General features: G+C 37.6%; 35 protein-coding genes across 53 annotated transcripts; 19 read left to right on the top strand and 16 right to left on the bottom strand.

The window, feature by feature from the left end:
- Positions 1-1397: 1397 nt before the first annotated feature.
- LOC124404893 (mitogen-activated protein kinase kinase kinase 12) lies at positions 1398-16229 on the bottom strand. Of its 2 annotated transcripts, XM_046879376.1 has the most exons (14): positions 15382-16229; positions 12408-12580; positions 5888-6153; positions 5523-5709; positions 5216-5407; positions 4859-5017; positions 4480-4747; positions 4136-4362; positions 3746-3902; positions 3485-3652; positions 3000-3397; positions 2680-2895; positions 2406-2601; positions 1398-2299 (listed from the first exon to the last, which is right to left on the bottom strand). In XM_046879376.1, the coding sequence occupies exons 2-14, from the start codon at positions 12548-12550 to the stop codon at positions 2174-2176; spliced, it is 2703 nt and encodes a 900-aa protein (XP_046735332.1). In that variant the 5' UTR covers positions 12551-12580; positions 15382-16229; the 3' UTR covers positions 1398-2173. The 2 variants fall into 2 exon arrangements, with proteins under 2 accessions (XP_046735332.1, XP_046735334.1); XM_046879378.1 differs by lacking the exons at positions 12408-12580; positions 15382-16229 and adding an exon at positions 9791-10634.
- A 2437-nt stretch (positions 16230-18666) lies between these two features.
- Positions 18667-20138, bottom strand: LOC124404897 (tubulin delta chain-like). Its single transcript, XM_046879382.1, has one exon. It carries the CDS (start codon positions 20019-20021, stop codon positions 18669-18671), a length of 1353 nt encoding a protein of 450 aa, XP_046735338.1. The 5' UTR covers positions 20022-20138; the 3' UTR covers positions 18667-18668.
- A 583-nt stretch (positions 20139-20721) lies between these two features.
- LOC124404902 lies at positions 20722-21879 on the top strand. Its single transcript, XM_046879388.1, has 3 exons — positions 20722-21391; positions 21487-21696; positions 21775-21879. Exons 1-3 carry the CDS (start codon positions 21052-21054, stop codon positions 21777-21779), a joined length of 555 nt encoding a protein of 184 aa, XP_046735344.1. The 5' UTR covers positions 20722-21051; the 3' UTR covers positions 21780-21879.
- On the top strand, positions 21843-22307 carry LOC124404638 (peptidoglycan recognition protein-like). Its single transcript, XM_046878973.1, has one exon. The coding sequence runs from the start codon at positions 21843-21845 to the stop codon at positions 22305-22307; it is 465 nt and encodes a 154-aa protein (XP_046734929.1).
- A 1990-nt stretch (positions 22308-24297) lies between these two features.
- On the bottom strand, positions 24298-25973 carry LOC124404637 (peptidoglycan recognition protein-like). Its single transcript, XM_046878972.1, has 4 exons — positions 25913-25973; positions 25442-25612; positions 25263-25313; positions 24298-25172 (listed from the first exon to the last, which is right to left on the bottom strand). The coding sequence occupies exons 1-4, from the start codon at positions 25971-25973 to the stop codon at positions 24652-24654; spliced, it is 804 nt and encodes a 267-aa protein (XP_046734928.1). The 3' UTR covers positions 24298-24651.
- A 2035-nt stretch (positions 25974-28008) lies between these two features.
- On the top strand, positions 28009-36593 carry LOC124404636. The gene is made up of 10 exons (XM_046878971.1): positions 28009-28474; positions 28870-29306; positions 29340-29836; positions 31501-31674; positions 31765-32282; positions 33704-34252; positions 34283-34343; positions 34545-34715; positions 35759-35932; positions 36055-36593. The coding sequence occupies exons 2-10, from the start codon at positions 29170-29172 to the stop codon at positions 36576-36578; spliced, it is 2805 nt and encodes a 934-aa protein (XP_046734927.1). The 5' UTR covers positions 28009-28474; positions 28870-29169; the 3' UTR covers positions 36579-36593.
- Positions 36594-37378: 785 nt separating this feature from the next.
- LOC124404146 (transcription initiation factor TFIID subunit 4) lies at positions 37379-44619 on the top strand. 2 transcript variants are annotated; one of them, XM_046878045.1, is made up of 10 exons: positions 37379-38949; positions 39667-39879; positions 41244-41360; positions 41451-41786; positions 42254-42397; positions 42755-43014; positions 43149-43315; positions 43408-43538; positions 43623-43805; positions 43961-44619. In XM_046878045.1, exons 1-10 carry the CDS (start codon positions 37933-37935, stop codon positions 44237-44239), a joined length of 2847 nt encoding a protein of 948 aa, XP_046734001.1. In that variant the 5' UTR covers positions 37379-37932; the 3' UTR covers positions 44240-44619. The 2 variants fall into 2 exon arrangements, with proteins under 2 accessions (XP_046734001.1, XP_046734000.1); XM_046878044.1 differs by having other exon boundaries at positions 39667-39942.
- Positions 44620-61269: 16650 nt separating this feature from the next.
- On the top strand, positions 61270-85931 carry LOC124404452 (sushi, von Willebrand factor type A, EGF and pentraxin domain-containing protein 1). Of its 2 annotated transcripts, XR_006929011.1 has the most exons (12): positions 61270-61448; positions 67902-68141; positions 76742-76954; positions 80846-81078; positions 81203-81414; positions 81664-81878; positions 81954-82154; positions 82240-82356; positions 82435-82713; positions 82863-83352; positions 84111-84470; positions 85104-85230. XR_006929011.1 is itself a non-coding variant. In XM_046878579.1 (11 exons), the coding sequence occupies exons 1-11, from the start codon at positions 61385-61387 to the stop codon at positions 85498-85500; spliced, it is 2661 nt and encodes an 886-aa protein (XP_046734535.1). In that variant the 5' UTR covers positions 61270-61384; the 3' UTR covers positions 85501-85931. The 2 variants fall into 2 exon arrangements, 1 of the variants encoding a protein (XP_046734535.1); XM_046878579.1 differs by lacking the exon at positions 84111-84470 and having other exon boundaries at positions 85104-85931.
- Positions 85669-104477, bottom strand: LOC124404456 (putative serine protease K12H4.7). Of its 3 annotated transcripts, XM_046878588.1 has the most exons (11): positions 104467-104477; positions 99892-99894; positions 94652-94657; positions 89369-89596; positions 89026-89207; positions 88667-88902; positions 88364-88499; positions 87919-88235; positions 87697-87829; positions 87354-87523; positions 85669-87252 (listed from the first exon to the last, which is right to left on the bottom strand). In XM_046878588.1, the coding sequence occupies exons 4-11, from the start codon at positions 89567-89569 to the stop codon at positions 87143-87145; spliced, it is 1485 nt and encodes a 494-aa protein (XP_046734544.1). In that variant the 5' UTR covers positions 89570-89596; positions 94652-94657; positions 99892-99894; positions 104467-104477; the 3' UTR covers positions 85669-87142. The 3 variants fall into 3 exon arrangements, with proteins under 3 accessions (XP_046734544.1, XP_046734543.1, XP_046734545.1); XM_046878587.1 differs by lacking the exons at positions 94652-94657; positions 99892-99894; positions 104467-104477 and adding an exon at positions 90150-90280; XM_046878589.1 differs by lacking the exons at positions 94652-94657; positions 99892-99894; positions 104467-104477 and adding an exon at positions 89828-89846.
- LOC124404455 (DDB1- and CUL4-associated factor 11) lies at positions 90167-95465 on the top strand. 3 transcript variants are annotated; one of them, XM_046878583.1, is made up of 10 exons: positions 90167-90300; positions 93130-93235; positions 93342-93588; positions 93696-93842; positions 93950-94131; positions 94207-94299; positions 94380-94626; positions 94760-94915; positions 95047-95153; positions 95245-95465. In XM_046878583.1, exons 1-10 carry the CDS (start codon positions 90167-90169, stop codon positions 95398-95400), a joined length of 1575 nt encoding a protein of 524 aa, XP_046734539.1. In that variant the 3' UTR covers positions 95401-95465. The 3 variants fall into 3 exon arrangements, with proteins under 3 accessions (XP_046734539.1, XP_046734542.1, XP_046734541.1); XM_046878586.1 differs by lacking the exon at positions 90167-90300 and adding an exon at positions 90392-90516; XM_046878585.1 differs by lacking the exon at positions 90167-90300 and adding an exon at positions 92487-92749.
- Positions 104478-105743: 1266 nt separating the features above from the next.
- Positions 105744-109449, top strand: LOC124404457. The gene is made up of 7 exons (XM_046878592.1): positions 105744-105957; positions 107594-107791; positions 107865-107972; positions 108100-108316; positions 108416-108656; positions 108740-108933; positions 109012-109449. The coding sequence occupies exons 1-7, from the start codon at positions 105847-105849 to the stop codon at positions 109164-109166; spliced, it is 1224 nt and encodes a 407-aa protein (XP_046734548.1). The 5' UTR covers positions 105744-105846; the 3' UTR covers positions 109167-109449.
- A 250-nt stretch (positions 109450-109699) lies between these two features.
- Positions 109700-112610, bottom strand: LOC124404458 (putative E3 ubiquitin-protein ligase UBR7). Its single transcript, XM_046878593.1, has 8 exons — positions 112179-112610; positions 111581-111769; positions 111355-111504; positions 111037-111145; positions 110779-110951; positions 110524-110683; positions 110304-110428; positions 109700-109915 (listed from the first exon to the last, which is right to left on the bottom strand). Exons 1-8 carry the CDS (start codon positions 112314-112316, stop codon positions 109874-109876), a joined length of 1086 nt encoding a protein of 361 aa, XP_046734549.1. The 5' UTR covers positions 112317-112610; the 3' UTR covers positions 109700-109873.
- Positions 112611-113202: 592 nt separating this feature from the next.
- On the top strand, positions 113203-127713 carry LOC124404454 (carnitine O-palmitoyltransferase 1, liver isoform). Of its 3 annotated transcripts, XM_046878580.1 has the most exons (17): positions 113203-113499; positions 121035-121202; positions 121299-121435; positions 121545-121821; positions 121934-122257; positions 122375-122572; positions 122716-122922; positions 123060-123167; positions 123260-123285; positions 123827-123892; positions 124551-124613; positions 125723-125837; positions 125944-126213; positions 126327-126476; positions 126580-126789; positions 126897-127038; positions 127666-127713. In XM_046878580.1, the coding sequence occupies exons 2-16, from the start codon at positions 121062-121064 to the stop codon at positions 126999-127001; spliced, it is 2397 nt and encodes a 798-aa protein (XP_046734536.1). In that variant the 5' UTR covers positions 113203-113499; positions 121035-121061; the 3' UTR covers positions 127002-127038; positions 127666-127713. The 3 variants fall into 3 exon arrangements, with proteins under 3 accessions (XP_046734536.1, XP_046734537.1, XP_046734538.1); XM_046878581.1 differs by lacking the exon at positions 124551-124613; XM_046878582.1 differs by lacking the exon at positions 123827-123892 and having other exon boundaries at positions 113204-113499.
- Positions 127714-129059: 1346 nt separating this feature from the next.
- Positions 129060-129859, bottom strand: LOC124404049 (protein POLR1D-like). Its single transcript, XM_046877862.1, has 2 exons — positions 129567-129859; positions 129060-129487 (listed from the first exon to the last, which is right to left on the bottom strand). Exons 1-2 carry the CDS (start codon positions 129587-129589, stop codon positions 129271-129273), a joined length of 240 nt encoding a protein of 79 aa, XP_046733818.1. The 5' UTR covers positions 129590-129859; the 3' UTR covers positions 129060-129270.
- A 117-nt stretch (positions 129860-129976) lies between these two features.
- LOC124404172 lies at positions 129977-131112 on the top strand. The gene is made up of 2 exons (XM_046878104.1): positions 129977-130122; positions 130336-131112. Exons 1-2 carry the CDS (start codon positions 130093-130095, stop codon positions 130600-130602), a joined length of 297 nt encoding a protein of 98 aa, XP_046734060.1. The 5' UTR covers positions 129977-130092; the 3' UTR covers positions 130603-131112.
- Positions 130753-132795, bottom strand: LOC124404170 (pyrimidodiazepine synthase-like). Of its 3 annotated transcripts, none has more exons than XR_006928985.1 (5): positions 132336-132469; positions 131881-132124; positions 131515-131736; positions 131165-131364; positions 130753-130927 (listed from the first exon to the last, which is right to left on the bottom strand). XR_006928985.1 is itself a non-coding variant. In XM_046878103.1 (5 exons), exons 1-5 carry the CDS (start codon positions 132591-132593, stop codon positions 131233-131235), a joined length of 729 nt encoding a protein of 242 aa, XP_046734059.1. In that variant the 5' UTR covers positions 132594-132795; the 3' UTR covers positions 130976-131232. The 3 variants fall into 3 exon arrangements, 2 of the variants coding, with proteins under 2 accessions (XP_046734059.1, XP_046734058.1); XM_046878103.1 differs by lacking the exon at positions 130753-130927 and adding an exon at positions 132569-132795 and having other exon boundaries at positions 130976-131364; positions 132336-132441; XM_046878102.1 differs by lacking the exon at positions 130753-130927 and having other exon boundaries at positions 130976-131364.
- A 28741-nt stretch (positions 132796-161536) lies between these two features.
- LOC124416805 (prostaglandin E synthase 2) lies at positions 161537-163794 on the top strand. Its single transcript, XM_046898144.1, has 5 exons — positions 161537-161856; positions 161983-162057; positions 162324-162661; positions 162787-162898; positions 162992-163794. Exons 1-5 carry the CDS (start codon positions 161569-161571, stop codon positions 163352-163354), a joined length of 1176 nt encoding a protein of 391 aa, XP_046754100.1. The 5' UTR covers positions 161537-161568; the 3' UTR covers positions 163355-163794.
- Positions 163659-165888, bottom strand: LOC124416806 (cubilin). Of its 2 annotated transcripts, none has more exons than XM_046898146.1 (9): positions 165830-165888; positions 165485-165637; positions 164985-165115; positions 164774-164906; positions 164536-164658; positions 164372-164455; positions 164133-164285; positions 163924-164055; positions 163659-163792 (listed from the first exon to the last, which is right to left on the bottom strand). In XM_046898146.1, exons 1-9 carry the CDS (start codon positions 165879-165881, stop codon positions 163680-163682), a joined length of 1074 nt encoding a protein of 357 aa, XP_046754102.1. In that variant the 5' UTR covers positions 165882-165888; the 3' UTR covers positions 163659-163679. The 2 variants fall into 2 exon arrangements, with proteins under 2 accessions (XP_046754102.1, XP_046754101.1); XM_046898145.1 differs by having other exon boundaries at positions 165752-165887.
- Positions 165889-166263: 375 nt separating this feature from the next.
- On the bottom strand, positions 166264-171908 carry LOC124416804 (intraflagellar transport protein 122 homolog). 2 transcript variants are annotated; one of them, XM_046898142.1, is made up of 17 exons: positions 171464-171908; positions 171103-171212; positions 170842-170962; positions 170544-170754; positions 170407-170480; positions 170058-170328; positions 169819-169980; positions 169440-169737; positions 168981-169351; positions 168498-168890; positions 168270-168409; positions 167926-168200; positions 167626-167852; positions 167154-167541; positions 166814-166986; positions 166542-166703; positions 166264-166401 (listed from the first exon to the last, which is right to left on the bottom strand). In XM_046898142.1, exons 1-17 carry the CDS (start codon positions 171514-171516, stop codon positions 166291-166293), a joined length of 3540 nt encoding a protein of 1179 aa, XP_046754098.1. In that variant the 5' UTR covers positions 171517-171908; the 3' UTR covers positions 166264-166290. The 2 variants fall into 2 exon arrangements, with proteins under 2 accessions (XP_046754098.1, XP_046754099.1); XM_046898143.1 differs by lacking the exons at positions 170842-170962; positions 171464-171908 and having other exon boundaries at positions 171103-171208.
- A 74-nt stretch (positions 171909-171982) lies between these two features.
- Positions 171983-173629, top strand: LOC124416807 (tRNA pseudouridine synthase A). Its single transcript, XM_046898147.1, has 6 exons — positions 171983-172178; positions 172320-172433; positions 172587-172721; positions 172824-172973; positions 173059-173305; positions 173410-173629. The coding sequence occupies exons 1-6, from the start codon at positions 172132-172134 to the stop codon at positions 173626-173628; spliced, it is 912 nt and encodes a 303-aa protein (XP_046754103.1). The 5' UTR covers positions 171983-172131; the 3' UTR covers position 173629.
- A 120-nt stretch (positions 173630-173749) lies between these two features.
- LOC124416809 (dual specificity protein phosphatase 19) lies at positions 173750-174531 on the top strand. The gene has a single exon (XM_046898148.1). It carries the CDS (start codon positions 173769-173771, stop codon positions 174354-174356), a length of 588 nt encoding a protein of 195 aa, XP_046754104.1. The 5' UTR covers positions 173750-173768; the 3' UTR covers positions 174357-174531.
- Positions 174532-175233: 702 nt separating this feature from the next.
- On the bottom strand, positions 175234-184316 carry LOC124405020 (vigilin). Its single transcript, XM_046879623.1, has 23 exons — positions 184274-184316; positions 184068-184136; positions 182507-182718; positions 182194-182409; positions 181660-181866; positions 181351-181566; positions 181079-181262; positions 180677-180991; positions 180487-180596; positions 180272-180428; positions 180012-180187; positions 179766-179897; positions 179528-179674; positions 179283-179441; positions 179051-179185; positions 178753-178971; positions 178451-178586; positions 178158-178309; positions 177955-178083; positions 177763-177873; positions 177473-177670; positions 177168-177386; positions 175234-177074 (listed from the first exon to the last, which is right to left on the bottom strand). The coding sequence occupies exons 3-23, from the start codon at positions 182675-182677 to the stop codon at positions 176835-176837; spliced, it is 3729 nt and encodes a 1242-aa protein (XP_046735579.1). The 5' UTR covers positions 182678-182718; positions 184068-184136; positions 184274-184316; the 3' UTR covers positions 175234-176834.
- A 794-nt stretch (positions 184317-185110) lies between these two features.
- LOC124404792 (glycerol kinase) lies at positions 185111-187915 on the top strand. Its single transcript, XM_046879188.1, has 9 exons — positions 185111-185339; positions 185539-185797; positions 185890-186113; positions 186228-186434; positions 186584-186694; positions 186791-187044; positions 187208-187413; positions 187508-187639; positions 187730-187915. The coding sequence occupies exons 1-9, from the start codon at positions 185265-185267 to the stop codon at positions 187816-187818; spliced, it is 1557 nt and encodes a 518-aa protein (XP_046735144.1). The 5' UTR covers positions 185111-185264; the 3' UTR covers positions 187819-187915.
- A 534-nt stretch (positions 187916-188449) lies between these two features.
- LOC124404791 (integrin alpha-PS1) lies at positions 188450-216865 on the bottom strand. Of its 3 annotated transcripts, XM_046879186.1 has the most exons (19): positions 216512-216865; positions 215857-215981; positions 215686-215712; positions 214282-214388; positions 214028-214155; positions 213734-213942; positions 213449-213653; positions 213205-213351; positions 212975-213116; positions 212609-212877; positions 212295-212520; positions 211988-212219; positions 211497-211890; positions 211148-211371; positions 210829-211067; positions 210576-210670; positions 210338-210467; positions 209987-210249; positions 188450-188467 (listed from the first exon to the last, which is right to left on the bottom strand). In XM_046879186.1, the coding sequence occupies exons 1-18, from the start codon at positions 216691-216693 to the stop codon at positions 210019-210021; spliced, it is 3312 nt and encodes a 1103-aa protein (XP_046735142.1). In that variant the 5' UTR covers positions 216694-216865; the 3' UTR covers positions 188450-188467; positions 209987-210018. The 3 variants fall into 3 exon arrangements, with proteins under 3 accessions (XP_046735142.1, XP_046735141.1, XP_046735143.1); XM_046879185.1 differs by lacking the exon at positions 188450-188467 and having other exon boundaries at positions 208247-210249; XM_046879187.1 differs by lacking the exons at positions 188450-188467; positions 215686-215712 and having other exon boundaries at positions 208247-210249; positions 215854-215981.
- Positions 188516-190507, bottom strand: LOC124404635 (chromosome partition protein Smc-like). Its single transcript, XM_046878969.1, has 7 exons — positions 190307-190507; positions 190065-190218; positions 189569-189976; positions 189109-189471; positions 188867-188968; positions 188669-188788; positions 188516-188569 (listed from the first exon to the last, which is right to left on the bottom strand). Exons 1-7 carry the CDS (start codon positions 190444-190446, stop codon positions 188516-188518), a joined length of 1341 nt encoding a protein of 446 aa, XP_046734925.1. The 5' UTR covers positions 190447-190507.
- On the bottom strand, positions 190646-192289 carry LOC124404634. Its single transcript, XM_046878968.1, has 5 exons — positions 192230-192289; positions 191875-192123; positions 191517-191665; positions 191168-191340; positions 190646-191052 (listed from the first exon to the last, which is right to left on the bottom strand). The coding sequence occupies exons 1-5, from the start codon at positions 192287-192289 to the stop codon at positions 190646-190648; spliced, it is 1038 nt and encodes a 345-aa protein (XP_046734924.1).
- Positions 193627-200295, top strand: LOC124404790 (nitric oxide synthase, salivary gland). The gene is made up of 24 exons (XM_046879184.1): positions 193627-193769; positions 194940-195076; positions 195179-195341; positions 195427-195518; positions 195590-195731; positions 195827-195966; positions 196071-196245; positions 196313-196414; positions 196505-196699; positions 196788-196885; positions 196975-197119; positions 197197-197301; positions 197366-197433; positions 197537-197680; positions 197756-197930; positions 198048-198177; positions 198237-198315; positions 198394-198587; positions 198658-198827; positions 198935-199233; positions 199295-199419; positions 199495-199640; positions 199720-199911; positions 200045-200295. The coding sequence occupies exons 1-24, from the start codon at positions 193662-193664 to the stop codon at positions 200150-200152; spliced, it is 3432 nt and encodes a 1143-aa protein (XP_046735140.1). The 5' UTR covers positions 193627-193661; the 3' UTR covers positions 200153-200295.
- Positions 200590-202869, bottom strand: LOC124404794 (succinate dehydrogenase [ubiquinone] iron-sulfur subunit, mitochondrial-like). The gene is made up of 7 exons (XM_046879190.1): positions 202713-202869; positions 202103-202233; positions 201681-201824; positions 201413-201608; positions 201218-201319; positions 201036-201158; positions 200590-200847 (listed from the first exon to the last, which is right to left on the bottom strand). Exons 1-7 carry the CDS (start codon positions 202755-202757, stop codon positions 200746-200748), a joined length of 843 nt encoding a protein of 280 aa, XP_046735146.1. The 5' UTR covers positions 202758-202869; the 3' UTR covers positions 200590-200745.
- LOC124404796 (coenzyme Q-binding protein COQ10 homolog B, mitochondrial) lies at positions 203229-204468 on the top strand. The gene is made up of 3 exons (XM_046879191.1): positions 203229-203477; positions 203697-203831; positions 203923-204468. Exons 1-3 carry the CDS (start codon positions 203470-203472, stop codon positions 204365-204367), a joined length of 588 nt encoding a protein of 195 aa, XP_046735147.1. The 5' UTR covers positions 203229-203469; the 3' UTR covers positions 204368-204468.
- On the top strand, positions 204613-206586 carry LOC124404793 (post-GPI attachment to proteins factor 3). Its single transcript, XM_046879189.1, has 7 exons — positions 204613-204946; positions 205120-205262; positions 205334-205486; positions 205563-205687; positions 205868-206001; positions 206078-206282; positions 206480-206586. Exons 1-7 carry the CDS (start codon positions 204814-204816, stop codon positions 206529-206531), a joined length of 945 nt encoding a protein of 314 aa, XP_046735145.1. The 5' UTR covers positions 204613-204813; the 3' UTR covers positions 206532-206586.
- Positions 216866-217966: 1101 nt separating the features above from the next.
- Positions 217967-221769, top strand: LOC124404319 (D-glucuronyl C5-epimerase B). Its single transcript, XM_046878354.1, has 6 exons — positions 217967-218415; positions 218908-219043; positions 219133-219276; positions 219445-220158; positions 220685-220872; positions 221018-221769. Coding segments are annotated over exons 1-6 (1716 nt in total). The 5' UTR covers positions 217967-218413; the 3' UTR covers positions 221550-221769.
- Positions 221770-225329: 3560 nt separating this feature from the next.
- Positions 225330-228713, bottom strand: LOC124404268 (rab5 GDP/GTP exchange factor). Of its 4 annotated transcripts, XM_046878268.1 has the most exons (10): positions 228650-228713; positions 228374-228570; positions 228090-228208; positions 227573-227830; positions 227366-227495; positions 227106-227203; positions 226773-227044; positions 226533-226664; positions 226204-226464; positions 225330-226067 (listed from the first exon to the last, which is right to left on the bottom strand). In XM_046878268.1, exons 2-10 carry the CDS (start codon positions 228541-228543, stop codon positions 225624-225626), a joined length of 1884 nt encoding a protein of 627 aa, XP_046734224.1. In that variant the 5' UTR covers positions 228544-228570; positions 228650-228713; the 3' UTR covers positions 225330-225623. The 4 variants fall into 4 exon arrangements, with proteins under 4 accessions (XP_046734224.1, XP_046734226.1, XP_046734225.1 ...); XM_046878270.1 differs by having other exon boundaries at positions 226219-226464; positions 228374-228696; XM_046878269.1 differs by having other exon boundaries at positions 226773-227029; positions 228374-228696.
- A 134-nt stretch (positions 228714-228847) lies between these two features.
- Positions 228848-232491, top strand: LOC124404513 (centrosomal protein of 131 kDa-like). Its single transcript, XM_046878701.1, has 10 exons — positions 228848-229477; positions 229594-229690; positions 229780-229879; positions 230029-230470; positions 230590-230807; positions 230883-231042; positions 231129-231385; positions 231454-231625; positions 231711-231874; positions 231935-232491. The coding sequence occupies exons 1-10, from the start codon at positions 229010-229012 to the stop codon at positions 232071-232073; spliced, it is 2217 nt and encodes a 738-aa protein (XP_046734657.1). The 5' UTR covers positions 228848-229009; the 3' UTR covers positions 232074-232491.
- Positions 232077-234723, bottom strand: LOC124404517 (GTP-binding protein 128up). The gene is made up of 8 exons (XM_046878710.1): positions 234493-234723; positions 234229-234394; positions 234039-234169; positions 233701-233940; positions 233424-233592; positions 233187-233316; positions 232985-233107; positions 232077-232900 (listed from the first exon to the last, which is right to left on the bottom strand). The coding sequence occupies exons 1-8, from the start codon at positions 234532-234534 to the stop codon at positions 232798-232800; spliced, it is 1104 nt and encodes a 367-aa protein (XP_046734666.1). The 5' UTR covers positions 234535-234723; the 3' UTR covers positions 232077-232797.
- A 1916-nt stretch (positions 234724-236639) lies between these two features.
- LOC124404516 lies at positions 236640-242061 on the top strand. The gene is made up of 4 exons (XM_046878709.1): positions 236640-237020; positions 238294-238390; positions 238759-238932; positions 240486-242061. Exons 1-4 carry the CDS (start codon positions 237003-237005, stop codon positions 241901-241903), a joined length of 1707 nt encoding a protein of 568 aa, XP_046734665.1. The 5' UTR covers positions 236640-237002; the 3' UTR covers positions 241904-242061.
- Positions 242062-248661: the final 6600 nt, after the last annotated feature.

Genomic DNA, 248661 nt, shown 5'->3' with positions numbered 1-248661 from the left:
TATGTTAGGATGAGTAAACGTCGCATGATGGGTCGTATTATGTATACTTTATGATTATGTCTTAGAATTACAGTTAGGGTAATAATAGTTATAGGGTCTCTATCGGCTACATCATTTTTCCTGAATTTTCACTAAACACAAATTACAACATATAGATATACAGGTTGAGGGGTTTCAATTATTGGCTAAATACATTATCAGGGATTGAATCAATATGTTCAACGACCGAGTTACCTGAATAAAAATATAAATGACTATAATCTAAAGTATTATTGAGAGCAAATTCAAGAACCGATTTTCTTTATTATAATATTTTATAGGTAGTGATTTTCGAAATTCAGATTAAAAGTTAAAAGATATAATGGAGAAATAATCATTTCTAGGCAATTTTGTGGCAGGAAAATTTTTTGCAAGATTCCAAGTGCAACCATGAATTTTTCATTGACTCGGATATACTTATTATACAGTGTTCTTCGTCAATTGTTGTTCATTTACTTATCAGTTTTTCAAAAATGTATCACAATTTGTAATATTAAGGAAAGAAGGTGCCACAGCATTTGTACAATTTGAAAGTTAATGAAAATATTTTAAGTACATTTTTCCAGGGTTAAGGAGAAATTTTTCAAACTTTATCACCTAGTCTTGTACTTTTCACATCATCACTTGCATATTTTGCTTTACATGTGCATCTTTTTGTACACCTATATTTAATAAGTGGTATTGGAATCTCGCCCAGTTAAATTCTGTTTTATTACACAAAAGTTCAAGCATGAATACTATTTTCATTTTGAGTAAATAAGGCACCCGACAAGTGAAAATTTTAGGACATCAGTATATTACTTTTAAAAACGGCAATCTCCCGTCACTTTTGCCAGATGAGTTGATTAAACTTTGCAAAAATTTCGTTCATCATAATTCTCACTGTTGCAAAATTGGTGCTCAAGTTTTTCCATTTTATCTTTCCCACATTTATGCTCTCACAAACAAGTATTTACTTACATGAAACGATAACATTTACTGACTAAAATATTTACTAAAAGGAACTATATAAATTAAATCGAAATTTAACGAATATTTTTTTTTTTATACAATTTAAAGATGGAATCTCTTTCGAGTCTCTGACATGTGTAACCGTAATATAAAAAGGAGAAAAAAGAAATGTACTGTAAATTCATTTATATTCACATTGCACGGAACAAACTGCAAAGCATATGAACCATAATACAAATTTTGTAGTGATAATCTTTGATAACGTGTTGACTTTTTTTTCACTTTCAGATAAAGCTCAGGTCTGCGGCGTTGTTTTCATTATTTGTTATAGTTAATTCACTGCAGTCGTCGGTTAACAAGTCTTATACTATACATAATACGCTATAGCTACCTATATGGCACTTTTGCTATTTCTCTTACCTCTGATATTATTTTAATCGATGGACTTCATTTTTTCTTTACATATCTCATTGTCACTTGAATCGTGTGTCTTTATGGAATGTGAAAGAATTATTAATCAAAAAGGCTTCCGAGGATTATTGAAAGAGGTAAATTCACAAGCATTACTCGAGTCAACTTGGGTGTATCTCATCTTTTGGTCTCGCTGAAGGAGTGAAAAGGACAAAACGTATTTAAGGTAATTCAAGTAAGGTTTTGTGAGCATGGTTCACTTCACCCATAAACATTTACTACGTTTCTTTTTGAAAGAAAAAAAAGAAAAATAACAAACAATTATCGTATTGTTCAGAGTATAAGACGACCCCCAATTCCGAGACAGTATTTTAGGATGTGTTTCATAGTTACTCGCAAATAAGACGGGTCGACGTTTAAACGAGGACGATTTTGGCGGTCGCTGTCAACAACAAAAATCCTTGTTTGATATTCGGATCAATACGGCATTATTGTGTTTTTTTTTTCTTATTTTTATCTCTTTGTACCCTGTTTATAAACCATTTAAAAGTAGTCGATTTATTGCATAGAAAGTGTTGAGAATGTATAAGACACGTTTTCATCCAGCAGTTACCTGGCAATACATTTTTGTTTTTATTAATTTCGAATCTTCAATCAACGTTTCAAACTTCCTTATATGTTATGGTAATGCTCTGCGAATTTTATCTTTATATAGTCTATAATTCAGGTTTTCTTTTTGTTTCTTTTTCTATATCAAACTACTTTCTGTACCCTATACTGTGCTTTCAATTTTTACAGGTGCCTTTGTCGGCTGTGATGCAATTGTTGTATCACTGACCTCGTCAGTTTCCGATTGACTGGATGTATCAGAAGTGCCCTCATCGTCTAGAACTTTTCTCTGCAGAATAAAGTGATAAAAATTAACATTATACACCGCTTTTCAAGGTATGGTAAAAATGCTCGGTGAAAAATTATTATTCATAAAAATTTCGTCAATTTTTTACCTTCTGTGAATGTTGTATGTGTCGCAACGCTCGCTGGACATCCGGATTGCTTTCTAGAGTTGACGATTGACTGGATGGCGGGTGTGAGTATTCTGAAGTATTTTCTTCATCAGAAGCAAGTACACATTCAGTGTTTGTCAGCGTTTGCTTGGATCTTCTCATTCTGCAACCAGGTCCAATAGGCCTTCTCGCAATGCTGCAAGGATCGAAAAATTAATATTTAAAAATCGGCTCTGTTATTGATAGTTTTTGTGTCGCCGTTTGGTTTACGAACCTTCTACGCCGAAGAGAAAAATTATAGGTGTAACTAGGATCCTCGCCTTCTTCATCAGACCAACTCTCCTCACACGCCTCATCCTCGTGATTGCAAAGCGAATCTATGTTGTCTGAACATGGTCTTGATTTCAGGTCGGAATCATTGTGTACATCAGTTCCGCTTATTATGATGCCACAAATTTGACCTGGTAGTTTCATAAGTTCCTCCTTTCCCCTGCTGAAAAATGAAACATATGAAAAATAAGTTAGTATCCATGCAAATGGAAGCTCCGGAAGATACGTGTGTAAAAATTTTTTCTTACAGGCCCTCTTCCTTACCTGTGCGATATAATAACATCGTCACAATTTCCGTTATCAATTGACGATATGAGCCTATTGGCATTAAGTATCTCGCTGACTTTTCGACCTAAGGTTTCAAGATTATCGTCGTCGCTGCAATCTCGAAGGCGTTCGTTTCCGTTTATGTGATTTTCGTCGGGTGGTTCAGGGCTTGAACAGGGACTAGATTGCATCCTGTAGTGAGTTTCTGAGTTAATGGTATTGCCATTGAGGCATTCGGATTTGCGTCTGGACGACGATTGCCTGCTGGATAATTCCAATACAAATTTGTCTATAGAAGCGGTCTGTGCAACAGGACTGAAATCAGTTTCGCTCAGATCCATCACATCTGTTTGAGTTTGACTGTCGACATACCGATGATGAGCTGCGTCAGTATTCTGAAATCCATATTAAAGGTGTGTATGATTGTTTAATTTCCCTCGATAAAATCGTTAAAAAATATCTGTTTCTCCGATGATAATTACTTTTCTTTCATGGTGCGGACTTGTCCTAGGACTGGAGCTGACACCACAACCAGAGCCTACTCTACGATGTCTGAATTTACGCTGTTTAAAGCTATTGCTTGGAGCCAATACCGTCTCTGGTTGATTAGATTCATTCAATTGCGTATATAAAGTCGCTTTCACTGGACTCTGCGAAATGTAAATGGTAAATAATCAATTATTAATGGTAAGGAAGTCTAGTTCTCAAATGTTCGGATGTGGAGGTAAGAAGTAATTATTCACCTGCGGAGATTCAGCAGGAGAAGGTGGAGTCGTTGGTGTCGATGAGGTAGACAAGTTGATTGTTGGATTACGTTTGCGGTGGAGCCTCTCTTGAGCTTTCAGCAAAGGATGTACCAGCCGTTTTTTACACTGTTTGTGCCCAGTCTGTTGTTCTCTCCTATACAAATCGGACAATAGACTGTAGTATTATTTATGAAACTAGAAGTTGGAATGTAGAGTTGAAATGATTAATGGATATATTTTTCATGGTGATATTGTTTGCAGTACTGGCAGTATCGATATTTCAATCAAATTTCAATTTTCTTATTGTAAACAATCTGGATTTTTGGTCGTTGATTCGAAATTTGAAGGGAGACGGAGTATCACTCTCGAAGGTATAATTTTACTCACTTTACAACATCCCGTTCGCGTTGTTCAAGTTGTAATAAAACAGCGCTCAACTCCAAGTAGAGATTATTTGTTCTTTCGAGCTTGCGCTCGTAATGTTCCCGGATATCCTGGGCATGCCTCAGCTCATCTTCTCTGCGACGAATAAGATCTGCCTCAAACCTTGGTGTGCTGCAACTATTAGTTTGCATTTGCTTCATATGCACCCTGATTTCTTCCTTCCAGGATTGCTGAGGATCGTTAAATGCGGATTTGAAACGTCAGACATAAGGTTTGCCAGCGTGCAAAAAACCCGTCTCATCATTTATTACATGAATTCCGTCAATTTCAAACCGAGAAATATTTACCTGTGTTCTGAAATATTCGTCAGGTTTTCTGCTGAGCACTTCCACAGCTGCGATATCAAGGTGAATTAGGATATTCTTAAAGGATGGCCTGTTACGTGGTTTCGCAGCCCAACACTGTTTGACCAGAAGTCTGAAGCCTTCCGGACAACTGGCGGGAATTGGCAGATGAAGAGAGTTATTACCCACGCCCCAAATTATCGCTGAGGAATCTACGTCTTTGTACGGTATCTCTCCGCTCAGCAACTCCCACAGCACAACTCCGTAAGACCTTGAAAGTGGTTTACATGTTCACAACAAAATACATTGTATGCTAGCTCTAATTCTAAAATCATTACACATATTCTTGCACTGACAAATGATTATAAATAAAATCGTTTACCATATATCAACTTTTTCAGAACAAGGTTCACTTCGAATAATCTCTGGGGCCATCCAGGCAACTGTCCCTGCAAAACTCATCCGCGTACTGATCTCGTTCCATTCTCTGCTCGTTCCAAAATCGCTGATTTTCACGACTTCTCCACGACCAATCAAGACACTGAAAAACATGATGACTTATTACCATGAAATTTTGCAAAGCCTAAGGTGAGCATTGAAGATTGTTAAATATATAAGAGTTGTAAAAAGTTAGAGGTTTTCAGAGTGAATAATAAATACTCGTCTTCTTCCTGAAAATCTATGAAACTTCCATCGTCAGATATCAACTAGCGACAGGATCAACTCCAATTGTTCTTACTTGGGACTTTTCAAATCTCTGTGAATAATTTTGTGAGAATGCAGGTAGTGCATTCCAGCTGCAATTTGTCTTGCCCAAGAAACGAGACGAGGAGGAGGTACAGGTTCCCCGGCGCGTAACAAATCGTACAGTGGTCCATACGGGCAAAACTCCATGACAATACAGTAGCATGGTGCTTGTGTGCAGACGCCTCTGTAAGCGATCAACATTATGGTTTGTTAATATTTGTTTTATATTGTAAGTCAATTTTTTACAATACGTAATTATTAATTAATTATCAATGACAATTCAACACGCAGAGACTTACTTGAATTTTACAATATTTGGGTGATTGAGCTTGCGCAAATGGCGTATATCAGTCTCACGAGGTTCTCTAACTTTTTTCACAGCTACTATTTCTCCGGTCAGTTTTCCCCTGAACACCGCACCTTGAGCTCCTGAACCAAGCCACTGCAGTTCGCTGATGGATTCGAACGGTATCTCCCAGTCATTGGCTGAACATAATTATAAAATCAACTATTCGTAGGTATTGTTTCCAAATGAATATTACATTTTTTAATACACCTGAACGAGTCAAATCTTCGCCGATTTTTGATATTCATATAATTAGTGCGTATAATTTAAAACAAACGGCGAGTTATAAACGGATCAATTATAATTAGTAAAACATACTTTGGTGTCCTTTAATTTCGTTAACTGCAGCTTTTCCGATTATCGTCCAAACGGGCCGAAGACATCCAAAAATACCCTCGATCCAGCCGGATCTTTGAGCGTCTAGAGTGCCAGAGACGGGAGAGCACTTTGTTCCACTCCCGCTTGACTTGCTGTTGCTCTCTGTGGTACTGCTATCAGGTAATGGTATTTCATGAGGACTAGCGATCGTTAGTCCTCCAGCAATGCCACTCAGCTGCCCCAACTCTTCTTGAATACACAGCATGCTGAAAATAAGAGATTTTTTAATATTTATAAAAAAAAATATATCCTCATTTCTTCACGAGAAAATTGCAGAAATTTGATGTGTGAATGTGTCCAGCAAAAAATTAGTTTGTTTCCATTTTTATCCTGTATGATTTGACAAGTATATTCAATTATACTGTAGCAATGAGCGATTAAAGACATTTTTATTTTCTTTATAACACAGGTCAACAACAAAAAAAATTAAAAATTTCCTTGGGTTCATATTTAACCCCTTCGTTGGCAGAGAATTCGAAAAAAGTTTCCAAAATGGCAGGAAAATTTTTTATCCTGAAGACTCGTACTCTAGGGTTTTTGAGGGTGCTGATTAGGAATTTGAAGTTGAAATTCAAGAATTCAAAATAGCGGATCCAATATAGCGATCGAAAGTGCAAAAAACGGTTTATTTTTCACCTAAATCGAGTAATGTTTTTGATTTTTGTACGCCACATTGGCGCTGCCATTTTAAATTTCCAAATTGTGACTTCAAATTCGGATTCAGCTAGCCCAAAACCCCGGAGTGAGGCGTGGATTTCAAATCATGGCAAGATAAATATGGAAATAAGGGTTGATGCACTATTGCATCAATGCCAATGAAGGGGTTAAATGAATAAATTTTGATTCTATACATCGAATAGTAACCAAAATCTTCGTTTATTATTTATAAAGTTTATTTTTGTCTTTTTCACGTTGATAAATAAGTCTTAAAGTTTTCGGTTGATAGTAAATACAAGCGGTAGGTCACAGCATGTTGAAATAAAAAACAAACTTTATCTCACAAAACTATTTTTCCTTTTACTAATTACGTGAAAGAAATCAAAGTTTAATATCTAAAATCCAGACTCCAAATTTCCGTTAATCGGTTTAACTCTCACATCATGACTGATGTAATTATCATGAATTCTTATTCTTTTTTTCTCTTCGATATCGTCGAAATAATCTTTTTTAATAACATCACTGTCGACCGACTATGAACTAATTCCTGTCTCACAAATGTATAATTACAGTAACATTTCGAATAAATCGCTGGTATTCCCCGTTCTCAATGTTCACATACATTGTATAATACAGATGTATATGGATACAGAACGTAACACTTTGATGTTTGATCACGAGATTCGCGGGGTATGAGAAACAAACAAGGCTACTATCTCGTTATTCTTTGACGGTAGTTGCGTCACGATCATATCAAGTGGGTGGCATTTCTGATCCTCCTCCTCCTCCACCTCCTTCTTCCATCGAGAATAGTATCTCACAATTGTGACGTAGGTGCTGGAAGGTATCTGCTGCTATTCGTAGCATACGTAATTATTGCTCCTCGTTGCGTTATATCCACATTCCATTTTTAAAAAACAACATTGATTCGATATATATATAATATATATATATATTCTAAAAATGCACAGTATTTGCAGCAAGTGATTGAACATTGATATTGAGACAATGCAGCTGTATGCAGTTTCAGACAATGGGAAAGCTTGTGTTTTCTACGCGTTTACGACTTTGAAGCCGTATAGTATACTCCCTAATCTGTATAATAATAATAATTTCTGCCTTATTCCTAAGTAAACTCGACAAGTTATTTAATATTCTACCGCGTAATGGCAACGGCGCGATTGTGTCCTCTGCAGATCGTTAGAATGTCATAAATTTTTATTCGAATATCAAACGGTATATAGAATAGTTGCGTAACACTTAACCGATATTATACAGAAAATATATTGGTATAAATTTCGTCTACGCATTTCACGATTCGGTATTACTACGGCAATTTTTGTACAAAAGCTGGTTGAGATAAAAGAGGGGGGATAATAGCACAGATGTCGTCGTCGACGTATTTTGACGGCGATTATAACAATTCATTCGTCTCACATATATTGTACGTTAAATTTACGAGATAAAATTTTTCGCTGCTGTTTTTATAATCCGCTAGAAACGCCACCGGTTTATAAATTTACCGTGTGTATTTTCCCGTTGTAATCTGTGGTCACGAGACCAAGATTCTAAACAATAAAACAACATAATAATGCATAACGTAACTGGAGCAACTTTTCTTCAGCACATCATATATAATATGTGAAGAAAAGTGAAAATCCTTTTTTTACTTTTACTTCTTATTCGTTGATTCATATCAGCAGCGATTGGTACGCTTTCGAAAGACTCGATTAGGTTTCTAACAGAGAGGTTTACATTTTTTACTCGATTCCTAAAGATGACAATTCGAATATATTCGAGAGAGAAACTCTGACAATGAGCTGAAGTTCAAGGAAAGCGGGTATTTGTGTGTATCCGTAAAGAATTTACGAAACAAGGGTCAGCGGTGGGTAAGACGTAACATTCTGACGAAAATGTAATGCGTGATATTCAACTATGGTTGTTCAAACAGATTCCCCATTTCCGATGATAAATAATACTACTTATATAAACATTCGAAATCGTATCGCTACACAACCGTATATTCTGGTTTTCGCTTTACCTGCGTTTTCATGGACATTATTTACGCGCCTATTTTGGCAACACGATGATAATTGTCATGGCGTAGGTATAAAATTAACGGTAAACTCGTCCGTCGCTTAATTGTTTTTCGAAATCGGTTTAACTGTACACAGTCTAATTGTACGCGCTTCTTGAAATTCCTAAAATGTCGTAAAAATTCGCGAGTTTGCGTAAGCCGTGGTCTTATCTCTTGATTGAAACGAATTGAAGGTAGGTTGATGCAATTTGAAGTACCCGCAAAGATGTGTAGTACCTTTACACGTGTAAAGTGTTATGTGTGACCTGAAACACGACGTAGAGTACCCTAGTAGCCTTGCCCTCAGGTTAAATAATTTGAGAAGACTTTGTAGGAACTCTTACTACAGAGTCAATACAGAATCTTCCTTAATAGCAACTTTTTACCACCTGACAACAGACTTTGAATAATGCAGATTCTGAAGTCAGACCCGCAGTACGAAGTTGAAGTTAGTGACGTTAACGTAACGAAACATGAGGGAAAAACTCATTGCTATACAATTTCCGAATGACTTTCAAGTATTTGGCTTTCAAAAATATGATTATATTCTGTTTATCATGGTTTATCAAATTTCAGAAGATCTTAAAGGTGCGAATTAACGAGTTCTCCTAAACATGCATTGTCAGAGTAACGTTACTAAATTCATCCTCATCCCGCAACCGAATGTGGAAGTAGACACATCGTGTCTGCAGTTGCAGCTTGTAGGCGGACTTACCTCAGAATGCTACTATAGAGTACATAGTGATAAAACGAAGTGAACTTGACGTCAAAGGCCGATAGCAATAGCGTATTATTTGAACTCTCCATGATGATGGATAGATAGATATAACAACGAGAGTAAATCAAGTTTTCTCATTTCGGTACAACTAATCACAGATCTAGTAAAAAGAATACGCCAAGCGTCGCTTTCCTGCTTCATGTTTTGGAGAGTAAATCGTAATGTGGCCAATAGCGTATCGTCCTTTGTCAGTGTAATATAGGTAGGTGGCATGCCTAGGCCATTAAGGCCGCTTATCGCATAACGCGAGTGGGGAGCATTCCAGCGGTTTGTTGTCTACAGACGTGTTGCATTTAGAAGTACCGACTATCAATGGTGGCCTTCAACTCACCTCGAGGTGAGATTGACTGGTACCGTGTTCTCATCGTCGTGTGTCTTTTTGACGAAAAACCCTGCAAACACCATCGTTTCGTTTCAAACATATGGACCGCACTTCACACTTGTTGCAATATCACAATCACAGACGGCTGAGACGACGGTGTAGTTATTATAGAAAACGGTAGGGATAATCACGTTTCACGGCGGGCAATGTGAGGGAAAAACCAAATGTTCACAGATAATCGGTGGATAAGTAAAGAAACCAAGAAAAGCCAAATTTTTCTCGAGCTCTCAGATTAACCAGATAAAAACGAAACGAAGCTGAGTCTGGCAGGATTGAAACAAGTCAAGAGACGATGAAAATGAGGAAAGGAAAAAAATAATAATAATGAATAAAGGAACAAGCAAGGCACACGACGCTCTGCGCAGTCTCGACGATTATCCTCCAACCACTTATCTCTTCACTCGCGGCACCAAACTCCGTTCAGTACAAATGCCACCAATGAAAGCGCCAGCGATACTGTCGATTGTCGATGCCGTTTACCGTAAACTCCACCCCCTCCCCCCTGACACCTCTCTCCTTTCTCTTGCTCCCGGCCACTCCAACTTCTCGCCAAAGTCCAAACCCTGGTCCCATCAGACCCGAAGCCGATGCGCGGACGTATGTGCTGCAGACCGTGTGTGGCAGAGTAGTACATACATGAAGCCAACTATTGTGGTGTGTCACGTGGTGGCCAAACTCCCACAACCAGTCCTACTAAACCGCGACTTGTTTTTCCACAGAGACAGACCTATTAGCGAACGATAACTCGAAACTCGCGTGTGGGCCTTGACGTTTAACTGACGTACACACAGTACGTTCTACCTACTCGACATATCAATAACACATGTAGGTACATATCTTCATTACTCAATCCCCACTGCCGCGTCCGTTTGGATCATGCCGCTTGTTTAGCCTCGCAGCAATTAATGTGTATCGTAGTATGTTATGCACACATGTATATGGATACCTACAGCTATTCGCAATCTTTCCGGTTACATACACGCGACGGATTGCGATTCTTGGACATCTTCTACTACTTAGTGGTAATTTTAAACTCGACCGATCGTTGAACCGCGTGTTTCGCAATATTTAGAGTCTGCGATTTCGTATTATTATTTCAAGTTCGGGAAGCAACAACTCAAAGTCTTTCAGTATTGCTTGTTCAGTTTTCTCCTTTTTTTCAAACCATTTGTATAGTTGTATTGTAAGACTTAAAAGGGGACTTCTCTTCAGGGGACTGTGGCGTTCCGATAATGACCAGGCGAAAAGTTCTCGTATCATTTGGCAAACGAGTCTCTTTGTGTATTCTTTTTTTCCTGTCTATGTAATGTCAAATTGCAATAAAACAAGATGTTTGTCCATGCAGATATGTTGTGGTCGCAAAGTATAAGGTAAAGATGATTAACACGAGCTGCAAGCGGTGCATACACTGGAACGAACAAAGAGACATCTGCACGATTAGCACAATTTTCGATTGTTCTTGCAGATAAGTTATACAGCAAACGCCAAAATTTCATCACCGTGGATATTCACTTGGAGATTTCGCGAGTAAGTTGACACTTCGGAACATCGAGAAAATGGTAGACTTAATTGTCATCGAAAGAAAAAAACATGGAGACTCTTTTCTTTTACAGCAATGGTTTTTTTTTTGTCCGTAAAAATTAGATTATTCCCTAATATATATATAATTTTCATTTTTCAGTTAATGCTCTTTCGAAACTATTCGATACTTTAAAAATTAATTTCCATATCTATTATTTAACCCCCGGTACAAAGATCTTATCTCCTTGGTCTTTCGTTTGTAAACACTCGTGATTTATTTTTAAAACCTTGCACCGAAGGTCAAACAGATGCCAGTGACACTCTAAGCGCGCAAAAACCGATGCGTTGCTATATCCCTTTGTATCGTGTTATTATTACTTGGTACTACATGATCACTAAATTTTTTATTACATTTTTTCGCTGTTGCACTTAATACTAATATAGTGTTTACGGTTAGATGTAGAATATTTTGAAACGTACATTTTTGGCATAACATTCATCGCATCTACAATTTGCAAATGGAGATTTCGATTCATGTGCAGGTTTTTAGAGAAGGGATCAAGGACACCAATTTTGCCTAAATAACAAGTCTGATATATATACGGTTCGTACTCCACACAGTGGCGGAAAATTTGTTAGCATCAGTAGAAAAAAAACACCATCGCCATATCATATGATTTTGTGCTCGCAAAAATCCCCGGTGTTTTTACATTCTATTTCTGCAGTAATACATCCTCCTATAAAACAGGAAACAAAAGGCTCGAACCGCAACGTAAAGCTATTTCCAGACTATATATTCTCGTTGATGCTGTACGGCAGCGGCGGTGAAGCATTTTTGTACATACATACGCTATGCACCGCATCTAAGTTTATATCTTATGCAGACGAGTTTTTGTACTTGAAATTCCACAAGAAAAAATGTGGACGAAAGACCAGTAGATGAACGTATATAACGTCGATAATAATCGGCACTAAAGTGTAAACGAACATTTTCTCGTGAATAGAAAAAAAAGGGTTTTTATTCATGAAGTTTGAAACGACTTACCTGTTGGTGAAAATATGTGTCTCCGGCTGGGAAGCGGACAGAACAACCTGATTAACCGCAGCTGCCGCCTTTTCCAATTCTGAAGTATCGAAGGCGAAGGCCTCGGATTGAGACAGCGTGTCTGCTTCTGCCGGGGTGCGCATTCTCGCGCCCCTGCTTTCACCGTCCTAATCCTGCAGGCGAAAATAGAAGCCAAATGTGATTAGAAGTGTCAGGGGAGGTCATCGTTGAAATCGGTAATTGGCGGAAAATCAAGCGTGTGTGTGACTATGAATGCATGTGTAGATCTCGAACTACGGATAGGAGAAATTTTTTCTTGTTTGCAGCAATGGATATATCGTTACAAAAACTGCTGAATTTGAATTTAGTTTTACCCGCGCCTACTTTATCGTATCGCTGATAACTGTATCACATTCTGCAGACTCGAAATGTACGCTACGGGAATTTCCGTCGTTGGCATTTGATTAAAAATGCATATCGCATCAGCATGAACTGCTGCTGGCTACTCTTCCGCGTATCTTGATATTCTTGAACAGCACCGGCATGTAACTGAATTGATTGTAGCGACTGGATTGTCGTTCCAATATCCATATAAGTTCTTTCCTTTAGCATATGTTGGAACTCTCTTTATATTAGCCCGACCAAAGTATCTAGCAGTAAACTGGTTGTTAGGCATAACACCGTTGATTATTTCCACTTCCTTTGGCACGTTGTTAGTTGTCCCTAGCCAGGTATGTATGTACCTGGACAGGGGATAGAGAACCCTAATAGTTGTCTTCGAAGAAAAATAAGCTTTTCCTGAGGACTGTACACACAGTGTGAAGCAGTCCTCTGGGTAAAGCCCCCTTCATTTAGCCCCGTCCGTCAAGGTACACGAAATTCTTGGCCCCGTGCAATTTCATTTCGTTTCATTCCGTTCACGGCTATACGACCGGGGTCCCTTTTACCCTCGCGCACTTTGCCCACCGGGCGTCTACCACGTACACCCACTACCACTACTGCCACCTTTACAATACCACACTACCTTTGTTTCTCGTCAATTCCCTCCCCGTGTCTCCCCTCAGCCACTCCTATTACTTCTATCCACGCCAACGTCCACCCCTGCGCCAGGAACAAACCAAGCAGACTATAAGTCCTTATCGCTGTTAGAAATCATTTGGGTTTCCGGACTCTCTGTATATGCCATATGAATGACTGAAAATCTACTCTTCTGCGGTTGTCCCACCATACCTACTGGATTTGTTGCCTGCGGCACAAGTTCGTTTGTGTGTGTGTGTCTCAGCAACTGCGGGAGGTATTTCTCCTTGGTGAAATAGCAGCGCGATGCAGCATTCCTTTTTTCATTCCTCTATTTCGTCTCATTCTTATTCTACACTTTTTGGCAGCACAAAATTCTCGCCGCCTGACTTAGTTAGGTGCATCTTCTTTGCACGCATATACGATATCCACGGTCCTCCAAAGCCATTGACCAGTATAGTACGCCGAGGAGTACTCACCTCCGTGACTCGCGTGAACACCTTTTCTTCCTTGCTCATGCACGTAATTTGTGTTGCTCATAACGCTTGCGGTCCTTGTTTTCTTGTTCTCGTTTTTTTTTTCTTTTTATTCAACGCACTGCACGCAGTTGCGTGTTCACCTCCCTTTGGTTTGATTGTGATTGCGTGTATGCGTCTATCGAGTCCTAAATCTCTACATACGTGATGCAGAAAATGAGTATTCATTGCGGTTATCACGTGGGCAAACAATACTAAGTATATAGTGAATGTTGTTGTTTAAAATGGATTTTTTACAATTCAAGAACTGTAGATTTGTCTTTGTGTTGTGGGTAAAAACGTTGGGTTCTGTAGTAACGGTACATGCCCAGGCTTTCTTTCACTTACTCTTTTTCCTCTATCCCTAAAGTTTATTCAAGAAACAATAAAATCGTTGCACTAAACGTTGCACTTACATACAGTGTTTTTCCAGGCATTCACATTTCCGCATTGTTCTGCAACGATATGTGTTTTCAACCACCGCAATTTGTGGTCGATGATATCCATGTGCAGGATTTTTATAACCTAATCCACATCTTGGCAGACTTATTTTGGACGTAAATCAATGTTCAGAATTCGGAGTGTTCGTGATTGATTATTCATCTATTAATGTCTGTCTTGTGGAGGGATCGTAGAGAAATACGAAATCACGTAGACTTCGCTGAGAATGAGTTAAGAAGTAGAGGAGTACATTTAATTAGCAAGGGTCGAAACAGTGGGTGTGGAAAAAATAAGATCATACAGAAGAAAAGATTGAGTTATGCAGAGGATAGAGAAAAAAAGAGTGAACATTCTTCTGTCGTTGTGTAACCTGTTTCGGGACAAACTATGGCAGGTATGCGAGACCTGCGATCAGACCCTCAGGTGCTTCAGGGGCAGGAAGTCTTCCTGGACTGTACCGCTCCAGGTAGTTTAGAATGTTTGTAGGTGTAAAGGTATTGTACAGACGTGTGCGGCGTATATGTATAGAAAATGGTGAGTGTGCGTGTAGATGAACCGGCGTTTGAGAACGATCAAGGCTCGTATCTACTGCTGAGGAGAATCTTCATGATTTCAAAGTGATCGCGGCGAGAGGAGGAGACCCAACGATATTGACAAATTTTGACATAAGCATAATAATGATTTAGTTAACAAATCTATATCTCTCGGGTCATGTACAGAGCAGCACTTACGAAGTATAACATACGCGCGGCGTTAGTTAAAGGCTTTCACTTTCTGCCTTAATACCTTACACAATTTAATATGGTTACAGCGCAAGGTCCAGAAATCGTAGGTAAATGCATGGCCGTTTGTTATTGGATGTTGTTGTTTTTCTTCCACTCAGCGTAAACCATAATTCCAGTGCTTTTGACCGGGGAAAATAAGATTTCAGTTTGTTAAAAATACGCGTAGTTGCGTTTTATAAAGACACGCGTTCGTAAACTCGTGTTATTTCCTCTTACCTGGCCGTCGCGTAAAATGTATTCAAATCCTGCTGGCGTTTTTGTTGTTGTTGAGGTATCACGCGTCGTTTTCTTCACCTTAATAATACCTCTCGTCGAATGATGTTCATTATCTCGCGTGTATATATTACAATATATTACTCCTCTAGCACTTTTTTTTACTCTCTTGCGTTAGGTGTGTATAATAACATAAAATATCGCACCAAATGAACACAGAGCACCTCGATGATAGTGCCTTGCTCCACTGGCACACCTCCTTGATCACGGCAATGTCCACCACGGAGATCTCATTCATTTGAGAAAATGAAGAAAAAAAACATCCCTACGGGGACAGATACTCGCGACCAACGCGTCTCTTTGACACTAACACAAAATGGCGTATAACATCGGTGCTGTCCGGTGGTGCGGCTCCTAGCGTCGTCGCGTGCGTGCTCCTCACTACCTCGAAACGCCTTCAGCCTGCAGGGGGACGCCGAAGCCGAAGCATACGAAGCTCGATCCGTTCTCTCTCGAACCCGCTTCTCTCGTCTCTCGCCTCTTGCCTCTCCCCGCTTCCCTGCGCTTCCTAAGCGCTAAAAGGCAGCTCCAACGCCACGTTCACTTTGCCTGCAGGTTTCAACTCGTTGTCGGCGTCGGCTGGCCCCACGAACGTCCGTGCCGCGTAGTCCCCTTCGCTTTACTCCAGGTTGAGAGTTTGTGTCTTGCCGCCTTCCTTCTCCTCCTGCTCCTCCGTTGTCCACCTTGCCTCCACCGTTCGTCCTTTTCCCGCTCGTTCGTTGTGCCCTTAGCCGTTGAGTCGTCTCGTTTCGTCGGCGGTCGATCGTCCAGTGACGTCATACCGTCGGCGCAAGGGTTGCTGCCGGGTACTGTGCGCAATATTACAGAGAGGGTGGTCTTCCCTCCTGCGCTTATACACGTATACACATGGTCCGAGCTCCACGCACACCTAGGTCCGAGTGACATCATACCCAGTTTCTCGGTGACTTAACCTTTCCAGTTCTTGGAACTCCCGGGGATCGTTGCAGGACTCCTTATACGGAGTATTTGGGGAGGGATGTTATTCGCCAACCCCCATCTCGTACCTATACTATCATACACTCTGCGGATCCCGAAGCCCGTTATGCCGCCAAAAGGAAAAACTTGAATTTATCGACATTCCCGAGGTTCAGGACTTCCAGGAATTACTCGAGCCAATGCGGTGTTGAAGTTCTTATTTAATTATCATTTCATCTCCTTTTTCAACTTATGACTTTAGATAAGGTTTCAGCCACCTGACTTTACAGGGTGACTAAACAGTTGATAAAGAATTCAGGAAGCAAGAATGGGAGGCAGAGGGGTGCACAAAGGACCTCCAAATGACGTGATAAGTTTAGGGTGAATCAGCCCTTCGAATAATGAATAAAAAGATGAGAAAAAGTGCTGGAAATCCATCCTCCCAGGGTCCGTTTTTGACTGACACCTTAACGACGGATGTATATCTAGACCAGCCTGCAAAGTGCAGTTCTTATGAAACCTGCACATTGCATACGTTACTACTTGTGTTCGTGTGACATGTGTCGCGCGTTTTCAAGGCAGAGGCGAAAGGATCACCTTGAACTTCCGGTCACCGATATCTTGACCTAGTGAAAGGTACTGGCCTGACATTGCACCGACAATCAGCGTTTGGTTGGTTTCCGCTGTACGCTTGTACATATAATTATGCTATATCGTTATAAGCTTTAAACGATTTCATTGTCATGGAAAGTAGCCACGCGTAACAGCTTCAATTCGTGTCAAACTTTGCCTCTGACCTCACAACTGTCTGATTCTTCGATTATTTTTAGTTTACATAATCTTTTCTTCTCAGTCTGGCGGAATCATTTCAGTCTGGTACCGCAGATTGTGCATCTCATACCATCGAAGAGAACTTCACTCCTCACGTTCAACCATTGCTTTCTTTCCGGCATTAATTTTCTAGGACGATTATCGGTTCACCCTCTATGCGTTCCTTCATTAGATAATATGCTTTGCGAACCCCCGGGCTTTGTCCGCTGAGTAAACTGCTTCCAGGAATTCTGGGATAGCAAAGAAGTGGATCGAACATTGCTAGCCGAGAGGAGCAGTGAAATAGAAACTCCGACTCGGGCATTGGGGAGAGAAGTGTGCGTGGGAGTAAACTGGAATAGCTGTCGTCATTCTCGGAAAATTGTCTGCAGTTTCCTTGCGCATAAATAGAGAGCAAACGATGCGCAGCCTGTTCGCAATATCTGCGAGCTACCGAATAAATTAATTTTAATTGTCCCTGCGTTATAATTTATCATTTCGATGTTTTGCGAGAATTAAGCTCATCTCCGACCCACGTTTAAACTTCAGAGGATAACTTACATCCCTTCCGTTTCTCGTTTATTGTACCTCTGCAAAATTAATTCTTTGCCCAATCGTCTGTTTTCATCCATCACATGTCATTCGCAGTTTGATCTTCGTACATCGCAGACGCGTTTAGCTATCTTGTTTTCACTTTGAGTCCAGACCGCAATGAAGTGTCCGCTGAATGTGATAAAGGCATTATATTCCGTGACTTTGATCTGGGAAATGTTATTATGTAGATGCGTATGAATGTTCGCGTTCAAGGCCAGAATTATTACATTCGTAATCTAACGAACTCAAAACTTGAGACAAGTGATTGCAGGTAGCTTGAGGCACCGTGACCATGAAAATCTATCCTAATCACGGTATGAAATGGAGGATTTCTCATTCGTATTTTTCATTATTTTCCACACTATGCTCCAACATTTGTGTTAATTTACTTGGAAAAGACGTAGTTTTCTGAAAAATACGTCACTTCAGGTTTGCACTAGCATACTTTTCATGCATTTTTATGTGACGATCTGGGGCGATCGGAATGAGGAATAAATTGCAAAATTTAGCGTGTGGATCCGTAGTATCAGTATATTGCACAAATCATGTGTTTAGATATTTCCATCATTATCGAGTCTTCTTTCCATACCAACAGACGGGACATAACTCTTGATAACATGTAATTACAATTAATTGAAGATAGAAGATGTAATATTTTTTTCCTCTTCCTGTGTGGCAAAGATAAACACTGGCCCGGTGCTACTTTTAATTAGATTGGAGTCATGATTGTACACCATTAATTACTTGAATCAAAAAAACTCCTTAGAAAAAGTTGACAAATTAAATATCAAAGCAAAATAATTATATCGGTAAAAGTAGGAACTCGTGATAATTTAATAATTAATAAATAGTGTTATGTCTGTTGAGTAGGGCAGGTGCATGTTTGTTATTCAGGAAAGAATTTCCTCGCTACATAATTCTCTGTAAACTTTGACTATATTTTCAACTTTTGCAAAAGCTTGCAAAAAATCGTCCTCTTCAACTCCATGTTGTTTATACTGATGCAAAAAAGCTGAATGTATGTAAGTGTTCCAGGCCTTGTCAACTATAGCATCAATCGGTCGATGCAATTGAGAATTGTTGGTAACAAGAGCTGCGACCTTATCTTTACCAAGAAGTCTTCGTGGTTGATGTAAGTGGGCAATTTTCTCTACATTCGGGACCCAGTCAGCATACAATTTTTCATCGTTCAACTCAGCCGGAACTATGGTGTCATTGCCAATTGAAGAGCCACGTGAAATCAATATGTTTGATACAGACTTGGAATAGGCAAAAGCTGTCCTTGAAGGTATTGAGTTTGATGGCATTTTTGTCTCCATGTCAATGAGGTTCAGATTGAGAGCGGGAGCTCTTAACATCTGTTTCAGATGCCAAACAATCGAATTCCACTTGTAGTCACCGCTGTAAAGCATACAAGATGGTAGAGCAAGAAGGGACGTTTTTATTGTTGCAATTTTGTATTGCGGATGGGGAGTTAATTGATGAACCAGCGTCGAGAGAATATTTGTCTTGCCTAAGACAGGCTGTAATACGGCAGCAAGTTTCTGTCCGATAACATGATTCAAATCATTCAAATTGGCGTTCGGGACTTTAATCAAATTTTCACAAATCCCATGTATTTGATCGTTTTCAAAAAGTATAGCGACGTCAGTTATATCAATGAATTTAGCCAAGGTTAACAATGTGTTGTAATTCTGGGTGCAGACTTCTCCCGATCCGTATGGAAATACGATGCCACTGGCCATCGTCTTGGTCGAATATTCATCGCGAATTTTTTCCATCAAGTAGCTACCAACTCCAGATCCAGTGCCTCCAGCTGAGCTGAGAATTGCTAAAAATCCTTGAAAGGTATCAACCGTCTCTACCTCATGCCTCACTGCTTCGAGCGCCGCTGAACTTAGTTGAGGACCCTTAGTGTAATGTCCATATCCCCAGTTGTTAGCAGAACCTCCTCCTGCACAGCATACAATATTTTCTGGACTGTAAGTCCACATGGAGTTTGTTTCATTGCTGCTGCATACCGTGTTCACCACTTTTTGCTCTGTATCTACAAGGATCGCTCTAGCCAAGTGTTTGCCATTTTTCTGCAGCCCTTTAAACCACGTGTCAAAGCCGGCCTGAACGTAATCTGAATTCCGTTTACTCGGCACTCCGGTATTAGTGGAAAACAAGTCTGACGCTACGGTTGAGAGCAACGTGTGACCGACTTGATTTCCGCACTGTCCGAACTGCAGCGTAAGCATTTTTATGATATCCTATTAGTTCCACCGAAAATTACATTCGCTGTGTTTCGATGCCAGGGGTATTTAAACGTTTCAGATACCGCGTCGCGACATCAATCTCAGCAGAGTTATTTTCCCGCCACAACTGTCATTCAATAGAGCAAAGAGACGCCTGAGAAAGCCTACACACGCGTTTTTCGTCTCCCTGATTTCGTAACGCCCTCTGTACGTGTTCACTAAACGCATTTCGGTAACCGCCCAATACAACGCCAATACTCTGTCGCCGAATGAAAATCTCGGTTCTGCGCGGTTCTGTGCGTATTAATATGCTCGAAATTGTTATTGAGAAGGCTTTTTCTGTTCTTTATTCTTGATAAATGTTCAAAATGATCTAGAAAATGTGTACACAATATTTTGTTCAAATATTCCCGCTACAAAATACTGAATCGTGGCGGCCATTTTTAAAACTGCTATTCCGAATTACAATTGGTGCGTTCCGATATTAGTTCCCAGTGCTGTCAATATTCTTTTATCTCTCTCGCGCTGCCAAGTTTGTGACTAGCTCTGCCTCTATCCTAGGGAGTTTTTAGCGATGAAAACTTAGAGCATGATGAAAAGTTGATTTCGGAACGCATCCAATGTAAACGTTGGCAATGGTCACTTCCAAACTACATAACTGCACAATACACCAATTGGATTCTACATTACAGTGGAACTTTTTTCAAAAATTCTTCAAATGTTGCTGCAGATGTGTGAACGAATTTGCCCTTACTTGATATTTTATATTTATTTTCACTGAAGATAAACTCAATGTATTATACCTTTGACACATTTAGCGCAAAAGGGTATTTCTGCATAAAATCTATTTACGCTTTGTCGTCGTTTTGGAGCGCAATGAGTCAAGAATTACGCAGCACTTGTGGTCTGGCGTTTCGTAACAATCAGCGTTCTTACACTGGCCTTGGCCGTTATCATTTTCAAACAGGCTCGTTAAAACCGCCAGTGACCAGTTCGGGTTGACAATGGTATAGGTGGTGCAAACGAAAACGGAATGTCAAGAAAGAATAACAAAGACGTCGTAAGCTTCAGCGTTTCTCAAAGTAGTTTGCATTCTAGTACACACCATATCGACGAAGATGAGCTGACATCAGTTTGTGATTTCGAAGAGGATAACAGAGCGCAGGTAATTGATCTGTCAGGTTTTGATGGCAACACTCATCGAACCATTGTAGTTAATATGACGGAGAGCAGCGATGTTGAGATCAAACCAGCAACGCAATTCTATGCTCCAGTAACGATACATCAACATTACAATACTACTTCTACACATCCAAATGCTAATCCACCTGTTGCACCCCCTGTTACATCTACTGAATCAATAAACTACAGAGGTGATAAATGGTTATTATATACTAAAAAACTACTAATTTATTCATCATGATTTACGCTTTACTTAGTCAGTTATATTTGGTTCATGTGAATTAAGATAAACTTGAAAAGGAAACAAATTCCCGGTTTACGACTACAAGTCATGCGAAGATAAATTTCTGTAGTTCGGCTACGTCAAGGAATCTGGTATATATATTGGGAATTGTGGTTGGTTTAATTATTACCGTCACCTTTATTGTGACCATTATATACTTCACTATACCCTCGAGAAATGATGAGAAAAATGAACTGCGTCCGCATCTACCAGGTATGGTAACTTGCTTATAACTTGTGAATTTATATGTTTAATCATAACAACTGCCTGCCTCAATTTTAAATGTTTTAGATTAGAACATCTCAGTTTTAGACGAAGATGTGGCTATATTGACCAGGGAACGATGGGGAGGATATGCAATGCGGGACGGATGGCAAAACAGAAGTCTTTCACACCCTGTAAAATTAGTTATCGTTGGACATACAGTGTCAAGTCAATGTTCCACATTCTTAGAGTGCGCACCAAAAATGCAAACAATTCAAAATTGGCATGTAGAATCTCGAGACTGGGTTAGTATTGGTTATAATTTTGTGATCGGAGGAGACGGCAATGTCTATGAAGGTTTGGGCTGGGATATTAAAAACTACATTCGAGATAATTCCATCATGATATCTTTCATTGGCAATTATGTAATTGATAAGGTGAAAGACAAACAACGAAAGGCAGCGCAATTTTTACTGAAACGAGGAGTAGAACTAGGAAAGCTTGTTCCAAATTATACACTGGTTGCTCACAATCAGGTTGCCAATACACGCAGTCCTGGAAAAAATTTAATGGCAGATTTGAAGCAATGGCCTCACTACTATGCTGGTCAAATTACGTAACCCATACCGAGCTCATAATAGCTTTTTTCTATAAAAAATCATAGTGTAAGTAAGGCTAAGTAAGTAAAGCAGAATAGTTTAAACACATCCTCAGACTGATATCTCAGAAGAAGAAATCACGAAATTCAAGTTTTAGTATAGCAAAACCAAGTGCCATTTTAATGTATTTAACAGTTACTTGTAAACGGTATAATTAATGCAAGTGTAATGTGCCAATGAGTTAAGTAGAGGAGCAAAAGAGAGTTAAGATGTATCTTTAATAATTATGATGTGCTCACTAGTCCATAACATGTAGCTGTAAATAATTGATAATCATAGTGTTCGAATACTCATATACCTAAATATTTACATGTAAATAAATTTGCATAATCGGTCGAATATTTGCTCAAACATGATACGTATTCAAATAACAAAATCAGTAACAATGAAATATTCACACAGTTTCTACACTGGAATGCTTTTAAATTACGACTGCTTGATCGTTACATTCCTAGTCTTTAGTTTTTACCACGTGAGAAATTTCGATAGTTGATCAACTTTTCACTCCCAGTGTTATTTAAATTAAGTTGATGATACACGTGCGTAAAAACGGTGATGCTTATAAAGTTGTCGTTGAATGACATTATACATATAGGATTGTAATTACCTACAAAAAAACAAAGATGGATAAAGTAATATAGTGTATCTCTATTTTTATAAACAATAAATATATATTTTATACAAATTTTATGTCAAATTGAAATACTCTACGAAATTATGAATATATTGTGAGATTGTATTGGACGGAAGGGGGAGGCTACGTTTATAGACGTTCTCATGATTGTAGGTATCAGGAATAAAGAAAATATATTTTCATTCGTGTAAGTGATAGCTTTAATAAATTTGTTATGTTTTAGTTGGGTGTGACTTCTTGTGATCCATGTTCAAAGTGAAATTTAACAATGATCAACGTATCTTCATTTATTCGAGTATTCTTACATTGACCTCGAAACGTGGCAAGAGTGAATATTCCTTGATATGTAGGCGTGTGTGTACTAAATTACGAAAGAGAAACGGGTGTCGCTTTATCGCAATAAAATTTCGCAGAAAGATATCAGTGCGAGACTCGATACAGCAAAACACAAGTAACGATAATGATTGAACGCCGAACAGTGTAAGCATAATCAAATGTTCAAAATTATCATCGTATAATATACGCTGTGACTTACAAGTTAGAAGAAACGATAATAGAAGAAGATGCGAGCTGAATTGTGTTGGAAAAATCCAAGAAAAACAAACATCGGAAGTCACCAACGTTCGTTGGAGTCTACAGATAACGGAAAATAATATTAATAATAATCAGCTGCGTGTGACCTCATGCTCGAATGTAGTGTTGTGAAAATTATGAGAGTCGTAGAATGGCACTGGGATCAGAATCAGCGCATTAGGCTCAAGATTCCGTTGTCGTCCCGTCTTCGAAAGACCACGTCAAGACAACGTCAGAAAATTCATGTGGATCATAAAGGTATCATGTGGCGCTCCACTGGTAGAATTTTGTGAAAAAATGAATGGCAATTATTTCGGAAACTTCATTAGGTGAGTGACGCCGTGCTGAAAGGAATTTGATAGATTTTCCATGTCGATTTTGACTGAATAAGTTTCTTTAATCTTATATCATTTACTGCTACATTATTTAGCACAGTAAATTCCAATATAATTTTTTACAAATAAAAATGTAATTTTTGCTTCTTTTCTTATGTTCTTACTTTTTATCACCTTTGGTGACACGACAAAAATATTGGTTTCATCGAAAATCACTTTTTCTAATCTCAACGAATTTTTACGTTTTCGAACCCTTAGAATTCGACAAGTTTTTAGAAAAGTGTCGGTCTGTCGGTCTGTCCGATAAACTCCCGCAATGATCTTGGAAACGGCTGAATGAAAAAATTAGAAACTTATAGGACTGCAATTAAATGATCGGCATGAAAAAATTTATATATTTCTTTTTACAAATTTATAAATATCTTGTTTTTTTAATTGTTCTTTCAAAACTTTTTCATCTAGCTGCCAAGTCCTATCAGTTCCAGATTTTTCACTCGGTCCTTTGCGAGATCATTACGGTAGTTTGTCGGGCGAACCGACAGACTCTTACCTTTTAATGACGATGAAAAGTTTCGTGCAAAAACCGTTTTTCCGATTTATTGTTACTTATACTTCACTTATAAATTTGGGAGTGGACTACTCAAATTCATGAGGGTAACAGTATAGAATTTTTTTGGCAAAGATTATCAATTCTAAAAAAGCTCATACTTCAAAAAGCGCTTTGCTAATTTGTGTAATAGTTATCCACTATACTCGTACAGTATTACGGCGTAGGGGACCAATGTGGCCACGTTTTTATAATATTATACAACGCGTCACCAGGGCTCAGAGTTTTGGAAACTTGACGATGCCCTAAAAGTTTATAATCGGCTGCAATTTTCCCGGACTTTACTCCTATCTCAATAAGTTGCTCAAGTGCGTGCATCTGGTGATCCGAGGGCGCAACGGTATTGTATGTGCCAATGAAAGAGATTCCAATGCTCCTCGTGTTGTAACCGTACGTATGTGCCCCGACATGGTCCCAGCCGCGTCCAATGTAGGCGCAAGCATCCCCGCCGATCAAAAAATTGTAAGTAATATCCGACCAATTTCGTGACTCCATGTGAAACGTCTGGGCGAAGCGGACCCGAAATGTGCACGTCGACTGCGTGTCGCAAAAGTCCGTTGCGGTGTGACTGATGATCACATAAGGAACCGGATGTTTCAATTCTTCTAGGCGTTCCGTTGGCAGTGCGCCGCCCCACTCGTCCCGTGTGACGAATCTCAGATCATTGAATGGTAGACCTGTGCAATTTTCCAGATTAAAATCAAACGTAACTAGTTACACAAATTAATTGTACCCTCCAAGGAAACGTCGAGGTTTGTCGTACACACCGTTACCGTTCATCGCTGAGTCAGAAAATGAGGAGGTAACCGGAATTAGACCTGTGTAAAATATCAATAAATCCCATATCATTCTGCACGAATTCATACTGTTATGTAAAGATTTCATTATCAATTTCCAGTCAGCTGAAACACCATGGTAACAAACGATTGAAAATTTTTCACATTACCATCACTATCCATCGACGAATTGGAAAATTGTGGAACAGCGGAGCTCGGTGCTGAACAGCTCGAATGTTGCAGAAGTAAGACCAAAATTGTAATTACTGCACCGAAGAGGAAGATTCCCAAAGTTAAAGCCAACATTTTCCAAGCAAACAGGATAGCTCGCCATTGTGTTCCTTAAACATAACATCCATGTATATTCTTCACATTGAGAAATTTATTTATACATTTCACCCTGCCACTTATTCGGTTCAGTCATTTTCCCTAGAAGAAAAGCTGTGCACTTCAGTCACTTCTCACTTATATAAAATGTCAGTCAGCTTTACAGGTATTCAATTGATTAACCGTATCTTTCAGACGATATCCTTTAGTTCGGACTTAACTTACGTGGAAAAATACGAATGCGTACAAAACATATTCAATGACTCATTAGTTAACGCTATGCAATTTCTCAAGAAACTTTTTTTGTTTTGTACCTAATCCTTTCGACAGGTCAGCATCGGATGCTGGTTTTTTTCGGGGTAATCCGTAACTCATGTTTGACTCGCAAATGCACACGCGTTTTAAAAGGCTGCCTTTCCTGCAGCGCTGTCGATGCTAAACTGTCAGATTCATCGGCCTCTGGCCTGGTCTGTGACTTGATTTGGGGAATCACAATGCATATTAACGTATACTAATGCTCGTACGTTTTTCGGCAATAAAAATATACAAGTATTCATGTTACGTAAACCAAGTACAGATTATCATCGCGGTCAACACGAATTTTAAAGCTGGTTTGTAAATGTCAAATTTTGTATTTTACCCGTAACTAATAAAGTTAATAATAGCTTCATTAGATAAAGTTTGCTTTCGTAGAAACCAGAACGATATTTCGGATTTTAAGAAAAATTATCCATTTTCTCAAACATTTATTGTAAATAACAATGAAACAAACTTTAGTTCTGGATTTGAAATGCTTTTATTGAAAAATTATAAATAAACATAAACTACGAACATAGAATCATTGATAAACAAAGTTCGAAAATGAATATTTTGTGTACATCTATGCTCGAACGGACTTTCTTGTATCGAATCTCGATTTTTTTCTTTTTAATCTACGATTTATATCACACAAAAAAAAAAAGAAAAAAAAATTCGCCATAGTATAGTTTATGCATAAGCTACATCGACGTAATTTTGCGAGAGAAAACGGTTGCAAATAGTAAAAACTCGCTGCGATAAGTGGTTCAAAGGTTGCAGTCAAAGAAATACAGAAATCTTGGGGGAGATTTGTTGTTGCCGGCTAAACGAGATGAAAATTTCTGGGAATTGCATATCTAGACACTCATTATCTTTTTGCAATTACACTAAATTATGTTGCCAACAGCCTTGAATTATGGTATTTTTTCCGTCGACGTAGATCTCTTTAAACTTACATGACTGGTTGACGATAATCTTTTCCGTGTTGTTCGAAATGATTTTCCTTGAGTTGCTAATCAAGTCCCTTTACTTGGGGAATTGAATCGAAAATAGAAACGCGAAATTACTGCGTGTTGACTCTTTCGCAAAACCTGACGTCTTATCAACTGCACAATCTACCCCAGTCGTGATCCAAACAAAATTTCCCAACAACAATCGACACTCTTTCATGTCTACGGGTGAAAATATTAGAATAATTGTTGTGGCTTATTGTCTCGTTGCTCAAATGCAGCTGATCTTCTTTGTCATTTTAACAGTAATATCATGTCAATAATTAGCACGTTATCTCAATTCCTCGCAACGGGGTCGTACACACACAGCTGTCTATACATACACACGCTTTGTTTGTTTTACCTTCTGCTATCTGTCGCGAACGAAGAGTTCAGTATTGCAATATCTATGCACTTGTTCAGTTCTCGACGATAGCCTCTGCAGTTTATTGAAGTCCTATTTTCCATCTTGTGACGGTTACAAAGTGCAAACCTAATCGCGAGGCTCATAAGCAGTGTAACAAAGAGGAAAGTTATTTCACCAAAAATCAGCAAATCGCAACAATCTCAAGAACATCCGGAACATTATAAGCCAACAGCTTTTTCTCACGCCTGATTATTTACTTCGTTCAAGATTCTCATTCGGAGTGATTTTCATTCAAGACGTCATCGCAATACGACGATTCGATTCCCAGGAACCTTGGATTCATCGCGGGGCTTGTTATCTCTGAATTAACTTCAACTTGCGCGCATGGATAAAAATAATCAACCGCGAAATCCTGCCTTCAGCATCGAACTCCTTCTTTGGAATCTACTTCGGATTTAGAATTTCGCACAGACCAAACCTTGCTACTAAATTCAGTTATTCATGCCCGAAATTGATTATCAGAACAATAGCTGATGAAAGTTGTGTTACAAGTATTTAGGTGATTCACAAGGAGCCTGAGGCGAATTAACAACCGTATAGTTTTCCGAAAAACAGTTGAACCAAGCCCGAAGCTAACGACGAACAGAACTCGGCTTAACAACTGCGTGTTCGAATTTCGAATAAAGTAACGATCCAAAGTCATGATCGTCTGTCGAGTTGTTTAACGAATCATTGTGCCTGTCCATACCGCGCTCATGGACGTTGTAACAAACCTACAATACAAGTCTACATGTGTATGTGTATGTGCAAGTAAAAACGTGTTTACAGACAGGTTCACACTTCCGTCTGGGGTTTCACGTCCGTGAACAACACATATCTGCATGTTACACACAATTTGCATGTTTTGTAGATGTCGCATGTATTGAGAAAGAAACGATCGTCGTGGTGGAGGAAGGGGACGGCATCCATTGGCGTCGAAGGAGAGAACGAGAGTCGAACAGTTCTCGTTCCTCACCAGTGAACAGTGACATCGACGGTTAATGTATACTCATCAATTCGGACGCGGAATTTCCCCGCGTAGTTTCACCGCCGGCGATCACAGTAAATACCGTGCGAAGTGCGATGGTGCTGCGATTTCACCGATCTGAAGTTAACTGTGACTCGTGATAGGCGTTATTATAGGACTGCGGTTGACCCTCATCATATGCAATTCCAACCATTAGGTGAGTCGCCTCTTTGTGGGAGAAATAATAATATGAATATATGAAGTTAGTTAGAAGAATATGGTAACGATGCATGCTTCGGAGAAATCGTTACTTCCCAACTTTAGTTCGGTAAACGACGATGTGCAAAACATACTCATGTGTATTTTCAAAAGCAAGCTCCTTAAAAGTAATTCGGAGATTCCACAGTGATAATTTTTCATGTCATGTGTTTCGTTATCATCTTAACGTTACAAACTTCAGCCTCTTAACAATATTACGGTCGGTGTATGGCATCCGCGAAGCATTAGTTATACAATCTCATACATCCATGTTGCAAGTTTGTTCTTTTCATTTGTGTATATTATATGCATATAACTGACGTATATATCTATGTCAATTGTATGCTTCAACAGGTGCACCAATTATACGTGGACTAAACTATAAATAGTTGGAGTATCAAAACTACAAGAGAGAATATATCGGGTGATATCTGGTACCTGCACAGTGATCATGAACATTGAGCGCTGAACTATCGCCCGAACACAGCATAACTATAAGACAACTTCGTGCCGGAAGAAAGGAGGCAGCGATATCGTTTCTGGAGACCAACGAACAAGGAGAGGAACTGTCGAACGGACACGTCGCTGCCAACATTCGATAGTCGAGGACACATAGCTAAGCTGACTACAGCCAGCTATGAACCGAGCGTGGGGATGGTGACGGTCGCGCAGCAGCAGCACCACCAGAACCAGGATAAGCACGAACACCAGGAGCGTAACCAGCTAAACGACGATGATCAGATACCCGACGATCGCCGAGGCGTCACGATCAGGGACGTCGACGATGACGCCGCCGTCAACTGCAGCCCGTCGGATTCCGTCGACGCCTCGTCCTTGGAAGATCGGGGCTACGGGACAGACTCTGCTGTTTGCGTTCGGATTGGGCCTGGTAACGACGTCCGTCGGACCGATGAAGATGCCAGTCAGTCCAGCTTGTCCCTCTATAGTGACGTTGATGATTCCCTGGAGGGAGACGAGCTCGGTTCTTGGAGCAACGACCTGAGTGTTCCCGTGTCCCAGCAGCAGCAGTTCGACAACGGTGTCGCTCTTCCCGTCAGCGAGACACCCTCATTTGGTGATGTTTGCGTGAAAAATTCGTCCAACGTCCACTTCGGGAACAAGACTTTTTACAATGGTCCCGTTACCATCAGGCAAATCGTTTACGCGAATCCAACCGTTGCCGAGGACGGCTTGGTCGAGGATGACCTGAATCATGATTGTAGTGCGAAATTCCCAAGCGACTTCACACCAAATCGATATGTAGTTCCTGGGACTCAGGACAAATCGGCAGACCCTCGAAACACGCAGGACGATGGTAAATGTGATTATCAATACTACATTGATCAGTGTATTCAGTGTCTATCGCAAATCATGCATTTTATTGCATACTGCACAAGGTATATTTGAATGCGTTATGAGGAGATATCGTCATTGCTTCTGCAGCAATGTGAATCACAGCGCAGAATGGAAAACATGATTTAAGTGGCGTGAGTTGCATGCTGCAACTTTGACGCCTTGACCTTATACGGATCATTGACAGTCTGTGACAATATGCTGTTTACATATCTATGGGGCATTCCACGTTAACTAAGTACACGGTTGATTATGACATTTTTTGAAAATTTGAAAATTTTTTGGAAGCTTTTCAGGGGGCGTACTGATGTAGGAAAAATCCTTGGTGGAATTCAAAAAGTTATGGTCAACCCTCCACTGAGTTGACATGGAATGCTCCCTATACGTACGAGGCTATCTATAGTGCCGTAACGTTTTATATACGCATTATAGATGCGGATAGAATTTCAATAAGATTCAAAACTTATAAGTCTTACTTTGATCGTGCAAAAGTATCCGGAATTTACAAAAGTCGTTTCAAAAAAATTCGCAGATCTTGAGTGAAAAAATTTACGGTATAGCATGGCCACCATCTACTTAACACGCAGATCGACAGACGATGTTTAATACTGGTTATTATAATAAGTGTTGTCTTTTAATCTTTTTTTTCACCGAAGTATTGAAAGATGGTGTTGCCAGATTCTGGTAGAATTGTAATGGCTGAAGTGAATACGCTTAGCAATCAAATGAAAATTATATAGCGATCCATTAGGACTTATGATTTAGGGTGAACTGATTTATTTTTAAACTATAACGGTCAATTAATAATTTTTATCGGCAGGAGAGTATTATTTCCCGCTTGCGGTTTATCCTGACGCTTTCTTGAAACAGCGATACTGTAATTGAAGCAATTGCAAGACCTTGACAAAAGAGGAAATTGTTATAATTATCAGTGCAGTGTAGACCATGGATGGCATGATTGCGGTGAAAGTCCGTAAACAGATATTTTAAACATTGGTAAACACGATTCCGACATAAATGCAGGTCCGTGCTAGAGATTTCGATTGTTATTATCGAATCACCGGATTCATATACTTTGAACTAAGATCATACGTAGATCTTTCGAGTTATTAGTGGAAGCCTTTTAGTGTTAAAAATCTGCTCTTGAAAATTTCACTGATCGGCATAATTAACGAATTTATAAGCATTGAAGGATGCGTCGGGGTTCTCGAGTATGAACACTTCCCTGGCAAAACTGTACAGATGACGTAGCTATTCTACTGCCGCCTTGAGATTATCGAATGTTAACACATGGACGTGGATTATTTACACTATTTTTTACGAACGCGGACCGCAAGTGCTGACATTTAAAATTTCCGGAAATTCTTGGGTTATACTCAGCAGCAGCAACAGCGAGTTCTGACAGAGTTTATGAGAGATAATTATAATCCTTAGTATCATACTTTTAACTGATCGCTGAAAATGAAAATTTCATCTAATACCATTAGCCAATGGTTGTATTCAAGAAACGAGCAAAATTTCATTAAACGTTTATCCAAACTGAGTAGTAACGTACTTTGTGAATATAAATAGGTAAATAAAATTGGTCTATAAGGTTCGATATATTCTTCAAGGAAATGGAATTTATTTCAGTATCGCGATTCTGCGCTTTGCTTTTAACATGGAGATGCGTGGCTCTGATGTGTGCGATGGGGTCCTGTCTGGTCGCAGCGGTGGTCGTTAGTGTGGTCTTACTCTCACGGGATTCGAACTTGCCGCTAACCCCAGTTCGCCCCACAGTTTCTGACTCATCGATGGACGGTAACGGTGTGTACAACAAACCTCGACATTTCCTTGGAGGGTACAATTAATTTGTGTAACTAGTTACGTTTGATTTTAATCTGGAAAATTGCACAGGTCTACCGTTCAATAATCTGAGATTCGTCACACGAGACGAGTGGGGTGCCCAACCGCCAACGGAACCGCTAGGAAAGTTGAAACTTCCAGTTCCTTACGTGGTTATCAGTCATACCGCAACGGACTTTTGCGACACGCAGTCGACGTGCACATTTCGGGTCCGCTTCGCCCAGACGTTTCACATAGAGTCAAGAAATTGGTCGGATATTGCTTACAGCTTTTTGATCGGCGGGGATGCTTACGCCTACATTGGACGCGGCTGGGACCATGTCGGGGCACATACGTACGGTTACAACACGAGGAGCATTGGAATCTCTTTCATTGGCACATACAATACCGTTGCGCCCTCGGATCACCAGATGCACGCACTTGAGCAACTTATTGAGATAGGAGTCAAGTCCGGGAAAATTGCAGCCGATTATAAACTTTTAGGGCATCGTCAAGTTTCCAAAACTCTGAGCCCTGGTGACGCGTTGTATAATATTATAAAAACGTGGCCACATTGGTCCCCTACACCGTAATATTGTGTGAGTATAATAAATCACCATTATACGATGCAGTGTATCTCTATCCTTTGAACCGTTTCCTATTAGTGTTTCCGTAAATTCATAATCTAGTCTGATAAATTTCTTCTCTGTTATCATGGTGGTCAGCACGAATTTTGAGTTCGGGTTCTAGGGGTTAAATTTTTATGTCTTCCACGAAAAAATAGTTGTATTAGATAAAGTTTACTTTTGTACAAACCAGAATGATATTTCAAGTTTTAAGAAAAATTACTCATTTTCTCAAACATTTATTGTAAATAACAACTAAACGAACTTCAGTTTCGTATTTAAATCACTTTTATTAAAAAATAATAATTAATCATAAACTAAAAATGTAAGCGAAATGATAAACAAAGTTTAAAAATGAATATTTTTCGTACTTTTTTTTATGTTCGTACGGATTTTTTTGTATCAAACCCCAAAAGGAATCTCCCATCATGCTTTTATTATAGCACTCCTGATGATGTCGCTCAGAGTTCATTAAATCTTGGGGAAAAAAGTTTTCCTTGTTCGTCTGAACATGCATCCATATGAGCTATCAACCAAAAACTTGAAGACTTGTTTATCAAGTTAAAAAGGACATACATACATACATACATAAATATTATATTTTTCTAATAAAAAATCAGTCTCAGCAAAATTCTACACTGCAGAATAAATGAAGAATGAAGAAATTGTAGCGCAGGTGTGATGGTAATTAATAACCTGCATGCAATTGCTTCAATTCAAAATGGCGAAATTCGAAAGTATGCGACTATTTTGCCGCGCGGTGAATTGAATCATCGTCAAACTGTGGATAAGATGACTTTAAGAACACAGAGACTGGGGTCACGTGGTATTGCGCGGTATTATTCAAATTCAGATTTGATTTTTAAAAAACCCGGCACGCAATAAATATTTCCATGTCATAAATTAAAAACTCCAGTGTATCCTCCAGCACGTATGTGTAAATTTTAACCCATATTTAAATGCTGAAGTAATTCCATTAAAAAAAAAACACATGTTCCCTGTGAGGTACGCATTTTCTGATTTCCGGTTATGCCTGCGGTTTGAACAATTAGTCAAGTTTGGTTCAAGGACTAACACAGTTATCTCTAACTCAACATGTTACTACCTACGACATGAGCGCCATTTTCATATCTACCGCAAGAGAACTCCACGGCATGCAGCGTGTAATTCATAATATGAGAAAGAACATCGTATGGTGTGTATCGACGGGCGGACAAACGCGGTCTCTAATTATAATACGCATGCCATAATCTGTGTCGAGCATGCGTCAGACAAATAAAGAGAAAAACCGTTGTTCAACAAAGGAAAAAGAAGAAACGGTGGAGAGAACTCTCGGGAGAGAATCTAGATAAGCAAGAATATTCGTTGCTAATGTCTGTTATAAGTCTGTTTATAAACGAGCTGCGGGGATGATGACAGTGGCTCAGCAAGAAGAGTACCAGGACCAAGAAAACGGTGGTCAGAACTCCAGCGAACACGGAGGAGCAACGACCAGGAACATCGGCGAGGACACTGACTTCAGTCACCCATCGGATTCCTACGATGCCTTATCCCTGGACGCTGTCAGTGTTAAAAGCAGGGTAGATATCCGAAAGACGGAGGAAAATATCTACAGTGAGTCCAGTTCGACACAGAATAGTGACTCTAACGATTCCCTGGATAGCCATGAGCTTGCAACGTGGAGTGATGATATCAATGTATATAATAGCACCAAGCAGCAGCAATTTGCTGACGATGGCATCCTGCTTCCTATCAGCAATGCATCAGCTTTCGGCGACGTGTGTGTGAAAAAGTCCACCAATGTTCATATCGGAAATAAAACTTTTTACCAGGGACCTGTTACGATCAAGAAAATTGTGTACGCAAATTCTACTGTGCCCGATGACGGCCTTGGCGAAGATTTCTCTGAATATGGTGAGAAAGTTTCGAAGCATGAAGCAGTCGCCAGTCCAGGAAATGTGCCCGAAGACTTGAAAACTTCTATGAAACCGATAGATCCACAGAACGTACGGGACGATGGTAAAGGTGAATATTGATGCCTAACCGATAGTCTGTATCCATGTTTTTTATACTATACTCCAATGATTTTGGAGCATTGGAGTCCAGTGCAGTGATTATTAATATGAATGAGTAGTAGTGCTCCTCGCGAGCATGAACACCAATTACCAGTTGGTTGGTGCAAGCATGTAAGTAAATAAAATTCATGAATTAGAAATATTTTTTCAGTAACACAATGGCGCTCTTTGTTTTTAACGTGGCAGTCCATAGCTCTGATGTGCACTATAGGATCCTGTCTGGTCAACACTGTTGTTAGCGCTGTTTTACTTATGCAGGATACGGATCTACCATCAATCCCTATTTTCTTCAGAATTTCCGACTCGTCGATAGACGGCGATGGTAATATACAAATTTTACAATCTAATCAACGCATCTTCTTTCACAATTCAATTCCACAGATTGTTTCGGTAGGATAAAATTCACACAGTTAAGGCTATACTTATGAAATTCAAGTTGTCTGAAGATTATAAATAATCTCGCTTCGAGATATCTGTTTCTGAATAAAATCTAAAACACTATAATCGACGCATTGTTCAGATTCGACACATAACTCCTGATAACAGTGCTGGGCGATAGCCTTCTTTAACTGGAGTCTAACGAACATACATATTACACATGAATGTGCGTGGTACAGGACGTGCGACTGTGCCCGAGTCATTATCGTATTTACCGCACCACAAAAAATATACAGTTCTTACGAGGAAAATGTGTGAAATAATGTGAACTAGCTATGCTGTAAATTTGTGCATTTTGCCCTTACGTGGATTATTCACATTATAATTAAGCGGTTTCCCGATATTGTTACAACAGCAACACTCCAGCGTTATTACGGCTTTGTCGTGATCTGAAAGGCAAGGGGCCTCTAAGCATCTGTGATGCTACAATTAAGCTCTGTAGTGCAATTTTTCTGATTTTAAAGCAACTCACAATCAGCCGTGAACGTGGAACTGTCCTAATTGAGTATTTTCCAAATCGTTGCTAGGATTGGAATGATTTTAATTCATGAGTACCGAAAGCTGTCTGATTTTCGAACGGGATCATCTCCATGCTATGTTAAACTCAGTCCTATTCATATGAATCCGGATCAATAAAAGATACGATAGGGATCTCGCAGGTGACGAATTCGTAGACTTGACGCACTTGCGTTTTGATGTGATACATTATGTGAACATTCAGATAGGAAAGTTTTATTATCGTTTTTCGATCAGTGTCATATCTTATGCTGATGTTCGATTTAGAAAGCGACTGTTTATCTGTAGAAATTTGAGAAAGGTCGACGATTATAGTTCACTGTCCGAAACACTATTTTCAATCGTACTAAAAATGGAAATTGGTACGTTAAATTAAATTGCTCTTCAAAGAAAATTGTATACCTTTTATAGTGACACAATGGTGGTCTTTCCTTCTATCGTGGCGATCCATAGCTCTGATGTGTGCAATAGGATCCTGCATCATCACTGCGGTGGTTGTCAAGCTGGCACTATACTCGCAAGATTTAAATATACCACCAATCTCCACTGTCGAAGAAATGCCTGACTCATCGGTAGACATTAATGGTAATGTACAAATTTTTTGCATATCGAAATAAATTTGAACATATAAAAAATTTTCTAAATGCCTCATGAAATCATTTTACATTAAAAATTCCGTGTTTATAATGGTATTCCAATTTTTGTAGGCCTACCTTTGGGCAGGATAATTAGATTTATTACACGAGACGAGTGGGGCGCCCAGCCACCAGTGGAAACCGCGGCAAAGTTAAAGCATCCGGTTCGCTACGTGATCATCAGTCATACGGCGACTGACTTTTGTCACACGCAATCCTCATGTGTGTATCGAGTTCGGTTAATACAATCGTATCATATAGAATCTCGAAATTGGTGGGATATTGCCTACAACTTTCTGATAGGCGGGGATGGTTACGTATACATTGGCCGTAACTGGGACTACATTGGGGCTCATTCGTACGATTATAACAACAGAAGTATAGGAATCTCTTTCATCGGAACTTATAATACCGTCACCCCATCGAAACATCAGCTGCACGCACTTCAACAACTTATAGACCTCGGTGTCACGACCGGGAGGATTGCAAGTAATTATAAGCTTTTAGGGCATCGACAGGTTTCCAGAACTCTCAGTCCTGGTGATGCGCTGTATAACATTATTAAAACGTGGCCACATTGGTCCCCTACGCCGTGACTATGTTGAGATTCCTATGTTACGTGCAAGAGTAGCAGTACACTCACTTATTTTTCATTTCTTTGTTACGGTGACTCTTTATATTCTATTTTTATTTTGTTTATATCTTGTCTATTTCATCCCAGTTTTTTGGGTAATGTAAGTGTGTACAGCATTTTTCTAGTATTTTTTACCATGTATTATAAGTCGTGTTATCTATCAAATCCCATTTTCTACTCAATCAAGGGTCTTTTTCTAAGCGAAAGCTTTGTACAGTGTCCTGCATTAATACGACTGCTAGTGTTTTGAGTACATTTAAAATATGAAATACACCCAAAATTTACATGAATTGGTATTGTTTATATGAAAATGTTATTGATCCATCGCCGAAAATGATTTTTAATAAAGATATTGTTTTGTATAGTTGTTATTTGTAACAACTTTCAATAGTGAATTAATACGCTTTTACAATTGATCGGAATATTTAATAAAATTAGTCGTACATAGAAATCGCATGATTGTAACGTGTATACTATTGTAACAAATCTCCAGAACAAATCATTATAACCGTCCAAGTCTTTAGTTGGCGTTTTGAAATTGCGACATTCGAAAATGTGGCTGTATTACCGGGTGGATATACATGTCTGCGGTATAAGGGTGGATCTACATGTCTGCGGTATTACGTCGCAGCGTAATAGAAACACACCTGTATAATCGCAGCAGCAGCTGCCGCATTGAAATGACTTTGAGAACGCACCAGACTAAATGATTTGTATCAACCTGCGAGTCACGAGTGTCCGGTCTCGTGTGATAAATTAGTTTATGGTGAATTGTATTTCTGTTTATCGAATCATCAACAAATACTTGTGTTGAATGTTATCTGGAAATAAGAAAAGAAAAACAAAACGAAAGAAATTGAGAAAGAAAAAATGACGGAGAAAGCTACAACGCGAATCTTAAACTAATCAGTGCAAGATATAAGTTCGAAATGAATTATTGGCTGACTATTTCCGAGCTGGCCATTTTGGCGGGTGACGTGTTTTGGTGTTCTACTCATTGACATGCAGCCATATCAAACGGAGGTGTAAAGGAGGGAAAGGCATTAACGCAAGGCTAGTAGGCGTTCACTACGTTACGTAACGTGTAAAATGATCAGCGTTGAAATAGCCGGTGTAAAGAAGTAGCGAGGAAAAAAAGAGAAGTAAACAGTACGAAGATACTATGGGGAATAATATCGATTTGCGCGTGTACTGCCCGATGGTAAACAGAAGATATGATGTATTCAATTTTCAGCTGCGCTAGGGGCAATGCACGATGGGAATAATTTTCTGTAGGCGCATGCGCAGTTCAGTTTACAGTTGGAGCTTGGAAGAAAATGGCGTCAGCTAAGTTTCTGGAGGAAGCTCTTAGTACGGACGTCGATGAATCCGCAGTAAACGCGATCGTCGGCTCGCTCGAGACGCAGTTGGTCACATCAACGCCGCCGATATCAACCCACCAAGTGAACTCTGGTTCGGTTAATCAAAACCATCAGTTAAACAGTGGTATTTCAAACGGGGGTACCATCATCTCCGCGGGACTGAAACATGGGGTTGCTAACGGCGGTGCTACTTCGATGAACAACCTGATATCCCAGGACCCGAGCAAGTCAATCACGACCAGCACCCTGCTGCCGGTGAACGTCGTCACCTCGAACACGATAGTGCATACAACCTCGCAACAGCATCCACAGTCAGGAATTCCCGCTGCCGCCTACATAAACCAAGTCACAACCAATCAACAAACGAACATTACTAATATAACCAAAACACACGATCACCAACAACAGCAACAGCAGCAGCAGCAGCAACAACAACAACAACAGCAGCAGCAGCAACAGCAGTCTGTCAAGCTGGTGTATCCCTCTCAGGGACAGACCATATCCACCACCGGCGTGGTTAACGTTAACAACAGGCTGTCATTCCCCACCCAAACAGTTGGCCATTTACCCAACGGCAGTCTAGGGGTGACGACGCAGACTGTGCTTCAGACTACCTCGGGCCTTGCTCACAATATCGGCTCTATAACTCAGGCCAACAGCCAGTCTTCGGCTAATGTCAACAAGCAGCAAGGGGGTGGCACTGCCTTGGTTATAAAGACTAGCGCCACACCTGGGGGAATGGTTTCCGTCCCAATGTCCGTTCCCGTTTCAGTGGCTGGGAATGCCGCCAGCACAACCCTGCAAGGGAAGGCTGGCGTCACTTCTACCATAGTACCTAGCAATGTCCAAATTTTAAATGTAAACACCATGAGGCCCGGCACTCCAGTCGCTGGACAACAGCAGGGCAAGCAAGTTGCCTCGAGGGTCGTCATTGGACAACACATGGTCGGTGCCAGACCTGGTGCACCCGGGGTAAGATGCATTTTTAACAACATTTTCATTCATCATTTTCACATTCGTTTACTCTTGACAAAGTTTCGCTACCAGCTTTTCTACGATCGATACGATAACCTTGCAGAATTTGAAAAAGTGACTGGTATTTTTGTATATCATAATTTTCTAGATTTATTTCTCAATCACAGAACTCTCTTTTTATTTTCTATTTTATAATAACCTTGAAACAGTTTCGTCCATTCATTCTTGCTCAAGCGAGCAAAATAAATGTTCAAGTGTTCGTACCGATCACTGCATGGTTATAGTGAATTATTTCTAACATGCGCAATATCGTTACTATTTTTATTTTTTGAACAATTTTTATTTTATCATCCTAAAATGTAGGCTTAGTTTATTGGCTATTCAGTAAAGAAAAAATCGGTACGTTTCGTCGTTATACGTTTGAATAATTTATTACAATTTTTATTATCTATTTATTATTTTATTTTCAATTATCCAGAATTGATTTTTTTATCCTATGATGATTTCAAACTGTATTACAAGTAAAACAGATGTCTAAAAATTGCAAGCCAACGAATCTTTTCATGTTGTAATCTTCAAATTCAAAGTTCTCAGCTCGCAGGTACAAATGGCTAGTTTATTCCTAGCAGTCATCGATCGTAAACATATTTATTATCAATGAAACAGCCAGATTTTGACAGAACCGATTTAACACTTAGGGATTTGGCATTTCAGATAACACTGCAGGCCCTCCAAGGTCTTCAACCCGGAACCCAGGGACATCTACTTTTGAAAACTGAGAATGGGCAATACCAATTGCTGAGGGTAGGACCGGCGCCACCCACAGGTACCCCTGGGGGAGGGGCTGTCACCCCGAACAGTATTGCCGGAGGCGCAGTGGTTGCTCCGACCGCAGGCACAACTTATCGCCTAACCTCTGTGCCGGCTGTAAGTAGGCTGAACACTCAGTTCACTGGCCCGCCACTCGCCACGTTAAGAAAACCCATTCAGGTGACGCACACTCATAACTCGTAGGAGTCTCTCGATGTAGTGGCGTTGTAGATTTGCACTGTTTTATTGACTTTAGTTGATTGGAATGGTGGTTTTTCCTTTCGTGTTTTGTTCTTTTTTCTTAGTACGGCAATGTACCGTGCATATCTTTGTTGGATAGTGTGACCAGTCGAAGTTGGATTTATATTTTACTGTAAGATCAATTTTCAATTTCTTTTAAAGAAATGCGTGGAATTATTCTTGGTAACCAAAGTCTTTTTCCCGTTAACGTCTTATTCTCATCGACCTAATATTGGACATAATTTTTAACTAATTTTCGTTGGACATTTCATTCGATAAAGAATTTACAATACATTTTATACAAATGTTTTTCTCTGCATCGCAAGGTATGCAGTCATGCTGCATATATTTTATCACTTTATTAACAGCTTTGGGTATTCAGGATATTTTATTCAGAAATTTTTAAATTGCAACTTCTGTCTGCATATTGTTGAAAAGAAGTTTTTTGAGTTATTTAAAATAAACTTGTTAAATTCATCATTATCGTCTTGAGGTATTGAATACCACTGAACAATTGCAACCAGTCTTATTAATATTCTTGATTAAGGTACCAGGTAATTCTTTGAGGAGCCCAATTTGCAATGTCGGTTGCATGTTCGTTAGCTAGAATTATCGAAGAATTCTTATAATGTGTAGTTGAGTAGGTACAATTCAATTTTACTATTATTACAAATTCAGTTCATTTTTTGTCTGTTTCATATCGTATAGTGTTCCCACAGCTTAAGTACGGAATGATATATCAATAAGCATAAATTCCACATAATTGTCCAATTGCTACACAGCTATTTAGACACGATGAAAATATTGTCAATCGTATAGAAGTGAGTTTGATAGTGCTTTAACTCCTGATGATTTTGCGCCCTTCCAGTTTCTGTAATGACAATACAAATTCTGTCATCTTTGTATTACATTTTTATTATCATACGTGTAGTGTGATGGTCAGAAAATTATTTATTTATACGTTGTATTTGTTCTGTGATATGAAATTGCGTGTGAGTAGTAGTGGTGCATTATTTTGAAGGTAGTGGTTTGCATACATTATATATTTATTTATATTTGTTTTTCTTTTTCCCTCAAATTGCAACTGTAGTAAAAGAAAATGATATGAAATTCATCCCTTCCTTGATTGACAGTTTCATCCAGTATGAAACAAAATATTAGGACGGATTTTCATATTGTTCCTTGATCTTGCATTTATTAAAAATAATGAGATTCGTAACAAATGATTAATTTTCATCCAGACGGTAGCTGCAAGTGTTACAACAGTCACCACGACTCCTGGTACTGTAACTACTGTAGCAGCCGCAGCACCAATACCTGCTGCAACTAAAGTCCCAACAGCACAAAGTCCTGCCCAGGTAAGGAACTTATTGAGTTTTGTCTTTGTTTCATATATAACCATCGCGAACTGATCATTTAATGAAAATTGTCTAATTCTTCTTTTTCAGCGTCAAACCACAGATAATACCAAAGAAAAGTGCCGTAAATTCTTAGCAAATTTGTTAGAGTTGTCTAGTCGAGAACCTAAAGCAGTGGAACGAAATGTTCGGACGTTGATTCAAGAGTTAATTGATACTAAAGTTGAACCAGAAGAGTTTTGTGATAGACTTGAAAGATTGCTTAATGCCTCGCCTCAACCATGCCTCATCGGATTCCTCAAGAAGAGCTTGCCGCTTCTCAGACAGTCTCTTGTCACCAAGGATCTTGTTATTGAAGGCATACGTCCCCCTCCTGCCAACGTTGTTTTCTCCATAGCAGACAGTACATCGGTAGCTCAGGCACAGGTGAGTATATTCTATATGATAAACCGTTATATTAAAATTTTGATATTAATTTTTGCAAAGTCCGTTGTTTAAATGTTTAAATTATAATTAGGTTTGTTACGCGACAAAGAAAATCGGAAAGTTTTGGGAGGAATTATTTTCCATGTTGGAAAAGTCGTAGAATTTTACATGTTTACAAACGCTCGTTTAATATATCGGAGGTATACCTATTAGATAAATTGAATGTATTCAATTATTCAAATTAACGTTTCATTGTTATAGTCATACTTCATTGTGTATACTACAAACTTCTGTACTGTGGGCTGTGTTTACTTTGTACATGGAAAACTTGAGAAAAGTGGCAAATTCAATGGTGAAAAAAAATAACAGCCCTGACTGAATAACACTGATATAAAACACTTGACTGTTAAATAATTATTGGTTAAAATTCAAGTGTATTATTCATTTAACGTCACATTTCCCACCAGAACCAGCTGAGGCCAACCGTTGCTGTAGCAGCTACGGGTCCAGTGGGAGGAGGCATAACGACAACCCAAGTACGTGTTATGGCGCCGCTCGTAGGGCCAACTACGATGGTTCAACGACCAGCACAACAAATCCAACAGAGACTGGTATGGTTGAGTTCACAAAAAGTTTGATCACTGCGTATTTTTTTCCTTAGACTTTTGTAGTTGAAGTCCATTGTTTTTATTTTATTTTTTTCTATAATATTCCATGTAAACGAAACATTGTTTGGATGATTTTAAATTCTGTCAATTCTAATTGTAATTTCTAAACTTTTATGTTTTAATTTACTAATCATATTATCTCTCCAAGATCCATAAACTTTGTCAGAAATCTACCACCGAGATGCTTATCTTTGTTTCCGATATGCCCCCCCCCCCGCCCCCGCGCGCAACTCATCCATATTTAAATGGATTGCTGTATTTTTGGTTTCACTAGAAAAGTTCGGCAATACAATATTTTAGATCAGACCGGTAGTGACGATGGTTCGCAGTCCGACGACACACACGGTCAAAACAACAGTGGCGGTGAGCGGTATTCGACCTACTGCTCCCACCGTTCAAAAACCTCCTGTTGCTAACGTCATTAAGACGGTAGCTACCACAGCGCAGGGCAAGACTAGCAACACCACTACTACCCAGAATAAAGCCGTAGTGCCTTCCTTCGTTCCAAAACCAACGGCTAAAGAGAAAGAGAAAAAAACCTTCTCTTCAGCAGGATACACGTAAGTTATCGTACATTGAGATATTTCGCATCTACTTAGTAAATAATAGTATTGGAAATTGTTGATATTATTAAGGTTTCTCGCTATTATATTTGTACCTTCAACTTTTCATTTCCATACTATAATTTCTTCAGTGGTGACGACGATATAAATGATGTAGCAGCTATGGGAGGTGTGAATCTCGCCGAAGAATCGCAGAGGATTCTTGGATCGACTGAATTTGTTGGTACGCAGATTCGGTCTTGTAAAGACGAAGTCTTTTTACACATGACTCCGTTACAGCAAAGGATTAAACAAATAGGTAATTTTTTTTTGGCTGTACTTGACATTTTACATCTTTACACTTGAGAAGCATCCCATTTATTTTTAAACATACAAATCTTATCCTTCCAGTTTCAAGTTACGGATTAGAAGAACCCAACGCGGAAGTCGCGTCGCTAATTTCGCACGCTACCCAGGAGAGGCTAAAAAATTTAGTTGAAAAGCTTGCAGTAATAGCGGAACATAGGATAGACCTCATCAAGGTACAGTTTGCAGATCTGAGCATGCCGTGAATAGAATTTCATCTAGTTCTGAGTTTTCCTCCTAACATTCGTTGTTATTGTCAGGTTGATCCTAGATACGAAGTTACACAGGATGTAAGGGCGCAGTTGAAATTTTTGGAGGAACTCGACAGGGTAGAGCGTAGACGGCACGAAGAACAAGAAAGAGAATTACTTCTGAGAGCTGCGAAAAGTCGCGCCAAAACCGAAGATCCTGAACAAGCCAAGCTCAAGGCTAAAGCCAAGGAGGTACGCCGTCTAAGTTTTGATTATTCGATTGCAAAACTCGATTCAACTAGTTTCTCACATTTGACAACGGCATCAGTTTCCGATACGAAATTTCACTTTATATTCTTCTAAAGATTTTGCAGAAAATTACGAAAGATTTTTTTCTTTCGTTGTAGATGCAACGGGCCGAGATGGAAGAACTCAGGCAAAGAGAAGCGAATCTAACGGCGTTGCAAGCGATCGGTCCGCGCAAGAAACAAAAATTGGACGTCGGCAGTTCGCCGGGAGGGGCGGGTAGCGGAAGTGGTGTGAACTCTTCGACGTCCGGTCTTAGTAGGCAAATGCCGATGAGACCGCGGCTAAAAAGGGTAAACTACAGAGACCTTTTGTTCCTGTTAGAGCAGGAGAAGGAGACGTGTAGGAGTACGACGCTTTATAAGTCATACTTGAAGTGATGTTGTGCGAGGGGCAGGAACGAGAGTGACCCGCCCTATCCCTGGCGCCCAAATTGCATGGTCTTGCGTGAGCTGGCCTCATTGGACCCTGATCATCACCGCGGTGTTGTCATCATTGCATATCTGCCGGTGTTTCGTCATACGTGTACAATGAAACTCACCATAGGTTGGCCTGGTATTTTCGTATACATTCAAAAGTAAACGATTCGTTTCGTGTACCAACGTCGATTAAATATTTATAAGCTTCCCCTGGTCCTCCCTCCCATCCTCTCACTCCCCCCGAGACTCCGCCACTCCCCCCTTCTTATATTGTAAATGACTGAAAACTTTTTTTTTTTAAATGTAATATAAAAATAGATCGTTCTTTATTTTTCAAACACGAGTGAAGAGAAGAAAAATGAAAGCAAATGAGAAAAAAAACGTAAAAAATGAAAAAAAAAAAAAAAAAAAAAATGAAAGCAAATATAATAATTGAATCAATGATTATAATAATCGAGCAAAGTGTATGAGCACATCGATCCTCTTCCTTGTCGTCGTCGTCGTCGTCGTCGTCGTCAAGGATATATAGTCTTTGATATCGTGTAGCATAATAATATGGCGAGAGTAGTGTGCGTATTGGGTCATATAGAACTGTGTATATATATGGCGTGCGAATGAAATGGTTGATCTATCGAATGACTAAATGAATGAACGGATGAACGTAATGTAAAACGTCGTCGTATTATATATACATATATATATATATATATGTGTATGTATTTATGTATATAAATATATATATATACATCAGATATATATATATATATGTGTGTGTGTGTGTGTGTGTGTGTGTGTGTAATGCCTCCTGCATTGTAATTCTTGACCTATACTTTTGGACAGTGTTGCGCTAGTGTGTAAAATACGAGAACTAAAAAAAAAAAAAAAAACAAAAAAAACGGAGAAAGAAAATTGAAGTAAAAAAAAAAAAAATTAAAAAAAAAACAGAAATAATAAAAAATATAAAAAATAATGTGCGTACAGGTTTTGTTAAAATAGTAAATCATATTTTTGCAAATAATAATGATAATAATAAATAATTAATTAATAAATAATGAATAATATTAAAGACGTACAGACAGAGAAGAAGGAAAAAAAAAATTTAATAAAACGGGAATAAAGAGAAGCACGTTGTCCAAATAGTATGGAATAAAATAATTTGTACAATATATATATATATAATATACATTACACACATAAAATACTAAATAGTGATAATTTCAATGTTGGTACAACAGAATATAGCCACAACTCGACTATTCTCCACCATGTGATGGAATTGTTATAACAGTATATTATGTTGTAATCTACATTTTCAGTGTTTATAAATTTAGCTGTTACGTTTTTTATTAAAGAAATATTTACAAAAAGTAAGAATTATGAATATTTTTTCGAACGATATTTATAATTTATTATTTATATATAATACATAACGTTATAAATACGACTATCTATTCCTCATCATCAGGATTATTTAATTGAATTGATAAATAATCTATCGGGAGGTATACACGTATTATATTATATGCTTATTATTTAGCTAGAAATTTCGGATTGAATGAAAAGAATGAAATTTGATTGTTTTGATTTTTTTTTTTTTCCATGTTCGAAAGCGTGTACCTGATTTCTGTATAATAGAAAGATATGCGCATATCGCCGTATATGGGTTTTCCTACAAATCATGCGGATTACCATGCAGATTATCAAATTCATACCTAATATTCTCTTTGGTATTTCTTTAAAAGATGAAAGTGAAGAACAACCTGGTAGTTTTATTTCTGATTTAACAACACGAAGAAGGCTCGTAATGGTTTATTGTTGGTTGCTAATACACCGAGTTTATTTTTTTACCCATTAACGTTAAACGGTCTATTTCACCATTGCGTATTTATTTATTTATTCAACGGCTTGAACGTCGCCAAAGCTAAACGCGCGATTATTATTTAAGCAGTTATATCCTATTAATTATGTTAATTCAGCAACACCGTTAAACTATCATTTTCATAAGGTGTATTTTCAAAAGTGAACATATAAGCTGCTATTCGAAGAACCGCAACTTCTTATATTTTTATTTAAAATTCCATACGTTAAGCCACATTCTCCGCCCACGATTTATTTGTCTATACACTTACGCGTTTCCTCTCTTTTGTTATCCTTCGAATATATTTTTTTATACAAGTATAAAAAAAAAAAAGAAAAGCTAAAAAAAAACTTATTGTACAACTAGTATTATACGTTCGAAGATATGATATATGCATACATGTGTACATAAATCTATTCTCAAAGAGTGAGTCAGCGAGAGAGATAGAGAGAGTGAAAGAGAAAGAGGAAGAGAGAGAGAGAGAGAATTGGCATGAATTTTATATCAATTTGTACGTTTTTTTTTTTTTTTTTTTTTTTTTTTTTTTTTTTTTTTTTTTTTTTTGCAATCTATATAATCGGTTACGCAATATCACGAAACTTTTGCTAAAATTAAAAAATTATCTGCCGACTCTGTGTACGAAAGCTGAACAATTTTAATTTTTTTTTAACCCGAAACCTAAGTGTGGCAAAGAATTTTCCGGTAAAGCGTTAATACAAACTTTGTATCTTTCGGTATTTTTTTTTTTAAGTAGACCCACGAATATTAATCATATCTGTAAAGAGAAAAGAGGAAAAAGTCGTGTATTATTTGCATTCACGCTCATACATGCTTTCTATTCATCTCGTTAGTGAAACGGTGCTTTTACACGCGCTTGCAAAAGCAATGGAATAAAAGTTTACACTGTGTATTTACATTCGTATATTATCATGGCAATATTCTTCAGAAACTATAGACGACATGCAATAAATTTCAGTAATATGCAATGAAATATTAACTCAGGATCGGATTTATTACTTCACAAAACGGTTTGAAAAGCTGCGTCAGTTACTTGTACAGAAAATTAAATATTGCACTAGGTTAGACAGAGTCCTGTATGAAAATAAATACAAACACATACTTGGTAAAATTTGTAATTATGATACACGTAACAGAGCATCATCATATAAATTCACGAAATACGCATGACACGTATCGTTAGCACTGCCAATTGAAATGATGTTTGTATAAAAAATATATTCACAATCGTTACTTGTGAGAAAGCATAGTTGTTATTATATTATTTTTTTTTTTTGGTTGCATATCCAAAACGCGAGACAAGAAAGCAGATTCACTTTTCTGTCTTTTTTTCCCGTTCTTCATTCAGTTTCTTTCATGTTTTATACCTTAATAAATCATTTTTTTTTTTCGTTTTATTGAAAACAAGATCATCATTCAAATTCAGTATACATCGTAATCCAGTATGCAGATTGACTTATTCCAAAGTGAACCAGGAAAAAAAAAAAAAAAAAATACGCCGTCAAGTTGACGGAGAACACTGCCATTTAATTAAATCCTCGAGCGTTCAAGTATGAAAAAAGAGATAATTCGTAACCTGTATAAAATTTCATTTTTTCTCGCGATACCGAATATACGAAACGGTTGTAAAAAAATTAAAAATTTTTCGATATGTGTAACAGTTTTATTCTACTCAAATCAGTTTAACTTTGCTTTATGGCGACTTTATGCACTGAATATGCCTATGTACTAATATAATTGTAGCCGTGTCCGAAGACGGGTAAAATTGTTTCCGAGCTACGTAAACGCAATTATTCTATTTTCATTTTCAGATTAATTTCACGATCAATAGGATATTTAGCTAAAATATTCAAATTTTTTTTTTTTTCTTTTTTGTGTATCACACTTGCCAATTATCGACTTTAAAAAATACTTGAACGTTCTCTCTGTTGTACTACAATGTATAAATAAAAGTGGGAGAAGAAAAGCAAAGAAAAAAAAGAGCAAAAATAAATCTATATGTATAGTAAGGGTCTATTAGGCTTCTACACATGATTATATGTATAAAATACTGCTGGTGGTCAGTTAAGTATTGTTTTCTAGATAACGTAGGGTGAATTTTTTTTATACACATGCATATATATATACATATATGCCACTATTCATTGTTAATATGTAAATAATAAGTGAATATATTGATAAATTTAGCTATTATGTATAGCGTAAGTAATTCATTGGTGAAACAAAATGCAAAGAAGAGGAAAAAGTAAACGTCAAAAAAAAAAACAAAAAAAAAAAAAAACAACACAACACAATAACAGACTATAACGAAAATAAAATGTAAATGATTTGATCGAGGTCATCTACTATAACTACTGCGACCTTACCGATATATAATAGAGTTTTGTAAAAATAAAAGAGAAAACAAAAAAAGAGAACGAAGAAATTTGGGAGAAAAACAATGTGAAATTTACTATAAAAATTAAAAAAAAAAAAAATTAAAAAAAATAATACACATTATTCACTATATCCTGTCTATGAATTACGTACATATGCATATATACATACATATAATGTACGGCTTGTTAAAAAGATAAGTCATAGATTTTTCATAATTATTTCAAACGAAAGATAGTTTTCTACTTATAGGCTTAGGTCACACTTTCACCAAGCTGTTATCAATAAAAATAACACTTTTTAACGCTGTTTTAGGTGACATTTTACTTACATATTACATATCATTCGTACTACTATTTTCGTTTATAATATTCAAACTACCCCTTGATACACTGCTTATAATATAATAAGTCTATTCAAGTTTATGCATTCACTGTAAAATTCTCTTCATTATACAGTTAAATTTTCTTTCTTCATTATAAACATAACAAAAAAATGACGCATTTCAGTGGCTGATGACAAATGTTCGATATAAAGAAGTGCCACGACGTTTACTCTCACGATTATCTCCGTAGCTTCCACGTATTCTTGATGTTCGACTCATGGTATTTCCGTTTTTGCTTTCACTATTCCCGTTTAGAAGATCTGAAAGTCCGGATGGAAGATAATGTATATGTAAAAAAATCTTCCCGTCGTTTTTATGTGCAAAACAAGTATTGGCAATGAGATTATTTGAACAATTAGAATAATCGTAGAGAATCAAGTTCAATGATGTGAGGCTCCGCGATCAGCTGTCATTCGATAGAAAGGTGGATCGTGTGATTCCAGGGGACATTGCTGATCCTAATCGCGAGATCCAATTTGATCTTATCACTTGGATATGCTAAATGCTAGTTTGGTCATTGTACCGTAACGGACGAAGTTAGACCCGTTTCACATCAGTCGGGTTTCTCAGACGGTATCGCGATACTAGTTATATTAGTAGTATTATAAGTAAAGTAGGCTGATGCAGCGGGGCTTATGTGCTGCTACCAGCCTTGACTTCCACCGTATCTTGATATTCGACGAGTAAGTATAACGTATAAAGTCTGTCCATTTATATAAGTGTAATGTGCAATTTTCATACTTACTGTATAACTGTGAAATCCTGCCAAGACATGAAGCATATAATAACCGATACCCAAATTCTTGGAGAGAAAACTAGACGTCATGCGATTTACACCGTATAGTCCGCAGGCTTAATACTTTCGATAACCTATATTAAATAGACGTACTTCATTTACTATACGTGCAGGCACAACATCTTTTCGACACTCTTTCTTCTTTTATTCTCATTCATTGAATTGGCTAGCCGATGATGTATATTATATTAAAAAATCCCAATAATTGTGGGGACATTAAATACTGAGGTAGCAATTTCGTTCGCGTTAGTATATCTGTATGTATATTAACTTCATAAACTCTGTTTTCGATTATTTGGATATACATAAAGTAGTAAAGTTCATAGTGAAACATACTGAAGCGATTCTTATACACTTTGAACACTTTGAACAAGCTTTAGCCTGCTGTTAATCCTCCGAGTCACATGTAATAATATTGTGCTGAGTCTACTTTTGTAACAACATAGTATTCTGTGGTTTTGGGGGGTCACTGATTACGAATCTGAGATCAGATTTCAAAATTTCAACGGAGTGGATCTAACATTGCGGATGAAAATTTCAAATTTGATAGAATCCAGTAAAAAATCTGTATGCAGGGATTTTAGGACTCGCTGATTGGTTTCACCACACTGAATTTTCAAAATCTGATTTCAGATTCGTAATCAGTGACCCCAAAAACTCCCAGGCAGAGTTCTTTCTCCGGATTCGATTGAATTTAAAATTTTCGTCCGCCATATTGGATCCGCCATACTGATTTTTTGAAATCTGATTTCAGACTATTAATCAGTGACCCCAAAAACTTATAATTTATGTAAAATATGTATAGGTGTAGAGGAGCAGTAACTTTCTCGGAAATGACTTATCCTTTCAATTTTCATGATTTTTTTCAAACAAACCGTTTCTGACAATAATAACTTACATCACATCTCAATAATTACTCTCCAGTATTGAAAACCTATAAGTGTATATACTATCAGAAATAGCAAAAAACCGTGAAGAGAAATGTTGAAAAGTTCTCTAAATATACAAAAAATGGATGTCAAATAGGTGGTAAGAATACTTACCACTATGCCTCAAAGGGTTAATTAAAATCAACTGACGTATGATTGGGTGTAAAAAAAGAGACGCGAAAATTGAAAGGTAAAAAAGAAGCGGGTATATGGTAACATTTCGAAATGCAGTTCTCCAGCAGGGATCCGAGTGCGTTATAAGGATGACGATGATATAAAGAGGCCATGCACGAAGAAAGATCAGGAGAGGTCGTACGGATGTCTTTGCACCGTTGATCAATATTTGCTCTGCTTCGTCGGTTGTTGACCGGAGAAAGCTGTTCCCGCGCGGCTGTTTGAAGCCTCGCCGAGATAGGCGGGCGCAAATTTCAAGATTTTTCATGACTCAAGCCGACTCGCGGGCTCGTTCAGCCGGTCATATAGTTACCTACTTCACCGTCGACGCAAAACTGTTACGGGTAAGTCGACTCATGCTCATTTCGGCAACTTCCGGATCCGGTATACCGCCTGATATATCCGGCTGATCTCGAGTGATCTCATCCGAGTCAGACCGACGATCCTTATATGATCTTCTGAATTTTTACCGCTGTGTGTAATGAATATTGTCAGAGGAATAAACGTTGTTACTGTCCATCGTTATATATACATGATGTTCCATCTTTTTTCGATTCCACAGTCGTTGAATTTCGATTACGGAATCGACTATAAGTATAATCAAGTGACTTCATGTTGAGAAAAATATTGGAGTAATACCAGTAGTATGTTGAAGTAATTCTTATATTTTCCGCAATCCTGTTGTGATTTTTCGAACACCTTATATTCGACTTTCCAAAATCGGTACAGGGTGGCCACACACCTGGTAAATTTGGAAAACCTGGAAATGTCAGGGGATTTTTAATTTTGTCATGGAAAGTACTGAAAATGTCACTTTTATATCATAGGAATTAGATATGATTTTTCGAGGTCATAAGTTTACCTTTTTTTCATCGAGAAAATAAATTAGCTCAAACTGATTTTTTTTTACGTTACATTTTTCGTCAATTCTAATTGAATTTTAACTGTATAGAGTTAGTAAGCTGAAGGATTTAGGTTTTAGTAACTTACTAGAACTGGGAAAATGTCAGGGAAAACTAGGTTTTAGGTCCTGGAAAAACTAGAAATGTCATAGAATTTTTTTCCCACAAATTTGTGGCCAACCTGCGTCACAATAGTGACGCAAAGACTTTATATACTGCACGATTCGAAGTATCAACTTTCTCGTTCTCTCTACTACCTGATACAGTCTCAATATGGAATTCTTTCTGTCACAGTTCGAGGAAATTGAAAAGCCTGCAGGCAGTGAATCTGAATCTGAATCTAATCTCAGTGGGTCAGAATCAGAAGGACGGATGTACAATGAATCATGTAGAAATTATTAGCTAGCGCGTGTCGGGAAGTTCATCGATGAAGGGTCAACGATCTGCATCCGCAATGTTAAGCGTAATAAGGTATTTACAAATTCCTCATTTTTCATCATTTTAATCCTCCAGCGATATTCTTAAACAGTAATCGCCGATTAACGTTCTTATATTCGACTAAAAATTTCCTAACGAAGAGACGATTAATTTGAAAAAAAGGCTTCACCGCGATTCTATAATAACGTTTTTTTTCTTCCTCTATTTGTATTGTAAACTAGATTATATATCATATGTATACCGTTAAACGCCCACGCGACGAATAAATTTCCGACTGTATTATAAATTTTTCTACTATAATAATTCGATCACGAGATTGAAATTTGTTACTGTATCAAATAATCGACGAGACTCGTTACGCCCCAGGCTTATAAATATCGCAAATCCATACGTCTTATTCGATAAACTTTCTAATTACTGAGTCTAATATGTATATAACACATAATAGATACATCAGTGAAAATCTTCAAGAAACAAAAATTCTTTGAAAACGATTTAACGCACTGTACAGTAAATTACATAAATTTTCTTCAACCGCGGTATGGATGATAGTGAAAAATTGAAAAGATTTATCAATATAGGGTGTAGATACGAGTTATAAATATATCCATTATGCAGCAACTGAGGAAGTGACGGATCATCTAATTAACTCACAGACAATTATAACCGCCGGTCTGTTGCACAATCATACGGGTATATCGTGTTTCGCCTATCTTTTCATGCTGCCTTGTAGAAGCAGCTAAGCTTCGGTAAGAATATAGTCTCCGTATTATTTAATCGCAGACATGGTACAACTACACATCATCATTCGTCGAATCAAACGATTTCAACAGCTTGATGTTGTTATATCTGTAGAAAAATTAATACACGTTGTATATAAGGCGTTACACGCGATTGTAATATTCTCCTATCCTACTATTTTCATATCTATTTTCATTACGTAGCGACATATGACGTCAAGAAAAAATTTACCGTTGAGTAGAAGCGAGTGAAAAAAGAAAAAAAAAAATTATATATATATATATAAAAGAGAAGAAAAGGATAGAAAAATTAATTCCCTATAGAACGAATATAATTAGAAGCCACCGCAATGTCCTTCCTGAGAACTGTGCCACCTCTAATTTGTTATAGGAGATACTGATAAGCTAAAAGCTGCTACTGCATAAAATATACATGAAGATATTTCTTTCGCTGTATAGATATGTATAGAAATATTTTAAACATACAGCTATATTCATATATTATCATAATGATAATCTGTTTTAATGTAATCATTTTTGAGACTAAATCGAACGTCAAGAGTGACCAATCGAATAATAAAAATCAACGCCGATATTCGGAGCTTGACGACACGCCAGGGGGAATCCCGTTAGCTCACATGTAAGCGGTGTGTGTACGAGCTGTGGGTATGGATGGTGTGGATATAGCACTAACTCCCGGCGAAGAAATCGGCTACTGCAACTTATAAGGAAATGCGTGATATAAGGTGGATTAAAATTTGGCGCGTTACCGTTAGAAATTTTCAAGCCATGACCAACGAATTTTTGCACATCCCACAGGCGACCTGGATTGTCTTCTCTATGGTAAAAGTATGAGACGGAATTTTAGTTGTGGAATGTACGATCTACATTTGCTATTCGTTTTATCATATCAATTCGGGAACAGAAAATCCACCATTGCAAATCGAATAATTGAACGGAAAAACAGCGCAGGCGGCGAAATACTAGATATTGGTGCCATATGTACAACAAAGGTCGTTAAACTGCGAATAAATTATCCGAGAAAATTATTATGGGTGCCCTGTAACTCGCTTCGTGTGTCCATTCCATTGCAAATTAATCCGCGCCTATAACCGACCTGCAATGACAACTGCGTATTACCGCTGTACGGGTCTCATATTTAAGGGCGAACCAAAGGCGAGTCAATTTTGCAAGTTGTTTTCAGGCTTCACGGTTATTTCTTGACACTGAAATGAGAACCAAACGATTCTTGCCATGATTCTGTGTAGCCTGAGTTAGCATTGGAAAATTTTCGAGCCACGGGAAAGATTCTGTGACTGAAATAAAATCGCAAGTGTGTCAATGGCGGCCATATTGATTCTGCCCGTTCGCAACAATTCAACTGTACCATGCTATTCTCAGTTTGAAAATTTCAATTTTTGCTAGATATTGAAGACGAAGTAAGTAGACGAATGAAGAAATGGGAGAATAAAATCGAGGTGAGCCTCCCCCAGTCGGCTGGAAGAATTTAAAACACGAAGCAGGCTGCTTCTGTTACCGGGAATGCCACGATTGACACTTTGTCGAGTAGGTACATACCTAACGTAAGAGAAAGCTGCCCCGATAATAGTCTCCACCTATGTCGTATTCTCATGCAGTAGTCTTCTCGCGTGTGGGTATCTTACATGAGCATACATAGGTATACAAGCCTGTGAGAAACCCGGAAACGGATAGAATTAACGCTGTACGGCTGAATTAGAGATGAAGCCTCAGAACCGAATGGTTTTCCCATCTAATTTTTCCCCTGCATTTCACCGTGCAGATCATATCTGAATTAAGTAGATGCAAGTTTTTCAACAGATGCATTTGGCTTTGTTTTTATAACGAAATTAGCTTTGTGACTTGTTTTCCCTTTTGCCTGAGTTTTAATTTCTCAAATTTTGATATTCAGCACACAGGTAGGCCTTGAATGAACTTGAATCTCGTCCGCTAAATTAGGAATATAAAAAGAGAAATTTTACGTGCATTTCTCCGTGTCTCTTAATAGCGTGGCCTGCATGACACGGTGACTATTTGGAGGACGTGACCGATGACCTGAGCACGAAGTAAAATAATTACAAGATACAGGTCTGACCTATGAGTTAAGCTGTTGGGTTTTTATTTTATTTTATTTTTTGTTGCTCGTTAGTAAAAACTAGCTGTGCAGTATACTATACACACGTATACAAAATCAAAATCTCTTATGCCGTGAATTAGGAAAAAGAAAACTACCCAATTGGCGTTGTGGTTATTATACGTCTATTAGCATATACATTGCGATGTCTGTATATATGTGACAATTTAATAGTGAAAGGTGAAAGAATCGATACCTCGGTTGAAATGCGGCAGCGCGAAAGGCGAGTTGTGTGTAACTTTATTACGTCGAACAATTCCGCAAATCGATGTAAAAGCTGGAAGGTTAAACCAAATTAAAATCGCTGATTACTAATTTGCTACGAAAATTACTAATAGAGTCGAGTCGTAAAGCGTCAGTGCAAATGGAAAAATAATCGGAAGTGGTACCCGAATGATCGTCCTAAGTCACGTTATCCAGGCCTCGGGCCACGGATGGCTATTAACTTTTCATTATAAAAATGCATCTTATAGATCTCTAACTCTCACCGATGATTAATAAACGATGTTTAATATAATCGTACAGCACAATCTGAACCGCAACTCGCTGCTGATTGTGTGAAAAATACCGTATAGTTTTATAATAACACTTCCGCAATAATACTGTTACGGCTAATTTTTATCACCGTAATAATAATCGCTCGTTTATATACCAGCTATTTAATTAGTCGCTAGTCTGCCATATTTACCACCCATTTTCCATAATATACTCTCAAACTCGTGGTGATAAGTAATTTTTATTTCTCTACTCAATCACTTTTGTAATTGATTCACGATTTTGTCGAAGAGTCTTGGTCTCAAATTATTACTCTGGAGACAGTATCATTCGATGATTGATAGGATAGAGCTATTTTCTAATCAACGTTCACAGTCACGTTATTTTATACCCGTTACTTCCGGTTGAATCTAGAACTTCCGCTATCGTTAAATTGTGCATAGGCAGGTACAAAGTGTCGATTAATCGGTCATCTAAATCAATCGCTGCAGGACGATAATAATCGTATAAATGAAAGTAAACAATAATAACAACAACAATAATAATAATAATATAATAATAATAATAAAGAATCATTTCTTTCTCTGCAGTTCTTTTATTTATTATACCGCTGGTTTTCCTTACATTATGATAATAAAAATAATTTATAATTTCTATGACGCAAATTAGTCGAGCTGGGGGGGAGACCTTCTATACAAACTCCTGCAAAAATTTTTCACACAAGATTTTATCTCGCATAGCTGCACTGCAGCGTTAGTTATAGCAGCATAGTTGGCTAAATATGTAAGTAGGTATACGTTAGTCAAGTGTCAGCGAAAGTTTAAATAGTTGTATGTATACACATGTCATACCTATACTCGCATGATGTGGCACGAGATGGTTGATTACAGGCGAATTGTCTTTGGGTCACAGCTGATGCTGTATATGTAGGTATACATGCAGGCATCCGGGAAGCTGGGACGGATTTCTCGCCGTGTGAAAGAAGGAAAAAACAAGTTGGAAAGAAATTCCGACGTGCTTGGACGCAATTTATATACATTCTTAATTAACAGCCAAAATTCACCGCGCGGTTAACCTGCGGTTTGACCTCACAATGCTGCGTGCGGCGGCTGCTGCGGGAAAACTACGTCTGCACGAATTATACACGGAGACACGAATGCTCGCATAGAAAGTGTCCGACACGATTAGCTCGACGACACGAAACCACGTTAAGAGGCACCATTCTCATTCCTTTTTTCTTTCTTCCTCTTTTCCGCTTTTGGTTTTAATCGGTTTATTCCTGTGTCAGGAATTTTAGAAGCCCCAAGAACTGCTTCGCATTTAACGAAGAATTTTCTGCATTTATGTTTTAAGAGAATTCTATAATTGGTTCTAATTAACTTTGCAAATCTTATTATATAGTTATTATTTATTTTTTATTTATTTATTTACAGAGGTGATCATCACTTTTTATCTTATTTCGTTAATCGTCTAGTTACGGGAATATAATTATTATACCTATACTGCTGTGATTATGTCCTAAACGTGCGGATAATATTACTGTAGCGGTAACAAATTCTCTGAGATTCACTAGTCTGGCTTGCACATTAATACAGGTAAGCTATTCGCTTCTAAGTTATTCGTTGACCCCGCGAGTAAATTGAATTTATTCGAAAAAATAACCAAAAAGACATTCCAGTTTGAGCATTTTTCGTAAAATTTTCAGTTATATAGCGTTGATGTATATTTTATAGAGCTATATAATCACTCGAGTGGATTAAAATTTGGATAACATTACTTATGCCGCATGTACTGCGGTGTACAGTTATGTCACTTTATAGAAAATAATTAACCCGAGCTGAATAAAGAGAAGTAAAAATACTATAACTGAGTATTTTATCCACAAATTTTCGCCAAGTTTAATTTTTGCCTCAAGTAGAAAATTTCAATCAAATCTTGTTAGCCGTAATCTGCAGGTGAATTGCTTCAACGGTTCAATTTTAATTCGTATTTCGATTCGTGAACTTTCCACCTTCAAAATGATCGATCATTTTTATACTATTTGTTTTCAACTATAATTGCAAGATAACGAAACATTTCTTCGAGCCACGAAAATCAGCGTTAATTAATCTATCACGCAGCGTTCTTGTAAGAATTTAAACTTGTCTCATTAACCATTTTTCAAAAAGATTATTTCCTTGTTTACAGATCGCAGGAATTTCAATAACTGTTCGCAGTCCGTTTCACGAAAAGAAAGTGATTTCCGATGACACTAGATAACAGAGCAAAATTCCTTGAATACTTATAGACAAATACTGTCGTTCTCAACGTTTCTTCTCGCGTAACTTTTGTACTCTTACATACAGTCAAAAAAAAAAAAAAAAAAATAGAAAAAAGGAAACCGAGTATAATTGGCGTGCATTAGCCTCTATGCGATAAGGCTAATCGATCGCACAAGGCGATTGTTTGGTAGATGGACGAGTCTAGCAGCCAAGTAACCATGTCGCTTTTCGAGGAGTGCAGTTGAATGGCAGCCAGCGTAAAAGGGTTACTTGCCCACACAATATATCACTATCTGCAAAAGAGATCTGCGAGTGCGCACTCGTCCTCAACGAACCTGCACGAAGAGTGCTTTATTATCGTGTATATATACTTCTAGTTAAATTCTGAGAAATGTTCATACACTGTGCAATGTATAATGTGGTGTATTGTGTACTGTACTATCTATAGCCCCAGACAATTACCTATAATAACCAACTCGATTATTGGGTCAGCTGAAATCATCGGTTCCATCATGCAGTGGACTACTTATTATATGCTTGTGTCGTCGCACGGTTGACCCTTCATGCGTTATCAGTAAACCCGTTTATGGGAATGCAGCATACATGCTGAGTATCGAATTAACGATACTTAATCAACCCTTTGAGCCATACTGGTGAGTATCCTTACCACCTATTTCATATCCATTTTTTGTATATTTCGAAAACGTTTCAACCTATTTTTTTTTGCGCTTTTTTGCTGTTTCTGGTGGTGTACTAATATAGGTTTTCAATACTGAGAGTAATTATTGCGATATAATGTAAATTATTATTGTTAGAAAAAAACTGATTGAAAAAAATCGAAGGAGTAATTTATTTTCGAGAAAGTTTTACATAAATTATAAGTTTTTGGGACCAGTGATTTCGAATCTGAAATCGTAATTCGAAAATTTGGTATCATGAATACGACCAGCGACCTCGAAAATCCCTGTATAGAATTTTTTTGACCAGGTTTGATTAACCTTCAAATTTTCGTCCGCCATATTAGACCCGCCATTTTGAATTTTCAAACCAGATTTCGGATTCGTAATCAGCGACACCAAAAACCACAGAATACTATCTTGTTGTGAAAGTGGACTCAGCACAATAATGTATACATATAATGACTCTATATTGCAATATCAATCTGTGCCATTCGATGCACGTTTTAGGATATAGAACCAGTGAATGACGAGATCAACCTAATACAAGACGAAGAGGAGATTGCAACCGTTTTATATATACCACATTATAAATTTTCGACAAAAGTGTTATATATAGCATATGCGACAAGCAGCGGTTTCGAATCTCCGAGTCATACTGACAAGCGTCGGCGATATTACTCATCGTGTGATTCGAAGAGGAGCCGAGCCGCTTTGACTCAACTGGTTCGTTGGCTCGTTGATAATGCTGAAAGACTTGGGCTGGTTGGCTGGTCGGCTGGTTGGCTGGTGGCTTCCTGACCCACATACCTCGTCCACTACAAGTGTACGCGGGTATGTAGGAAGGCAGGCATCCCACTGCTCGTCGCCTCGCTTGTACAAACTTCAAGAAATCCTCGTGCGCGTTATGTAGGTAGGTACTCGCGATGCATGCATGCATGTATGTATGTATGTATGTACATATGTACAATATCCACAATTACATGCACATATCCACGGTTAAACTATAGTTCGGGAACCTCATTCACGTGCGAGTCAATTCTCTCACACGTTGTGCCTGCACCTTGACTTCGGATTATACATATATGCCGTTTACATCCCCTGTATGTATAGTTGGTAGGTCGTAGGTGATACCTACGTAGACCACAGGATGGGCAACTAACCTATCGATCATTGTATTGCAAGTCTTTTACGACTATTGGCAGTCATCGTGTGCAGACGATATGGGAAGACTGACAAATTTTTTGTCACCCCTTATTCTCTCATTTTACAATAAATATACTTGGTTGATTTTTATATTCTATCTTGAGAACCGAACTTCGTCATGCTCGCATATTTGAAAACGTCGAGTTCACGCTCGATGAAGTCACCAGATGATACGGGGCAGGTTGCTTTAGGAAGGGTAGCACGGTCGAATGCCCTTCGTGTCCTGTCTGTCCTCTGGCTCTGCCTAAGCCGAATTAGTCAAGCCCAGGTTCGTGGTGTTGGAGATTAGAACAACCGAACCGAATCCTTATCCCGATGTATTTCCCCGAATTTCTTCGTCATCGTTGAAAAATTTTCCCAACTCTCTGCGGTGTAATCTCCTTCCGCATATTATAGGTGCATGCACGCGTAATTTTACTTTCCCATGATTCGTAACGCTATATATATACTTCCTCATCTTGAAAACGATGATAAAGAGAAGGAGATGGGTGAGTGGGAGAAAAGAAATGAAGAAAAAATCGAATAAAAGAAAGAAAGAAAGAATGAGGTACGGAAGAAGCTCGCAATGCGCGTAGGCAACAGGTCTTCGTGGCCTGAATACCGCACCGCAGGAGTTGTTGGTGCTTGTGCACAGTGTAAGAATATCACTGTGGTGTAATACAAATACACTTATGTACTCATGCACACGACGCTTCGTAAACACACATACAGAGAAAGAGAAAGAGAGAGAACACGTAGACGTATACAGTACGCACAACTATATACACGTAGTATCTAAAGTCGTTGAGATGAACAGTCGACGTTGCGAAGAATAAATAAAGGAAGGATTTCCGAGGGTAGGTATATACATAAAAAACAATTCTTTATAAGTGTTTGCGTTACATGTAGATGGAATTGCACATGGAATAAATGGATTTGTACCCACTAGACGGTGCAGTACAGGGTAAATTGTATGGGGCAGATATGAGTTACACTGTAACAGTTCGATGGTGCAAGTGTGCGGGTTACATTACATTGCTGCAGGAGTGCTACATGCCAGGCTGTAAGTATAATCGGGGAAGAAGCGTTCGTTCGTTCGTTCGTTCGTTCGTTTCGTGGTGGGGAAAAGAGTGAGTTGCCCGCCTGCCTCTCTCGGGGGCCTCGCCGCAACACCTGGATGACTTCCTGCCCGGTACGGATAGTTCAGTCTTCAAGAAGTCGGATTCTCGATCGGTCGGACTTAGGAAACACGCTCCTGACATAGTACATGTATTATAATTCACTCGCTTTACCACCATATGCACTTCACTGCGACGGACAAAATGAAGATCCGACCTGTATAGGCAGAGTGCAGGTGACGATAATCCGCCCCCTTATCGAGTGTGTTGCTGCTTAATTAATTCGAGTTTGAACTCATCGCTTGTATACTCGATTGAAATTAAGAAAAAACAAAAAAAAAAAAAAAAACATTTAAACCTCTGTGTAATCGTAATTAAACGCGATTTATTGTAAGAAGAAGACGTTAAACTTATTTGAAAGTGAAGTATACAGAGTTTTACCGAAGGGTTGTTACTGCTGTTTTTGTTGCTGTTGTTGCTAGTGCTCGTTTCTTGTTTTCGGAGGAGGTTTTATCGAGTCAATCCATAATTATAAATATATTGTTCGTTTTTCAACGTGGCCGTAAACCAAAGCGAAAACTTTTACAATATTAATATCACCGATGGAGTTCTCTTCGGCAGTGTTTCTCTTTGGGTTACTTCTCAGCATAGGAAACTCCGTTCAAAGTAAGTATTACACGTATCTATATCCGAAACACACGGTACTTCTCAAGCATTACTCTTATTATCGTTGTTTCTCGTCGTATGATGTTCACGATTCAAATTTATGTCACTCGGTCAAACGTCGTGAATATATGTATATCCATGTACAATAATATCACATATACTCGTATCGGTTCGCATCTCAGTATATTCAAATCGTCCAAGTCGTAAAGTGGCATGACAAATATTGCACGTACGTACACAAGGTGTATGGATGCTCATCCGCGCGTCGCGGTTGACCCACTTCAATTTTTGACTCACTTCAGCACGCGTTGACTTCGCTGCAGACGAAACTCCGAGGTAGTAAACGGTTCAATTCGTTGCTCAGTTGACCTTACGTTTGCTGGTTTTGACTGGTTTACTAAAAAAGTGGACCGAAGTCCGTGCTGTCCGATTTAATGCTTCACTGATGCTCGCAATACGAACTCGATTACTGTTTTATACCCTTATTATGTGTATATATAACTATTCACAACTATCACAGAGCAGAGTGTTACTATATATATTACCTTTACATCAATCAAATCCTAATCTCATATAAACTTTTTCTATTTCTCACTCTGCACTGCTGATGAAAAAATTATGATAACAACTTCTACTTCCGTTTTGCATCATGGTCAGTGATTTTTGTTCTGAAACATCATGTATAATACTATAATGTCACCCTGCGTCGGAGTCGTAAAGGTTCACAATTTATGTGTATCACAGCGTGATGTGCCAAACTTGTTATATGTACAGAGCTTTAACGTACACCTGCGCAATGCCGCTATGCTGGCACGTTTTATCTTACCGATCTACACGTGGTGTAACATGAACATGGGGTCAAAACATCATCAGACTTAAGTCCAGTCATTCTATCTCGAAAGTACAGGTATAACAGTATGAGAAAGGTGTGCACTACAATTGCTCTTGAGTACTGTATAGAAGAGATTTTAGAAAACAAAATATTCTAGATTTTCGTAAATACGATTGTAAAGTTACGTCGGAGTTACAGAGCGCGAATGAAATATGTAATAACTAGACAGAAATTTATGTGTATCTACCATATATGTATAGCATAGCTACTCCTACAAATTAGAAACTAAACGTTGAACCCTTGTGAATGACTGTAAATACGCGTATCTATACATCATATGATACAACGTAGTGAGTGCAAATTAAGCTGAGCTGTGGGAATGAGCAGATCGTAATTGCGATGATTGTATTGAGGTGGCGAGGTGTGTATTACATTCAATCCTCGAACAAAGGATCCACAACCGTAGCGTTTAATTAGTCAGTTGGCGGTGTCGAATTTCCCACGATTGCTGCAGTACATCCAGATCTTAGACTCGTGCAACGCGTACATACGGATAAACAAAGCCAAGGAACTATATCGCGAAATGCAAACTCTATAATTTATGCGCGGAAACTGCGGATATCCGCCTTCTCTCTGTTTTCCTTAAATTCGATATAGTTTACTATCTAGGTAGTTGAAATATAAATAGTCTAGAGTATATCGGATTATTTCTGTGATGCGCCCCATAGGCACCCCTGAGTGTAGGCTAATCAGGGTACGAGTCCACTAAGGGTGCATTCCGATATTAGCTTCCAGTGCTGTCAACATTCTTTTATCTCTTTTGTACTGCCGAGCTTTTGAGTAGCTTTGCCTCAGTTCTAGGGAGTTTTTAGCGCTGCCATCTAATTTCGGAACGCATTCTCTGAGTAGCTCCGAGTTTCACCAGGGCGACATCAGCCGCGTGCTAACAAAAGAGCGTCGGAGCTACTCAGAGTAGACTTGTATGTACTCCGATTTGCCTACAATTAGGAGTCCCTAATGCTATATTATTTTACCAGCGGGAGCGGATTAATTTTCACTCTACTTACGATTCATTGATTCAAAAAGCATTGCATTTTGTCATTTATTACGAAGTAAATCGTGTCGCGACTGCAGCGCAATTCTCAGAAATAGTAATCTTGGCCTGAATAATTCGTTGGGGCTCACTTCTCATCGTCGATTGGCTAATGTTACCGTGATCACAATAACGGAAGATAATGTTTCACGTTAATCCACTTACGTTGCAATTAATTTTTTTTTCCTTATCCCTCTTCTTTCAATATAATACGATGTACATAATTAGCTTCAGGTTTTCTCTTCAATTTTCAATAAACGATGGGAATATTTTTTTCTACATATGCAATACTCGAGTAATTTGACTGTGAGAAAACAAGCTACGTCACGTTAAATTAACAGATTATTTCATGAAATATGCGGAAGCTGCACGGAGCAGAGCGGAATCTGCATTACGTATATCACCTGCGCCGGTTACATGATATATGCGGACATGCAGGTGGCTGCAACCGCGTTTCCTGCAGGTGTAAGAGTATGAGGCATGTATAATAGAGCGGGACGAGACGATAGATGCATGCAGGCTGTATTGCAGGTAGAATTGGTTAGCGGTAAAAGCAATTCCTCTTCTTACACATGTGTATACACACCCATACATATATACTTTACACTAAAAGTCGAGTCGAGGAGAAGATATCTTTATCTCTTTTAACACTATATAGAAAATTCTCATAATGGACGCTTTCGAATTGAGGCTCTGCTATCCAGCTCGGTTATTTTCCCTACTTCCTGGTGAGTTTCTGTACAGTTTCAGGTTTAATGCACGCTTCTTAGTTTGCATTTCGAAACTCCCGATATGGATCGTACAGGAATGTTACACATTAATTCAAACGGCGATCTGCAGATGCCTACAGTTTCGAACAATCGAAAGTCAACTTAAAATCCTTTTGATAATCTTTATAGATTTCGATGAAAGCTGTCGATACACCTCGGTCAACATTGTAATTGCAAATTCTTAAGGACGTTTGCTGCATTGATTTCTTTCGCAAAATTAACCGATTGTCAATATTATCATTTGAGGATTTACTGAAAGAGAAATTAGACTCTTACTTTCCTCGAATAATAAGTTTTATTCAAGTAAAAGTGATCGTATTTATTTCACAGCGTAAGAATTTTTACTTCATTGTTTATTAATTTCGCAAATTTCGTTTATTGTCCTATTTGAAAATTATTATTATTTTTTTCATTTTGCATTTGTATCTAATAAATATATTTATTCGACAAATCTTATTGTTCTTAGTTTCTTAGACAATATTGCACCGATATAATACGTGGGCCGATGCCTTGAATTCTATCGTTGATATTTCTCACTCGATTATAGGTACATATAATCTTGCAAGTTGTAATACACGCAGGTGCAAATGTGAAAGAAATATATGAATTTAATAACACGGACCGTTACGTACCTCCTGCCTCTAAGACTCCACGACATATCATGCGAGAAAAGGTGTATTATACCTATATAAGCATTAGCTACGGTACTAATATCTTTTTTTTCTCGCTTCTTGTTCTTCCTCTTCTTCTTTTTCTTCTCCTTCGGCTAGGATAAAAAATTGCGGTCTTTACTATATATAACTCGTTAAAAAATTTACAGCTCTTTAAGCTTGTGGATATATTTTAAGATTCAAAAGTATATGTGTACAAATTAGAGATCTTTTCTCACCTTCGACCTGTAATAATCTCACATTATGCGGCAATGAAACTGCCATTTGCCTTTAAAAAAACGTGACTTTATATTTGTTTCTTCTTTCATTTCGTACCTCATTGTTAATCATTTCTATAATAAACCGCTGTACACTTGATTCTTTATATCTGTTTATATTGGGCTTCGATGATTGAAATTATTATTTTTTTTCCTTCTATCCTTTATTGGGTGATTGAATAAACCGTGCTTGGCTCGTTCTCGACGCACATATAAATACAAAAAAATGAAACATAAATGAGGCGCAAAAAGGACCGCAGATTTTTTTTAATCATACATTCAACAACTCGCATGTGCGGTGCAATTGTAATTGTAATTTCAACGGGCATCCACATCGAAATTGTCAGTTTCTTATACTTGCGGGTGTTAATATAACATATATATGAATACGATTATACGGATGTCAATTAAACGTGTGAAATGATCAGGTGCATGACGCGTGAGGAAATATACATCGTAAAGAGTTTTCGTGTCTCATAGTTGACGGTTGTTCAGGATATATGTTGAGGACTAGGGACTTTTATATACCGTGTGTCCATGAGAAAAGTGCGCACTTTATCCACGTGCGTCAAGGCCTTTGAATTTTATTAGCCGACAGTTACCGCCTGATTTAGTGACCGACGCAATACCAAGCGCGACTGTCAGAAAATGTCCCTAGAAGCCCACCGGGGCTCCGTAACTATGGGTTCATAGGAAGATTTTCTCTACTACTTAATAAATAATCTACTTAATAAACGATTATTCTGAGAAATTAAATGATGTGTTATCTCTATCATATGCAACAATATAGGTATAAACTTGAACTGTAATGCAGGTAATCCGTGATACGAATCCCAATGGTGAAAATTTGAATGAAAGCATCATCGACGCATTCAACTTCCGGGTCTTTATTATACGTATAGTCATCTATACGTACACCTATGTACATACAAAGCCCTAGAGTTGTAAGGCGTTTGTATTATGTTAAGAATTTGGTAAAAGTGTCACGAACTCACAGCGACGAATAAACATGTTGTGACTCATTCGATCGTTTCATTGCGCATCGTCGAATCGAACAATGCCAATAAGCATAAGAATTACAGGAACTGTGTGAGTGTTGCATTAAAGAAAGTTTCTATGCATGTATAATATACTATTATGCTTGTGGAAGTCTACAGTATTAACGAAAAAAAATTGCAATGGTCCGTTAATTAAATGAGTTATTATGATCGTATGGTAAAAAATGTTGGTGGTTTTATTTCCTCTTCTAAACTTGTACATTCACCTCTTAGATTAAATTTCTTTTTTCTTCGTCTTCTTCTTATTTCACCATTTCCTGATCGATTCTTTGGATCGTACCGTACAATACGACATTGTATATTTATACTTGTTATATGTATAAGAGGAAGTTAGGGAAATATCATGATAATAATGATATTTTTATAACTGTAATTGGTATATCGTTACAGCGTAGCTTAAACCGCACCATAATGACGATGACGACTAATCGACTATTATATAGAAACTTTCTCTTACTGAAGATGAAATTTTACATTCTATCAGAAAATCGTATTGTTAATAATATAGTTTTACCTGGTTTATAGGTTTAACGCTGGAGTTAAACTTTCGATTGCATGATCTTTGTCAATATCCAGATCGTAAAATTCAGTTTCTATTATATTTATTATATTCAAGATGCCATAAACGAAAACTTTATTCATTCGAATAAATTGATCGCATTTAATTCAATGATATTAAAATAAATCCTTCGAGGTGAGATATTTACAGTGCAGAAGCGAATTAGGTAAACACCTAGGTATATACATACATGTACGATTTCCTTCCGGACGTCTGTTACAAAGTTTTCGACAGTCAGTTCGCAATCGTTGTTTCGGATGCAAATGAAAACAGAAAGCTACCGCGGAGAAAATTTGTATAAGGTGTAACGTACCATGTATGTATATGTACATTGTAGGCACATACGAGGTGCAGAGAAGAAATAAAGCGAAAATGTCGCGCACGATTCGCGGTGCAAGTTGCACAATTCTGCACAAGTGAAACTGTGCGAATAATAGCCGGTTATAATTCTTGGACAGTAGTTCGACTTTTTTACGGTTTCATCGTGGGTGGAATTTACATATGTATATAAGGAGTATCCGCAGTGAGACACGTATATATACTACATGTATAATACGCTTTTCGCATTACCGATTACTTCCTGCAATCGAATTACGCCACTGCAGTAAGCAAATCGCCCGTTTCGGGCGCGGGTTTGTAATCCGAAAACCTTCACGTAATGCAATTGTTCGATTGTTACGACTTGTCGCATTTAAATCCGCGATCATTTCCGTAAATTTTTTTTTTTTTTCTCTTTCTTTCTTTTCCCACAATCCTGTTTCTTCACCTCCGACGAATTGCCCAATTCTGGCGACAAGCCGAATGGCTATGTAGATCACCGGTTGCGTTTCGACGATTCTTCCCTTGACGCGAGACTATAATAACGCGCGAATATAACAATAATACATTTAGTAAAAAAGCGCAAAACAGTGAAAGATATGCACACTAATCTATACCTACCTATAATTATAATATGCAGATCGCGTGCTCCACGCGTTGAAATCACTTGAAAAGCCGAGGCGCTTCATTATTACTTTAAAACGGTGACATTAATGCTTGGATAAAATATCCACTATACAATTGAATATAATATAACAATTATGATGCGTCTTTGCGTTGATTACAACTCATCAATATTATAAGATATAATAATTATACCGAATTATACATATACTACAATAATTATAACAAGAATTTTACAATTTTATTAAAATTTTTATATCTTTTTTTTCAGGAAGTACAGCCGTACCAGAATGCGGATATCCTGGAGCCCCGGCCCACAGTTTCGTCCGATTCGGACTGCCGGGCGAAGAAGATGTTATCGATGAAATCGAGGCGCCCCTAAACGTCGCTTCTCACACCCCGGGAACCGTGGCGACATACTCATGTGAGCGAGGATTCGAGCTGCTTGGACCGGCGAGAAGACAGTGTCGAGAAAATGGGACATGGGTACCCGATGGTGTCCCGTTTTGCGGTGAGTTTTATCATTACATAAATATACTCCAATTTTCGTGGTCCAATTGTAAAAAAAAACAGATTTCATGTTGCGTCTAGTTATAACCATAGAAAGAAAAATTGTAGTAAAATTGGGTGCGTAGATATCCAGAACTACAATTTATTTCTGCAATATGGTGACAAATGTAAACATTGTTAAGTACTGTGCAGACCTACCAACTATTGGTACAACTAGAATTTTAAATTTCTTTCGGTGCAGATTGTGTGGATGCAGAATTCTCAAAAGACCTGAATACGTCACGCATGATTCATCTTTAGAAAGTTGTATAAGATATATACTTATAGTAATTGACAATATGTAAAACTGCAGTTGCTGATTCATGATAAAACTTATCGAATGTCCTCTGAGCGGATCTGATTGGATTCGATTTCAATGATTCTATATTTCGATTGCGCAAACTTGCAGAATGTGTGACTTATATAGGTCTGTACATAATTATGCAGACATACGCAGTGAGCTGAAGAATGTTCGTTTGATATAGTTTATAAACCCTCCGGGTCTTTTCCAGTTTCTGTACTGGTTTTGTATATGTTATATACGAATCGATAATGCCACTTATTATATCGTTAGTTGTGTTGTATACCTTCGTGGCTTGTGCTTGCACATCACGCCGAGAGGCCAGTAACAGGTTGATACATACTTCGCGGCGGTTAACGGACGCGGCCCCTTCTCTTATAGGTATGCAGCTTGTATGTATACATCATACTACCATATATCCATAAATACACATATACATAAATACACATATACGTATTGTACATATTATACACCTACCTTCAGTGGTATAATGCCTCGTGTCAGCGGCCCGGCATATCTTAACAACCTACCCACGGCATCGTCATCATCATCATCAGCATCCTCGGTCAAGGACACGGAAAAGCACCGAACTAGGTCAACGAGCTTCTCCCTAAATTCTTACCACCGCCACGCTGCCTTGTATCCGGGTTATGTCCGTGACGCGCCCCATAGGGACTCCTAATTATAGGCAAATCAGGGTGCAAGTCCACTCTGAGTAGCTCCGAGTTTCGCTAACAAAAGAGCATCGGAGCTGCTCAGAATACACTTGTGCCCCAATTTGCCTATAATCAGGGGTCCTTATAGGGCGCATTGCGGAAATAACGTGGGATATGGTCACTCATTTTACACAATGCATGAAAGACTTAACTTTCCGGATAACTTGTTTTCGGTCTGAAACAAAATACGAGTTCAATTTTAGACGAATTACGCGACGATGACTGGCGATGCAGCCAACGTGAGAAAATGGGATGCTTTGTTGCACATAATTAGTATAGAATCGAAGTCGCATTTTGTTTCGAACCCAAAACTAGTTAGTCGGAAGGTTAAGGCATTTATGCATTTTAATGGAACCTCGAATACCATGCTATAATATACCTATATCATATAATCTATATCTTATGGGACAGGAAGTTTGAACGCTATTCAAATAGCTGATCCAAGTCCGAAAGGGCTCACGCGCTTAATAGGTTACACACATATATGTATGTATATCGTATATACCTATATGTATAATTGTACGCAATTGCGGTGAAACGGAATTCACACTTTCCCCAATAATTCTTGAGACACATTGCAGAGCACAGTGCTATATGTTATGATTGTACGAGATATCTACGATGTACGATTAATGGTTTTGGGTCACCGGATCTGCATTCTACATATCTGGCGGTCTCTATGATAGATATCAGCTGGGAAAATGTTAATCTATCTTGAAATGTACGGATATATGTAGATTATCTTCCCTTATACCATATATGTATATGAACCACCATAGTATTTTCAAACATTCACGTTTTATTTTCCAACTTTCGTTCTCATTCCTGAAATATCAATTATACTTGCCGCATTTTTGTTGACATTCTTCTTTTTCCTCCGGTATAATTCACGGAAATAAAATATTTATACATATGATTTTTCCCGTCGGATTTTCACGTCGTGCAGTGCATGTATCCATAGATATATGTATAGTGTAACCATGTTACCGGTTCGATCGAACGACGCGCTCTATTAATCGTTTGAATTTCTTCAAACGCGCATTGATTGCCGAACGGATATTAACGATGTGAATGTACGGTGCGTATAATCGCCTTATGCCTGCGGCGCGTTACAACAATTAATTTACTACCGTACTACAATATAAAAATTCTTGCACATACGCACGTGTGTGTCTCTGTGTGTGGCTAAAATGTATATGTTTTCGTTTACGCATGCCTGTATGTATAATGCAAGAGAAATGAATGGGAGAACTCCCGTAGTAGTAGTACAATAGTAGTAGTAGGTATTATAGTAGGCTGCATGCCATGACGTTTTCTATACAGTCGTGTTCAGGAGGCTATTGTAGGTAACGGTCTTGACCCAGTGAAGTTTTTGCTCGCACAGCCATCAGGCTGCACGTCTAATCGCACACCGTGTCTAATCTCCATCCAACCCACTATCTATAAGTATTTATGTGTGAACCATTATGCGCCATTATAGGCATATCTATGTATATCATATGTTCATAGTATACATACTATGGGTGCGTTTCGAAATTAGCACCCAGTACTGTCAACAACCTTTTATCTCTCTTGCTCCGCCGAGTTTGTGAGTAGCTCTGCCTCTGTCATCTAGGGACTTTTTAGCGCAGCTAGCTAGTTTCGGAACGCATTCTCTGTATTATATTTGGAACTGAATTTTGCTGCACTTATATTGAGAACATTGAATCATTACAGTAGTCAAAACTCAAATGAAAGAAACGATTAATAGAATTAATGAAAAAAGTAGCTTGGTGATATCTGACAATCAGGTGTAGTATATATATAATTTATTAGAATTACGATCTCAAATTGAAATCCAAATTGTATCTTTTGCACCTGAAGAATAAGTGTCACGATTGTTTCGCATCATATTGCGGAATGACGCGGCAAAAAAATTGTTAGAAATCTTTGAAGCAGATGGCCGAAAGCTAAGCTGTTGTTGTCAGGCTTCGGCTACTCGCACAACACCTGCTTCTTCACCTTGTCTCTCGATCATCCCAGAGCCCGGAAAATTTTGTTGTTCGCGTTGTTTTATCAGGCATTGAGAAAAGTTAAGAACGAGTTATACGTTGTGCGAATTTTATAAGAAAAAGTCCAAACTGCGCGTGTTCACAGCATGACACTGAATATACAGTAAAAAGTACCCAAGAAATGGATATAATGCATACGTATACCTGTATTTGAGAAACTTTTAAAAAGTGGATCATGGAAGCGCATTGTCCGGTGATTCCGGTCTTTGAATCTAGTCCAGCGACAACTACTAACTAGCTTACACATGACACACGTTAAGTTTATATCACGACGCGACGTAAAGTAGGCATAGAAATAATAATAGAAAATTGGCGGAATCGTTATTTCTATTCGGGTCGAAGGCTGCCTAAATCGCTAAAAATAAATAGGATTCGCATTACCCTATATAGTTTTACATCTCGCCATTTTTTTTCTTTTTTTTTTTTTTTTCTACGTTACTCGTCACTAAATCGTGTATGTTTGCGCAACAGACTGCCTGCCGGTAAATTGCGAATTTGTTGTTACCATATTCTTATAACCATGTTATAATTCTGAGAGCGCGAAAATATCGCGATGATAACTATTCCGGGAGGCCCACGTATAACTTTTTCTATTTAGTAGAAAATATCTGAACACTCCGTATAGGCATCTGCTAACGGTCAATTAACTGAAGTCAGTTCCGTTAATTAAAAACCGTATCTTTACGCAACGATTCGAATACCAGTACGAATATCATTATATTTAGATAGGCGTCGTAAGCGCCTTTTTAAAAATAGATTTTATCAACCAAATCGAACGGTATAATATATCTGTCTGAAGAATAGAAGAAAAAAAAAAGAAGTTTTTCTTGCTTTGTTTTTGTTGCTATTTCTATACCTTGAAATATTGTATTTTCGAACGGAATACTAATTTGAAAATCTATGTGTGTGTGTGTATGTGTGTGTAGAAATTACAAGACCGCCAAAGAATAATAACAACGATAATATACGGTATAAAAAAGTTTAATTTTCATAACCGAGAAGCCGATCTATCTTCATCAAATACATCTCTGATAAAATGTCATAACTATAATCGATACTACATCAACCTGCCTTCTCTCATATCTATAACTATAAAGCTGCTACGGGAACGCGTTTTGTAGTATATAAGACTATTATGTATAGGTGTATGTAAAATCAAATATGCATATGCATGTGTAAATACATATCTAACGTCAATCCCGCAGTTCCACTCGACGTGTATAAATTAATGTCTACACCATCCACGTCTGTCCTTATCATTGTTTATCGTTCAAGCCAACGGCTTAAGACTTAGAATATGGAGAAGGATGAAATGAGTATAGAAAATAACGCGATGAAGCGAGATAGAAGGATGCGAGATCTCGGAGAGAGGAGGAAGAGACATGGAAATGGTGATCTCGGACTCCGCTACGCGTTACGGAGTAGAGAGCTGATCCTATCCTCAGGCTCTCCAGCCGACAACCTGTCGCAATTCTTTTTCAACCGCGAATGTCAGGGTCGTCAGGTGTCGTTGATCCTCCACCGACTATTAAAGTCATCTTGTTATAACAGATCACAGCTGTAATACAGGTGCCACACATCATATGAATTTTTCATGCTATGTATGTAGGTGTATCTGTCATACGATCTAATTTTATAATTAAGTACCTACGTTCAGGGTGAGGCTGAAAGTGTAAAAAGTTTGAGAAGTACAAGAAAAGTTTTTACAAAAAATTCAAAATGTAGAAATTACGGGGTGTAGAACAAATGCCAATATTCCAACGGTTCTATAAAATTTGGTCTTCTCATTTTGTTTTTTATTTTATAATATTTCCACCCATTACAATTCATAGTATATTTTAGTAAAGACTTGAGGATCACTGGTATTTACTTATAACTACAGAAATATGTGTAACACAAAATACAAACAACTCTGAAAGCGGATGTCTAATGATGATTAATCCGTGTAGCTTGAGTTATTGTCATCATCATCATCATCATCATCATCATCATCCTTATTATTATTGTTATTTCTATCATTACGCAGGAATGCTATATGCCTATAATGTATACATATATAAACTGGGTATGTGACACTCTTTATATAGGTACCACTATTCGGTATGCAGAGCGCAATGAATGATCGAATCCATTACTTGAATCCAATATGCATGCATTATTTATTTATTTATTTATTTATTTATGTACGTACGTTCGTACAAAAGAGGTCGAGCATTGATGTCACCTACGACTCGCAAACGTGGCGCCCACGCGATTAAAGCATCCATTATACGGTTGCAACGATTTCCTTACTTATACGTTTACGTGTGTAATGTGTATCTACCCTAACATACATGTATATTTGTTTATTTTTATGTATACATGTATGTATGATGTACATACCTATACTTCCATCCTACTTGGATCGTTCCATGCACAATTGACGCGCGTGCCACATTCTCGCCTGTATGACCGAATACTCATTATACATACACATACATATATGGATGATAGTATGTATCATTGTATACCTAAGCGTACATTTTCTTTCGCATTATAAATTCTTCTGTCGCTTCTTTTTAGCATAATGCGCGACATCGTTCGAATATAACTTTGTTCTATTGCATAGATATATGTATAGGTATACATAAACATATTGTGCATTCTGCAAACTGAAAATTAATGTACATTGGCCTGAATCAATTTTCTATCCATAACTCATGCGCGTGTGATACTGCTATAACTATATATAATTGCAAGTTTCAATGAAAACCGTTATGATGTGATACATATATACTCGATCTTTCAATTATCGATGGTATATAATATTTGTAACAAGAGCATGAAGAATTTTCTTCAATTATATTACGGGTAACGTAAAATCGTACATTAAAGGTAAAAAGAACAAATTTTTTTATAAAAATTAAAAGGAAAAGCGCGAATCAGTTTGTCATATAATATAACGTGACATGATTTCTTGAAATTCGTTTGAAATGATCGCAATCCCCCCCCCCCCCCCCCCCCGCCACTGGAAAACGAAACAGGATACGATGTTATATTATAACGCAACTTATATTATTATACATCTAGACCGTCTCCAATCGCATAGAAAATAACAGAGATATTTGATGGGATTGCAAAAAGAAAAAAAATTGTTTCATCCGTAGTTTGATATTATATTATTGTTGTTGTCATTATTATTCGCGTCCGGGTTATAATAATTCAATTAAATTCTTCCAATATCGTCCAATTGTGCAATCGTGACCTGTTTATAACTGTATAATACTGTATAACAGATAAATGAAAAACAAATAAATAAATAATGAGAAATAAAATAAAATTAAAAAAAAAAAAAAAAAAAAAAGAAAAGAAAACTTAATTGACAAATAGAGTCACGGTGAATTTATTTTGTAAATAAGAATGTAGGTTTGTGGGCGCGAATAATTCCGCAAGACTATAGACATACGCATATGTAGGTAGGTACCTACCTACCTACCTACCTACCAACCTACCTACCTATTATACCTATCATTGCAATCGCGTTTATAATTCTTATAGCTATTATTGCACTGAGATTCGCATCTAGGTATTTTTCGCTGATAGTATTTCATAGCTATGCCGAGAATTGCTGCACGCGCTTAGCGCATCACGGTTGCAATTATTATTGTTTCCGTTGCCGATCGTGAGTCGAGATTAATGGCTTTGTAATCTTTCGCAAGCGGCTTGACGCCGACAAATGGAGAAAAAGTGGCCCACGCTGTGCAATCTCGTGAGGACGAGAATGAGGGTTGAAGAAATTTCAATCATCGTCGTTGTCCTCAATCGTGCGGTATTGCAAAATTTTTAACCAATTAGCAATCCGCGCACGCTATTCTTGTATTTATTATTAGAAAAATTTTTTTGTTTTCTCATCAACAAGTTTTTACACACAATTTGTTTCAACGCAGCGAAGAATATTCTCTCCTTTGTGTGAATGAATAATTATAATTATGAATAGTGCAATAGAACCGATCAATAACGCGTATCAATTTTAATTTTCATTTTATACATATAGGTATACTGTAGCCAGGTATAATTATACTCTCAGTTTTCTCCTGTGTTATAGTAGAGAAAATTTGCAGTCTGTGTATATAGTATAATACTATTAATAATTATGATTATAAGCGGTTACAATTACACGAGGTTAATTAACCGAGAAAAATTAAGCGCTAGATATAACTTGATATCGCAGAATTTACTGTTTCTTCTAAATTAACGCGTTACGAGTTTCGACCACGTTGCAGTGAAGAAAAGAAAAAAAAAACAGGAATAGAAAAATCGGAAACTTGTATATCATAATTAACATATACAGCCGTACTGTACAATTGGTTGAATAATAAAATTAACGAACGGAAACCGCGTTGTTGGGCATAATTTAAATTTGTAATTAAAAATTGGTAACAGGTATTATTATACATAGATATATACTTTTACATACATTTAATTATTGTTTGCTAATAATAGATAATTCAAGGGAAGAGAGATCGAGAATTAATGACTCGATGCTATAACTTTTTGTGCGATTTCATGCGGCTACATGTAAGTTCAAGGAAAATGCAGGCACAGATGTCCATGTATGTTTAATTGTTACAAAAACATTTACTGATTTGAATGAAAAAAATTCCCACGTTACGGTATCGTCGAACTACCGCAAGCCCAACAACTTCATCTTCACTCCTTACCCGCACTTACTCGGACTTTATAATTTCACGTTCATAGTGCATACGTCCAGATTTTACGGGGAAACTTAAAGTGAAAGAATCAAACTGTGACGAAACACAAAAGTTTTGAATTTTGATAAAATTCGGAATTTGGAGCTTTTGGAACTTTTCAATTTCGGAATTTCAAAAAATTAGTGCAAGGTGAATACGCCACATGGTCTGAATGAAAACTTGGGAAAAGAAAAGCAGACTATGCAGCAATTTTCTTTCACGCCAATTATACCGTGTGTCCATGAAAAAAGTGCGCACCTTATGCCTGATAGAGCAGCCGACGCAATACCAATCCCGACTATCAGAAAAGATCCCTAGGAGCCCCAAGCTAACGTTGGTCTCCTAGGGACATTTTCCGACAGGCTGCTGAATCAGGCGGTAACTGTTGGCCAATAAAATTCGAACGACTCGACGCATGCGCACAAGCTGCGCACTTTCCTCATGAGCACACGGTATATATACTGCACGTGAACTGACTCAGGAAAATCTTTATACTTATTGAAAATGAAACTAATCTAAGAAAATTGTAATAACGGCAAAAACTTATTAATATCACGAATTTGAGAAAAAGTGTTACAATTTGACTTTTGATTGTTTAGACGGTGCGATCCATTCGTCCCTCATTTCTCCTTCTCAATTCCTCAACATCTGAAAACTGTCTAAATATTCTTTCTTCTTTTCTCCTTAGTCTTTCCCATAATTGACATCCAAAAAGTATTTGAATCCGATTTAGTTGTGAAAATGATTCCGATTTTTCGTTGCAGTGCTGAACGTGGCCGGAGGCAAAGCTCCGATGCAATCGAGCACTGCGGATGGTGGTATACCTCAGCGAGCAGTCGACGGAAGTAGCGGTCAAATCTATACTCCTCAGACCTGCACATTGACGAGACCCGAGTTGTCGCCATGGTGGTACGTGAACCTGTTGGAACCGTACATGGTGCAGTTGGTTCGTCTGGATTTTGGAAAACCATGCTGCGGTAATTGTATAACATGATTTAATAAAGCGTGAAGTATAAGAAAGTGAGCGAGAAAAATGAAAATAAGGACAAATCGTGGAGAACAAGATGAGAGAAAATGATGAAGACGAGGGAAAAAATAGTAGAAAACCATGAGGTAAATGATGTTCCATGGTATTAATGCTCCAGTAAGCATATCGCTTACTATGCGGTTGGCCTGAATACTCCATAAATCCTTATCAAATTATCCTTCGTCTATGTAGAGAATGTCTTCTATAACTGCAGCTTTCCATTGTTAAAGCAAAACTATAGTAATTCAACGACCAATAGGCTGTGACGATGAGAGACATTGAATATCGTAAAATTAAATCGCACGATTATTTTTGTGCTTCGATAGTTACGTTTGTAATAGGTGTAGGTAGTTTGTATTGTATCCGTACCTTTTACCTTATTATAGCTTATAGGTATGTGGTACCTGTGTGGTATACGTACACGTGTAACCGTCAGGTGTACAAAGTGTAACGATTATGATGCAGGTTTATAATGGTCTGCATGCGAGATCTTTTAGAAACTCCTGCAGATGAAAGCGAAAGCATTTTAACTTTCGATTGTTGTTAGAAAATCATACTTATACTAATTTGATCATCGAATGTAGCTTTCTTGTATGAAACAGACCAGGTGCATACATGCAATCTATCATTATCCTCTTAGATCGAATCAAGAAGCTTTAAGGCGCTCCGAAGTGTTTTTCTGTGAGGATACCTAACGAAGTTTGCATTAATATTATACTTTAGTTGGTAATTTGTCGCTCTATTTGTTTATTGGAAGCCTGATTTGTTCTCTTTTAATCCTCCTTGTGTACACTATATTTTTTTAGACGTGGTGTGTATTCTGGGTCTTTTAGGAAACAGTCGGAGTGTTTCAGAGTTTTCAGAGTGTTTTAGGGTTTCAAAAAAACTGAAACAATGTGTATTACTTCTCGAAGTGTCTATTATATGGCCCACAAGTTCCCGAAGTCAAAGTTTAAAACCATTGTTAATAAGAATTAACTTTGAAAGCGGGAAATATGAGTTTCAATTTCGACTGTGCCTTTTAAGACCCAATGTACACACGGAGGGTTAATTTTATTGGTTCGATCTTTTTCATTTCCGTTTTTCTTATCTAACCGGGATGATTTCGCCTGTTAGGAATTCCTTATAAGAAAGTACGGTTAGCGATATAGCGGGACTCAGCTAGTAGCCAAGAGGAGGAAAAAAATCTCTTGGCTCGATTTGCACCGTTGCGTTGCTGATGGTCGAGCAGTAAGCCACCGTACAAGTTTTACGCAATTACAATGCCGATGTGATACATACATATAACCGTTGATACGATTCTTATGCACGCAAACCTCAATTTCCTGCGTTCAGAACTTCGGCTATTGCCCTGCGTCGGAGACGTTCGAAATTTGAATTTGAATTGTAACTCGTAGGAAGAACTTTCGGCAAATCTCCCGTATACCGTGCATCATCCTATACTTCTAATCTAAATTATTGGAAAATCTCCTCATGACGTCAGAGTCTGGTTTTCGGCACCATTTTATCACCATTTTATAACCTAAGTTTTTAATATTAACGGCCGGCAAATCGTAATTGTTGGGGTTTCAAAATGCTCATGTCACATAAATTAATGAAACGTAATCAATAATACACCTTTTTTATCATCGACATGCAAAAAAACACGGTCAAAGGTCAGCTCTCAGCCTGGTTGCATTAGATTGATTTTTTCTCACCAGATGACGCATTCCGAAGACACAATCCACGATGCAGATATTCTAGAAAATGAGGGCAAATGAAAGTCAAGTGGAATGGCCTGCAATGCCTCGAGGGAAGATAATTTGCAAATTCAGAACTAAGAATTACCGTATAAAATTACAGAAACAAACCGAGTGGGTATATATACACAAGTCTGGAACCGTCCCAGAGTCACAGTCGAAGTGGTTACTGGGTCAAGAAGAGACTCGGTTCTCTAGGCGACGATATTATCTGCCCACGAAGTCGAACTAGCCCGTATAATCATTAGCAAACCTGCAAGTGAAAGCCCCCTGGATCTTTTCACACCCGCGTTTCCACTTTATACCGATAAAATATATATACATATAGCAGTAAAACGGAACCGCGACGCGATGCTGGAATTTTCACCATTGAGATAAGAAATATCGGCAGTAGCCATCTAGCGGTGAAAAATATGCCGCACTCAACAAGAACCGGACTTAGTTAGAAAAGTAGTTTTTTTTATCCTTTTTTTTCCATCTACGTGAACTTAACGTGACGGGATAGGAAGTATCACAGCTTGCGAAAAGTGTTTCATACTTCGATTTGAGTATAATTATCCTAAAACGATCAGCTGCTTAATCATGTCTGAGCCATGTTGGCTGCGGTCACGCAAAGGAATTTTATTCGTTAATCAGACTACATAAACCGTAACATAATTAATTAATAATTCGCTCGATCAACGACTGATGAATTTTATGCGCGTATATCAAAGCCCGATCATATCCTGTAGTCGTATTAGATCCTTATAAGTAAATTAAAGATAGGGTATCGTAAATATTTTTTTATACGGATAACAAGCGACAAGTAGTTCGCGGCTAATGACGTTCACTATGTGTTATTATTATCACTACTATTATGTTTGTTTAACTTGCTAATTACGCTGTGTAACGAGCAACTAACAAGACACGCGAAACGTCGCATGGACCTGCATAATTCTAGTCTGTGCAGCATACCCTGGTTTTATATCATAGCGTGGGAATTAGCCATAGCTGCTGCTTTAACGATCGGTATAAATTAACTTTTTGACACTGTTCTTGGTTTCACTTGCAAGCGATCCAGTTTTCACTAACTTTATTAATGAACACGGTAAAATAATTAAGACAAGTTGAATGACAACCGTGATTCAAGACAAATCTAAACAGAATTTAAATACCGATTATGATGATCGCAATATATTTTGTCCCAAATTTTTACAATTTATCGTCTTAATTCAAACAACTTTTATATTTTGTATTTTAATAGGAATTACGGCGTGAAAAGTATTATAATGATATACCGTGTTATTATTTTAAAATTACTATTACAATATACATGCATTCGTACATTATGTATATATTACACGTTAAGTGTAGAATGTATAATAATGTGCGGGTAAACGAAATAGGGAAGTAGGCGCGTACTTTAAATTTAGCTATGTCGTATGCAAATTATGCACGGATGATAAAATGAGAGCTGAATGCTTCGCTTTACTCCAAATGCGCGTTTAATAAAAGAGAGAAGACTTAATAAAAACGGAAGGAGTAGAAAAAAAAATGAGCAATAAAAATTTTTTAAAAGCGACTCTTTCGACGAACCGGAATTATTGACCTACACACTTCAGACCTACTGTAGGAGTCACAGGCATAAATTAAACGCCTGGTAGAATGGGAATATTATTAAGGCTACACGCGAGACCTGAACTTGAAAGAATTTAAAATTAATTTCCCCTTTGTGCTTGTTCAGCGTCGCGTTTTCCCGGAATGTTTTAGGAACATTATACGAAACATAAACTGAAAGACAAATAGTTTCTCAATCTCTGTTATACCAATTACTGTATAATATAACTGAATGAACACTTATTTTTAACGAGGCTGACGTTAGTAACGCTACCGTATCGAAACGTTGATACGAAAATGACTATTTTTATTATAACTCAAGAATTTGAATTTACAAAATCAGATTTTTTTTTATGCTTTATTAACGGTTTCCCAAGTTTCAGGTGAGTTCACTAAAGTTGAAAAATAACGATTGTCTGGAATGTTAATCAATCCAATAACTTTACTGACTTCTACCTCATTATTTTTAACTACTTACCAGAGCTATTTTCATTTTATAATTTCAGGAGAGGGATTGCCAGGCACTATTGTTGTTCGTGTAGGTAACAACCGACCTGATCTTGGAACAAACCCAATTTGCAATCGGTATACCGGGCAGTTGGAAGAGGGGCAGCCGCTCTTTCTGCCATGCAATCCTCCGATGCCAGGAGCCTTTGTGTCGGTCCATTTAGAAACTGCTTCGACAAGTCCAGTGCCTGTCCAGTTGTCACTGTGCGAAGCTTTCGTTTACACTGATCAGGTGAGCAAGAACGTGTCAAGGTTGCCTGGAATTCGATTGAGCGATCTTCGTTCTCTGTTAAACTGATGGATTCCGAATGAGAGAGAACGTTGTGCATTGTGGTTACACTGTACTTTTATTCCAGGCATTGCCCATTGAAAGGTGTCCTCAATTTAGAGACCAACCGCCAGGTTCCACCGCAACTTACAATGGAAAATGCTACATCTTCTACAATAGACAACCAATGACATTCAGGGATGCTCTAGGATTCTGTAGAGCACGAGGAGGAACTCTGGTCGATGAAAGTAACCCAGCGCTGCAGGGATTCATTTCGTGGGAACTGTGGAGAAGACACAGGTAGCTTATCCCTTACAAATATCTCGACATTAACCAGCATCAAAACATTTTGAATGTCATCATAATTTGTAGATCTGGCCCAGCGAAGCATTGCCATTGACATTAAGTAGAGTGAAAGCGAGGAAAATAGAGAAACTCTATCTAATTACTCACTGACTTGGATCTAAGAAATGTTAGGTCCAACCTGTGATCTTTCAGTTGTTAAGTAGCTTCCGTGGTTTGAAATTAATCAAGCATCTATCATTACAGGAGCGACACATCGAGCCAGTATTGGATGGGAGCAGTGCGAGATCCGAAAAATAGAACTACATGGCGATGGACTGGAAGCGGAGAAGAAGTTTCGGTTTCATTTTGGAGTCTACCTCAGGGCAGTGACGAAGATTGTGCTCGATACGACGGCACTCGAGGATGGCTCTGGTCAGACACCTCGTGTACAGCTCATCTGAATTATATCTGCCAACATCGTTAGTATAATATGCGTCCAAATTTCATCCTTAAGTCATTGAAGGCCTTTGTTACGCTTGTCGCCGTTATTACAGAGCCTCGTGCATGTGGTCGTCCTGAACAGCCGCCTAATTCTACGATGATTGCTAGCCCTTTCGAGTCAAGTTCGAGAGGAAATTACGAGGTTGGAGCAACCGTAGAATACAATTGCAACGGTGGCAGTCTGCTGATTGGACCTTCGACTAGGACCTGTCTCGACACTGGATTCTACAACGAATTTCCACCGGTCTGCAAAAGTAAGTTATTATTAATGAGATATTTATACTATTGAGTCAGCAATGAAGCATATCCATCACTGGCTATAATTCTCTTTACGTTCAGACATCGAATGCGGATATCCTGCAAGCATCAGACATGGAGAATATACTCTGATCAACAACACAGTCAGCTACCTCAGCCAAGTGCTTTACTCTTGCGAAGATGGATACGAAATGACTGGTGAGAACTAAAACTACTGTATAACCATTCAGCAAAACGTGGATCGAAACATTCTATCATTTTATATTCAAATTACAGGAAGAGCCAGGCTGACCTGTGATGTTGATGAGAGATGGAACGGCCCACCACCCCGCTGTGAACCAGTTCGATGTGACTTACCATCGGTTATTGCACACGGTCGTTACGAAGTAGCGATAGACAGCGACATGGAGTTTAGTAGAAATAAGAATAATCAAACACTGTTAGCTGGAAGTATTGTGACTTACACGTGTGAAAAAGGCTATCAACTCGTTGGTTCTCGACAGATATTGTGCCTGGAAACAGGCCTTTATGATCATGTCGCACCGACTTGCATAGGTAAGGGGATTCACGAAAACTCTGATAAAATTAAACCTCGATACAAAGATTAAACCAGTCGTTGAAACAGAATGATTAATATAAATTCCGTTTTCAATGTGTCGAAATTCATACATAAATTTTAAACGGATATCAATTCTCCATTGCAGAAGAACCTCGTACAACGGTTTCACTTCCATCCCGTGTAACAAGTCGGCCTACCAGCACACGTGCCAGACCGTTAGTTCCGACACGCACACGATCTACTACAACAATTTCATCCACAAGCAGTATTGGAACATCTCCAATACCTCCGACAAAGGGTACCAGCAGTGTTGAGCTGCCTGCCACAGTTAGGGAAACGATTCCTCGAAAGCCGTCAATATCATTGAAAACATCTGCGCCAACTGCAATCACTGATGACAGCCGAGATCATCCTCAGGATAACGAAATCGCAGGAAGTGGAGTTGACAATGTTCAAGCTGGGTTTGGAGCTGGCGTTCCTGAACCCTCGGGTCCGTTTAGAGTGGAAAATGGAGATCAATCCTCAAACACTCACCAGGCCAAACTGAACCTCGGCGCTGTTATAGCGCTTGGTGTTTTCGGAGGATTCGTTTTCCTTGCTGCTGTCATTACCACCGTAGTGATTCTGATACGCAGGTAAGAAGAGACTTACTTACTAATTTATTTATTTCACACATCTTAATTTTTTCTCCACTTTGTTTGAGTAGGCTGAAAAGAGCATCGTTGAAAAAATAAAGTGTATCTAGTTGTCTTGATAAGCTTCTTTGGAATATTTGCAATGAACATACATATTGTCTCTTGATAAAAAAAACCATCTTTCAATGTTTTGTGTTAATCTTCTTTTTTATCTGCGAGCTTATATTTATTCGTTTACTTTCCATCTGTATGTGCGTACATTAAACCGCTTACTCTTTACTTAACTCAAAACTTACACTTTACGTTCACGTATTCTTTGTCGTAAATGAGGTCACTAAATTCTATGGCATTAAATTGCATCGACTCAAAATCAAAAATTTAAAGTTCAAACTCAATCTCTATACTGGAAACAATTTTTGGTCGATTGATTTAGCCGACAGTGATCCAGTAGTAATTAGATAAAACCGAAACTCCATTGGTGGTACGTAAGTGAAAAAAGCGATACAATCATGCTTCCAATCATTCACCTAAACAAAAGTCCCATCATCACATTATCATTTATCATTCAATTTACTGAAAATATCTATTTATTATAAAGAGAATGAGAAAAGTATCAACTTCCTAGTACCATCAACTGGAGTAGTCAGCACGACAAATATCTATAGACTTAGATAATAATTTATGCAAGATGTAGGTATGGTTAAAATAACAAAAGACCAAACTAACATTTAAACAATTTGCGCTGTGGCGGTAATTAGCGGCAGCGGTGGCGTCGGAGGAAGGCGCCGCAGGGGGCTCGGTGGGGTGGGAGGGTTGGGAGGTGGCGGAGGTGGTGGCCTTGGAAGGGGTGACGCCGCGATGCCCTCGCGTTGGTACACGCTTCTGGCGCTACCCTTCCCCGACCAGCACCTGGGGCGCCGAGACCTCACGGCCCGCCGTGGCAGTGATCACCCTTATTCCTTTGGTCTGTCAGCCGCTCACCGTGCCGGTTACTTCTCCAACCCATCCCTGTAAATTCTGTTTGCTCCCTCCCCCCCAACCTACGCCCACCGATACATCAATGATCAAGAACCACCGCCACGCGCGACGTGCCATCCTCATGAGTGTCACTAGTCAAGGTAAACGAAGCCTTGGAGTCCACAGTTTTAAACCGCACCATGTAGCGTATTAATAAATTCTACTTTACAAGATATACACTTCATGTAAGATTTCGTTTACTGTAAAGCATGACTCTTATTCACCTTCTGCTTATTTTGTTATCGACAGCCTTGCCTGCACGCTATCTCTTCGCTGTTTTGACTTCAGCAATTTTCAATTATTAACCATGCTTTATTAATGCTTATCAACAAATCCGTGTTTCATCTCTTGGTCTGACATATAAGCTATCGAAGTCAGAAATACAATTCATTCAAGTCATTTTTATAAAAATTCAGAGGGGACGAATGGAGATAGTAGACAACTAGAAAAATATACTTAGTTGAATTCGGTCAACACTTTCCATCCATCCCCTCAGTTGCTGTATGTAAGAAATATACCTAAGAAGTCTGACATCTCCTTGCTCTCAAGACAAAATTTCCAAACCTTCCTGGAATAATTTCAAAACGAATTTACCGGCAAATTTAGATCTCGATACAAAATTTTGTTCACACAACGCTCAACTCTTATCCCTTACGACGAATGAATGTATCCTGAACTTTCAATTGACAGTTATGCCCGTTAGCTGAACGAGAAAAACCTTTATTGCAATTTAGGAATCGCAGTAGAGGTAGCAAGCATTACCGCCATCGGGCATCCCCTGACTGCAACACAGTAGCTAGTTTCGATAGCAATTCATCAGAGAGCCGAGGTGGACTAAATCGCTACTATCGTCAAGCTTGGGAAAATCTTCACGAGACTGCGGGCCAAAAAGCAAATCACGCACCCCTACGTCGGAAAGAAACGCTTGACGAGCCTGGATACAGAGAAAACTTCCGTGGAAATAATACGGAACGAGACGGATCAGAGCTAGTAGTCAGTGACGTTGCTGCATATCCTTCAAGCAAACAGGCAAGCGTCTCTGACAAGAAAAGGCATCACCATCATCATCATCACCACCATGGAACAGCTACGCCAGAATGGAGGCAGCCGCAGTCTCATCACAGATATTGAGCACAGATATAATTATGCAGAAAAATGAGTTTTAATCAACATTATTCTTGATTTATTTGTATAAGAATATTTATTGAGGTGCGATGAATGACCACAGAAAGCAAGAAAGTATTTTCTCTCGAATTGTACAATTGAACTCATTTTTTATGCACCTACAAGAAAGTGGTATTTTTCAACACATTTCTTTGTGAAATGATACAGATGCCTAATTACAACAGCATAGAATATTCGACCTTCGTATTTCCGTGTAAGTGAAATGAAATTATTATTCTTTTTTTCTCGGCTGATGTATTGATGTAAATAATAATTAATTGGTCAAGTAAACTATGATCACAATGATCGCAATGATTCATTTTATTCTTATCACAGAGTTCTATGCTATTGTAATATTGTCAATGCTGGTCACAAGGGATGCCAAAAAAGCAAAGAATGAAAAAGAAATTGTATACAACGATCAAATGCATATACATACATACATACATACATACATACTTAATTACCTATATTATACTGAATTTTAATTATAGGCCACAACGAAATCATCAAAATACATTAATTTTATTTTCTTTTGCAACAAATGATGTTGTACACAAGCTAACAAAACGGTTTTGAACTAACGTGGATATTGAAGGAATCCAAAATGAATACCTTGGCCTTGCTTTGAGGGAACCGATTAACTCTGAAATAGCAGATATTATTTTTGGGTCCCATTTTTTCAATTCTTTTTTCATGTAATATTTTTTTCAGTACTAAGGCAAGGCCGACGTTTTTCATGCGGAAGAGAAATAAAAATAAAACACCCTGATAAAACTGATAGATATTACTTAACAAGCTCCGACGTAAAAGAAAGAAAAAACTCGAGACAGTCATCATCACAAGAATTTATAGTTCGGCATACAACGAACTTCGGATTATTATTAAAGAACTAATTACATCACTGTAATCGTAGTGATTTTATAATTTTATTTATTTCGTCATTCGCGATTTCTAAGGTAAAATATACTGCTGCCATTATAGGCACTTATATACTTTACCTGAATATATTATTAAGACTTGTACTCCGTGCACGACGCAGTGTTAAAATTGAAAGAGATTCGTGGGTGTAACACTCTAAGGCATGTTATGTATATTATAAATATAAATTAGTTATAGTCAATGTATTGACAATCGTATTAGAATAAATATATTTATGAAATTAATTGTACGATTTAGAAGTGGGGCTATCATTTCCAATTCATCGTAAATCAGTCACGTTACTATTTGGAGGAAATTAAAATTGATTTCGATGAATAAAAATCACCATTACGTTTAAAAAGCATGTGATCCTACATGCATATAAAATATCGGACAAATAAGTAAAGAGTGTCTTTTTCAATAATCTTTGTAAAACGGTTTATTGCATGACGAGTTTCAAAAAGAAATAGACTAAACAATATTGAGAAAGAAACTTACATTCACATTGAAGATTAAACTTAATCACTAAGTACATATATCATGACTTTGTAGAAAATATAACCATATAAGGTTCACAGTCTGTAGAACATTATCACGGTTTGCCAAGTTACTCACATCTTGTTCTAATTAGCTTGGCTTGGATCTAGAGTTATTATCGTCCACAATGCATATCATTGAAATCAGTCTTTCAGTTCTTAAGCCATTGGCCAATCAGTTGACCAACACGTTTCCGGGCTTCGGTCAACTGTGGTGGATCATTATCCGACTTAGGATACATGTTGGCGCAGTGAGCCGTGCCTTGAATTACAAGAAGGAGAATAGGTAACAAACATTCCAGGCCAAACAGTGGCTGAATACTCTATTTATTTACCGTTTCCTAATCAAAGAAAGTGACTCACCGTTTATGTAAATAGCTGGTGCTTGAGGGTTGGTCGACTTTATCTTGCCAAGAGCATGCCATGGGTCAATACTGCCATGAACAAATACGACATTGCTTACATCCAAGTCAAAAGCTCCGTAAATTGTATTGGTACGTTCGACAGCAGATTGCAGGAGATGTATATTGTATCTGCAAAATAAATTGAGGAAAGTTTGTCGTGTCTCTGAGACAAGTGATTATTCATACATGTTAAATCATTTTCGTTCACAAAGAATTCCCACAGAATAAGAGGACATGAAGATTAAATAAAAATTTGCAAGCTCCTTTTAATATTAGACAGTCAAACTGGAATTGAAATTTACCTTGGTCCAAATATATCAGTGCACTGCTGAACAAAGAAATCAACTGGAAAAGTTTCACTAAAAAGTAAAGGTCGCGCAGTCGATGTCTGGAAGAATCCGAATTCGGTGCAGGTTTGATAAGTCCATTGTCGACCTTTGAACATTGAAAAACGCGTCAGTTTTTATGAAAATTAAATCGAACCCTGATCGAACATCAATCGATTATGTATGAACTTTACAAACCTCCTTCTGCTGCCTCATCAGCCCAGCTAACATTCCGAAGTTCACTGATCATTTTGCTGTATTTATAATCGAAGCATTTTTCTTTGTTTGCCTTAAGAAGTAAATTGCTAACCTCAGCGAGACGAGAAACAGGTGTGCCTCTTTTCTCATCTACCAGGATGTTACAGATCGTGTCAATTGTTATGTTGGCTGTTTTTGAACTCTTACGATTATCCTTGTTGTACTGTACTACCTCAGCAAAATTGCTTGCCAGTGATTCATACATATTTGCGATATCATTGTTTTTCGTGTGACCGGGGTCGATGGGGTCGCAAAACCTTAAATTCAAAAAAAAAATCGACACGTTGTAGTGAATTGTTCGACAGTAAGAATAAAAATGCTGAGTCACTGCTGTAGATTAGAAAAAAAAAAGGTAAAAATGTGTAAGAACGGTATGACACAGTACTTGAATTTTTTCGCAAGACCCTTTTGTCCAAGAGGATGAAGTAACATGATATGAACTTGTTTATTGGCCGCAGCGACGGCGTTTATGCATGCCTGGGAATGGGTTCGTAAAGCATCTTCGACTACAACGTAATACTCTGTAATTTACAAATAGTAAAAACAAATTATTCATCGGTATATTATTGCCCGAAGAGATTTCAGGTGTATAGCTATCTAAAAATTAATTCAACTCAGGTCTGCCAAAGTCAAGATCTGAGCTTTGCTGATCAGAAAAGAAACGTTTGTATATCCATAGAATGCTCACGCTGAAAATCAATCTGTGCCAAAAGGGGTCCACTGGCTGACATAGCTCCATGAACAAGGTGAGGATACTTGGCGCGAGACCAAGCAGCTAGAGAACCCGGATAAGATCCACCAAAAGTGATCCACTTTGTTCCTGCAGGAATCTGATGTTTGAGATTCATCCCCTCGATAAAATAAGCAAGATCAGCCAACGCCTGTTCAGAGCTCAGATATATGAGGTTTTTCACACTCAAATCGCTGAAAAAAATCACATGAGGTGTGTTTGAAAAAAAATCCTGGAGGCAATGCAAGATAAGCTATATATGTAGAATTATCGCCTTGGAGTTTTAAAGTAATAAAAACTTTGACTTTGCAGCTTACGCAGTCGGGTGGCTTTTGCCGTAGAAGCGATGTTCTAATTGGAAACACAAAGCTCCATATTGCTTGGCATATTCAATCCATTCTCCTTCTGCCATCCACTTTGCATTAGCAGTTCCCTCGCCGCCAATCATAAGAAAGACTGGCCCTCCTTTCTTGTGGTATGCAGAATTGGTAAAATATCGCTGAAGGAAAAATAAGGTATATTAACATAGAGTTTCCCATCAATACTGCATATATCGTATAGAATTGAGTGAATATAATATAAAATAGGAGCTAAGGTAATAAGAACTAATTTTCCCTCATTACGATCATTTGGATATAACTATAAAACATCATCACACACCTGCTTCCATGTTCTAGCGTCTGTTGGGTTGAAATGGTCAAGAAACTGTTCAAACCACTCATCCTCGGCAAGCTCGTAATATTTGGAGAGAACCGGCGTTCCTAGGTTTCCACCCTTGCTTCTACCACGTGCAAAACTGCGCAATGCTGATGCAGCATTAATGCCAGCTACCAGAATTACAAGTAGTCGAATGAATAGCATATTAACCCCTATCAATCGAGAAACAATCTGAAATCACAGTGAAACGACAAAAATTAGCTGCAGGAAAAAGATAAAAGTTACGAATTAGTAAGCGTTTTTCTGAATCCAGTGATGTTAATTACTTTCTTCTTTTAAATGTCGAAAAACATGTAGTGTTATCTAACTGAATGCCTGGCAGTAATCAGTGTTGTCAGTGTTGTTATTATTATTATTGTGGTTCAACGACTTTATCGCTAATTTTTTGAAATTCCGAACTACCTTAAAACTATTGTGCAAGTGAAGTAAGATGATGTATAGGTAGAAACTGGTGACAATGTAAATTTGCAGAAGAAATTTTACCTGCTATATTACGAGCTACAGGGATAAGAAGAAAATTTGAAGGTTATAGGGAGAGAGAGAAAAAAAAAAAGAAAACAAAAACAACCGCTGAATAGCAGTAACTAAACAATCGATAACGGACTGATATTCATAATAAGAAAAGTTTTTAAAACCGATTTGACATGAGAAAGGGCGGTTAATTTGACAGCAATACTAAACTATGATATTATTTTCTCGTAAATAAATGGCTGTCGATACTTGCCGGGTTACGGATGATGGATGAGTGTGGGTTATTCTGGGAAACACAGTTTTATCTCTTCAGGCATGCGCTTGACGAGGATATTGAGAATTCATCTGGTACGCGCTACGACGACGACGACGACAACAACAACGTCGTTTATGACACGGAGAAGTTAAGTACCGACTATGCATTCTCCAAAAACTAGCATCGATAAAGAAGAAAGCGACTATTTTCCATTCAACCTATCGTCGTTGTACAATTTCGTAACATGTTTATATGCAAGAAAGCAAACCTAACCGTCACGACAGCTCATTCTCAGCTATTTTGCCGAAAATCATATCGCCCCGTGGAGGATGTTGCAAATTATTCATCGATTTGTCTTGCTACGGTAAAGAAAGATTGAACATAATCATAGTTTACACATTTTCTTATATTTAAATGCGTATTATTCATATATCGTAGATAATCAATCGCCCCAATTATCCAATTACGCGCTTGCATTGCAGTGTCATAAATTATCGAAGTATATACTGAATTGTTATATCAATCAAATGAAATTTCCAGCTCGCCGGTCGTTATTGTCAATAAAACTCTTGTATGAAACTATGTGAACGAACAGTATTATACTTCTGTGTAAATAAGAAAATTTCGTTCGAAAGGTTTGTCCCGTTATTAGGATGGTGAAAGAAATGCAAGACTTTATTTTTCGGTTTAAAATATAAGTCAATTACGTTTTACGCCTAGTTCAATCAGACATACCTAATCTATGTAGAAGTAAACACCTCGCAGTTGGATGGTTCTTTATCGCAGGCGCGGATTTTTCGGGTACGTCGGAGGGCCAAAGATCTGTTTAATTTTGTACGAAATTCGCGTAAAAACTATTTTACTTCCCAAATATTTATAACGTAACCAATTTTTTTGTTCCGAAATTTGTGCGATATATTTATGCGTATAATGCCATGAATTGTGCCAAAAAAAAAAAAAAAATATCTCTTGTTTACTGGTAAAAATTTATTTAAACACAGCGCTCTACAGCTGCTGGCAGTGACTCATTTTCTTCATAGTTATGTACAGTGTTAAATATTTGAATTTTCGAATAGTTTGCTTCCCACAAGTGTGTAATTCGACATTCAACCGTGATATTTTGTCGATAAATGACATTGAAATTTGAATGCTTAATACTCGCATATATTCAAAGATTAGAAGCGTGCAAGAAACCTCTCGAATTATAATTTTTCAACATCTACAGCGTTGATTGTTTATTTTTTTTTTTTTTTTTTTGGCTTTCTATCCTCATAACGTATAACGTCACGTGATCTAAGCACGTACATTATCTCCAACCAACCGAATCAACGGATTTCCCTTCACCGTGTCGTGGGGGCGGAGAAACCTGGCAAAAGGCAAAAATTGTGTTTTGTTACGTATATATTATGAGAATCGTCCTCCAGATCGCTCGCGTGGTATTTTCACGACACAGAAAGACAAGTCTATGTCCCACATATAGCGTATTACTTCTATGCGCATCAGTGCTATACATCCATTCAAAATCGATTCCCTGTATGCTACTAGCCGATAAGCGTATCCCAAAAACGAGCTAGATTTCCAATCATATACATACATATTATACATGTATACAGTTTGCATCATGTATGCGATAAAAATGTATTGCGCATTATCTGACAGTAGTTCTCTTTTCCTTGTTTGTTGTTTGTCAATTGTTTCTCTTTCTTTCTCGTTCTTTCTCACCACCACCCCCCCCCCGCCCCCCCTCTTTCGTCCTTTCTATATTTACTTCTTTCTTTTTTTCGTTTTTGAATTAGGCGCACGATAAAACCTTGAACGAATTGAGCGTGTCATTAGGCGATAAGGGAATTTTGAGGTGAAATGAATTAATTTTATCCGTATTGTACAGGGACATTCATAGGTATGTAAGTCACATGACGTTCGTTCAGAGACAGCCGTTTTAACTGCAGTTCCGTCGTACAAGTGTCCGCGTGATAAGGGGGATCGCGATCCGTCGAATACATGATTCTGTTATTATTTGTTTATTTGTTTTCCTCGCTTCATCGCACAATAATACAACAAATGATTCTCTCTCGCGCGAAGGCCAGCGTTGAGAATTAATAGCGTATTTTTTAATTTTATATTTATTTAGTGCGTATATACATATATATGTACATATATATATATATATACATAGACGCATGTATATGTATATATATATATATATAATATAATTAAGACGAAACGTGGAACGTGAACGTACAATTAAAATACACGTACGTAGTACATATACATTCAGTGGAAAAGCAAAACCTGTACGGTGGATAAAGTGCAAAGAAACTGTGGTACCTGGAGACTTTTGTGAAAAGGTGTATGCAGAGGCCACACTTTTAAGTTTACTACCGTCAGTGCGCCTAGATTTCTCTTCTCTACTTCTTCGTTGTCTTCTTCTACTTCTTGTTCGTCGTCATCGTCTTCGACGTTGTTTCAGTTGTATATAATACACTTAATATATAAAACACATCATTACTCGTCTGGATGGGAGCCATAAATTCGCGTAGTATGGATTTCGAACAGGATCCAGGACTCACCGCTATCTTGCAATACTTGATCAGAAGGTTTGCATCCAATATACATAATCTCTTGCAATATTACGGACTTTCTTACGGGTGTCAACCTAACCTAACCTCTTCATACCTACTCGCGTAAACCGTTATGCCTTATTCCACTTTGACAGCAGTAACAGATTTCTTATTTACGAATTATTTCAACCCATGACGTACGTAGAATTCGTTGTCAGAAGACGACTTGACATTTTTATGTAATTATTATTAACAGTCGATTTGTTACAGCTCAACGAACCTGTTCAGAATTGTAATTTTCGAATCCATGCAGCCAAATTATATAAAAATTATATAGCAAGCTACATAGGAAACCCTAAACTAAGGAAAACTAATTTGCTTTGATATTTATAGTTTACTGTACTTTTCTGCTACAGTGGGCAGGTACATATCATATCTTCGGATCAGGATGACTCCGACGAAGAGTACGGCAGTTCGCAACCGCCCAGAGTAACAACAAGACCTAACACATCGATTCTCGACGTAAGAAAGTTTGACAAGATTCAAACATACCAAATTTCACGGGCGCGCGTGTGTGTGTGTGTGTTTGTTATTAGGTATATTGATTTTATTTCCTTTTTTTCCTTAGAAAAGTGAAATAAGCCTGGCAACCAAACAGGCCTGCGGACTTGGCGAAGCTGGCAGCAAACCAGCAACGTCGATTACTTCTATGATACAAAGAAGAGCCGTAGGGCCAGGATTTAGTGCAGGACAAAAATGTAGAATAGCCAGCAGTTTTCTACCAAACAAAATGCGCCAAGTAGCCAAATACAGCAGCAAGGCTTTTTGTGGATCGCATTCCAAAGATGGAAGATTCTTCCTTACCGCCAGTCAAGGTGAGCCTAATTTCAACATTCCATATCACAGTTTGGACGTTTTTTTCTAGGGTCTATACATATTTTTATACGTAAAATAAATTTATGTTAAAAAATTTTATTTTCAGATCGATTTTTACGTCTTTACCACACACAGGATGGAGAATTTTTAGAATTCAAAAAAATTCCGGCACGTGACGTTGGATGGAGTATTCTAGACACAGCCTTCAGTCCCGATGGCAATTACATTGTATATTCTAGTTGGTCTGAATGCTGTGAGTAAATTTTTCATGAACCATCATATGATCATGGTCAAACCGTGGTCAAACTATCGACAAAACCCAACAGTATCTGTTATTAACGATGTTTGATTATCTTCCAGTATACTTGTGCCCCGTTTACGGTGATTCTCGGAATCAAGAATCCCTCTCGCTGTGTCCAGAAGACCGGCGATTTTGTATATTTTCTCTAGTATTCTCTAGCGATGGCAGGGAAATACTTGGTGGTGCTAATGACGGATATCTATACGTATACGACAGAGAATGTCATCAACGTGCTCTTAGGGTCAGTTACCAGGATGTGATAAACGGCAGTTAGCTAATCCAAGTTGTTTATCCTAATACAATGGAATATTTGCAGATCGCAGGTCATGGTGACGATGTAAACACAGTTGCCTTTGCAGACAACACGTCACAAATTTTATACAGCGCAGGAGACGACGGTCTTTGCAAGGTAAAACGGTTTATTTTCCGTAAACAACATTTTTCTTCTCTGTTCTTATAATCGGTTTTTCTTCTTCAATGATCTCTTAGGTTTGGGACAGAAGAACATTGAGCGAAACCGATCCTCATCCTGTAGGCATTCTCGCCGGGCATATGGACGGAATAACTTATATTGACCCACGAGGAGATGGTAGATATTTGGTAACGAACAGTAAAGATCAAACAATCAAGTTATGGGATGTCAGAGCGTTCTCTGACGAGAATGCCGAGCAAAACACACGCAAAGCCGTTGCTACGCAAAATTGGGATTACAGGTGGCAGCGAGTACCAAAAAGTTGTAAGTTGCAATGGAAAAGCCATACCTTAATCTCACTCCAACACACATAGATTACTCATTTGCAAATTGTGTAAATGATTTCCATTTCATTTTCCTCGGGATATTAATAATGAAAATTCTTCACCTGTTGCAGTGTATAAAGTAAAGAATATGCTCGAAGGAGACACAAGTGTGATGACGTATCGAGGGCACTCCGTGTTGCAGACTTTGATACGTTGTCATTTTTCACCAGCCGCGACAACGGGTCAGAGATATATATACACAGGTTGTGCGACGGGAAAAATAATAAGTGAGTAGATCTCTCAAGAATTCTCTACTTTATCATAGGATTGACATCTGTACACAGTGTGTTTATCAGCGATCTTCACCGTATATCAATATAATCGAATTTCTAAACACATTACATATTCAATGTTACAGTATATGATGTATTGACTGGTGTAATAGTCAGCGCTCTCAATGGACACAACGGCTGCGTCAGAGATGTTAGTTGGCATCCGTTTCATCAAGAAATAGTATCGACTTCTGTAAGTGGCTGATATTTTTCGTTAAAAAAAAAGTTACTTGGGAATCCTTTCCTTTGCGTCATAAAACAGGATCTTTTAATCTCCATTACAGTGGGACGGAACAATAGGTAGTTGGCGGTACGCAGGTGGAACTTCGCTCGACAGTTCAGACTCTGATGACGACAACGATACCTTATTGCAGCCGCGTACGTTAAGACGTAGCCAAAGAATAGCTGCCCAGCGTGCGAAACACACAGTGGCCTGTTAAGTAGGTAAACGAAATTGCTACGTGGCCAGGTAATGCATACGTTTGGGATGGGCTGGTTCTATTCCGAATGAAAAAAAAAGTGAATAATATATCCGACGCCTGGACTGTTGGATAATAAGTAAAGGTAGATTTTTTACAAGACTGAGCGAGCTTTTATTTCTTTTTTGCGTTTCTTAAACAGCGTCAAAGAATCAGCCCATTTTCATGAGTAACATTATATTATCACGATAAATGGAATTAAAGTAAAAAAAAAAAAAATTACATAAAATAACAAAAGAAAAAAAAATTATTTTCCGTCTTTTTTTCGGACTGGGCTTCCCCTACGATACCAATATTGTTACTAACTTTTTTCATAACATCTAGAATGCGGCAGTGTGTTGAGACTAATTAATCAATACTTTCTTTTTCGCCTTATGTGAACAGCGAGTGGTCAAAAAACAAAAACAACAATATTCCCGGAAATATTTTATTATCACAGTTTAGAACCCTCTGTTACGTTCCATTTCGAACATATTGAAACTTATCCACCCATTAATTAGAAGTGTAAATTAAAAAAAAACGTCAAACGTTCAGATTGTAAAATAGGGAGAAGAAACAAGCGATACAGACATGCTTCCGCTAATTAGTTCGGATTGATTGGAAATGAAATCAATTCAATGCAGTAAGTACGGCGTGTAAAATTTTTTCGAGTTAAGCATTTAATCAAACTCTAATCTAATTATCGATAAGAATTATATCTGATCGTCGTGCCATGACAAGTGTTACTGAGTGACGACGGAGTTTCAATATTGCGGCACCTAATCTTCTCGCTGTGTTGGCATTTGTTGGTCTCACTGTACCAAACAATTTTGCTATACATTCAAATTCCGTTCGGTGCCTAACATTAAGTGACTATAAAACTTTTCATCTTGACTTTCAAGGCAATGCTTTCCAATCTTTGTAAAAAAAATTATTGATTCTAAAGGGATACGCCAAAACGAAAACGTCTTGTAACTTACTTTTTGTGTATGTATCCTTTTATTACCGATGAAAAGGATAACAAGAAGAAAAAAAAAAAGAAAGAAAAAACAAGCAAAGACAGAAGAAAGAAATGCAATTTTCTGCAACTCTGTAATGATGTACATATGTAGTTCCTAAATCCAGATGAAATAAAACATAGTTTAGAAAGTGAAAAAGAAAATGTCAGCATATCCTTGTAATTCTCTTATTATTGTCGTCGTTGTTGTTTTTGTTGTTATTATTATCATAATTTAATCAACAAATTAATTACCTGATGATATTTCATTGAACAGCAATATATTAGGTCACATAATAATTATTAGCTCAAGTCAAATTTAAAAATGAAAACAATCAATTTATTATCCCGTCAATCTTGAAAGACTGAAGTAATATTTGATCTAATGAAGTAGTTAAATGAATTCTTCTCTTTAGCAATCGCTTCTGAATATCAAGGAAAAAAAATAATATTTATCAAGTTTAACAATAACTTTTTGGTGCATTCAATTTGTTTATTATCCAGTTTTTTATTTAACAAAAGTATATCTTCCTACAACGGAAGTAATTTTACGCTTCCTGTGTATGATGCATAGATATATGTGTGATTGAAAAAAGTTAGTTACAAATTGAAGAAACGCTGAATTAAAATAAAAAAAAAAATGAAAATACAAAAAAAAGAAAATACCATGATAACAAGTCATATGGCTGTGATACGAGAATTAATAAATCAGTTTACGAGACTATGATTTGCTGCACCGTCTGCCAGTTTAAGACTGTATCTATAATGTGTATAGTAATATAAAAGCCAAACCGTCAATCACGGTTTATAACTTTAATACTTTATAGTGGTAAATAAAAATAAAAGCAGCTTTGTATTACACACATACACACAAACATAAAATATGCATGTAGGGATGTACACAACGTACATTTATGTTAAATGTTAACGGTCAAAACTAGTCACAGAGTAATTTAACGAGGTAAATGAAACAACATATGTATCAACTCTTTCGACCATTGGGTAGCGGAGGTGTATTTGATAGGTATTATATTCAAAAATCTTAGCCATTGTCTTGCGTTAATTGTGAAAGGAGAAAAATCCCATTCCGAACATAAAATTCAACAAAGGATATCGTTATATTTCTAATGTCGTACAAAATAGATCTCTATGTGAAAATATACGAACTTAGTCGTGAGAATTGAGTGAAAAAGAAATATGGCACAGAAAGGGACCAGATTTTTCATTGTAAAACTAATCGAATTGGCAGTAATAGATGATCCTTTTTTGGTTAACAACCACATTTGTTTCCAAATTGTGAATCAGCCAGCTGCCAAATTTACGTACAAGAGTAACAACATTTGGCTAATCAAAGAAAATCTATTGTCTCGAATAATGAGTCGTCCTCATTGTGCGAATCATTTTTTTACACCATCAACTAAATAGACAATTACGCAGATTCAGTGACATGCCAGAAAAATGATGTATATATGAAGGGTTTAATTAGTTATGCCTTAAGTTACATACCATGCAGCTAATGCAGTCCAATGCTCAAGCTGTGTGTATATGTGTATATATATATATGCTATATTTGTGAATATTAAGGCATAGTGATTGATATTATGTATAGTGATATTTGATACTGATAAAGAAAAGAAGTGCAGAGATGAGAAGCAAAGCTAAAAACTCACTTGGTATTGAAAAAAAAATTAATAATACCAGAAATACGTGTATCTTTAAATGGCAGGAAGGACAAAAACGGTTGTATAGTTTGCAAACGTCTTAACTAATCACAAAATTTATAAAACGTATGTTGGTAAGTTTATAAAAAAAAAAAAAAAAGAAAATGTAAAAGGGTGCTGCTTTCTCTCTCTACAATATTAAACCTGTACCTCAATATTTTTTTTGTAATATAAAAAAAGTTACTGTGCTCTGTTTGAATTTTATAAACTGGTTTGGGAACGAGAAATAGAATTAGTTTGTAAAATCCCGTTTTGAACCAGAAAATATGTGATTACACTTATATCAGTTGTACAGAGTCGTTAACTAGTTTTTAAATGTCATTCTCTTGGTGGCGGTGGGGGGCGCAGAGAGCAGTACTCTTTTCTTGTTTGTTATGAAAACACCGTCTAATATAGTCTAAATAAATTGAATGATTTTCTTGTGGACGTTCCTGCGAAGTTTTGTCGTCATACTAACGATGTTACAATACTGATAAATTAATTTTTCCGAAGAACCTTCTTTAATTTATATAATTAGGTAGCTGTACGATTAACAATTTATCGGATATATAATATAATGTGAATATTACGGTACATAAATATATACATTTACTATAATATTAAAAGCATTAATAGTAGTTTTTAAGTAAAAAACACATACTAATTGATTTGTTTATGTCAAATCTGACACGCAACACGCTCTATAATATTAGAAACATCAGTAAATAAAGTAATAACGATACAGTAATAAATATAAGTAAGAATTTTAAAATGGTCCAGTTCATTTTTTTTTCCTATAATGTATAACCGATTTATTGTTGAAGCTTTATTGATGTATTGCCCTGTAGCTTCGATTCGAGTGAATTTGTGCTTTGGTGTTGTAGTAATTCGATTTTTTCACGGATTATTAATCGCTCTATTGAAAAAATATCTCATCAATAATAAACACTTACTGGATCGCTAGATAGTACATAAGGCCCTATACCTTAGGTATGACCCAAAGGTATGATCCTTTTACAGAAACCATATAAGACGCGTGTTCTTAATTTTATTAGTTTAATGGATCACCTAGATGTCTTGAAGCCCTAATGCACGACGGAATCCACCGGAGTGAGGCATTCCACGTTCTCGAACGAAGCCTCTAAAAAAAATTGCCGGTTATCTAACACAAAGAGATATGCTTTTCTAACATGTGGCGCAAAACTCATTCCTAAAACGTGAATTTTTTTTAATGTTCAAAATGGCCGCGATTGACACGCTTGGAATTTTATTTTGACGATATGATCTCGTCCATTAGTCGTTGGTTACCAGGACCCGTCTGACTCGAAACAAAATGATGGCAAGGATAGTTTAATCACTGTTTCATCTTTTACAGGAGATTAGAAATTTGAAACTCTGCTTACGAAATGATCAGCAGGAGCGTCGAAATTCTGGAAAGATCGACGTACTATATAGCGGATTGAATATTACTGATTGTGACTGATTACAGAAAACGAGCTTCTAGGAATATCTAATACAGCGTAGAGTCACGTAATTAATCAGATACCTAAATCTAAAATGCTTAAATGTTCCCTGAAAATGTCAGATCTTTACCGCTGCTGGTAACGTTATTATTCTAGTTGAATAAAACTGTGCCGTGCAGTGAACATGGGGACCCCAGAGATTTTGCAACGAGTTTTACAATATTTATCGGATACACGCAGGTGTGCATAAGTCGGAATAAATTTTTATTAGGGGTTGACTAATTAGGTCAATGTTGCTGTGAGATGTAGATACGTACTTAAGGCATGGGAGATTAGTTTACGGTGTCATGGAGATCCTAACGTTCTGACCGCCTTCTTGCCTTACCTCTTTCTACCTTTCTATAATACATGCGATACACATTGCACATATGAATGGGATTTTATTAAATTCGCAACCTTATGTTTTACGTGCGATCAACTATGACTAAGGTACTAATATAAAGTGTTGCTCCGATATGAAAAATAGGGAAAAGCATTGATCACTGCATATCAAAGATGATGGAGTAAAATTGTTATTTTACAGAATACAAGTTCTCTTTCGAAAGCAACGAAGTGATGTCTTGGTCGGGTGTGAAATCGAAAATTGATGTCAGCCACCCAAAACAGTTTTATTGGGCTTTTGTAACCGCAGTAATATACCAAAAACCATCCATATAGATTTTGTTGGAGTCCATTCGATTCATTCTTGGATCCCTTAATTGGTACAAATAATGCGATTGACTGATGAATTGATTCGAGTGAACCCATTGATTTGATGTGTTTCCAAAGTTGAGTCAACTAAATATCATTTCATTTGGAGTTTATGCATTGTTTCTCCAAGTCGCGTGTTCGTTAACAGAAACAATTAGGTACTTCAAATAGAATAACTACATAATATAGCTAACAAAAAATTTACATCGATCAAATACCATACTTTGTTGATCCAGCCAGAGCTTGTTTGGCGTAACTGGTTGAATCAGTTGCACGAATTTGTTTACGGAGTGAAAGAAACACCACATGCTTTGAAAAAAGTAGAGAATATATTCATGGTAAACATCAGTATACTAGTACCATAAACAGCCACTAGGTAGTGAACTTTCTCGCGACGGAAGTAGCTTCAGAGATACTTATAAAACCGAGTTTAGTCGAGTAGTAAATCAGCTACGGATAACGTTAAAATCGTGGGATAAATTTGTCGTCAGACTAATTATTAGAAACGAAGAAAGCATGATACAAAATTTCGATTCATCTGCAACATAAACAAAAACTACTGATAAATGTTCAGTTTATACTGTTTATACATCGTACAACAGCAAATTTTTTAGTCTAACCCATTGAATATCGAGTTAATAAATGACAAGACTCGAAGAATCCATTTTGTGCGCTTGAACAATTCTAATGTTCAGCCGGTGCAAAAGATTTTTGTAATAACAAATTTCATTACCTGTTTTAATCATGGAATTTTTGACGCAAAAAACATGAATTAAAATAAGCTCAAATTCTTTTGATACAACAATTTCATATCTTTACAATAAAACGATTAAGGTACGTTCGATCAAATTTTTAGTCATTTCAATCTCACTTTTTCTTGATACAAAATTCACATTATACACACACAATGATGGACAATTAATAGTCGTTACGAAGAAAAAAATTAAATCCATACCTATAATACTACGAGTTGTGCGATTTTAAATGACCTATCAGGCAGGATACACATTTCGAGTGTTTGGATAGGGGTTCCGATGAGAATTGCATAAGCTGTTAATATCAGTTGGACATGTTTTGTTTTAACCATTTTTTACATTCTTTTCTAAACCAGTCGTCAGTAGACTTTTTCGAAAGTTGTGATATCAGGAATCGAAACTACTTATTCCGCCTTTCGCTTCATGGCTTTCGAAACATATATGGTACCGACACAAATTTATAACAATGCTTGCATTTTTCTTACATTTATATTAAATTTCTAAAGTATAAGAAGCTTAATCGACATAGACCATGTTAATTATTTATTATCATTGTCATTATAACCGACTAGACTGCTTGAGTCGATAGTGCGCTTGGGCATGGCCTTGAAGTGTAGTGAATAGCATCATTAGTTCACATACTATATTAACATTTCGACATACATACGTTCATAGGCGATATGTGGGTATAATTTAATCCGTGAACTATAATTAAAGTACATAGTGTTATTTCTAACAATAAAATGTTACAACGTTACGTTTATATAGGTATAATAGGTATGAGTGACCTTAGACATTCACGTGCAGCGGCAACTTGTTCGCGATTATTATATAAGCGAATCGATGAGGATAATCGAGAGGGGCCGATACATGTTTTGTTTATGCTAGCAGTATGTGGATATTGCATAATTCCCGATCGTTGCCACATTAGAGGTGGCATTGATCGGTATAAAACTATCTGACCGGTGTATGGATTATATAACGGCTAATTATTATACGTAACAGCATTAGTATACATTATATATTATGGCAAATTATAAGATTTATTTCCTGTGTCGTAATGACTTGATAGACAAGTTCGCCAAGCAAGACCATTTTTTATCAGTCTGTTAGCAGGTGTTGTGGCGTTTAAAATTTTTATTCCTACTTTTTTCATACCTATCATATTGTACAACAACTTTGCGCGTACATATTGTAATTACAAGTTTCCTTGTAATTTATGTTATATTTCTTGTCGAACTATGGATACATTGTTTTGCTCTTATATTTTTCCTGTTCCCTTTTCCTCTACGTTTTAGCGGAGACCATAAAAATTATGAAATAAACGCGTTAATCACAACTTGGCAAAGCTGCGATTCCTGCATGATTATAATTACCGAAAATAATCGATCGATTTCATCCATTATTTTTCCTCGATTAGTCGAGTAAAATCGATTATTTATCAAAATAGATTAATCGACCGACTCGATTTTTTTCCCTTACAATCGGTTTTTGGATTTATCCCCCATGAATGACGCAATACAATATCAATTTATGTGATTAAAGTATAAATTATTATCATTGTCTTATTTACTAAGTAACCTATTTTATTTGCAAATTGCAAATAACAGTGCAGATTATTATAGCTGCGCAGAATGTGAAAAAGATTTCATTGTGGCCACTATCTTTGTTACAATGGGTATTGTGCAAGATGCTGAAAGTTTTAACAGGTATTTGCGCGATTTCCTTCGCGACGACATGCGGATGCCGTCGTGAACATTTTCCTTAAATTAATACAATATCTAACAGTAGATACAAATGTCGAGCATATTCGAAATTGGGTTAAACACTAGTTATATTTTTTTATTATGTGATGTCCCAACGGCCGAGAGGCGGTGGTAATTTTTTTTCTTTTTTTCAAACTTTTAATCTTTACCTTCTTCGCTTACATAACGCCTCGCTTTGCCATCTTTTGCTTTTAACAGTTTCAATATTTACAACACGTAATACTTATTGTTAGAATACACAGGGACATCTGTATATTTCAAACAGATGTTTCACATCCATCCAGTGTAAATTCGATGATTTGAAATATTAATATTATATCACCTGGCTTGTTAGACGAGTTTCCTATTTATTTATTTTTCCCCTATTATAAATGGAATGCAGCGATGACGACAGCCCCGTTCAATATACATCTATAATTCGCTATGCAACATTGATTAACTGAGTATCTAATTGACAGCATTATTGCAAAAGTGAAAATGCAAATGGAGATAATAAACAGAGAGATAAAAGGGAGAGAAAATTAATAAAATAATACTAATAAGCGGGTAGCGCTGATCTCATTAGAAAATAGCTGACTTTAAACAAAAAAAACATCGTAGTAATAACAAACTCGACAATGTATATAAAGCCTCATAAATAATACAGTCTGTACAATTTTCAGTGAGGGATTATAGCGATTTAATTACCGGCCGTCTTTCACATCCGTCGTAAATGCAACCATCGAGTAAAAACTACAGATAAATAAGAACTACTCATACATTATCTAATACAACTTCACACAACATACATATTTAAGGTATAATTATTATCATTACGTGCATTTATTAAGATTAATTATCTGGTGCATAGAATGACACATTTTAAATTTGTTCCGAGATCATTTGACAGAGTGAATATTTTGCAAGAATGGTTTTAGAAAAAAAATCCTGCATTCAATTAACAAAGTTTAGCGTCAGATGTTCGACCAGCAGATTAATATTTGACGAAATGCTTGTATACCCAATATTTTCTACGAAAATATTCCGCAATTATTGCGAGAAAGGAGTTTGAATAATCGAACTTGACAAGGCTAACGGAACATTATTCTGTCGTTGGTCGAATCGCGCGGCGGGAGTCGGAGCGCAAAGTTTGAAAATTCAAATCTTCCAACGTTACAGTCACGTGACATCGAATAAGCTCATTTGCGGTGCTAGGTTACAGGTATGCGTGTACTATGCATTATTCACGATGAATGTAAATACAAAGTCTTTTCAAAGTCTTCATTTGGCGCCTGCGCTGAAAGACGGATTTACTAGACGAGGATGAGTGGTGGTTGTTGGATATTTAGAACCCACATCGGCGTCAAGTCTTGGAGGCAACTAGACGCAAATTGAATTTCGAGAGGTGGACTCAGACCGTCGGGTTTCTGTTTCACACCGTTGTCTCTGCCTGGCAAATCGAAAATATCAACACACGGTGCTCCAGTGTTTTCGAAACGTGCTTCAATATTGTTAGCATTTCACCTCTCTGAGCCAGCCGTGATTTGAGAAAGAAGAAAAAATAATAAAACACACGTCTCCAAATCAAACGGAACCTACTATCGCGGTGAGTTTGTGTACAGATGTACACAACGTTACAGCCTATCGTGACCTTACATTAGAAAGGATTTTGAATCGACATAAAGCGACAAATAATAACTATAAAGTAATAGAAATTATTATTCTAACAAAAATGAAACACAGAAATAAATTTAAGTTCGTTTGTTTTATTCTTTGAAAGAGATATATGTATAGGTATAATTTTATAGGATAAATACATGCATTATACCTACGAGAAATAAGAAAAATAAATGGCTCGGGTTTCGTTGTGAGAGAATCCACGCCATTTCAGTTCTTATAGAGTCAATTCAGACGCGTTCCTCTATTCACGACCTTGAAAATACCTAGATACAAGTCTTCACATTGCAGTGCATGTGTGTTGAAATTTTTTTACAGATACAGGCATACAAGTATAGGTATACTACTATCGTCAATAAGACATGAGTGTTCACGAAACCGCTGTCAGTTCTCTCGCGATCTTCATATCACTACATTCAGATTCGGTTGTTGATACACTGCTCAAATAAATCACAAGAATATCCACGTGCAGTGCCAGTATTAGGAATTATCAATTATCGTCAAGTTAGGTAAACAATTTGAAACGGCTTAATGAAATTTTTCGTTTTTCGTTGAAAAAAATCACTATTCTTCAAATGTATCCGTACACACGTATAATATGTTATAAGTGCAAAAAAAATCTTTGACAGGGCTTAATTTATATTGTTTGAATGATAATAAACTGCCATACGCTATTATTATTGTTAATAGTCGAAATATATTTTCTGTTTTATTATCTGTGTAAAAAAATTTCCGGTATTAATTCACCGCGAAAAAGTATGCATGCTTCGTGAAATCAATTAAACTAAACTTGTCTTGGGGTGCATTTTTTTTCCATCTATTTCTTGTTTACGGATAGCGAATAGTGATGTCACGTTTACCGATGAAACCTGTGTTTTTGCCGCAATAATCAATATATTATATAATTTGCTTTTTTCGATTTAAATCGTCTAAACGTATGATGAAATTTATACAATTTGAAAAAATACTTTTTCACCTGCCATATGCCGGAAAATATTCTTTAAAATTCTTAAAATTCTAAAATCAATGCTCATCAACAAAGTAAATGAAATCAATCAAACATAAAAAAGTATGTGAATAAAATCTAATGAATTTTAGTTATATATTCATTGCAGTATTAAAACAAGATGTAAAGTACTCGCTAAATTCTTTGTTCCGAGATAAAATAATAATAATATATTCGTTAAATGCTGCTCGAATTCAAGTTACAGTATCGTATGGAAATATTGGTCGCCGATCAAAATCTCTGATACCAGACATACTTTGAGACCGGAATTGCGGTGAGCTGTGACAACTGATTGTCAGCAAAAAAAAAAACGTCGTAGACACGCAATAGACATAATGAGTACCGCAGTGAACGGAAAGGCAACTCCAGTCGAGAGCATTGGCCGCCGAAATGCGATCCCCGTCATTCATGCCAGAGGAACTCACTACGAGATCGGTTTCGACATAGTGAGTATAGTCCCTACCTACAGGTATACGTATAAGAGGCACTAATTTTCGTACAAATTTATTGCAATTCGATTTCACGGACAATGTTATGTACGCGATTCATTTTATGAGCCAATTTTATGGCGGTGTGACCTAGTTTTATCATCAAACCTACAGATGTATTTATATATGAAAGTAAATTCTTAATCATTGCTGATGATTAACGATGTACCGCTGCTCAGATCACTGGTCCAGTGAAAAACAGATGTTGCAATTGAAATACGCAGATAATGACCCAACTCCTTTGATCTTCGAAGTTTTCAGTTCGAGACTATTGACGATTTAAAACCCGCTTAATTCGACTTCATACGGATTTTTCGCAATCCGAAATCTGTTGAAATTTGTATTTGCAATTCCTTAGTTACGCCCGAATAGCGAGTCGCAGGCAACCAGATATACTTGGAACGTATCGGAGAGTTAAAACACTGATTACAAATTTTTAATTCCTCAAGTTAAAGGCTGCAAAAGCTTCTGCGTTCTGTGCTGAATTACAAGAATACATTTAAGCCCTCACAACAAAATGTGCAAATAAGTATATCTGAAGGACGCAATTTAGATAAGAAAATTATTATCATTTAATTATAGGAAAGTTTGAAATTTAAAAAAAAATTTCTCAAGATTATGTTATGCAGCTAAATAGGACATCTAGGCATAACGATATTTATAACATATTCCGCGTAATCAGTTTGATAGCAAAGTGATAAAGCTAAGCTAATAGTTATACGAGAATCTAGGTCAATGTGCAGCACATACCTATACTTATACGTATAGGGATATTTTTGTTGAATCGAATTTGTTTAGCGTGCATCGATGTAAAATCATGATTTTAGCTGAATTGAAAATTACAACTCCCGATCATGCAGTTTTTTTTTTTTTTTTTTTTTTTTTCATCGGATAATCTATGATCACTGAAAGTACTAACATGCAAAGAGCTTATCAACTAATTATTATCTTAAAATCAGCCTTGTGCAGTATAATATTCCTAGACAAGTCCTGCCTAGCAAATATGTCACTGTTCAGGCCAAACCGGATCCTTGAAACTCGTTTTGGATTAGAATCTAAAAAAAAATCATACAGTTGCAATACCAGGCAAGAATTTCTCCAATGCATGTAGAGTGGCCTTCAATATCTATTATTATGTGCTACAACTTACACTTCCATTTAGTATTCGCTAAAGTTTATACTTATGATAATTCGCCTCTTTTGTTGAAGAATAGAATTAAAATGCATGGAAAAGGAAAGAAAGAGACTCACAATGGTATTCCTAGTAAGAGGAGTATAATTACTCAATTCAATCTCAACCCCATATAAGATCTGCATGATGGTCAAAGGGACTTATTGAACGTTTCTCACATTCATTCGAGGACAAGTTTAATATTGCAATAATTAAGCAATACGCAATTGTAATTGAAAAATCTTTCCTTTGGCTACATAATTATACATATATAAGCTAGCTAATCACAGTCAATATTAAAAACGCCTGCATTTACACTGACATGACTGTTTATAATGATCAAACGACCTTTAGTGAGTCCAATTGCGTAATAGAGCTAATGGTTCACACCAACTTCTAATCGGGGACGCTGTTGTTTTTCAGGGACGAACATTCGCGAGCCTGATTCAAAATTACGTTAGCAATTACAGACCGTTGAACGAGTCCTATTTACCATTATACGAAACTGAAGCAGGACGCAAGGTATACGATGAAACGTTATCCAGCGTTAAGGAACAATTTCCACAGTACGTGAGAGAAATTCAAGGGACTGCCGATGGAGCTAAAGTCCCTTTTCACAAGGTAACAGCGCAATCAGCTAATTGGTGAAAGGGATTCACATCTACTACTTATGTAATATCCTTATTTCCTACAGCTCTTCCTGATGCATCTCGATGAGATTCTACCAATCGCAGCAACTGGTACTCCTGAGAACACAAAACCGGTCGGCTGCTCCACTGTGATTTGCAACCAGCCAGGCCAGGTGAGAAGACCAAGCATGTTCATCCATTCGCTGAAATATTACAATTCAATTTTTCAAGCTAATTTCGTTGCAATCAATACTACTAAAAACTAATACAAACTTTTCAATGGTCATTTGACGTATTTAGGAAGTATTGGGCCATACCGAAGATGCGTTAGACGAAACAATGAATCATTGGTACCTTGTGTCGGCACACATTGTCGAACCTGGTCTCAGAGAAGAGAAGTTTACGTCACTCAGCTACGCCGGTTTTCTTCCTGGTTACACGATGGGCTTCAATCATCACGGTCTGGTGTACAGCATCAATACTCTGAGCGCCAAGATACTGAGATCTGGGAAAACTCGTGAGTACACGAGTAGATTTCTTATAAAAGATTTGTGAATCTCTTTGTCGCCATTTGCTTCCTTTTAACGTTGAATAATTCAACTTTCATACGCTACAGCCAGGTACTTCATCACTCGTTCTCTGCTCGGCGTTGAGAACTTTGTGCAAGCGCAACAAACCTTGAGAAACGAAGGGTATGGAGCAGCGGAAGGATTTTCAGTCAACATGACTTTTCTCACTCAGGAAGGAGACAGAATGTTTCACAACGCAGAAGTTGGTCCGGTAGAAATTGGGGCTTCGCAGTCGCAGCTTAGCATTCTGACTGCCAGTCCTGGGGAGCAGTTTTATCACTGTAACAAGTAAATATGAGATGATTTTCTCTGATTTAAATAATGATCCGATATGCTTCAAGATTTTAATTTTGAAACTTTTTCTGTAACAGGTACTTGAGACTAAGTGTACCTGAAGTTGATGGTATGATTATTAAAAGCAGTGAATGCAGAATGGCTGCAATTTCTCGTCATCCTTCACCCAAGAATCGTCAAGATGTGATTAATATTTTAGGAGATCAGACTGATAGTGAGTTCCGAGTCTTTGAGACCGGAAATGTGGATCACGTTGCAACTATCGCTGTCGGTGAGTGCAACAGATAAGTATGCAGCGCGTCCAAAGAGCTTGTAATCAACTGTTTTTTCTTTTCATTATATTCACCAGGCATATTTGACTGCATTGAGAAAACCTGGTCCGTCTACACTGATAATCCAAAAAGCAACGATCCGATAATGGTGATACCCTTACAACTGAACAACAACAACAACAATGACACAAACAGTGTTTCGAAAAATACATCATCAGTCATTGGAATTTAATAACTGCAGTAGATACCATTATAGAAAATAAATTCTTAATGTGCCTTTGACTTGCCCAAAATGCAAAATGCGTTTAAATCATCTTAACTGGAGATGATAAAGGGTTTTTTGCGACTAATCTTATGTTAGGTAATATTTATAGTTTGGATGTAAACTTAAAAGCAACCGAAATTAGATTGTATTTTAATATTTGCGTAATTGTAAGAAAGTTCAAGCTATGATGATGGTTTAAAAAAGATCATGTATCATTCCTGTATCACATTCATGATTAACGAACATCGCGCATGGTACACAAATTTGAATCTTCAACAATCGACCAGCCACATTTTTGTTTTTACATCGCTTAGTTTAATTTAAGTGTATTATGAAATTTATAGCAATTACCGTTAAAAACAAAATTCTATACATTGATTTATCAAACGTTTATCCCAACTCATTACCGATCCTTAATTTGGGGCAAATTATATAAAAGCAGCGTCTTGAATATATTTAACACTTTAAAAAGGACTTCGAAAGACGTTAGTAACTGTTGCAAGATTCGTTGTTATTTATTGCTGTATGTAACGACTGACTTTGCTATACGATTAGGAAAATAACGACAATAATTTTAGACATGAGTAGTAATATTTCATTCTTGTTTTTTCGATGGCTTCAATAATTACGTGATGATATTTCTGTTCAAGAACTACTTTTGTAGTGATCTCTGTTCATTCGTCGCCTGTTTTGCGATTCCAGCGGGATTTTGAGAGCTGTAATTATTACGTATGTATTAAGCTTTTTCATACATCGGCACTATGTTAGTTTAGAAAACGCCGATCAGGAGAACTGTTACGAAAAAAAAAAAACTAATCTAACTGAAGCTATTTTTGGAGTGGGGAAAACCTGAGGTAAATTTTCTATAGTATTAATTTATGTTATATAGATACTGATTTTGAAAATTATAATGTTATATTTACGACACATAGATGATTATACATAATAATTTTTAAGGCCCTAATAATATTGTGGGATAAAATATGAGTACGTGGGCATATTGCGCTTTCTTTAAAAATTCAGATATCTTTTAATCGTCCTTCCATCGCTCCTTTTTTTTTTTTTTTTTTTTTTTAATCAACGACAAAATGTTGGCACAACAACCTTCTGACGTTTGTTTGCCTCCATCCCAGAAAAGAATTCTTTGATATCCTCCTCGCGTACGATCTTCTTATTCTCGGCAAACTTTTGAAGGTATTCTTTGAGTCTTTCCTTCATGTTGTTGTATTCTAACAAAGTATGGAGGGAAAAAATATTTTTATTTTTATTATGTTAGAAAAGAATCGAAAAACTTAAATAAATTATTGTCAATTCGTGACCTCACCCTCAATGGCAGTTAATTGCTGAACATGACCAAGCGAAGCGAGTGCCTTCATTCCTTTTTCATACTGGGATTCAGTTTGGCTAGCTTTTCCAGCCTCTTCGTAAACCTGGACACTGTCCATCGGATCAAGCAAGAATGCGATACCGCTTTCTTCATACATCTATCAAGCGTAAGTAAATATTGAACAAACGAAAGGATATGAATTTTCAAAAAGTAATCAAAAATATTAATACATTTCATAGTAAAAGAATATACCTTTTTGCAACTGTCGCAAGTACACAAAGATGATCTCCAACCTTCTGCCCAAAAACAGGCACTCGTTGAAGGCGATTGCAGTTCTATAGGCATCTTACAACCTGCTGGAATGTTTTCAACATCTACAGTTTCGTCCTTCCCACTGGATGGCTCCTTCTTGGCATCCCTATTCACTGTGGTAATATCCTCAATAAATTAGCCTTTAAATTAAATTCTGCATAGCATTGAATTATTTTTTTAATTTAAAGTAAGATTTACCTGAGTATTTTGACGCATATTTCCAAAGGAACATGTTTTTCTGCATACAACCGGAGCAAATCAATTCGTCATAATCATCCGGAGGGGAAATGTCTCCACATCCAAGGTGCTAAATGGTTAGAAGAAAGAAATAAATAGTTGAACAACTGAAGTCTGCAAAGCCAAGACGGATTTAAAAGTAGATTAGAACTATCAATGAAGAGAAATTTAACAATGATACCGAAATCTCTTTTCGCTACATATTTCCAGAATTATATCACTGTATAAAAATTTCAGGCTGATGCAGGGCAGTTCAACTAAAGTTTTCTGCTCTCTGACCTTGGAGTGGTACCAATCCTCGCAGACAACACACTGGAGCATTTCATCTCCGCTAGTATCCTCAGGGTCTGGATAAGGTCTGGCACAGGTGCAATAAACACCATCAAAGTTTTGGTTGTATTGATTTTCTTCGTTAGTGTCTCGCTTGGTCTGAAAAAGATAGAAAACGAGTATAAAAATCGATTGTGACGCATTCAACTATCCCGTACAAGAAAAAAATCCTCACCTGTTCCAAGCTACACTTTTTGTCGCCAAACTTCGAATTTCCACAATCGCAGCGAAAGTGGCGCTTGGTATAAAGCTCAACCAGCTCGTGACCTTCGTGGCACTGAAAACTACAGGCCAGACACACTCCGGCCGGATGTCCGTCACCGCGGCAGGTCTTACAGGCATAAAGTGCCTGCCGAATGTAGCCCTGAAAATTTAGGTTGGTGTGTTTCAAGAATATAAGTTCAAGGTATTTGGTAAGCTTAGAATTTGAAAAATCTATGCAGGACTGTGTTGACAAACAAAGTCAACTGTTTACTGTTTGTATACAATTCATTGACATTTCTGTCATTAACGTGATATATATTTGCGTTAGGTGTTTAGCATCGTAAATACGTAAATAATATAGGATACGTTGAAATGAAATTATTTGTTTCAAAATTATTAACGGTAAGTTGAAAAATATAATATTAAGTGAAATTTATCTCGTGTTGTGAAATATCTGCGATGAATTATACAATGAAAGACCCAAAGTCTGCTGAGTGGTTGTCGAGGATGTGGTATCGAGAGAAAAGGTTAAAATCAGTTCAATCCGAGCTCGGAATGCGAGTAAATACCTTGTTGTAGGTGCAGTTTTTATCATCGGAAGCACCCAGCACGGCGTAGGCGTCTTCCTCGAGTTGATTTTCCTCTTGAAGGACATCAAGCATCGTTACAGAATTATCCTCCTCTAAATCAGCGCTTTTCTCGGCCATTTTTCGACTTCTTTGAACTGACTTTATTACGCGTATCGGTATAATTGGACGCAATTATTTACCGGGGTAACTGGTTAACGGCTTTCACAAATTCAAAAGTAATTTTCTCGATCAACGTATATTTCCGCTCAATTTATTCCACGAATATTAACACATTACGAGAAATTTTCCGAAAAATCCTACTCGTCCATACCTCGAAACGATGTGACTCTTCCCCTACGAAACGCTCCGCAACTTTCGCGCTCAAACACACGCTAAAACAACAAGTTCAGCTCGCAAGGTGGCCACCTACGAGGTCCAACGACTTTTGGTAATTCTAACCTGTTGAAAAAACTTTATTTTCTAAATTATGAAGCAATGCAAGTTGATTAAATGACTACTATTATTTCTAATCATATTTTTTATATGTTGTATTATCGTCAGTCGAGTTTCAAAGCTAGTACAAGATTCTTCGTTCTTGAACAATTTTTCAATTTAGGCGGTCAGCCTGCTTTCGGCTTTGCGAAGCAATCATATATCGATGTTGATGATTGGAAGCATTCAATCAGCAGTCGCAGGTGTGTTTTGGTCCCAATTGGACACTGATATGTGTATTTACTATCAGTGCATGTGCAATCGAAGTATGAGCCTCTGCTGCCTGCGTGATGCCAAATACGACAAAGTACAGGTCAGTTACCGGCAGAGTAGAAGTCGGTTACCGGCAGCGTAGAGCTCAGAAATACGTTCATAGATGTCGCTGTGCTGATCCACAAGTAGCAGCGCCTCTGCATTGGCGTAGAAACCGGAGGTCTAAAACTCTCAACACCGAACGAAAAGCGACAAAGTTCAAGGGACAAGCTGGTTTCGGGGAAAAGAGGTAGAGGCAGTAATAAGTTGGCCGTTTAGAGCCAGTTTGCTTCCGACTCACGTCGAGTGAGGACGGTGGTTCTGACGCGGTATACTGGAATCTATCGTTCTCATAAGTTAAATTTTGTCGAGTGGCGTGTACACAGTGTAGGTTGAAGGTCGTTCGTCGTGAGAGGCGAGGGCGATCTGCGAAGGTGTTCGAGACCTTTATTTTTCTGAATACCGAGTAGGAAAAAACACGAACAGCGGAGGATCGACACGTCCTTGATTCCAAACAACATATCCTTATTATACCTGATAGTTTTCGTCCAACTGGTCAACTGCGCGTCTGATAAACGTGAGTACACACATCGTCATGCATGCACGAGCGGTATATAACTGCATACATATACTGTATCTTTAAAGCTACACGCGCAGCTATAATTAGAAACAGTCGAGTTATCTTTTTCCCACTTCGGACGCACAGAGCTGTGTGCCCACACGAACACATATCCGAATGCATAGCATAGATTTCGTTTCGGAGGCGCGGCTACTGCTGCACACCCACCCTTACAGCCAATCCGTGGCGGCTACGCGGTTTCGGGTTCTTATCGTTGGTCTACGTCACTGCGCTTACCTAAATTCGGTCGCCACGTTTTTGATCGAACGAAACTGATTGTGTGTAAGCGAGAGAAAGAGGGATAGAGTGAAAGCGTGAGAGAGAGAGAAAGCACTTCAGCTTGCTTGAGCATGCGTGCGTTCGTTCGTGTTCAACTTTAGAAAGTTAGTCTTCCATCCGCCTACCTTCTTCACCTTTCGCGATTCTCATTTGTTTAGCAACTACCACAATCCACTTCTATAAATTAAGTCTGACTATCAAGCAACGAACTAACAACTAGCGATCGTCGTCTAAACGATTGTCTTTTTTTTCTAAGAATGTTAGTTCCTAGCACGAAACCTGCCACTGAAAGACGATTCTAAATAAACACTGTTGCGCAATTGTTATTACCGATATGACTATTGCGTTTTATTTGTTTCTTGAATACTTCACGCTACCGTCTATTCAATGCTTGAACGGTATTAATTCCGGGTGCAATTCATGCTCTAATACATTATCGTTGCAAAACCTCGTCGACTCACCGTTCATTCAAGAAATGCTAACTACGCATACTGTATGTGTATGTAGTACATACTTAGATAAGCATGAAAATACCTGGACGAGACAGACTTTCGCCAAACAGTCGAATGAAGGTTATGTTGGCGCAGCATTTTATTCACTTATGAGACGGTTCTCATCAGCAGCCAGGGCCGCATGGCTAGATCCAAACTCGTTATTTTTACGTATTTTCACGCTACCCTGAGCTATTTTATATAGCTATGTATACGGAGGCTAGAGATACTTGATCACCTCTCACGCGTTGAAATGTTTAAACACATGCCCCTCCATATGGACAAGGCTCCGCGCGAATTCTAAAATAACCCGAGAGCTATTTGTACTTTTCATAACCTAATAGTTGTAAGTTGTTCCTTCGTTTGTTAACTATGAATCGACGGAAGCGTTGATCCGTCGGTAAAAATCGTTGATCGCCCTGTGTTCTGCTCATATTTAAATCGGCGGGTCAATGCGCTCACAGAATTACGATGACTTTCAATGTTTTAATAGAACCACGGAGTATTGTCATCGTGTGTGTGTACTTCGGTCTTCATTTTTTTTTTACACGGATCGAAACAATTGACAAGTGACAAGATTTCATGAAGTTGAAGTTAACAACGTTAAAGTTTTATTACGGTTTACTAAATTTCAAATAGTTCTAAAATTGCGAAATAACGGTTTTTCTCGGCATAGATCGTTACGATAACGTTACTAACTTCAACATGGTATATTCATAAGTCTGAAGTTAGTAACGTTAGCGTAACTAAACATTTGTTGGCAAAAAAACACTATTTTGTAATTTTTTAATGACTTTGAATTGACTAAGTTCTGAAAATATGAATTACTTTTGCCTTATTATAATTTACTGCATTTCAGAGATTCCTAAAATTAGGAAATAACAGGTTTTCCGAAACAAATCATTACAATAACGTTACTAATTTCAGTCTTCTTAATATTCTGCAATCTTTATCCTTGTTGCAAACACTGAAATGATAAATTACAACATGTTATTACTGTTGTCGAAACTTTGTATGTCCAATGGCAAAGAATGTTTATAATATAATTTTGCAATATATACGTTCGTAACCTAATTCTTTAATTATTTGTACAACTGTTTTAAATTGCTATCGTTAATTGTACAGTACAGGTATGTAATAGGTATTCGTCTATCTTGATCATACCTTCCTTTTGTTCAATACTAAAAAAATACAACTAAAAGTATACCGTAAGATGGAAAACAAGTTAAACACAAGTAATGGAAAAATTAGAAATACAGTCATTTTTATCTTGGGGAGATCTCAAAGACGTAGTATACATGATCGTAAACAAACAATGATATGAATGACTCACTGGTGGTGATCGGTAAATTCATTAGTCTGCGAGTAACGTGATTCCTTCATAGATATTCGATAATACAGATTAGGTAGCCTCTCATTCTCTTTCTTATTTTGTTATTTTTATCACAATGTGACCGAAATTCTGTCTCTGATGTTATCGGTTATTATAGGGAAATAAACAACGTAAGATTAAACGTAACAACGAATCACTTGTTAATCATTCAATGAGTAGAAATTGAATAAGTATGAAATAAACCAAGCAAACTAGTTGAAATAGATATTATAATAGTATAAAATGAATACATTTTCTCACTCTTACTGTCTACTTTTCTGTCGATAGAAATACTTATATTTATCACGTGATCAATATCAAATGCTAAAATTGAGTAGAGGATTAGAAAGTCTAATGGATACGATTGTTTTATTAACTTCCGCAGGTGGGCGTGTCTTGAAAATCTCGCCGGCAGTTCAGAGATATATATCTAGCATGATTTACTTCCGTACAACAGTAGTTTGAAAAGTAAATTAATCAAAGCTAGCATACTAAATATTGGTACTAAAGCAATTAGGTAATAACTTGAAATTCACGATCCTTCCTTTCTCTACTACATATATGCATGTGTTCATATATTGATATAAATATCTTGTAGCTTTCGTTGTTAACGGTTGGTTTTCTTCTTGGAACACATTTCCGTCATATGCATTTATAAGAAAGACAGTGAACGAAATTTCAACATTAATAAATTTCTCTCTCTCTCTCGCTGTCTCATTTTTCATTTGTTACTCCATTTCTTTGTTAAACGGCTTGAAATGTGGAAATGAGTAAACTTTGCCACTCACGACGGATTGTTGAATCACATATTGAATGCAGCATATTGAAAGAATAAATTGTTTCCCCGATCTAGTTAACGATACATGAGGCTTCTGACTTTTGACCTGATTGCAACAATTGAAATTTACATAGCTTAACGTGTGTTTTTTTGCTTTCATGATTTGAGCTTTTGATTAATGATGATGCCAGGTGTAATCTTATTTACCTATATAATCATGTCAACTACAATGATTGATTCTGTAAATGAAGCAGACAAAAAATATATCAAAGCAAAAGTCGTATCTGCGATTCGAAATTTAAAAAACAGTTGATATGGGAACAATATGCTGTATATAAGTCATTAATATAATATGTATAACACCTGCTTCCGTCAACAGACTTTACATGTATTGCACAAGTCATAAAAACGCAACATTTTGATCCCTCTATCGATTAATTATGCTGTGTATAATTAAGCAACTTCTAGGCTTGAGAGAAGGGGGAAAAAAAAAAGAAAATTATGCAGCGTCGGGAGATTGAAATTATTTGTGCAAAGATTCTTTTGAGTAGTCCTATGTACAGTATGTAAATAAACATTCATATACGTCAGGTTAAGAAAGAAGAAAAAATGCGGTGTGTAATTTCAATTTACAACAAGACTGAAGTTAGTAACGTTCACGTAACGAAACTTTAGCAGGGAAAAAAAATCATTATTGTGCAATTTCCAAATGGCTCCCAACGAGTTAACTGTTAGAAATATATGAGTGTTTCGTTCATTATGGTTTACTAAATTTCAGACCAATCCTAAATTTTCGTAATAATTATGTTTCCTAAGCGTGCATCATCGCTGTAACATATATATATATATATATGTATGTATATACATAGTATCGATATTTTTTTTAAAATCCTTTACCTATAACGAGGTAAATAATGTATAATTTAATGAGTAGAAATGTCGTATTTGAAGTAGATTTCTCTAGCTAAGACCTTGAATAGTAATTTCAAGGTCCTCCCATATTTTTTGCTCATGGTTAGTTTATTAATATCTCAACTTTGTATATTCGTATATTCGATAGGTCAACAGTTTTTTTTTTTTTTTTTTTTTTTTTGTGCAATACATTTCCAAGTTTCTGCATTGTTCAACGAGATGTTGTTGCGTCCGATATTTTTCTAAAACTCGTTCGCGCCGTTTAATTAGCTTGATGTTTTCTAATTTGCAAATAGATACGATAGGTTTTTTTCAGTATCATTATGATTATCCTCCTTGTTTTTTTTTTTTTTTTTTTTTTGTTGTTGTTTTTCTTTTAACCTTTTTTTTTTCCTACGAGTGTACTTTGATCAATGCTAGATAAAGAATGATCGATATCATTGTCTACTCTTTTATTTATATCACGGAGTATATATTGTAATATATTTCCGAGTTTATTTATTTTTGTCGCCAATTAATTAGACTACACATTTAACACTGACTTATTTTGTTTATACCTTTTGAAGGACGTTATTTTCTTCAAAGTTATCATAAATTATTGTAAATATACACGAATGACATTCAAGATCTGAAATAATTATATTTACACAGTGTCGTCGTACAATTCCGTATTACAGCGATCGAGATATTTGAATTATCGCGTGAATTTGCATCAATTAAAACCGTAATCAGTAAGTACATAATCGACAAATGAAAAGATATGCAATCATTGTTTCAATGTATACAATATACCTATATCTTTCACAAAAACATGTGTTTAGACTTGCTTACTTTTTATGTTGCGTCTTTGGGATTTGATGTTTAGACTTTGGACCATGAACATACAACATACGTCATTGACCTCGGCTGTCTGGCTCTTGGTGAACCAAAGGCCACATAGTTTGCACACATGTACGTACATACCTATACAGTACACGTTACACGCTGTCGCAATTATTTGGCAGACAATCGTACGTTGATGAAGTTAATTTTATTTCATTAACTTGAAAATTGAAGGAAAAATACAGCTTTATATACTATGTAGTTAAGGGGTGTGAAAAAAGCTACCACGTGTACATACATGCATCACAATGCATAACTATGATATTGTTGATTTAGTTTTTACACAATATTTTTTATTTTTTCTTTGAAACGTTTGTATATATCATTCTACCTGTACAGACTATAACATATAATACACTTTGATTGTATAATTGGCAAGAAAATGATAAATCTTGCATTTTTTATCGAGTGCAACGACCCGTTGATTCATTTGCTATTTCTATTATCTTTTTTTATACTTGTGTGGTATGAGAAGTAATATACTGTACGTTATATATGTATATATGTTATCATGTTTACTTACTTGACAATTTATGTTAATAAATGCAAGTTCGGTATCAGATGCAAGTTTGGGCGTTTGTATCGGCAGTCGTACCTTATCTTTTAATAACACAAACAATATTGAATCGTATGTATGTCTATGTAGTAATGAAAACTTATATTCACATCTCACTCAGTATGCGTGACACATTCAGATAATTTAGTAACATGTTCCGCAGCTACTCCACGTGGTATAAGTGATTTCTTATCTGGGTCAAGGCTCTTGTTCTCTTTCCTGATTTGATTGATTTCTTTCTTGCTTTCTTTTTTTCTTTTTTCATCTTTTTCTTTTTCTCTCGTTTCGTCATTCTACATGTATATCTTATGCTTTCTTTATTTGTTTGTTGGTTCATTCATTTTTATCTCTAAATATGTAGAGAAAGAAGAATTACAAACTTCCGGAATTGCCATGTGCGTAGTTAAAACTTGCCCGTTTCAATACTAAACTTTCCACTACAATGCAGGCGAACGATGGTCAGATATGTAATTAGATAACAATCGTAAACTTAGGACTTTGTACTGTTGCGCAATATCAAACGGTTAACATTACTTACCTATCATGTATATTATATACAATAGTTGTCGACAAATGAAAAGCGGTACTATGTCAAGTGCGGTGACAACGAGTGGTCGATAGTGTTTTAAATATCAATTCTCAACTATATTGAAACAGATTCACGAATCTTCTTAATATAAGATCTGAAGAAGCGTAGATATTCTAAGGTCACATTTATATACAATATATATATTTGATTTTTTAATAATTTCATCATTAGTGCTGAATAATTTCTGTACCAATTGCGGCGACGTCTCATAATTTCGTCCCTGTACGTATTTTCGTGATTTACCTTAAACCATGGTGTATATCATATAACTATGTCATCAATTCACAAAGCTTGTACTGATAAGCATGGTAAAGAAACAGGCGTATGTCAATATCATTATAAAGATAGGAATACATCGTTGTAATCGTATACGTGTATTGAACAGCATAGCTTAGCGCAATACAGCTTACTTAGGTACATAAGTGAGTTGAAAAATGGTCGTCGTATAATCAATAAAACCCGCAGCCAAAATATTCCACTTGTCACGGATATGTAACTGAATTTTGCACGCGTTCGTCTTTCGACCTTTGCATTATACTTGATGCACCCGACGAATCGTCAGTGCAGCGTCAACAAGTAATTGCGTCTTATTTTCTTACTTGGTTATTTTTTTTTTCTTTCTTTCTTTCTTTTTTTGTTTCGAGTCACATGAGCGAGAATCCAGAAGCAAATATTTAAATTATAAGGTTTTAGCATTTTTTTTCTCTCAAGTTTTCGACCTCTGAGCCGTGTGTATTTGATTTAAAATTTATGTTTTTAAAATTTCATCTTGCGTCGTGCTTAAACAATGATGACGTTTTTTCTGTTCCATTTTGCCTACATGTTTTTTTTTCCACTTTGTTCCACCGTGAAGATAATGATTATTATTATTTATTAATTATACAATGTTGCTGGACTATGTAGTGCAGTATCTGATGGTGACGGCGATCGTAGTAGCAAAGTATGCATTACAGGCATGGCTTGCAATTTAACACCTTAAACTCACTCCATACAAAGTCCAAGGCTGTCAGCCAGTCCTTTTTAGTCGTAGATTTACGTGTACACTATATTTTCTTGTATACAGCTTACAGCAATCATGAATTGTAAAAGTAACAGTTGCGAGGTGATTTACTTGTTTCTACCATATAAATTCAAATATATTCACATTTAAGTTCACTTGTGGCAATAGAACAAAAATGGTGTAGAAAAAATAACTGAACATGAAAAGTAAACGTGTATATATAAGAACAAGATAAAGTATAGATATAATCTCGGGACAAACAAGGTTTACCTTTTCAATTGTACGGCATAAATCTCAATGTCTCAAATTCAATGAAATGACCAATGATCAACTCTATTAAGACTGCTATTATCAAATAAAATCTTATTACACAGTATTTTATAGTTTTGTGGCTTTTATAAATGGCCATGATCGTCAATTGATGCAAATATTAGATGTGATATTGTAGTATTGAATTACGTAGTTGGATATGCGTGTTTCTTCCTTCGGCTTTGTTCATATATTTAATTTATGATCTAGGTCGTCACAATAAGTTTTAATTGTATGCTGCTATACAAATGAAACTCTTCAACGTATACATGCAAGAACATGGAGTCTATGTAATATTTTCACCCTTTATCCTTTTGTATTTCAGATTGTTTTCTGCTGAGGTTCCACCAGCATGGCGGAAGCTCATTCAGCCGTTGCCTTCAGCTTTTCCATCACTCATGAAGGATGGGACGTTAATTTTGACAGAGAAGTCTTGCACTTGGTATGGCAATCAGGTATCAGGTCTTGGAAGAAACGATTCTTCAGATTCAAAGTGCGTATACCTTCGATATATCAGTTTATGCTGACGCAGTATCGATGTAACAAAATATTTTTGTATCGCTATAATGCTACAAATATTATATTACAGAACAACATAAAAACTGGAGTGTATCCAGCATCGCTACAGAGTCTTTGGCTAACGGCTGCTATTGTCACAGCAATTCACTTTGTGGGATACAAAGTGCCCTTCGATCTTGTCGGCAAAGTCGCGCCATACCTACCAGGGTGAGATTTATAAAATTTAAGATAGAACAGAGAGAAAAGTTGGAAAAGTCAGTATTCCCATCATATTCCGCCTGATTTTGATTTTGATTTTCTTTTTTAATATCTGCAGGTCTTCCATAACTGCTCATCTAGCGGGATCTTTTCTCGTCGCTTTCTTAATATGGCTGTTTGTCATCTACACTATTCGATACACTCTTAAATTATTGCTAATGTACAAAGGATGGATGTATGAAGCTCGCGGCAAAGGTAGCAGTATTTCCTCAATCACAAAACTTTGGCTCGCCGCAGTTAAACTAATGTCAGGATGGAGCACACCCATGTTGTACAGCTTCCAAGGATCTCTACCCAGGCTTCCATTGCCATCTGTCGAAAATACAATCCAAAGGGTAATTTAGCAATAAATAAAATCAATAACTTTCATCGATTTCTAACGAACTGTGCATCAAATATCATCGAAACTTCGACACATTATAATGTATAAATTTTTGGTCAACACAGTACTTGAGAAGTGTTAGACCGCTTTTGGATGATGATAATTATACAAGGATGGAACGACACGCCAACGAGTTCAAAGCTGGTATCGGCGTTAAGCTTCAGCGTTATTTATTACTCAAATCGTGGTGGTCTACCAATTATGTGTCTGATTGGTGGGAGGAATACGTTTATTTGAGAGGAAGATCTCCATTGATGGTCAACTCTAACTTTTACGGAATCGATGCTTTACTCATGCATCCAACCAAGAATCAAGCATCTAGAGCAGCAGTAATTATTCACTCTTGTTTACAGTATCGGAGACTCATCGAGAGACAGGAACTTGAACCGGTTAGTAAGATATGAATATGAATTCGATTAAAAATAATATCAAATTGCCTAGAAAAAAATTATGTCAGAATAGTAAAGCTTGTGTTTAAACTATCAACTATGTTTTTATAATTTCAGATCCTGGTTCAAGGTTTAGTTCCTTTGTGCTCTTGGCAATACGAGAGAATATTTAACACATCGAGAATCCCTGGTATCGAAACTGACAAGATTGTACATGTTCAAGATTCGAAACACATAGTCGTTTATCATAAAGGAAAATATTACAAGGTTTTGATCTATTATAAGAACAGAATCTTACAGCCGTGTGAAATTGAATTGTGAGTATGAAATCTATTCGGAATTTTATAAGAACTTTCCCAAATTTTAGCATTTTTTGCGCTAAATATAATTTCAAAAACCGTTAGTGCTCGAAATTTATTTTACATTGCTCGCATGTTTATCACTTTAAAAATCTTTTCAGGCAAATGCAGCAAATACTTGATGATACTTCGACACCGTGTGCAGGTGAGGAGAAACTAGCAGCGCTCACCGCTGGCGAAAGAACATCCTGGGCTCGAACACGAGCAGAACATTTCGGTAAAGGCGTGAACCGAGCCTGCCTAGACAACATTGAAAAGGCAGCTTTTGTTGTAACTTTAGACGATATTCCATACGAATTTGATCCGGTAGGTAATCACTTGGTCTGACAATTCTTTCAATTATATCGCATATACTAAGATTAATTTTTTATTCGACCATTGGAACAATGTTTTTTTATACGAATCTAGAACGGAATAGTTTCAGTGCTCTGTATTCTTTCCAGGCTCATCCGGAGAAATTGGACAATTACGGCAGAATCTTGTTGCATGGAAAGGGGTACGATCGATGGTTCGACAAATCGTTCACGCTTTGTATAGGAAGTAACGGCAGGGTAAGCTTTTGGGAATATTAACTTTTTTTTCCAACAAAAATTCGTTCGTCCATACAAATTTGTTGATATTTGATATTTCGTTGTATTTACAGATCGGTTTTAATGCCGAGCACTCGTGGTAAGTAAAATGTTTGGTTTTTTTTTTCTACTGCAGAATAAAAACTACTCTCCTTCGTGTTTGATACATATCAAAGAAATCTAGTCGAGTTGAATTAAATTTCAGTAATACAAGAAGATTGAAATTTAGAAAAATTGTTTCAGTATTTGAATCGTAGTTATAGTTTACATATTACGTAAATACGTAATTCGTTTCAAATGAAATATCCGAAAGATAATTCAATTTCCAAATTCTCCGTCAATGCTGAGTAACATATGATAGAATTTTAATTAATCGTTAAGAGTGTGCAATAATATTTTTAAAAAAAGTTTGCTGTGTTCATTAAAAAGCTCTACCAAGTACATAGAATAAATAAAAATGGAAAGAAGAATTTTCACAAATTTCGAACAGAGTTCAGGGAAAATTTAGATGAAAAACAAAATTTTTTCAACATTCTAAAACAAAAAGCCAAGATGTGTTCCAACTTATTTTGTACTATTATAATTATTGTCGCACATTTGTGATGATGACGATCCGACATGTAATGATAAGTCATGAGCAGGGCAGATGCGGCTGTGATGTCACACTTGTGGGAGTTTGTCATATCGGAAGAAACCATGAATATAGAGTAAGAAATTTAAACTGCGATTCGGCAGATTCTAAATTACGTATACATACTATCTGTATATCTATATGCCTGGAATGCTTGGTTGTGCTTTTTTCATGTTTGTTTCATTTCTTGTCCTTATAATATAACTTCAATTTCGTATTTATAAAGTGAAGAATGTTAATGGGATACAGAATTTTTACCTTTAGCAGTATCATAAAACCTGGCAATTGTAATGGTACATATTTCTTCCGAAAATTGAAAAATCTTATATTTAGAACAGAACTTTAATCCTGTACAGTTCGGTATGTTCTGAGTTTCTTCTTCGTCAGGTGAAAAGTTTTGTACAATCTATGTATCTAATATTAAAATGTGAAGTTTTTTATCCCGTCAGCATTCTTTGAATTTCTTTTTTCTTTTTTTTCTTTTTAACCTTGGTTTCTTCTGGTTATTAATATTATTTCTTTTTACAGTTAATGTACATTTAATTTCAACTATCTGATCTTTGCTCATCATTAAATGGTGAACTTTGTCGAGAATACTACAAACGGCGGTTTTAACATTACGTACTTGTATTAATAAATTGTAAAAAAAGAACTAAAAAAAAAAAAAAAGGAGAAAGTAGTGGTTTGGGCTTAACTAGAAAAATAAAAAAACGAATCTATCTTCTGGTTATCAGGGCCGATGCTCCCGTGATGGGGCACCTGTGGGAATACTGTGTCGCTACGGAAGCGGAGAATGGGTAATTGTTATTTAAAAACGAAGTTGCTCACACCTTGTAATTATAATAACAATGAAACTAACGTACTGATAATATATATCTTTTTTTGCACCAGAGGTGGTATTAGTTTACAAATTTAGAAAATATTCTTTATCCCTTGTGAATATAACTTATGTTCATTTTTTGTTTTGTCGTGCTTGCGCTCGACATATTAATATAAAGGGTAAGTCATTTTTAATGACATACCTATCTGAATGTTTCATCTGTGACACTAATCCAATGCCTTGTGACTTGTGTGTAAAAAAACTTCCGTTTTCATGCGATCACCTCATTCATTTGAAAGCCACCAAATCATTCATTTGCTATTAAATTTTACTTGTTTGAAAATTGCAGCAGCTTTTAATCAATTTTTCAATCAATAAATCATACACACAATAATGCAATCTATCAACACTTTGATTGCCGAGGCCAAAAGCATTATTACAATTAAATTTTCTATGAATTTCAATATGTAATGACGAAGCTTTTTTTTTTTTACTGCCTTCGAGGAGCATTAATAATATCTTTTTTTAAATCAAGTATTCTGTTATTCTAATTATTTACGTTTTTCCAGTTGGTATGTTTTTGCATGCCTAGTGCATCAATGGTAGAATCGCTAACGTTTCAGTAGATTCAATCTGTCTCTAAATCTTGAACCTAACTGAATTAGAAATTTAACTATTAATGTGCACCGGAGAGACGAGGATTGCAAATAGTTTCATCTGCTTTGTATATTGCACATCATCATCATCATCATCATCCTCTATTATGTATGAAATAATATTAAATTTGTGGAGTAAAATCTTAGAGGTAACATTCTGTTTCGTGCCATTTAATTACAAGATTCTACATTTATTGACAAAGATTAATAAAACAAAACTAACAGAGAAACACAATGTTACTGTAAATTTTGGGTTCACTATCAGGTATAGCATTAATCAAATTCAATCGACAATATCGTTGCAACGTGTTCTAATCAATTCTTATAGCCAAGCTTTATTATCAATTGAATTTGATGGCATGATTGTAAATATTTCAAGCGGTGAGCATTGCATCTGGTTTTCTTTCAACACTGTTTTCATATAATACAGATACGGAGAAGATGGACGTACAATGGGAACTCCTGAATTTACTCCTCCACCTCCGGTTCGTCTTCAATGGGACATGAGTCCGGAATGTATAGAAGCTATCGAAAACTCTTATTTGGTGAGGGGTCGTGTCAATTATTTGACTCGATGCTTAAATCAATCCTTCTGTAAACCTTGTGTCTCACGCACACAGACACTGTAAAACATAAGTTTTTTATTTCCAGGTTGCTCAGAAGCTGTTGAATGATGTAGAGTTGAGAATTTATATGCACACCGCTTATGGAAAGGGTTTCATGAAGTTGTGTAAAGTATCGCCAGATGCTTATATACAAATGGCTCTTCAGTTAGCTTATTATAGAGATGCTGGTAAATTTAGTCTAACTTATGAAGCATCGATGACAAGGTTATTCAGGGAAGGTAGAACCGAAACTGTTCGACCTTGCACCATTGAATCTGCAGCTTGGGTTAAATCTATGGAGGATAAATCTGCGACTGTAAGTTTTGCGTATAAGTTAAGAAGTAATGTTTTTTTTTTTTTTTTTTTTTTCTATCGTTCAGTAATACTTGCAAGTTTTATAAAAAAATTATCTTAACCTTGCGGTTGTAGATTGATCAAAGATACAAGCTGCTTACTGCCGCTACAGCTCGTCATCAGCTAGGCTACCAGGATGCGATGTGCGGCAAGGGAATAGATCGTCACCTATTCTGCCTGTACGTTGTATCTAAGTACCTGGAAGTCGATTCCCCGTTCCTTAAGGTAATATGTTGTGATATACATTGTCGTAAGTAGTCGACGAACGTCTTTTCACGTTTCCGAGTAAAGTAATGACGCTTTATTTTATCCAAAAATGTATATGCAGGAAGTCTTGAGCGAACCCTGGAGACTCTCAACGTCACAGACACCGCATGGACAAACCTCGAGATTAGATTTGAAGAAATATCCAAATTGTATATCTGCTGGAGGTGGATTTGGACCGGTAGCTGATGATGGATACGGCGTTTCTTATATCATTGCCGGAGAGGATTTCCTGTTCTTCCATATTTCAAGCAAGAAGAGTTCGCCCGATACGGTAAGTTCGATGAATATAGTATCATCTATAAAGAGCATTAGACCGATTAATTATTAATTGATTTCCTATCTACTTTCACGCTTCTTTTTCATTTCTTATTCTTTCAGAATTCAGCAAGGTTTGCAATCGCGATAGAAACAGCGCTTTCTGATATGAGGAATCTATTCACCGAGTATAAAAAATTACAACAGCATAAAAACGGATCGGCGTAATACGGTGATGTTATGTACCGCAAGTTCTTTTTTCCTAATTAGAAAAAAAAAAAAAAAAAAAAATTTCCCTGCTGAATTTACATCAGAACAATGCTGTTGCTATCGACGAGGTTGAACATTCTTCGAATCGGTAGTAAACTGAAGGAGAGTAGAAATTAATCAATTATGTTGATTAATGTAAATACAGTTATGTTGTTATATACATGTACGTATTTTTTATCAATGCAAAACAAGCTGTTTTCTTTGTAGGTAGAAAGATATTTAGAAAAAATCAACGTAGACTGGAAAAGAATTGTTTTTTTTTTTCCATCATTATTGTCTATTAGGCGTGAATCTTAAGTTGCACAATTTGTTAAACGTTCAGTACCGCGTAACTTATGTCATTATTGAAATATTGACACTAAGTTTTATCATTTGAACAATTGTTATGTAAGCATATACTATATGTCATGATAATGAATCTGATGTTATGCATATAAAACCGAACGCAAGAATATCAAAGTTAAGAATAAAAAGAAGAAAAAATAAATAAATAACAAAAATGATAGAAGATAAGTTTTACTTGTAAATATATATATATATATTGTAAAACAGTTTTAGGGTATTATTATACCACACATTGTATTCATTATTATAATAGTATTGTACACACAATGACCTCTCTCTCTTTTTCTCTCTTTCTTTCTCATTGTCTTGTCTTTTCTCTGTACATTAAACACGAATCAATCGTTATTCGTACATGAATCAAAATACGATGACGAATTCATATCACAGATAGATTTTATTTTTTTGAATATTTCATTAGATGCAAAGCAATTGAAGAACTGATTGTGTCGTCATTGTTTTGTACACGTTTTTTTTTTTTTTTCGTCGCATTCTTGTTTTTTCAAATTTTTAGAAAAGAGTTACTACATCAATTATACACTACTATAATTGTGAAAAAAAAAAAAAAAAAAAAAAGAAAAGAAAAGAAACCGTCTTTCTCTGGAGTTTCGCATTCCCCGTAAATTATTCTTGGATCACGAACTCCATCCACTTGGCTTATCCATACTTTCGATATACGTATACAAACAAGTTCCTCACTTTTATCAAACATCTATATTGTCAAATGAAGAACATTGAAGTCAATTCTTTTTCTTTTTTATAATCAATTCTGATGACGAGAGGGACTCCGTAAATACTTATGTATAATGCGTTTTTAGTGACCTGCCTTGTATGTACAAAACAAAAACAAAAAAAAAAAAAAAAAAAAAGGAAACGAAAAATTTGTGGATAATGGTATTAATGGGGAAAAGGAAATTGTTATAAAACAGTCAATCATTATTATAATATACGCAACTTATCAATGCAAAACAACTGATCTAAAAAAACAACCATTTTTAATAGTTAAATTTATATATATATATATATAATTTTATAAGTGGGAATTTATTGTCAATAATCTATGTCTTTAATAGTATAATTATATATTTAGTGGTATTGGTGCTCACAAACACAAAAAAAAAACAGTCTACTGTATCACGTGGTGTGGATTTTTTATTTTATTACATGATATTCTTTTTTTTTTGGGTATGAAGTGGAAATGATTAACTATTTTAATTAATCAATTAAAAATGAGGTGTCATTTAATAATAGTGGTTGAATGATAAACTTATTAAATTTTTGTCTGGTGTATTTTTATGTGACAAACTAATTGTTAAATTCAAATCCCCAAATAATGTAAATTTCACAATTATAGAAAAAAAAACGGATAAAGAAATAACACACCAATGTTTCAATAGAACTGCTTTCCTTTTTTTTTTTTTCGAATATTGTATGTGCATCTAAGAATTATATTACTTGATGAATTATAACTTTCCCAATTTTATCCTGTACAAAATCTGTCAAATCTTTGACATAAAACAATTGAAAAAAATATAAATTGTGTGACAGAAGTCGATTGGCTTTTTACACAAATACTATACTTAGTTGTTCTTCATATTCATAGAATATCGATCTTACATCTCATGATAAAATATCCAATGCCATTTTTATATTGCAGAATTTGCTTAAAATAGGAGCACACACAATACAGATATTCCACTTTACCTGATCAAAAACAGGTATCGATAAAAATTACGTAATATACAATGACTTTGTATACGTGTACGCAAATCACGTGTAAAGTTCAAACAGTTCTTGTCATATACAATAAAATCTGAACTATGTGTAATCGAAGTCTTCGAATTAATGATTGAAAGCTTAATCCGTGGACTTTAACACTTGTATATCATTTGTTATTGTCACTGTCTCTTTTGCGACGATCATCTGGCGCTTTGTCTTTTTGTACAGGACGATGCTTGTTGGAGAGAACCGCGTTTCTAAGTGTTGAGTGAAGAAATCTTTTGTTTATTGTATGTTTTGGTTTTATCCAGCCACTAGGACCCATTACTTCTGCTCTTCTAGCGCCAACCTTTGCCTCTTCCATCAGCGCTTCAGCTGCAAGCCTACTCAAGTGCATAATTTTATTAACGTACGTAGAGCGAGCGAAAGGTCAAAATTTACGATAAATGTAAAACTATTTACCTGTTCAACGTCTCCTCATCCATTGCTTGCTTATGATTCTTGAAGCGCTTCAGTCCCGAACGTACTTGGAATTATAGTTTGATTTATTTTTCTTATAATAAAATTCATCACATTACAGATGAATGACGACCTTTTCGGTCAATTCAATATAGATATTTAAGAATCATCGAACATGTTATAAAAACAACGACAACATGATCGTAAGTTGTACAAAACAACTTTACTTGTTCATGTAATAATCCAGAGCATATTTTTTAGGTTAGGAATACATAAACAGAGGTTACGCGTATTTCTAGATTTCTTTTTCACTTTCAAGAGGGCGGCCTGACCGTCAATTTCTTACTCTTGAATGAACACGGATCACTCGTGTTGTTAAAATTTTATTTGACGTGGAGTTTTAGGTTTTAGGTAGGCAGCAGTGTTGCTAAATGCTGAGAGCGGGCGACATATGAAGAGGAATTAAAAAAATTTTAAAGCTTAGACGTTTGAATATTTTTTTATAACTGCTTGTGAATTACTCCACAATATGTCGCAACAAAGGACGATCATAAATGAGGTATTTGTTGTAAAACATGTATCTTTTATTTAAACTAACATAATGGAGAAACGCCTACTGTGGGTGGAAAATATATTGTCAATGCGTTTGGATAAAAAATATAATAACTCCTATGCAGTGCCTCATATTACTAATCAAAGGAGACAGTTTGCACGAAATAAGGATGTTTAACTTGTACAGTAATTATCTGATGTGAGTAAATTACATTTTCAGATGGAGGTTGTTCAGGAAGCGTTAGAAGCCTCGCTACATAAGGTTGAGCTGATTGAGAAAAAATTGAGGACAAAATTGCTAACTATTGAAAATCGGAACAGACTAGAAAGAGAATTAGAGGAAGTTAAGGATGTACTCGATCGCAATGAGAAAGCACTAAAGGACCTGCGGCATGAAAATACACGGTCTTTCATGATCGCAGCGAGCTTTGTGTTCGCTTGTTTCTTGCTTTTTGGTCTGTATTCAATGATATACGGAGGCATATAAAAAATATTCAAGAAGCTCTGGCCATTTCACCAAGACTGAGTTGGAAGTGAAATTTTGTTATCAACATAATTTAAAAGGAGAGAAGTGAAGTGATGCTGCTATAAGACATTGTCGTATCTGTTACAAAAAACAGTATTAAGAAAAGGGAACTTTGATACGTTTTTATAATTTTATTATTCCATATTTTTTAAGTTTTATGTGGGGACCGACAGGGTCATTCGTTGCTGAACACGAGACCCCAGTGAGAGAAAGCTGCTTTCGCAGGTGCCAGGTGGAATGGCAGTGTCAGTCGCACTAGTATTCAGTAACAAATGAATGACCCTGTTTGTAATTTCATACTGAATAATGTAAAATAAACAATTGCAAGTTAATGTAGTATATTGTACAAAAGTTCGTATTTATTTTAATGGGGGGAAAACGGAACAATGATCAATTCTGGATCCGTACAGAAAACGTAAGCTCAACTTTGCCCATATGATCACAGAGTTCGTAATAAAATGAATATTTGTATCCATAAAGTATATATAACATTTGTACATACATCAATTATTTAACCAATGAACGTTTCATTAAAATATTGCATAAGTATATTATTTAATTATCAGCAGCAGTATATCATCGCAAAGGCACTCATTGTGGAATAAGGAAGTCGTATTGGGCTGAACCAGCTTGCCTACTGCGTATGAACTTGGCGTGCGTTTCTCCGTCCAAATAACTACCTTTCACAGCCTCGTCTTCTTTCATCGCGCTTCTCCATTCCAGCTGAATTCAAATTCACAATGCTTAAAAGAGATCTTAGCAATTTTTTTCCCATGAATCATGACTTATATCCCATGATTCTGGAAGATTCTAAAAGTATTTCACTGAGTCAAGTAATTTATGTCTACTATTTACTGTATATTGTTTACCGACCAGTCTAAGAATTCTTTCACGAGGAAGGACAAACTGATCTCCCCTCAGAATCCTGATCAAATCTGCCCTCTCGCACCACGGCCATATCATCAGATCCACCATTCCAGGTTGTTTACCACCGAAGAATGGAGTTCCTCTCCTAACAAGTTCTCTATCAAAGATTTCAAGGCCGTTCAAGATCTCAACAAACTGCTCACGTTCCATGGTCGGTGTATAGTAAACCTTGAGCAATTTAGAAGATAAGAATTACAAACATAACAATGGGTTGTGTATAACTTGTATAACAGCTGAATTCATTGTCAGATATAAAACGATACACCTTGATTATTTTTGCATAAATGAGAATTACATGCTTGCTGTTTGTACCTTGTTCATAAGTACTATTATCGCACCAAATCTTTCGATAAGTAACTTCTCTTGAGCCTTCAATAAGGGATCAGTCGGATACAGACGGTGTTCCGGATAAGCCTCATCCAAGTAATCCACTATGATCAGACTTTCGTAAAGAATATTCCCATCTTCAAATTCAAGCAGTGGAACTTTACTGAATGGATTTTTTTCCGCCAGCCATTCTGGCTTGTGTGTCAAATTAACATAGACAACGTCATACCTGAAATAGCGAAAACAAGAAGTTTGAGTAGGAATTCCAAGTGCAAACAAGGATTACAAAAATATATTATCTTCAATACGATTATAACTATGGGTTCTGCAACATAGAAATAAAGTGGTGTAACTTATGTAAAATCAGATCGGACGTTTGCCTTTTATCAATAAAGAGATTGGCGGTATCAGATATACATAATTGTTTCGGCATTGCTTACGGTATTTTTTTAGCATCTAATACGAGATGAACCCTCTGGGCAAATGGGCAAAATCGCATGCTGTACAATCGTAGCTTGCCAGGGACCAAGGGTGGGACTTTAGATCCTGAGAATGAATAAATTAATAGCCGCATAATCATAACTGTTCATTAGATTTAATTGCAGGCATAAGTGTGCGTGAACAATACTGATTATTATGTTATATGTATATAACTTGTTACATTTCAACTCACCGACACTCAGATGTTTCGTACTCATGTTTTAAGTCTACGAATGACTAATCGTCGAAGCAGTATATTTCACCGTCAGAATTTACGCCGTGCTGCGTATATTGGTTCGATAGATTATTTCTAACGATAAAACAAGCGAATATTTAATTCGAAAAATACGACACACGTCTCAGGTGGTCCGGTGACAAGTGACTCTGATCGGTAATGTTGGTTGCCGTGGTAGGAGTCACAAATGCCACGGTCTGAACGTGGGTTGGTTGCGCAATATCACGCGACGAAATTCAATAACCAACGCAATATGGTTTTGCATTGTTTCGAATGGAAAACCAAGCTTAATGGCGGAATATTGACTAAGCAGCGAGGTAACTACCGTTACAATTGCTAATGGACTTTCAGAACCAAGACAGAAATCTTGACTTGTGGATTTCATGTTTCGAAAATAATAAGTTTGTAATTCTTGGATACGTAGAGTTGATCGGGAAGTATGCATCTGAGGTATTTGAATTGTTGCAGTTGAGCCAATCGTTCCCGCCATTCTCTTGCGGTGATTGTCCGAACTATTAACATACCTATGCGGGTTAGGCGGGAATTTCATGTGATACGTTAGTAAGGTAGTAGAAGCATGGTTCCTTGATTTATTGAAATTCGTGTGAGGTTTTTGGGCATTACTATGAACTGCCTAAAAGACGAGAAATGAACGAGGCGAACATTGTTTTCATTTTGCGGCAGACGTAGCAATTCGGGAAACAGCAGGGATAATTGATTGATATGAAGCAATATCAATACTTATATTTTGCAGAAGAAAACGACTTTTTGCTGCGATCCCCAACTCCCGAATTGCTGCAATCGACGCTTTGAACAAGTAACGGACGCAAAACGGCAAAATTTCTACGAATTCGTTGCGTCTTCGAAGCCGTTGGGCCTCAAAATTTCTGAGATAAAAATATTTTTGCTTATATGTTCGTAAAATGTAGTATGTAGATCGTCGATTAATTCCCAACTCAAATAATTCAATCTTGATTTCGTAAGCACTGTTGAAACACAATGTCATTTTTTTGACATAAGTATACCGAAATATATACGATTGTGGGCCCGCTGTAGACAAGCTTAAACTGTTTATCTATGTGTATTTGACTACGACACGTTATAGACGGGTTCTAAAGTTAAAGTCGAACATTCAAAGTCGCCGTAAAATTTCCAGTAACCTGCATAGTATATGTTACGGACCTTATTGTGGATAATCTGATCAATTTCGCGTGAGGAATACGTTGCGAGAAGTCACGAATCGCTTCGAACTAGAAATCAGAACTTCCGGCCAGAAACCGAGAAATTAGCACCGGGTTTTCGAAGAGGTAGGAAGATAAATCACAAATCCACAGACACATAGTTTCAGTTCCAGTTTCTTCACCATGCTTTCGAACCAATCCTCGTGCCAGTGATCTGGTGTCAGTGCAATGTACGTACATACTTTCAACAAGTAAGCAAATAGTTGTGAAGTGAAACGCAAGGAAAAAAATCGTTTGAGATCCTATAAGAAAATTGGGTATTATACATATAAGGTCAAAAAAGTGAAGTATATAATGACCGTAAGCTACTTATGAGGGATGTTGTATAAGATAGACAATGTACGTTTGGAGGATACGAAATGCATGATGTTGCGTTATATGTTACTATCCGATGTAACTGAGGTTGAAATAAATAAATAAATAAGAATTTTCTACAATTTCTTCAGCTGTTGGTCCAAGAATGTTTTGAATGTCTTCTTCGTATTCCTCGGTATTCAATAAGTCTTCGGATGATCATTCGACCGATAGATTCTAAGAGAAAAAAAAATTTGACTCGAAAAATAGGGAGGATTGAGCTTGGTTGATTTTTGCTGAATATTTGACAATTCTCATAAGGTGCTGGAATCAACTCCTTCAAGCATGATATATACTCAATTTTACACGAGAAATTGCGCGATTGTGCGCAGTCCGGATACAATGCGAGCAACGAATCGAAAGTTACAGCCGAAAAATGAGAAATTTCATTCGTCATTTCTCTGCTATTGATTCCACGATCTTTTTGAGGACATTTTCGCATTCCTGAGGGTCCAAATAGTGGGAAAAGCGTCCTGCAAAACGATTCTGAGACAAAAAGTTTCCGAGCTCTGAAATTCGCAAAAAAGGAAGGCTAACCCCTTTGGATTTTTTCAGTCGAAATTTGGCCGATTTTGGAGAATGGTTGAATCAATTCTATGATGCCCTATATCGACGTAATTTTTCGAGAGGAATCGACTGAGCGCAGTCCGAATACGCTGCGAGCAACGAATCGAAAGTTACAGCCGAAAAATGAGAAATTTCCTTCGTCATTTCTCTGCTATTGATTCCACGATCTTTTTGAGGACATTTTCGCATTCCTGAGGGTCCAAATAGTGGGAAAAGCGTCCTGCAAAACGATTCTGAGACAAAAAGTTTCCGAGCTCTGAAATTCGCAAAAAAGGAAGGCTAACCCCTTTGGATTTTTTCAGTCGAAATTTGGCCGATTTTGGAGAATGGTTGAATCAATTCTATGATGCCCTATATCGACGTAATTTTTCGAGAGGAATCGACTGAGCGCAGTCCGAATACGCTGCGAGCAACGAATCGAAAGTTACAGCCGAAAAATGAGAAATTTCCTTCGTCATTTCTCTGCTATTGATTCCACGATCTTTTTGAGGACATTTTCGCATTCCTGAGGGTCCAAATAGTGGGAAAAGCGTCCTGCAAAACGATTCTGAGACAAAAAGTTTCCGAGCTCTGAAATTCGCAAAAAAGGAAGGCTAACCCCTTTGGATTTTTTCAGTCGAAATTTGGCCGATTTTGGAGAATGGTTGAATCAATTCTATGATGCCCTATATCGACGTAATTTTTCGAGAGGAATCGACTGAGCGCAGTCCGAATACGCTGCGAGCAACGAATCGAAAGTTACAGCCGAAAAATGAGAAATTTCCTTCGTCATTTCTCTGCTATTGATTCCACGATCTTTTTGAGGACATTTTCGCATTCCTGAGGGTCCAAATAGTGGGAAAAGCGTCCTGCAAAACGATTCTGAGACAAAAAGTTTCCGAGCTCTGAAATTCGCAAAAAAGGAAGGCTAACCCCTTTGGATTTTTTCAGTCGAAATTTGGCCGATTTTGGAGAATGGTTGAATCAATTCTATGATGCCCTATATCGACGTAATTTTTCGAGAGGAATCGACTGAGCGCAGTCCGAATACGCTGCGAGCAACGAATCGAAAGTTACAGCCGAAAAATGAGAAATTTCCTTCGTCATTTCTCTGCTATTGATTCCACGATCTTTTTGAGGACATTTTCGCATTCCTGAGGGTCCAAATAGTGGGAAAAGCGTCCTGCAAAACGATTCTGAGACAAAAAGTTTCCGAGCTCTGAAATTCGCAAAAAAGGAAGGCTAACCCCTTTGGATTTTTTCAGTCGAAATTTGGCCGATTTTGGAGAATGGTTGAATCAATTCTATGATGCCCTATATCGACGTAATTTTTCGAGAGGAATCGACTGAGCGCAGTCCGAATACGCTGCGAGCAACGAATCGAAAGTTACAGCCGAAAAATGAGAAATTTCCTTCGTCATTTCTCTGCTATTGATTCCACGATCTTTTTGAGGACATTTTCGCATTCCTGAGGGTCCAAATAGTGGGAAAAGCGTCCTGCAAAACGATTCTGAGACAAAAAGTTTCCGAGCTCTGAAATTCGCAAAAAAAGAAGGCTAACCCCTTTGGATTTTTTCAGTCGAAATTTGGCCGATTTTGGAGAATGGTTGAATCAATTCTATGATGCCCTATATCGACGTAATTTTTCGAGAGGAATCGACTGAGCGCAGTCCGAATACGCTGCGAGCAACGAATCGAAAGTTACAGCCGAAAAATGAGAAATTTCCTTCGTCATTTCTCTGCTATTGATTCCACGATCTTTTTGAGGACATTTTCGCATTCCTGAGGGTCCAAATAGTGGGAAAAGCGTCCTGCAAAACGATTCTGAGACAAAAAGTTTCCGAGCTCTGAAATTCGCAAAAAAGTAAGGCTAACCCCTTTGGATTTTTTCAGTCGAAATTTGGCCGATTTTGGAGAATGGTTGAATCAATTCTATGATGCCCTATATCGACGTAATTTTTCGAGAGGAATCGACTGAGCGCAGTCCGAATACGCTGCGAGCAACGAATCGAAAGTTACAGCCGAAAAATGAGAAATTTCCTTCGTCATTTCTCTGCTATTGATTCCACGATCTTTTTGAGGACATTTTCGCATTCCTGAGGGTCCAAATAGTGGGAAAAGCGTCCTGCAAAACGATTCTGAGACAAAAAGTTTCCGAGCTCTGAAATTCGCAAAAAAGGAAGGCTAACCCCTTTGGATTTTTTCAGTCGAAATTCGGCCGATTTTGGAGAATGGTTGAATCAATTCTATGATGCCCTATATCGACGTAATTTTTCGAGAGGAATCGACTGAGCGCAGTCCGAATACGCTGCGAGCAACGAATCGAAAGTTACAGCCGAAAAATGAGAAATTTCCTTCGTCATTTCTCTGCTATTGATTCCACGATCTTTTTGAGGACATTTTCGCATTCCTGAGGGTCCAAATAGTGGGAAAAGCGTCCTGCAAAACGATTCTGAGACAAAAAAGTTTCCGAGCTCTGAAATTCGCAAAAAAGGAAGGCTAACCCCTTTGGATTTTTTCAGTCGAAATTTGGCCGATTTTGGAGGATGGTTAAATCAATTCTATGATGCCCTATATCGACGTCATTTTTCGAGAGGAATCGACTGAGCGCAGTCCGAATACGCTGCGAGCAACGAATCGAAAGTTACAGCCGAAAAATGAGAAATTTCCTTCGTCATTTCTCTGCTATTGATTCCACGATCTTTTTGAGGACATTTTCGCATTCCTGAGGGTCCAAATAGTGGGAAAAGCGTCCTGCAAAACGATTCTGAGACAAAAAGTTTCCGAGCTCTGAAATTCGCAAAAAAGGAAGGCTAACCCCTTTGGATTTTTTCAGTCGAAATTTGGCTGATTTTGGAGAACGGTTGAATCAATTCTATGATGCCCTATATCGACGTAATTTTTCGAGAGGAATCGACTGAGCGCAGTCCGAATACGCTGCGAGCAACGAATCGAAAGTTACAGCCGAAAAATGAGAAATTTCCTTCGTCATTTCTCTGCTATTGATTCCACGATCTTTTTGAGGACATTTTCGCATTCCTGAGGGTCCAAATAGTGGGAAAGCGTCCTGCAAAACGATTCTGAGACAAAAAGTTTCCGAGCTCTGAAAATCGCAAAAAAGGAAGGCTAACCCCTTTGGATTTTTTCAGTCGAAATTTGGCCGATTTTGGAGAATGGTTGAATCAATTCTATGATGCCCTATATCGACGTAATTTTTCGAGAGGAATCGACTGAGCGCAGTCCGAATACGCTGCGAGCAACGAATCGAAAGTTACAGCCGAAAAATGAGAAATTTCCTTCGTCATTTCTCTGCTATTGATTCCACGATCTTTTTGAGGACATTTTCGCATTCCTGAGGGTCCAAATAGTGGGAAAAGCGTCCTGCAAAACGATTCTGAGACAAAAAGTTTCCGAGCTCTGAAAATCGCAAAAAAGGAAGGCTAACCCCTTTGGATTTTTTCAGTCGAAATTTGGCCGATTTTGGAGAATGGTTGAATCAATTCTATGATGCCCTATATCGACGTAATTTTTCGAGAGGAATCGACTGAGCGCAGTCCGAATACGCTGCGAGCAACGAATCGAAAGTTACAGCCGAAAAATGAGAAATTTCCTTCGTCATTTCTCTGCTATTGATTCCACGATCTTTTTAAGGACATTTTCGCATTCCTGAGGGTCCAAATAGTGGGAAAAGCGTCCTGCAAAACGATTCTGAGACAAAAAGTTTCCGAGCTCTGAAATTCGCAAAAAAGGAAGGCTAACCCCTTTGGATTTTTTCAGTCGAAATTTGGCCGATTTTGGAGAATGGTTGAATCAATTCTATGATGCCCTATATCGACGTAATTTTTCGAGAGGAATCGACTGAGCGCAGTCCGAATACGCTGCGAGCAACGAATCGAAAGTTACAGCCGAAAAATGAGAAATTTCCTTCGTCATTTCTCTGCTATTGATTCCACGATCTTTTTGAGGACATTTTCGCATTCCTAAGGGTCCAAATAGTGGGAAAAGCGTCCTGCAAAACGATTCTGAGACAAAAAGTTTCCGAGCTCTGAAATTCGCAAAAAAGGAAGGCTAACCCCTTTGGATTTTTTCAGTCGAAATTTGGCCGATTTTGGAGAATGGTTGAATCAATTCTATGATGCCCTATATCGACGTAATTTTTCGAGAGGAATCGACTGAGCGCAGTCCGAATACGCTGCGAGCAACGAATCGAAAGTTACAGCCGAAAAATGAGGAATTTCCTTCGTCATTTCTCTGCTATTGATTCCACGATCTTTTTGAGGACATTTTCGCATTCCTGAGGGTCCAAATAGTGGGAAAAGCGTCCTGCAAAACGATTCTGAGACAAAAAGTTTCCGAGCTCTGAAATTCGCAAAAAAGGAAGGCTAACCCCTTTGGATTTTTTCAGTCGAAATTTGGCCGATTTTGGAGAATGGTTGAATCAATTCTATGATGCCCTATATCGACGTAATTTTTCGAGAGGAATCGACTGAGCGCAGTCCGAATACGCTGCGAGCAACGAATCGAAAGTTACAGCCGAAAAATGAGAAATTTTCTTCGTCATTTCTCTGCTATTGATTCCACGATCTTTTTGAGGACATTTTCGCATTCCTGAGGGTCCAAATAGTGGGAAAAGCGTCCTGCAAAACGATTCTGAGACAAAAAGTTTCCGAGCTCTGAAATTCGCAAAAAAAGAAGGCTAACCCCTTTGGATTTTTTCAGTCGAAATTTGGCCGATTTTGGAGAATGGTTGAATCAATTCTATGATGCCCTATATCGACGTAATTTTTCGAGAGGAATCGACTGAGCGCAGTCCGAATACGCTGCGAGCAACGAATCGAAAGTTACAGCCGAAAAATGAGAAATTTCCTTCGTCATTTCTCTGCTATTGATTCCACGATCTTTTTGAGGACATTTTCGCATTCCTGAGGGTCCAAATAGTGGGAAAAGCGTCCTGCAAAACGATTCTGAGACAAAAAGTTTCCGAGCTCTGAAATTCGCAAAAAAGGAAGGCTAACCCCTTCGGATTTTTTCAGTCGAAATTTGGCCGATTTTGGAGAATGGTTGAATCAATTCTATGATGCCCTATATCGACGTAATTTTTCGAGAGGAATCGACTGAGCGCAGTCCGAATACGCTGCGAGCAACGAATCGAAAGTTACAGCCGAAAAATGAGAAATTTCCTTCGTCATTTCTCTGCTATTGATTCCACGATCTTTTTGAGGACATTTTCGCATTCCTGAGGGTCCAAATAGTGGGAAAAGCGTCCTGCAAAACGATTCTGAGACAAAAAGTTTCCGAGCTCTGAAATTCGCAAAAAAGGAAGGCTAACCCCTCTGGATTTTTTCAGTCGAAATTTGGCTGATTTTGGAGAATGGTTGAATCAATTCTATGATGCCCTATATCGACGTAATTTTTCGAGAGGAATCGACTGAGCGCAGTCCGAATACGCTGCGAGCAACGAATCGAAAGTTACAGCCGAAAAATGAGAAATTTCCCTCGTCATTTCTCTGCTATTGATTCCACGATCTTTTTGAGGACATTTTCGCATTCCTGAGGGTCCAAATAGTGGGAAAAGCGTCCTGCAAAACGATTCTGAGACAAAAAGTTTCCGAGCTCTGAAATTCGCAAAAAAGGAAGGCTAACCCCTTTGGATTTTTTCAGTCGAAATTTGGCCGATTTTGGAGAATGGTTGAATCAATTCTATGATGCCCTATATCGACGTAATTTTTCGAGAGGAATCGACTGAGCGCAGTCCGAATACGCTGCGAGCAACGAATCGAAAGTTACAGCCGAAAAATGAGAAATTTCCTTCGTCATTTCTCTGCTATTGATTCCACGATCTTTTTGAGGACATTTTCGCATTCCTGAGGGTCCAAATAGTGGGAAAAGCGTCCTGCAAAACGATTCTGAGACAAAAAGTTTCCGAGCTCTGAAATTCGCAAAAAAGGAAGGCTAACCCCTTTGGATTTTTTCAGTCGAAATTTGGCCGATTTTGGAGAATGGTTGAATCAATTCTATGATGCCCTATATCGACGTAATTTTTCGAGAGGAATCGACTGAGCGCAGTCCGAATACGCTGCGAGCAACGAATCGAAAGTTACAGCCGAAAAATGAGAAATTTCCTTCGTCATTTCTCTGCTATTGATTCAACGATCTTTTTGAGGACATTTTCGCATTCCTGAGGGTCCAAATAGTGGGAAAAGCGTCCTGCAAAACGATTCTGAGACAAAAAGTTTCCGAGCTCTGAAAATCGCAAAAAAGGAAGGCTAACCCCTTTGGATTTTTTCAGTCGAAATTTGGCCGATTTTGGAGAATGGTTGAATCAATTCTATGATGCCCTATATCGACGTAATTTTTCGAGAGGAATCGACTGAGCGCAGTCCGAATACGCTGCGAGCAACGAATCGAAAGTTACAGCCGAAAAATGAGAAATTTCCCTCGTCATTTCTCTGCTATTGATTCCACGATCTTTTTGAGGACATTTTCGCATTCCTGAGGGTCCAAATAGTGGGAAAAGCGTCCTGCAAAACGATTCTGAGACAAAAAGTTTCCGAGCTCTGAAAATCGCAAAAAAGGAAGGCTAACCCCTTTGGATTTTTTTAGTCGAAATTTGGCCGATTTTGAAGAATGGTTGAATCAGTTCTATGATGCCCTATATCGACGTAATTTTTCGAGAAGAATCGACTGAGCGCAGTCCGAATACGCTGCGAGCAACGAATCGAAAGTTACAGCCGAAAAATGAGAAATTTTCTTCGTCATTTCTCTGCTATTGATTCCACGATCTTTTTGAGGACATTTTCGCATTCCTGAGGGTCCAAATAGTGGGAAAAGCGTCCTGCAAAACGATTCTGAGACAAAAAGTTTCCGAGCTCTGAAAATCGCAAAAAAGGAAGGCTAACCCCTTTGGATTTTTTTAGTCGAAATTTGGCCGATTTTGGAGAATGGTTGAATCAATTCTATGATGCCCTATATCGACGTAATTTTTCGAGAGGAATCGACTGAGCGCAGTCCGAATACGCTGCGAGCAACGAATCGAAAGTTACAGCCGAAAAATGAGAAATTTTCTTCGTCATTTCTCTGCTATTGATTCCACGATCTTATTGAGGACATTTTCGCATTCCTGAGGGTCCAAATAGTGGGAAAAGCGTCCTGCAAAACGATTCTGAGACAAAAAGTTTCCGAGCTCTGAAAATCGCAAAAAAGGAAGGCTAACCCCTTTGGATTTTTTTAGTCGAAATTTGGCCGATTTTGGAGAATGGTTGAATCAATTCTATGATGCCCTATATCGACGTAATTTTTCGAGAGGAATCGACTGAGCGCAGTCCGAATACGCTGCGAGCAACGAATCGAAAGTTACAGCCGAAAAATGAGAAATTTCCCTCGTCATTTCTCTGCTATTGATTCCACGATCTTTTTGAGGACATTTTCGCATTCCTGAGGGTCCAAATAGTGGGAAAAGCGTCCTGCAAAACGATTCTGAGACAAAAAGTTTCCGAGCTCTGAAATTCGCAAAAAAGGAAGGCTAACCCCTTTGGATTTTTTCAGTCGAAATTTGGCCGATTTTGGAGAATGGTTGAATCAATTCTATGATGCCCTATATCGACGTAATTTTTCGAGAGGAATCGACTGAGCGCAGTCCGAATACGCTGCGAGCAACGAATCGAAAGTTACAGCCGAAAAATGAGAAATTTCCTTCGCCATTTCTCTGCTATTGATTCCACGATCTTTTTGAGGACATTTTCGCATTCCTGAGGGTCCAAATAGTGGGAAAAGCGTCCTGCAAAACGATTCTGAGACAAAAAGTTTCCGAGCTCTGAAATTCGCAAAAAAGGAAGGCTAACCCCTTTGGATTTTTTCAGTCGAAATTTGGCCGATTTTGGAGAATGGTTGAATCAATTCTATGATGCCCTATATCGACGTAATTTTTCGAGAGGAATCGACTGAGCGCAGTCCGAATACGCTGCGAGCAACGAATCGAAAGTTACAGCCGAAAAATGAGAAATTTCCTTCGTCATTTCTCTGCTATTGATTCAACGATCTTTTTGAGGACATTTTCGCATTCCTGAGGGTCCAAATAGTGGGAAAAGCGTCCTGCAAAACGATTCTGAGACAAAAAGTTTCCGAGCTCTGAAAATCGCAAAAAAGGAAGGCTAACCCCTTTGGATTTTTTCAGTCGAAATTTGGCCGATTTTGGAGAATGGTTGAATCAATTCTATGATGCCCTATATCGACGTAATTTTTCGAGAGGAATCGACTGAGCGCAGTCCGAATACGCTGCGAGCAACGAATCGAAAGTTACAGCCGAAAAATGAGAAATTTCCCTCGTCATTTCTCTGCTATTGATTCCAAGATCTTTTTGAGGACATTTTCGCATTCCTGAGGGTCCAAATAGTGGGAAAAGCGTCCTGCAAAACGATTCTGAGACAAAAAGTTTCCGAGCTCTGAAAATCGCAAAAAAGGAAGGCTTACCCCTTTGGATTTTTTTAGTCGAAATTTGGCCGATTTTGGAGAATGGTTGAATCAGTTCTATGATGCCCTATATCGACGTAATTTTTCGAGAAGAATCGACTGAGCGCAGTCCGAATACGCTGCGAGCAACGAATCGAAAGTTACAGCCGAAAAATGAGAAATTTTCTTCGTCATTTCTCTGCTATTGATTCCACGATCTTTTTGAGGACATTTTCGCATTCCTGAGGGTCCAAATAGTGGGAAAAGCGTCCTGCAAAACGATTCTGAGACAAAAAGTTTCCGAGCTCTGAAAATCGCAAAAAAGGAAGGCTAACCCCTTTGGATTTTTTTAGTCGAAATTTGGCCGATTTTGGAGAATGGTTGAATCAATTCTATGATGCCCTATATCGACGTAATTTTTCGAGAGGAATCGACTGAGCGCAGTCCGAATACGCTGCGAGCAACGAATCGAAAGTTACAGCCGAAAAATGAGAAATTTTCTTCGTCATTTCTCTGCTATTGATTCCACGATCTTTTTGAGGACATTTTCGCATTCCTGAGGGTCCAAATAGTGGGAAAAGCGTCCTGCAAAACGATTCTGAGACAAAAAGTTTCCGAGCTCTGAAATTCGCAAAAAAGGAAGGCTAACCCCTTTGGATTTTTTCAGTCGAAATTCGGCTGATTTTGGAGAATGGTTGAATCAATTCTATGATGCCCTATATCGACGTAATTTTTCGAGAGGAATCGACTGAGCGCAGTCCGAATACGCTGCGAGCAACGAATCGAAAGTTACAGCCGAAAAATGAGAAATTTCCCTCGTCATTTCTCTGCTATTGATTCCACGGTCTTTTTGAGGACATTTTCGCATTCCTGAGGGTCCAAATAGTGGGAAAAGCGTCCTGCAAAACGATTCTGAGACAAAAAGTTTCCGAGCTCTGAAATTCGCAAAAAAGGAAGGCTAACCCCTTTGGATTTTTTCAGTCGAAATTTGGCTGATTTTGGAGAACGGTTGAATCAATTCTATGATGCCCTATATCGACGTAATTTTTCGAGAGGAATCGACTGAGCGCAGTCCGAATACGCTGCGAGCAACGAATCGAAAGTTACAGCCGAAAAATGAGAAATTTCCTTCGTCATTTCTCTGCTATTGATTCCACGATCTTTTTGAGGACATTTTCGCATTCCTGAGGGTCCAAATAGTGGGAAAAGCGTCCTGCAAAACGATTCTGAGACAAAAAGTTTCCGAGCTCTGAAAATCGCAAAAAAGGAAGGCTAACCCCTTTGGGTTTTTTCAGTCGAAATTTGGCCGATTTTGGAGAATGGTTGAATCAATTCTATGATGCCCTATATCGACGTAATTTTTCGAGAGGAATCGACTGAGCGCAGTCCGAATACGCTGCGAGCAACGAATCGAAAGTTACAGCCGAAAAATGAGAAATTTCCTTCGTCATTTCTCTGCTATTGATTCCACGATCTTTTTGAGGACATTTTCGCATTCCTGAGGGTCCAAATAGTGGGAAAAGCGTCCTGCAAAACGATTCTGAGACAAAAAGTTTCCGAGCTCTGAAATTCGCAAAAAAGGAAGGCTAACCCCTTCGGATTTTTTCAGTCGAAATTTGGCCGATTTTGGAGAATGGTTGAATCAATTCTATGATGCCCTATATCGACGTAATTTTTCGAGAGGAATCGACTGAGCGCAGTCCGAATACGCTGCGAGCAACGAATCGAAAGTTACAGCCGAAAAATGAGAAATTTCCTTCGTCATTTCTCTGCTATTGATTCCACGATCTTTTTGAGGACATTTTCGCATTCCTGAGGGTCCAAATAGTGGGAAAAGCGTCCTGCAAAACGATTCTGAGACAAAAAGTTTCCGAGCTCTGAAAATCGCAAAAAAGGAAGGCTAACCCCTTTGGGTTTTTTCAGTCGAAATTTGGCCGATTTTGGAGAATGGTTGAATCAATTCTATGATGCCCTATATCGACGTAATTTTTCGAGAGGAATCGACTGAGCGCAGTCCGAATACGCTGCGAGCAACGAATCGAAAGTTACAGCCGAAAAATGAGAAATTTCCTTCGTCATTTCTCTGCTATTGATTCCACGATCTTTTTGAGGACATTTTCGCATTCCTGAGGGTCCAAATAGTGGGAAAAGCGTCCTGCAAAACGATTCTGAGACAAAAAGTTTCCGAGCTCTGAAATTCGCAAAAAAGGAAGGCTAACCCCTTCGGATTTTTTCAGTCGAAATTTGGCCGATTTTGGAGAATGGTTGAATCAATTCTATGATGCCCTATATCGACGTAATTTTTCGAGAGGAATCGACTGAGCGCAGTCCGAATACGCTGCGAGCAACGAATCGAAAGTTACAGCCGAAAAATGAGAAATTTCCTTCGTCATTTCTCTGCTATTGATTCCACGATCTTTTTGAGGACATTTTCGCATTCCTGAGGGTCCAAATAGTGGGAAAAGCGTCCTGCAAAACGATTCTGAGACAAAAAGTTTCCGAGCTCTGAAAATCGCAAAAAAGGAAGGCTAACCCCTTTGGATTTTTTCAGTCGAAATTTGGCTGATTTTGGAGAATGGTTGAATCAATTCTATGATGCCCTATATCGACGTAATTTTTCGAGAGGAATCGACTGAGCGCAGTCCGAATACGCTGCGAGCAACGAATCGAAAGTTACAGCCGAAAAATGAGAAATTTCCTTCGTCATTTCTCTGCTATTGATTCCACGATCTTTTTGAGGACATTTTCGCATTCCTGAGGGTCCAAATAGTGGGAAAAGCGTCCTGCAAAACGATTCTGAGACAAAAAGTTTCCGAGCTCTGAAAATCGCAAAAAAGGAAGGCTAACCCCTTTGGATTTTTTCAGTCGAAATTTGGCCGATTTTGGAGAATGGTTGAATCAATTCTATGATGCCCTATATCGACGTAATTTTTCGAGAGGAATCGACTGAGCGCAGTCCGAATACGCTGCGAGCAACGAATCGAAAGTTACAGCCGAAAAATGAGAAATTTCCTTCGTCATTTCTCTGCTATTGATTCCACGATCTTTTTGAGGACATTTTCGCATTCCTGAGGGTCCAAATAGTGGGAAAAGCGTCCTGCAAAACGATTCTGAGACAAAAAGTTTCCGAGCTCTGAAATTCGCAAAAAAGGAAGGCTAACCCCTTTGGATTTTTTTAGTCGAAATTTGGCCGATTTTGGAGAATGGTTGAATCAATTCTATGATGCCCTATATCGACGTAATTTTTCGAGAGGAATCGACTGAGCGCAGTCCGAATACGCTGCGAGCAACGAATCGAAAGTTACAGCCGAAAAATGAGAAATTTTCTTCGTCATTTCTCTGCTATTGATTCCACGATCTTATTGAGGACATTTTCGCATTCCTGAGGGTCCAAATAGTGGGAAAAGCGTCCTGCAAAACGATTCTGAGACAAAAAGTTTCCGAGCTCTGAAAATCGCAAAAAAGGAAGGCTAACCCCTTTGGATTTTTTCAGTCGAAATTCGGCTGATTTTGGAGAATGGTTGAATCAATTCTATGATGCCCTATATCGACGTAATTTTTCGAGAGGAATCGACTGAGCGCAGTCCGAATACGCTGCGAGCAACGAATCGAAAGTTACAGCCGAAAAATGAGAAATTTCCTTCGTCATTTCTCTGCTATTGATTCCACGATCTTTTTGAGGACATTTTCGCATTCCTGAGGGTCCAAATAGTGGGAAAAGCGTCCTGCAAAACGATTCTGAGACAAAAAGTTTCCGAGCTCTGAAAATCGCAAAAAAGGAAGGCTAACCCCTTTGGATTTTTTCAGTCGAAATTTGGCCGATTTTGGAGAATGGTTGAATCAATTCTATGATGCCCTATATCGACGTAATTTTTCGAGAGGAATCGACTGAGCGCAGTCCGAATACGCTGCGAGCAACGAATCGAAAGTTACAGCCGAAAAATGAGAAATTTCCTTCGTCATTTCTCTGCTATTGATTCCACGATCTTTTTGAGGACATTTTCGCATTCCTGAGGGTCCAAATAGTGGGAAAAGCGTCCTGCAAAACGATTCTGAGACAAAAAGTTTCCGAGCTCTGAAATTCGCAAAAAAGGAAGGCTAACCCCTCTGGATTTTTTCAGTCGAAATTTGGCCGATTTTGGAGAATGGTTGAATCAATTCTATGATGCCCTATATCGACGTAATTTTTCGAGAGGAATCGACTGAGCGCAGTCCGAATACGCTGCGAGCAACGAATCGAAAGTTACAGCCGAAAAATGAGAAATTTCCCTCGTCATTTCTCTGCTATTGATTCCACGATCTTTTTGAGGACATTTTCGCATTCCTGAGGGTCCAAATAGTGGGAAAAGCGTCCTGCAAAACGATTCTGAGACAAAAAGTTTCCGAGCTCTGAAATTCGAAAAAAGGAAGGCTAACCCCTTTGGATTTTTTCAGTCGAAATTTGGCCGATTTTGGAGAATGGTTGAATCAATTCTATGATGCCCTATATCGACGTAATTTTTCGAGAGGAATCGACTGAGCGCAGTCCGAATACGCTGCGAGCAACGAATCGAAAGTTACAGCCGAAAAATGAGAAATTTCCTTCGTCATTTCTCTGCTATTGATTCCACGATCTTTTTGAGGACATTTTCGCATTCCTGAGGGTCCAAATAGTGGGAAAAGCGTCCTGCAAAACGATTCTGAGACAAAAAGTTTCCGAGCTCTGAAATTCGCAAAAAAGGAAGGCTAACCCCTTTGGATTTTTTCAGTCGAAATTTGGCCGATTTTGGAGAATGGTTGAATCAATTCTATGATGCCCTATATCGACGTAATTTTTCGAGAGGAATCGACTGAGCGCAGTCCGAATACGCTGCGAGCAACGAATCGAAAGTTACAGCCGAAAAATGAGAAATTTCCTTCGTCATTTCTCTGCTATTGATTCAACGATCTTTTTGAGGACATTTTCGCATTCCTGAGGGTCCAAATAGTGGGAGAAGCGTCCTGCAAAACGATTCTGAGACAAAAAGTTTCCGAGCTCTGAAAATCGCAAAAAAGGAAGGCTAACCCCTTTGGATTTTTTCAGTCGGAATTTGGCCGATTTTGGAGAATGGTTGAATCAATTCTATGATGCCCTATATCGACGTAATTTTTCGAGAGGAATCGACTGAGCGCAGTCCGAATACGCTGCGAGCAACGAATCGAAAGTTACAGCCGAAAAATGAGAAATTTCCCTCGTCATTTCTCTGCTATTGATTCCACGATCTTTTTGAGGACATTTTCGCATTCCTGAGGGTCCAAATAGTGGGAAAAGCGTCCTGCAAAACGATTCTGAGACAAAAAGTTTCCGAGCTCTGAAAATCGCAAAAAAGGAAGGCTAACCCCTTTGGATTTTTTTAGTCGAAATTTGGCCGATTTTGGAGAATGGTTGAATCAGTTCTATGATGCCCTATATCGACGTAATTTTTCGAGAAGAATCGACTGAGCGCAGTCCGAATACGCTGCGAGCAACGAATCGAAAGTTACAGCCGAAAAATGAGAAATTTTCTTCGTCATTCCTCTGCTATTGATTCCACGATCTTTTTGAGGACATTTTCGCATTCCTGAGGGTCCAAATAGTGGGAAAAGCGTCCTGCAAAACGATTCTGAGACAAAAAGTTTCCGAGCTCTGAAAATCGCAAAAAAGGAAGGCTAACCCCTTTGGATTTTTTTAGTCGAAATTTGGCCGATTTTGGAGAATGGTTGAATCAATTCTATGATGCCCTATATCGACGTAATTTTTCGAGAGGAATCGACTGAGCGCAGTCCGAATACGCTGCGAGCAACGAATCGAAAGTTACAGCCGAAAAATGAGAAATTTTCTTCGTCATTTCTCTGCTATTGATTCCACGATCTTATTGAGGACATTTTCGCATTCCTGAGGGTCCAAATAGTGGGAAAAGCGTCCTGCAAAACGATTCTGAGACAAAAAGTTTCCGAGCTCTGAAAATCGCAAAAAAGGAAGGCTAACCCCTTTGGATTTTTTTAGTCGAAATTTGGCCGATTTTGGAGAATGGTTGAATCAATTCTATGATGCCCTATATCGACGTAATTTTTCGAGAGGAATCGACTGAGCGCAGTCCGAATACGCTGCGAGCAACGAATCGAAAGTTACAGCCGAAAAATGAGAAATTTTCTTCGTCATTTCTCTGCTATTGATTCCACGATCTTTTTGAGGACATTTTCGCATTCCTGAGGGTCCAAATAGTGGGAAAAGCGTCCTGCAAAACGATTCTGAGACAAAAAGTTTCCGAGCTCTGAAATTCGCAAAAACGGAAGGCTAACCCCTTTGGATTTTTTCAGTCGAAATTTGGCTGATTTTGGAGAATGGTTGAATCAATTCTATGATGCCCTATATCGACGTAATTTTTCGAGAGGAATCGACTGAGCGCAGTCCGAATACGCTGCGAGCAACGAATCGAAAGTTACAGCCGAAAAATGAGAAATTTCCCTCGTCATTTCTCTGCTATTGATTCCACGGTCTTTTTGAGGACATTTTCGCATTCCTGAGGGTCCAAATAGTGGGAAAAGCGTCCTGCAAAACGATTCTGAGACAAAAAGTTTCCGAGCTCTGAAATTCGCAAAAAAGGAAGGCTAACCCCTTTGGATTTTTTCAGTCGAAATTTGGCTGATTTTGGAGAACGGTTGAATCAATTCTATGATGCCCTATATCGACGTAATTTTTCGAGAGGAATCGACTGAGCGCAGTCCGAATACGCTGCGAGCAACGAATCGAAAGTTACAGCCGAAAAATGAGAAATTTCCTTCGTCATTTCTCTGCTATTGATTCCACGATCTTTTTGAGGACATTTTCGCATTCCTGAGGGTCCAAATAGTGGGAAAAGCGTCCTGCAAAACGATTCTGAGACAAAAAGTTTCCGAGCTCTGAAAATCGCAAAAAAGGAAGGCTAACCCCTTTGGGTTTTTTCAGTCGAAATTTGGCCGATTTTGGAGAATGGTTGAATCAATTCTATGATGCCCTATATCGACGTAATTTTTCGAGAGGAATCGACTGAGCGCAGTCCGAATACGCTGCGAGCAACGAATCGAAAGTTACAGCCGAAAAATGAGAAATTTCCTTCGTCATTTCTCTGCTATTGATTCCACGATCTTTTTGAGGACATTTTCGCATTCCTGAGGGTCCAAATAGTGGGAAAAGCGTCCTGCAAAACGATTCTGAGACAAAAAGTTTCCGAGCTCTGAAATTCGCAAAAAAGGAAGGCTAACCCCTTCGGATTTTTTCAGTCGAAATTTGGCCGATTTTGGAGAATGGTTGAATCAATTCTATGATGCCCTATATCGACGTAATTTTTCGAGAGGAATCGACTGAGCGCAGTCCGAATACGCTGCGAGCAACGAATCGAAAGTTACAGCCGAAAAATGAGAAATTTCCTTCGTCATTTCTCTGCTATTGATTCCACGATCTTTTTGAGGACATTTTCGCATTCCTGAGGGTCCAAATAGTGGGAAAAGCGTCCTGCAAAACGATTCTGAGACAAAAAGTTTCCGAGCTCTGAAAATCGCAAAAAAGGAAGGCTAACCCCTTTGGATTTTTTCAGTCGAAATTTGGCTGATTTTGGAGAATGGTTGAATCAATTCTATGATGCCCTATATCGACGTAATTTTTCGAGAGGAATCGACTGAGCGCAGTCCGAATACGCTGCGAGCAACGAATCGAAAGTTACAGCCGAAAAATGAGAAATTTCCTTCGTCATTTCTCTGCTATTGATTCCACGATCTTTTTGAGGACATTTTCGCATTCCTGAGGGTCCAAATAGTGGGAAAAGCGTCCTGCAAAACGATTCTGAGACAAAAAGTTTCCGAGCTCTGAAAATCGCAAAAAAGGAAGGCTAACCCCTTTGGATTTTTTCAGTCGAAATTTGGCCGATTTTGGAGAATGGTTGAATCAATTCTATGATGCCCTATATCGACGTAATTTTTCGAGAGGAATCGACTGAGCGCAGTCCGAATACGCTGCGAGCAACGAATCGAAAGTTACAGCCGAAAAATGAGAAATTTCCTTCGTCATTTCTCTGCTATTGATTCCACGATCTTTTTGAGGACATTTTCGCATTCCTGAGGGTCCAAATAGTGGGAAAAGCGTCCTGCAAAACGATTCTGAGACAAAAAGTTTCCGAGCTCTGAAAATCGCAAAAAAGGAAGGCTAACCCCTCTGGATTTTTTCAGTCGAAATTTGGCTGATTTTGGAGAATGGTTGAATCAATTCTATGATGCCCTATATCGACGTAATTTTTCGAGAGGAATCGACTGAGCGCAGTCCGAATACGCTGCGAGCAACGAATCGAAAGTTACAGCCGAAAAATGAGAAATTTCCCTCGTCATTTCTCTGCTATTGATTCCACGATCTTTTTGAGGACATTTTCGCATTCCTGAGGGTCCAAATAGTGGGAAAAGCGTCCTGCAAAACGATTCTGAGACAAAAAGTTTCCGAGCTCTGAAATTCGCAAAAAAGGAAGGCTAACCCCTTTGGATTTTTTCAGTCGAAATTTGGCCGATTTTGGAGAATGGTTGAATCAATTCTATGATGCCCCATATCGACGTAATTTTTCGAGAGGAATCGACTGAGCGCAGTCCGAATACGCTGCGAGCAACGAATCGAAAGTTACAGCCGAAAAATGAGAAATTTCCTTCGTCATTTCTCTGCTATTGATTCCACGATCTTTTTGAGGACATTTTCGCATTCCTGAGGGTCCAAATAGTGGGAAAAGCGTCCTGCAAAACGATTCTGAGACAAAAAGTTTCCGAGCTCTGAAATTCGCAAAAAAGGAAGGCTAACCCCTCTGGATTTTTTCAGTCGAAATTTGGCTGATTTTGGAGAATGGTTGAATCAATTCTATGATGCCCTATATCGACGTAATTTTTCGAGAGGAATCGACTGAGCGCAGTCCGAATACGCTGCGAGCAACGAATCGAAAGTTACAGCCGAAAAATGAGAAATTTCCCTCGTCATTTCTCTGCTATTGATTCCACGATCTTTTTGAGGACATTTTCGCATTCCTGAGGGTCCAAATAGTGGGAAAAGCGTCCTGCAAAACGATTCTGAGACAAAAAGTTTCCGAGCTCTGAAATTCGCAAAAAAGGAAGGCTAACCCCTTTGGATTTTTTCAGTCGAAATTTGGCTGATTTTGGAGAATGGTTGAATCAATTCTATGATGCCCTATATCGACGTAATTTTTCGAGAGGAATCGACTGAGCGCAGTCCGAATACGCTGCGAGCAACGAATCGAAAGTTACAGCCGAAAAATGAAAAATTTCCTTCGTCATTTCTCTGCTATTGATTCCACGATCTTTTTGAGGACATTTTCGCATTCCTGAGGGTCCAAATAGTGGGAAAAGCGTCCTGCAAAACGATTCTGAGACAAAAAGTTTCCGAGCTCTGAAAATCGCAAAAAAGGAAGGCTAACCCCTTTGGATTTTTTTAGTCGAAATTTGGCCGATTTTGGAGAATGGTTGAATCAATTCTATGATGCCCTATATCGACGTAATTTTTCGAGAGGAATCGACTGAGCGCAGTCCGAATACGCTGCGAGCAACGAATCGAAAGTTACAGCCGAAAAATGAGAAATTTTCTTCGTCATTTCTCTGCTATTGATTCCACGATCTTTTTGAGGACATTTTCGCATTCCTGAGGGTCCAAATAGTGGGAAAAGCGTCCTGCAAAACGATTCTGAGACAAAAAGTTTCCGAGCTCTGAAAATCGCAAAAAAGGAAGGCTAACCCCTTTGGATTTTTTTAGTCGAAATTTGGCCGATTTTGGAGAATGGTTGAATCAATTCTATGATGCCCTATATCGACGTAATTTTTCGAGAGGAATCGACTGAGCGCAGTCCGAATACGCTGCGAGCAACGAATCGAAAGTTACAGCCGAAAAATGGAAAATTTCCTTCGTCATTTCTCTGCTATTGATTCCACGATCTTTTTGAGGACATTTTCGCATTCCTGAGGGTCCAAATAGTGGGAAAAGCGTCCTGCAAAACGATTCTGAGACAAAAAGTTTCCGAGCTCTGAAAATCGCAAAAAAGGAAGGCTAACCCCTTTGGATTTTTTTAGTCGAAATTTGGCCGATTTTGGAGAATGGTTGAATCAGTTCTATGATGCCCTATATCGACGTATCTTTTCGAGAAGAATCGACTGAGCGCAGTCCGAATACGCTGCGAGCAACGAATCGAAAGTTACAGCCGAAAAATGAGAAATTTCCTTCGTCATTTCTCTGCTATTGATTCCACGATCTTTTTGAGGACATTTTCGCATTCCTGAGGGTCCAAATAGTGGGAAAAGCGTCCTGCAAAACGATTCTGAGACAAAAAGTTTCCGAGCTCTGAAATTCGCAAAAAAGGAAGGCTAACCCCTTCGGATTTTTTCAGTCGAAATTTGGCCGATTTTGGAGAATGGTTGAATCAATTCTATGATGCCCTATATCGACGTAATTTTTCGAGAGGAATCGACTGAGCGCAGTCCGAATACGCTGCGAGCAACGAATCGAAAGTTACAGCCGAAAAATGAGAAATTTCCTTCGTCATTTCTCTGCTATTGATTCCACGATCTTTTTGAGGACATTTTCGCATTCCTGAGGGTCCAAATAGTGGGAAAAGCGTCCTGCAAAACGATTCTGAGACAAAAAGTTTCCGAGCTCTGAAAATCGCAAAAAAGGAAGGCTAACCCCTTTGGATTTTTTCAGTCGAAATTTGGCTGATTTTGGAGAATGGTTGAATCAATTCTATGATGCCCTATATCGACGTAATTTTTCGAGAGGAATCGACTGAGCGCAGTCCGAATACGCTGCGAGCAACGAATCGAAAGTTACAGCCGAAAAATGAGAAATTTCCTTCGTCATTTCTCTGCTATTGATTCCACGATCTTTTTGAGGACATTTTCGCATTCCTGAGGGTCCAAATAGTGGGAAAAGCGTCCTGCAAAACGATTCTGAGACAAAAAGTTTCCGAGCTCTGAAAATCGCAAAAAAGGAAGGCTAACCCCTTTGGATTTTTTCAGTCGAAATTTGGCCGATTTTGGAGAATGGTTGAATCAATTCTATGATGCCCTATATCGACGTAATTTTTCGAGAGGAATCGACTGAGCGCAGTCCGAATACGCTGCGAGCAACGAATCGAAAGTTACAGCCGAAAAATGAGAAATTTCCTTCGTCATTTCTCTGCTATTGATTCCACGATCTTTTTGAGGACATTTTCGCATTCCTGAGGGTCCAAATAGTGGGAAAAGCGTCCTGCAAAACGATTCTGAGACAAAAAGTTTCCGAGCTCTGAAAATCGCAAAAAAGGAAGGCTAACCCCTCTGGATTTTTTCAGTCGAAATTTGGCTGATTTTGGAGAATGGTTGAATCAATTCTATGATGCCCTATATCGACGTAATTTTTCGAGAGGAATCGACTGAGCGCAGTCCGAATACGCTGCGAGCAACGAATCGAAAGTTACAGCCGAAAAATGAGAAATTTCCCTCGTCATTTCTCTGCTATTGATTCCACGATCTTTTTGAGGACATTTTCGCATTCCTGAGGGTCCAAATAGTGGGAAAAGCGTCCTGCAAAACGATTCTGAGACAAAAAGTTTCCGAGCTCTGAAATTCGCAAAAAAGGAAGGCTAACCCCTTTGGATTTTTTCAGTCGAAATTTGGCCGATTTTGGAGAATGGTTGAATCAATTCTATGATGCCCCATATCGACGTAATTTTTCGAGAGGAATCGACTGAGCGCAGTCCGAATACGCTGCGAGCAACGAATCGAAAGTTACAGCCGAAAAATGAGAAATTTCCTTCGTCATTTCTCTGCTATTGATTCCACGATCTTTTTGAGGACATTTTCGCATTCCTGAGGGTCCAAATAGTGGGAAAAGCGTCCTGCAAAACGATTCTGAGACAAAAAGTTTCCGAGCTCTGAAATTCGCAAAAAAGGAAGGCTAACCCCTCTGGATTTTTTCAGTCGAAATTTGGCTGATTTTGGAGAATGGTTGAATCAATTCTATGATGCCCTATATCGACGTAATTTTTCGAGAGGAATCGACTGAGCGCAGTCCGAATACGCTGCGAGCAACGAATCGAAAGTTACAGCCGAAAAATGAGAAATTTCCCTCGTCATTTCTCTGCTATTGATTCCACGATCTTTTTGAGGACATTTTCGCATTCCTGAGGGTCCAAATAGTGGGAAAAGCGTCCTGCAAAACGATTCTGAGACAAAAAGTTTCCGAGCTCTGAAATTCGCAAAAAAGGAAGGCTAACCCCTTTGGATTTTTTCAGTCGAAATTTGGCTGATTTTGGAGAATGGTTGAATCAATTCTATGATGCCCTATATCGACGTAATTTTTCGAGAGGAATCGACTGAGCGCAGTCCGAATACGCTGCGAGCAACGAATCGAAAGTTACAGCCGAAAAATGAAAAATTTCCTTCGTCATTTCTCTGCTATTGATTCCACGATCTTTTTGAGGACATTTTCGCATTCCTGAGGGTCCAAATAGTGGGAAAAGCGTCCTGCAAAACGATTCTGAGACAAAAAGTTTCCGAGCTCTGAAAATCGCAAAAAAGGAAGGCTAACCCCTTTGGATTTTTTTAGTCGAAATTTGGCCGATTTTGGAGAATGGTTGAATCAATTCTATGATGCCCTATATCGACGTAATTTTTCGAGAGGAATCGACTGAGCGCAGTCCGAATACGCTGCGAGCAACGAATCGAAAGTTACAGCCGAAAAATGAGAAATTTTCTTCGTCATTTCTCTGCTATTGATTCCACGATCTTTTTGAGGACATTTTCGCATTCCTGAGGGTCCAAATAGTGGGAAAAGCGTCCTGCAAAACGATTCTGAGACAAAAAGTTTCCGAGCTCTGAAAATCGCAAAAAAGGAAGGCTAACCCCTTTGGATTTTTTTAGTCGAAATTTGGCCGATTTTGGAGAATGGTTGAATCAATTCTATGATGCCCTATATCGACGTAATTTTTCGAGAGGAATCGACTGAGCGCAGTCCGAATACGCTGCGAGCAACGAATCGAAAGTTACAGCCGAAAAATGGAAAATTTCCTTCGTCATTTCTCTGCTATTGATTCCACGATCTTTTTGAGGACATTTTCGCATTCCTGAGGGTCCAAATAGTGGGAAAAGCGTCCTGCAAAACGATTCTGAGACAAAAAGTTTCCGAGCTCTGAAAATCGCAAAAAAGGAAGGCTAACCCCTTTGGATTTTTTTAGTCGAAATTTGGCCGATTTTGGAGAATGGTTGAATCAGTTCTATGATGCCCTATATCGACGTATCTTTTCGAGAAGAATCGACTGAGCGCAGTCCGAATACGCTGCGAGCAACGAATCGAAAGTTACAGCCGAAAAATGAGAAATTTTCTTCGTCATTTCTCTGCTATTGATTCCACGATCTTTTTGAGGACATTTTCGCATTCCTGAGGGTCCAAATAGTGGGAAAAGCGTCCTGCAAAACGATTCTGAGACAAAAAGTTTCCGAGCTCTGAAAATCGCAAAAAAGGAAGGCTAACCCCTTTGGATTTTTTTAGTCGAAATTTGGCCGATTTTGGAGAATGGTTGAATCAATTCTATGATGCCCTATATCGACGTAATTTTTCGAGAGGAATCGACTGAGCGCAGTCCGAATACGCTGCGAGCAACGAATCGAAAGTTACAGCCGAAAAATGAGAAATTTTCTTCGTCATTTCTCTGCTATTGATTCCACGATCTTATTGAGGACATTTTCGCATTCCTGAGGGTCCAAATAGTGGGAAAAGCGTCCTGCAAAACGATTCTGAGACAAAAAGTTTCCGAGCTCTGAAAATCGCAAAAAAGGAAGGCTAACCCCTTTGGATTTTTTTAGTCGAAATTTGGCCGATTTTGGAGAATGGTTGAATCAATTCTATGATGCCCTATATCGACGTAATTTTTCGAGAGGAATCGACTGAGCGCAGTCCGAATACGCTGCGAGCAACGAATCGAAAGTTACAGCCGAAAAATGGAAAATTTCCTTCGTCATTTCTCTGCTATTGATTCCACGATCTTTTTGAGGACATTTTCGCATTCCTGAGGGTCCAAATAGTGGGAAAAGCGTCCTGCAAAACGATTCTGAGACAAAAAGTTTCCGAGCTCTGAAAATCGCAAAAAAGGAAGGCTAACCCCTTTGGATTTTTTTAGTCGAAATTTGGCCGATTTTGGAGAATGGTTGAATCAGTTCTATGATGCCCTATATCGACGTATCTTTTCGAGAAGAATCGACTGAGCGCAGTCCGAATACGCTGCGAGCAACGAATCGAAAGTTACAGCCGAAAAATGAGAAATTTTCTTCGTCATTTCTCTGCTATTGATTCCACGATCTTTTTGAGGACATTTTCGCATTCCTGAGGGTCCAAATAGTGGGAAAAGCGTCCTGCAAAACGATTCTGAGACAAAAAGTTTCCGAGCTCTGAAAATCGCAAAAAAGGAAGGCTAACCCCTTTGGATTTTTTTAGTCGAAATTTGGCCGATTTTGGAGAATGGTTGAATCAATTCTATGATGCCCTATATCGACGTAATTTTTCGAGAGGAATCGACTGAGCGCAGTCCGAATACGCTGCGAGCAACGAATCGAAAGTTACAGCCGAAAAATGAGAAATTTTCTTCGTCATTTCTCTGCTATTGATTCCACGATCTTATTGAGGACATTTTCGCATTCCTGAGGGTCCAAATAGTGGGAAAAGCGTCCTGCAAAACGATTCTGAGACAAAAAGTTTCCGAGCTCTGAAAATCGCAAAAAAGGAAGGCTAACCCCTTTGGATTTTTTTAGTCGAAATTTGGCCGATTTTGGAGAATGGTTGAATCAATTCTATGATGCCCTATATCGACGTAATTTTTCGAGAGGAATCGACTGAGCGCAGTCCGAATACGCTGCGAGCAACGAATCGAAAGTTACAGCCGAAAAATGGAAAATTTCCTTCGTCATTTCTCTGCTATTGATTCCACGATCTTTTTGAGGACATTTTCGCATTCCTGAGGGTCCAAATAGTGGGAAAAGCGTCCTGCAAAACGATTCTGAGACAAAAAGTTTCCGAGCTCTGAAAATCGCAAAAAAGGAAGGCTAACCCCTTTGGATTTTTTTAGTCGAAATTTGGCCGATTTTGGAGAATGGTTGAATCAGTTCTATGATGCCCTATATCGACGTATCTTTTCGAGAAGAATCGACTGAGCGCAGTCCGAATACGCTGCGAGCAACGAATCGAAAGTTACAGCCGAAAAATGAGAAATTTTCTTCGTCATTTCTCTGCTATTGATTCCACGATCTTTTTGAGGACATTTTCGCATTCCTGAGGGTCCAAATAGTGGGAAAAGCGTCCTGCAAAACGATTCTGAGACAAAAAGTTTCCGAGCTCTGAAAATCGCAAAAAAGGAAGGCTAACCCCTTTGGATTTTTTTAGTCGAAATTTGGCCGATTTTGGAGAATGGTTGAATCAATTCTATGATGCCCTATATCGACGTAATTTTTCGAGAGGAATCGACTGAGCGCAGTCCGAATACGCTGCGAGCAACGAATCGAAAGTTACAGCCGAAAAATGAGAAATTTTCTTCGTCATTTCTCTGCTATTGATTCCACGATCTTATTGAGGACATTTTCGCATTCCTGAGGGTCCAAATAGTGGGAAAAGCGTCCTGCAAAACGATTCTGAGACAAAAAGTTTCCGAGCTCTGAAAATCGCAAAAAAGGAAGGCTAACCCCTTTGGATTTTTTTAGTCGAAATTTGGCCGATTTTGGAGAATGGTTGAATCAATTCTATGATGCCCTATATCGACGTAATTTTTCGAGAGGAATCGACTGAGCGCAGTCCGAATACGCTGCGAGCAACGAATCGAAAGTTACAGCCGAAAAATGAGAAATTTTCTTCGTCATTTCTCTGCTATTGATTCCACGATCTTATTGAGGACATTTTCGCATTCCTGAGGGTCCAAATAGTGGGAAAAGCGTCCTGCAAAACGATTCTGAGACAAAAAGTTTCCGAGCTCTGAAATTCGCAAAAAAGGAAGGCTAACCCCTTTGGATTTTTTCAGTCGAAATTTGGCTGATTTTGGAGAATGGTTGAATCAATTCTATGATGCCCTATATCGACGTAATTTTTCGAGAGGAATCGACTGAGCGCAGTCCGAATACGCTGCGAGCAACGAATCGAAAGTTACAGCCGAAAAATGAGAAATTTCCCTCGTCATTTCTCTGCTATTGATTCCACGGTCTTTTTGAGGACATTTTCGCATTCCTGAGGGTCCAAATAGTGGGAAAAGCGTCCTGCAAAACGATTCTGAGACAAAAAGTTTCCGAGCTCTGAAATTTGCAAAAAAGGAAGGCTAACCCCTTTGGATTTTTTCAGTCGAAATTTGGCTGATTTTGGAGAACGGTTGAATCAATTCTATGATGCCCTATATCGACGTAATTTTTCGAGAGGAATCGACTGAGCGCAGTCCGAATACGCTGCGAGCAACGAATCGAAAGTTACAGCCGAAAAATGAGAAATTTCCTTCGTCATTTCTCTGCTATTGATTCCACGATCTTTTTGAGGACATTTTCGCATTCCTGAGGGTCCAAATAGTGGGAAAAGCGTCCTGCAAAACGATTCTGAGACAAAAAGTTTCCGAGCTCTGAAAATCGCAAAAAAGGAAGGCTAACCCCTTTGGGTTTTTTCAGTCGAAATTTGGCCGATTTTGGAGAATGGTTGAATCAATTCTATGATGCCCTATATCGACGTAATTTTTCGAGAGGAATCGACTGAGCGCAGTCCGAATACGCTGCGAGCAACGAATCGAAAGTTACAGCCGAAAAATGAGAAATTTCCTTCGTCATTTCTCTGCTATTGATTCCACGATCTTTTTGAGGACATTTTCGCATTCCTGAGGGTCCAAATAGTGGGAAAAGCGTCCTGCAAAACGATTCTGAGACAAAAAGTTTCCGAGCTCTGAAATTCGCAAAAAAGGAAGGCTAACCCCTTCGGATTTTTTCAGTCGAAATTTGGCCGATTTTGGAGAATGGTTGAATCAATTCTATGATGCCCTATATCGACGTAATTTTTCGAGAGGAATCGACTGAGCGCAGTCCGAATACGCTGCGAGCAACGAATCGAAAGTTACAGCCGAAAAATGAGAAATTTCCTTCGTCATTTCTCTGCTATTGATTCCACGATCTTTTTGAGGACATTTTCGCATTCCTGAGGGTCCAAATAGTGGGAAAAGCGTCCTGCAAAACGATTCTGAGACAAAAAGTTTCCGAGCTCTGAAATTCGCAAAAAAGGAAGGCTAACCCCTTCGGATTTTTTCAGTCGAAATTTGGCCGATTTTGGAGAATGGTTGAATCAATTCTATGATGCCCTATATCGACGTAATTTTTCGAGAGGAATCGACTGAGCGCAGTCCGAATACGCTGCGAGCAACGAATCGAAAGTTACAGCCGAAAAATGAGAAATTTCCTTCGTCATTTCTCTGCTATTGATTCCACGGTCTTTTTGAGGACATTTTCGCATTCCTGAGGGTCCAAATAGTGGGAAAAGCGTCCTGCAAAACGATTCTGAGACAAAAAGTTTCCGAGCTCTGAAAATCGCAAAAAAGGAAGGCTAACCCCTTTGGATTTTTTTAGTCGAAATTTGGCCGATTTTGGAGAATGGTTGAATCAATTCTATGATGCCCTATATCGACGTAATTTTTCGAGAGGAATCGACTGAGCGCAGTCCGAATACGCTGCGAGCAACGAATCGAAAGTTACAGCCGAAAAATGAGAAATTTTCTTCGTCATTTCTCTGCTATTGATTCCACGATCTTTTTGAGGACATTTTCGCATTCCTGAGGGTCCAAATAGTGGGAAAAGCGTCCTGCAAATCGATTCTGAGACAAAAAGTTTCCGAGCTCTGAAAATCGCAAAAAAGGAAGGCTAACCCCTTTGGATTTTTTGAGTCAAAATTTCCCTGAGTTCAAGAATGTCTGAAATAATTTTTTGATGCACTGTATCATGGTAATTTTTTGAGATAAATCGATTGCGCGCAGTCTGTTGGCAGTGCAACCAGCATGTCAACAGTCGCAACAGCAAATTGATAAATTTTTTAGCTTGTCCCAAAGAGGATTAGGCTTGTTCTTCGTACTATCTTGGCTTTTGACCTTACATACTTATTGTTAACCTTTACCGCGCAAACTGCACTACGTCGACCGGAGATGTTCGAAGAAGTGTTACTTTACAGTTCTTTACAGCAAAGCTTTTCAGTTCTTTCATTTTTTATTTCACATAATAATCACGGGATAGATGGTAGCGACACTCGCGAGTTGCTATAGTAGGTTGCGCAAGGTCGCATGCAGCCTGCAGTCGCCCGGCAGATCGTCGTCTCCGCGAAAGATGTCTGTAATTTTCAAAGTGTCCCGATTTCTTCTTAGAAATCAGTCCCAGAATAAAAATGTGTACCAAAAACTTTACGTCGCCAGACTTTTTCAAACAGCAACTCACGAGGCAAAATCCCCCAGCACGGTTAAGATGAGCTTGATCGGTGCGTCGGTCGGTGTTTTAGTCGGTGCAGGTTATTCTTTCAATAAAATTAATAAGGATCGAAAAAACATTGCCAATGAAGGAACGCAGACTGAAATTGAGGTGCTGAAATCGATGCCAGATATCAAGCCATCCAGAAAGGTATAAAATGGACGGTGCAAATCCGTTTAGCTAAACTTACATGTTTGAACGTAACCTATTCGCATGTACTCGCATTGATTAACCTCTGAATTCTCACCAAATTGTTACATCAGCATCATGTTGTAGGTGATTTATCCTGGCGACAACTCCGGACTGAAGCTCACATTATTTCAATATCAAACATGCCCGTTTTGTTGCAAGGTACATTATAATATACAAATATTATGTAAAGCGATGACAGTCCCACCGTAAAGTGATTGTATATTTTTTATATCTATACCGACACAGACTGTTCTAGCCTGCTTATTGTTCATGCGATTTACGGTCTCTCTACAAGTTGTTTTATATCGTGAAATTAGACTTATGTGTAAGAACTTGTTACGAGAAAATGAATAATTGTACAGAATTGTGGTAAAATTGACTCTTTCAGAAGTACTTGTATATTTTAAATATATATACACACATAGGTACGAGTATTTTTGGATTACCATGGGATATCATACAACGTAGTTGAAGTAGATCCAGTCCTGAGAGATGAAATTAAGTGGTCGACGTATAGGAAAGTACCGATTCTTCTTGCCAAAGTAGATGGAGGATATCAGCCATTGATTGATAGTACCATGATAATATCCGTTCTTGGAACAATTATAGAAGACAAGCATAAAAAAATTGAAGACATCGTCAGATATTATCCAAAAATGTTTTTCCGCGATGCAAAAGGAACATTCAAAGAAGAAATTGTCAATAAATACTTCCTTATGTATCAAAACAATCTGCCGAAAGAAAAGTCCATGGATTATATTGTGTACGTTAATTTCGAAAATATTTGATCATAATTCTTATCACTGCGGATATTTTCTCTCTTCATGTACAGTGAAACACTGTCTCTTTTTTTCAAATATTGCATTACTTTTTTCTGTTCAATGATAGAGAGGAACGAAAGTGGCGAAAATGGGCTGACGATGTCCTAGTTCACGTTTTATCTCCTAACGTTTACAGAACCGCAACAGAAGCACGTCAAGCATTCAACTGGTTCTCTGATGTGAGTAAAAACTGTTGTAACATCACTACCCTCGGTCAAAATAAACCCAAAGTAAGTTAAAGTTATCGAATGACATATGAACAAAATTAACAGGTTGGTAGATGGGAGGAATACTTTCCAACGTGGGAACGCTTGCTCATGATCAATGTGGGAGCCTACGCAATGTGGCTGATATCGAAAAGGCTTAAAAAAAGACATAGTCTCAAAGATGACGTCAGACAGTCACTGTATGATGAAGTAAACCACTGGTTGAATGGCATTAGTGTTAGAGGAACGCAATTCATGGGTGGAAAAGACCCAGATTTCTCAGACTTAGCTGTCTATGGTATTTTAAAAAGTATCGAGGGATGTGATGCGTTCAGAGATTTATTAGAGCACACAAAAGTTGGTGAATGGTTTGACGCTATGCGAGAAAAAGTTGATTCGAATCACGGACGACAATATGTCAAGTATTAAATTATTATTACTAGGAATATGTAAGTGTATGTATTTACTTATTTGTTAATTAATAAATATTCATTATAGTATTTAAACATATGGGGTCGAACTTTGTACCAATCACAAACTAGAAATAAGATGGCCATTGCTAATTAGATGTAATTGTTATTGACTACAGATAAATTAAGTGCATCAAATTTATTCACAATATTGGACTGTGTCTAGAGAAAATTAGCCACCCTAAAAAATTTATCTTTGAACACGGTCCAACTGACAAACGAATTCATTAAATACTTTCATAGTAGGCATTAAATAATAATAGCTTAGTTTTAGTGGTTTTAGTCTAGAATATTGGACAAGCTATTTGCTGATAGTCTAGAATAAATCCTCTGTTTAGAACATCACCAGTTTCATCTCCGTTTGTAATGACGTAAAGTACGAACGGTTTTGAAGAACCTGGAAAATAGAAGAGCTGATATGAGTATCAAGATAGCTAAAAAAATTTATTTCGTAACCAATCCTTTGATAGCATGAATTGAAGAAAATGCGACATTTCATTCTACTGTAATTTGGGAGACTGTACTTACTGATAACAGTTACGAAACCATTTCCACAGAAGCGATCAACATCTAAAGCGGTACCTGTTGTATCGAATGGATTTGGTATTATGACAAAATCCGCTGTACAATCTGTTCCAGTAACTGCAGCCAAGTCTGTTCCTGTTAAATGATGAAAGTCGAAGTTACTGCGTCATGAACAGATTTTTTCCTTTTGAAAAACTGTGAGAAAAATTTACCAATTACTGTTGTGTCAAGGCCGTCTGTATCTCCAGAAACAGTGAAGGACAGGGTGTTATCCTGTGACCATTGAATCGCACAATAGCCTACAGTCATTCTCACACAAACACCGTAATTTAAATTTACCAGTTGACGAGTACCGACCAGTGGAGCTGAAATGTCGAAGTATTGAAAATCGTTGATTTTACAGTGAAGGAGAATTGTTTCAATCACAGAAATGATATCATATTTTACTTACATCTTGGATTCACTACGGTACCGTAATTGAAGCTTGTTACAGTGCCAGTAGTTGTAGTATAATATTGCAGACACCCACTGGGAGCTGAAATGAAATAGATGTAATAATTTTCAACTATTTTCATGTGATTTGAAAAGAATATTGGCAAATACTATGGTACATACCGCGCCATACAGATTCACAGGCTATCTGCTGTATCCTTATATTCCAACGGCGATCAAAGACATAGTTTACGTCGGTATCGATCGATATCGTAATTGGAGCTGGTCCGTCAAAATCTACATAAACTGTAGACAAAAAATATATATTCTAGTATCTAGCTTAGGTATGCGTCTTTTTCGGATTTTTGCACGTGATGAATGTCACATAAAGAAACAACATTTTTTTCACATCAAACTATACCGTGCTGATTGGTATTTTCTCCACAAAGCCTGGGAACAAGGGTTGCTCCACCAGTTACAGTCAAAAAATCTAAATCACACACACCAGTTCCATCTGGTTGGGCCAGGGAGAAGTCCAAGAAATCCAAACGTAACTATGTGCAGTAGAAATCATCATTTAAATATCTAAGGCATTGAGGTCATTAAAAATTTTCAAATACATTTCTGCTTACTTGGCAAATATGAGAATTGCAGGGACGAACGACAATTGTGCATCGATCTCCACCGGCATACGTTGTTGGATAATCGGGATTTATGAAATATGTATTGTTCATATTGGTGGTAGAACCGCATGTTCTCACAACTGTGAAACAATATTATTTAATTCAAACATGTATATGTCTGGGTGAAAATAGTGAATTTCATGAAGAATCATTGAAGAAACGTAGCATCTGTGGTATCTAAAGAAAGCACCCAAATCATTTTCCTATAGAATATCTATGCGCTAAACAATTATTGAAGTCAAACATGAAGTGAACATATTATCCTTTTCTGTCTAAATTGTAAACTAGTTATCGAAATATGGGCAAACAATTTGCTACACATATCACCCCAGGAAAAGTCACACGACACTTGATTGATTTAAAAAATTTCAAAGCACTTTCCCACACTTTTTTCTAATCCAATCTGACTAATAGTGATCAGTTAAGGGAATGTATTCTATGATACTTACAAACACAACAAACGCCAAGGCTATTGGCACAAGTCCCAGACGCAGTCCCGCCGTAATTGGAACATTCTCGTCTTGTAAAGCACGTACCATTCAAATTATTGCTTCCAGTACATTGAGTATTAGCAAATCTGATGACACTGAAGAGCGGAAAAACTGTATGGAACAATAGAATAACGTGAATACATTAGTAACGACGTGATTGTATTACGTTTTGGGATAAAAGGATCCCTGAGAGATGAACCTCAACTATGTAATGACCGAACTTACATTTTCCTTGACGCTCCGATGGAGCATCTTGAAATGTCGTTGCATCTCCCAGGGATTGATCCCAGGCAGCACTCTGACCAGATGCAATCGTTGCGACGGCAAAAATCACTGCAAGCAACACGCTGAACATCTTTGCAGTTCCGTACAACTGATTGAAAAGGTAGGATATCACTGGCAACTCTGAGATCTCGGTAACGGAGTACTGTTTACTTAGCTGTCAGAGTAATTATCATCTACTCGATAATTTCCAACAACCGTAATTTCTGTCTTGGATAACTGTGACTAAACTTACTTTACCGCTAGGCATACGTTTACTTATTCATTTCAATAACTATTACTGGATTTTTCAAGACCATGATAACATTACAGTGAACTGGTCATTGACGTTACCAAATTATAAATAGTGTAATATAAATAATTTTTTTAAATTTATAATAAAAAGGGGAGTTGAAATTAATTTGCTAACAGCTGAAAAATAAATAGCTTGATCATTTCTTTATTCCTACGAGATTTGACTTGTTTTCTTTAGACATTCCTTTTCACGTTGCATGTCTTGTAATTTGTTCTGCTCTAGGTAGCTGTGAACTTCTACAGAATGGACAGTGGCCGTGACGTAATATTGCCAATTCGTAGTCATCTGAATGGAATAACTGAAAGATCATAAACACACAACTGGTTATAAAAATAACGATACTCCTTTAGCATTTCAACACTAAGGCAAAACATCTCCAACGTCTTGTGAGAATTCGGTCATTTATTAATGACTAAATAAGCTTCAAGTGAACGGTACCTTTAAACATGATTTGCACAAAGTTATTTGAAGATCCGGCAAAAGATTTCTGAAGTATCTAGTCTTGAAGGGTTTTGGCCAGTGTGCAATTAGTACGCTGGACGGTTCTATACTCGCTAAAACACCTCGCCCAACGGTAATTGTTGATTCGCCTGTCTTATCCTGTAAGGATTGAAAATTTGTGTCATATACCCAAAGAATAATTGCAACTATACATGACAAGAGCGGATATATATAAATTCCTGAGTAAGAGATAGAGTTGCGATACATACCTCGTATCGTATTAAACGAGCTGTGAACAAGTCTCCAACGGCTGTAGGTATATTGAGTTGATTATCACTGATTGAAGAACTATCAGAGAGAGGTCTTGGTTCTTCAATTAATCTTCTGGCTTCCTCGTCAGTAATTCCTTCTTCCAACTCAAATTCAACTATAGGTAATATTTCTGGAAAATCAAGATATTTACATTAAATTAGAACAATATTAAACTGACGGAATGAATACAGAAAACAATGATTCAGGACTTCTAGTAGAATCGGTCTCGACTATGTTTTTCCCCATCTAGAGTTTCAAAGTATTTACGAATGAAATATCCTTTTGACTGAAACTTACCAAACATGACGAATGAATGCTGAAATTTAAGTCCACACTGAACACATTTATTTCCAAAAATGTTGTTAGAAGGTAGAAGTGAATTAAAGGTAGAACAGCGGTAGCAGAGAGGTAGAAGTTCTTCGGGATCGCTGTAAGGATAAGCCCTAGCTGCCAAAGTTGAGACCTCCACTTGCGATAATAGACTTGCAGGAACTTTCATACCCCGCAATCGCTCAAAGAGCTGTGTTACCAATTTATGGGCACCAAGAATACGCGCTTGCTTAATGAGTGTATAAGTTATGGTGAATTGTGACACTCCCTCGACTTGCATATCTTGAGTTTTCATTAGCAAAAATCGAGATATATTAAACAAAGCTTCCGGCATCAATGAAGTGAAAGGTTCTTCCTGAAATAGGAAGGTATAACATTTTAGGACCAGATCTGACGATTATTGTACTGATTATTCATCAAGAATCAAATTACAACTCACCAAATATTTGTAAACTTCGTTATACGCGTAGTAAATATCAGCTTTATCATGATATATTTGAAAAGTTGCAATTATTTCTTCAGTACGTTTGCTTAAATCGAGACTCAGTTGTGAAAGGATCCAATAGAAGTACGAGGCATCGCGGAATCTTTTCTCTGCCACAGCATTTTTGGCCAACAGTGTGAGAACAGATATCGATTCCTCAGGTTGACCAGCCATTTGAAATGCTGCCCGAATAAAGTTAGTTGAAATATTTAATTATTAATAAGACATCAAACAACGAAGAATTTCATATCTTACCTTCTTGAGCTTCAGAAAAACGACCAGTTTCAGCTAACCATCTTGCATATGGTCCATAGACGCGAGATTTTAGTTTCGGATTTCTTTCCGCCAGTTCAAACGCCTCAGGCCATGCTTGTGCATCTATCAAAACATCAGCAACGTCAGGATCATCTCCTAATCGACTGAATATTTCAGCAGCGCCATGCGTTGCGCCCAACTGTCTCAGCTTTTTAGCTATCATAGATAAACTGTCTCTCTCAGCCTTGTCCAGTTGTCGTCCAACTTTGATGAGCCTGAATCGTTAAGATCAATGTGTAGGAAAAGAAAATTGTTGAATTTTAAATCAGGTAACTGATACACACATGTCAATCCAACCATATTCAGCAATAATATTAATGGCACGTTGAACGTCTCCAGCAGTGAGGAACATTTCAGCAGCTGCTCGAGGTTCTCCCAAACTTTTTGCCCACTCAGCTCTTCGCCTCAGTAAAATTGTTCGATCCTGGGATGTAGACATAAAATTGTAGGCTATAATTCCTCAATTTTGCAAAATGAGAGTTGAACAAAGAAGAAAATTATTTTTAATTTACCTGCGTGTTACCACTCGTTATAAATTCTTGAGCGATATCGAACATTCTCAAATCTGAATACATGTTAAGAGCGAATTGTTGAAGTCCAGCTTTCTGGTACAATCTTGCAGCTTCTCGAAGTTTTCCCATAGCTGCAGCCGCAGTAGCCATACAAGCTTCTCGACCCCATTCCCCAGAATTCAATTTCTCTTCAACTTCAGAAACGATATCGATATAGCGTAATTTTTTGATACGCGAAAATGCTGCATATGCTACGTTCAATTCTAAGTGATCTAGAGCAGCAGTCCCTAAGGCAAGCCAATCTCCTTCAGCTACGCCTAAGCAAGCTATTGCAAAAGCTTCTTTAAACATGCCTCTTTCTAGGTACTGATACATAGATGATGATAATGGTACCTGAAATTCGTTTCAATCTTCTAGTCATTGTTACCAAATTAACATAAAGACTTAAAAGAGACTTCGCGAGTTACATATTTGGAACCATACCTCTATCGTCACAATCGCCGCTCCATTTAAACAGTACAACTTGGACCCATTATGACCGACAACAAAGCCGGAAAACTTTTGTTTGTATTCGTTAAAATCAGCGACTTTGACAGCCAAATAATCGTTCCCTGAGTAGCACATCATATCCTCGAATACGGAATTGAATGCAACGCTTGTAACATCTTGGATTTCTCGTAATATTTCTTCTGTATTCAGATCGAACACGGTAAGCAAACCCGTGTCACTTACTACGGCTAATTTTTCTTTTAGTGGACTAATATCTAGACAGTGTATAGCACCTCCAACTTTTGCTAGTTGAGCTGGAAACGGATTGTCGAGATATATCTTTGAAACATATCCAGTTTTCAATCCTGAAATATAATATTGACGAGTTTGGTATCGAATATGAATTACCGTTAGACTAATGTCAATCTGTTAAGTAAAAAAATAAATTCAAACCTGCAATGATGCACTCTTGACCTGACGGACCACCGGCGACTTTTATGTAGGTAATAGCGCCATCGAGAATCCACTCTCTTTCAACAATACCAGCAAAAGTTAAGCTCTGTAGTCGTTTGTCTAGGCACAGTACCAAATGGTTTGTGGTTACAACTAACAAATTGCAATTCAAGGATTGAGAAAGTTTGTCCCTAATGCGATAGTGCATTCCTTCGCTGTTTCCTGAAGGCTCATATATGATCACTCGTTCAGGTAATTGCACAGCGAGTCTATCTCGATAAACTGCAATTCTACAGACCTGAAATAACAATCGTGCAATTTTATTCGATGCAGACTGGAGACATAGGAATAAATAAAGAACTCTCGAATTACAGCTTACCAAATCCTTGCACTTAATTCGAACTTTTTGATTCGTAACCAGGTGCTGGATTATAACATCAGTCATATTTTCTCGATATGCATATCGGTCTCCATACAAACCGTGAACAGTGTTCCAGGATAATTGAGAATAGGTTATTGTTCCATCTTGGCAACCAATCGCCTAGGACACAAAGGATGTTAGCTAGTGTAAATCTATTTGTGAATTTCAATGAGATTGACAAATAAAATTGAACGCACAACATGTGAGGATCCTGGATGAACGGCACAACTCCATACCCAAGATGAAAAAGTATCGCCAACCGAAGCCAACTGAATGCCGTCGTGGGTCATAAGTAAACAGCGCTTATTGCTGCCAGCAACCAGAATGTATTGTCCGTCAGGAAAGTAAGTCACATTCAGTGGAATAAAGTTCAGCGACCTATCCCTGCTCACTGTTTTGCCAGCCAGAGTGTAGAAGGAAAGACCGCCACCCCAATCAGCAACGCATAAGACATCAGCAGAATCATCCCTGTAGTCATTAAAAATAAAAGTAACACTTCCATTGATTTATTAGGGAGAAGAACAGTTCGGAAATGTATCAACTTACTTCAATGGGCTCCAAGACAAACTCCAGATTGGCGTTGCTCCTGCACGATCAATGCGAGTCTTTTCTTCTCCATTCTGAAAGTAGTCTCTAAAGTTACTACGTTTCAATTAAAAATCTGAGATAATGAATGGACGAACCTTATTTCTAATAGAAACATATCCGAGCGCAAGTCCGATGGCCAAGTACTGACCATCCTTCGTCCAAGCACAGCAATTTACTCTGCCTCCAGACTTCAGCTTCTGTACAGCCTTCTGTTCAGTGGACCAAAATGCGATGTCCGAAAGTGCACAGCTGAGTAGCTGGTGCGAGACAGGATTGAATTGCATCGCTTGAACAGCTTCACTGTGGCTGAAAAATTTACCCTGTATTAGTAATTGGCATTACACAGGTTTACATGAGAAGAAACCGGCGTGAAAAACTTTAGTAACATCTTACGAGTATTTCAATATTCCCTCGAGCTTGGAAGTCCATATAATGACGCTTTTGTCTGCACTGCCAGACGCAAACTTCTTTCCATCTCTCGCGTAGCAAACACAATAGACGACATCTTTGTGTCCTGAAATATCCAATAGAATTAATCAGAATGATTTTTAATCCAGTTTATTTTAATAATTAAAATTTACAATCTGGTATAATGGTGGAAAGAAAGGACATGAACTGTATTATATTGAGCATTGAATTATGGCGAAAATATACCTTTGAGTGGTTGTACAAGCGCACCATCATTGGTTTCGTAGACAAGGACTTGGCTGCCAGCTGCAACTATCAACTGGGTTCCATCTGGGTTGAAGCAGAGGTCATAGATGCTGAAACAAATTTGGAAGCAATCAATTGGATAATGAGGACTAAGAAGTAAGATTAAAAAGAATATCTGTAACTGCGTTTGGATATGGAAAATACTATGCAAACTTTGGGATTCGTTTGAATGCTGTATGCGCAAGTATGTGCATACACATTGAACAAACTTTGCATATAAAAGTGAAAACCTAAGACACCTCACAATTGTTTGTTCAATTGTTTACCGCGTATTTAATTGCTGCTGTTCTTGATCACTTACCACTGGTCTGTTTTGTCTTGAACTTTATCAACCCATGTAGGATGAGATCTCATTTTAATAACCTGAGTGTGACAACAAGAATACCTCTAAATCGTTCACTTGCAATGAATTTAGCAGCGCATTGTCATAATTTAGATTCAAGAACTGTTAATCACTGAGTCTACACAAATACATCCATACATCGCTATTTACGTTAAATAAGCGCACGCTACTGGGTCGAATTAACAGTTTGTTTTGATTTTTGACACTTCGCAAATTGAACCGGTTACCGAGGCAACGTGATCCAGATTTCTGTGGCGTTCTAACCTCACCCTACAAATCTAGTCTCAACCACATTTACGAGGTTGATATTAGTAAAGTTACTCTAACGATGCGTGCTTATGAAAATCGTTACTTCGCACCCTAAGGTTTGTCTGAAATTTAGCTAATAAATCATAACGAATAAAATGTGTTCATATTTTGAAATGCCAACTTCTTGTTGGTTACGTTAAGGTTACCAACTTCAGCATTGTCAACATTTATAGACTCAGCCTTAACCTATCAGAATTCAGTCGGATTAGGTTAGGAAATTTCACGTGCCGCATGCCGAATTCTACAAATGAGACGCCTACTCAGCTTACTCGGTTATTAATGTTACTTACAATTAGCACTGATTTAAGCTGTTAGAAATGAAAAGATACTTATTATACATGAATTACATCGGCACGCGCTTCAGGTACGCGTGTTTTATACAAGATTTATAATACTTTGTAGCATATCACAACTTGGTTTATACTAATACTAAAACAGTAGATAAAACTTAGTCCAGCCTAATTCGTTGTTTGAATTTTTATACAATATACAAAAACAATTGCAGAGGAATGCAAAGACAAAAGTCTTTACGCACAATTCAAGGCACTATTGAAGAAGCATTGGCCAATTCCATTGAACCCCGAAGTCTATCTGAACCGCTTTTTCAGGCTTCCAGCAGGTTTTAATCGCTGATTATACTTTATAAACAATTTCATAGTATGATTACTGAAGAAATTTATGGGGTGGTTGAAAAATAAGTATAATTAAATACTGCTCAAGAATTTCCTATCATCTAATTCCCTGATTTTTATACTTACTGTGATTTTCACAGAACAGATAGCGGCGTTCATGCTCTATCTACAACAGCCCACATCGACTTGATTCATCCAGAAAACGAGTCCTACAATCCGCTGTATATTCAGCAAACACTGAACAAGACTTTTGCTAAAAATGATGATGAGATCAGGTCAGTGTATTTATAGACTGTTATGCAAATCTTGCTCAACATCTTATCGATCTAAAAGTTATTTACTTGTTTCAAAGACACATATCAAATTTAACGACGCAGAATCACTTCCTGTTACCAAGTCAGCACAGACTTTCATGCCAGACACTCGGCCAGGAATCGATCATATTTGTATCGTCTCATGGTCCCTAAGAAACAATGCTATCAGGCTTTGCCTATCAGTGAGATGTATCGAAGCTTTGCACTTCTTGGGTATGAAAGTATAACAGAATTTGTTCCAGAAATTACTTATCACTAAATTTCAGCTGTATAAAATAATACTACTGTTCATTTTCAGCAAGAATGTTTCCTTCGATGTGGAACGAGTAAAAAGCGGAATTCAGCTTTTCGTCGGACCAAAAGATTTCCAAACATTTGCTGGAAAAATAATGAACAAGTATCAAAATAATCCGATCGTTTATGTCCGGAAACTTGATTACTTCACTGTGGAGAAGGGTCAGCCTTTAATAATTGATGATCCCCTTTCTGCACAGTTCGATTACTGGGATTTCAGGTGTGGGGCTAAATCATTTCTTTATAATCAGGTAATGATCATCATTGGTATGGGACATGCAATCTAACGCTATATTCCAGTGTTTTACAATTTTTATAACAATTAATACGACTCGTTCCATATTTAAATTGCTAGATCCGTCGAATGGTGGGAACCCTAATCTCATTAGGACAAGGAATAATTACAGAAAAAGATATTCGGTGTATGCTACAAGTTCCCTCACGTCGCAACTGGGACTCACGTGTGAAAGTGTTGCCACCGTATGCTCTCTATTTATGCCAGGTGGGTTACGACCCCTTGGACTTAAAAAAGAATATTATTTGTGAGGATCAATTATCCATAGCTGTCAATTAACTGAACATCATTTTACGTAGTGATAGTCGATATTTTACATTTTTTACCCGAATAATAAAAAACTTAAACAGCAGGTTGCAATCTCTAATCCTTAAAATTGGTAATAGATTGCGTTGCTGCTGTTTAATCGATCCTCCATCATGAGTCTGAGCTCCCTTTTAACAGCTAAGAAAAAGGAGCTAAAACACTGTAACACCGTAGTAACTAATATGCTGGGTGAAAAGTATGAAATTTTAGGGAGCGAGATGAGATTAATAGACAAAGGACTACCATTCGTCGTTGATACAAAACCAGATTTGCAAATGGCTATGGTGGAGCCTGGTTTATACTTTGGCTCTCAAGATCCAGCAGTTAATATTGATATATTACAAACCCATGGGATACGGCATATTATAAGTATTGGTATAAAGTTGGAAATTGTATTTGAAGATATTCAGTACAACTTTATAGATTTGATGGATATTCCAGAAGCTAAAATTTCAGAGGCATTAAAAGCCTGTCTGGGAATAATGCGTGAAAGTCAGGGTCAGGGCATTTTTATACACTGTAACGCGGGCGTATCTCGATCAGCATCCGTTGTGATAGGGTATTTAATGATTAAAAAAAATCTATCCTATGATCAAGCTTATCAAGAGGTGAAATCTATCAGGGAATGCATAAAGCCAAATGACGGATTTGTCAAGCAATTGAAAGCTTTGGAATTCTCTGATTTTTCATCATTTTTTTAGTGGATTGTAAATGAAGTGGATATTCTCTTACGAGTCTTAATTCGCAGGAATTGTAGAAAAAGATTTGCCTAAATTTTCTTAATTATTATATTATTCAAATATGCTGTGTTTGTACAGCCAGAAATCGTGAAAGTTATCAATGCACATAAAATGCAAAGAGATTTACAAAATTTGAACATTTATATCAAAAAATCTCTAAAAACCTTTTAAAAAATTCAAGGCAAGTTATCGTTCTCCGTATTTTAATATATTTATTAAAACTGAATGAATTTCGTATGTTTTTTACCACACCTTTCCTTTCGGCTATAGGCACATATAACTCATCTTCAATGTTTGCAGACATTTCTAATTTCAATTGGACGGTTTGTTTCACCGTCTCACACGCCTATCGTGTGTATATTAAATACCAAATAGATATAAATTTAGTATAAATACACTGACCAAATTATCCAATACACACTGAACAGTACGTTCCGATTGTGAATTCCGAAGCATCATAATTCGCGGTTAAAACATCGCTCGAAAATCAGGCATAGTCTTCGTGTTTATCGAATTGCCGTCGCCCTCAGCGTCAGGCGCATGCATGTCTACCTGTACATACCTACTCGACGTTTTCCTACTGCATTCTCGTTACTAAAAAAAAAAAAAAAAAAAAAAAAACAATAAATTGGTTAAAAATTAAATCAGTTATTTTATCGATTGAATGTGTATGTATAGTACGAATGTATGCATGCAATATTAATATGTGTGTATAATTAATGTATTATGTATTTGATAAAACGTGCATTGATTAATATTGGTAATTCAAAATAGGTTTTTTTTTTTTATAAATGTTGCTGTAAATCTGAAAAATATAGTAATGAAAATTTCAGTGTGCTGTGTTCGGTAATTCTTTAATCCATGATTATTAGCTGTCATTTTTTTTTTGCTCGTCTCTTGACAGTGGTATATATGCAATATTCTTCTGGTTACACATGGTTAATCATACAATAATTATTATCAATATCATATACATAAACCTAATATTCACATTCCTCCAACAATTGAAAATGAGCTGTCTTTGAAGAAAGTAGACAAGGCACTTGAACCGAATAGTTTTCTTAACTAGTTGGCCTCATACATTGGTATATATGATTTTTCATATCATACACCAAAGTTGTTGTTGTTGTAAAACAAGATTGAATAAATAAAAATTCACACACTGAACAGTATCGTATACCCTATCTGAATGTAGAGTACTTACTTATTTTTTAACAACGCCAGTTACAACTGGACACATCTTGTTATAATAGTTAGTCTGGGTTGTCAATCAATTACTAAATTGAAAGGTCTTATAAAGATTATGTTCCCAAAGCGTTTTCGTATTTTTAAAGTCATCCGTATTGAAGAAAATCCTTGCTTTTCATATCAACATAGAAGTTACTCAAATCGACAATACAGGATATGCGTTATATATATATATAGATATCTTTTTTTCGTGCCTTTTCATGTCTCATTGTTGTCAGGATAACACTCATATTTTAAAAAATTCATATTTTTTCAGTATACATTTATACTATTAAAAAATCTCGATTTACGTCGTGCTAATAAACTATTTTAACTAAGCGTAAATTTGTAAATTCTGAAAAGCAAGCAATTGAAAGTGTGCCGTTTTTTTCTTTTAGAGCAGTATATGTGTACGTGGATTATAATCGCTAATTTTCTACAATAGATTCAGTATATATTGTATAGGAACATGTTCTTTAAACTGACCTAATACAGTTTTAGAAATTTTCCATTAATTTTCTCCATTTAACATTCAGCAGTTAATATCAATGCCTGGCTTTGCTAGCCAATTTCATTATAACGTCCAACACAGAAATTGGAATTTATATACAAAAAGTTATAAATAAATAAACAAAATATTATGCTTGGCTAATTAATAGATGTTAAAAAAAAAAAAAATTAAAAAAAAAAAAATAATAATTAGCCACCACGGTGTCTGATCCGTATAGAATCGACATATCTGAAGAATATACAGTACGCAAATTAATTCCTATGAAGCCACAGTCTTAAGTACAATATATCTGTATCTACAAGGCATATCGACTGGATAGAAACAAAAGCTTCTGTTCAAATTGAAATCACCCCCAAATGTACTACATTATAAATAATCTGATACCTATATAGTGTAGTATGTCACCGTGTGTTATAATAAATTTTTTGTTTTTTTTTTCGACGATTATTATGCGTTGCAGTTACAGATACATAAATACGTCAGTTTGAACTGTAAATATAAACATGTCGTCGTACATTGTGTAGTAAACCAGTGTCAAAGTCCAAGAGAGTGGCCAGGTCGTGTGCAGCAGCATCAGTAATGGAACAGGGAACCACCCAGCAGCAGTGTTACCCTTGTCGTTTGTCAGAGGAAAGTTACCTTAAAATTCATTAGCTTATAAACTCGACCGATATTTATTAGAAGATGTCTTCTACTCTACTCTAGCGCTTAGCTCCCCAAGGACCAGATGGGGCAGACGCAGGCATGGGAGCAGCGGAACCGCCGAAAGATGGAAATTCCGTAACGCTGGCTGTGTTCGGAGCAGCTCGTTGCTGCTGCTCCCATGGCCCTCCTTTAACTACGAATCCAGTCTCGCTTTCAGTGCCGCTCAACCCTCCCTCATCTCGTTGAGTCGGAGAACGGAAACTGTTTCGTATTTCGTTCTCGCTGACATCCTGGAGCTGTGGACAAATTGCATCACTCAAATTTAGTTTTCATTTGCTTCATGGTACATATTTATTGCTTTTTACTCTCAGTCATATTCAAAAACGTACGTATTCCTCCTCCAAATTCAGCAGGTGCTCTTTAGCGTCGTTGATGTTATCCTCGCTCCCCATTATTGTCACAATGTTAGGATCCGGATCGGTATTTCGTGGAAATCTGATGTCTACTTTAAACTCGTCCATTATTCTACGAATATTCCTTCCTTTGGCTCCGATTAATCGCGAGTGTACAGCTGCCTTGATATGGACTTCTTCTTTGGACTGCTCGTTCTATAGAGCATGGACATTGTGTTTTACTTTATCACAAAAACAAAATTTCGAATAACGAATAGAAGAATAAAAGCATTGAAACTTACCAGCTCGTTGACTATCTTCATTATATCGTCACGAGCGTCTTGAGCATTTTTTTCATAACCAGTGATGGTGATAATATGTTGTTCAGGATCCCCAATGCGTGGGAAATTTATTTGAACATCATTGTCAGATCTAATTTTCTTTATTACAGCGCCTGAGCGACCGATTATTTTAGGATGATATTCTGGATCTACTTCAAGCTAAAAACGATATGCAAATATAAGTAAGGGCTAAAATATACAAAAATACGTGATTTTTTTTTTATATATATTTACAAAGGTTCTAGTGTTACCTTTAATTCAAAAGATTTTAAGGCTCTATCTTGTCGCTGAGCCTCTAGATTTTTGCATTTCTCCAGAATAGCTTCTTTTGCTTCTTCGACACACGGTGGTGTTCCAGAAATCTGTGAAAACAGAAATAGGTAAAGAAAATTACTCAAGTTGCGTCAAAATTGAAATCTGTAATTGAATGAAGATTTTATTACCTTGATAAAATCTAATTTTTGTTCAGCCGGTGACAGCATGATATGTACATCGTATTTTTCCATTAGCTCTTTGACTTCGCGACCTCGTTGTCCTATGATCGAGCGATGAAGGTCGAACGGCACTTCAACCTGAGAGAAAAAATCAATAGATTATTCGTATCTATAAGTGAATATCGCATACAAAACAAACTTTCTCAACGCACCTCAATAGTGATTGGAACAAGACTTAAAAGAGCTTGTCGAGCTGCCTCTGCCTTGTCTGGCTGTCCAGTGATTCGGATTATATCGCAAGCAGGAACGGTTTCTACTGCCTCTGCATCCTCGCCATTGACTTGTTCATCGGGACGATGTTCTTCTGTAAAAAGTTGTGTGGAAATTTGAAAATTAAATTTTACTCAACTGATATCGGTAAAATGGTGTCAAATTGTACCGATATTTTTTCGTTTCAGAGTACATTAACTGTGCATTATAAAAAGGTAAGCATTGATATAATTACCCTGCACAACACGATCTGGAAATTTGATTTGCACATCAAAATCTGCAGTGATACCCTGAACCTTGCAGCCTCTAGCACCCATAACTGTGCGGTGATGTCGTTGCGGAATTATACATTCGATTGTTACCATAGATTCCTGTGAGGTAAAAATAATGTGTAAGAATATACCAGGTTTAATCAAAGATTTTTAGAATGTGAATAAAATTTTTATGAGTAATTCGGTACATAATACACTGGAAAATACGACTTCAGGTTTAAATTGAGTTATAAAGATTGGTTACAATTACAAATTTACTACTTACCAGCTCTTGGACAATTTCCAACATACGTTGTTTCGCAGCTTTGATACATTCAAGCGCTCCCTTGATGACAACGCGGTCGCTGTCGACACCAGCGCGTGGGAAAGAGATTTGAACTCCACCACATTCTTCTGCGATTCGGTGAAGTACTTCTCCTCTACGAGCCACAAAGTGTCTGTGATGCTTGGGCTCAATGCTGACTTCACTCTCTGTGATATTGTCCTGTGAGAATAATTTCCATAAATTTTTTTATTTACTTTTGTTTTGTGTTTTGAATTGAATTCCAGCCACGGAAGCTTACTATTTCTTTAATGGTAGATTCAAGCTCGGCTTTGGCCTTGTCTACAGCATCTTGCTTGCCAATGATCATGATAACCTCTTTGTCCTCGTCTTTGTCAGTTGGGAAAATAATTCGTGCTCCCGTGGATTCCCGGATCTATGGGGGAAAAAGATATATCAAAATCAAAAAATGCCTTACGTGGAATCACGAGTAACACTCGATTGAACTTGAGAATTACCAAATTGTTTATTACCTTCTTAATGTTCGCACCGCTTTTTCCGATAAGGAATTTGTGATGTTGGGCCTTGGCTCGAACTTCAGCAGTGAAGCTAGACAGAAGTTTCTCATTGGATAATTCTAAAAGCTGTTGTTTTGCCTTTTCGACGTCATCTTTTGGCCCCCTGATGCTGACCTATTGAATAGTAGCAATGTTTTACTTGCACTCTAATTACCAATACCTTTTGCAAAGTGGAATCTCATTCCCAGGCGTTTAATTACCTTATCGCTTTGACTCTCGGCAGTTGGAAACTTGATAGCAACTCCTCCGCAGTCTTCCATAATGGAATGAATTAATTTTCCTCCAGTTCCAATTAGTGAATTGTAAAACTTTGGAGGTATTACAATCTCGTCCGTGACTATGTTTGCCTGCAATTAATAAGTAACTTTTTGAATAATAGGGTGAAAAGTAATGAATAAAAATATTCAATTAGAAATTCTGGAAAAAAGTAAACCGTACCAATTCATTTTGGATCTTTTGAATTTTCTCTTTAGCCTCTTCAACATTTTCCTTCTTTCCCGTTATAGTGATAACGTCGCTTTTCTCACCCTCAGCTGGCAAGTCGATCTTCGTTTGAGTTTCTTCTCGAATCTAATTGAAAAATACATATAAATTTATGTAATAAGTATACGTATCTTTTTCCAACTTCGCTCTGATTATATCAGGAGATAATAATAATCAAGGACATGAGAGTTCCAAACCAACCTTGCGAATATTGGCGCCCCCTTTACCTATGACGAACTTGTGAAATTGTTTAAAAATAGGAACCTCCATTACAAAGCTATTCTCGTTAAGCTCTTTGACCAACTTCATCAAATATTTGTGGCACTTATCCACGTCCTCTTTGGGGCCTCGAATTTTTACCACATCACGTTTTTCGCCTATAAGAATAAAAGAAAATGTATTGAATGCTAAGAATACTTCAAATTTCAAATTTTGCTACGTGATATTGAACGATATTTTACCTAGTCCAGGGATAGTTATTTGGACTTGATTGAACTTGTCTCTGATTTCTTTGATGTTATCGCCTTTGCTTCCAATAATGCTGCGGTAATAACGATGGTCGATTATAACGTCCTTTTCCTTTTCATTTTCCAATTTCTCAACCATCTCCATGAGCTCCTGATGATCAACATTTCATATTGGTACATGTATTACACACATCAAAAAATGAGCTTACCTTTTTGGCTTTTTCTACGCCAGCATAGTTTCCCTCAATGCGAATAAGGTTTTTCCCGTCGTTCTCAGATATGTTGATCACAACTCCAGTCTCCTCATTCAAACGATTAACTAGAAAACGTTTAGAAAATATCTTAATATGTGAATACTGACAAAGATTGAATAGTAAAAAACAACGACCCCTTGCTTACCGTTCGTTCCGTTCTTCCCAATAATATGCTTGTAGAATTTGGGATCAACGTTAAGCTCGGCGAATGTAAGCTTGTCGATGAGATCAGTGACCATGTTCTGTAGTTCAGTTTGAACTTTTTCTACATCTTCAGGGGGTCCTTCGATCTTGATCTTATCTTCTGTGTTGGTAAATTCCACATGAACGTTGCTTAAGTCTTGGGTTATTTTTTTGATGTTTGCTCCTTTACGGCCGATAATGTATTTATGGATCCAAGCAGGAGCCTCGACTGTTGTGCTACGGACACTGTTTGCCTTTTCATAAACTTTACCCAGTGCTAAGAAAAAAAATGAAGATAAGGCTCATTTGTAAGTCACGGCGATCAATAGATTGTCAGAAATGAATTTTTTGCATCAAATCTCACCGAGTCCAAGCTTCTCTTGTGGGCCACGAAGGGTTATAGTTCCTGTTGCTGAATCTGCAGAAGGCATCTCCACACTGACGCCAGTAAGCTGCAGTATTTCGGCAATGGTACTTCCACGGGGTCCGATGACGTGCTTGTGTTGAGATTTTGGCACTTCAACGGACACCGTTGTGCATCTTTGCGCCTAAGAATTCAATCAGGCACACATTCAAAAAACTGGAATATTATTTCACGCCTAAACGTTAAATTTCATATAACACCCAAAATCGTACCATGTCTCTGTGGATAGCTTCGATCTTTTCTTTCGCTGCTAGAACACCTTCCTTTTCACCTGCTATAGTTATTTCATCTTTTTGTACCGACGGCGGAGGAATGTTTATACGCGCCCCGGTTTCAGCGATCATTGCATTTAGAGTTTCATTACGGGGACCATGTATAAAAGGATGGTAAATCGTTGGCACACTAACAATCTCGAAAGCCTTTTTTGACTGAAATTTGAAGAGGGAGAAAATATTGTTATCAAATGTCCGCCAGCAAAACTGGGAAGCCACGTCTTTTTTCGGTATAGGAAAAAAATTTACCTGTTCGTCGGAAATCACTTTGATTTCATGCTCAGCCTTTTCAATACCTTCCTTAGTGCCAGTGATTGTTATCGTATCGGACTGATCCTGCACTGAAGGTATTTGAATTTTTGTAGCTGTCGTCTTCTCTAAATCCTTCAATCTCTGTCCTTGCTTGCCCAGGATCCAGCGATGATGTTCTTTAGGAATGTTGAGTTGTTTATTCGCCTGAAATTACATGGTATGTCAATAATAGGCCCGATTGAACTTAAACGCCAATGTCAAATACATCCATGCTCAAAGCATACAGTTGTGAGAAATAATAAAGTGACGGCTGTAAAAGCTTGAATAAATATCCGTACGGCGTGATGGTACTTTAAAAATACGTAAAATAAACATTATCAAGTATCATCGTTTTTTTTTTTTGTTTTTTTTTTTTGTTTTTTTTTTTAGTAGAAATAACAAAGGACTGACATGAACATTTTCATGGCAGGTGAAATGAAAATTTCAAGTATTGTATTTTTCATGCATTCAAGTCAGGATATTTTTGTCTACCTGGGTTTGGAACGTTGTCAGAATACGACGTCGAGCTTCCAAGACTTCGTTTTGTTTGCCAGTGACTAGAAATGTCAATGACTGATCTTTGGAGGATGATATCTCAATGTGAGCACCACTTTCCTTCATTATTGCAAGGCAGGTTCTCACCGATTCACCTTCTCCAAATTTGTCGCTATGGTCAAACTTGCGCTCTTCGACAGGAACATGGAAAACCTGAAATTTAATTTTCATGAGAAAAAATGCACTAATAAGAGGAAAATCAGGAATCCGAGACTATGGTTTCTCAAGTAGCAACAATAATGATCAGTACCTGTGTCACGACCGAACAACCAACACGCATACTGTTGTTTTTCGTTGAAAGGGGATTGGGGCTGCTGGAGATTGGGCTGGCTGATTCGGGGAGAACCGGGAAGGTCTCATCGTAGCTGTATGTGGGTGGCTCATAGGCCGTACCCTCTTCCATTACTGATTGCTGCTGCATTTTTGGGATGTCCTATTTCGTGCCAAGTCCTTACAGTAGCACTGCACCCAGACAAAAAAGTACATTGAAAATATTTCACGTAAGTAATTTAGCAAAGGAGGAAACAGTAAACTGAATCTTGGCTGGAAGTCGTTCACTTTTTTCACCTCGTCATAGGTGGAAAAATATGAAACCTATAATCCTAGAGATGATATTTTATTTGTTAATTAGTTGGAATGTTGGATAAAGTGGTATATTAGAACTGGATACCAAATATTTGCACAATAAGCAGGTTATTACACCTCTGAATAAAAGTTTTAGATTCTCATTCAAACGACTTTTTTATCCTCGCTCCTATGGGAGTCTCTAAGAACTCTCATTTGTATGGGAGGCGATAAGAATCTTGCGAACGGAGAGGAAATATTAAAGTATAGTGATAAGCTAGCACAGATATTCACGCATACATTCATAAGCACATAGAAGTGACTTTGTAATACTTCTATTCTAGTGTCTTTTTTTTTAGGTTAACCCGTTATCTACTATTCAGAACGTGATAAGGTTGTGGACGAAAAAGGAACGAAAAAGTAAAAAAAAAAATAATAATAATAATAATCATTAAGGGAAAAAAAAAACCAGGAAGTTCGGAAGGATTCGATTTGGAAAAATAACGAGATAATAAATTTGAGGAAAAAAAAATCTTCCAATACCCTGAAGTATTAACTAAAAATGGAAAATAAAAATCATCATGCGAGACACACCCCACCGTAAATTATGGTGAAATTTTTTTTCGCTAAAAAATAATCTTCAACCGCAAAGAGAAATAAGATCGACGGTAATTAATTAAGTCATTGTAACATTATCCGTGCGGTCGAATTATTGTCGTACAATAAGTCGCGGAAGAGGTCGATTGAATCCGAAATTTTGAGAAGTAATTTAAATGTGAAATTCTATTGAATGCCAGCATGTCAATGACCAGTAGTGGAGCCAGTGACCACCATATGGAATGGAGTGCTCGCTTGACACGTCACGAGATTGCTAACCTCTTCGAAAATTTATCTCAATCATATTGAGAGTGCTAGAGAGAGTGAGAAAAAGCTAGGAAAAGGAGGGGGAGTGAAAAAAAAGTTTTACATTGAATTCGGTATAAATTTGATGCGGAAATATTTTTCAACAAACGACTGAGTACATTTACGAACGCGTTATTCTATTATTCCACGAACCTGTTAACATCCGAGACTCTGGTTGAGATTTGATAAATGATTTATGAAAAATCGAGGGGTTTTTAACGCTGATCGAAAATTATTATAATCACTTGCCCGAATGGTGACAGAGATAGAGAAAAAAAAGAGAGACGGCGAGAGAGAGATAGAAGGAGAAAAAAGAATGCTGGTAGAAAGAAGAAGATACTCACTCTACCGTAATAAAGATATCCCGCCAGGTAATAAATCTTTATTACGCCGCCAGTTTACCATCAATCCTCCTGTAACGTTTTAAAAACAATATATATAAATCACTATGCGATGTCGATTGTGGCGTTATTAGTGCGATATTCTAATACGGCTGAAATCGGTATACGAGATAATTTGCGGGGATGAAGTAACGAGCAACACTCCTTACCGGTAACACAAAGTGAAATGAGACGAGTGCTGCTCGCTCGCCCGCTGATCGAAGATGTTACCACTCTTCGGTTCTCTGGAAAATTTTCTCAACGTTGGCAACGCGCGCTCGATTAGGCAATTTGTGGTTTTTGCGGTATTTCAAACTCTATAACGAATTCATCCAGATTATCGTCAAATTATCGATGTACTGGCTGTCTGGGCAGTCTGACCGATCTGAGTATTAATCGGAGAACAAGAAATCAATCCTCGTTACTTATTCACGTTGAAAATTCGTTTTTTTTCCTGCATCAACGGGAAACGATTTAAAATTGGCGCGGTTCGAACGTGCGACGTGACTCGAATCTCGTAGTTTGTTGACGAACTCGTGTTTCCTGTTACGATTGTAACGTGACAAATATAACGACTATTGAAGAAATAAGTACAGAAAATAATCAACCCTCTGGATAGGTATTATTATTTTTACCCCCCTGTCGAACACCCTGATTAAACAAATGACGTTTCACGGTGTTCTGAAAGATGATTAATACCCTCAAAAATCGTGGCCGCTAACTGCCACGTGTTTTTGACTTCTATCAACGTGTGCAACTCATCAAGGTCTCCCGTCATGTTTGATGGCGCATCGTTCATTAGCAACTACGCACACACGCACACGCACACACGTACACCGCGTATCATGCTTCGTTATCTATTTTTTGGTTATTCCAATTATTTACATACTTCATTCGCCTGAATGCATGAATGCGTGACTCCGTATCATGGTCCACAAACCATAGAGCCCCAGATAATGCGGGGATACCGTCGAGCCCCGATCTAAGATCTAACTTACAAATTTGTTTATCGGTCACACAGCATATTTGTAGGTTATGATAATATCACTCATCTCGTAGCCTCTGTTTTATGATCTTAATTACATAACTACTACTATACAACGAAGGGCGATCATAGGACGATTGGCACTCACCGATGCGCACATTATAATTTATGTAAACATGCCAGAAAGTACTGGGCGATTTGGTCCTCTTGTTGGGGCGATTGATGAGGGAACGAGCAGTGCCAGGTTTTTAGTAAGTAAATTAGTGTATTTTGACGAAAAGAATTCAAGGTTTAAAAGAGAATTGTTGAGTAGATGAAGCGATTCATGTTTCAATGTACAGCTTGTGTCGTCATCGTCGTTATTGCAAGGAATTTTTTAGCCGGATCAACCGCCACACCCGTTCTATCGAATCATGTATCAAGTTGAAAAACTGATTATTATCTGTACAGGTGTTCAGCGTTCGACGGAGAGAAGTTGTCGCCTCGCATCAGATCGAGATAAAGAATATATATCCACAGGAAGGATGGGTTGAACAGGATGCCAAGGAGATACTGAAAGCGGTGCATCAGTGCATCATTAAGACAATTGAGAAGTTGAAAGCGATCGACATAGACAAGGCGGATATTAAAGCTATTGGTATTACCAACCAGCGTGAAACCACTTTGGTATGGGACAAGGAAACCGGAGAACCCTTGCACAATGCCATCGGTAGATATAATTGAATATTTTTTCATTGCTTTGGAGTACATAGAAATTTCGAATTTTGAGAAGCTGATTAAACGTACGCTTGTCCGTTTCAGTTTGGCTGGACATGCGGACCACGACTACGATTGACAATATCTTGGATAACGTGCCGAATAATACGAGGAATAAGAATTACCTCAAACCGCTTTGTGGGCTGCCCATATCTCCATATTTCAGTGCTCTTAAAATCCGATGGCTTATCGACAACGTTCCAAGAGTTAAGCAAGCTGTTGAGGCGGGAAGATGTGCTTTTGGAACTGTCGACACTTGGCTGATTTGGGTTTGTTTACTTTGCACAAGAAATAGTAGAGGAGAAGGGAAAATTCTCAGTATTTTCTGGCATTGAATGTATCAGCAATACTCTGACTTACTTAGAATTGCATATTATTTCCAGAACCTTACACAAGGAAAACTCCACATGACGGATGTTTCCAACGCATCTCGTACAATGTTAATGAACATTGAGACCCTGAAGTGGGATCCATTGCTCTGTCGCTTCTTTGGTATCCCGCTGGATATCCTTCCAGAAATTCGATCTTGCTCAGAAATATATGGACATGTCTCTCACCCAGAAGTTTTGAGCGGAATACCCATCTCAGGGGTGAGTTCAGCTATGATTGATTGCTTTACAAATTTAACTATGAAAAGATACGGTGAATTGAGAAAACGTGAGAAAAATAGTCACGTTTCATGATTTTTTTTTATGTAATCCTGTTTGTATCGTTGTACTATTTTAATGCTGTTATACAGTGTGTAGGTGATCAGCAGGGAGCGCTAATAGGTCAGTTGTGTCTGAAACGAGGGCAGGCAAAAGCAACGTACGGCACAGGATGTTTCTTACTCTACAACACGGGGAATGTGGTATGTATCGCAAGGATATGAAAAACCCAAAATCGTTCTAAAATTCAAAGATTCCTTATAAAAATAAATCTGTGTAAAATTTAATGTCGCTTTCAGAAAGTTGACTCGAGTCAGGGTCTAATCACAACTGTTGCTTATAAATTGGGGCGCTCTCCTGCCGTCTATGCCTTGGAAGGATCAGTCGCGGTAGCTGGTGCGGCACTATCCTGGCTGCGGGATAACATACAACTTATGGCCAATGTCACAGAGAGTCAAGATTTGGCGGAAAGAGTACGTTGCTCTGGTGATGTCTACTTTGTCCCAGCTTTCTCCGGGTTGTACGCACCTTACTGGCAGCAGGATGCCAGAGGGTAATTTATGTGACATCACAATTTTCACTGCATATAAGCAAATATATAAGTTTGCATTTGGTTTAGCGTCTAGTTAAATTTCATAATGGAGATAAAATTAGTATATACTTCTTTGATCTGTAAAAATTTCTTTCCTTAAACTGTGAAAATTTTTTTGGCACAGAGTTATATGCGGAATTACTGAAGACACTCAGCAGTATCACATAATCAGAGCTGCGCTAGAAGCCGTGTGCTTCCAAACCAGAGATATATTGGAGGCAATGCTGAAAGACGCCGGGACCAGTTTGACTGAATTGCAAGTTGATGGTGGAATGACTGCTAATAATTTACTGATGCAATTGCAAGCAGATTTGACAGGAGTTACCGTGGGTCAGTTGTAATTGTTTTAGAATTACAAAGCAGTTTCCTTGTTGTTTGTTTCATAAAAATGAAATAAAACATAATATGCAACGCTTTTTAACAGTGAGGCCAGACATGGTTGAAACTACCGCGTTAGGCGCAGCCATACTAGCTGGTGTTGGTATAGGACTATTGGACATCAATGACGTTGTTGCTGATAAAATTACGAAGTTTATACCGCAAATTAGCGACGATGGTACGTATGAGATAATCTTGATGGAGGGAATTGATTTATATTTTCAGAAAAACGTTTTAATCAGTATTACGAACGAATGTTCAATTTTAGAAAGAGATCTTCGATATTCTAAATGGAAAATGGCCATTGAACGTTCTATGAAATGGGATTCTTCCTCAGCACCAATCGACGGACGATAACAATGTGCAACTGTGAATACCTAGTTTTCACAGTACAGTGATATATTACCTACAAAGACCTAAATTCGACAAGTTCTATGGAAACAGATGTGTTTTGGTGGTTCGGATAGAACAGACATATCCCAAAAGATGCTACGGCTAGTGTATACAGAGCGCTATACACAACTTGTAGTATCTTTTGAAATACATCCATTCTGTCCAGCCCGCTGAAATTCGTCTGTTTGTACAAGATCCGTCAAATTGAATAAAGTTAATCTATATTTATACAATTGTTGCAGACTGTTTATTATGATACTATGTATGTAAATTGGTGATGGATAAGAATGTTTATACACCAGATCCCATATAAAGATACACTTAGACAGTGGTTTCTATTGAAAGTATGTGAAAAATTATAAATGCAGCGTTCTACTCCGGAACCACAGACCAACTACGCTCATCATTTTGGTTATATTATTATATATTATATATATATTCTGTATTATTTGTTGGTAATAAAAATAAAGTTGAAAATCTAACAAAAAAAAAAAAAAAAACACCCGACTTTGTATGAATAATGAAGGTATTTACGTCGTTTGTTCATTGATTTCAAGTAATGTCCTGAATTCATTGCATCCGTGAATCCTTATGAAATAATAATAATAATTATTATTATTATGTGTGAAAAAAAAAATTTGTAACGCTTTAACGTCCATGTTTACTTTCGTCTGTAACATGGTTTGTAAGATTTTATATTTCTCTGTTGTGGTACCTGAAAATGAAGGAACAAAAAAAAAAAATAGTAAACCGCATGAACGTTCGTTTGAATAATAATGTCAGTGGAGTTCATGTGGATAGAATATCATCTTACCACACCAATTGCAGATGAGTTTGAGCCAGTATTTTCTGTCCTATCTGTTTGATTCAATTTTGCAGCGTCGGTTTTATTAGACTGACTCAACGTTTCATACCCGCGTTCTATTTCTGCAATCTGAATAGACAGCATAAAATTATTAGTTGTTCTTCGTGCAGAATATAAGACCCTAATCAAGATATGAAATGAACTTACTGTCTGCATTCCGTCAATGCTACTTAGGTCGGAAGGTATATCAAAATGTGTCATTTCAGTCCCAGGCGGACTATGAACGGGTGTCGATGATATCATACTTCCCTGGAAATGACAGTAATGCAATACTTTCCTAATTTAAACGAAATGTAAATCGTTGCGTTTTTTAAATTATTCAAATCCTTCGGAGTATTTAATATTCAACGTCCAAAAATACGCTGATCGGTTATACTCAAATACGATACCTCGGGTTTAGCGAAACTCATTCCGAGGAGTGGACTTGAGAGGACTGATAGCGACGTCGTCCCCGTGTTCGTAATTTGCTTCGCCTCTTGAATTTTCTGCAATTTGATACGATGATCGTTGTTTTGTTCTTTAGCAGCAGAGTATTTGGCTTTAAGATCGGAAAATTTGGATTGCAATTCCGCTAACTTCAAATCCTCGATTTCTTTCTGTTTATTCAATTCTTTTTCTTTCAAACCGTTTTGCTCAAGCTTCAGCTTTTCAACCGATATCTGATTTTTGAGAATATCGATTTTTGCTTTCTGTTCCTGGATCTCTTTTGTATGCCCAGCTACTTGACATTGCTCCGCCAAGTTTTTTTTTATCTAATTCAGAAATTCATGATTAAAGTTAAAGTCAAGTGTAATAGCGAATAAATTAGAAGTTAAAAAGTTGCTGCAACATAATATGTACAATTCTCACCTGCAGTTTCTTTTTATACTCCAATTCATTGCGCTTTTTTTTTCTTTGCAAATTTACGAGCGTTTTTGAACATTCTGTAATTTTACAATCCTTTTCTTCAATAGTCTTCTCATATTGATTCAATTTTGCAGAATGTTTCGCTTCTTTATTAGCGAGTTCTGAAACGAGTTGGGTCACATAGTCGGAGACATCTTTCAAATCATGCTCAGACGTAGCAAGTTGTTTGTTCAATTCAGATATGTTTCTAAGTTTTTGATTTTGTGTTAATTCCCATGTTTCAAATTCTGCTTTAGTCCGACAAGTTTGGTCTTTCAGCGCTATCAACTGTACGTTAAGGCTCTCACAATTCGATGACAATTCTTCTTGCTCCTTTAAAGCATTACTAAGATCGGCGTCTAGTTTTGCTACCTAGAATGAAGTCAGATTTTATTACAACAAAAGTAGTGCGAAAAAATCTTAGCCGTAATTATTGCACTATGAGTAATGATCTTCGAACCTCGCCGTTTTTATTTTGTAACTTTTCCGTCAAGCTGTTCATTTTCTCAACAGATTTGACTTCAGTTTCAGATAAGTTTTTATTATCCGCGGTAATTTTGATAAATTCTTCGGACGTTTTTTCGACCTTCGATCTTAAATCCTCCAATTGCTTTCTAAAGTTGAATATATGTATATGTATGAGTTATGATTATTAAGGGTACAATAATTGAATATTGACGTCAATATGCAAGGTTACATTACCTGCACTCAGCTAATTCTGAATCTTTCGCTGAAATGGACGCAAGATCTGAGCTGTTTGATTCAAGAAGCTCAGCGTTTAATTTCGCTTCTTCCTTCTCCAGCTCACAGCAAGTGGTAGTCAAGTATTTGACCTGTTCCATATATTGTACAGACGTAGCTTGCTGCTCTTCACATTTTGAACGATACTCGTCAATCTTTTTTAAAATTTCTTGATTTTCCTGAAGAGAAGAAGATCGATTTGATTTAATTATAATCTTTTCGTGAAAATTTCGTTATACGCGTATAAACACGTACAGAAAACGAACCGAAAACCGTAACGAAAAAGAGAGAGAATTAATTCTATGACTGTTTTCTATACGGATTTCGGCACAGTTTAGTTGCGTATCCATATTCGTCTAATAGAATTTCACACCAGGGAGGAGTTTCTCCAAAAACCAACTCTGGATTTGAGAATAATATCTGTGAGACACTTACAACTACCAATTTCGACTTCTCCTCTATTTCCAGTTTAAATTTTTCTTCGATATTCATTTTGATTTCAGACATTTTACTTATCTCTTCGGCGTGTTTGACCCGATTTTCATTAAACGTTTTTTCAGCCATCTCCTGTTTAAGATCAACTTCAGAATTAAGGCGAGTCAAATCGGATAATTGATCTTTGAGTTGTTGATACCTAGTTTGATCGATCAACAATTCTCTATCTAACATTGCCAATTGCTCTACAAATTCCTTTGTTTCAGTTTCACCTTCAAATGATAATAATGAAAATAAATTTTGATCGATTGTCAAAGTCAAAGTTTTACAAAAATCTTGATAAAACAGCATAGAATTACGAATGTAAAAGTAAACTGAGAAGATTACGGTATCTATCAAACGATTCGGTCAGAATATTTTCAGTCTCCTGCTGCTTGAGTTTAGCGTCACTATACAATTTTGCCAGGTCCTCTTCGGTCTCCTCGCATTCTCTCAGTGTATTCTCTGCGCTCTCGAAGTGCTCCTCTACGACTGCCATCAAGTCGAAGACGACATTTTGCCTGTCAAAAGGAATGGAATCAGTAGGAAATAACGAAAATTGTATGTCGACATTACGCACAAGCTGCAAAATAAAATTGTAGTCGGTAATTGATAGGACTTTGATTACGGTACCAGCGTATGTGTAAGTAATAGCTGCTCGATGCAGATATGAGGTAACATTTTGAGTTAAACTTACCTTTTCACAATTTCATCCCCCCTTTTAACTTGGTCTTGAATAATCTTCTTCATTGCGATCCCACGATCAACAGCCTTGGAAAGCCTTTGTTTCAAACCCTTGATTTTCAGCTTAGCCTGTGCGAGTTGTTCTTCCATTTCCGTCAACTGCTAGTCCCGTACAAAATCGGAAATACATAAAATGTATAATTGAGATTTTTAATAATCATAATTCTACGCGGTAATTTGATTGTTCGTTTGTACTTACAAAGGCTAGTGGTAAGTGACTTTGTAACCCGGTAAAATACGGATGCAATCATATAGTAATTATTTTTAATCTAAGGAGCCAAATTTTTCGGAATGAAAAAATTCTCATTCACCTGTTCATCTTCAACCAAAATTAATTCACCCTGCGACGCATTATTATTCCATGTCTCCAATAAACATTGTAGATTGTTGGCCAATGGATCATCGACGTCCTGAGACATGGGCTGCCCTTCAATCTTAGTCATCTTCATGGTATGCGTCTCGTTTTGATTTCCACTCCAACTGCCAACGTGCCCCGCGATTTTTCGCGTCGATGAAGAAGATCTGTCGCTTTGGTCAATAGCACTTGTCGCTTTTCGTTTCTATATTTTTGAAAAAATCATTCAGAAACTACGAAAGCCAGTCATTAACTAAGAAAGTGATAATACGAAACAGTCTTTGGACTTGAAAAAAAATACAGTTACGTACGCTTCCTGCACCAGAGACGGAATTCGGATCTGGATACGCGCTGCACGATCGTTTCTCCATAGTAAATTATAAAACTGGCTCGCTTTAAGTTAGTTCGATGAAACGAGAACTTTCGTGTAATCTTCTTTTCTGTTTCAAAGTTTCAAATTATTGTGTAACCCTACAGCAAGACGTAAAAGCCGTTATGTTCGAATTGCAGCTTCAAATTAACTGAGAGTACCCAGAATCCTCAGATTTGAGTTTCTGCACTTTGAATATGGCTTCTTGACATGAAAAAATAAGACAATCGCGGTATCGCCGCGCGATCGAGAGTTATCGATTCTGACTATGTTTCGAAATTCAAATTACAACGACTTTGATGATTATAATACCTATTATTACTTTGTCGTAATGTTGTATTTATTACTGTTATCTTTACAATTATCAATATGATTATTTCTAATCGGTTGATACATGCAATATTTCTCTTATTATCGTCATTTTCATCACTGTTGGAACTTTTATTACTTTTATTTCTATCAATATTGTTGCTATTCTCATGTAATTTTACGAAATCAACAATTGATTAATTACATATACTTTGTTTGATGATTATTGTTATTTTTATTTTTATCTCAACAAACTGCAGGTAAACAGTATATGATCAAAATACCCCAGACTAATTATTTTATCGCAAGCAATTACTCCAGAAATGCATAGCGAGGCTGTTCGTAACTACTCATTAATTGTCGGAAAAATAATCACAATTGCCTGTACCGTACTTTCTACGATCTGCTTAAAAGTACTCAATATTCATTAACGGTATTTACCGAAGATCCGTTTTACTTATATCAAATAATACAAAGCGAGCAAGGAATACAAGATTAAATATAAATAAGGAATCAGCGATTACGGTAGATAGTAAAAAATGCTTGTTTTTGTAATAATCCTCAGAAGAAAATGGAAGCATTATAAAAAAGAGCAAGATTTTTTCCGATCAAATAAACGTCCTTTACATCATATAATGCTCGATCTGGAACGCAACTCGTGGGCATAATTGTAAATCGATGGGATGATAATCATATTACGGTAAAACTCGACGTTCCTGGAAATCAATTAGGCAAATTAACCAGTCCGCTTCTAGGCGCGGTTTTCGCAAAACACCTGGTTTGAAAGTCGTGTTAAATCGATGATATACGTTCACAGCGCATGTGAGCTACCGTCGAGGATGCTGGGCTGCGTCTTCGGCTCTCCCACTCTCGGCACTCCGCGCTCTCAAATCCGGGGAGACATTTAAGTCGCTCTCATTGACCAAGGAAAGGGTATACATATATTAGGTCGCGGTAGCGCGAGAGTCGCAAACGTTATTTTCAAGAATTGTCGAAGAAAAACGGAAAAGACAAAACTCGAAGAGATCATAATTCCGCAGGGACATCGTCGTCGCATTGCCGAGATGAAGGACCACGAAGCTGCGCCTCCGTGTCAGAGGAAACCGACGAAACTTCGAAATCTCATATACAAAACAGAAGCATTCGATTCTCTTCACAGCAATAATGCCGAGGTTTGGATACAATGTTATTGAACAATGATTTATTTACATCATTTTCTAATAAATACTATATATCGATCGCAATAAATTATCCTTCGATAATTCCTTCTTTACAACTTAATTATAATCATAACAAGAAATAATCACACTGACCTTCGCTCTTTTAGCAATTACTGGCTTATCATTCAATTTTGAAATTGAATTTAAATCAGGAAGACGAGAAATTAATTTTTTTTTCTATTATAGAACATTTAGACTACTTCATACCATAGATTTGAATCTCAAGACAAGGCACAGTGTCTTTCTTCTTATTCGTTCACATTAAGTCTTTTGTATGAGTAGAAAAATCGATAGTGTTTTACTATTAAAGCAATCATTTCAGTGAAATGGAATTAATCTCCTTCACGTTTTGATACCATTTCACAATGCAATAACAAAAACTTCAATTAAACGATACATTAAGCTGTACATGCAATTTCAATACCTCTGTTCTCCTATAAAATTAGCAGACTTACACTGTGACTTATTCATTTCACCGTAATAATTGAAAAAAAATTTTCGTCACTTTTTGTCGATGAGATTAAATTAGGCAAAGAAAACATTGAATGATACACGACTTAGAATATACTCAATAACATTTATAAAAAACTGTTTAGGTCATATAATTTGTATTATGCATGCACATAAATACCTCTGTACCCATTCTTTTGTTGTTCATTCATTGCTTGGCAGCGATTGTTGTCAGGAACGTGATCCAATCTTGATGTATATAATTATGCATAAAATAATCGTAGAAGCACAAGTTGTTGAGATTGAATGGGCGTTGTAACTGCGTTAGAATCTCACGTACTCACCCATCATGATGCAAATTCATTGTTCACCGCGTCCTTGCGTTTTATCTGAACCATATTATACATTAGTAGTAAGTGTAGTAACAAGAATTTAAAAAATATTTCTCAATGTGTGTAAGATTGTTTTTTCAGATGAATTACACACGTATACGTACTTAGTATGTAACATTTGAGAGTAAACAATATTATGATCCTTGAGAGAAATACTATCATTTTCAATGAATAGCATTTACATGAAGCAGATGTAATAACACTTTGAACTTAAATTCGTAACTCTGTTATTTTACACATCAATACTAAAGTCGATGACATCGCTAAATTTATTTTCCAGAGAACGCATTGCTCCAGTGAAGTCTGTTTGGGCAGCATAATGTCCTTGCCTAATCACAGCACAGAGCCACGTTCAAAAGAAGAAATTCTAGTACATGCTAAAGATTTTCTCGATCAATACTTTGCATCCATTAGACGGTAATGTATTTACAAACAGGTCACACATGTTTTAAACCTCAATTACAATAGAAAAAGCAAATCTCTGTGATCACCTTCAACTGCGTTCAATTCAATGTGTAGATCGAAGAGTGATGCGCACCGGTCACGTTGGGAAAGCATACAGCGAGAAGTCTTGGGTACAAGTACGTACCAACTCACCGAAACAGAGTTGGTATATGGAGCAAAATTGGCCTGGCGAAATGCAGCTCGTTGCATCGGGCGAATTCAGTGGTCAAAATTGCAGGTTCGAAGACATTTGCTGAAAAAATTTATAAGAGCTATGAATACTTCGCATATGTGTAATTTTTAAAAATAATAACGTTCGCCAGGTTTTTGACTGTCGATACGTGACAACGACTAGTGGCATGTTTGAGGCACTCTGCAACCACATCAAGTACAGTACAAACAAGGGAAATATCAGGTGAATAATCATTTTATGCGCACACTGACTTATAAGATACTAATACAAATTGACTTCTCACTGTATTTTAGATCAGCAATCACCATTTTTCCACAACGAACCGATGGCAAGCATGATTACAAAGTCTGGAATCAACAGCTCATTAGCTACGCTGGCTATAAAAATGCTGATGGTACAATCACGGGAGATCCAGTAAACGTAGAATTTACAGAGGTTTGTCAGGAACAGATGATAGTTCCAGAACGATTCAAGCAATTTTGATTTTGTCTCTATCGTCATAGAAGTATAATTGTGAATGATTTCTTTAGCTGTGTATGAAGCTTGGCTGGAGAGGTTCTGGAACAAGATTTGACATATTGCCACTAGTATTATCAGCAAATGGACACGATCCTGACTACTTTGACATTCCGACCGAACTTGTGCTCGAAGTTTCTCTCAGCCATCCGACGTAAGTATTTTACTTTTTATCGAACTAGTTGGTCACAGACAGTTGCAGTAAGATGATTCCAAAGTTGCATAGTTTTCACTGTACAATCTTCAAACGACTTTCAGATACGAGTGGTTCGAAAAACTAAATCTCAAGTGGTTTGCAGTACCGGCTGTTTCTGGTATGATATTCGATTGCGGTGGACTGGAATTCACTGCTGCGCCATTCAACGGCTGGTACATGAGCACGGAAATTGGCTCTCGAGATCTCTGCGACATTCAGCGTTACAATATGTTGGAGGTAAATTAGACTAGATGTTACAGCTTGTCCATATTACAATCATGCACATATATTGCACTTATTTCAGACTATTGCGACTCATATGGGCCTGGACACCAGAACAGCGAGTTCACTGTGGAAAGACAAAGCTATGATAGAGGCAAATGTCGCGGTGCTTCACAGTTTTCAGGTGCGTCATACTGGCATAGTTCGTGGTACAGTTCCAAATCTTGAACAGAGAAGTAGCATAAGTTATAAGAATGGATTTCATCATTTTTAGATGAAAAATGTAACGATTGTTGATCATCATACTGCCTCTGAATCGTTCATGAAACATTATGAAAATGAAATGCGTCTACGCAATGGTTGTCCAGCAGATTGGCTATGGATCGTTCCGCCTATTTCTGGCTCTGCTACTCCTGTTTTTCACCAAGAAATGGCATTATACTATCTCAAACCATCGTACGATTATCAGGTGGTGACACAGCAAATCTCATTCTATTGTTTACTGCTAATCGTCGCAAGCAAGTATGGAAAAAAATTACAGTTCGCCAAAATTTTAGGACCCTGCCTGGAAAACTCATCAGTGGAAGAAAGGACGAGATAAGAAATCGTTTTCAAAGAAACCGAGGAGAAAGTTTCATTTCAAGCAAATAGCTAGGTATGACAGTTGATGTTTAATATTTGTTTGACATTTTGCAATCTCCTTTCAGGTCGACTCTAACATCATGCATGCATTTTTTGTTACAGAGCCGTAAAATTCACGTCAAAATTATTCGGACGAGCATTATCCCGTCGAATTAAAGCCACGGTACTTTTTGCTACGGAAACTAAAACATCAGAAATGTATGCGGTAAAACTTGGGGAGCTTCTTGGGCATGCATTTCATTCGCAGGTGAACATAGAAAAAAGGTCTCAAAAACTGACCCGATAATAGACTTAAATATAGCAATTTTACATAATTTTCTACAGGTTCATTGCATGGCAGATTATGACATCAGCAATATTGAACACGAAGCGTTATTGCTGGTCATTACATCTACTTTCGGAAATGGTGATCCACCTGAAAATGGAGAAGTGAGTAATTATTCATCAATGACAATGTACACTACTTCCTTTAATCACATTTCACATCTTTCAGGCATTTGCTCAAAACTTGTATGCGATGAAGATGAACGAAACCTACTCAAACAATGAAAATAAGATCAGGTACTTTGCTTCCATTCTTTTTCTCCTGTCAAAGATTCATGGTTTACAACTAGAACAGAATTCCTCTGAATTCGCTGGAACTAAACAATTATTATGTTTTCAGCTTGGCCACTTCCAAGTCATTTATAAAAGCAAATAGCCAGACAGAACTAGGAAGTTCCAAGAAATTAGACCGGTTGGATTCTCTTCGTGGCTCCTTCACCGAATCTCAAGCCGAGGATACTTTCGGGCCATTAAGCAATGTCAGGTTCGTTGAGAGGAACTTGATGCACATAATAAAATGCCACTTAATGTATAATTTTACTTTCACTTTTCCTGATAGGTTTGCAGTTTTTGCATTGGGATCTTCGGCATATCCAAACTTTTGCGCCTTCGGACGTTACGTGGACAATCTGCTTGGTGAACTTGGGGGCGAACGTCTGCTGCGCTTGGCACAAGGAGACGAGATGTGTGGACAGGAACAGGCTTTCAGGAAATGGGCCGCAGATACTTTTACAGTTAGTATAAAATAGATAGTTTCATTCGGCTCTTAAAACTAGAATATAATAACATTATTAGCTGAACAAAAAGTAATTTCACTTGGAACTATTCTGAGATCGTATTTCACTTTTCAGGTCGCCTGTGAAACATTTTGCTTGGATGACGATGAAACTTTGTTAGAAGTTGCCCTGTCATTGGGCTCGGACGTTTTATCACCAGCTGCGGTTCGCTTTGTTGAAGCTGATCCAGAGCCAATTGCTACAGGTAAATTACCCTACATTTTACCCTCAACGCTCCCTGACGATACACGTTTTACATTTCAGCATTGAAGAAGTGCCATTCGAGAAACGTCATGTCGTGCAACATGTTGCGAAAAACTAATTTAAACGGCAGTAACTCTAGGTAAGAAAATTTGGGAAATAGCTTGGAATTGGGTAAACTTTAGTACAAGTCTAATAATGTTCCTTCTCCCACCTTTAGCGGCGTTACATTATTGCTTGAACTTGATGAAATCGCTGGAATGGAATTGAAATACAAGCCTGGGGATCACTTGGGTGTTTTTGCATGCAACAGAGCTCAACTTGTTGATAGTATTATAGAGCGTCTTCAGACCAACATAGATCCGGACATATCGATTGAATTGCAAATGCAGAAGCAGTCTCACACTCCAAACGGTTTGTTGCATTCGCTTCAATATACATTACAAACCAAATTTCACGATTAATCTATTTTTTGAACATGCAGGTATTGTGAAAACTTGGATGCCACATGAGCGTTATCTACCAAACTCATTACGAATGCTACTAACAAGATTTTTGGACATAACTACCCCACCAACTCCAAATCTTCTGCGATATTTTGCATCAATAGCAACAAACCAGGAAGAACAAGCGCAGCTTACTGAACTAGCAACTGTATGTAAAAATTTTTCGTATAGTTGCTTTCTCGGAAACATTTCTAAATTCCTACTACTAATCTTACCTCAGATTTGGCAATATATACTTTCTTTTTTCTACATTAGAATTCAACGGCATACGAGGATTGGCGTCACTGGAAATTCCCAAATCTTTTAGAAGTTCTCCAAGAGTTTCCGTCTGTTAGACCACTCGCATCGCTTTTGATTCTTCAGCTAACGCCTTTGCAGCCCAGATTTTACAGTATTTCATCATCACCTAACGTCCATCAGGGACAAATACATCTTACAGTTGCCGTTGTTCAGTACAAGACCGAAGATGGTACAGGTCCAATGCATTATGGAGTTTGCTCAAATTATCTCAATCAGTTGGCGGATGGCGAATCACTTTACGTTTTCGTTCGAAGGTCAGTACAGCCAAATATGCAGAAAAAAAGCCTTTTATATTTAATATAAACAACTTTTTAGTGCGCCAAACTTCTACATGCCATTGGAAAAAAGAGCACCGATGATACTCGTTGGCCCAGGTACCGGGATTGCCCCGTTCCGTGGATTCTGGCACCACAGACTTTCAGAAATGAGACTCGCCAGAGGTAGAGCATGTTTCAATTATATCCAGCACCATTGCCTTCAGCTTGACTGCAAATTCTGTTAATTTTTCCGTGCAGACGAAACAGTAGGAAAAATGTGGTTGTTCTTTGGCTGTCGGCAACGGGATTTAGATTTGTACAGAGAGGAAAAGAATGCAATGCTTAAAGCTGGTGTACTGGACAAAGTATTTCTCGCATTATCGCGCGAGCCTGGAGTAAAGAAGGTCAGTTTAAGATTGGCTGCATTTGAATAGATTCTTGAATGATAAATGAATAAAGTGAAATATATCATAAATTTTACAGACTTACGTTCAGGATTTAATTCAAGCAGAGGCTTCTCAGATATTTGAGATGCTAGTACATGAGCAAGGCCATTTTTATGTGTGTGGTGATTGCACAATGGCAGAGGACGTTTATCAAACTTTGAAACAGATTATTCAGACACACGGAAGGCTCAGTAATAAGGAAGTTGAGGCTTACATGTTATCCTTGAGGGTAATACCATATTTTACAGATGATAATTCAAAGTCAATCTGCAATCAATTTCCTTTAATTTGCTGATGTGAGCAATAAAGATATTACCTAAAATACAAATACACCATAACGTTTCAATTTCAATTTCTTTCAGGATGAAAATCGATACCACGAGGACATATTTGGTATAACTCTACGTACTGCTGAAGTGCACAATCGATCGCGAGAGACAGCGAGAATCAGAATGGCATCAGAACCATGAAGAAAGTAATGAAACTAATTAAATCTTGCACTTTAGTAGACTTAGAGATAGGAAAATTTTACGATAATTATATCAAATCTCTTTCTGCATATCTTACAAGAATGTTATATTTCAAATAATAAATTACAATCTTTGAATCTCAATATACAGTTAATTTATTTTTATACCGTCACTCATAAGACTTTGAATTAAGTTTCACCTCACGATAAACAAGTAATGTTCATTGTATAATAATACTGATCATTAACTTTGAAGAAGTTTCACAGGGATTTGCAAATTATATTGAAATCTTGTTTCTGAATTTAGATCTAAGTTGTATGCGAACATAACAATCGCAAAATAGTTTTTTTTTATATTAGAAGAGCGTTAAAATAAGTTTAAATTATAAATGGAGAAAAATTAACATTTCAAAAAATTCGGAATCAATTTAGTGATGGTTTTGATATTTTATGTACATACATATATAAATACATGTATACATACCACGCTGTCTGTATACATTATTTATACATTTATTCGTCTATGCACGACAATACTGTGCACAAATAACTCTTACATCATTTGTGAACCTGACTAATTCCTACCAGCAATACTCAATTGTGCAGAGCGGTAGTGTTGAGGCCCGGTTCACCTTTTTCTATAACACCAGCCAACAACTTCTTTATCTCTGCAATCGCCTTACCAGGATTCAGCCCCTAGTTGAAAAGAATTCAAACATTTCATGAAAACCAATATACAAATAATCCAATTTTCTAGAGTCATGACCTTTTCAATTTTTTTAACACATGATTAGTTGATTTTATGGAAATTCTATATGCTTTCAATAATCTTCGCTGATTTAATATTAACTAGATTCAATAATGTTCATTGCAAAGAGACTTACCTTAGGACATGTTCGACTGCAATTCATAATTGTATGGCAACGGTAGACGGAGAATGGATCTCTTAGTTTCTCGAGACGTTCCTTGGATAAGTCATCTCTTGAGTCGATGATCCACCGGTAAGCCTGTATCGTTATGCAAAGTGTGAGACCAACACAAAATCAATTAATCACGATGTAGTTACCTGCATCAAAACTGCCGGGCCTAAATATTTGTCTCCATTCCACCAATAAGATGGGCAAGAAGTACTGCAGCACGCACATAAAATGCACTCGTATAGACCATCCTGTGAGATAATATTACATCGGTTATTGTCTGAATCATATACTTTGTAATAAATTAATAGATGACATACGTTATAGATTAGTAGTGTACTCACCAATTTTTTACGATCGTCAACACTTTGCAGGTATTGCTGAGTACCACTTTCTTTGGCATCTTTACGTTGGAGCCATGGTTGTATACTACGGTATTGAGAGTAAAAGTGGTTCATGTCTGGTACCAAGTCTTTTACAACATACATATGAGGCAATGGGTAGATCTTAGTTCTCTTGCTAAGGTTTGTGTCAATCTTGCTGTAAAATGTATTAAAATGTTATGAGTCAAGTACAGGAACAGGAAATCTTCAAGAATTGTGAAAGTCATACCTGATACAGGCAAGAGTATTCGTTCCACCGATGTTCATTGCACAGGAACCACAGATTCCCTCCCGACACGAACGGCGGAAAGTCAAAGTTGGATCGACCTCATTTTTAATTTTAATCAAAGCATCTAATATCATGGGGCCACATCTGAAAAAATTATGTTTAGTTAATAACTAAACGAATAAAACATAGTAGAGAAAACATTACTTGTGTATTAAGGCTGATAGGATCGATATAGGCAAGTTAAGGAAATCTCCTTCACAGGTAATTGCATCCAAAGGAACGAGGATAACAGGGTGTGACAAAAGCTGCAAGTGAATAAAATGACGATTATCGTACGATGTTATGCAGGTTGTGAGAAATTTCGAAAACATATTGTATATTGCAAAAATCTGATTTCCACGAAAACAGCACTGGAAACTTACGAATTCAAGTCAACTTTGTAATCTTGCATATCCGGTTTCTCGTCAGGCTTGTCGGGATTCCATCGGTAAATGCTGAAAGTTTTTAATCTGGCTTCAGCATTTTGGACCGTGGATGAATGCAATCCACGAACCTGTGAAATAGATCAAAATTTATAACGAAAATTTTATATATGAAATGAATTGCGACTCATCAATTGAGGTATTCAAATGTTGGCATGCTGATGTAAGTGTCTATGTTTTCGGATTTATATTTGGAAATTTTTTTTTTCGATGATAAAGCGTAGATTATGTTGTTATTGGTTGAAGTCCAACCTAAAATTCCACTGCATCCCGGGTGAAATTAAACAGGAAAAAGGTGAGACCGCAACGGTGTAATTATCACAAGTCAAAACACTCGGCTTTGATTTTAAAACGGTAATAACAATGTGCTAAATAAATGCGGCACGGAATAACTTGGAATACGAGTCTGGTAGAGTAGGTGGGTGCTGTTATGTCATGACAGGATCGAAAAAAGGATGAAATTTGGTAAAACTTAAAAAACTGCAGTAGGAGAACAAATCACGTAAATTTGTATGTTCCAATCAGCAAAACCGCACATCGTATTACGTACCTGTCGAATGACATTTCGGCAATTTGTCGGGAAAATCTTTGCCATTTTTACGTCCGTCTGGCGCGATCCACAAACTACCACTAGACACTGATCGTTGCGTAATCAGTGCGAACTCAACACCAATCGAGAATCTCGAAACAAAAGCTGGCGCAGCGCGGCGCGTGATTTGAATTACAATCCAAACTTCGTGAGTTTCTAAACGTTAGTTAATACGGATACGACAGCTGAGATGTGTTTAATCTTAAAATAAATTGTGAAAATAAATACAAATTATATATATATATAAATATATATGTGCTACCTTATATTTTGATAAACTACGCCGTTAACTGAAGATATAATGGTTTCCGCGGAAAAAACCAGAGGACGCTGAAAGACCTTGATAACTATTGAAATCACCTGTAGTTCTGAATCTCTGGTTCTGAATACGATATCCAATGAAAAACAAAATTGTACGAAGTATGTATACCTAATCCTATATATTTTCTCGATTTTCAAATCTTACGCAATACATCGATGTCCGCGTTGACCTACCCGGAATCAGGCAGAATGAAAAATCGTCGCAAAAAACGGACGCATAGATGTTTAAAGTGTAATTCTATCATTAGCACTGCACTCTGCATTGTAATTGCATCATGATTGTTGCGGTTTCTGGCAGCAGGTGTGGACTATGGACAGATTGGCGCACGCGATGTCGGACTTACAGTGCTCGTAACGTTGAGAGTTTTACTGTGCTGTCAAAAAGTGCAACGCCACAATGTACAGGTAAGATTTTGTTCACTTTTTTCACGTAGATTAATCTCCCATATTATAACTGATTATTGTCATCGATAAGGGATTTCGCAGGCATGGTTATATCACGGGAATAGTTAGGTTATAAAAATTAAATTATCTTATTGTCACTATTTTATGTCGAAAACCTTAGAAAAGAATGAAATTTAAAGATTTCGAGACGTTTTTCTATTCCCTACTCTTTTATTCCAGGTATAAACGGTTAGTTGAAGGTTGCACATTGCAAATTGGAAAAAGTTACAAAGTCAAGGCCAATCTGAAGAGAACATTCATGAACCTAGGAAACCAAAATAGATGCAAAGAATTTGAGGGCAGAAAACTTGTTGGGTAAGGATGGAAAATAGCTTGTTTATGAATCAGAATTTTTGCTTTCTGAAACAAGAAATTAAAGCAATATTAACGTTATCTTTTACCACAGTTTCTCAATGGAGCAGATGTTCGACATTGTCGCTGACGTTGGTAACTACAAAATGTTTGTACCATTCTGTAAAAAGTCCGACATACTGTCTAAAAGAGATGGATTTCTGAGGGCAAGTTTAGTCATTGGATTTCCACCAATAAATGAGAGTTACACCTCAAAAGTGACAACGATACACCCACGTATGGTAAAAGCTGAATGCAGTGATGGGAAACTTTTCAACCACTTAAATACGCTGTGGGTATTCAGTCCCGGACTGAAGAACAACGAGCAGACCTGTGTTATAGACTTTTCTCTCTCTTTCGAGTTTAAGTCAGTACTTCATTCTCAGTTGTCGAATTTCTTCTTCAACGAGATTGTCAGACAGATGGAAAATGCTTTCATAGAAGAAGCCAAAAGACGGTATGGTAGACCATGCATCAAGGTTGTAAGACTTGAAAGATGATCGCCGTATAAAAACTGCAAACTGTACTACAATATTATATAGGACATTCTGTACATACAAGAAACATTATTTAAAATTAAAGTATTTATTTATTGATTAAATTATTTATTACTTTTTCATTACCCTGATAATAATCTCGAGAAATCAACCTGCTTAGAAGATAGGATACGCGGTAAGTAAATTCAAATTTGAATCCCCGGATTGAGATTGGTCAGAAGAAACCTAACCTAACCTAACCTCAATTGGGAGATGGTTCCCGTTCAAACTTCCACGTTTCGAATTAGTAATATATGGAAAAAGAAAACGAAAATTCCGCGAATATAATATTGGCTTTTATCATTACAATTCTATATAATATTCACTAGAGGTTTTCTCGTTAATTTTTATGCCGAATCTCCGGCACCGACGATATAAACGATTATTGCTTGCCGGTGCCGTCAACCGAGATGTCAAATTTGTTCTACGGCCTGGTTATAATACTCGGATTCACAGTTTTCAATGCTGAATGCTCTAATGGAGACAGATCAATTTACTACAGAGAATGCCTTCGAAAATGCTATACGAAAAACTGCACCACAGGTAAGATATCGTTCGCAGGTTAGCTTGAATTAATCGCTTGCACAGATCGAAATTCAAATCAAAACTTAGCATTTTACAATATATTATGTTTGATTCCTCATCACTTTCATTGATAAAATTGCACCGAAGAAACCATCACCCACCGTATTCTTATCGGTATTTGATTGTTTCAGACGCGGGCTTCAAGGAAAACGCACCTTTGGAGTTAAGACTGTTATTATGGACATGTGACGATGACTGTCGTTACATTTGCATGTGGAAAACCGTCGACTTTTTTGCTTCTCAAGGCTGGAACATTCCTCAATTTTATGGAAAGGTAAGAGTAGGCCAGTTGTATTGTTTCATACGCAAAATCACGACTAATCATGGTTGCGCTTTAAATTTCAGTGGCCATTTGCTCGAATGCTGGGCCTGCAGGAGCCGGCTTCTGTAATTTTTTCCATACTAAACTTCCAAGTGCATTACACGATGTACAAAAAGTTTAAACAAACCATAAGACCTTCCAATCCTATGAAGTTAGCCTGGAGTTACTTTAGCATTGTGAGTTGGCTCATTGGATAATTTTTTTAAAATGTTTAAATTTAATAATGCTAACGATACAGAAAATTAATTTCAGGTGTGCATGAATGGGTGGATCTGGTCTACAGTATTTCATGCGCGCGATAAAACTTTCACAGAAGTAATGGATTATTCTTGCGCGTTCGCCATGGTTCTAACTTTCTTATACTGCACGATATTACGGTAAGAAAAATTTCTCATCCCATCCCCAAATCTAATATGTCGGCTAGATTTTTCAATATCAAGAAATATCAGTCTGTTAATTTATAATTTTAATCACGATTTGTATTTTCTATTGTAAAACCACCTAGTTTCGTTTTTTAGACAATAATCAAATTTTCTTGTTTAAATTAAAAATTACAGCATAGCATTGGGAAACTATAGAGCACTCATTTTCGTAACTTGCGGATATTTGACCATACTCTATATGCATTTGTCTCATTTATGGTCTGGGAGAATAAATTATGGGTATAATATGAAGTTCAACCTGGCCCTCGGTAATTTTTCTTATTTTTATTATGAATCTAATTGACATACCCCAGCCAGCAAAGCTAAAACTTGAACGCTTTACAGGACTCCTCACATTCCTCTTGTCAATGATTTGGTGGTATCGCAACAGAAAAGCACTTGAACACGCATCATTGATCGCCTGGTTCAATATTGGTACCGTTTTAGTTACACTGCTAGAAGTTGCAGACTTTCCTCCAATTCTCTGGACACTCGATGCTCATTCCTTATGGCACGCTTCTACCGTACCACTGGCGATACTTTTGTATCGGTAATATTTGTGCACTGCATTTTTTACTACCGAAAAATATTTCTTCAGTCTGGTAATTTACCTTGAGTAGAATTTATGTACAATATTTATAACAATTATGTCTCAAGCAAGATATATTTGTTTATGAAAATTTGTCTAATGTTTAACATTGTCAATGAAAATTTACATCTGTATTGACTATTCAATCACGTTTCCAGATTCATCATTCAAGACTGCAAGCATTTACAGAGATTAGCTGAGAAGATTTAATCGAATACCACATGAATTTCATTTAAAAACGACGCTATCAGAAGATTGGAATTGAATGAAAATCATTATTATTTTTATCACTTCAAGCGAGTGAATTAACTTCAAACATTCTGAACAATAAAAGCATAGTTATAATCAAACACAACATATAGGTACGTATATTGAATATAGTAACATAAATCAAGAGTTGTGACAAATTGAATCTAGGAGAAGTATAAGTGAATATGTATCTGTTAATAAATTTTTATTACTAGTTATATATTTATATATATATATATATATATATATCTATATATCTATATTTTTAGAGATACCTAAACGTATGAAATTGGAGCACCATATGGTAATTGATGACCTGTAGCCAGATAAAATTAAGTACAAAAATTTATAAAATTATTATCTTCAGGATATTAGGATTTGATTGTGGTTCGTGCAGAAATACACTCACGCACGCTGTATAGAAGAAAAAAAAAAAAAAAAACAAGCTACCGCGTATTGCAAGAACACTATTGATCATTTGATATAATATTAATTTATACGAAAAAACAGCTAAAACAATTCTAATTAAAGCTTAAAACTTCAGACAAATTTCAAAGTTCAAAGATGCTTATGAAACTTCTTCTTTGTTTTTCTTTCCTTTTATCGTCGTGAACGATTCGTATAAAAATAATTATTACACAATTCAAATCACTGGAATGTACTAAAAGTTTTGGCTCTAACGATACAGGTAAAAAATTCAATTGCGAATATTGCTGTGGTATAAACATTGAAACGAATTCGACGAGTGTTTATAGAATTATGTTTCATAAGCATCCACCACTCATTATTGGCTTATTATTTCATAAAATTCTCAACATATTATAATATGTTGTTGTTTTTCTTTTCTTTTTTTAAAATACAAGCAATACAATATATAATATTATTTTGTTACTTCAGCATATGTTTGTTAAAAAATGAAACCATGAAAACGGTTATTAAACGTTATTAAAATTCTAATTCTAATGTATAAATACAGGTGCCAGATATATCAACAACTACGTTTAAACCTTGGTCAAAGCTGGATGTATTAAGCATTTGCCAAAATCTAATCGTCTTGTTATAAGTAAATACAAGAAACGCCACTATCAACATAATCCAAAGAATGGAAATATATATATACATTTTTTATTACTTCAGTTTTATATTGACAGAGCTTTAGCTCAACTATTCGGTGCGTTCATTCTCATAATACTTTCCAATAAAAAATTATTTTAATAGACCTCGAAAGAGTAGATTGTGCATATTATGATTTAGATGAAAATTTTTCAATCATTCCAATAACTCGTTTTGTAGTTAATGAATTGTTATAATTTATATAATGTGTGTAAGGTAGTTAGTCTAGAAAAATATTCGCAGTTGCCGATTGATTCGAACTTTCATCTATTTTAATTATGGTCGAAAACGACCGATGTGACAAATATGATTAAGTTATTTTAGTGCCGTTAATAATAAACGTGCTGCCACACTTTTGAATTACGTATATGTATTACACTTGTGTTCATGTGCAAAAGTTGTGCTGATATATACCCTGTACATGTATAAATGCAACTGTTAAGTATGACAAATGTATGTATACACATAAAAATGGGTATCAGAGACTGATATACAAACGTACGTGTATATTGTTAGTTAATTAAAAGATTAGTTTCTTTCCATTATTATCTATACTTCTTTAGTGTTATATCTTTTTGCTAATTATCATTCGCTTCAGGGAATGTTTATCCTATTCCAGAAGAAGTAGTAATCTACAATAACTCATGGCAGTGATATGTATAATATGGTAGTGATTTGTTGTAATGTCTATTTATGTTCATCTAATTCCTGCTAAACTGTGATCAAAGAAACATTTTGCGAAATATGGAACCTGGCCAAGCAACATCAACAAAGCTCAGAGTTCACATGAATTGTTTCATCCAGTATTCATTGATCACAAAAGAATTAGAGACTGAATCAATACTATATCATACACTTTTCGTCACAATTAAAATGCTGGACTTGGATAAGTTCATTCGTTACACATGAACTCATTTATATCTTTTATAAGTACAATTTATACTAGTTTAGTAAAAAGTGGGTTAGCTGCTTCGTATTAAAAAATTTTATAGAATACAAATTGTAGGAATTATTTTTCTGTAAAAACTTGTGCGCTATACGTTGTAGATACAGATATAGCCATATTAACGGATTTTTTCTTGTTATAACATTTGAATTTTCGTCGAATATCTACATATGTACCACAATTTCGTACATATCACAGTACAAGAGTTTTGGATTGATATAACAAGGAAATATTTGGCGTTCGCCGTAATTTCGAATTTTTAGATTTTGCAAATGTATTGTTTTTAAAAGTCTGTAATTAATGTAAGTGAATATATTGAAATATTTTTTCAAAACAATATTGTAAGTCTGATTCCCTAATTCCTTACATTTTACTCATAGACTTGTTGTGGTAATTTTCTTTTTATTTACCACCAAAGCTAAAGTACTCTGATGTAGTGATATAAAATACATCTTTTGTCAGTCTTACCGTAGTTAATAAACTATCTAAGATCTGTACAGTAAAATTTGTTATCAAGAACACTTTGTTGTCTGAAATAGAAATACTTATACATAAATCATTTGTTTGCTTTCGAACCGTTTTTAAGCTGTTGTGAATAATAACGCGATTAATTTAAGGCACCGCAGTAATAATTTTTTATAATTTCATTTCATCTAATACGAATATTGATATTGACAACAGAGCGTTTTTTGCACGAAAAGACCGGGAGTAACTTAAATAAATTCGTCTATTCGTAACAGAGATAGACTCAGTCAAATAATAAAGAAGATTACATTGTCTATGACATTATTAGTTTAATAAAACAAGAAAAGAAGTAATTAATTAGGCAGTTATCAAATTGACATTACTTTGGTCGCATCAGTGCTCTTTAATACTATTTTTCAGCTCTCTCTTCACACGTTACCAATAGTCGATCAAAATATCCTAAATATTCAGCTACTTTTTTTCCGTGCTTTCAAATTAAGTAAAATGTAAAGAAGTGGTAATTACTTTTGCACCGAAAAGTTGCCCAATGTGAAAATAATAATATATAAAATATATATTATAAATACGTATACTTTTGCAGAGAAATAAACGAGAAATAAATTGCGTTAAAAAAACATATTTAGCCACGCTCAGAAATAGATGAATCAAGAGATTATCATTATCACAATATGCATAATAACAATAGGCTTTGAATATCCTCTTTCTTTCTCGAATTTTTTTGTTTGTTTAAATACCAACAATAAAAACGTAACATATATAATCAATAATACGCAAATACCAATTTTTTAAGGCGTCACTGGATTTAATCTCTGAATAATTAGCCGGTAATAAACTGCGACAAAATACTCGACATTTTTTTCAGTATCTCCTTAACAATAATAAAGATTGTTCAACATAAGTACCTCAGTGCTTGAACAGTGCTTCGTTCTCTGGGTTATCGTCTCTATGTTTCTCAAGATTACCAGAGAGTGTGGGATCGGGCCTGCGTCTCTTGAAGAATCCAAGTTTCCACAGCACGAGTGTCAAAAGAATAAGGAGTAACAAACCTGCCACTATAGCCACAATAATTATCCATATCGGCACTGGTTCCGCGGCTTGTCCACCCAGCAAACTTGGATAAGCTATGGTTTCCGCCTAGACAAACGAACGTATGATTCCCACATCGAGTTACTCGGAAAAATATTGAATAAACATCTAAGAAGATAAGAATAAGAAAACTTACAACTGCTTGGTCGTCCTTCAGATTTTCCTGTTCTATCACAACGTTACTCGGAATAATTATTCTTGCATTCGATCCAATCCTAACTTCATCCACTCTTGGATAATCTTCGACTAGCGTTGAATTCCAGAGCCTTGAAAACAAAGCGGAATTCGTAATAAAAGTTGACTAATTTGAACGCGTTTTCAAACTCTGCTCTTTATAATCGTTTTGGGTATTTACTCAAAGTTATAAAATTTACCTGGCCTTAACTGCGATAACTGCCTCTTGATTCCTTTGCAAATTATATATTATGCACTTAATATCGAAACACTTTGCCGTATTTGCTTTGCAATTCTGTAATAATAATAATAATAATAATCAATGTTTCTACCTAATCTGTGATAATATTAGCACAACTCACAGATAGGATTTCTCATCCTAAAGTTTGCGGTACTTTTACACTGTGAATATTTCAAGTCGTTGATAATTTGATGAAAATGAAAATATTTTACCATAGAGACAATTTGGTGTCTCAGACCATCTTCGCCAATCATCGTCTTTGTGTTTATTACTTTTTCAGTGTCTCTACGTTTCCGCATAATACTCGTGCGATTCGAGTAACCATTGAGTGGTGAGATAACTGTGGTCGACGGAAAGATATTGTCCATATCATCGAGACTAAGACTTCCTTGTAATTTTAACGGATTCACATCTTGATCATAAGGTAATGAACACTGACCACCTCCCGATGCTGCAGTAGATTGAGAAAAATAGCGCATTATTAGAAAAGATAAAGTCACTTTAAAAAATGGTGGGTTAATAAATTACTACCTTGTACTGTCGGCAATTCTTCCAAATAGAGAAGCCATTTGCCGTGAGGTTTGTCGTTAGCAACTTCGTAAGGCCAGGATATGTGAACTTCGATAATGTTCACTTTCCACGGACCTTCGTTGAATACGTGATAAACGTGTGACACTTTTGGTCCAACTTCGTGCAGATGTTTTATGGCAGATTCGCCAATTACAAGTCCTCCGTAATAGGTCCTTTGTTTATTCCTGAAACGAATCCATGAAGAAATTTTTTAGGACATAACAACAAGATTTTTGCAATATAAAAATATATACAGCAACAGTTTTATAAAGAACGTGACAGTTTTCGAAATTTATTCGCCACAGCTTACCCTTGAATGGATAATTCAGCCCTCTTCGAGACAGTAGCTTTTAGAGAAATGGGCTTCTTTTCGCTGACTTCTTTTGACGTTGAATTGACAAAAGTTACGAATTCAAGCTGAGACTCGCTGTCCCCGAGCCCTTTAGGGTCAAATCTGACTTGTATATTCACAGACTGGTTCATTTTGAATGGATTTCCAATTGCGCAATTGACAGTGTTATTGTACACATTACAAAGGATCGAATCGTTACTTTTACTAGCTATATAGCTCAGGCTTGGTGAATGCGTGATAAAGAGCTGGGCTTCATAAGCAGATTCCCCAATGTTCGTCACGTTTACATCAACGACAACTTCTTCCTTTTCGCCAAGCAATAATTCATAAAAGTTTGGAGCGGTTGGTATCACTATCAAAATAAAAAGCAAAACAGACAGGTCAAACGGTATTTGATGCAGATATTATTTGTTTTGATTGCTCAATAAACTACAAGCTGATCAACTCACCTGTCAGATTTAACGCCGCTTGAAGTTGAATATTACTTTCACAAATATCGTTCGATCCACATTCTTTTTGGAAAGTAGCTTCAAATATTCTCGCAGCTTCCTGCTGATTCAGTATGGGAAAGTTTTTCATTTCAGGCAATGGGCCTCCTTCGGCCGGCATAACTGGTTCTTCTTGAATCAACGTGTAATTAAACCTAAACTTGATTGGGGACTGAATGTCACGTGTGTTTTCCTATAAAGATAATTCTGTTAGTGTCTGAATTTTTGCTCATTGTAAAGGCACGATTGTTTATTTCTATAGTCTTACCTTAAGATAAACTGTATCAGATTGGCAGTGCACCAACCCTTTCGGATCTAACGTTACGGTACGATTTATAGAATTTGGACGTAGATTGTCATTTTTGAACCAGACTCGAGAAAACTTTCTCACTCCTGAATAAGTTTCCGCTTCGATGTAGTAGTTGAGTCGAAGATTTTGCATGTCTTCATCTCTGACCAATGACGCCGTCTTGCAGCAGGCTTCAAATGAGAAACTGAAAAAGGATTGTATGAGTACTTCGCTTAAGATTGTTGGCTTAATTTTCCTGATACTTGTTTCATGGCAACAACTTTTTGACTTACCACGTGTAGTTAGAGGTAGGATCAGCAGGGCATCCATGCTTGTTTGGATCTATTGGTGCGATCTTCTCTTGGTAAGTCAAATCCTTATTCTGATATTGGATGTACGTTGTAATGTCGATGATCTTTCGAGACCTGAGGAGGACAACAGCATTGTCGTCATAAGCGCCGACTAAAAGATCTGGATATCCGTTTTGATCCATGTCGATACCCCCGCTTAAAGAATACCCAAACGTGCTGAGGGAGGTTGGCATTTGGCTCGAATGAATCACCTAGAATCATGATCACATATTCGATCCAAGCATTTGGAAATAATACAATGCTCATTTCCACGTCCAGCAGAATGGGCCGACAATTTTGGAGACAAACCTGAGACGGTGAAGTGATTAAGCCATCTTTAGATCCAAGGTAGATATAAACTGCCCCCTTGCCTTCGTACGGTGCCCCAATAGCAATATCTTCGTATCCATCCTTGTTGAGGTCCCCCAAATTCGTCAGAGCAAATCCGAATCTATGAAGGTGAGATGGAACAGGTGGTGTACCTTCTAGCATTTCTAATTCAAAACTAAACACTGCATTGTAGTAATGCCTGAACTAACCGTGACTCCTCGCGCCCAATCAACTTGGTTGGCACGTTGCACTTCTCATTCTTTGTTATATTTTTGCACAGCATTGTGTAAATGTAAACCGCCCCACCCTCTGCTTTGTTGAAATAAAATGGTGCAGCCACTATAAGATCTGTAAGACTGAAAATAGTAGGAAAAAATGGTCAAACAAGTTTGGTACAATATTTCAACTTGTTAACGAAATTTTCTGTAATTCTTAATTCAATGGTCAAATTACTTGTCTCCATTAACGTCAGCGGACGTTATTTCGTATCCGTAACTCGAAGTGATTTGCTCGCCGTCCAAAATCAAGTCGACGCTCATTTCTTCCTGATTTTGATGTCTGGACAATAGAACCACCTGTCCTGTACCATTCGATCGTGGTGCACCAGTAGCATAGGATGTGTTCCGATTAAAAAAGTTACCCGCAGCCACGGACATCCCTATGAAAAAATATAAAACAAATATAGAATGACGAAAGGACTAGTGTGGAGATTTAGGTCAATGGAATCGCCGTGCTCACCCAAGTAGCTATACTTGTCGACGGGAGAATTGTCCTGCATTGGAGCATGATAGATGGTGGTGTCACGATCTAAAAAATTGTCAGCAATAGTAAAGACAAATAGGTTTCCTCTCCATGTGTGAGGGCCTGGTGTTCCAATCAAGACGCGGTCTTCTGACGTCAACAATCCACTAGTACCCGCCTGGCAGTAACCAAACTCCTCGTGAGCTCTAGTGATAAGACAAGATAGATAATTAAACATTGATATCTTTTAGGCATTGTATTCAATGAAAGGTGAAAGAGAAGTAAACCAACTTGTTTGTCCGTCTGCCAGAACAGGGCTTCCTAACTTCTTCGAATTTCAATTCCTTAGTCAAAATATAGCAGAGACCTTGACCCCACCGTGAATCTGGCGTTCTGACAATGTAACGATGAGCACAGACCTGAATAGGTGATAAAATACCAATAAATATTGTAGACTGTAGACATTCAAGCATTTCTGATCCTTCGTGAAAATTTTTTTGCTCACCTTGGAAGCTGGAGAGATTTAAATGAATCTAGACACGTACCATAACTTTGCCGCCAACGCCTTGGCTTCGAACCGTCACTCCGAGCCACTGATTGTCTTTTATTTCAGTGTCGTTATTAGGTGCAACCAAATCTTCGGAATCGGCAACTGTAAATAATTCATATATTGATAAGTAGTGCCCTTTTCTCTCTCTCTCTCTTCAACACAAGCCATCATGATGCATCTCCTTTACTCCAGTGCTTTCATATGCTTTAAACTTGCGCCAGTAGCTGTAGCTTATTAGGTATATAAAATAGAAATAAAAAATGTTTTTAAATCGATGTATCGTCACAGGAAAGTTTGAATTGAAAATTCGTGGTTTACACAGGATGTCAGAAACTTTTTCAGCCTTTTGTATCTTTGGATATAAGGTTGGTATAACAAAGAAAATAATTTTAAACGATCCAATTGGGTGAGTCAGAACGCGTCGCAACTGTGAGTATTAAAAAGTCGAGAAAGAAAGCAGCAAAGCTTGGCTGCATAGGAATTGAACCATTCAAAATATGAGCATAAAAAATTTGTGCAGCATGTTACTTTGGTCCAGCGTAATGTTATTTTTTGTTATTGAACAAGTCAGCGCACTAATTATTACACTAATATTTACCATGCGCAATTAGTTGTTAGTTGTTGTTGCAAGATATAAATGACATGTTCATAAAGCATTCTGATTTTAAAAGTTAATCATTAATTAGCGTGTTGAACATGCGTCAAAGTTCAGAGTCAGACGATATGGCTAATGAATGATAACGTAATTTTTGCATATAAAATGCTAGTGTATCCAAGTGTTAGGTCACATTGATTATAATAAAGATGTATAATTATTAAAGATAGATGATAAGGTACCATTGTAATCACATATATTCGGCACTGTAACAGCTCTAAGACTAACTTCTGTAGTTAGTTGTTATGTTTATTACAGCAATTACTACACCACAATATTAAATGAAACAAAGAGTAAAAATGAAATGAAAGGATAAAAAGATTAGAAGAAATTTACCGAAAACAAATGAAAATGTAATACACAGTAAAACTATGACCTTTTGGTCGCCTCCCAGCTATAAATGAGAAAATCAAATTCTGAGCCAACAACCTGTAATTAGATTATAATACCATTTTCAAATATCGCGCCATTGATCCAAGACAATGATTAAATATTCGAGATTCGCAGTAAAAATTCACTTGCCAAAGTCTTCTGCAAAGTTCTGGAACATGCTTCATGTCATCGGCGAACATTGGCGTGCAAAATGAGGTAAAAAATAAAAGGAAAAAAACAAAGAAAAATTTCTGCAAACAAGGATTCTCAAAAAGGCAAGGTATAAAAAAAAATTTCAGTAAATGTAAATAAAAATATTTCATTGGCAATCAAATGTTCCTCATTTCCTTAGAACTCCATTTATTAACTTACTTGAAGTACTTGGATTTCCTGCTGCCGCTGGATTGACCAAAACATAATTATGACATAAATTATTTACAAATAATAGTACCAACATAAAAGATTAAGAGAAAGTTGTTTGATAGATGACAGTAAGTGAGAACTAATAACAATTTATATGTTTATTAATTATTAAGTTACCAGTTCTTCCATCCGTGACAACTTGTTCACAATCCAAAGTATTCGTGGTAAGCGGACATTTCCAAAGAGCTCCAGATCTGTTCGTTCCGGGCTGACGATTTTGGTCCAACGGAGCGCCCACCAGCATCCTGTGTCACAGATAAGAAAAATTGAATGTTGAAAATTGAATCTGCATAAAAATTTATAAACATATTTGTTTATCACGCTTGATTAAAATTGGAATAAGTGAATTGCAAAGAGGTACTGATGTGGCCATTTAATAAAAGAAATGACGCCGTAAGTAGATGTAAGAAAAGTGACTCAGTATCATCTAGGAAATAAGAGTCAAAATAAAATAATCTAAAAAATGCTGACTATAGCGCTGTGTGTTCTCAAGTCTTGGATGAAAAGATCTTCAGCGTGAGAAGGAGTGATAATTAAATCATTGTAGAAATAATTCATAAATTTCTGGATAAGATAATTAAAATTCATACGCTAGTGGTAAAGAGTTATCTGAATATTATAATAAACAAGAGCTGACAACATGTGAGAAAGTTGATAGCAATAAATAAATTGGTGGGTTTTGGATAACTGAAAACGGAGTACAATGTATGGATAAAATAAGAAGAGTAATATAATCTCTTGCGAAGGGTTGTTACACCGAATATCTGGGACTCACCAACTTGTGGATTTCTCGGAATCATCATCATCGGAGACGTCTTGGTGTTCGGCTACAGAGTAACCAAAATATGATCCCACCGAGCCCCGTTTGATAACAGGTATTCGGTACTCCAAATTAAACCCGAATGCATAGCGTGATAACGAGAGGATTAACAGTGTGGATATTAAGTATTGCTGCATTATAAATCTAACGGGAACTCGTATTAAGTATCCATAAAAGCAATAATGCTACTTGCTAGTCTTGCTACTGTCGCCCGTCTGATGCTGCAACAAAAAACACCGTTCCTTCGCCTCAATCGAACCCACACTGATGTTAACTTACCGAATGCATTTACGCACACCCTGCCAACCAGCGAGCAAATAGTCTATACATAGATATACCCACGCGGGTACGAAAGGAGTGAATAGACAGAGAAGCTGATTGATAAGAACCCAGCCGCCACTCAGCAGTGTTGCCAGATCGCTGTCGCACGAGTCTCCTAGGGTAACTGAAATCCTCTTAGATTCTCCTAACTCACAAAGAAAAACCCCGTGAATTTCCTTAATTCAAATTTGTGCAATATTATATGTTACATACGAGGAGTCATCCGCGATTACATACATAGTTGGCAGGCAGAAATGAAATCCACCCTTTAGAATAGGCTGTTTCTATATCTGAAATCCTCTACCCTACCAACAATTCTGGCATTTGCCTTACCGATAGAAACTCATCCCCCTCTCACGTGGTCACCTTTTCGCTTTTCGCTAGCCGTACTTGTCGCGTAGAAAAATGGCAAACAAAACCAGTAAAAACTCCGAAGTTAGCGAGCGAAGCGGAAATCTGGCAATTCCTCAATTTCCTCCTCGCAAAATTTCCACCTATTTTCCCTCCGGAGCTTCCAGTTTCTCCTAAATTTGGGAGGAAAGCCGAGGAATTTTCCTAATCTGGCAACACCCGCCAGATGTTTGCTCAACCGGCAGGAATGCCAACCTTTGTTTGCCAATAAATCAAATCTCGTTATATCCGTCAAGCTCAGCGGAATAACATTATTTATTTTGTCATCAAATCCTGTCTATCGGTATACATCTTTTAGAGAAATATCGAAAACTCTTCGATATTTTTGTTTTACATCTTAAAGTCAACGCTTTTTCTAGCCTACTCGATAGATTTTTGAGGTGATGCCTTAGGTACTTCTGTTTGACCGATTGAAATTACTCAGATTATTTTTTAGAATTCATTATGCACAAAGAACATGCTTATTCCGAGTTTCTTTAATTCTATTTAATCATGAAATGCATGAAAAAAAAACCCGGCAGTATTTTCGCTACTGATCTATATAGAAAAACTGCAATCCTGGCAGTTACCGTCGGAGCAAGTTTTCGAATCTGTTGATACCAGCCTGATAATCGGGCAAAGGTGGAGTTTGCTCAATCTATTTGACTTTGTATACTACAGCGGGCGCCAAAGTCCTCGTTGATATTCGGACCAAATCTGCATTGTTTTCGTTGTTTATAGGCAGTGACGAGAGTGGGTGGAAGTTATTCGTGGAATCACAGAGGAACGTACCCTATCATCTGTGGTCCGCCAAAGAATTTACGGAAAATATACATATACAGGAAATGATCTTTGACGGCTGTCAGTCCAAACAAGCAGTAGAGAAGTCCATCCGTTTACACGATCATCTATTCAGAGGGCTATTCCTGTCCACTATTTGTTGAAACGATCGAACGTACAATCATTCTCTATAACAAAATGTAATTCAAACATACCACGGTAAATCTACTCGCAGATGTTTTAACCGGTTTAAATTCCAATAAAATGCCTACGTCAAATTGAGTGCATCCACATTTCAATGAAGCTTATTAATGAGCTGCTGCTTACTTCGTAGGAGGAACGGAGTATAAATATAAAACATATGTCATGTAAGTCAAGCCTCGAAAAACATTGTTTCATTTCTTTCATTCAATAGTTAGAATCTTGAAATATAAAACCAATAAAAAAACATTCAACTGGTTACCGTCCTGCTTTTCCACTGCATAATTCTTACTGCAAAAATTTGCCTGTCATCAATCACTTCTCACATTCTATCAGATGAAGAAAAGGCAAAGTATGATATGTTTCATCAATGGATCAAGTTTAATGCCAAGTTCAGGCTAAGAGATTCGGGCTAAAACCTCAGTTTCATCAGCAACACTTGACATCATGGGTGACTTCATCTTATGTGCAAATACCAGAAAAAATGAACTCAAACCTCTTCTTATCTTAAATTTCTGAGAAGATCTAGTGATGTTGTAATCATGAGTAATTATTTAGCAGAGATTACAACCACTCGAATTTTCCTGTTATTCATGACCTCATCTGTTCTAGATAGTGAGTTCAAAATAATAACTACTTACATTTGCTTCTTCATCCAGGTTGTACATGATGATGAGAGTCAACTTGAAGACATTGCTGCTTGTCCTTGTTGCCTCTGTTTGCAGCTCTTTATTGACCTTGTGGTATTACTGCGGGCTGAAAAATTCAGATTGGAAATCAACCCTGCAGTACAAAGTGAGTAGACCGATCATCACATAATTAAAAAATTGACAAAAGTTTCTCCTTAGTCTGGTACAGTGTACAAAATTTTTGTATCTACATAGCACAATGTACTTGATCGGGCTAGTAACGAACTCCCAGGGAATGAAGAAATTGACTGTTATATCAATGGCGAATATTCTATTGGGTGTCGGAAAGAAGGGGATGAAGTTTACTTGCCATTCTCATTCATCCATAAATACTTCGAGGTGAGAACAAATGGACTATAGACAGATTATGGAATGGCAGAAAGTGTAGCCAGGTGTGGTCCAAAATTTTATGATTAGAACCTCCCACCTTGAAGGTCAACTTAATCCCTTTTTCTTCTCAGCACTTTAACTGACGCTAAATCACTGACACACTTGAATTATTTGCAGATATATGGAAAGCTTGCAACATATGACGGTCTACAGAGATTCGAGTGGTCTCACAGCTACTCTAAACTAGTGAGTCCCAAGGGCAAATACGACCCGCGAGGTGTGTTCATGTACTTTGAGAATTACAACGTCGAGGTTCGAGAAAGGGTAAAGTGTGTGAGCGGAAGTGACGGAGTGCCAATTTCCACTCAATGGGAAAGTCAGGGTTACTATTATCCGACACAGATTGCCCAGTTCGGGCTCTCCCATTACAGCAAGAACCTGACCGAGCCAGAACCACATAAAAAAACAATTGAGGATTCCGATAAGGCTCAACAAATTTGGACGGTACCTCAGGGATCGGTGGTATCGAGGCAATACGATAAGCTGGTCAACAGTTATGTTATGAAATATGCCACTCCAGAAACTAGCAGCTCCGGTATATCACTGAAGATTGATCACGTACTTGACTTGGTATTGAAATTGGACTTGTGCATTAAGGACAATAGCAGCATCACCGTTGTACTTCAATCTAGGGAAAAAAAGGACTTGTATTATCTGCACTATACGACAAGAAACTTAGTTATGCAAACTCGAGACAATCATATTTATTATGGAATTGGTTTGTCCAACAACCGTTGGAGGCATCTCACTAGAGATCTAGTCGTTGATTTGCAAAAAGGACTTAATTTGAATGACAAAACAAAAAAGAAATTGTCACGGTCGAAGCTGAAGGTAATCCATTTTTCAGCTCTTTGAAATATTGCTTCATCGCTCCTCTTGATATTTCATCTGCATCTGGTAAAAACCTTAGCTAGAGTGAAGAATTTAAAAGACCAGATTTGAGGGGAACATTAATAAGCACGAAGTTAAGAGTATACAGGTGTGTAGGTTAAAATTATGCCAGGTAAATCAAAATTATACAAGTTGTTCTCACTTTCATTTCGGACGCCTGTGTAAAATTTGGGAGCGATTGTTCGAACCATACTGGAGTTATTTTTTCTCTCTAATTTTTTGTCATTTTACATTGATTTTCATGGAAAACTGTCAGGTTCAACGTAAAATAGTCAGAAATTAAAAGTAAAATACCTCTGATAAAGTTCAGACAATCACTGTGAAATTTTATACAGGTGTTTAAAATAAAAGTGAAAACAATTCGTATAATTATCGTCAACATAGCACGAGTTCGACCTACACAGCTGTGAATTCTTAAGGTCTTACTTCAACCTCCTAAACATATTTTGGTATGTGTGATTTTCAGGCCATCAAAATGATACTTTATGGTTCTGGAATGATTGACAATGTGACACTCTCGACCAGCGAACATATGGAACAATTTTATGACGCTGCTCGTTGGCTTGCTGCTAATCAAAATGTGACTTCAGGGGGCTGGCCCAATCCTGTTCGACGAAAAGTTGCCACTGGAATGGCGACTTTGGAGCCTGGGTGGTAGGGTTTCCTTACTTGTACTTTTTAGACCTGAAAAAAAAGAATCAATGTTAATTACACAATAATTTGACGATTGTGAAAATATCTAAACCAGCCAATTACCTGACGAATTCAATAGAAAATTTGTCCATTTTATGAATTTCAGGTACTCCAGCATGGGACAAGGGCATGCCATATCAGTATTATCCAGAGCTTATTACCACTCTGGCGACAAAAGATATCTGCAGGCAGCTATCAGAGGTCTACGACCTTTCAGATTGTCTTCTGCGAAAGGCGGAGTGGCTGCTTCTTTTCTTGGTAAATACATTTGGTATGAAGAGTATCCAACGACACCTTCTTCTTTTGTACTTAACGGTTTCATCTTCTCACTGCTCGGCTTATACGATTTGAAAACAATAGCATCAGGCAAAGATGCGGACGAAGCATCGGCACTATTTGACCAGGGTATGGCGTCGCTAAAAAGTATGCTAACGCTCTATGACATGGGTTCAAGAACTACTTATGATTTACGTCACTTTACACTCAGAACCGCGCCAAACTTAGCCAGGTGGGATTATCATGCAACACACGTCAATCAACTTCTTTTACTAAGCACGATAGACAACGACCTAATTTTTACCACGACTGCCGAACGTTGGATAGGATATATGAATGGAAAACGAGCCGCACATAACTAGCTCAACCGATAGAGTATTATACCATTTCATTTTGCAGTATTCAACTATTTTTTTTCCATTATTATTGGCTTACACGTTCTATTGACTCTACTAAGAAATCACTCGAAGCAAAAATACAATATCATTTAATATGTTAGTTGAATAGTAATATATAACTAATTTATATATATTATTTTAGTAATTTTATTTAGCGGAGTTGAATGATCTCTGCATACTACATAAAAAAACATTATCCAAGAATTCATTAATTCTTCATAACTATGGACTACTTGATTTCTTAACTTTGCGTATTTAATTTTGATATTGAGACTGTTATCGGTGCGTATTAGTTTCGTTATTTAGATTGAAGAATATTTTCAAACGAAATAGGTGCTTATCTTCTGTGCTACAAAAGCGTTAGTTTCACCGTATTATATTTCACCGCTCATAATCTGTGTATCTAACGGAAGATGCTAATGTTAGTAACAATCCTTTGTTCTTTTCGTCATTTAATCAATCTACCAGTCTCATCAACGCTGTGTGAACAAAGTTCCGACTGAGTGATAGTACGTGAATTAAATCATATTTTTACTGGAAGAAATTGTCTTTAGAGTCTATAATACAAGGTATTCCTCTCAAATGTAAAAGTTATCGTTTTTCTATTGATCTATTGAGATAGAAAAAAAATCAATCACTCAAAGGTGCATTACAATTCTCTTTCCAGTGTCGATGAGTAAACTTAAATGATGATTGATCGTAGATACAGGATTTTTGTGAGTGGGAAAGTCAAGGCTGTGACCTATTACTTATTATTTTTGTTTTGTATTAGTATTCTATAATCTTATGTGCAATTGACTGCTGAAATCTTTCAATTGCAAAAATGCCGTAGAAACAGTTTTAGAGTTTTGCTGCCTAAAAAGATAATCAGTCATCACTTGAATATTATAGTTATGTTCATATCATTTCGTAATGTGAACTGTATAGATATAGACCATAAATTTGTACAAAATATGCCACACATATGAGATTTATGAATCTCGTATGTGGATGTTATAATCTATATATATACATTTTTTTTTTATTCAACGAATACACATTGAGATTGACGTTATCGAGTTAAAAAGTTTTTCACCATTCTATATTTATAACATTTATGCAACGCCTTAAAAATTTTGGTCGTAAATCTATAATTTATTAAAAATTACTAATGTGACTATTCAAATAATGTATTTGAAACGATTTTGATTGCATCCAATTCGTTTCTCACTTGTTATTGGAAAGTTACTCAATACTCGTAATTGATATTGATTGTGATATTATTTTATATTCTCTCAGTTTATCAAAAATTAATGCGTTCAATCCAGTGTATATAAGTATTTCAATTTACTCGAGTGAAAATGTGTTTAAGGCAGTATACATATATATAATTCGTGGATAAAATTTTAACAAAATGTAAATTCAAAAATATCATGGCATCGAATGCTTAAATCCATTATACATAAGTGAAAAAATATTGATTCTTGATTTACGCAAAAACTTGATACTATAAGAAAATTCAGTTGCAGTCAGGCACATTGTCATTCTTGTAATAGAATTTACATTAAAAGATGCAAACATAATTATGTGCAATGTATAATCATAGAAGCATGTCTACATATATTTTAGCTAATTGTAACAGCTTCTAGGTACAAAATAGTGTGACATTATTTCATTAATAAGTTCAGCTTTAGGAAATGCTCGTTTCACATAGTGCCAGCAGTCTATGGATCAAATATAACTGACAATGAGCTGTAGTATATTGGTAAACAGGAGTATCTCCATGTATGATAAGACCTGCATCTTATTTGTATATTTCATTTTCATTTACATTTTATTTCATTTGGCATCCCTAGTTCAGTTTGCCCGGTAAACTGGTGTAGATATAGAAAATACATAGATGCACGAACGGGCATATTCTATATTTGATGAAGGCATAGCAAACACTTCAGATTTGTAATGTAAACGTAGTAAATTCATGAAAAGGTAAAACAAGGCGCACTGTACTTTACTTATTTGTTACGAATTCATGTTTTCGTAACGTTGTGTAATTTTTTTTCTATTCACCGGATGCTGTTAAAAATGAATCAATATCTTGTAATACTATTTATAATAAGATAGATTGAAAACGTAATGAAACAGGGTAGATTTTAGTGATAGTGCTATTACGTAGGAAATCTTGTAGGTATTTTTTTGACTATGAACTCTAGATATTTAAATGTTATTGCAGAATACTGAAATTCTTCGCTCGTTTTATAACTCATTGTGTCTGTATTACACTTTGAAGATATTATGGAATATTGAATTTTCTTTCATTACTCTGCAATAATATACTCTACTTTTTCACTGATTGCAATACTTTTGTAACTTTTATATAAGATTCAGTTTTACTTACTGGCAATCAGTTGGTAGTTGGGGAGAGAATAAATATGGACATATAAAATTATAACACACTAACACTAACACTGTCTACACTCTCTGGCATAAAGACTTATTTCTTATTTATCAACGATGATAATATGTCTGAAAATTGTAAATATAGTGAGTTCATCAATTAACGAATAAAATCGAACTGCATTAAACATATAGATACACTTCAACAGACTTCGTGAAAAAATATGAAAACTTATACTGAAAACAGTAATTTAACTGGTATTAGAGAATAAACTGGTTCTGTAACAGTATTTCTTCGAAGTACGATTTTATTTGTACCATTCACTTTCCCTTCAGTAGCGAAGAAAATATTTGCGTTAGCTAGCGTATATTTTTCACATTCCAAACATACTTCTATAGGATTTCCTATAATCATTATAGTTTAATAAATAGTTTATATTTATATAGAACTGTTGTTACGTTTGTAATCCGGTAACTAGCTGCCCGCAAGAGATTAAAAAATTTGAATTCTAATCAGACTTCAAGTCCAAATATGTAATTGATATAATTCATTTAAAATTGATAAGCATCAATTAATCAGGACAAAAAAAAAAAAAAACGGTCTGCGCAATTTACTAATTCAATGTTGCTATTTATTATACTAACAATAAGTTATGCCCAAATTCTGTATGCCAACCTTACACTTCATTTTTGGTTTACACCACTATAAATAAATTTCTTTGTACAGACCTTAACATTATTTTTGTACACTCCTGTCTGCATACCCATGTATATGGATATAAATTCCAATAAAAAGTACCAATTACAATAAGCAATATTAGTTACTGTTATAATTATAATGAAAATATTTTGAGGATGGACTGACTGAATTGAAAGACGAATGATGACTGAGACAATTCGTTCGTCTAGTCTAGTGCAATATCTCTGCAATCAAATTATGTGTAAGTGACAAAGTCTGATCGTTGGACCGATATGAAAATAATTAATGCTTATGAATGACCACCACCTAGTTGATTATAATCGAATTTATTCAATTAACCATTATATACTCATATAAGTTTGGAATATCAGTTTTTTTGACATGCGCTGAAATTGTTAATGTATGTAAAAATGTAGTCAACTCACAAGTTGGAGAAAATAATTACAACTGTAGTTACAAAGTGGTGAATATTTATATCAGAATTCAAATTCTAGCCTATTTACATGATCATCTTCTACTCCAGAATGTATACTGATCACTTTTGATGCAGTGTCTTGGTAAAGTAGCACTTACTTCTTATTTTTGTCCTTTTCATTGTAGCAGATTTTATAAGATAATTGTAAGCGTAGTAGTGCAAATATCCTGGAGTTAGCTTGGAACTCATAGTGTTCAATCCAGCATCTGATTTGTAAGTCGTATCAGAAATATCGTTGATTCCATGGGATCTTGAATAACGAGTCGATAATCTGAGACCTTATCTTGCCATCGCTACAAGACATGATCCAATCCTTAAAGCTGACTAGATAAGATGCAAGTTACATCTTAATTCTTGCATACTACTGTATACATATATGTATGTACGTATACGTATATCTATATATATGTATCTATATGTATATCTGGATATATATATATACATGTTATGATTGAACTTGATCAAGTCTATTTTTAAATTGCAAATTGTTCTAAATGTTGTGAAAGTAGCCAGAATAGTTATCTGCCTCCAAGTCCGAAGTGTTGTGAGAAAGATCACCAGTATTGCACGGGATCGTGGGAATGTTAGAACCTTGAATTGAAAATCCATGGTAATCTTCACGTAGAGAACAAACTGGTTTTAGAGGCGATGGTAAGTTAGTGCCCGATGCCTGCGATTCGTCTAGCAAGCTATCGGAGTTGTCTCTATCTTGTAGATACGATTCTTCTGCTGTAAGATCGCACTGTGTATCCAAGCTAATTAGGCTAGTATCGTCATCACCTTTACTTCCGTGCAAGCCACCATCTGAGTCAAAGGCTGGGAAATCAAAAGTTGGAGACGGTGTTATGCAATCCTCGATCGAAGGTCCGTTGAAATCACCAATTTGAGATGTCAATGTTTCGTTTGTTTCATCATTCAGAGCTTGAGGGTAAATCTGTGGATGAATATAGTAATAAAGTAATGTTGTGAACGTTAAAAATATTTGCAAATAGACGGAAAGTTCACAGAAATTTTCAGCATTTCGTATTACAAACACAAGTTGATGTTCAATTTCGAACAAATGATTTTACATCAATATTTTGTACTTGTGGTATAATTGGTGGTGGTAGCTGGTAGCTCTCTGCATCAACGCAGTCAAGATTAGTCGGTATCCTCTGACTTGGTGTGATAATAAGAGGAGTTCGAGCCAGCGCAGCGTCAACTTCAGCCTCAACTTTTTCTGGGAATTGTATCATCTTTTTCTTAAGCTCATCGGATTCTGCTATGATTTCCAAATTTTTCGCTTTCAGTTCATCCAGCAGCGTTATGTGTTCGCACATCAAGTGTATACTCTGAATTTAAAAAATCTGTGAGCTATGTGGATCGTGAAATTATTATTCATCGAAGTATTCAACATTACCTCGCACATAGTGAGAGCAGATTCCCACGTGCTCGCTGGAACGCGTGCTCCTGACATATATGCGTCAAAATCTTGCTCAGGCATGTTCAATGACTCTGCAGTAAGATTTTCTATGAAGGATACTGCGCAACACTAGAAAAATATTAGGGATGCAATTTCTTGAAGGCGTGGATTTGAGCAAATTTCATATGCTTTGTTATGAGGTGTGAGCTGCTATGAAACCCAGAGTAGAAGTAATACCAAATTTGTGAAGTAGTAACCTCCTTCACCGGTCATTAATCTGCTTGCATTACAGAATCGGGTGATAAAATTTATGTTGCTTTTTAACCGTGCAGGATTGGCTTTCAGCACAATGAATATAAGTGCTGGTAAGAATTCGTCGGCTGAAGCTGGACCACCGACGGATTGTTGCAGTAGTACAAATATATTTCTGCAGCAGTGAACAACACAGGCAAGCTTCTCTTGCGGTGCTTTTACAGAGTCCATATTTAACAGATCTGAAACAAGTGTTACTATGTTACATTTGTACGAAATTATTCAGACCAATTGAGCTTTGAAATTTGATCGTTTCACCTGTTATTGAGGTATAAACAAGCTCTCTCACATCAGAACTAGTTTCGTGGATTCGACACTCCAGATTCTTTCCGCTCACCCAATTCAATTGCCGTATTCTAAAATTTCCTGATCGATTAGGAGCATTCTTGAGCTTGATTCATAAATCAAATCAATCTTAGTCAGAATTGATTGATTTAGAAAGATTTTGCTGACAGAGCCTATTTTTGAACTTATCTCTGTTTTTGTCCATGTTCTGGAATGTCAAACTGAAATGTTACCTGTTTTGAATAGCAAGGTCCTTCTCCTCATCTGTAGTTGATGGCGGGCAGAAAAGTATCCTGTAGAGTAAGGTCATAGTGTATCGTTCGATGTAGTCTAGGAGCCGTTCTTTTGTTTCTGGAGAAACATCTAAAAATTATGATTAATAGAGATTGCTGCAGCTCTGTAAATATCCTGGGCATGAATGACCAAGTGTACAATATTACCTGCATAATTGGGACTGTTTTCCATTCGCTTAGCAAATACTTGATAGAAGTTTTGAGTCATTTCAGATAGCTCCTCAACGCCTTTGATATCCTTCTTTTGTAAGATGTTGTTCACAAAGGAATGAATACACTTTCGTACATCTTTCTCAGCCGGAGTCTTAGCGATCTGTACCAGAAGGTCACGGCTCTCACATTTCACTTTGTCAAGTTCGGGATTATCCTTAACCAGCTCCTGCCATATCTCGGTAAAACCTTGAGCTTAAATAAGGAATAATTCCAACATTACGTGTGACATAATATCAAAATGAGAGACAGAGAAAATGGAAATACGAAAACTATCCGTGTTATCTAGAAGTATATTATTATTATTATTATTATTATTATTATTATGTAATTAAATTTTTGCTTTGGCTGAAAAATTGATGAAACGTAGTTAAGAGTTAATACAGAGGAATATGACAAGGAGTTCAAAAGAAGTGTTAAAAATGAAATTTCAGGCATAAAAATAAGAGCATACTTTTTGTCGCTGGCTTGCGAAAGACTGAGAGTTTTAACAGTTTAGTTTTCTTCTCTTGCTGCCGCTTCTTTTCTTCAAATTTGTAAAAACCATGCACTGGAGTTTTAGAGCTTGAATCACTGAAAATATGACGAAATATAACGGACTTCAAACAATTATTCGTTACCATCGATATTGACCTAATGGATAGAAAGCTCGTCAATACAAAGTAGTGACGATAGTGATTCATTAATGGCATATTACAATGCGTGAATTGTGAATTGTTATGCTGGAATAATAAATACCTTTCGTGAATGCGAGCGTGTTCTCTCTGAGCCCGTTGTTTCTGCAAATGTTCTCTATGACATTTGCTACAGTAGCCTTGCCATTCTTCGTTTCCGAAATATCCACAACCATTTTTGCACTTCAAATCGGCCTCGTCGATGCGGAGCGTCGGTGTCTTGATCGAGTACATGTTGATTATTGGAGAGGAAAACTCCGACTGGGTGCAGTAAGTTTTCAAACTCGGTTACTTAACGCATTTGCGTAATAAAGCGAAATGCAAACAAGTGAACCCCTACCTACGAAGAGAACATAACCTCTGAAAAACGATCTGTCAAAATCGACCGTCCCATGAACTTCATCTTCCTTGTGAAGTGAGTCACAAGTCATAAATGGGTTTCAAAGTTGAGCCGACGGCGTCCTCTATGTGTAGAATGAAGTGATAAACTGTTGTGTTATAGTTGGTTCAGTCGGTAAAAAGTTCTCTGTCGGTCAATTCTTGAAACGCCATCTACAATTTTGAAAAGAGCCAATATTCGCATTTCCATAGCAACCGCGTCTTACGAAATTTCGAGAGACGGCTTTGACGTTTGCAATGATCGCTGTATTCAGTGTATAAAGAATCCCCAATCAATTAATTACATTACAAATGGCAAGAAATGATCAACATACAGCATCCAAAGGTTGTCGCTAAACCCCCGATTAGCAACTTTGGTATGTCCGATAACGGAGACGGAAAAGGCTTGCCGATGCAGAGGTGCAATTCTGCAGAAGAACGCGGACGGAATTCAAACTCTTCAAGATTCCGCGACACTAACGGAGGATCGGGTTCTAAGACAGGCGAATATCTTAGGGAAGCAGAGACTCATCCCAACCAGACTGACGCTATGATTGAGAACATTGGATATGACATAAAAAAACTACAAACTACTAGCGATTTCAATCAGAATGTTATCGAGCCAAATTCTTGCTCCTTTGATCAGCTTTGCTCGATGATCAACGATCTGGAAAAAAATTTATCAGGAAATGAAGCACAGCTGAATATCGATTCAAATACCACTGAAAGGTTTGTCAGCAGTGAAGGGGGCCACTTTTATGGAAACGATCAAGACTATTCCATCAATCAGGCAAGTATCGATTACTTAAAACATTTAAGAAAGTATTCTGCTTCTTCAGAATTCAGAGTATTTGCATACTGCTGCTAGATTCCACACCTTTTGATTACAACATTTTTTCCGATTAGCTTCAGCCGGAGAAAGATTACTCCAATCAACCATGCGGATCTTCTCTATCAACTTACGAGGACATCATGTCCCTGTTAGGGATTTTGGACCACGAAGGTAAAATATGTGACTCTGGAAGTGATGGTATAAGGTATGAAAGGAATACTGCACTTTTTCAGTTGTTAAATTTTTACATTTTTTTCTAGGATACCTTGAAGATGTTCCAAACAATCGCGCTAATGCACATTCAAAAAATGTCGAAGCAACACTCAACAGTCGATCTGTTCCACACTGTAACAATCAAGGGTAATGATTGGTCACCAAAAATTTGTAGGAATTTTGTTTTTTATTATATGAATTGTATAGTATTTCAAATGGAGCCAGTGCTATTTGCGAGTAGGAAGTGTTTCGCATTAAGGTGTGATGTGGCTGAATTTGTTTTATGTTTCTTGCAGAATTTATCCTGTACAAACCCACATACCTGGAACGATAAAGGAAGATTTAGCGACTCTTAGGTTGCAGTTGGAAGAACGGAATGAGACTGTCAAATTTCTAAAAAATGAATTAAAATCACAGAGGCAATCTGCTTGCGAGAAGCTAGAATCGCAAAGAAAGCAGCACTCCGCTGAGCTGCAGACTCAGAAGACAAAATATCAGACGACAATAAAGAGGCATCAGAAATTTATCGAGCAAATAATATCAGATAAGAAAAACTTAACCGAGAAATGCAACTCCTTGACTGAGCATATCAAAGAAATGGAAGTGAAATATCATCGGGAGTTGAAAGTTGTGGCCGAGAGACATGCGGTGGAACTCCAACGAGCTAGAGAACTTTGTGCTGCTTCTGAAAAGATCAGACGCGAACGTTGGCTAGAAGCAAAAACTTCTAAAATAAAGGTGCTATTCAGATGTACGCTTGTGGAACAACTAATTTTTATCTCAGCGTATAAACATGTGTTGGCAAAAAAATTTTAGTATCGAATCTCTGGTCAAATTGTTTCATTTTACTTGTTCAGGAAATGACTGTGAAGGGGCTAGAGCCAGAACTGCGAAGTATGGTCGAGCAGCATCAGCAGGAGCTTCAAGAAATACGCAGTGCTCACATCAAAGAGCTTCAGGATACCGAGCTGCGAACAATTCGCCGCTCAAATCAACAGCTGGAGCAGTTACGTCTTGAGCTAACTGCAAGCCATGAAAAGTTATTGAGTAGCGAAAAAGAAATTCTAAGAACAAGGTACAATGTGTCTGCAGAGGCATCACCCAGTCTACTTAGATACCAATAAAATACTTTGTCTGGTAACATTCACAGGTATCAGGAGAAGCTAGAACAGCAAGAGAGTTTATTTCAAGAACAGCGGCGCAAACTGCTGGACGATTTGGAACGTGAGAAAAATCTGCTGACTCAAGAACATAAACGACTCAATGCTGAGAGAGACGCTGCGATAAGTCAAGCACGTTCACAATTTAATGTACGTTCAGGTCATACTGAAACTGATAAAGCTTTATGCAAAGTATCGATGCGCAAACGAAATAACAGGAACCGATTCATTTGCAGGAAAAAATTAATACCTTAATACGACAGCATCAGATCGAGAAAAAAGCTGTTCAAGAATCACTCAGGGTCGAGCAGGAGACATGGATGGAAAACTGCAGGAGACAACACAACATGAAATTAGAGAAAATGGAAACACGATTGAGAGATGAATGCAATCGAGAGCGTGACAGGCAAATAGAACTGGCTATTGAAAGGCTGGAGAAGGAAACTCTTGACATGAAAACTAGTCTTCAGCAAAGTTCGGAAAACCGTCTCAGGTACTAAAAGTGCCTGTTTGTACATGTTGATTGTTACCTATTTAAAATAACTATTAACATTGTTCAAGATGTATGAAAGAAAAGTATGAGGCAGAACTACAGGACCTAAATAACAGTGAAGAACTGCTGAAAAGTAAAGTGACCTCCATGCAGGAACGCCTCACAGAGACTACGACACAACTTCAAATAACTGAGGGAAAACTTCAACAGTGTATGATCCAGTTAAGTAATTCTAAACAGGTATGAAGTGTGATGTTACTATTAAAATTAGTTGTGGAATATGATAAGCTCTCAACACAAACAATTCTTACTCGTTTTCAAAAAGAGTGTAGATCAATTGACGATTGAAAGAGATGATGCAAAGAAGATTGTTCGGAAGGAAATTGAGATGGAAAAACGAGAACTGGAGGACAAAATTGCCTCGCTTCACCGTGAACTGACTGAAAATAATTCAAATAGAGATGTTCAAATGGCGCAACTTTATAGCAGGTAAATAATAGATTGATTCTATCAGCTTTATCCGATATTCATTCGTGTTCGTTGTTACAGGGTCAAGTTAATAGTTACTCAAAAGGATCTGGCAATAGGGAAATTGGCCAAAGAGATTGAGGAGGCAAAGAAGAGATGCGATCATCTCGAAAAATTATTAGATCAACAGAGAAAGGATTACATACTCAAGTCTTTATAGATATTAAATGTAAATCAATGTGTTTCAATTTTAATCCCCGCACATCACAGCTCTACAGTTTTAAGTTGTTTTAAAAGTCAATTTTGTCGAAATAAGCATTTCTCAGTCTGGACAAGCACCCAATTCTATTCGATATTTTGAATTAACTGTATTTGGAACACACCAATTTAACACAGCCATTGCAGGAAAGATACCTGTGTTGTTTATAAATGTATTATCTGTAATATAAGTTTATACTTCCAGAATTTTTTATGTTTTGAATGTGTTTACATTAAGCTACATACTATATAATAATTTTAAGAGCCGAACTGAGAAATTATGGTAAAAAATGCAGATGTAGGCTTTAATTTTTAGTACCAGCCCATATTTATTTAACGCTCTTCATCACTGAAAACAATGACACAGTATGAATTTGTACGCTTGAAGAAAAAAGATTCTCTTAAGGTTTTTATAAAATATATATATGTATATTATACGCGTGGATCTTGTTGAATGTATATTTGCGTAATAAATTATTTTGTGAAAATAAAATTGTAATTCCGATCAGATAGTCCATCTCATGTTTAACCCATCTATGATCAATGTGATGTTCAAAAGGGTAATAAACTCAAGAAAAAAATAACCAGAAAATAGTCTAATTAAAGTGAACATATTGATTCTTACATATCCGTAATTATTTCTTCAGCACGTTGGTAGCGTCACAAAAACATTCCACTATTTAAAATCACACTCTCTTAACAACCTGTACAACATCTTCATCACATAAGATATGGTCTTTTCCAACTTTCTGAGGCTGGTGCTTTACCGATGAGCCCCAAACAAGCGCACTGAAATATTAAATATATAATGGTTAATTGTCTTCGACTTAGAGCAAATGCGGAGAGCAAAAAATGACAACCAATCAAACTCACTATTTGAACTCTTTAGCAATGGAGCGATGCAGTTTATTGCAAAAATCTTCAACTGATCTTCTTTCAATGTTCAATACAACTGGTGAGTTGTAATCAGGGAGCTGGCCTTTTGGTTTTGTATAGCTGTAAATATGACAATAATAAAACAGTAATTTTAAAAATGCATTTATAACATAATAATAAATTTGCTACACATACGTACATTCTCACAAGCTGCAAGTACTCCCACATTTTTTCAAGTAAATCATCAAAATTCCATTTATGATGGGCTGAGATTGGTACACAATGTGGTATTTTATAAATAACATCCAACTCCTCGATACTAATTTGATCTGCGGGGAAGAAAAAAGTATAGTGATCGTAGTCAAATAACAATCTAATACCAATGATAAAATGATTAGCTTTTTTCAACAACTCGACATTTATAATAGTTAATTACCTATTTTGTTGAGAAGGTAAATGCAGGGTACGTAGACACGATTACCCTCAATAACATCAATAAGATCATCTGAAGTAGCGTCGTAGCGGAGAGTTATATCCGCATTGTGAATTCTATACTCTGAGAGAATAGATTTGACGGTGTCCAAATCGAGTTCGGATTGCATGCACTGTTGAACACAAGTTGTTTTTTTTAATTTAAAATAAATTTAACAGCTACCAAGCTGGACATAAATTCAACAAAAGTTAACTGATTGGCACCAATTCATAGTTCTCACCATGGTCTGTAGATTGATTCCACCCTTATCTTTTTTTCTGAAAGTAATATTTGGAGGTTGCTTATTCAGTCGCAGGCCGAATCCCTCGAGTTCATGTTCAATGAGCTTCTTGTGACCAAGGGGCTTGAGGACATCTAATACAATAAATATGAGGCTACATGTACGTGCAACTGCAATAACCTGCCTTCCTCGACCTTTGCCATCTTTAGCACCTTCGATAATACCGGGAAGATCTAAAAGCTGTGATGTGAAATTCATGACAGATTTATCGTTTTGTTTGATTGATATTACCAGATGGGATAACTTTAAAAATTCCAGACTCTCAAACAGTCGCAAACCTGAATTTTAGCTCCTTTGTACTTGATGCAGCCAGGCACGGTGGTGAGGGTAGTAAATTCGTATGCAGCTACCTCGGAATAAACACCGGCAAGAGTGCTGAGCAGGGTTGATTTGCCGACGGACGGAAATCCTGTGGTAATCCGAGACGGGTTAGCGGATGCAATTGATCAGAGTGCCTTCAATACTTACCGACAAACCCGATTCTGGCGTCACCAGTTTTGGCTACTTCGAAACCCTGTTCTCCGCCACCGCCGCCTCCCTTAGGGGTGATCAGTTCTCTTCTAAGCTTAGCTAGCTTTGCCTTAAGAAGACCCAAGTGACCGGACGTCGCTTTATTTTTTTGGGTCCGAGCCATCTGAAAATCGAGGTTTTATGTTTTCAGAGGACGTCCAGTGGTTCAAATCTGAATGCAGCGAATAAAGCTGTTCGAAAATTATTGCATTTATAGGTTACCTCGGCCTCGATCGAGGCGATCTTTTCCAGTATGGTACTCATCTTGTATTGGTTTCAAGGGTAGTTTCCTGACTTTAATTTTGCTCTCAAGGCACTCTGCAGCCTATTCCGAAATACATTACGCGGCGAACGTTGACACCGTTCTTTATTCAACACGTGTACTGGTACATGCCGATAACCGCGAACGGAACGAGACAGACGTTGCTGCAAAAGGTTAACAGATGAAAGAAAATAAAAAATTCAACTCCCGATCATAGATTAAGAATTACCCAAGTCCGTCATCTCGAATGTAGATTGTAGCCATCGAGCTTGTACACCATAGACTCCATGGGGATAGAGTATATGCTCTAAGACCACAGATAATGTAGACAGACGACTGCGTGGTCTGTGCAGCTAGCTGAAGCCGTAATTAGAAAGCGATAGCAACAGCTGGAGCCGGTTTCTCACTCTAATCGGTGACTTGAGAAGAGGGAGCCTCCATAAATAGCGTTATCAAATTTTGAGGGTTTTTGACCCCCACCCCCCGGTTTTGTCATCATCTGTCAGATTTAAAGACCCCTACCCTGCAAATGACATCAAAAAAATCCCCCGCCCCCCCGACCAGTTCCAGGTTACACCGGTCGGCGAATAAACCTAGACTGCCTATATTGCCAGGAAGAAATAATCAAGCAAGTGATTCATTCTTACCGACCGAAAATTTTTATTTTGGAATTTAGCTTTTTTCATATGACGTTACAATTTCTACCCCCCCCCCCCCCCCCCCCCCCCCCGCCCATTGTCAGTATTTTTTGGTGTAATTTTGGTATAATACCCTCTCAGAAATCCGCATAGGTTGCCCATTCGCACATGTTTGCGACCGTCAACATTAAGTATCATTCACAATTGAATTAGTGCAATGGTAGTGCAGTGGTTGGTAGTGCAGTGCAGAAGTTTGGAAATACAAATTACCACGCGAGCGTTCACAACCGATTAACGTAGTGGTAGACCGCTCATTGTGAACGCTGGCATGATACTGGTAATTTCCGACTCAAACCATACTTCCCCCACCAATATTATCTTACCCCCACTACTGTACACGCGAGTGTACTCTATGGTGGATAACTATGGGAAAACCCTGCAGATGGCGTTTCGGTTCTCGCTGACGGGCGCCATTTTGCATTTATATGACGAGGCGCGCGTCGGCAGGCGAAGCCGTACGAGTGCGCTCGAACCTTCCCGTGGATTGACTGGCGAGTGGGCGAGTGTAGGCGTTGAAAAATCGGAATACGAGGGAGCGCGCGACTGGGCGTGCGGCAGGCAGGGGTGGGCGCGAGTGGGAGCGAGCGGGCGAGTTTAAAGCGTAAGACGAGAAGGAGACTCGATAAGGGTGGGCGTAGGCGCTGTTTAAGGGTAAGCAGGCAGGAATTCGAGCAGGCGAGTGCGAGTCGAGTAATACAGAGGCGAAAATACGAGTAGGCGAGAAGAAGAGGAGGAAACCTTCTCCGGGCGCGAGGCAAGTGAGTGGGAGGAATAAAGCGAGGGCGAAGAGGGCAAGGTGGGTGCAGAGGGCGAGGGTGAGGGTGTCCGTACGTACACGGAGGGAGAATCGATCTAAAACTAGGAGTCGCCGCAGTAACCGCTGGGAGGAAGCCACTGTTACAATTTGGCCCATATGCGTTAGTGAAATCTTAGATCGGGTAATTGTAAGATACCTAGTAGGATGAGGGATTTCCTGGTAGATGTAGTTTCCAAGGGACCCGTTCGTTAGGGTCCGTTACTTAGACCGCCTCTGCCGACCGACATCTCCGACGACCGCGCGATCAGAATGCTGCAGCGTTCGGTCCGCTACTTCCTTTAAATAAGTGCTTGTGGGACGGTCCCGTACCTGCAGGGATATGACGTAATGGCAAGAGAGGTATGGCAAAATCTTTGTTATTCATATATTTCGACAGCGTACACACAAGTCTTCCTCGTACCATCCCTCCATTTACGCCCCTTCCATTAGTTCATTTCGCACTGCATGCACTATACATCAATTTTATCATCGTCCTGTGACAACTGATTTTCAATAACATTCGCATCTCCCTTATTTCTAATATCATTTTTATTTTAACGGGGACTCAAAACCCTGTCCCCCAAGGCTTGCCACCCTTGTCGTGGACCGCTGATACGTGTTTGCAGTGGCAAGATTATTTTCCTCCCTACACACCCGTGACCTACTTCCCTGGGAGTTGACCCCGTGCAGTCGTTCAACGTACGCGGTCCTCTTCATTCTTACTTTGATCTCTCGCGGAGACCTCGTTATCATTTTACATCCAGCGTACATACTTTTAGAATTTTTAATTAGCACATCCATCGCTCACGTCGCGTATACTTACTCGTTTATCGTCTCGTGTTCTACCGTTCTTCAGTCCCTTAATAACAATTTATCACCACCGACCCCGAAGTAATCCATTTATAGCCAAAACGATTTACGCGTTATTATAACGTTAGATTCCGATACCGATCGATAGTTATTTTCATCTATATTAATGCGAATGCCAGCAGAGGTGAGCCGAAAAAATTTACAGTTACTACTTAATAGATTTTCACATTTTATTCATTATTTTCCGAGTGACCCGGCCTCACTCTTATATATTTGAAATAAGCGGCCGTTTTTCTTTCGTCTGGATTCTTCGACCTTATTGTGAAAAATTATTCAATGAATTTTCTACCGTAGATAAGCTTTCGATATATATTTTTTATACGTAATAGAGTGTTTGAGATTACAGCGGCGGTTTATTCATAAAATATTTATACTGGGTGTTTATTCGTGTTCATCAAGTAGTATATCGTTAGATGTGCATTGCAGTTTGATAATTTCTCAAATTATGTATATTTTCTTGAGCATGATTGAATGAGGTCAGTGTTTTCGACCATAAGTCGCGCGTGCGCTTTGACCGCTTAGCGCCACCCTGTTGAAAATGTTAAAAAGTAGCCCAAACATAATTCGCAAACCTTTTCAACCCATCTCTTCAATATATTTATTCAAACTTCGTTTCAATTCACCTTAGATATTTTTTTTCTCCCGGCAAGCAAAGAAAAACGCGCCAGACATTTGACGTATATTTATAACGATTGCATTTATTCATATCGGTATTAATATATGTAATTTCTCACGGAATTGTCTCAGGTATTGAGCCTAAAAAAAAAGAGGAAAATAAAATTTAAAAAAATCATTTTACATAGTTATAAATGTATGTTCAAGATACTTCAGTCCATTGCTATGTAAATTCTGCCTGGAAGCCTAAATTGATATGAAGGCAGGGATAGAATTGCGTTTCAAATCATATTTTTACCACCAGACGCCTCTTCAACTTTTCTTTTAAAAGCATTTTGTCTAATTACTGGATATCTGTCACGCCCAGTTGAAAAGACATGGTTATAGAGCGCTCGTTTTATAGAAATGCATCCAAGCCGCTGCACTCTGTTCATTATTCATAGTTATTCATGCCAGTGATGAAATAATCAATTCTTGAGAATAGCGAACGTGTAGCAGTCTCGTTATATATATTGAATTGAGAATTAATTGAGATCTAGTTTACTGATCGGTTACATATATTATCACCGATTCATTAGTGGCCAGAGTTTAATTAACGCTCGCTGCAGAGTCAAATTATTAATGAAATAAATTTTGTGTCATACGAGAAGAATCTTTGATCGGTGAATTTTTCGAACCAACGATTCGCTCGATGCGCTATGCAGTATATTGCATTCCAACGTTATACATATACTGACTCCGTAAAAGTGCTGCTATATAATTGCTTGTCTATTGTGCCGCAGGAGTTACGGAGCAAAAGACCTTTTAAGATATGGGACAGTTGGCGAAACGTAAGAAAGGGACTGGTCGTTAGCAATTTTGAAGAACTGTTACACCGCGGTGAGTAACACAAATTACTTCGTCGATAGTGAACCGTAAACATACACCTCTAATTCGTTACTGGACACCAAAAGTAAGCATCGCACCAATAAGACTCGAGTGAATTATCGCATAACGATGATGATATAATCACTGAAAAATTCACTTGCACAAATATTTCACATCTGCGTGACGGTTCACAGTATAATGGATATAGTCTGTAATTTTTGCTTTCCACCCCGTTATAAGTGTGTCGACTGAATGATGATGATGATGATGATGATAATGCATGTAACAGAATTTATAAACCGTCGAAAAATTTTCAGCGGATTGTGAAAGGTCAATAATTTGGACAATTTGATGACGGTTTTCTTCTCTTTTAATTTCAGGAAAAGAAAAATTGGGCGTTCCCCAAAATGAGAACGTCTGTTTAGTGCTCGAATCGGATGGTACGCAGGTCGAGGACGGGGAGTATTTCAAGACTTTAGCGAACAACACGATACTGCTACTCCTGCGACATGGGGAAAGGTGGTGTCCCACTGGCGTTGACATCATTCGGGCTGGTACGACACGTTCCCTTGGCTCACTCCAGCTCTGCCTTATACTTGTTACTCCTCGCCCATAAGGTTCCGGCAGCCAACCATCTCCTCACTCACTGTTTTCTTCTTTATCTTTTTCTTCTTCTTCTTCTTCCCTTTCCTCTACAACCGGCAATTGTTCGACGGAATTGTAGAGAATGGGGTGTGTTTGGGGTGTGCAGGTGAACATGTTCACAGGGTTGAACGATCAGTTCGAAAATCATGTTATTAACGACCGAACTGCACGATTTCCTTTATTGGACTTCTTCTTCGTTCATAAGGAACGACTTGGAAAGGAGGTCAGTCGTCAGATTCCAGTTTTTTTAACAGTCTGTACACTGTTTATGTATACAGGGTGTCCCAGAACTAGGTACACAAAGTGATAGGGGATAATAGAGGGGATTGAATGAACGGGGTGAATTAACCCGAAGAACACGTGCTTTCCGAAGTCCTTTTCGCGAGATACCCAGCAAGAGTAGGAATCGGTTAGAGGTATTGTTGAACGCCACTGATTACATAACATTACATTACATTAGTAATTCGTGGTCGATTAAAGAAAAAAAAAACACATGCTAATTACGATTGCAATTTGTTATTCAAAAAATTTAAATGACAAATTACGAATCTAATTATTATAAGTTTTTCTTCGAATTACAAATGTAATTAATATTCTTTCTTCTATACTCAATTACAAACTATCAACGTAATTAATAATTTTTATGAAATTGATTACACAAAGTAATAATTGCTTTTAACCGGTAATTTTTTTTAACTGGTTGTATATCGCAATAGCGAATTAATCCGTAGACGCATTCTTCTTGGGATTAATTTACTCAGTTAATTCGAGACCCTCTATTATCCCCTATCATTTTGCGTACTTAGTATGAGACACCTTGTACAGATACATAATATACCAAAGTCTGCAGTTTCATTTCTTTTCTTCTTCTTCTTTTCCTCCTGCACTAACTTCTCTCGTTTATTTATCATTTCAATATGTTATTTCCTCTCTCTCTCTCTCTCTCTCTCTCTCTCTGTTGTTATTGTTTTTGCCTACTTCTCTTCTTCTACAACCACCATTATCAATCATTGATATCACTTCCTCTTCGAAATTGTGGGCAGGGTGGTTGGTGGGTGCAGTCTGAATTGCCATGAATCGGGCGGTCGCGTCTGACCATTATGGGGTGCGACTACCGCAGTATTGTGCAGTAGTTGCGTCTGACCAGCAAGCGGAAAAACGGATTGGCAGTAGTAGATTAGACGGTACGATCCGGCGCTCTGGAAGTTGAACCGATCCGTAGTTTTTTTTTCTCTTCAACATTTGAATGTGATAAAGTTCCGTGCTATTCCAAATTTGTTTTTTTCTTTCAAAAAAATTATAATAAATAACATAAGATAAACGAAAATTGATATTATTATAACAAAACGATATAACCGTGTATTTTTCGTGTGATAACGTCGAGGCTTAATGAAAAAGAAAAAAGCTAAAAGAAAAAAAAAAAAAAAGGAGAATAAAATGGTTATAAATTTGTATGTTACAGCGATTTCGGCTATACCGAAAATAGTCTGTGAAACGATCCACGCTTTGGAGTTGCACGATGAGACGCCATCCTGGAAAATTATGGACAATAAAGGACGTGTCACAGTGGTGCTCCACTGGGATCAGCGGTCATCGTCGCAGGTTCAGCAGCAGCAGCAGCAGCAACAGCAGGGTGGAAAGTCTCAGGACGGTTCGAGCTCGAAATATTCACCAACGAAGAAGAGCGAACTGATATCGGGTGGTCAGAGACCGTCGTTAGTGATACAGACGAGCTTGGACAAGCTGCAGAGTTATCACGACGGGATCGGTATAGGTAACGGAAAAGCTGGAGGTCACGTCGCTGGCGACTTGGGAGGAGGAGGAGGAGGAGGAGGAGGAGGAGGAGGAGGAGGAGGAGGAGGCAGCATCGGTGTTGGTATCGGTAGTGGTGGTGGTGGTGGTGGTCCTCGGTACAGCAGCCCTCAAATAACTGTGATAAATCATGACGATATGGTACAGAAGAGTTTTACTAGTCCGAGTCATAGTTCCTACGGTCCGATGTTGGCCTCAAGCCTAATATCGGCATCGTCAAGCAGCGGTTCTCATCCACCGGGTAGCCGTCTCGTGAAGCAGGGTACCAACTCGTTCGACAGTACCACAATCCATATCCACACACCAGAGTGTTCGAATCACATCCATCAACCGGTGGCGAGGAACGGTAGTCCGGTGAACGGTGCCGACGGAGGAAGTGCGGCCGAGTGCGATTTTCACTGCTGCGCTCTCCACGAGGAGGGACGTCGCATAGCGGTTCACAAGTCGGTGGCAACGTCGCCGATCCAGGACGCCCAGCAGCAGACTCCGTCGCCGCAGCCGCCATCTTCGCTTTCCGACGGAACGCGGCGTTCCGGGGTGATAAAAGGGCACGTCAGGTTCCGGGACACGGACGAGAGTGACTCGGGACCGGGTCAGCACCGGGGCGGTAGTTTGTCAGGTCAGTTTCACGGCCATGGAGGTCCCCACGCGCATCCCCATCACCATCACAATCATCTGCACCAGGAACACGACAGCTCCGAGTCTGAAACAGAGAATACGATAATGGAGGACGAGATAGTGACGTCGGAAAAATTTTTACTTCTCATCGATCAGCTCACCGTAGATCAGAAGCACCATCTTAGCATCAAGGATATCGGTATTATACTAGAAAGGCTAAGCTCGAAGATACTAGACGTGGAGAGATTGGACAGAGAGAGCGAGAGCGAGGAATGTTACAACTGGACTATTAAGGCCGTTATTAGGGGCGACGTGCTCAGGGAACTCGGTGTTATTTACAACGGGAATTACTACGCCATCTCGGAACACCCTGGGTACAAGGAGGAGTCCGAGGAGAATAACGAGGATAACGAGGAGGAGGAGGAGGAGGAGGAGGAAGATAGACTTTAATATGACGCTGTTTTAATAGTTAGATAGATTATACCTATACCTATTATTAATGGTTATTATTAACTATTATTAACATAGTATGTACTAATACATAAAACGTGATTTTTTTCAAATGTTTTCATAATAAAAAAAAAGAAATAAAAAAATAACGCATCATGGTGGCAAAAAAAAAAAAAAAAATAATAATAATAATAAATAAATAAATAAAAATAATAATACTAATAAATGAAAAAAAAGAACAAGAACAACAACAACAACAACAACAACTTGAATAAGAAAGACAGAAAAAAAATAAATAAAGGAGAGACGAAATAAATGAATTGAAACGAAATGAGAGGAAAAGAGAAGAAAAGATATGGAAAAAAAAATAATACGATATAAACACTTAGCTCTATAAAGACGGTTGTTGAAAATATGTACTTATTAAATAGTCTGTATACATTATGTAGGAATCATTGGGATACGGATTCATCTCCGTAACCGTCCACAACACTGCCCTATCTAAAAACAAACAATATGAATATATTATAAAAGTTCAATCCTGATATATTGACATCTGTCCGTATTATCTTTTTGTATATCTTCATTACATCGACTATCTCCCGAGGTCCTATTAAACAATTTTTTCTATAATCAAATTATTCACGAATATTTATACATATATGTATATATGTATGTATAATTATCGCTTGAATTCACTTTGACAAATACGGGAGATTTGCATAGATTATATATAAATAGATGGATAAAGTCAATTCTCCAGACTGTGGCCGTAAAACAATTTGCAATGGAAATAATGCATAATTTCAGCTTTTCTCAGACTTACAATTCTCCTTTATTATATCTACCTATGCATATACATATACACCATTGAAGAAATTGTTGAAAGCGTATTATTTTTTTTCTCCCAATTAACCTCAGTAGTAATTGCCTAGAGAAATTGAAGTCACACCTAACGTTAATAAACATGGTATCCTCACACAATAATCGAGTTACTCTTCGCTAAAACACATCGCAAAATTCGTGAATTTCCTGCATGTAATTTCCTGCGTGGTTAACTGCGAATTGAGAATAAATTTCAATCTTCGTAATTGTTACAGAATTTCTTTTCGCCGTTTATACATATATTATAATACCTACAATAGTCGTAGAATGGTTCGAGCTTTTGAAAGAAAAAAAAAGAAAGAACGAAAAAAAGAATTGAAAATTCAGAATTAGAGTTATATCATAATTCGCCAGATCCTCTGTTTTCCCGCATTTGTCAAAGTTGACTCAAATAATTGGTCTCGTTTTCTTATAAATCGATCTCAGACTTACAATCCAATAATTCTTACATGGATCAGCGGTTTAAAATCTCGTTTTAAATCTCGTCTCACCCCCCCCCCCCCCCCCCAAATTCATTTGCTAAACTAAATCCTATAACACTCATACCTATATAACATCAGCGTAGAACAATCACTCGTTGTATTTTTTATCAACGAATATATGATATGTAATATATATATATATTACAACATAAAAAAAAAAACTGCCATTGAATTTAAAAATATAAGTTTTATAATGCGTATAAAGTCTCTGTAGGGTGTTAAGGGAGAAAAGGAAGGAACGTGTATAATGATCATCTCTAAAAATGTGGCTGTAAGTGGTGCGAATCGGTAGAAATTGGACTATACGCATAAATTTTCCTTTTCGTTCGTTACTACCGTGCATAGAAAACTATCCCATGAGCGCAGTTTCACGCGTAACTTTATGTATTATTATACACAAACACACACACACACACAGACTAAAACTTTCCCGCAATGCGCAACTATTTATACAAGACGTAGCTCTGCTGCTAGTATTTATCAGTTGAACTGAACACGCGCGTGAGGTGAGTTTTGAAATTTCAAACTCCGTTAGGTGTGTTAATTAATTATAATCCATTACAAAGCGAAACTTTGATATAATTGAACCGAAACACTCGGTGGCGAGTTTCTAGAATCTGAGTGAAATTCGTGCGAATATTTCTCTTTTGAAATCGTATACACGACACTACCTAATTTTATTATTCGAAAAATTATTCAATATGAAAAAAAAAAAACCCCGTTGATCAGAATGTCGTATATTTATATTCTACATCGGTACAGTGTCAATGTTTAATTTAACTCCGGACAGAATTAAGTACGATGTTGAGTATATACTAGAGTATATGTATATATAGATATACGGCTGTATAAATAGATAGACATAAACTCTGGACAAGTCTGTAGATTTAATACGTCTGTCCCAAGTAATCGTACGTTTTTAGTTCTGACAAGGTCGATTTTTATCAATGGTTATACCTGTAGACTAGACTTATTGTTACGTATATATATATGTATATATATGTTACATACAATGGCTACCCAGACTAACGGGTGTTTTTCAGGGTTTCAGGGAGAAAAAAAAACTGTCTGGACTGCTGCGTCGATGGAAGATGGTGAAGGTTTTTTTTATTCACTCTGTAGGTACGCTGCAGGTACTATATATAAGGGGGGGGGGGGGGGGGGGGGGGGACCAAACGCAAAAAAAAAAATTTCATAAAAAATGTTAAATCACCGGCGATAAGAAGATGTGAGCGTATAATATATATGTATATAAGATATACGAGAATTGGAAGGAATAAGAATCTGAGTAAATTGGATATTTCTTTTGAATTAACCGCGCAGACAAGATACTTAATTAATTCTTATTTACCTTGTGGTTCGGATGTTGTTGAAAGTCGTTTCGTGTTTATATATGTATATACAGCAAGGTTTTTTCCTTCGATATTGATTCGTTTACATACTGATGTTAAAGTTCCGAGGAGAACGAGGAAGACAAAAAAAAAAAAAAAAAAAATTCACCGCAAATCTTTTTAAGGAGGGATTTCGAGGATGATTTTTTATTCGATGTTTAAACAGACGGACGAGGCGAATTTTTCCTTAGAGTAGACGAGGAGTGCAAAGTTTATTCATGTTTAGGGGAGGAGGGATGATTCTTATGTAAATACACTTACGTTTTCTCGTTCTCTCAGGCATTCTTAATTCTGTATTTTTGTTTTTATCGTTTTGTCTTTTCGTTGAGGTTGTTTGATGGTTTGTTCATTTCGTTTTTTCCTTTTCATCTTATCCTTCAAGTATATGACGTATAGTACATCGTATTTTGGCTGGTTTTTAAGAATTTACAGCAGCTTCGTGGAAAGTCTCTCGTCTAACAATTTTTCACCCCGAGTGATCGCGTGACTGCACTTCACGTTTCAATCTCTTCTCTTCTTATCCCGAGAGGAAGGGCGAAGAATGCTGGATTTCTCGAAACGACGCTCATGGAATTTCTGTTATGTCATGCTGAAAAAAATAATTCTTTTTTTAAAATTCCATAAAAGAAAGATGGAATTTTTTTCTACACTCGAACAAATATCGTTGTTGATATTTTAATCTAAATTTGAATAAAATTTGACTACACGTGCAACTCCACGATTTTTATACAATATATTATAACAATTTACATTTATATACATGGGTGGGGTTTGTTTTTTGTTTTTCTCTAAAAAGTAAACACAACGATTCCGGAATTGAGACTGACTTCCAATGGCGGCAAGGCTGATTCTAACCTATCCCGCAGAGATAATCTTAACCTCCCGGCTGCTTATAATCCCCAAGTTAGCCCAAATGGTTGTGACCTTATCATATAAGGTATACATATATCTATACCTATAATACCACTGCATGCGTGGTACAGCAAAAGGTTCAGTGGAGCAAAGTGATTCGAACTAAACTGCGGACGGATCGTTATTGCAGGGAAGAAAGAAGAAAAAAAATTTGACCCTTCGAGTCACGTGTTATTGTGCTAGGTCAACTTTTTTAACAAGATAGTATTCGAAGGTGTTTGGGATCGCTGATTACGAACGTCGGATCTCGTTAGCCAAATGCTTTGGCCGTGGTTTTACATCGAACCACTCCTTTTATATTATAATAGGTAGGCATGTATGTACGTTATACGTCATGTATTTCCCCTCATCATGTACATTGAATCCGTGCTCGTGCATCAATAGTAGGAGTCTCTCTATTGACTATTATCATACCTTCTACATACGATCCTCACGACCGCTGCAGTGCGGGGACAAATGCGCTTGAATCTGCAGTATTGAATCAGGATTGCGATCAGGATCAAGCGGATAGATATAGGTATGTGACAGTCTATTCAACTCCGAATTATGCGTACCGGAAGCCATTTAGTAGTCATCAATCCATCCGTTTGTATCCAGCGTATATAACATATGTATATACGGTCTACAATATATGTTTACTCGGTATAAGAAAAAGGGATTTAGGGATGAGAAGAGAATTTAAGAGGAAAGCAGCTTATACGGCCGTTATATACATATTTTCGTCATGGACGTGAAGGCGTATATATTCAAATTTCGAACGAAATAGAGATAGAGAGGGTGAAAAAAAACGCATATAGATGATTGCGTATCGCGACCGGTTTTAGGAATATATATGTATATATATGGGGCATTCCACGTCAAACCAGGATTCTGATGTCGATTGGATTTTTTAGTGTATTTCTTTAAAAAAAATGATACTTTTAATTTTTCGAAATTTTTCAACCATTCTTTAAAAGTATGGTGATCCAATATATGCCTGACATGAATATGGAAATTTTATTTTTTACCACAAGAAACCATCGTTAAAAATGAATTTCGAAAAATTAAAGGCATCATTTTTAACCGAAACAAACCAAGAAATCCATTGGACATCAGAATCCTAGGAGGTCAGGTCGATGACCCGTTGATTTGACATGGAATGCCACATATATAACTGTACATACGTATACATGTCCTTGTTTTCTAGTCGCGTGGGAGGAAGAAAATATGGTTTTCATAGGTATGCGATGCAAGAACTGCACGCTTGGGAAACCTTTGACGCTTATCAATGCAGAAAGCGAAGATCCTTAATTCTTACCATCGGTCGGTAAGCCGTACCGCAGGATATTATAGATCTCATTTTATACACGATATTGAAGAAGCCGAGATCCGAAACCAGTCAGTCAGACAGTCCTTTGAGATACTTAAAAAGTATTTAGAGGAATGCATCATCCCTTGATCATGGCGTTCCATTTCGCGGTTGGTACAATCCACTCTGGTATTTCGGCTAGTCCATCCAATGGTTAACCGCGCAACGTGTAATATGCATTCTGGACGTGATCATCAAAGCTATGTAACAGCTGCGACGACTGACACGAGAAATAAATTTACTCGATTATATACCGAACTTCGTGCTATCATCTTCCGAAGACACCATAAAAATCTGGATACTTAAGTGTATACTATTTACAAATACTAATTCGAATTTGGTATTCATAATACGAAAAATGGAATAGATATAAGGTTTATGTTATATATAATACATACAGATAACTATACTGTATGTAGATAGAATATAATACTCATGCATGAGCGAATCAGGGAGGCGAGAATGATGATCAATGCTTATGTCGGACACCTTTGGCCCATTTCCCTTCTCCTCACCTCCCTTCCCAAGCCATCAGAATTGGAGTCGATTATACACAAATAGGTGTAATAATAATAAATCGTTGTAATCGAAAGACCCAAAAGCATATCTTCACGAATATGAGCATATGAGTATGCAGCACCGTCTCGGTGTATCGCGGGATGTATGTACGTACAAAGTCCCCATAACCGCGTAAATATACCGTAGCTAGTATAAAGTATCGTAGAAATTGATAAACCTCTATCTCAATTGCCGTCAGACGATATTAGATTTTGAACCGAGCCTTCCAGGCCGCGTTTTCCCGCCAAAACCCCGCGCAACTCGCGTTCCGAACTGCGCAGACTCGAATGTCTCCGGCTGGTCGCGTCCCATCCGCACCCTTTGACGAAATCCAGACCCGGTGTTGATCGGCGCGCGCGGTCGGTTTCGGTGCGTGCGATTTCCCTCGAAAGGTCGACAGAAAAAAAAACAAACCAACCAACCAACCAACCAAGCAAATAACCAAAAAAAAAAAAAAAACTACAACAAACAAACAAAAATAAAAAAACGAGAAACAAAACGAACCAACCAAACGTAACGCGGTTTTCCAAAAATCCTCATCGTTGTGCCGGTGATTTTGTTTTTTCCTCCATCATATATTGACAATTATTTTTTATAGTGAATCGCAGTGCAACTCGACGTGCCGCGCAAAATCGTTACACTAGATAATCGAGCATACACATCAAGAGGGGGAGGGGGAGGGGCGAAAAGGCGGCTGCGAAACGAGGTGACTTTCAAAAGAAGAAGCGATCCGTCGAGCTGAGCTCGTAGTTCCGGTTTTCGCCACGGCGTTTGGGCAGGTGGCGCTGCCGCCTTTTCATCTCTCGCATGTAGTTGCGCGTGCACACTGATACCTATACCTATAGACCGCGAAGCTCCGAAGCTGTGACCGCGTTGCGCGCAGGGAGTTTTGCTGCCTGGACGTAGGGTGGCGACGTTTATTGATTTGACAGGGTTGACGGGAAATGGCGCAGGAATCGATAAGAGGTGGGTCCAGGCGTGGAGGATGGAGGGGGTAGAGGGGCTGAAAATATTTTCATACTCCAGACTTCCAGCGGAGGAAGAAGATGGCAGCCAAAGCGTGATTTTATCGAATATAACCCCCGGCTGCCGGCGCACATTATATAAACTCGCGACAGTTTTTCTCTATCATCTTCTCTACTGCATCCTAACTCGGAAAAGTGTGATTCGGAGAAAAGTTTT

Source organism: Diprion similis, chromosome 3 (genome assembly GCF_021155765.1).
Source record: "Diprion similis isolate iyDipSimi1 chromosome 3, iyDipSimi1.1, whole genome shotgun sequence".
Classification (NCBI taxonomy): domain Eukaryota; kingdom Metazoa; phylum Arthropoda; class Insecta; order Hymenoptera; family Diprionidae; genus Diprion; species Diprion similis.
This window is presented reverse-complemented; position numbering and strand designations above follow the sequence as displayed.

Excerpts from the sequence above, each read along its gene's own strand:
- LOC124404146 (XM_046878044.1), top strand. The coding sequence starts at position 37,933 with ATGGCGTCAGCTAAGTTTCTGGAGGAAGCTCTTAGTACGGACGTCGAT. Across the intron at positions 39,943-41,243 it reads CGTTAAGAAAACCCATTCAG|ACGGTAGCTGCAAGTGTTAC; the intron begins GTGACGCACACT and ends ATTTTCATCCAG. Across the intron at positions 41,361-41,450 it reads CAGCACAAAGTCCTGCCCAG|CGTCAAACCACAGATAATAC; the intron begins GTAAGGAACTTA and ends CTTCTTTTTCAG.
- LOC124404452 (XM_046878579.1), top strand. The coding sequence starts at position 61,385 with ATGGAGTTCTCTTCGGCAGTGTTTCTCTTTGGGTTACTTCTCAGCATA. Across the intron at positions 82,357-82,434 it reads AGATGGATACGAAATGACTG|GAAGAGCCAGGCTGACCTGT; the intron begins GTGAGAACTAAA and ends TTCAAATTACAG. Across the intron at positions 82,714-82,862 it reads TGTCGCACCGACTTGCATAG|AAGAACCTCGTACAACGGTT; the intron begins GTAAGGGGATTC and ends TCTCCATTGCAG.
- LOC124404170 (XM_046878102.1), bottom strand. The coding sequence starts at position 132,469 with ATGCGGCTATTAATTTATTCATTCTCAGGATCTAAAGTCCCACCCTTG. Across the intron at positions 131,737-131,880 it reads TAATAGTACTTATGAACAAG|GTTTACTATACACCGACCAT; the intron begins GTACAAACAGCA and ends AAATTGCTCAAG. Across the intron at positions 131,365-131,514 it reads GTGAAAGAATTCTTAGACTG|CTGGAATGGAGAAGCGCGAT; the intron begins GTCGGTAAACAA and ends ATTTGAATTCAG.
- LOC124404049 (XM_046877862.1), bottom strand. The coding sequence starts at position 129,589 with ATGGATGAGGAGACGTTGAACAG. Across the intron at positions 129,488-129,566 it reads GATGAGGAGACGTTGAACAG|GCTTGCAGCTGAAGCGCTGA; the intron begins GTAAATAGTTTT and ends GCACTTGAGTAG.
- LOC124404516 (XM_046878709.1), top strand. Across the intron at positions 238,391-238,758 it reads TGAAGAACTGTTACACCGCG|GAAAAGAAAAATTGGGCGTT; the intron begins GTGAGTAACACA and ends TTTTAATTTCAG. Across the intron at positions 238,933-240,485 it reads CGTTGACATCATTCGGGCTG|CGATTTCGGCTATACCGAAA; the intron begins GTACGACACGTT and ends TGTATGTTACAG.
- LOC124404793 (XM_046879189.1), top strand. The coding sequence starts at position 204,814 with ATGTCAAATTTGTTCTACGGCCTGGTTATAATACTCGGATTCACAGTT. Across the intron at positions 205,263-205,333 it reads TTCCTCAATTTTATGGAAAG|TGGCCATTTGCTCGAATGCT; the intron begins GTAAGAGTAGGC and ends TTTAAATTTCAG. Across the intron at positions 205,688-205,867 it reads TTATACTGCACGATATTACG|CATAGCATTGGGAAACTATA; the intron begins GTAAGAAAAATT and ends TAAAAATTACAG.
- LOC124404268 (XM_046878268.1), bottom strand. The coding sequence starts at position 228,543 with ATGTACTCGATCAAGACACCGACGCTCCGCATCGACGAGGCCGATTTG. Across the intron at positions 226,665-226,772 it reads GTTACTACTTCACAAATTTG|TGTTGCGCAGTATCCTTCAT; the intron begins GTATTACTTCTA and ends ATATTTTTCTAG. Across the intron at positions 226,068-226,203 it reads CACAAGTACAAAATATTGAT|ATTTACCCTCAAGCTCTGAA; the intron begins GTAAAATCATTT and ends ATTCATCCACAG.
- LOC124404457 (XM_046878592.1), top strand. The coding sequence starts at position 105,847 with ATGAGTACCGCAGTGAACGGAAAGGCAACTCCAGTCGAGAGCATTGGC. Across the intron at positions 107,792-107,864 it reads CTAAAGTCCCTTTTCACAAG|CTCTTCCTGATGCATCTCGA; the intron begins GTAACAGCGCAA and ends TATTTCCTACAG. Across the intron at positions 108,317-108,415 it reads ACTGAGATCTGGGAAAACTC|CCAGGTACTTCATCACTCGT; the intron begins GTGAGTACACGA and ends CATACGCTACAG.
- LOC124404172 (XM_046878104.1), top strand. The coding sequence starts at position 130,093 with ATGTCGCAACAAAGGACGATCATAAATGAG. Across the intron at positions 130,123-130,335 it reads AAAGGACGATCATAAATGAG|ATGGAGGTTGTTCAGGAAGC; the intron begins GTATTTGTTGTA and ends TTACATTTTCAG.
- LOC124404902 (XM_046879388.1), top strand. The coding sequence starts at position 21,052 with ATGTCAAGAAAGAATAACAAAGACGTCGTAAGCTTCAGCGTTTCTCAA. Across the intron at positions 21,392-21,486 it reads TGAATCAATAAACTACAGAG|ATAAACTTGAAAAGGAAACA; the intron begins GTGATAAATGGT and ends ATGTGAATTAAG.
- LOC124404897 (XM_046879382.1), bottom strand. The coding sequence starts at position 20,021 with ATGCTTACGCTGCAGTTCGGACAGTGCGGAAATCAAGTCGGTCACACG.
- LOC124416804 (XM_046898142.1), bottom strand. The coding sequence starts at position 171,516 with ATGAGATCTCATCCTACATGGGTTGATAAAGTTCAAGACAAAACAGAC. Across the intron at positions 171,213-171,463 it reads CAAGACAAAACAGACCAGTG|CATCTATGACCTCTGCTTCA; the intron begins GTAAGTGATCAA and ends AATTTGTTTCAG. Across the intron at positions 168,891-168,980 it reads CGGCGATTGTGACGATAGAG|GTACCATTATCATCATCTAT; the intron begins GTATGGTTCCAA and ends AACGAATTTCAG.
- LOC124404513 (XM_046878701.1), top strand. The coding sequence starts at position 229,010 with ATGATCAACATACAGCATCCAAAGGTTGTCGCTAAACCCCCGATTAGC. Across the intron at positions 231,386-231,453 it reads AGTTCGGAAAACCGTCTCAG|ATGTATGAAAGAAAAGTATG; the intron begins GTACTAAAAGTG and ends ACATTGTTCAAG. Across the intron at positions 231,626-231,710 it reads AGTTAAGTAATTCTAAACAG|AGTGTAGATCAATTGACGAT; the intron begins GTATGAAGTGTG and ends GTTTTCAAAAAG.
- LOC124404455 (XM_046878583.1), top strand. The coding sequence starts at position 90,167 with ATGAGTGTGGGTTATTCTGGGAAACACAGTTTTATCTCTTCAGGCATG. Across the intron at positions 94,627-94,759 it reads GCAGCGAGTACCAAAAAGTT|TGTATAAAGTAAAGAATATG; the intron begins GTAAGTTGCAAT and ends CACCTGTTGCAG. Across the intron at positions 94,916-95,046 it reads TGCGACGGGAAAAATAATAA|TATATGATGTATTGACTGGT; the intron begins GTGAGTAGATCT and ends TCAATGTTACAG.
- LOC124404893 (XM_046879376.1), bottom strand. The coding sequence starts at position 12,550 with ATGCGCACCCCGGCAGAAGCAGACACGCTGTCTCAATCCGAGGCCTTC. Across the intron at positions 3,653-3,745 it reads CTCCTGCTGAATCTCCGCAG|AGTCCAGTGAAAGCGACTTT; the intron begins GTGAATAATTAC and ends TACATTTCGCAG. Across the intron at positions 2,896-2,999 it reads GATGTTATTATATCGCACAG|GGGAAAGGAGGAACTTATGA; the intron begins GTAAGGAAGAGG and ends ATTTTTCAGCAG.
- LOC124405020 (XM_046879623.1), bottom strand. The coding sequence starts at position 182,677 with ATGCAGCAGCAATCAGTAATGGAAGAGGGTACGGCCTATGAGCCACCC. Across the intron at positions 179,675-179,765 it reads AAAAGATCCAAAATGAATTG|GCAAACATAGTCACGGACGA; the intron begins GTACGGTTTACT and ends TATTAATTGCAG. Across the intron at positions 177,874-177,954 it reads AAAAATTAGATTTTATCAAG|ATTTCTGGAACACCACCGTG; the intron begins GTAATAAAATCT and ends CTGTTTTCACAG.
- LOC124404319 (XM_046878354.1), top strand. Across the intron at positions 219,277-219,444 it reads TCATCCATAAATACTTCGAG|ATATATGGAAAGCTTGCAAC; the intron begins GTGAGAACAAAT and ends AATTATTTGCAG. Across the intron at positions 220,159-220,684 it reads TGTCACGGTCGAAGCTGAAG|GCCATCAAAATGATACTTTA; the intron begins GTAATCCATTTT and ends TGTGATTTTCAG.
- LOC124404454 (XM_046878580.1), top strand. The coding sequence starts at position 121,062 with ATGGCGGAAGCTCATTCAGCCGTTGCCTTCAGCTTTTCCATCACTCAT. Across the intron at positions 123,893-124,550 it reads GAAGAAACCATGAATATAGA|GGCCGATGCTCCCGTGATGG; the intron begins GTAAGAAATTTA and ends TCTGGTTATCAG. Across the intron at positions 126,214-126,326 it reads TGGAGGATAAATCTGCGACT|ATTGATCAAAGATACAAGCT; the intron begins GTAAGTTTTGCG and ends TTGCGGTTGTAG.
- LOC124416807 (XM_046898147.1), top strand. The coding sequence starts at position 172,132 with ATGAAAAGATACTTATTATACATGAATTACATCGGCACGCGCTTCAG. Across the intron at positions 172,722-172,823 it reads AAAAATGATGATGAGATCAG|AATCACTTCCTGTTACCAAG; the intron begins GTCAGTGTATTT and ends TTAACGACGCAG. Across the intron at positions 173,306-173,409 it reads AATCATTTCTTTATAATCAG|ATCCGTCGAATGGTGGGAAC; the intron begins GTAATGATCATC and ends TTAAATTGCTAG.
- LOC124404637 (XM_046878972.1), bottom strand. The coding sequence starts at position 25,973 with ATGAGTTACGGATTACCCCGAAAAAAACCAGCATCCGATGCTGACCTG. Across the intron at positions 25,613-25,912 it reads TGACCTGTCGAAAGGATTAG|GAACACAATGGCGAGCTATC; the intron begins GTACAAAACAAA and ends GTTATGTTTAAG. Across the intron at positions 25,314-25,441 it reads TTCGTCGATGGATAGTGATG|GTCTAATTCCGGTTACCTCC; the intron begins GTAATGTGAAAA and ends TATTTTACACAG.
- LOC124404794 (XM_046879190.1), bottom strand. The coding sequence starts at position 202,757 with ATGGCAAAGATTTTCCCGACAAATTGCCGAAATGTCATTCGACAG. Across the intron at positions 202,234-202,712 it reads GCCGAAATGTCATTCGACAG|GTTCGTGGATTGCATTCATC; the intron begins GTACGTAATACG and ends TCTATTTCACAG. Across the intron at positions 201,825-202,102 it reads TACAAAGTTGACTTGAATTC|ATGTGGCCCCATGATATTAG; the intron begins GTAAGTTTCCAG and ends TAATTTTTTCAG.
- LOC124404634 (XM_046878968.1), bottom strand. The coding sequence starts at position 192,289 with ATGGAGAAACGATCGTGCAGCGCGTATCCAGATCCGAATTCCGTCTCT. Across the intron at positions 191,666-191,874 it reads TTTTGGTTGAAGATGAACAG|CAGTTGACGGAAATGGAAGA; the intron begins GTGAATGAGAAT and ends GTACGGGACTAG. Across the intron at positions 191,053-191,167 it reads CGAATCGTTTGATAGATACC|GTGAAACTGAAACAAAGGAA; the intron begins GTAATCTTCTCA and ends TATCATTTGAAG.
- LOC124404790 (XM_046879184.1), top strand. The coding sequence starts at position 193,662 with ATGAAGGACCACGAAGCTGCGCCTCCGTGTCAGAGGAAACCGACGAAA. Across the intron at positions 197,302-197,365 it reads ATCCACCTGAAAATGGAGAA|GCATTTGCTCAAAACTTGTA; the intron begins GTGAGTAATTAT and ends CACATCTTTCAG. Across the intron at positions 199,420-199,494 it reads AGAAATGAGACTCGCCAGAG|ACGAAACAGTAGGAAAAATG; the intron begins GTAGAGCATGTT and ends TTTTCCGTGCAG.
- LOC124404517 (XM_046878710.1), bottom strand. The coding sequence starts at position 234,534 with ATGAGTACCATACTGGAAAAGATCGCCTCGATCGAGGCCGAG. Across the intron at positions 233,941-234,038 it reads ACAAAGGAGCTAAAATTCAG|CTTTTAGATCTTCCCGGTAT; the intron begins GTTTGCGACTGT and ends TTCACATCACAG. Across the intron at positions 233,108-233,186 it reads TACTTGCAGCTTGTGAGAAT|CTATACAAAACCAAAAGGCC; the intron begins GTACGTATGTGT and ends TCATATTTACAG.
- LOC124404635 (XM_046878969.1), bottom strand. The coding sequence starts at position 190,446 with ATGGAACAGGTCAAATACTTGACTACCACTTGCTGTGAGCTGGAGAAG. Across the intron at positions 189,977-190,064 it reads TACAAAATAAAAACGGCGAG|GTAGCAAAACTAGACGCCGA; the intron begins GTTCGAAGATCA and ends ACTTCATTCTAG. Across the intron at positions 189,472-189,568 it reads AGTATAAAAAGAAACTGCAG|ATAAAAAAAAACTTGGCGGA; the intron begins GTGAGAATTGTA and ends TTTCTGAATTAG.
- LOC124404796 (XM_046879191.1), top strand. Across the intron at positions 203,832-203,922 it reads GAGGGCAGAAAACTTGTTGG|TTTCTCAATGGAGCAGATGT; the intron begins GTAAGGATGGAA and ends CTTTTACCACAG.
- LOC124404791 (XM_046879186.1), bottom strand. The coding sequence starts at position 216,693 with ATGCAGCAATACTTAATATCCACACTGTTAATCCTCTCGTTATCACGC. Across the intron at positions 213,352-213,448 it reads GCTGACGTTAATGGAGACAA|TCTTACAGATCTTATAGTGG; the intron begins GTAATTTGACCA and ends TACTATTTTCAG. Across the intron at positions 213,117-213,204 it reads ATTGGGCGCGAGGAGTCACG|ATTCGGATTTGCTCTGACGA; the intron begins GTTAGTTCAGGC and ends TCACCTTCATAG.
- LOC124416809 (XM_046898148.1), top strand. The coding sequence starts at position 173,769 with ATGAGTCTGAGCTCCCTTTTAACAGCTAAGAAAAAGGAGCTAAAACAC.
- LOC124404456 (XM_046878588.1), bottom strand. The coding sequence starts at position 89,569 with ATGCTATTCATTCGACTACTTGTAATTCTGGTAGCTGGCATTAATGCT. Across the intron at positions 88,500-88,666 it reads GGCACAGATTGATTTTCAGC|AGTATTACGTTGTAGTCGAA; the intron begins GTGAGCATTCTA and ends TGTAAATTACAG. Across the intron at positions 87,524-87,696 it reads ACTGATATATTTGGACCAAG|ATACAATATACATCTCCTGC; the intron begins GTAAATTTCAAT and ends TTTATTTTGCAG.
- LOC124416806 (XM_046898145.1), bottom strand. The coding sequence starts at position 165,881 with ATGTTCAGCGTGTTGCTTGCAGTGATTTTTGCCGTCGCAACGATTGCA. Across the intron at positions 165,116-165,484 it reads CCTTGGCGTTTGTTGTGTTT|TTGTGAGAACATGCGGTTCT; the intron begins GTAAGTATCATA and ends ATTGTTTCACAG. Across the intron at positions 164,907-164,984 it reads GCAATTCTCATATTTGCCAA|TTACGTTTGGATTTCTTGGA; the intron begins GTAAGCAGAAAT and ends TACTGCACATAG.
- LOC124416805 (XM_046898144.1), top strand. The coding sequence starts at position 161,569 with ATGTCTGTAATTTTCAAAGTGTCCCGATTTCTTCTTAGAAATCAGTCC. Across the intron at positions 161,857-161,982 it reads ATATCAAGCCATCCAGAAAG|GTGATTTATCCTGGCGACAA; the intron begins GTATAAAATGGA and ends ATCATGTTGTAG. Across the intron at positions 162,662-162,786 it reads AAGTCCATGGATTATATTGT|AGAGGAACGAAAGTGGCGAA; the intron begins GTACGTTAATTT and ends GTTCAATGATAG.
- LOC124404458 (XM_046878593.1), bottom strand. The coding sequence starts at position 112,316 with ATGGCCGAGAAAAGCGCTGATTTAGAGGAGGATAATTCTGTAACGATG. Across the intron at positions 111,505-111,580 it reads AAAAGTGTAGCTTGGAACAG|ACCAAGCGAGACACTAACGA; the intron begins GTGAGGATTTTT and ends TATCTTTTTCAG. Across the intron at positions 110,429-110,523 it reads GCAATTAACTGCCATTGAGG|AATACAACAACATGAAGGAA; the intron begins GTGAGGTCACGA and ends ATACTTTGTTAG.
- LOC124404638 (XM_046878973.1), top strand. The coding sequence starts at position 21,843 with ATGCGGGACGGATGGCAAAACAGAAGTCTTTCACACCCTGTAAAATTA.
- LOC124404636 (XM_046878971.1), top strand. The coding sequence starts at position 29,170 with ATGGTGACGGTCGCGCAGCAGCAGCACCACCAGAACCAGGATAAGCAC. Across the intron at positions 32,283-33,703 it reads CACATTGGTCCCCTACACCG|TCTGTTTATAAACGAGCTGC; the intron begins TAATATTGTGTG and ends GTCTGTTATAAG. Across the intron at positions 34,253-34,282 it reads GTGAGAAAGTTTCGAAGCAT|GAAGACTTGAAAACTTCTAT; the intron begins GAAGCAGTCGCC and ends GGAAATGTGCCC.
- LOC124404792 (XM_046879188.1), top strand. The coding sequence starts at position 185,265 with ATGCCAGAAAGTACTGGGCGATTTGGTCCTCTTGTTGGGGCGATTGAT. Across the intron at positions 185,340-185,538 it reads CGAGCAGTGCCAGGTTTTTA|GTGTTCAGCGTTCGACGGAG; the intron begins GTAAGTAAATTA and ends TTATCTGTACAG. Across the intron at positions 186,114-186,227 it reads TCGACACTTGGCTGATTTGG|AACCTTACACAAGGAAAACT; the intron begins GTTTGTTTACTT and ends TATTATTTCCAG.